General features: G+C 40.9%; 1 protein-coding gene and 1 long non-coding RNA gene across 2 annotated transcripts; one reads left to right on the top strand and one right to left on the bottom strand.

The window, feature by feature from the left end:
• Positions 1 to 98,155: 98,155 nt before the first annotated feature.
• On the bottom strand, positions 98,156 to 252,357 carry RERG (RAS like estrogen regulated growth inhibitor). The gene is made up of 5 exons (XM_075552028.1): positions 252,148 to 252,357; positions 246,300 to 246,482; positions 116,519 to 116,575; positions 101,835 to 101,908; positions 98,156 to 100,247 (listed from the first exon to the last, which is right to left on the bottom strand). Exons 2-5 carry the CDS (start codon positions 246,358 to 246,360, stop codon positions 99,840 to 99,842), a joined length of 600 nt encoding a protein of 199 aa, XP_075408143.1. The 5' UTR covers positions 246,361 to 246,482; positions 252,148 to 252,357; the 3' UTR covers positions 98,156 to 99,839.
• On the top strand, positions 178,007 to 187,099 carry LOC142451161 (uncharacterized). Its single transcript, XR_012784974.1, has 3 exons — positions 178,007 to 178,175; positions 184,517 to 184,651; positions 184,914 to 187,099. It is a non-coding gene; the product is annotated as an uncharacterized LOC142451161 (long non-coding RNA).
• Positions 252,358 to 288,358: the final 36,001 nt, after the last annotated feature.

Below are 288,358 nucleotides of genomic sequence, written 5' to 3'. Positions count from 1 at the left end.
TTTAAAATGGGTAATAAAGGAGATCAAATGATAAAGTATTACATTTTAACCTAATTACATCTTTCATAATTGGCTGTACAACTCTCTGTATGATAGAAAGACTATTTACATCCCTCAACTATGGTCAGAGGAAATTCTCCAGAGGCTTAGTCCACATGGGGACCCTGCAAATGGATTCTGGGCTTCCACTGTCATCCATAACCTTCTGCAAGTTGGGTTTTCATAATTTAACCTCTGATATTCCCTTCTTCAGATTCAGATTATATTATTTACAATCCTTGGATCACACAGGTTAGTGTGCTTCTTTCATGTGGACTCAGTTGATGCCTCACATAAATAACTGCTTGTTTTGAGAAACTATTCTTTCCAATAGCAGGTCACCATCTGGTTTCTTCATCACACTTTGCTATAGCACTCCATATTAAGCCTATAATTAAGTGCAAGCCCCAAATCCATTAATACCAGGGGCACTTGCCCCCCCCCCCAAAAAAAATGGAAAAAAGCTCAGCTTGGTGGAGCTTTCATAGTACGCATTTTCCTGATAGGTGAGCATCACACAACTCACTCTGAGTTAGTACACCCAGTGACATTGCCTGGGAAGGTTCTCTCTGGTTATAGTGAATTTTTTCTTAAAAGCAGTTTTTGATTCGGCAGCTCTGGGAGAGGGACATATCTGATCAGACCACACAGGAGCAGATGAAGGGGGAGGAGGAGAGAGTGTAGCACAGCCTGGCCCACCAGGCCATGAGGATGATGTTCCTGAGTAGACCAGCCAGTACACAGAGAGGACAACATGGCTGGCCCCTCTATGAGACATGATGCCCCTCAGAGACCAATGGTGCTACAGGGGACAGCACTGGAGACACAGTGTGCGAATTGCACCTGACCTGATCCCACCACACCGAGGCAAAGCACTGGGGGAGTGTAGCGGAACAGCAAGGGAATGGAGTGGCAAGGTCCCCAGGGAATGCTGAGAGTGGACTTTGGGGCCAGGGTGTGGTGCCCCAACAGATTGGACTGCAAAGCACTCCTAAAGGGCAACAAACGATCCTTGAACTAACTACAAGCTTTTCTTTCATGATGTGTTTTGTTTTGTTCTTTGTCAGTGGTTTGTTGTTGTTCTTTTGCTGTCTGGTTGTATACTGTTGCTTTGTTTTCCTCTGTCTTGTTTTTGTGCATGTTATTATCTCCACAGGTCTGTCTAAATAAGATAGGTTGGATGAACTATCTGGAGGCAAAACAATGGGACTGACAGTTCCGGTGGAACTTGGGATAGTGGGAGGTGGGGGGTAAGGAAGTGGTGTTAACAAACCCAGGGACAAGGGAACAACATGGGATCCAAATTGGTGGTGAGGGGGGAGTGGCAGGCCTGGTAGGGAATGATCAAGGGTAAGGTAAAGAAGAGGTATAGCTGTAACCCAGGTGGGGACAGAGCATGATAGTGGGGCAGGAGGAAAGTCAAGGGAAATAGAGGAAAGAACTAGGAGGCAAAGGCCATTTATAAAGGTCTAGACAAAGACATGTACATGCAAATATATATATGAGGATGGGGAAATAGATCTATGTGTCTATATTTATAGGTTTAGTATTAAGGTGGTGGAAGGACCTTGGGCCTCTACTCAAGCACTCCCTCAATGCATGAATACTTTCTTCTATTAAATTGGAATTCTATGATGCTCACTCTCCCGACACAACTGCTGGAGCCAAAGTGGGTGAACAAGTAAATGTGGTGAAGAAAACTGATGGTGCTCGGCTATCAAAAGAGATAGCATATGGGGTCTTAAAAGCTTGAAAGTGAACAAGCGGCCATCTAGCTCAGAAGCAACAAATCCCACCTTGAAGAAGCACACCAGCCTGTGCTATCACGGGGTGTTGAAGGGATCAGGGATAAGGCATCATCATAAAAAAAAATCTTACCATAGTGAATGAAGGGGAAAGTGCAGAGTAGAGACCCAAAGCCCATTTGTCAGCCACTGGAGATCCCTCACAGAGGAGTATAGGGGAGGAGATGAGTCAGTCAGGGTGCAATGTAGCACCGATGAAGAATACAGATTTCTCCCAGATCCTAAATGCTTCCTCCCCACCAACTACCATGATCCGAATTCTACCTTGCAAGTCTGGATAGAGCAGAGGTTGTATACTGGTGCATATAGGAGCTGGAGGCACAGGAAATCCAGGGTGGATGATACTTTCAGGACCAGGGGTGTGAGGGGTGATACTGGGAGGGTAGAGGGTAAGTGGGTTGGAATGGGGGAACCGATTACAAGGATCTACATGTGACCTCCTCCCTGGGGGATGGACAGTGGAAAAGGGGGTGAAGGGAGATGCCGGATAGGGCAAGATATGACAAAATAATAATCTATAAATTATCAAGGGCTCGTGAGGAAGGGGGGAATGGGGAGGGAGGGGGGAAAAAGAGGACCTGATGCAAAGAGCTTAAGTGGAGAGCAAATGCTTCGAACATGATGAGGGCAAAGAATGTACAGATGTGCTTTATACAATTGATGTATGTATGTGGATTGTGATAAGAGTTGTATGAGCCCCTAATAAAATGTTTTAAAAAAAAGATTAGCTAACAAATCCTACCAACAACAACAAAAAAAGCAGTTTTGCTCAATGACACGATAATTGAGGACGGGTTTTGCTCAAACCATGTTTTTTGTTTTGTTTTGTTTGCAAAGGCTTATCCAGAAAACAGTGCAAAGCCTTGAAACTTTGTTTCTGCTCAGGAAAAATGCCACAGAAACCGTTGTGATGTTGAACACAGCTTACAAGGACAGCACTATGGGAAAAGCTCAAGTGTATGAGTGGTTTTCTGTATGAGTGGTTTTCTCATTTCACAAAAGGTGAAATGATGATTGAATACAAACCTGTTTCTGGATGTCCACAATGCCTGGATGTCCTGAACAGAAGAAAATGTAGACTCTAGTGCATTTGACGTTCATTCCACTGGGTAAGACTGTTAAACAAGCTTTCTATTTAGAGATTCTGAAAGATTATTGACAGTGTGCAATAAAAAAGGCTTGATTTGTGGCAGATGGGGACTGATTTTCCAGCACCTGATCATGTAGCCATCTCAGTTCACTAGTTTTTGGCAAAAACAAAACAAAACAAAATAAAACAAAACAGCATGCCTCTCATGCCCCATGCACCTTACTCACCTGACCTTACTCTGAGTGACTTTTTTTTGTTTCCATGAATGAAGAGGGACATGAAAGGAGAGTGATTTGGTGATGCAAAAAAGGTGAAGAAAAAACAGGAATAAGATGCTGCCAGCCATCAAACAGATGAGTTTCATAAATGTTTCCAAAAATGGAATCACAGTTTTGACAAATGTATTATATAATGGAGAGTATTTTGAAAGTGAAAAGGTTATTTAAAAAATTAATACATAGCTTTTGGAATAAAATCTGATTTTTGGAGGGGTGGGTACCACCTGGTATATACCTTTTCAAGTGTTCTTTATTACTACCTTAGGAGAGAGTTTTAACATTTGTGCCAGGAAATTTTGTTTATACTTTGTTAATTAATTTCTATTACAAGCAGCGATCATATGAGGGGGCTTCAAAAAATTCATGGAAAAATTCCATTATCTTTTAGCAAAAATTTCCTACAAACTTTTTGAAGCCTCTTCCCATATAAATAATTTGTTAGTATTTGCATATGGTAAGACAGTTGGCATCTATCTAATATTAGCTGCACACCTAGCTAATTTAATGAATTCTCAGATTATTTAAATAATTTTCATTTGATTTTTGGGGTATTTCTGGATATATCAAGTATAAGTTTGATTGATTATTTTCTATATTGTCTCACATGGTAGAAAAACTCCCATGAGGATTTATAGATAAGGACACCCCATACAGGGTGACTATGACTCAAACCGACTCCATGACACTTGGGCTTTTGGACTTTATATTGTCATACAAGTTGAAATGACATCTAATTGAAAAACAAGAAGGTATTATTAATGTAAGGATATCTAAAGGTTGTCATAATCCTAGGCTTATGGAGACCCTCCAAGAACTAGTCATAAGACCTCACACCAGAGTTCCTTTCTCTGCTATTCACCCTGGTCCTCCATTCTCAGGATTGCATCTCCCTCCCATTATGGAAAGGAGTGATTACATTGAACATCCCCTTAACACCTTTCCCCAGCTCCACACCTGTAGCATTGGTACTAATAGATAATTAGTCGCTAATTTTCAGCAATTGAGGAGCCCCTGGGATACTTACCCATGACATATTTGTGTAGGAGGGACATAGGAATGCAACTGGGGAAGAATTCAGATCCAGTTAGCCTCCAAACCACTTGGCTACTCTGGTCTTCCTTCCCTGGGAACGGCATAGCAAAAAGCTGACACAAGGGCACCCTACAAGACCATTATGAAAAGAAAAAAAAAAATGTTTTTTTAAATACTTAAAATTCTAGGCTGTGTTCCTTTATGTAACTTTGAATGTAAGCTGCCAGAAACCTAAAATAACCTGGTTTATTTGAATAATAGTAACATAACAAGACAGGCAGAATTCTAATCCCCAGAGCACAGCCTCGGATTTGACATAACAAAACTGAAAAAGTCAGCAGTTGAAAGCCACCACCCAAGCCAATAATTGGCTCTACAAGTTTTGGGTTCCACTGAGAGTCTTTAAAAGACTGCAAATCATTGCCAGATAGTCCAGATCAAGCTCTTGCCCACTCTGCAGGCCCACCCCACTCCGACCCAGTGGAATACCTACATTTGATGGGCTAAGCACACCCTGCAAAGCTCCCCACCACCTCTGGCCAATGAGTCACCACAGCAACTTGCCTATACAGCAGCCTGACGCACCACCATAGTATACCACAGGTAGTACTTGAAACCACTTTTACAAGTCACACAGAGATAAGGTGTGATAAGGTCTCCTGGGAACATGGTACCCAGTTCTTCCAAAACAACATGCAGACAGCAGCATACCTCAACACCCTCAACAACAACAAAAAAAAAACCAACCCAAGAAAAACAAAACATAATAGTGGAAGAAGTCCTAAACCTAACAATAGTCATGAAGAAACAGACATTGATCTGCAACTAAAAGAAATCTTCAGAATTCTGCTTGGAGTAATACAGGATATGAGGGAAGCAATGCAGAATAAGGATGCAATAATGGAAGAGATGAAGTCCACAATAGAGGGAATCAAGTCCACAATAGATGAAGTCCACAATAGAGGGAATAGTCCACAATCACAATAGAGGGAATCAAAGTCCATGATAGAAGGGATGAAGTCCATGCACCAAAGGAAAATACAAGGATTAAGAGATGAGGTAACAGAAGCAAAACTCAAGATAACAGATGTCACCAATACATAAAAGAGGTGGAGAACAATGGCAGCAATTTTGAGAACAATCAAACAGACTTCAACAAATGGAAAAGACAGTCAAACAAGACAATCAAAGAGGCAGAAGAAAATCTGAGATTAATGACAAATGCTATGAAGCGGCACAATATTCGAATAATTGAGATACCAGAACTCAATGAAGAAGTCAACAGCTAAAGTAGCTAGGGAATTCCAGAAAGAAAACTTCCCTACTTTAATGAATGAGGATAAGACACTCAAACAGGAAGTAGAAAGGACACCAATTAGACTAAACCCCAGGAAAACTTATCGACACACATAATAGCTAAATTATCAAACTTTGAGGAAAAGAAGAAAGACTGAAGAACAGCTAGAGAAAAAAAAAGGGCATACAATGCTATGCAAGTCAGAATATGCTCAGACCTATGTGCAGATACCATGAAGAGGAGGAGAGTGGAATAGCATATTCTAAAAATTAAAGAACAATGCCAATCCAAGAATTCTCTACCAAGCCAAACAATCTATTAACACATATGGTGATGGAAGAGCCTTCCCAGACAAGGAAAAACTAAAAAAAAATACACCATAAGCACCCAACTCTGTGGAAAATCCTTGCCTACTCATTGTGGTAAGTAGACCAACATCCACCAAGCACAAGCAGGAGACCAACATATAGTGCAACTCCATCCAGAAGACAATGAGCCAATAACATTGCCTCAGTGGGAAAAGAAGGCAAGAATAAGGCTTCCACATAAACACAGCACACTGAGATAAAGGGAGATGGTAAAACACCCAACACTAAAGGCAAGATGACAGCAATCAATTCCACACATGGATTGGAAGACTCAATATAGTAAAGATGACAATCTTATCCAAGGCACTATATAAGCTTAAGGCTATTCTGATTCAAATACCAACAACCTTCTTCAAAGAATTAGAAAAACTGACCACCAATTTCATATGGAGAGGGAAGAAACCCAGAATTAGCAGAGAACTCCTCAAGACAAACAGAGTCGGAGGTCTCACCTTACCTGACTTTAACACCTACTATACAGCCACAGTGGTCAAAACAGCATGGTACTGTTTTAATAACAGATACACAGACCAATGGAAAAGAAAACCCAGAAATAAAATCATCTGCATATAGACAAATGATCTTTGACCAGGGCCAAAAAAAGCATCAAGTGGGAGGTGGATGATCTCTTTTACAAATTATCCACCTGTAGAAAAATGAAACAAGACCTTTATGTAATCCCATGCTTAAGAACAAACTCAAGGTGGACCACAGACCTAGAAGAAAAACACCAAGCTATCAGGACCATGAATTAGGGAATTGGGACAAACCTATGAACTTTGGCTCAGGGAGTACATAGGCTAACTGTAATAGGGAATGGTACACACCCACTGAAGATGAATTCGACAAGTGGGATATACTACGGATAAAACACCTGTGTGCATTGAAAGACTTCACCAAGAGAGTACCTAGAGAACCCACAGACTGGGAGAGGATATTTAGCAATAACACAACAGGCAAAAGACTTATTACTAAAATCTACAATCCCCTTCTGTCCTGAAAAGAGAAGAAAACAGTTAACCTCCTGAGAAAGTGCGCAAAAGACCTGAGCAAAGGTTTCACTAGAGAGGAGACCTGAATGGCCAATAAACATGAGAAAATGCTCCCAATTATTAGCTGTGTTAGTCTGGGTACTTTAGAGAAACAAATCCACAGAAAACTATGTATATGAGTGAGTTTTGTGTAAAGCTTAAGTGCATATAAAAAAAAATCCCAACTAGTGCTGTCCAAGTTCAGAAGTCCAACATTAACCTATATGTCCAACACCAATGCATAAAGTCCTCCTCGATCTCACAAAATACACACAATGACACCAACTGCAGGAGGAAAGTTGCCGCAGTGAACGTGTAAGCATCTCAGTGCTGGCAGGGGTCTCTGTGTGGCTGTTCCAGCATCCAGAGCAGCATTGGGGTAGGTCCATGTGGCTTCTCCTTGGGGATATCTTGCAGGAAGTGAGCCTTGCAAGTTGAAGCAGGGCACTGGCTAAGGCAGCTGCACCCTGGTGAGACCATCAGAAAGCAAGAGACCCAAGAACTAGAAAGATGAGACTGACCAGGCCATTTTATCCCTCCACCCTTCATTTAACCCCACATGTGTTTATTGGCCAGATTGGCACAATAAACTTTAACTATATCATTAGCCATCAGAGAAATTCAAATTAACACATCTATGAGATACCACCTAACACCCTTGAGGATAGCCCAAATCAGAAAGCAATAATTGTTGGAGGGGATATGGCAAGATAGGCACTCTCCTCTACTGCTGGAGGTTATGTAGATACATACAGCCACTGTGGAAAGCCATCTGGTAATATTTAAAGCAAAAGAAAATTGAGTTATCTTATGACCTAGCAATCTCTCTACTGGACATATAACCAGAAGGGGTAAAAAAAATAGACCACAACCAGTAGTCTGCCTTCCAATGTTTACTGTGGCACAATTCACAATAAAAAATAATTGGAAACAACCTACGGTAAATTTCCATCGACAGATGAGTGGATTAGAAAACTCTGGTACATACACACGATGGAGTACTACACATCACTAAAAAGCACTATTATTGCATGAAACACATCATTTCATGTGTGGGAAAAGTTGAAGGGAATTATGCTAAGTGAAGTTAGCCAATCACAAAAGGACAAGTACATCATGAGTCCACCTGAGGTAAGTATAATCAGCACAGTAGATATAGAAGAAAAGCCAGCTATGTCACACTTTACAGGCTGTGGTACAGGCAATCAAACCTTGGGGACAGACTGAACCCAAGGATGAACACATTTCAACAAAAAGAAGGGAACAGGGGTGCAGAGGAAGGAGGGGGAAAAGAGGGAGACAAAGGTACTGGGGAGCGTAGGCAGGAATCTACTCAGGGGTAGGGTATTGTTTATGTCTCCACTGAAATGGGAGTGTGAGTGCACCTCAGCCAGAGCCTAACTGACCTCACACCCTCCAAGAAACATGTGGTAGAGGACCAAACTAAACCAAGAGCTTGGGGAGAGGGGCCAGCCTTCCATGCCCTACAGAAGCAAACCAAGAAAGAAAATGAGAGAGTGAAGGACTAGACCCCATACCGGCACACCAAGCCCTGAGGATGATATCCTTCCATGGAGCTGCTAAGGCACAGAGAGGACTGTAGGACTGACAATAGCTGGACACATGGTGTCCCCTTGCTGGAGCATACTTCGACAGAGGACAATACTGAGGACACACGGTAGGGAGTGAGTCCGGTCTGACACCCCCCCCCCCCCCCAGTGGAGTGAACCAAGAAGGGAACATAACAGATCAGCAATGGGAGCAAAGAGGTTTGGAGGGGGCAGTTCCCAGAATGCCGCAGAACTGGTGGGGAGAGGATCATAAAAGTCAGGGGACAGACCTGGAATTATGTATGCTTTTCTGGTATTTTTTGCTGGATTTGTTGTTGTTGTTTCTCTTCTTATTTAATCTTTTGTTTTCTTTTTGTTTTGTCTCTGTTTTTATTGTTTTGCATACCCATGTGAGATAGGCAAGCGAAGCAAGTCCAAAAGGAATGCAATGGGACTGATGGTTCCAGAGGGACTTGGGGGAGGAGGAGATGGGGGACAGGAGCAGTGGGTGAGCAAACAATGCCATAGACCAAGGAAAAACTAGGGAATTAAAAGCAACAATGAGGAGGATATAGAGATCTCGGGGATGTTGGAGCAAAAGCTATCTAGCTGAGAGGAATTACTGTCAGAAAAAGGGTAAGCATGATGATGGGAAGGAGGAAGGTAAAATAAACAGAGGAAAGATCTGGGAAGCAAAGGTATGGATAGAGGTATAAACATAGGTATGAACATATGCAAATGTACTAATTCATAAAAAAATAGAGATATTGGCCTATGTACATATATTTATATGGCAATATATTGAGGAAATAGATTGACTTTAGGTCTCTGCTCAAACCCTCCCTCAATGAAAGAACACTTTGTTCTAACAACCTGGCATTCTGTTATGCTTGCCCTCCAGATATGATCGCTGAAGACAAAATGGGTGCATAAGCAAATGTGGTGAAGAAAGCTGATGGTGCCCAGTTACCAAAAGATATAGTGTCTGGGCTCTTAAAGGATCATGAGGTGTCAACAGAATCAGGTAACAAGCAGGAGAAGACCCCAAAACAAAACAAAACATATTGCTGAGAATGGCGGGAGTGGGAGCAAAATCCCCAAACCCACCTGTAGAGAATAAGACATCCCATCACAGAAGGGTCACATGAAAGGGAGGAGACAACCAGGGCTCAGTATAGTATTGATGAAACACACAATACTCCTCTGGTTCTTTGAGGCTTCCTCACCCCCCACCATCACAACCCCAGTCCTGCCTTTCAGTTCTGGCTAGCCTAGAGCATGTACACTGGTACAGATAAGAGCTCATGACACATGAAATCCAGATCAGATAAGCACCCCAGGAACAGAAATGGGAGTAGTGATACCAGGACGGTAGGGGGAAGGTGAGGGGCGGAGAGGAGGAAATGGGACCAATAAACCCATAACATGTACCCCCTTCCCCAGGGGATGAACAACAGAAACGTGGGTCAAGGGAGACAGCGGTCGGTGTAAGATATGAAAATGATAATAATTTATAAATTATCAATGAGTCATGAGGGTGGGAGCGCGGGAGGGAGGAAAAAGCGGAGCTGATACCCAGGGCTCAAATAGAAAGTAAATATTTAGAAAATGATGACGACATATTTAAAAATATGCTTGATAGAATTGGTGTATAGAATGTTATAAGACCTATAAGAGCCCCCCCCAAAATGATTAAAAAACAATAGAGGAAAAATCTCCTTATCTATTAGTTCCATGTTCCACCAACTTTTTGAAGCCTCTTCATACCTATGAGGATATTTATATGGATTCTGTTTTTCTTGGGTCGAATTCTGACAAATACTGGAATGAAGGCGCTAAGAAGGGTTGTGATGGAGCAGCCCGCTGGTGATCAAAGAACTAGCTGGAAGCTTTAGACGAGTGAGCAGCAGACGACTTTACCGTCAGAGAATCTGATGTGAATTTTATTGTGGAACTGTGTTAACACGCAGACTGTGGCACTTTAACTGTGACGACCTCTGGCAATTCAATTGATGTGCCCTGGGGGAGGTTCCGTAAATGCTGGAAAATTGCAGGGGAGGGGTGGCGGTGCGCTTGGCCTTTGGGTGTTACTTATGGTCTTATCGAACTTTCCCTTTAAATTTCTCCCTTCGCTCCTTATGCTTTGCAATTACTACCAGCAGGACTAGGAGAATTAAAAAAGCAATAAAGTAGAATCTTGATAGATCCGTACTTTGACTGCCATCTTGTGGATGTTTAGCTTCACGTTCTGTTGCTGATAAAAATGGGTATAGTAACAAAAGGTCCTTAGTATTGGTTTCTGTTACTGGGTTCCTGATTTACACAGTCATACGAAATGTTAAAACTGGTGAGACTTGAGACTATTTAGCCCCATGTTCTCATTTTACTGAATGAAAAGATTGAGGTCCAGAGAATTGAAATGACTTTTCAAAATGTCCTGTTTTCTTTCAAGAAGAGTCATCCAGAGACAATCCTCTTTTTCTCTTACATTTTCTTTTACATTACACATCTCTTCATCTTTTTCTTTATATTCTGGGATATTCATGCACCTCCATTTTCTGATTATTTTATTGATTTATATTTAGTTATATTTTGTTTTGGGGCACTTTTTAATCTGGAGCTTCTGGGTGATTGCAAACAATTAACATACTAGTTTCTAATCTAAAGGTTGGAAGTTTGATACCATTCAGGGGCATTTTGGAAGAAAATTTTGCCAATCTCCTTCCCAAAAAGCAATTATACTAGGCTGGAGCAGCTACAAAGGTACAGGTAAGAGTTTGGGACACACGGACTCCAGGTCAGATAAACCTCTCAGGAACAGAAATAGGAGTAGTGATGCCAGGAGTGGAGAGGAAGGTGGGGAGAGGAGAAGGGAAGAAACTGAGGTGAAAGGTAGAGAGCGGTCGGTGTAAGATATGAAAATGATAATCATTTATAATTTATCAAGTGGTCATGAGCATAGGAGGGGAGACAAGGAGAGTAAAAAGATGAGTTAATACCAAGGGCTCAAATAGAATGTAAATGTTTAGAAAAGAGTGATGGGAATATATGTACAAATATGCTTGATACAATTGGTGTGGAGATTGCTATAAGAGCCCCCAATAAGATGATCTTTTAAAATGTGGCATTTTTCTATAATAGGAACATTCTGTTGGGCCACTTTCCTTTGAAATAGGCACAGATATGCGTCTTACAGTCAGTTGGCCAATTAGCAGTCTTCCAAACTCCCTGACATCCACAAGTGCTTCCCTTGAGATATTGGTTGAAACACTTCAATTGTATTCCATCTATTCTTGGACCTTATTTTTGGTGAATGCTTTCATTGCATCTTGAGCGTATTCCATCAGAATAATTTGGTTCTGGCTCATATGCTACCTCCTGAAATGGTGGAATGTCGAACCTAACCAAGCTCACTTAGATTTCTGACCTTCTAAAGTGTGAAGTAATAAAAGTTGTTTTAAGCTGCTGCATTTCTGATTATTTGTTTTACGTCGTGAAAATGGTGAAAAACAAGCAAAAATCAGCCATTGGCAGCTTCGTGGAGCACAGTTCTACTGTAACACTCATGGGCGGCCAGGAGTCAGAAGAGACTTGACTAATTTTTTTTAATCATTTTATTAGGGGCTCATATAATTCTTATCACAATCCACACATACATCAATTGTGCCAAGCACATTTGTACATATGTTGCTATCATCCTTCTCAAAACATTTGCTTTCCACTTGAGCCCTTAGTATCAGCTCCTCATTTTTCCCTTCCCTTCCCGCCCACCCCCCACCATGAACCATTGATAATTTATAAATTATTTTGTCATATCTTACACCATCTGACATCTCCCTTCACCCACTTCTCCGGCTGTCCATCCCCCAGGGAGAAGGTTATATGTAGACTTTGTAAAATGTTCCCCCTTCGTCCCTCACCTTCCCTCCAGACTCCCGGTATCGCCACACTCACCACTGGTCCTGAGTGGTTCATCTGTCCTGACTTCCCTGTATTTACAGTTCCTATCTGTGCCAGTGTATCTCCTCCGGTCCAGCCAGACATGTAAGGTAGAATTGGGATCATGATAGTGGGAGGGGCAGAAGCATTCAAGGGCTAGAGGAAAATTGTATATTTCATCGTTGCTCCACTGTACTGACTGACTCGTCTTTTCCCCGCAGCTTTTCTGCAAGGGGATGTCCAATTTCCCACAGATGGCCCTTGGGTCCCCACTCCACACTCCCCCTCATTCACAATGCTATGCTTTTTGAGGGGGTGTCTTTGATGCCTGATACCTGATCCCTTCCATGCTTTGTGATCTCACAGGCTGGTATGCTTCTTTCATGTGGGCTTTGTTGTTTCTCAGTTAGATAGCCCCATTGTTTATCTTACAGCCTATGGGACCCAGATTCTATATCGTTTGACAACAGGGCGCCATCAGCTTTCTTCACTGCATTTGCTTATGTACCTGCTTTGTCTTCAGCAATCGTGTCAGGGTAGGCTGAGGTGCTTCTTCCATGTGGGCTTTGTTGTTTCTTAGCTAGATGGCCACCTGTTTATCTTCAAGCCTTTAAGATCACCGATGCTATATCTTTTGATAGCCGGGCACCATCAGCTTTCTTCACCAGTTTTTCTTATGCACCCACTTTGTCCTCAGCAATTGAGTCAGGAGAGGCTGGTGTGCTTCTTCCATGTGGGTTTTGTTGTTTCTCAGCTAGGTGGCTACTTGTTTATCTTCAGGCCTTTAAGACTTCAGGTGCTATATCTTTTGGTAGTTTGGCACCATCAGCTTTCTTCACCACATTTGCTTAAGCACACAATGTCTTCAGCAATCCTGCCAGGAAAGTGAGCATCTCAGACTGCCGAATTGTTAGAACAAAGTGTTCTTGTTTTGAGGGAGTACTTGAGCAGGAACCCACTGTCCGTTTTCTTAATACTAAATCTAGAAATATATGATATATTTATGGTATAGATATATTTCTCCCTAATTTTTTTTAATCTAGAAAATCCCTTTATTGTTCTCTGATCCTTCCTTTTCCTTATCATCCTGTTTATGGGTGTGGAATCTAGAGTATCTGAGACCTCTTTTTCCTCTTTCTTTGTTTGCTTATTTGCTTCCTGTTGCTAATCTGTCCTACCTGTTTAGTCCTCTTTGGTTTCCTCTCTTCAGATGGAAGAATGAAGGTTAGCGGTAGGGAGCTGGTTTAGGCCATATTGCCTTCTGATACTGGTTTCCTGATTGGTTGCTTGCCAGAGAGGAATTTTCTTTTTTTTTTTAATTTTAACAATTTATTGGGGCTCATACAATTCTTTTCACAGTTCATACATATACATACATCAATTGTATAAAGCACATCTGTACAGTCTTTGCCCTAATCATTTCTTTCTCTTTTCTTCTTTTACATTTTATTAGGGACTCATACAACTCTTACCACAATCCATACATATACATACATCAATTGTATAAAGCACATCCACACATTCTCTGCCCCAATCATTCTCAAGGCATTTGCTCTCCACTTAAGCCCCTTGCATCAGGTCCTCTTTTTTTCCCCCTCCCTCCCCATTCCCCCCTCCCTCATATGCCCTTGGTAATTTATACATCGTTGTTTTGTCATATCTTGCCCTATCCGGAGTCTCTCTTCCCCCCTTCTCTGCTGTCCCTCTCCCAGGGAAGAGGTCACATGTGGATCCTTGTAATCACTTCCCCCTTTCCAACCCACTCACCCTCCACTCTCCCAGCATCGCCCCTCACACCCTTGGTCCTGAAGGTATCATCCACCCTGGATTCCCTGTACCTCCAACCCTCATATGCACCAGTGTACAGCCTCTCTATCGTCAGAGAGGAATTTTCAATGGGACCTTCTCTTTAAATTCTGAAGGGCTTAGGGGGTGGCAGTCATAGCTTGAAATGGAGATGCTGTGGGGCTGCCTGTCAGGTAAGGTTTCCCCAAAAGTCTTAGGGCAGGGACTTTACCCAGTGGTGCTAACACCTCTCTAGCTAGAAGCTTGTCTCCCTAAAGGACCTGCTGCAGCCAGTCATGAGAGGGTGTAAGGGGGATTTAACTAGCGTACTTCTTCTCGGTGCAGACCTTAGATAAATTTACTTTGTGTAGACCCTGCACCAATGACTGCCCCACACCCAGCCCCTGCCCTCTTGGGTGCTGATTGACAGGTCATGGTGGTCATGGTGGCACAGTACCATTCAGTCTCCAGGCTGTCACGTCCCCTGTTCTGATGCTTCGATATCATCCCACATGTTTTCTGTCTTACAGGACTTTATTAAACTATCATATCTGTGCATTAAATGCCCCCACTCCCTCCAGCATCCTTTTTGTTCCTTGATCATGTGTGTGCGCTCTCACTCCTGATGGATTTCACTGGTGTTTGTGGAGGTACAGCGATACGCTTCATAGTTGGTCCATCACAGTGAGTAATGACAGAACCCCTTTCATGTTGAAATGTTCTATTTTATTTGTGCTAATGTGACTTTCTGACTCTCCATAAAAAACGCCCTTTCCCTCTTTTGTTTTATATGATGCATTTCTCCTGACATGGAAATTACTTCTAGTCTATTTTTCAGAGTAAAGGTTTACAAAGAGATTTAGAGATGGTTTCTCCTCCTTTCAATCAACAATTCAAGAATGAGCTGAAGACCTTCATGCACTTAGCATGTGATATGCCTTTTGATACCTAGAAAATAGAGCCACCGGTTACTGCCCTTTGGGGGTTTAAATGATGATAGCAGTAAGTAACAAAATCACATAAGAAAGGTCATAATCAATACAAGAAAGTCTATAATTAAAATGTAAATTGTATAAAAAGGCTGATTGCATTTTAGCAAAATGTGATCCAGAAGTACTGCAGACTGTGTAGGAGTCTTAAGCTGGACCAGCAGGTGCTTGAGGGCACACTTGGAGAGAAGGGTAGCCCAATGGAGATGATCAATACATATTCTGAGCACCAGAAGGATCATAAAGGCTGTATGGAGGCCAGCTATTAGAGTCTGAAACATGAGACAAAGCTCAATTCAATGCATGGATTAATTCTTTAGTCAATAAATGTTGAGTTTCTCCTTTGCACAAGGTATTGCATTATGTGATCAAGGAAAATAATGTATCCAAGTAACCCTATCTCTTATCTAGCTCTAGTGCCATCATTTCTATTCTGACTGATAGTGACTCTACAGGACAGAAATAAGGGCTTCTTCATGGAAGAAGGTTTCCATTTCTTTCTCTCATGGACTGTGGCTGGTGCTTCCAGCCAACAGCTTTAACCACTGTGCCGCCAAGGCTCCTTGACCCTTATAATTTTATGTGAAGAGGTATAATAACAAAGTATGAAAATATAGACAAGAAGCGCTCTCATTTTAGGTTGCTCAGTTCTGGCATTTGAAAAATGAGGGTAGGCCAGGTGAGAGAATCCCTAAGTTTCCTTTCAATGATTACAGTTTGCATAACAACATTCAGGCGTGTTTGCATCTGCTGGCTGTTCTCTTTTGCACCTAGAGGCTTTCACACTACTGTAAATGAGTGGCAAGGGCACATCAACTTACATTCACCAATATTCTTAGTTTTTCCAGGATAACGATTTAATGAGTAGCAATTTAATGACTAATCACACTGCTGTCGTTAGTTTATAATATTATAATAGAGTGTTAAGGCACTTATTACGATAGCAGTCTTATAGTGAAATCACTCTGAATTCGTCTGGCGTTAAACATCATGTTCTTGGCAGATCAAATGGCAGCAGGAAGATGTGAAAGGGAACGGGAGGACATTGCACCTCAAATGCGAAGGCGCTTCATAAGAGAGTTCAAGCTCTCTGGTGTGAAAAAGGCTCTTTCCTTTTCTTTCTTTTCTTTTCTCTAGAAAGATAGGTCAACTGTTGGTGTGTGGCTAGGAGGGAAATTATCTGAAGACTCTTGAGAAATTTGGAAAACATGGTTCAGATCCAAGGTGTCCTGAAATATGTCTGTCTCTCCACCTTCACTACATAACTGTATAACTAAGGTTCTGAATTGTTCCACACTGCCATTTTAGATCTCTTAGTCAGGGGTTTATCCAATTGCTAGGATCAGGTTTAAACTTACAGGGATTTTGTCTTTCTTGTCAACCATCTAGAGAAGACAGAAGGTGCATGCAGGTTGCTGCCAATTAAGTGGCTTAGAGATGTTTCTGATTCGCCATCTTTCCTTCGTGCCTGCACAATGGCTGCTGTAGTGCCAGTCATCCCATCACCTTGAACATGGGATGAGCAAAGAAGAGCAGAGACACAATAGCCAGGAGTCACTTTACCTTCACAGCCCACACCACCGACATCTGTTTATGGACGAGAACTGAATCACAATAACGCATAAATCACACTAGGGGCAAGAGGTCATAAAGCAAACAGTTAATTTCTAGTCTCTTTAGAAAAGAGGGTATAGACTGAAGGGGTTGAAAATAGCTTTGGGTAGCCCACCAAAAATCTGTTATATTAAATTCATACCCAAAAGAAGTAAGTTCTTAACTTTATAAATGTTCCCCACAAGCATTTCAAGATGGTTTGTTTCTTGATATACATCCATTTAACTTATTCAGGACCAGTATGAATCTTCAAAAGCACCATTGGGAATCTGGACTTTTAATATTCGATATGAAAAGGCATATGGTGACAAGAGAGGCTTTGTTTGTTTGTTTTAATCCTAAACTGATGTCTCTCAAATTGACTCCAGGTGGGGTTTTCTATGAAAATGTACTCTCTCCCCCTCTTGGGTTGAGTCCAGACATGGATCCATGTGCTGCAGGGAGAATTGTTGCCAATAATCTTATTGGAAGAAGTCACCAGAACTTTCTTCTGCTGTGGGTGGGTTAGAAACAACATTTAGGTTAATAGTTTATGGCAAGCATTGCTATCCAGGGACCCTCTCTAAATGACAATAAAGCCTTAAAAATTATTTAATGTTTTCTGAGACTGATTGATTATTTAAGCATAAAATGAAAAGATGTATAAACAGGATAGAAATTTTAGAATCCTACTTATTAATGTTTAAACACTTAAGATAGGTCAGTGTTTTCTTTTTTTTAAAAAATGTAGCACAAAAAAAAACCCTGAAGGGTCAAGGATTTTGAGAAAATGTACCTTTTTCTGAGATTAGAGAAGAGAAAAACTTCTTATAGGTTTATAAACTTATCCCAGACAGGGAACATTTTGTGTTTTTGTTTTTTTAATAAATGCATTAATCTAAGTAGTATTTAGGTGACCCAAACCCAGAAGATCCATTTACTTGTGTCTACTTCTATTTGCTCACTGAAAGGAGACTGCTGATGCACAGAGTCAGAGAGACACACTTTAAGAAGCTCGTTAGGTACATGAAAGCTAAGATAGACAACCCTTCTGGAACAGTAACAGGAATAATGGTTCCTTGAGGGTACAGGAAGAGAGGGAGGGGAATAGAAAGCCGGAATAGAAAGCTGATAGTATTGGAGACTGTATGTGAATGGATATACTGGATTGTGTAAAATATAGCAAATAACTAAAACAAAAACTATTATAGAGGGGAAAAATAGGGTTCCTGGGGGGTAGGGTGGGGGAAGGAAGGGGATAAAGTGGAGTTCATATCAAGGAGTTCAAGAAGACAGAAAATGTTTTGAAACTGATAGTGAAAGCAATTGTAAGATACTGCTTGATGTGATTGGACTATGGAGTGTTATGATATCTGTGAGCTCCCAATAAAATGATTAAAAGTTCAAAAAGAAAAACAAGAAATTGGAAAAGAAACAAAACAAACCTTACCTGCCCCACCCCTCCAAAAAGAAGAAGAAGAAGAAGTCTTTTCTTGCTGGGACAAAGAAGCTTTCAGATACCTTGTTTTTGTTTTTTTTTTAATAAACCTGGACTATCGAGAGGGAAAGAATATGTCATCTAAGATTTCTGAACTTCTTTGTGATTTCACAATTATGCCATGAGGAACTGTTGACATAGGACCTATATGACTTTGTTAATAACAGCATTTTCTTGTGCTCTGCAAAAGAAGATGAAAAAAGTTATGTAGGGAGGAAGACTCGTACCATTAGTAAAAAGAGTTGCTTGAGTCTCAGAGGGAATGACTTCACCTCACTCCCACCAATTATTATAGTTCCTACAACAATAAGTGAGTGCTGCTCAGGGGCTAGGTATGATCCTAGGCAATTTGCCCTCATGATCTCACTCATTTCTCCCACAAACACATAGAAAAGGTATTATGCTAACATTTCTCATGAGATGTGTGCAGAATTAAATGCATGACAGATAGAGAATGGTATAGCCAGGCCTTAGTCAAATCTAAATGTTAAGCGTCTTTTGCCTCCCTGCTCCCTCCTTGGATGAAGGTTAAGCATGTGACTGCTAACTGAAAGGTGGTTTGAACTTACACAATGGCCCTGAAAGATCTAGTCATCTGCTCCCATAAATACAACAACCAAGAAAACCCTACAGGGCAGCTCTCCACTCTCCTAGAGTTACTCTAAGTCAGCACACACCATTATGAATCAAAGTCAACTTCAAGGCACCCAGCAACAACCTTTAGATGCAAAACCACTGTTTGTTAATTTGAGGAAATAGCCAAAGAGAAACCCAGGGAGAACTTCAAGTCAATTTTTGAGGTCAGTCTAGAAGGAAAAAGGCACTGTACCGATGGAAACAGAAACGATAGTTCAGTTGAAAAGGAAAACACTGGCTACATTCTTTGTGCCTTCAGGAATGGAGGGGCCCTTGGGGATTCTTAAGGATTCTTGGGGACGTGAGTTTCTTCAGAAATTGCTTTGGAATGTTGCAGCTTGGGTTATCAGTCTTTTTATACTTTACTTGCTTGTTAGTTAGTTTAAAAATAATGTTGCCTCTCTTGTAATAGAATTATCCTTACTGGAGTCCTGGAGAGAAGAATGACGGACTACTGTCTTCAGAGCAGTGAAGTTGATGGGCTGCAGGCTAGCAGTTCTGGAGCTAAATAGTTAGCAAGGGCTAGGACAGAGAGCAATCATAATAGTATTAGCAAAATCATGATGGTTGTTGTTAGGTGCCTTGGTGCCGAATACAATGCATAGTAATCTCGTGCAACAGAGGAGAATAGTCCTGTACGTTTTCTAGGTTATAAACTTTCCTTGCCAGGTCTAGGATTTCTGCACCCATGGGTGAGTTTGAGCAGCCGAACTTTAAGTTGAGCATTTAACCCTTCACATGATCAGGGTTCTGTAAAAATAAAGCACATTTAAAAATTGATTTTTCATTGTATGCTAGGTCGTGTTTCAGGCACTTCAGTTGAATCAACTCATTCAGCCTTAACAACTTCTATCCATTATACAAACAAGACATTATTTTGATTTTCAACATTAATTTTCAAACAACGAAAAGGCCAGCCTGTCTTCTTGATGTAAACTAACGATGTTCGATGGTTTTATTACTACATAATGGGATCTCTTGAGAGAAAATGAATCTCCTTCGGCAAAGAATGCAGGTGTTGGCTGACATTTTAATATTTCTCAGAAGGATATTGCACATCTTTTTATGTAATAGCCTTTCTGTACAAGACAAAGTTCCAGCCATCATCCGATCTTTCTGCTGACACCTGTTACCACTCAGACATCACAGTGAACAATGACTTCTTTGTAAGCAGCCTTTCTTATCTGCTGACCCTGTAGAGAGGACCTGTGACTTCTTTTCAGTCCCTAAACTCTCTGCTGTGAAGACTGAATGATATTTCTATCTGAACTCCTTTACTGGGGAAAGGGAATTGTGGAAAAACCTCAGGAATCTCCCAAGGCCAAGTAATCTGACATCTTCACAATACAGCTGAGTTTATATATTGGGTTTACTTTTAATTTGGCATGGTTCTCAAAGACTGCTCAGAATGTTCAATTATATTTTTAATTTCACTCCTGGCTTATTAGGTGATAAACTCAGCTGTTCTTATCAGAGCACCATTAGCGTCTGTAAAGATCTGACATCATTCTAGAGGAATTAATTTATAAACCTTGTTTACTTCAAGATTTGAGTCGACACATAAATTTAGCAGCTAGGGAATTGTAGCTAGCACCACCAAAAAAGCTATTAGCTCTTCTCTCAGAGATAACATTTATAAATGGGATATAATTACAGCCTGCATGCACACTGTTTCCAGAGTGAAAAGTAACAAAGCTAAAGCAATAGACCATTTACTATTAGCTCCCCTCACAGAAGGAGGTTGACAGAGGAGGAGGGAAGAGGCATGGTCCTGGGAATAGCAAAGAAAGAAGAAGAGATCAAGAGAGAGGCTAGTCTCTTCCAGAAAATTGTGTACTCCAGGCTATTCTGCGAGCAAGGAGACTGGGGCCTGGAGAGTCCAGAAGTCCCCTTCACTTACTGGGAGAAGATTTTTTTTTAAAGTATTTTTGCAACCTGAGAGAAATACTTTCTCATGGGAATGCTTTGCTCACAGATGTTTTCTCAAAAGATCTTTATTTAATTTTCCCAAATAGCTCTTATTTATTTATTTATTTGAATGAGCTCAACTCAAACTGGCTTGATAATATAGAGCCTTTCTTCTCCATGTGTAAAATCAGGTCAGGAATATTCACTGCAGGTATTTTACTAGGTTACCGTTTTGTGGCACAGAAAGAGTAAGGCAAGCCCATGGCCCTCCAGAAGCCTGTGCCTTAGAAGGAGAGCGAAAACCTTCATGATTGCACCTAGTAATGCTAGCTATCCCCTGCCAGGCATTCTCAGTGATTTAGCTGTTTAACACATTTTATACTCATGGCAACCCCTCAGGAAGACATCATCATGATTCTCATTTAATAAATGAGAAAACTGAGATAGAGCATTGTTAAATAATGTGTCCAGTGTTGAACATCGAGATAACAGGATATGAAATACTGGACTCAAAATTATCCGATAAACCAGTCTCAAAGCCAAGGCCATAATTCAATTGCAATCTCCTGACTTCCAGACAAGGCTCCTTTGACTAAAGCATGTAGTCGTCTTGTTTTTTCCTTCATGATGAATGGGCCTGGGAGAGATTTCAACACTCCACGGAAGACTCCAAACTTGCTTATTTTGAGAATGAGAAAGCAATCAACTTTTAGTCACAATGTTGTTTTTCTAAAAGAGTTTCAAAAGTGTCCACTAAGGGTTTTAGGAAGCCTTAAGCAATGACTGCTGGTACAAATACCATCTTGAAAGTGTTTCCTGACCGGAATGAATATACACGCATACTTCTTGTTGACTTGAAAGCAGCTTTTAGAGGAAGATCTCTTTTTGAAGTTTATTTATTTTAAAAAACCCTACTCATTTACATCTTTTATTTTGGTTTAACAGACTGGAATAGAAACTCATTATGTAATATTTTTATTAGGAAACTAAATAATATTTTTGGGGAGGGTGACAATTAGTTGGGCTGCTTCCCTTCACTGGGGATGCTCAGGCAAAGTGAAAAACAGGTGATATCTCTCCAGTACCCTAGTTTTAACCTGATTTCTTCTCTTGACCCCCTGGATCATCATGTCTCCCCTCAGACACTTGAGACTTCTCCCTCACATGATTTTGGCTGGCACCGAAATGCCACTATATTCTATTTTATTCTTTCAAATGCCGTGCTTTTCAAAATAGTCACGGAGATAACTACATGGTTACATCAATTAGCGACAATAGGTTAATCCGAGGGAAAGGTTGCATGTCCAAACACATACTGGTTTAAGAGGAGTGGAAGGTTTCTGTCTGCCCAGCATTACGATTCCTACCACTGGATCATATTGCTATCCCAGCATTATGATTCCTACCACTGGATCATATTATCAGCCCAGCATTACGATTCCTACCACTGGATCATATTATCAGCCCAGCATTACGATTCCTACCACTGGATCATATTATCAGCCCATCATTATGATTCCTACCACTGGATCATACTGTTAGCCTCCTTTTATGGCTGCTTGCAACGTCCAATGACTATCTTAAGCCGAACATTGCCTTCAAAGGGCGTGATAACAAGAGCCATGTTACTGAGAAGCAGGGGAAAGGTTACCCTCTATCAGATTAGTTTAGTAACTTCCCAATTAAGTATGTCTTACAAGGAAATGATTGCTGACAGGGACAGAAGTCAGTGTAAGGGCACTGGAAAGATTTGCCTTTCCACTGCTAGACATAACAGTTCCATTCCCAGTCCTACCACGCACGAGTTTATTGATCATGTGTGAATCTCTTGGCAGCAGTTTCTGGGCTAAGGGAATCTATCATCAAATGCTATTTTCAAGATCAAAGATGTGGCAAGTTTGTAAAAGTAATGGCAAGTATGCTTCCACTACAACTGTAACAATCACTCACGGGGACACAGAGGGGATAGAAGGAGGTTGCCTCCAGAGGTGACATCACAAAGGCAACTCGACTCTTCCATACTTTTGAGGAAAGTTGATCCTGTGCCCATCCCCACAGCGGGACCGTAGTGTCCCTCTACAGGCTGAAAAACCCAAACCAAACCCAAACAATGTTTATCTTGTTCTGGTTTCCCTCATCTGATCTTTGAGTGCTGGCTTGGCCCGGGCTCCCCACCTGGTGCAGGGCAACCCTTCCCAACAGGGCGAGAGTTGCTCAGTGTGGATCTCCCTTTCCCACAACTCTGAAATAGTCGGTTGTAACTCTACAGAGTAAAAAGCAGTAAGGAGATGCCACTCTTTAGGAGCCGGAGATCTGCAGAAGGTGGACTGTTGCTAAGTGGCCAGCCAGCTTTGCCAGACAGGAATTCTGAGTGCAAACATGAATGTCAAGCACCCCCCCACCTCCGCTTTTGCAAAGTTATTATTCTCATCATCTGCTGATGGGCTGATTATTTTTTCTTGGTCATTCCCTCTCAAAGTCACTCACATTCTCTGGGGGTGGTGGTGGTGGTGGTGGTGTTTATGTGGTGTCCAAAATAGAGGGCACAGGCCATCATTGGGATTTGCTGTGACTTTCGTGTGGCTTAGTCCACAGAATCTGTGAACACATCTGGGAAATTACTGCTAAGCAGTCATTCCACAGCTTGGTCTCCACATTCAGTTCCCTGACTATCTTAGGGGTGTCCCTGGTAGGTTGCTTCCTGCTCTCCATCCCTTTCATAGGCAATCGTCCCACCAATATGCCCCCACCCAGGCTCCGACGCTGCTATGGCTTTTGCTGAAAGAGCTCTGGCAGAGTTGTCTCTTTAACAGATGCTCACTAGGGAGCAGCAGATGGAAAGGTTTAAAGCTCAGGCCGTACCCTTTCACAGGGTAGACTCAACTAACCTGGGACCAACATTCTACTGCAAAATATAAAATGTATAGATCCTTTTAAGACAAAACAACCCACTGACACTTACTAAACACAGACTCTTTAACTACATTTTTCAGCACGATAAAATGTGCAGGACTTTCACTTTGTGGAGGTTCAAATGTTCCTTGTTTTGCCCACCTTAGAGATCCCTATAAGGAGCCCTGGTGTCCTTGTGTTACTCCACAAGATTAATGGTCCACAACTACTGGCCGCTCTTCTGGGGACAGATGAAGCTTTCTACTCCCATAAAAAGTTACAGTCTCAGAAACTCACAGGGGCAATTATACCCTGTCGTATAGGGTCACTCTGAGGTGGCATTCATTCTATGACAGTGAGAGATGTCCCCCATTCTGGCATTTTGAGGAATTAGGTACTATTCAGCCAGTGTCACGCATCATCCCTTCTCTAGGAAAAATAACTGCTGTGCTCATTAAATTCCTGAAATTCTCCTTTTCCCTTTTTCTGATATTCACATAAACATATACACAGCTTTGCTCTAGGCAACTGGCTTTTAAAAATTATTATTCACAAAATGTATTGTGAAAAGGATGACCGCCAGGAGAGTTCAAGTCTATTTCTCTCAGTAGAAGGATTAGATGGCAAATATAAGAGCGCTAGTCTTCAATAAATGGAGGGAACACCCCACATAAAGACAGCTTGCGATGTGTAGTGGCAGTTAGAGCTTTATCTCATACAGCGCCAATCCTCCAGCTGAAAAAGAAGAAAAGGAAATGGTGCAAGTACATATAAGGCCCTTATTGTCACATAAAGAAGCAACAAAGAGATACGATCAAAATAGAGTGTCTCTTCAGCTAAAACTTGAACGAATGATAAACCAGGGGCTCAGAAGGTAGATAACAAAGAATGGTTTGTGGATCTAGTTCACTGAAAGGAAATACATTTCTTTGGATTTAGGGATCTGGAGTTGGAAAGTGAGTAGCTTAAGGGAAATGATCTTTGAAAATCACATTAGAATTATGCGCCCGTGGTGATTAGGTTTTATGTTAATTTGTAGCTGAATGGAAGTATAAGGGTGGAGCCAATCTATCAATCAGGTCACAACTGGATGACCCATTCTTGATGGTATAGCTTTTTACGAAGGAGATAACGACTTCTCTCTCTCTCTCTCTCTCTCTCTCTCTCTTGCTATTCCCCTTCCTCCTTGTTTGGGCTTTGTGTCTGTCTTCAGGGGTGGCCCTATGCGGGTTGCCCACATGGGGAGCTGTTCACAACCCGTCATGCTCCTCTGACTTTGATCCATGTGAGGCTGCACCCACTGGCCTGTGATCTCCCCGCTTCTTGTGTCACCTTTCTGTGCTATTGCCCTGCCCCCGAGTGAGTCTAAAGAGGGTTCTGGCTAGCATCGGCCCTGGACTTGCATTGGACTGTGTTAAGACACCTTCTGGATATGAATATGGACTCACTTCTTGATGTAAAGTTCTTTCTTATACATGTTTGAGTGTCACTGATTTTGTTTCTTAGGCAACCCAGCCTAGCACACTGATGATAGCTCCTTCAGTATAGCCTGCATATAGGGAGTACAATATTGCATATTCTACATATACAAACGCACTGGAGTGGCTAGAACAGTGAATGGGATCCAAGGACAGCTGGATTAGAAGCTACCTCTACCTGAAGACGGAGGGGAAGAGCCCAGGAGGAATGATGCTGAAGAAGGAAGAGAGTTTGGAGTGGAAAGCAAAGTGTTTTCTATCCTTGGGGTAAAAGAGAAATCTGCATGTTGGTTAGAAATTTCCCTAACACTCTTGTCAGAACAAACTCTCAAGGTGACTCTCTTCTAGAGATGTGAAGAAATGAGATGGCACACTGCTCTAAGAGATCCGGCAAAACTGTCCCGTTCTCACTGCTGAAATTACACGATTCTCAGTCTGCAATGAAACCAGAGAAAGCCAGTTGCCTTTGAGCATCTTCTACCTTTCGGAGAGTGTCAGGGTAGATCTGTGTTACACAGAGTTTTCTATGGCTTATTTTATAAACGCAGCCACCAGGTCTTGCTTCCAAGTTCCAGCTGGTAGATTAGAACCACCAGCTTTTTCGTTAGCCGCTGACCATGGTAACCGTTTGTTTCACTCAGGTACTTATCAATACGAGATAGCAAAGTTGTTGTTGTGTGTGTGTGTGTGTGTGCGCGCGCCCTTTTCCTTCCAGACTGTTGCTCATCACTTAATCATGGTAAGTTTTTGGAAAGGACACATTTATCCACAACTCAGTTTTTGAAGCAGGAAGCCCATAGGAAAATTTCAGTCTCCCCAAGATTGAGAACTCTGGCTTCATTTTTTTACTTTCCTCTCAAAGTCGTCTCTGCCATGTTACCACATGTCACCCTGAAGAGTTAATGTGGCTTTATAGCGTCAAGAATGACCAATTACCATACTCCATCAAATTCTCTCCTGGTTGAAGACTTACCACCCACTGCTGAAAGTTAGTATTGGCTTTGACCACCACGTGACAGAACAGCCTGACATCGGTCCCTCATTTACATAAGCGCTTGCTTTAAACATGTGAGACAGATGACTATTTTAAACCAGATATTTTTAAACTACACCCTATAACTTGATAATTCTTTGTTTTTTTTTGGGGGGGGGGACTGTCCTGTGCACTGTAGGAGTTTTGAAAGTGTCCTTGACCTCTGTCTACCAGATGCCAGTAGCATTCCCACGCCCCAGGAGCAACACTCAAAATGTCTCCAGACACTGCAAACTGTCCCCTGGGGAGCAAACTTACTCACGTTGAGAATGACTCCACTAAATTGTCATCTCCCATTAGTTCCTTTTGAATTAGCTCCAATAATCCAGTGGAGCTTGGAAAGAAGGAGAGGTTTCTGGAGCTCAGGGAAATCTGCAGCGGAGGAAATAGCATCAGGCAGGGGCAACGGGCCAGAGCCCCAAGAAGGGGTGGGTGAGGGAAAGAGGAGAAAGGCATCAAAAGAGACAAGACTCAAACAGGAGACTCTTGAGAACAATGTGTTCCAAACAACAGGCTCGCAGAATAACCAGAAAGAGGGGCGTCTCCTGTAGAAAGAGGCAGACAACCAAGGTGCCGGTTTCGCTGCTCACTTGTTGGCCTTACCCTTGGCTTCCTCGTCTATACAATGGATGCGATGCTGTCAGCCACAGTTAGTTGATGGGAGGTACGTGTGTGAGTGGGCTTTGTAGACACGTTCTCTCTAAAGGTGTCAGGAATTATTTTCCTACAGATGTGTCTCAGGGTCACTGCGAATTGGAATCCACTTGAAGGTAGGGGGCTTGGTTTTGGCATCTTACCCAGACATTTGAAGGCTGAGAGGATGGAACTCCAACGTGCGGAGGGCCTTGAGGTAGAGCGGGAGCTTTAGCCCAAAGCACATCATGTAACTGGGTGAATTCCGTGTAATTACTTCATGGGATCCTGACCTAATCCTAGATTCCCAGCAGTTCTGAGGATCAACCAGGCATTTGAAATATACCTCAGTAGGGGGAAAAACCAGTTATTAACTAGTTCCTTTGGACTCCTGGCGACCTATGTATGTCAGAGTAGAATTGTTGCCTATGGTGTTTTTAGTGGTTGATTTGTCAAGGTAGACATCTAGGCCTTTCATCTGAAATGTTTCCTCTAGCTACACTCAAATGTTCAACCTCGTTGTGAGCAACTGTGCTTGTTAACAGTTTCCACCACTTAACATTTCAGGCCTCAGTCCTGTCCATGCAGAGAAACTTCTCTTCATTTCAATATTTCCTTGTAGTTCTCCTCCTCAAAGAAAATGGGAGCAAAACCAGATACGGTGCTGTCTTTGCTCTGTGGTAGGAAGGAGAGAACTGACCCAGCAAGCACTTAAAAAATATTTTGTGTAACCCTGGATAAAGAATGATCAAGGATTTTTATCATATCCTGTGTGTAGAGATATTTTTAAAAAGGCATTCTCAAAGACTAATTTTTTTAAAAAATTTAAGACTGGGCTTAGCTAGTAGACAGGAGGAAAACAAACAGAAACTCCAGGGCTGGAACTATAAACCCCTTGGAACTTCCTACAGATGGTGTTGAAGATCAGGCCATTTTAAGGAAAGATTTACTACTTGTTTGTTCAGCCCTAGATAAAAATAACTAAGTATATTTTCACTCCAGTGTCTAGATTTTTGTACCTGCCCCAAAGGGAGAATTATATCAGCTGAGATTCATCCAGGTTTTACTGGCATATATGTGAGGCAAAATTAAAAAGTATTGGGACAAGCACAATGACTGGGCTACCCTATCTTTTGTTTATCGGACCCTGGCAGTGTAGTAAGTGATTCACTGGGATGCTAAAAGTAAGGTCAGCAGTTTGAACACACACACACACACACACACACACACACACACACACAGATAAGGCTTTCTTCTCCCATCAAGGTTTGCCATCTTGGAAATCCACAGGGGCATTCTACCCCATAGGGTTACCATGAGTCAGACCTGACTCCACGGCAGTGAGAGACTTTCTTTCTTCTTCTTTTTTGATAATCTTCTGTTTACATAGGGACTTAAAAAGCATCCTTTCTTTACTTGTTTTCAAATTTTCTGCTTGCCAAACTGCAAATGAAACTATACTCCAAACTTTCTGTTTCTAAAATGGTCTGATACAAGGCAGTTATGCTAACTTGGAAGCAGCGAGCTGAATTATGGTGAAAACTAATACAGCAGTGTAGGAGGTAGCCATGAGCAACAGAATGTACTAGATTGCTTTTTGTTGCTGCGATTCGACTTAATTTCACTTCCTTTCCTTTAATACTTTCTCCTTCAATCCCTCAAATATCAGGAGGTTGAACCTATTTGCAAAACATTTTGACCACAGATGTCTCATGGGGACTACTTAATGAGCAATCAAGGTTAAATGATATAATTTTTAGAGTGGTCAATTGCCAGGAAGACCAAGATGACTTAAAAAATGTCACTGGATTGTGAGGAAACTAAGTGATCTAAACTATATTAGGCATTGGCGCTTTAAAAAATCACTTTATTGGGAGCTCTTACAGATATCATAGCATTCTATAGTTCAATCACATTAAGCAGTATTGTACAATTGCTACCACTGTCAGTTTCAAAATATGATCTTTCTTCTTGAACTCCTTGATATCAGCTCCCCTCCATCCTCTCCCCGACTAACCCTGCCAGGAATTCTTATTTATTTTTGCCACATCCCATACTATCCAATATATCCACTTACATACTTACAATTCTGTTGTTCATGCCCCTAGAAGGGGGTTATACAGTCATCAGTGCTATCAGCTGTCCCCGTCACCCCCCGACTTCCAGTTCCCATAGGGAATCATTACTCTTGTTACTATTTCTGAAGGGTTATCTATCTTGGCTTTCATGCTTCAAATAATCTTAACCAGGTGCATATTTTTGGTTTGTGTGAATAAAATGATAGAATTTTAATAAATATATACCCAAGGTAGTTCAGGAAAAAAATACGTGTTGGCATCTAATGATAAAGTTCCTTTAAAAAATGGGTAGATACCCTCATACACTTCATAAGGCTTTCAGTGGCTGATCCTTCAGAAGTGAAGGACTTCAATATCTTCAGGAAAAAACAAGGCTCAGGGCTGACCCTGGAACAGGCCATCTATTCCTCAGAGGAAACTTCAGGCTGAATTTGAAGAAAATCAAAATAAGTCAAGAGTCAAAATACCACTTTGAGATGATCCACCTGAATTTAAGAACATCTCAAGAAAGTATTTAACACATCGAGATTGAGAACCAATGACAGACTTGATGAGCTGGGGGATGACATCAAGAATACGATACATGAGTAGAGGTGTGGTGGTTACATAATCTGGTGTCAATTTGGGATTTGAGAGGACTAACAGTGAAGGGGTGGAGTCTGGACCACAAATCAGGTCATAGCCAATGAGGCCTCTGTATGGGCATGACCTTCTCCTGAGGATGCTGGCATCTCCTGAATTTCCTCCTTGGATGTGGGAGACAGTATCTCTCTATGCTCACTCCCTTGGAGACTCTCCACTGACAAGGCTCACACCCCATGAGACATCCCTGTGGAGAAGACACATGGAGAGAGCTTGATGGAGCCAGACCTCTGGAGCCAGAGAAGCCACACTGAGACTCCTGCCAGTGTTGAGATGCTTACACCACCACTGGAGCCACAAGATTTCCCACCCACTGACCTGTGATCTTCCCGCACTCAGCATCATTGCATGTGTTTCATGAGTCTGAAGATGACTTTATAGATTGGTATCGGACATATGGGCTAATATTGGACTTACGGACTTGATCTGGACTGGCGTGGGATGTTTTTTCAATATTTAACTGCTCTTATATATAAAAGCTCTTTCTTATATGTATGAGTCTCCCTGGATTTGTTTCTCTAGTCTACCCGGACTAACACAAGAGGGAAAGAAAAGACCAAAGGAAATGTCAAAAGAAAATCTGGAGCTTGCTTTTAAATGGAGTAGCTAAAACACGTGGAAGAAATGATGAAATACAAGCACTAAACAGGAAATTTCAAAGAGCAACATGGAAGACAAAATAGAATATTATAGTGAAATATAAAAAAGGCCTGGCATTATACAGTCAAAAAGGTAGACTACACGCACCGTACTTCAAAGTATATGAAATTAAGGGGAAAAAAATCAAGCTTTGAGTTGCAATACCGAAGTATTTTATGGACAAAATATTGAACAATGCAGGAAGCACTAAACAAAATGGAAGGGATACACAGTCACTATACTAAAAAGAATTGGTTGTCATTCAACTATTTCACGATATGATCAAGAACTAGTGGTATTGAAAAAAGAAGTCCAACTGCACTGACGGCATTAGTGGGAAACAGGCCTTTGGAAACCGACAGACTAGCAATTGAAATGTTTTAACAAATCTCTGAAGCGCTCACTCATCTATGCTGAGAAATTTGGAAGACCAACCAACTGGAAGAGATCCATATTTATGCCCATTGCAAAGAAAGATGGCCCAACAGAATGTGGAAATTATTGAACAATATTATTAACATCATATACATGCAAAATTTTGCTAAAGATAGTTTCAAAATTTCCACAGCAGTGCATTGAAAAGGAGCCACCAGAACTTCACGTCAGATTCAGACGAGGACATGGAATGAGGGCTATCATGACTGTCATCAGATAGATCTTGGCTGAAAGCAGAAAACATCAGAAAGATGTTTGCGCATATTTTATTGATCATGCAAAGGCATTCAGCTCTGCGGATCACCATAAACTATAGAGAGCATTGAGAAGAACAGGAGTTCCAGAACACTCAATTGTGTTTACGTAGAACCGGTACTCAGGCCACAAGGCAGTTATTTGAACAAAACATAGACATGCTATGTGATTTAAAGTCAGGAAGGGCATGTGTTAAGGTTGTATCTTTTCACCATACTTATTTGATCTGTATGCTGAGCAAATAATCTTAGAAGCTAGATTTTATGAAGGAGAACCCGGGAACAGGATTGGAGGGAAAGCTTATTAACCACTTGGAATATGCAGAGGACACAACCATGCTGGCTGAAAGTGAGAAGTCGAAACCCTTGCTGATGAGAATAAAAGACCACAATCTTCAGTATGGATTGCAACTCAATGCAAAGAAGACAAATATTCTCACTAGATCATTATTGAACATCATTAAAAATGGAAAAAATTAAAGTTGTTAAGGATTTAATTGGGACCCACAATTAATGCAGCAGTCAAAATCAAATGGTATATTGCATTGGGTAAATGTGCTGTACATGATATTTGGAAAATGTTAGCAAGCAAGGATATTACTTTTGAAATTCACCTGGCCCAAGCTTCAATATTAGCAAGTGTCCCATCATATGCATGTGAAAATTGGATATTAAATAAGCATGTCCACAGGAGATTTGATACATTTGAATGATGGTTTCAGTGAAGAATATTGAAAGTACTGCGGACTGCCAGAAAAACAAATCTATCTCGGAAGAAGTGCAGCCAGAATGTTTTCTACAAGTAAAGATGGCTAGACTTCATCTCACATACGTCTGACATGTGATCAGGCGAGACTAGTGCCTGGAAAAGTCGGCATCACAGCGTGTCAATGAAATAGAGGAAGCCCCGCAACAAAATAGATCGACATCTGTACACGTGTCACCTATAAATACTGCCTTCTTTACACATTTTTAGCTACCTGGGTGACACCTTTGGCTGCTAACATCAGGTCAGCATTTTAATCCCCAAACCACTCAACAGGAAAAATATAAAAGTGTGTGCTAGTAGCTAGATCTACATCCCAATAAACTCTAGGGAGCAGTTCAGCTCTGCCTGATAATGTCACTATGTGTTGGAAGGGGTTCCATGCAGTGATGTTTGGTTTCACACCTTTTTAATATTCTTTGGGTTTTATGTTGGCCCTCTACTCAAGTGCCATCTCACTTGTATTATCGTCATGCTATATTCTTAAGCATAATTAGATTCCATAGTTTAAGACACACTAAATTGGCTTGCAATTCCATGACACTGCACAATAGTTCTCTTGATTCATATAAGATACTTAAAAATTTATACAGATTTATAAAACCATTCATAGCCCTGAGGAGACATCTTCATATATTACTCACTATTACTGTTTTTTTTAATTTTATTGATTTTTAAAGTATGCATCATGTCTGGAAATGAGATAGGTAATTATTTCACTTACCATGTATGGCTGCTTCACTAACTGTTATCTCTGGTGGTACTGAACCCAAGAATATTATGAAACAAAGGGATATATGATATTAATGAGAACAGACAGACACTATTCTCTGGGCATTAATGCCAATAATTTAGAGGGGCATCACTGATTCCCAGGATACCCACTGTGGTAGTTATGTAATCTGGTGTCAATTTGGGAATTGAGAGGATTAAGAGTGAAGGGGTAGAATCTAGTCTGTAAATCAGGTCATAGCCAAGGAGGCCTCTGTGTGGGAACTCTCTGGTGGTGAAAGTTTTCCTCTCTCTCTGCTCACTCCCTGAGAGACGCTCTACTGACAAAACACATGGCACTATGCTGATAGACTCCATGCCCTGGGAACTGGAGGAGCCAGTTCTACCACTACTGGATCCACAAGGCTTTGCACTCACTGGCCTGTGGTCATCATTGCATGTGTTTCGTGAATCTGAAGAGCACTTTACAGATTGATATAGGACATATGGGCTAATAATCAGACTTAAGGACTTGATCTGGACTGGGCTAGGATGTTTTCTCAATATTCAACTGCTCTTGTATATAAAGCTCTTTCTTATACACATATAAATGTCCATGAGTTTGTTTCTTTAGTCTACCCAGCCTAACACACCCATTCACAGCCATCTTGTCAATTCTGACTCAGAGTGACCTCCAAGGACGGGGTAGAAATGCTCCTTAGGGGTTCCAGGACTAGAAGTCTTTATAGGATCAGAAAACCTCATCTCCTTCCCACAGGGTGGCTGGTGGGTTTACTCATACCAAATGTGTCTTTTCATGTTTTTAAATAGATTGTCACATAAAGTCCAAGCACTATCTTATCCTTGGAAGCAGATGCCCTGTAAAGACACAAGAAAGTATTTATTAAGCAGCCAGACAACTTCCAAGAAGAAAGTCATAATGGCGATAACATTGCTGCAGAAAAGATACAGTGTTGGTGATGATAATGATGACAGTACACAGAAACATTTGACAACCAGCTCTGTACCAGGAACGCAGCCATTTTTACCCATGAGGTAGGTATAGCATTCTTAGCTCTGTTTTTTCAGACGAAGAAGTAAAAGGTCCCTGGAAGACTCAACCCCTTGCTACCACAGGTGGGTCAAACTAGAACTGTACTCGGCAGGGTTTCAACGTCTGATCTTTTGGAATTAGATAATCAGGTCTTTCTTCCGTGGTGCTTCTGGGTGAATCTGAATGTCCAATCTTTTATTTAGCAGTCTTAAGCATTAGCCATATTTGCACCACTCACGAACAGCTGCTGTTAGGCAAGTGTTGGACTGATAAGGAAAAAGTCCGTGGTCCAAACCCATCAGTAGCTACATGGGAGAAAGTTGAGGCTACTTGCTCCCATCAGTACTGATAGGTTTGAAAACCACTGTAGCATTGCTTTGAGTCAGAATCAACATGATGGTTGAGGTACTTTATTGTGCCAGCCTGCCCGATAAACACATGTGGGGTTAATTGTAGGACAGAGGGATAAATGGCTCAGTGAGCCTCGCCTTTCTAGTTCTCAGGTCTCTTGCTTTGTGATGGTCGGACCAGGGTGCAGCTGCCTTAGCAGTTCCCTGCTTCAACTGGCAAGGCTCACTTCCTACAAGACATCCCTTAGGAGAAGTCACGTGCTGGAGCAGCCATGTGGAGACCCTGGCAGCACTGAGATGCGTACACATTCACTGATTTGGCTTTCTCCTGCATTTGGCATCATAGTGTGTGTTTTGTGAGATTGAGGAGGACTTGATGAATTGGTGTTGGACATATGGGTTAATGTTGGACTTGTGGGCTTGGGGAGCACTGGGTTGGGATGTTTTCTTGATGTGCACTTATCCATTTAAATAAACTCTCTATTAATCATATGAGTTTCAGTGGACTTGTTTCTGCAAAGTACTCAGACTAACACAATGGTAATGAGTTTGCGTTTGAGTGTTGATGCAAATGCTTCTGAGGCATTATAATGACCATCATCTTTAAGAGAACATAGAAATATTATCTAAAGGTTTAGTAGCCTGTGGAAAATATTTATAGAGTCCTGACTTCTAATCTGGGCATGCTGAGCATTTCTCATTTATGTGCTCCTAAAGATTTTCTTAATTTCAGGAGATCAGGTCCACTTCATCAAGGGAATATGAGAGAAACCTTTGTCCTACTTATTTAAGATTCTGATTGTATGAGACCAGTAGCTTCAGGCTCATGACAATAACCACTTCTGGGGAAACGCTCCATGGACAATGATTATCGGACCCTAAGTATCCTCTGCATTGGGAAGTATTTTGCCTTTGAAATTAAAAGACAGATTAAACAGTATATATCAAGGAATTTGGGAAGGGTAACATTAATAAAATTAGGATTCTTTAGTGAGAGAATTATGCAAAATAATAAAATGCAGACAAAATTTAAAAAATGAAGGTGGCTGCTTTTTATAAAACCTTTTATTACCCTCCCCACCATAGAAACTGAGCCTATGAAGGCAAGAGGGTAGGCTTTTGAAAAGGGAATCGGGTGTCTTGATGCTCCTAACAAGATAGAACAGAACCTGTCTCACACTGCTTATAAACACCAAACCTTGAAGGGGAAGGTTAAATGGGTGACTCAGGGCCACTCCCATTTCTGCACGCGGTCAGAGGAGGGCAGCCAGATTTCAGATAGAATTTTCCTTATGAAAACAAAGGTAAAAAGATGCTCTGGCTTAGCATTTCATCATGTTTTTATTCTTTCCCAGTCGCTTTCACATTTTATCCTCACAGCACATTTGTGAAGGCAGTGAGGCAGGTACTTTAATCCCCACTTAACTGAGGGAAAAAGAGACTCAGTGAGGTTGTTTGTTTTGGATGAGTTCAGAGAGTTAATAAAGGGCAGACATTGCATGAGATCCCAAAAGCTTAGGCTGGTACTTGACTTATTGCTTATTAGGTGAAAGCAAACAACATGAAAGAATGCATCTGAGGTGCCCTATTTCCTAGGTCTAGGAAAGTCAGATATGTGAAGTAAAGAAGCATGCATATAGCACAAACTACCCCAAGCTCACCAGTCTGAACTCCTAGATCTGTGGTTTTAATGCCTTGGTTTAAGTTCCTTAGAAATTGATCCTATCTTAAAAGCTTGTTTCCTAACAAGCAGACATCTAAGTGAGATGTGAACTAAATCCACATGGAAGTAGCACACCAACATCATTGACTGAAGGATTGTAAATCATATAATCTGAACCCGAAGGAGGGATTGTATCAGAACCTAAATAGTGAGATTCTGGTTTACAGAAGGCTCTGGATGGCAGTGGAAGTTCAAGGTACATTTGTAAGATCTAAACAGGAACTAAGGCTCCTGAGATTTCCCTCTATCCATAGTGGAGGGATGAGAATGAACTGGTTACCAGAGTGCATTGGAGAGATGACTATAGGAGATCAAAATGATAAACCTGACCTAAACGATTAAAACCTTGTCAGTTGATCCCTACTCTGATACATGGTGGGTCTGATCTGGTTCATATCATTTTCCAGGTGCGTTTTTTTTCCTTTCCCATATTGGGATTGATCTCTGATGTATTTTGTCACTGGGGGAAGCCCTCTGTGTTCATTACATGATCTCTTGTCAACTTGCAAAGGGGTGGAGTCTAGCCTGTCAGACAGGTAGCAGCTTGAGCACCTCATTTGGAGGCTCAAAGGAAATAAATAGCTCACTGGAGGACACGCACTCTCTGCTTCATCTTCCTGCTGACAAGCCACAGGGAGCTACACTGATAAGAAAGAGGCAGAGCCCTGGAGCTGCAGGAGCCACGCCAGCACCGACATCCTTCCACTACCACTGGATCTGTACGACGTTTCCCCGACTGGCCCGTGATCTTCCTGCATTCAGCATTATTGCATGGTTGCGTGAGCCTAAAGACGAATTTATGGACTAATATTGAACATATGGGCTAATATTGGACTTCTGGATCTGGACTGGATTGGGACATTTCTCAATATGCAATTGCTGTTTTATATAGAGCTCTTTCTTAGGCATATATGAGTGTCCATGAATTTGCTTCTCTAGTCTACCCAGACTATCACACCCTTTTAAATTTTTGTTGTATGTTTTTCAGTATATGAAATCGAGGATGGATGAACCTGTAAAGACAGGAGGAATAATAAGGGTTCTCGGGTTTAGAGTAAGTGGGAGGGGTGGGTGGCAGGGGGAGGGTAAATGGGAGCTGATGTCAAGGAGTTCAAGAAGGAAGAGAATGTTTGGGAACGGATGTGGCAGCAATGGTACAATACTGCTTGATGTGATTGAACTACGGAATGATATGCTATCTGTATCCGCTGTCAATAAAATGTTTTTTTGCTTTAAAGGGATCCCAATGGAAAGATTCCAGGGCAAGATCGTTGAGAGAGAGATGGTGAGCCCACGAATAACTGGGTGGGGAGGAGGGAAGTGAAAAGGGAACTCGGCATATAACGGATGCACTGGCAAACAAATTTCCACTGCCATCTCATTGACTCTGACATATGACCAAGGACATAGGAGAACTCATTCTAGCCTGTAGTACAATTGCCCCAGATGGTTTCCAAGGCTGCAATTATTATAGGAGTGACTGGTGGATTCAAAGTACATTTTTCATTACTGCATCACCACTCTTTCTTTTCCAATGACTACTAGGAAACCTAACTCCACTGTCTGAGAATCTGTTAGAAAATGTACTGCTTGCTTAGTCCATCCAAGAGATGAGGGCTGTACTGGCCAAAGTGACCCTAGATTCGATCAGACCAGGTCAAAATGTAGTCTGCTCATTCACCGTCCTGTGGCTAATTACAGTACCTGGAGACCAAAGGACATCATTGCAAAATCACGATTACTTGCCAGTCCATGCACCACTGTGGCAGGCACGACTATGGTGCTGTCAGGTGCCCCTGAGTTGGTTCTGATTCACAGTGAGCCCATATGTGCAACAGAACAAAACACTGCCCCATTCTGTGCCGTCCTCACCTTCGTTCTTATGTCTGAGCCCACTGTTGCAGCCACTGTATCAATTCACCTTGTTGAGGACCTTGCTTTTCGGTCCACTGCCTCATTGTATTATCAAACATGATGCGCCTTTCCAGACACAGGTGCAAAGCACTATGGTGACGTCTTCTCATCCTTGCCTCTAAGGAGCACTCTGGCTGTACTTCTTCAAGAAAAGTTTTGTCTGTTCTTTTGACAGTCCATGTATTTTCAGTACTCTTCTCCAGCAGCACAGTTCAAATGCATCTGTTCTTTATTCCATGCCCAATTTTTACTCCCATAGGAGATACTAGAAAAAAACATGTCTTGCATCAGGCACACTTGTGTCCTCACAGTGAACTCCTTGCCTTTGCACACTGTAACGAGGTCTTGCACAGCAGATTTACCCAATGCAATGCGCCCTTTGAACTGTTGGCTACTGCTTCCATGAGCATTGATTTGGATCCAAGCAAGCCGAAATCCTTGACAACTTCAACCTTTTCTCTTTTTTACATTCGATGCTATCTATTGGTTCAGTTGTGGCTGTTTTGTTTTCTTTGCATTGAATTTTAATCCATACTGAAGGCTGCAGTCCTTAGCCTTCATTAGCAAGTGTTTCAAGTGCACCTGCCTTTCAGCAAGCAGTGTTGTCACCTATGTATCTCAAGTGCTTAATAAGCCTTCCTCCAATCTTGGTGTCACCGTTTTCTTCACATAAGCCAGCTTCTCTGATTATTTGCTCAGCATACAAGATAAAATGCAACCAGGACTCACATCTTTCCTGATTTTAAACCATATGGTATACTCTTGTTCTGCCTCATGATCTATGTACAGGTTCCTCCAGAGTACAATGTAATATTCTGAGATTCCTGTCTTTCTCAAGGAAATTCATAGTTTGTTAGGATCTACACAGTTGAATGCCCTTCATAGTCAATAAAACACAAAGAATCATCTTTCTGGTGTTCTTTGCTTTTAGTTAAGATCCACCTGACACCAGCAATGATAGCCCCCACTTTTTTTGGTCTTCTTCTGAATCCTGCCAGAACCTCAGGCAGCTTCTTGTCAATGTACTACTACAGTACATTGGATGATCTTCAGCTCAATCTTATTTGCATATGATATCAATGCTATTGTTCTATAATTTGAGCATTCTGGTGAGTCATTTTTCTTTGGAATGTGTACAAATATGGTTTTTTCCAGTAATTGGTCAAGTAGAAGTCTTATGAATAAATACTTCCAGTGCTTCATCAGCTTGTTGAAACATTTCAATGGGTATTCCGTCAATTCCTGGATAGTTGTTTTTGATGAATACTTTCAGTGCGGCTCCAACTTCTTCCTTCAGTACTATCTCATCATCTACCTCCTGAAATTGTCCACTTCTGAGGAATTAGCCTGAAAACTTCATGGGTAGCACTGAAATATATTGAGAGATGTAGGAAGCATGGAAAAAGAAGATGGAAAGAATTCCTAGAGTCACTGTACCAAACAGACCTGGTCAACATTCAGCCACTTCAAGTGGTGGGGCTATGGAAGCTGGGAAAGTTCCATGGTTGGAGTATGTATATAGTATCCCACAGTGGACCCACAGATGCTGAAGAGAGTCAAGGACATCCCTCCTGAACTGTGAGCTGACATAAGCGAACGCCTTCCTCTAGAGCTGCTGCCATGAATTTGTGTATCTAGTCTCTTCCACGATGCGAGAACAAATTGTTTATTAAAGCCACCCATTGATGCTATTTCTGTTACAATAGCACTAGATAATGAAGGTAGACTGCTGCTGTTTGTGTTAAACCATCAGCTCCTCTGAGAGGAAGATGAGGCTACCTGCTCCTGTAAGAATGAACAGATTTGGAAGCCCTATGCAAGGTTGATATGATCTGGAATTGCTTCCAGAGCAGTGGGATAGAAAGTCACACCTTTGTCCCTCAGAGCAGCTGATGGGTAAGGGCTACTAACCTTTGGGTTCACAGCCAAGCACTTTAACCATTGCACCACTAGAGATCCTTACCTGAATGATCTAGTTCACTGCCATAAAGTGGTTTGCACGAGTATACATCTTTACTGGAAGAGAAGGCTTCATTTTTTCTCTTATGGAGGAGTTTTTGAATTGCTGACCTCGAAGATAGCCACCCAATGGATACCTTACTCCATCACCAGGGTTCCTAAAAAAATCACTCACTCACTCACTCACTCACCCTGCCATCCTGAGTTGATTACAAATCAAAGAGACCCTATAGATGGGGTAGAACTGCCCCTGTGAGTGGTGGTTTTGAATTGCTTACCATCCCAATGAATAACCACTATGCCACCAGGACTCCATACCTAAAAGATTTAAATACCTCACTGTCTTTACATTAATGCTGATTCATAGTGAATCCCCGCCCACCCCCATGGGTCTCTGTAATTATTTCTGGTAGTAGAAAGTCCAGTCTTTCTCCTACAGAGCATCTGCTGGTTTCGAACTACCAACCATGCGAATTGTAATCCAATGCACAACCACTACAGTGCCAGAGCTCCATATACCTAAAAGATAGCTTTGTCAAATTCAGGCCTGCTCTCCAGGGTGGTATTGCGAAGCCAGAGCTGGGTCCTCCTACGAAGTGTCTGTCTGGCCTCCCCTTTCTTGTTCCTAAGGAGCCCTGGTGGTGCTGTGCGCGAGGTATTGGACTATTAGCTGAGAGGACATTTCACATACACGACCCACTCTGCTGGCCAAAGAGAAGCTGTTTGTTTCAGGTTCTGTAAAGATTAAACATCTCTGAAACCATACATGATGGTCACTGTGAATTGGGATCAACTTGTTGGGAATAAATTTGGTTGATTTTGTTTTCTTGGTCATATTTTACTTACTTGTTTATTTGTTTAAATGCCTGAGCTAAAAGCACCACCGGATCTCCAATAACGAAATGAAACAGAAAGCTTTGTGAACTCACCGCACCGTGCATTGTAATTGCTTAAGTTCCTTAGGCTTGCGCCCCGTCTACCTTCTTCCTTCCAACTTAATTGTCCTGTTATGTCTAATGGATCGTCTCCAGAGCTTTTGTTTGGAATTATAGAAGAGAAACAGAAAAGTGAGTCTATTCTGTCTTGTTCTGGAACTGGAATCAGATTCTCTTTTATCATCTATTGATACTTTTTTTAGGAGCCCTGGTTGTGCAGCGGTTAAGCACTCATCTACTAATGGATGGTCAGACTTTCAAACCCACTAACCAAGCAGTGGGAGACTGATGAGCAGGCTCCTTCCAGAAAAACCTGCAGCCTTGGAAATCCATTGGGACAAAACCTTCTAAGTCAAAATTCACTCTGTGGCAATGAGTTATATTTTGCTTTTTGGGTCACAGTGTTTTTTTATAGTTTCTCCATGACGATCTTGGACATTTTTTGGTTGACGACTTCCTATATATTTCCTGGGTTTTGCTGCTATTGCATTTACATTTTTGTTTCATTTTCAAATAGTGTATTTTTGTTACAGAGGAACGTGACCAGATCTGGTTCTCATCTACGTAACTGCTTACAAGTGTGCCAATCTGGAGTTATTCCTAAGGAGTTGCTCTAAAAGAAACCAAAAAGCTCAACATCCTTTCCTTTTCAGGATCTTATTCTTTTAAAAGTTAAGTGGTAGGGGTAAAATCAAAAAGCCTCGCTGAGGAAACTAGGTATTGAAAATCTGGCGGGGGGGGGGGGAGGGTGGTGGTGGTGGTGGTGGTGGTGTGTGTGTGTGTGTGTGTGTGTGATGAAGTCAATTTGCGAAGATGACCTTCTAACTAGTCTTCATTGTTGGTAGGTGCTGTTGAGTTGATTCTGACTCAGAATCATCTTACATGCCACAGAACAAAGCACTTCACAGTCTTGTGCCAGCCTCGTACGCATTGCTATGTTCTAGGCAGTTGCTGAAGCCACTAGATCAGTCCATCACATTGAGGATCTTCTTCGTCTTCGTTACCCTTCTACCTTTCTATGTGTGACATCTTTTTTGTGTGACTGGTTCCTCCTGATGACATGTCCCAAATAGATGAGATAAAGTCTATCTTTGCTAAGGAGAATTTTGGTTTTATGGCTTCCAGAATAGATTTATTCACTCCTTTGGAAATCTGTGGTATATTCAATGTTCTTCACCAGAACCACCATCCATCAAAGGCCTTGGTTCAAATGCAAATGAGGTACTTGAGGCCCACTAAGGGACTGTATAATTTATTAATAAAGCCAATAAAGATCACAGCACCTTTTGGGGGTTAAGACCATGTAAGCATATGGAACCTTAAGGGATTGGCTGGTTTTGCCAATTGACTAGGCTTAAAATGAGTCATGCCAGAGGCAGATGTAAAACTCTTTACTCCCACAAAGATACAGTAATGGACTGTCTCCTGTGGACTTGGATCCTTGCACTAAGAACTTCCTAGCCCTGAGAGCTGTAACATGCAAGACAGACAGTAAAAGACAATGACAAGAAGCAGAAGCAGCAGAACCAGGAGAGGATGCAGTGGAATTCCTAGCCCATTTAATGCAAAAACTGAGTGGTTTGGGGCAAGAGGCTTCTTGGTGGAGTGGGGTGCCTCTGGGTGCTTGGTTGAGTGAGATTCACTGAGCCACAGAGGTAAGAGTGGTAATACTTTCCCAAGGAGGCCCCAAGTAGGGTCCAATAGCAGAGAGCTGCAACCAGGACCCAGAATCAGTGGACTAGAAGAAGCTGTACTGATTAAGAACTATATTCTGAATTGTTCCTATTACTTCTAAATGGATTCTGTTACTTCTCTTAAGAAACCCATAAATATGAGTATGGTCTGCGAGTTGTGCGTGACCATTGAATTGTTGAATTATTGAACCCAGCAGAGAATTTTAGAGTGCTGTGCCAGATGGGATGAAAAACATTGGTCTGTCTGACCCCTGTCTCATAGGAAGAAGCCTGCGATGGTTGAAGTTGATAATCATTGCCGTTCCCCTGTGTGAAATTAGAGGAGGCATGGCACAGTTGAACTTCTTGATTTGCCCCTTCTTGCCTTAGCCTTGATAACCCCCAGCAAATGGCTGGGTGGGAGCATGCGAATAAAGTATAGAGAACTTTAATATAGAGACTGGTCACTTCTGCCATCCCTCTAGGTATAAAGTGAGACATCGGAAGCAGGAACAATGACTCCTGTGCCCATGAAGAAAGAAGACTGGTGGCAATAGGAGAGAGCTGTGAGCTTCCCAACTCCCACCTTTGAATAGGAGGCTAGCTTGCAGAGTGGGGTGCTCCTCAGGTATTTATCATCACTAAAAGAACTTTAGTTCTGTGTTAGAAGAAATAAGGCCAGAGTACTCCTTAGAGGCAAGGATGACAAGATTTTGTCTTACCTTATTGGATGTATTGTCAGAAGAGACCAGTCCCTGGAGAAGGACTTCATGTTTGGTACAGTGAAAGGGCAGTGTACAAGAGGAAGTTTCTTAACAGGATGGATTGACACACACACCACCAATGGGTTCAGGCATTGGAACAATTGTGGGGATGGCATACGACTGTGCTGTTTCTTCTGTTGTGCACAGAGTCACTATGGGTTAGAGCCAATTGCTGACACCTAACAACAACAACCACCAAAAGCTTTCTAATACTTGCCAGAGAAGTAAATGGCCAAAGGGCTTGCAATGCAGCTGAGAGACCAAAGACTAGAGAGCTGTGCCTGCCAGAGTGACTGAGAGGAGACATTACAGACAAAATACTTTCATCGTAACATTTTTTATCCTGACTTCTCATTTGTTAGTTTCCCCAATTAAGCTCTATAAACAGTAAATAAGAGTATTATTTTGTATTGAGTTCTGAGATGCCTTTACAGTGGATTCTTGAACTCAGAAGAGAAGTAGAATGTTGTGGAAGGGACAGTTGGTGCCCGAATAATGTAGAGAAGATTGGAGGGTGGAGTCATGGCTGACTTCTGCTTCTCAGAAATCATTCTTGGACTGGTGATTCTCCTCTGCCCCACTTGTGAAGTCAGTGGTTCCCAGACGTGGACCCTACACCATTTGTTCAGGCGGTCAGAGAGCTCTACCCCATGCCATTTTTACAGTGTACTTATTTCATCTTTACTCAACATTGAGCTTTCAGAGTTCTGCCGATTATTCAGATACGTGGAATCTACGACTCTTTTAGGATGGCCTCATCTGATGTGAGGGAAAGGGGCTCAGGAGGACACCTCTCACATATCCTTATGCTTGTGATGACTGAGAGCATTTTGAGAGGGAAAACTTATTTTCAGTCGTAGACAAAATAAACAGCTAGCAATGCACAAACACCTCAAGAAAAAATTATCTACATGCAGGTTTTAACCTTAGAAGAGTAGTGATATAGACTAGCAATGCATAGAAATGCTGACCAGATGCCACTTTGTCGCCAACGTTTGCTGATTTCTCATCTCCCACTCTGTTAGCCAACACATGATCAAAGCCCCACTGCAAGGCTAATCATCAAACTGCTTAAAAGCACAGAAATGATTGAAATTTTTAAAACACATACTCATAACATATAAGTAAAATATACATCTAGATCTGAGTTGTACTGGTAGAAGTGGGATTGTAGGAGAGGAAATTCAGCTCAAACAGCTTTTCTCTGCCTACAATTTTAAAACCACTCTCTACAATGTGTCCCTGAATAATAGGTTGGGTGATTGAGCATAGAAAAAATGTTCAAGTAAATCTAAGGGCTTTTTTGGTGAAGTATACACAGAAGGGTTTACCCCTACCACCACCAAAAATGGAAAAAAATCTCTGCTGGGTGGAGAGTTTGTAGTACGAATTTTTTCCCACTAGACAAGCACCAAGCAACTAACTCTTAGTGCACCCAGTGGCCTCACCTAGGAAGGTTCTCTCTGGTCACAGTGAATTCTCTTGTGAAAGCTGTTTCACTCAATTTTGTGATGGCTGTTTTAGGAGCACAGAGTGTGGCTGTGAAGTTTTGTTTCCTCCTTGGGAAAAATGCCACAGAAACTGTTGTGATGTTGAACACAGCTTACAAGGACAGTACTATGGGAAAAAACTCAAGCGCACGAGTGGCTTTCTCATTTCTCAAAGGTGAAACGACTGATGACAAACCTCATTGTGGACGTCCATCAACTTCCTGAAGACAAAATGTTGACAAAATTAATGCACTTGTGCTTGAAGACCAACAGCGGATCATTGAAGAGTTAGATAAGTTATCTGGACTATCTTGGAACTCGGTTCAGTGAATTTTAACGTACAATGTGGGAATGAGAAGGGTTGCTGCAAAATTCGTGCCTTGGCTTCTGACTGAGCAGGAAAATAAGTGTCCAGTGGAAACTGCCATGCTTTCCAAGAACAGCTCCTAAGTGACCCCAACTTTTCCCCAAGGTCATTACTGGTGAGGAGACATGGTGCTATTCTTACAACCCCAAAGCAAACCAATCAAGCCAGTGGAAGACGCCATCATCGCTTTGCCCAAGAAAGCTTGTCAGGTGAAATCCAAGATCAGGATGATGCTCATTTGTGTTTTTGATGTGAGGGGTAGTGCATTTGTAGCTTGTTCCACCAGGTCAGACTGTTAATCAAGTTTTCTATTTAGAAGTTGTGAAAAGATTGCATAGCAGTGTGGGACAAAAAAGGCCTGATTTTTGGGAGATGGGGGCTGGTTTTGCCACCAAAACAATGCACCTACTCATGCAGCCATCTCAGTTTGGCCAATTTTGGGCAAAAAAAACCCAGCATGCCTCTCTTTCCCCACACACATTACTCACCTGACCTGACTCTGAGCGACTTCTTTTTGTTTCCAAGAATGAAGAGGGACATGAAAGTATAGTGATTTGATGATATAGAGGAGGTGAAGAAAAAGATGAGGGAGGTGCTGCCATCCATCCAAATAGATGAGTTTGAAAATGTTTCCAAGAATGGAATCTCAGATTTGACAAATGCATTAAGTATAATGGAGAGTACTTTGAAGGTGATAAAGTTGTTTTATAAAAAATGTAAATACATAGCTTGGGTAAAAAAATGTTTTTTAGGTGGTACCCCCTTGTAGATTTTAAGACTAACTAGTTAATAAAAGTCACTACTAACTTTAATCCTCTCTAGACCCCCAAAAGGGATGCTGTGCAGGGCTAGTGAAGGAGAATCTCCACAGAGGAAGCACACTGCCATTACAATGATCAAAGGTCACCTCCAAGTCTAAGATTTGGTTGCAAATAGGAAGTTTGCTCTGTTAGCTGCAAGTGTCTCCCTTGAATAAATGTTACCAGGCATTTCCATCTAGGAGTGAGAAGCAATGGAAAACTACAGAGATAAGGTATATTATTAAAATACATATATTAAAATAGATATATTATGATAAATTAATATTTGTTTTCTATGTACTGCCTTTGAATATACAGTCATAACTAAGGAGAAGACCTAATACAACCCACTTACAGCCACAATAAGAAAGATAAAATATATAATCTCTATATAACAAACATTCCTGAAAAAACGCCAAAAAAGTTAACTAGAACAAATGAAAAACCATGAGGGAGCTTCAAGAATTCTTGGGGAAATTGCATTAAATTTCAGTGTGTTTTGCCTGTATCAAGGACATGAATTTTCCGGGAGCTCAGGTAGTGCAGTGATTATGCATTGCGCTGCTGATGGCAAGGTCAGAAGTTTGAAACTAGTAACCGCTTTGAGGGAGATGGATGAGGCTTTCTATTCCTATAAAGAAACACAGTCTTGGAAGCTCACAGAAGCAGGTCTACCCTTCCCTATAGGGTCACTGTGGACTAGTATCAATTTGATAACAGTGAGTTTGGTTTTTAAGGGAAGGAATGTGATGGATTGAATTATATTCCCCCAAATGGTGGTGTTGTGGACAAGGGATTACCCCAAATGGTGGTGCTGCGGATTAGGCTGCTAACTACGAAGGTTCAAGCCCATCATACCCTCTAACCTGTGGGTCGTGACCTCCTTGTGGGGGCCGAACAAACCTTTCACAGGGGTTACCCAATTCATAACATTATCAAAATTACAGTTATGAAGTAGCAACAAAATAATTTTATGGTTGGGGGAGGGGGGGTCACCACAACATGAGGAACTGTATTAAAGGGTTGCGGCATTTAGGAAGGTTGGGAACCTCTGCTCTAAGAAAAACTTGAAGCTGTCTGCTCCTATAAAGATTTACCGTCTCAGACAGCCTACTTTGGGTCAATATGAGCCAGTTGTTTTTTCCCCACATTAGCATATGTGTTACAAGTCTTACTTTCTTTGCCTGTGGTTATAATTTTATTTGACAATGTCGTGTCTTTGTTATGTTAATTAGACAAGATTACTGTGGGTTGTATTTTGACTCAATCTCTTGAGTTTTAAAAAGGGATGAAATAAACAAGCAGAGGGAGAGAGAGACTAAGAGAGATGTCAAGTCACATGAAGAATTCTGAAGACAAAACCAGAAAACACAAGGATCTCCCTCAAAGCCCACAAAGAGAGAGATCCCTCCCCGAGAGCGGGCACCCAGCATTTAGACTTTGAGCCTCAACTGTGAGCAGATATGTTTCTGTTATAGCCACACCATGTGGTATTTCTACTACAGCAGAACTAGGTACCTAAGACCCCGTGTAAGCTGGGAGAACCAAGGGAGCCTTTGACTCAAGAAAAATGGCAGAACCAGGGCACGTCTCTGCTGTGTTCAGCAAAGTTACAATAAAATCAGCAAGACAGGACTCTTATCTGAGGCCCTTCTCTGGCCCATTATCAAGGTTAATTATGGAAGTATTTTTCGCTTAGTCACACCAAGATATGAAAAAAATGTTATTATCAGGTGCTGTCAAGTTATACCCTATGCACAACAAAGGGACACACTGCATGGTCCCGTGCCATGCTTACAATTGTTGGTATAGTTGAACTCACTGTTGCAGTCACTGTGCCAACCCATGTCATTGGTTTTTTTCCCCTTTTTTTTCACTGACCTTCTACTTTACCAAGCATAAGTAAAGACTGCTCTCTACTGATAACATGTCCAAAGTGCATGAGATAAAGCCTCAACACCCTTACTCCCAAGAAGGACCCTGACTGTACTTTTTCTCAGATGGATTTAAGTTTTTCTGGCAGTATGTAGGTGTATTTGTCTGGGTACTTTAGAGAAACAAATCCATAGAAACTCAAGTATGAGAGAGTTTTATGTAAAGGTTAAGTGTATATCAAGAAAACATCCCAACCCAGTGCTGTCCAAGCCCACAAGTCTAATATTAACTCATATGTCCCGCACCAATCCACAAAGTCCTCCTCCATCTCACAAAACAGACACCATGATGCCGACTGCAGGAGGAAAGCCAAATCAGTGAACATGTAAGCATCTCAGTGCTGGCAGGGGTCTCCACATAGCTTCTCCAGCACCCAGGGCTACACTGGGGTAGTTCCATGTGGCTTCTCCTTGGGGATGTCTTGCAGGAAGTGAGCCTTGCAAGCTAAAGCAGGAAACTGGCTAAGGCAGCTGCACCCTGGTCTGACCATCATAAAGCAAGAGACCCGAGAACTAGAAAGGAGAGGCTCACTGAGCCATTTATCCCTCCATCCTTCAATTAACCCCATATGTGTTTATCGGCCAGGTTGGTACAATAAACTAACTACCTCCATCCACCCCTTACCAACTTGGCATGTGTACATAATTCTTTAACTTCACAATTGCAATTAAGTAACACCTACACCATAATCCTAAAATCCTGTGAATATGTTCCCCACCTAGGAAAGTTTGTAAACCATCCACTTCATGCCTTTATCTCCCAAATTTTGGGTATCCAATTTATATACTGCCTACTTACATCAACCCAGTGCTCTCAGGAGACAATCATATTTTCTGCCATGAAGAATCTTCATTCCAGTTGGAACCTTGTGAAGTCTGCATCCGTAAGCAAAGTCAAATCTGGACAGGCCATCCATAAAGTCAGCAACAATATGCACCAATTCACAGGCTCAAAAATCTCCATCTGGTCGGGTTCTGGTCAACTCAATGTGGGCTGCTCACTCAGTCTTCACAGAGTGCCCATTGGTCGCCTTGCCTTTAGACCATGGGCTCTCCCCAATACTCAGCAAGCCTAGCCTCCTTGTGCTAGGTCATGAACTTTAGACCAGTCAACCCGCTCTTATCTTCTTTTTTCCCCTGTAAAACAAGTCCACAGGTGTCAGTGGCCAAAATCAACCCGTCTCTTTATTGCTGCATTTCTCCCACTTCCACTCAACAAGTGGATCCAGGTGGTCACCTCGCAAGCATTTCAGCCTGCTCTCAGGCTCCCTTTAACATTCAGTCCTAGAAGGGAGTTTTCTTCATGGTTCCAAATTTTTTCCAGCTTTTGACAAAGACCATTGGTTCCTGAGTACTCCAAAGCACTGGGTGGGGCATATCTTTTCAAAGCTTTCTTTACAGACATGGCCTAAATCCATATAAAGACCAAATTTTAATGGCTGAAAGAAAGTAGGTTTGCAAATTTTCTATTTCCCTACTACCCATAGTTTCCCCAGAAAACAACCGAGTAAATAGTGTGGCTTTATCTGACCTCTGGCTAGACAAGAAAAACTACTATGAAAAAGAGGTCAAACATCCACTCTCCATTTATGATTTGTTTCTCCAGTATCCCACTCCCAAAGAACCATAATGCGAGCCTTACCAGCTGAAGCAGAGAACTGGGTAAGGCAGCTGCACCCTGGTCCGACTATCACAAAGAAAGAGACCCAAGAACTAGAAAGGTGAGGCTCACCGAGCCATTTATCCCCCCGCCCTTTAATTAACCCCACATGTGTTTATAGGCCAGGTTGGCACAATAAACTATCTCAGTAGGACTTCCAATATTCTTCACCAACTCCATAACTCAAAGGCATGAATTCTTCTGCAATCTTCCTTATTCATTGTCCGACTTTCACAAGCCTGTGAGACAATTATAAATACTGTGGCTTAAAGTTGTTGTTGTTGTTGTTAGGTGCCATCAAGTCAGCTCCTACCCACAGCAACCCACTGCACAACAGAACAAAATGCTGCAGCATCCTGGGCCATTCTCACAATTGTTCCTATGCCTGAGCCCAGGGATGGAGCCACTGTGTCGATCCATCTTGTCAAGGACCTTCCTCTTTTCACTGCTCTTTCACTTTAGCAAACATCATATCCTTCTCCAGGGACTGGTCTCTCCTGACAATATGTCCGAAGTATGTAAGATGAAGTCTTGCCATTCTTGCCTCTGAGGTACGCTTTGGCCTTATTTCCTCCAACACAGATGGATTGGTCCTTGTCAACAGTCCATGCTGATTTCAGTAGTCTCCAGCACCACAATTCAAATGCATCTATTCTTCTACAGTCTTCTTTATTCAATATGAACTAACACATGCATATGATGCGATGGTGAATACCATGGTTTGGGTCAGGCATATCTTAGTCTTCAAAGCAACATTCTTTTTCTTCAATACTCTACAGAGGTCTTGTGCAGCAGTTACCCAATGCAATATATCTCTTGATCTCTTGACTGCTATTTCCATGAGCATTGATTTGGATCCAAGTAAGATGGAAGTTTTCATTTAGAGTAGTCACACCTTCCTCATTAATGTGGCCTCTCTGCCTTTCACCATTTTAAGAGCTCTTGTGCAGCAGACTAGCCTTAGTGGTGCAGTGGTTACTCACTGGGCTGCTAACGGCAAGCTCAGCAATCTGAAACCAGCAGGTCCTTTGTGGGCTACTCCCGTAAAGAGTTGGAGTTTCAGGAACCCTAGGGTAAGGTTCTACCCTGTCCGATGGGGTCAATATGTGTTGGAGTCAATTCCATGGCATTGAGTTTGATTTTTGTAAGTTATTTGATGTCTTGATTGCTGTTTCCAAGAACATTAACTATGGATGAAAGTAAATGAAATCCTTCACAACTTCAGTCTTTTCTCCTTTCAGCATGGTGTTGTCTTTTGGTCCAGCTGTGAGGAGTTGAGTATTCTTTACATTGAGTTGTAATCCATACTTAGGTCTGTGGTCTTCATCAGCAAGTGCTTCAAGCCCTTCTGGCTTTCACTAAGCAAGATTGTGTGCACATCACAAGTTGTTAAAAGCCTTCCTCCAATCCTGATGCTGTATTCTTATTCATATAGTCAAGCTTTTGGTTTATTTGCTCAGCCTACAAACTGAATAAGCATGTTGAAAATATACTATCCTAAAACACCATTCCTGATTTTAAACCATGCAGGGATCACTTGTTCTGTTGAAAATATTGCGTCTTGGTCTATGGACAGGTTCTGTATGAATACAATGACGTGCTCTGGAATTTCTATTTTGGTCAATTTTATCCATAGTTTTTATGGAGCACACAATCAAATGCATTGGCATCATCAGTAAAACACAGTAATTATCTTTCTGTTATTCTTTGCTCTGAGCCAAGATCCATCTCATATCAGCAATGATAGTCCTTGTATTACACTCTATTTTGAATCCAGCTTAAATTCTGGCATCTCTGTTGATCTACTGCTACAACCATTGGGTGAATTATCTTCAGCAAACCCTACTTATGTGTGATAATAGCAATCTTATTTTATAATTTCCATACTCTGTTGAGACACTTTTCTAAAATAGGGACAGATATGGATCTCTTTCAGTCAGTTGGCCAGGTTGCTGTTTTCCAAATTTCTTGGCATAGATGAGAGAGTGCTTCTAATATGCCAGCAGTGTGTTGAAATACTTCTTTGATATTCCATCAATCCCTGAAATTCTGTTTCTCCTTATTGCTGTCAATGCAGTTTCAACTTCTTCCTTTAGTACCATTGGTTCTGGATCATATGCTACCTCCTGAAATGACTGAATGTCGAACAGTCCTTTCTGATACAGAATAAGATCACTTAAAATTAATATTTGAGGTGCCTGATTAGTATTAGGAAAGAGCCATGCTATTTTTCAAAGTCACACTCTATTTAAAATTTTTTAGTACAAGACTACAGCCTTATACCACAGTCTGTCTGTAACTGTCCACCTGTTCTGCTGGGTAAAGAAATTTTTAAAAGAATGGGAAACTTTCAAAATAATAGGCCCTTAATCACTGTCAGGAAACAATGAAAGAAGTAAAAGCACGGTTTCTGAAATGTTTCCCAGGGAATGTTTATTCAGAGAGCTTGAGATAAAGTTTGCCAACTACAGTGAATGCATATATCACCAAGAATTTCTTGGAAATCTATCTGCTGAACGCGTGGTGCTGTTGGGTAAGCATTGGACTGTCAACTGTAAGGGTGGCGGTTCAAACCACGCAGCTACTATCTGTTCCCGTAAAGATTTACAACCTCGGAAGTACACTCCCCATAGTCACATAGAATCAGAATCAGCTGCGTGGCAGTGGCATTGTCTTATGCAAATCCCAGCCACCATGCTTGTAGTCACACACACTTGCTTTCACTGTGAGGCACAAACCCTTTGCACACTTTAATCTGTGGCACTCTGCGTAAGGAGCTTCTCCTCCTTGTGCTTCCCACTTTGTGAATCGTTCTCTTTATTTCTAAGTAAAACGCTTTCTCTGATGTTATGTAGGCTCAGTGGTTAAGTTCTACAACTGTTCTGGGAGGGGTCTTGATGCAAATGGACAATTCAGTTTTGGTGTGTGAAAATGTCTCTAGGAAATGAGTTGCCTTTAGCAAGTGCTTTTGGAATCTGTTCTGGAAATACTCATAGGTATTGTAAGCAGCTTGTGATGACCACAAGTAATTTTTTGAGTCAGACCATATTTCTGCAATTAATTTCAAAGATCTACAAGCTCCTGCTTTTGGAATTTTCTGCCTCCTACCTCTTACCTCATAACGAGCCAATCAGACTCCTCTGATTTTGCCTTATATCCTGTTTGTTCAGCTCTCCCTCCTAGGGTTCTTTAGTTTTACTTTGTGGATTTGTCGTTCCCTATTTAAATATACCTCTTAAATGCTTTTTTAAATCCTCAAAATTCTATTTAAGTCTGGAGACTTTTGTTTTCAGTGAAAAACATTACCATTACATTTTTTGTTCTGAGAGTTATTAACATTTTTTAGGACCTAAAGCCCGGGTGGTATAATGGTTATGCATTGGGCTGCTACTCATAAGGTCAGCAGTTCAATATTGCCAGACACTTCTTATAGGATAAAGATAAGGCTTTCTATTCCTGTAAAGAGTCATAGTTGTAGAAGTCTACAGGTGCATTTCTACCCCGCCCTTAAAGGGTGGTCGTGAGTCAGATCGACTCAAGGAGTTTTTGTCTTTTTTATCCTATTTTATGAAAACAAAAACAGAACCAGCAACCTTTGTAGCAAATATGAGTTTGTAGGTGGGAAGTAACAAATATGGCAGAATATTGATAAATGTGGAGTCTGGGTACTGAAACATTTTTTTGTTGTACTCAGTGCTTTTGAGTTTGAAATTTTTCTTTAAAAATAAATGTGAGTAAGACCTGAACAGAGTAAGGGAAGGAAGATAGGGATCAGGAAGCAAGAGAGAAGAAGCAGGTCCCTGGCCATAGGCCAAGACATGTTCTGGTCAAGGGACCACTGAGTGTGCAGGACACTAATCACAGAGAAAGGGCAGCTCTTGAAGTCAGGGAGCGGGCAAAGGAGAAGCGGCTGTCAAGAGGTGGGACACACAGAGAAATGCTCACATCTCAGGCACAGGGAAACTGAAAAGCAAGCCAATGTTGCACTCAGCAGATCAAATATTTGGAGGCAGGAAGATAATGTTGCCAAATGAAAATGGCATTTGATCCTTCCTTTACCATGTCAGGTTAAAATAAAACCAATCAAGTAGTTATGTATTCAATTAGTAATACACATGTTCTGGTATTTATTCAAAGAGGCAGAAAACATTTACAATTGTTAGTCTCATAATAATCTTTCCTGTATTAAAATACAGTCATAAATTTACTTCTTAACCGGCTCAGATTCAAAGATAGCAATTCCTTTAGCTTTTCTTACTTTCCCTTCCATCTTTTCATTATTTTTATTCTCTACTTTGTCTTGAGATCAACATTGTAATCACAGAACACACTGAAATGTCATTCAAATATCAAAAAATTATAAAGGGAAAAAGATGAGGAAACTTAACGAGGAGGAAGAACTTGGCACTGAGTTGGTATTTAAGCGAAGACAGCGGCTCAGTTACAATGCACATCCAACCACAATGCCACCCAGTTACAGTATAACACATGATCTCGTCTCCAGAGGAGTAATGACCACGACAGGTTTGTTGCTATTGTTTAACACAAGCACAGAAATCTGAAAGAGTGTTTGTGTGTGTGCATGCGTGTGTACATGCATGTGTGTGAAGTCCTTGCAGACATAGTACAAATTGCCAATTGTATTTGCATCTGGATAATATTCCTTTAAAGAATTGGGTCTATGCTGCCATCTCTAAGCCATAACCTTTTATCTTTCCAGTTCCTCAAGTCAAGAAACTCCTTCCTCACATATTGTTCACTTATGCTCTATTTTCTGTCTCTTCTTTTAACTTTCAGTTGGAAGTACATTTCAGGCGGTGCTTTTTTCTTTTGCTTCATTAAAATAGAAAAGTGAATATTACTTTCTTCTGCTTACAAATGAGAAAGAATCTGTCCTCATTGGGTTTAGAACTAAAACATAGACTATGTTAAATGCATGTGGTTGTATTCTTAGTCATTAAACCCTCAACATTCTATTCTACAGTGTATTTCACAACCAAAGTGATGTATCTTGGCAAAAAAAAAAGAAAAGAAAATGTACTCTATACTTTTATCTGTGTAAAATATCAGACACTAAGTTTTAAACATTTTCAGCTTCCGTGGCTAGTATTTGCATCTATATTCTGCCCCCATCTCCAAGTTGCTGTGGTAGTTGTATAATCTCTGTCAACTTGAGGGTATTATGTGTAGGGGTGGAGTCTAGCTTGTCAATCAGGTCGCAGCCAATGATGCCTCTGTGTGGGTGTGGCCTTCTCCTGAGGATGCTGGGAACTCTCTCTCTTGATTCTGCCATCCGAGGAGGCAGATGGCACTCTCAGTTTCACTGTCCTGCTGATAAGCCTTATGGAACCTCGCCGATGGCAGCCAGAGCCCTGGCGATGCGGCCATGCGCCGACCTGTGATCTCTCTCCGTTTGGCATCATTCCACGAGCATATATGGACTAGCATCAGACATATGGGCTAATATTGGATTTATGGACTTAATCTGGCCTAGGTTGGGATGCTTTCTCAATATACAACTGCTCTTTGATATAAATCTCTCTCTTACACACATATGAGTGTCTCTGGATTTGTTTCTCTGGTCAACCTGGACTGGCACAGTTACATTGGCATGTAATTCACATAGCATATGATTTAATAGTCAGTCACCACCACAATCAATTTTAGAACATTTTCTTCTTCCTCGTATTCTTTGTTGTTAGGTCCCAATTTCCCCTGACCTCCCCTGCCATGTTTCTAGGTAATTAATTATTAATCCAATTACTGTACCATAGATCCATCCATCTGGAATTCCCAATATAGAAAAACATCAAAAACAAAAGCAAAGAACAAAAAAGACCCAGTAACAATGACCAAAATCTGCATGTGGTTTAAGTCCCCATCGATCTCCCTCAGCTCATTGTCTGGAGCAGGGGTCCTCAAACTTTCTAAACAGGGGGCCAGTTCACTGACCCTCAGACCCATTGGAGGGCCGGACTATAGTTAAAAAAAACAAAACTATGAAGAAATTCCTATGCACACTGCACACATCTTATTTTGAAGTAAAAGAACAAAACGGGGCAAAAACACCCGGTGGGCCAGATAAATGTCCTCTAAGGGCCACATGTGGCCCGTGGGCCGTAGTTTGAGGACCCCTGGTTTAGGGTGTGAAAGTCTTGTCCTCAGACAGAGTGCACTGGGAAGTGGATTACTGCAGATCGAGGTAGGTAAAAATTTACCACAGTTTACTTTATTTTCCCTTTTGATTCATATTAATTTGGTCTAGTTTCTAATATCTTCTGCTTTCTTTTGGATTGAGATTTTTCTGTGTATTGTTTAGTTGTCATCATTGGAATTTTGGGGTGATTTTCTTTATATGAAATCCAGGATAGATAATGCATAAAGACAGTAACTAGATTTATAGTTCTTTAGGGTTATATAGTAAGGGAGGTTGGGGTTGAAGGGGAGCCAATAATAATGGGTATGAGAATGAAGAAAATATTCTATCATTGACTGTGGTGATGATTGCTCAATTATTTTCAATAGATGTAGAGTATTAAATTGTGTGGTACATGAATGATATGCCAATAAAACTTTAAAAATTACCTCTTTATTTTCCTTCAATATTCTAGATATATTTGCTATGTCTCTAGAAAATTCACATACTCACTCACTCACTCACTGCCATCAAATCAGTGCTGACTCACAGTGACCCCTCTGTGGGTTTCTGAGATTGTAATTGTTTATGGGAGTAGAAAATCCAGTCTTTCTGAAGTGGAACTGCTGGTGGTTTTGAAGCAAGACTGCAGCCCAACGTGTAATCACTATACCACCAGGGCTAAACTATTACCACAGGGTATGATAAAGCAGGCATGCTCACAAATAGCAAGTAGATCACGTCAGCTGGAGCAAAGTTCAGTTTGGGCTCCCCTTTAGGGAAAGCATATTTAGAATTTTACTTGCCCTTCAGATGTACTCGCCTTCGCAGGGAGACATCATCTTCACGTTGCCACTCCAGGGCCGTAAAGAAAATATCCTCTTAATCCAATTTTGGTCAATGGCTAGTTAAAATTCATCCTCTGCTTGGGGTTCAATTCTGAGCTTCCATGGGTTCTGTTCTGAGACTCTCTCATCAGTTGTTTCTGATATAAGCCAAATAACTATTTTTCTTCAGTTTTTGTGATTACCTTTTATCAGTATCTTAATAAACCTGATCTTTTTTGTGGGTTGCAAACACGATACATAAACTTACAGATAATAATATCCACAAGGAATGTCCAGCACTGTTGTAGTGTATATTCCTAATAAGTACAGTGTGGAAAAGGATGTCATTGAGTGGGGTCCCTCCTAACTCTAATACTCTGTACATTGGGGACTACCTGTATTTAGTAGTACTGAGCTCCGATGCTCTTTCTTGTGGTAGGAACCTGAGGATAGTTTCATGAGTCACTATTTACCACCAGCCAACTTTTGCACATGTGTGTATGTGAATTAGTGATTCTAGAAAGCGTATTCTTTATTCTTCAGAGGACTGCTTGCCTTCTCTGGCCAGCAAGCAATGCTCTTGTTTATTTGAGTAAATCATTGTGGCCTCTTGGTTTTCAGATTCCTCGACTTCTAACGAAGAGTTGGAGATGGATGGGTGGAAGGAAGCAAAAGAGGCTTAAAAACATCCTATATTTCCAAGAATGGGCCCTGTCCTCATCTTCTTCCTGTAATAGAAGCAGGGCTTGATCAGCTCCACCATTGTACCAACCCACTGTGTACCAACCCACTGAATCTCTGGGTTCCAAAGCTAAATTGCCTCCATTCGAATGCTGGTTCTATCATTTTCTAGCACTGCTTGATTTAGATAAAATGCTTAGTGTCTCAGTGCACAGCTTCTTTTATGTCAAATGAAGTGTGTCAGTCTGGGTAGACCAGAGAAACAAATCCATGGACACACATCTGTGTATAAGAAAGAGATTTATATACAAGAGCAATTGAACATTGAGAAAATATCCCAACCTAGTCCAGTACAAGTCCATAAGTCTGATATTAGCCCCTATGTCCAATACCAATCTATAACGTCCTCTTCAGACCCACGAGACACATGCAATGAAACCAAATGCAGGACATCACAAGCCAATGGGAAGAAAGTCTTTGGGTCCAGTGGCATTGTAAGCATCTCAGCGCTGGCAGGGGTCTCTCTGTGGCTTCTTTGGCTTCAGAGGTCTTGTCAACTGCCAAGTCTCCCACGGAATGGCAGAAAGAAAGAGGTGTCTTCTGCCTCCAAGGAGGAAATACCAGATTTCCCAGAATTCTCAGGAGAAGGCCGTGCCTATACAGAAGTCTCATTGACTATCTCCAGATTAACAGCCTAGACTCCATCCCTAACCTCTTAATCCTTAAATTGACACCAGATTAGGTGACTACCACATAAAGATTTAAAAATTTTTTATGTTCTAGAGTTATATGAAGAGATTAAAATAATGTATTTTAAATGGCAAAAAGTAAATGTTTTGTAAGTATAGAGTTTATGTGGCTTATTTTCTAATTTTTGCCTTCACTAAATTTTTCTATTAAGCAGACTAAATATAATTGCCAAAACTTTCAATGAACCTTGACGGGTATTTATACACTTGTTGATTTAAAGCAAACCCACTGTAATATATTCATGTCTAGTAAACGTGGCATGCTGAGAGTTCTCTGGAAGAACTGTGTCATTCTGTTTTGCTATCATCTAAAATGTATTCTACTGATCACCAAGACTTGCTTTGCTGAGAGACTTTCAGTGTCCTAACTTCTCCACTTGTTACAGAGGAGAAGGGGAAAGGAGAAAAATGAGAGGGGATTTTCTGAGCCTCTCTCCTCCTACATAAACAGACATATGAAGATATTGGCGCTAAATCACCTCCAGGAGAACATAACAAGAAAATATGAATCAGGGCTTGCAGTGTTCCGCACTTGAACTTTTTGGACACAACTTTCACAGATTTGGCATATGGCAGCCATATGTTTAAAGGTCAGCCAAATCGTCAGATGTCTAATAGTCAAACATTAGCAGCGCAGTTTGGATTCTTGTAGAAAAGTCCTTTCCTGTTTAGAACTGGGGTCACACAGTAGAGTTTCTTCCTTGGTCCAAAGAATCCCCCTTTCCCCTGTCCCACTCTTCAAAGTGTCTCTTAGAAACTATTTTTATTTGGCGGATGGTGGGGGGAGGGAAATGATAAAGACGTGCTAAAGAAAATTAGATTACTTTCTGTCTAGGGAGAATGAGGCAGCATGAAAATAGGGCACTGAAGCACTTTAGTTGACTAATGGGGACGAGAAACAGAAAAAGGTACAACCCTCAATCTTTGCCAAGATCAGTCTTTTCTTTAAATACTGTCTGATTTTACTTATTTCTAAAATTCCCTGAAGACATATTGGTTCGGCATAGTTATCTCCATGGTGTAGGTGAATAATGGCTGCTTCTTCAAAAATAGAATTGGCAAGGGAGGTAGTGCCAAAGGTAGAACCAAAGTACTTCTTACTGTGGGAGACTAAGAAACTGGATGAAAATGTAAGCAATCAAATCCCTTACTCCCATAATCACGGGGTTTGAAAGGCTGACTCTCATGGGGAAAGCTCCCACACAAACGAGATAGAGATGACTCCCAAGACACAGACTGATAAGTGTCCCCACACCAGCCGCCCACAAATGTGCTACTCAAAAAAAGTCTCTTATTTGTGCCTGCCTGCTCACTGTGTGCTCGGAGGCTATCTATTTCAAAGAACGATCATATCCTATTGTCCGCCCCACTCAAAGTGTAGCCAACTCCCTTCTGATACTGACCACAGATTGTTCCAGTGGAGAGAGAGCTCAGGCACATCCAAGGTTGAGCCAGTCCAGGGAATCTAAGGTTAAATCACTGACTCACTCTAGGACTCACCCATCATATTTACATATGGCCCTGCTGGAGACTTGCAAGCCTCATGATTACATCAACCTGTTGGAAAATACATTTGCTCTCTCTCTTTTGATCCTGCCACTGGGAAAGGTGAGCCCCCGTGCATCGCTGTTCTAGCTCCTCTTTTCCTACTATGATATAAGCTGCTCCTCAGGACTCATTCGGCTGTGGGGCTGCTTCCCACATCTTACTATGAGTGAGGTATATGTCTTAGAGATGTCCTAACATTTAATATCCATAATGATTAGGTGAAAAAATACTCACTATAAAGTAAGAGTACCGATGAAGAACACAGCTTTCCCCCAGATCCTGGATGCTTCCTCCCTCCAACTACCTTGATCCAAATTCTACCTTGCAGGACTGGATAGGGCAGAGATTGTACACTGGTGCATATGGGAGCTGGAGGCACAGGGAATCCAAGGTGAACGATACCTTCAGGACCAGGGGTGTGAGGGGGCGATGCTGGGAGAGTGGAGGGTGAGTGGGTTGGAAAGGGGGAACTGATTACAAGGATCCACATGTGACCTCTTCCCTAGGAGATGGACGGCAGAGAAGGGGGGGGAAGGGAGACTCCGGATAGGGTAAGATATGGCAAAATAACAATCTGTGGATTATCAAGGGCTCATGAGGGAGGGGGGAGCGGGGAGGGAGGGAAAAAAAAAGAGGACCTGATGCGGAGGGCTTAAGTGGAGTGCAAATGCTTTGAGAATGATTAGGGCAAAGAATGTGCGGATGTGCTTTATACAATTGATGTATGTATATGCATGGATTGTGATAAGAGTTGTATGAGCCCCTAATAAAATGTTTTTTTTTAAAAAAGTAAGAGCTTAAGTTTAAATGATCCTTTTGCAAAAATGGAAGCTTTTGTTTCTTCTTGTTACCAATCCTCTTGTGGCCTAATCTCATATGCAATTATGAGACATTGATCCACCTATATAGCATTATTCAGGGAGTTATTTTCATTTATTCCTATTTGTGTCAATAATTTACCAATAATTCATAAAACAGTTGTTTCCATATAGCCTTTAGAAAACATCGGCATTTTAGAATAACAGTTTGCAGTATTTTCAAGCGTCTCAGCTCTATTTTAGCTAGTCTTTTGAGACTTGAGTGACTTTTTTCCTCCCAAGGGTTCAGCCGAGGATACACTGATTAGGACAATAAACCTTCTGAATCGTGGTGTTTTCATGCTGTAGCAGAGCATTTTAGTCACCTAGTTCTATGTGCTTGGTCATCATTAGCCCAGGGGAAAGCTGGTCTTTGACACATTGGCTTAACTAGTTCTAATGGATGCACTCACCTATCATTAGTATTATTTTTCATTTGGCTGAAGTGCCGATGGCCTATCAGCTCCTCAGTGCTGTTCTTCAACAGAAATGCAGCTGCGGTGTAGCTATTGTTCGCTTGGTGGCATGAATTGCTTTTGGAATGGAGAAAGGGTAGACTGTAAATCAAATGGATTAAAAATTGTACTTAATTACAGATATAAAAATATAAACAGCAAAGCAGAAGCCTTGCTGTTTGCCTGATTTCCTTTCAAACCAGTCTTTGCCATCACTCGTATCAAGTTTGGGCCAGTGAGTTACCCTTGGAACAGCTATTTCTTTAAAAGGAGGTATTAAAATATTCCTTGATTCTTAGTCTGAAGAGGTAATAAAATGAAGTGTGGGTGCATTGTAGACATCCACAAATAGTCCCCAATTCATTTATTATCACCATTATGATGATTCAACACAGTTATTGCTTTTTTAAGAAAACTTTTTTATTGTCAAATTGGTGAAGATGTTCAGAGGAGGTTGTTCATGTTACACTCAACAGCTCATGTGCATTCTGATTCAATTCATAACTTGCAATACCCTCAATGTACCGCCACTTCTCTCACTACATCCCCGAGTTTCTTGTTTCCATCCTTCCTCCTTTCCTAGCCCTCTGAACTTTATCGTTGGGTAAATGCTGCCCTTTTGATCTTGAATTGTTGATCATTTTAATGTGGAGGTGGGTTCAGCTCCCGACCCAAAGTTGCCATATTTTTGGATATCCTATCAGTGAGCCTGGTCTCTTATGATTTTAGGTCCGTTCCACCTTTGTCTCCCAGTCTATTAAGAACCTTCTAAGGGGATCCTTCTCAGAGCAGTTGGTACTGGAGCAAGGCACAACTCGTTCTACTGGTCTAGGGGTTGTGGAGGCTGATGTTTGTGTGGTTAATTAGCCCATTGGACTAATTATGTCCATATGTCTTTCTGTTTTCATCATTCTTCTTTCCTCTTGTCAGGGAGAGAACAATATTTGCATCATACATAATTATTCATGGACTTTTAAGACCCCAGTCATTTCTTCCTAAAGTCAGTTGTAGAACATTGTCTTTGTACTATGTTATGCCAACTGACCTTAGTGGCCCCCAAGACTGTGGTTCTGATCTCCAGGTCCAGAAACTCATTCCTTCAAGATCTTTGGTCATGTCTAAGAATATGCTCAACCCCATTTGTCCCTTGGATGCTCAAGCCTATCCATGGATATATTTGCAGCAAGGGTAAATACCCATATTTATCTATCTATCTATCTATCTATCTATCTATCTATCTATCTCTATCTATCTATCTATCTATCTATCTATCTATCTATCTATCTATCTATCTATCTATCATCTGTAGGTATATTCCCTCTTCCTCCCATACCTACATGCGTAGGTAAGCATGGACTCATAGTTAACTATTGAAGAATTATGGGTATAACACTGTTTTCCTCTGTTGTCTTTAACTCTTGAAAACCTCCCAGTGTCTTCCCCTGCTTCCATATTTTTTCTCATTTCCCTCTTAAGTATATTTACAATTCCTTTCAGTCAAATTAACACTTGCCTACCCTCTAGCTCACAACTTTCCTCTCTCCCTCCCTTCCTCACTCCCCCTTGGTAACCATCAAAGAATATTTCCTTGAGACCACTAACTATTATAAAAGGTCATACAATATGTGTCTTTTTGTGATTCTTGTAATTTCAATTGGCATAATGTCCTCCAAGTTTATCAATGTTGGGAGGTGTTTTTCAGATTCATTGATAATCTCCAGCTTGCTGCCAGACCTCTATGTATTTATAACTTGACAGCCTCCACAATTGTGTAAACCATTCCCTTGAAATAAATCTGTGTATTTACATATATGCATCACCAGTTTTGCTCCTTTAAAGAACCAGCCAAAGAGACCCTGTCCAAGAGCTCATCATGTGTATTTGCTATTTGAATCTTTCCTATAAGGAGCAAACAGCTAAGATAAAGGAAAGTGGACCAGTCCTTCAATAGTTCCACTCCCACTAGTTTGAAATAGATTTGTCAAATCTTATCATAGTGAATGAGGAGGGGAGTATGGAGTGGAGACCCAAAGCCATTTTTAGGCCACTGGACATCCCCTTACAGAATGATCTGGGGGAGGACACGAGCCAGTCAGGGTTCAGTGTAGCAACGATGAAAGATATAACTTTCCTCTAGTTCCTAAATGCTTCCTCCCCACCACACTATCATGACCCCAATTCTACCTTGTAAGTCTGGCTAGACCAGAGGATGTACACTGGTACAGATAGGAACTGGAAACACAGGGAATCCAGGGCAGATGAGCCCTGGTGTGAGTGGCGATACTGGGAGAGTAGGAGAAGGGAGGGTGAAAGGAAGATATGATTGCAAGTATCTACATGTGATCTCCTCCCTGGGGACAGACAACAGAAAAGTCAGTGAAGGAATACATCGGACAGGGAAATATATTACAAAATAATAATTTATAAATTATCAAGGGTTCATGAGGGAGTGGGGAGTGGGGATGGAGGGGGAAAAATGAGGAGCTGATGCTAGGGCCTTAAGTGGAGATCAAATGTTTTGAGAATGATGAGAGCAATGAATGTACAAATGTGCTTTACATAATTGATGTATGGATTGTGATAAGAGTTGTATAGACCCTAATAAAATGATTAAAAAAATAGATTTGTCTCTACCACTGCCTCTTGTCCAATTAATTACTCAATATATTTATTAGAATTAAAATTAAGAAGAAAATTACAAATATTATAGTCTCCATAAAACAAAATCCATTACATTAACTTGAGTGATAGAATGAACTGATATATTATGGGAAGTTATGGAAATTATTAAAGCATCTTTTGGGTGGTCTAGAATGTGCTTCTTGCATTTTAGGCACATAAGTGGAGAAACTTAACTCCAATTAAGGTTTAGACTAGGTGGAATTAGCTACCATGGATCTTCTATGAGTAATAAATTTCTAACTCTAAGCAATTTCTGTAGTTTTTTTTAATTTCAAATGTAACCAGGATCTTTTGCTTATGTTTTATTGTTATACAAATTTGTTCTATTATCAGCAGGTCCAAATATATTGGATGAGATCATAGTTTGAAAACTTTTTATATATTTTAGCTTAGTATGGGCCTTTTAGCTGTTTTGAAAAAATAGCCGGCGTGTACAATATTTATCAAATGATTATGAGCACTACAAGCATTCTAAGTGTCATTTTGATTAATGACAAATACAGCAAACGTTAACAAATTCTAGTGTATGCTTCAATTTTCTATGAAATCAAGGCCATCTGAATAAAATGCGAGCTTTTCCTTTCTCAAGCAAATCTGTTTTCATTATAGTCATACAGAAATCCGTTACCATGCCTACAAGATTATTTGTCTATTTATTCACTTAATAAATTATTATCTCACAATTGTCACCGTACTTCCTGTCCAACGAACATGCTTTGCCCTTTCATTTTAAATTGCTAAGTAAAATTATAAATTCATATATTCATTTCCATTTTAGATGACTGGTTTTATGTTTCTTTGGTTATCAAAATTAATTTTTTTCTGGGATGATTATACTTGATCTTATTACATGCGCTCTCAAGGGTGGAGTCAAGGGTTTTATTGGTATCGCAAAATTCATAAAAAATAATTGACTGCTCACAATGGAGACGGAAGTTCCTTTTGCAAGGAAATTATTGAATGCTGATGATTTTTGAACCTAATTCCATCCTATTGGTTAACAATAACTAGATACATTTGACTCATTGCCAACAAGACCTCTCTTTAATTAAGCTTGAGGAATGATTGAACTAGCATTTTATAAGGCTTTTCTTTCCTCTGACAATAAAAAGTATATTTAAAGAGACAAGTTAATATAAGCATACAGTATTTTTACATTATTAATCCTTACGTAATATCTCTATTTATTCTCTATAAGTACTCCTGCTGAGTACTCTTAAAAAATAAACAAACAAAACCATTTACATCTTTGGAAGCTCTGGCCTAAGAATTAAAATTACTTCACTAAAAGGAAATATATTTTCATATATAACTCTTAGAAACTTTGGAATACAGTTTATTGTAGAGAGATTGGTATTAAAAGATGTAAAGCTCATTTCCTATGATCACCACCATATAATTAAGAAGTCTCTTCAGTGCATATTGAGCTCCTCACTTATAAAATGCCTTCGTTGGTCACCTTGCACCTTGGAAGAATGAAGGAGACGAAGAGGGAATGGTAAATGCAATGCTGGACTTTACTGCTCACCACCAATGTTTGTATCTTAAGGCTAATGTAGGCATCAGAACACAATGACTCCAAGATGAAGGTTTGGAAGTGTCTAGTATTCTGATCTTGCCACTGTGACTTTTAGGAAACTCACATACATATTTGGGCCTCAGTTTTTTCACTTATAGAGAAAGTGTTGAACAAAATGATCTAGATTCTTCTTGACATTGAATCTTATTTTGATTTTCACTGGTAATGGTGGATCTTGTGGTTACAATTGCAATCATTTGAAAGTGCAGTGGTCTTCAAGAGAGTTGGCTTCAGAAATGTCTTGGATATTTGAATAAATGTCATATATATTGAGTTTCAAATCTATTATTTCCCTAAAAATATTTTTCAAGTCAGAAGAGCAACATTTACTAATCCCAATTTTTTTGTCATTTTCGCATTAGATCAGTGGTTCTCAATCTGTGGGTCATGACCCCTTTGGGGCTCAAACAATCCTTTCACAGGGGTCACCTGATTCACAAAAGTAGCAAAATTAGTTACGAAGTAGCAAAGAAAATAATTTTATAGTTGGGGGTCACTACAACATGAGAAATTATATTAAAGGGTCACGGCATTAAGAAGGTTGAGAACCACTGCAATAGATGGATATAAAAAAAGCTAAGAGCCAAATTGAGCCTGGGAAACAGGCTCAGAAGGGAAACAACCTATTCCAAGCCCTCAAATGGATGTCTAGCCTATGCTGGCGACAATCCACACAAGGGACACATTCGATTGTTTTCTTCTTACATAGAAGCGTTGGGTCATTTGAAAGTAGAAAATACCTCTCACTTCTGTTCTTATCCAGGGTCCCTGTGTTATTTGTCTATTCTGGCATGTTAACTTTTTACTTGATTAATGAGTAAATTGAGATCAAACTGGAATGTGAAGGGACTTGTGTTTAAGCCATTATGAATAAAAATGGCTGATAGGTTGTATTGCTTCATACTATTTCAAGAGAGCCGTGTTTATCTTCTCCACAATGTTTAGGAATAAAACAAGCTTGCGTCAAATAAAAATATTCATATGTGACCCCCAAAGAGGCTGGGTTGGAACATTAAAAAAGCCTATAGTGTTGTGTATTTTTCTGAAGAGTATTGTTGCTTGGTGCTATTAACTCTAGTTGACCCTTGTGAGTCAAGGCTAAGTTATAGATTACTCTCTGTGTTAGTCTGGCTGGCTAGAGAAACAAGTCCAGGGACATTAGTATATATATAAGAAAGAGCTTTATCTCCAAGAGCAATTTTATATTGAGAAAACATCCCCGCCCAGCTCTGGCATGGGTCTCCATGTGGCTCCTCCAGCTCTCTGAGTGTGGCTCCTCAACACAGCTCTCTGGCTTGTCAACAGCATGGCGAAAGCAGAGAGTATGTGTGGCCCGCCTCCAGGAGAAAAACAGGAACTTCCCAGAATCCTCACTAGAAGGTCACGCCCACCATGGGGCATCATCAGGCTATGACCTGCTTGACAGGCTAAACTGCATGCCTTCACTCTCTCTGTTCATCAAGTTGACTTGAAGTTAAGTAACTACCACACTCTAGATCTCTGTGGGAACTATGGGGAAATTGATGTCTCTGTGCCTCTCTTAGAGGAACCCATTCTAGGCGCTATGGAGAGATAATAGTGTGGGTACCATCATCCATACACTTAAATTATTCCATGACTTTTATTTACCACAACAAGAAGGCTCTTACATTATGAAGAGACATAGTTGCCAGAAATAAGTAGATAGGAAAAGTGCTTATTTGCATGATTCAAGGACAAACTTTCTGTCACAGGTTAGGGATATAAAGCAGTAAACTTCCAAACCGTTTTAACCTTCTATTGTGACATTGAACTATAAGCATATTTTGCTATAGAGTTGAGGTTTGGCTAACCAATCTAGAGATATGTATATTTATCACTTCACGAATAACTATATTTACAATGAAAAAATTCTATGTTAAACCATTTTTGCCTAATTGTATCCATTATTTACTTGCAACCCGTACAATATAATAGATGACCTGACAGTCTCGTGTTTTTACAGGGTTTTGCACGATCCATCTTCTTGAAACAGTTGCTTTCCAGACACCCACACGGAGCTAACTTTTATGAGCCTTCAAGAGCAGTGCCAGCGTTCATTTTATTTTATTTTATTTGCTGCAAAGCTCCTAGTTTCCTCCACACCCACTCTGGTGTCTGGATTAGGTGCTCTTATCTGTAATTACCTCTATCAGAGCACAATGTTACATCAATATCAGTGCAATGCTATAATTTGTCTTTCTCTATTCATTCACTGCTGAACAACTGCAGTAATTTGTCTCATTTCTTTTTGTACCATGCATAGCACTGTGGTCAACTTGACATATAATAAGAGATCTGCAAGCAAATTGAATAAAAATATCAGAGATCACACTTTTGCCAAGACGAGACATTAGAATGGTGAAATTGCTGGAAATGTCAAGCCGGTGTATTTATTTATGTATATACTTATAGCTTGGTACCATAGAAGTAGCTTCAAATGTCTTTGAACAATAACCAAAACATCTTGTTTTGAATAAATTCTCTGGGATTTGCTGGAGAAAATAATAGCATTGAAAGATGAATTTGAGTTATATTGTAACACAATTTCTAAATTTCTTTGATATGATTGATCATGTAGTTTGGAGGGGGGAAAGGTACCATTTTAGCTTTTGATAAAGGGAATTAAAGGTTAATTTCTAAAATACTGTTCCTTAGCTTACGCAGGAGTGCCTTCAGAAGGCTGGGCTCTCCTTGTCTCTAAGGAGTATTTCAGTTGTATTTCTTCCAAGACAGATTTGTTTGTTCTTTTGGCAGCCCATGGTACTTTCAATATTATTTGCCAGCATTATAAATCAAATGCATGTTCTTCAATCTTCCTTATTCACTGTCCAACTTTCAAATGTTTGTTAGGAAGGATTCTCTAAAGAAACAAAACCAGGATACTTATAACTATACATACATCTACAAATACACACTATACATATACATATATACACACACCGAGGACATAATAGCTAATTAGTCCACACAACAGTACAAAAGGCTCAGTTCAACTCATTTTCATGGAACAATTAATATACAGGAAGGCCTTCAACTCACATGGGTTGCTGGGTCCAAGGTCAAGGAAGCAAACATTAGGGTTTTTCCTCAGGCAAGGAAGGCCAAGTCTGCCCATAGGCAGCAGACAGCAGGGTCAGCAACAATCAGTAGCTTGGGAGCTTAGTGAGTCAGGCCCTGATGGGATTTCGAACTCAAGTATGAAGACAGGAGGCACCAGCCTCAAGCTCAAGTAACGTACGCACCACCAGTGTGGCTAAGCAGGTCTCAAAGGAGCCGCAAACTCTAGTGACATGATTCACGGGTTGGCCTGGCCTAAAAGTAGTGTAGCTCACAGGTTGAGGCAGAGAATTAGCTAAAGCAGCAGCACCCTGGTTCCATCACCAGCGAGTGAGAGTCCTCCTCACTTTCAGCAGGAAGAGTTGTGTCATCATAGGTCATTAGTAAGCCTTCCTTCATTCCTGATGCCACAGTCTTATTCACATAATCTAGTTTTTCTGATTATTTGCCCAGCATACAGATTGAATAAGTATGGTGAGAGGATACAATCCAGAACACCCATTTCCTGACTTTAAAATGTTCAAAATCACCTTGTGCTGTTCACATAGTTGCCTCTTGATCCATGTACAGGTTTTGCATGAGAACAATGTAGTGTTCTGGAATTCCATTCTTCTTTAGGCTATGCAAAGTTTCTTTTGGTCCACACAGTTGAATGCCTTAGCATAGTCAATAAAACGCAAGTGAGCATCTTTCTAGTAGTCTCCACTTTTAATCAAGATCCATCTAACATCAGCAATGATATCTCTTGTCCCACATCTTCTAATGAATCCCTGGCATCAACTTGGCTGATTTTCAGCAAAATTTTATTTGTATGTGATATTAATGATGTCATTATATAACTTCATCCTTCTTATTTTTAGGTAGCATACATTCTTTTAAAATAAGTTTATCAACCAAATCATTTTATCTAGCAATTTTTGTCTTAATTAGTGCTGCTGAAATAGAAATACTACACACAAGTAGACGGCTTTAATAAACATGAATTCCCACCCCCCACCCCCCGCCCCAATTTAAGAGGCTAGAAGTCTGAGTTTAGGATTCTAGCTCTCTGAGAAACACTTTCTCTTTCTGTTGGCTATGTAGGAAAGTCCTGTCACTTTTGAGTTTTGCTCTTGGGAGATCTCCATGTGGTTTGGCAACTGTCTTTCCCCAGCCCTGCTCTGCTTTGTTTAATATCTTTCATATCCCAAGAGATTGACTAAAGATGCACCCTACCATAATAATGCCTAATTAACATAACAAGATAATGGGATTATAATCCCATTGGGTTTATAACCACAGGCATAGAGGTTAGGATTCAGAACACATAATTCAGAATACATAATTCAATATGTAACAGTCATTATCTTGATGTTACTAGTTATTCAAATTACCACCTTCTTTCCCAAGAAAGTGGAGTAGAGGGAAGAAAGGCATTAATTTATGGTCTTTGGCGTTCAACCCATTATATGCTGCTGTGGTGAAAGCAAATTTTAATATATGTCTTCTATCCCTGTCTCTGTTACTCCCACCAAATATTTGGTGGCACTATATAAATAGGGCATGGGAACCAATGTTAGGATTGGTCTGTTCTCATCACGAGACTTTTGTATGCAAAGGCCCATCTCACAAGCAGGAACTGGGAAATTCCTAGGATCATCAGAGAAGGTTTGTTTTGCAAAGGCCAAGACCAGAAGCACCAGAGACTGCTGCATGGAGACCATGAGGCAGAGCGCAGGTGCAGCACTGAGACTATTCAACTGTGAGAGGCAGAGAACAAACAGGGTCCTGGCCCACAGAGACAGAAATCAAGGGATCTCATGCCTGAGGCTGAGGAACAGAGATTGGGCTACTGAGGAGAGGCACAGCTGTGGACCAAATACTCTGTTCTTAATGAATTATGATCTAGACTATGGTAGCCTGTTACATTCTCTAATAAGCTGCCATAATTGTGAGTTTTGACTGTGAATTCTGTGTGACAATGAAACGAGTTATCAAAGCAAGCATTGAAGTAGGGTGGGATGGGAGGAATGGTTGGTGTCAGGATGGAGTAAAGAAGCATGGAGGACGAAGACTTATCTTACTGCTGCCTGGTGGCAATAGACCTTGAGCTAGTCTGGACTTGGCTTCTCCTCTCTTCTGTAGCCAGAGAAAGTCAGATATGGTCTCCACATCCTGGTGTTTTGAAACTGCCAATATGGTTTCTGATCTTTTTGCTCAATGGAATTTTCTATAAAATTCCCATAGCTTTCAGTTTGTTTGAGTCAATGGATTTTACTTATTTATCATAATAACGGTGCTGTCTCAACATTCTACACCCTATATTATTTGAATTTTCCTCCTATATCTATGAGTATATTTAATTGGATCTTTCATATTTCCCTATAAATATTTTTCAAGCCTCTTGGTAGGACATATTCTTTCCATATTCCATCTCACCATTGTATTGAACACCTGTGGCTTTCGCCATCACCACTAAGGAAAATATTTCATCGAGTTAGACTTGTAGACCTGTCTCAATATAAGCTTTATAGGAACTATGGAATTATTGAAAGAGCACAGGACTGAGTATATCTGCTACTATTGTATAGAAATTGAGAATGATTTACCCAACATCTATAGGAATCTATTCTTCCTCTCAAATCTTACCCCCTCCCCCAAAGCACTTCTAGTTCATAAGCCTCTTGAAGAGAAAGATGGAATGTTATTCATGTGTGTGGGTTTCAAAATGCCCAGGGCATAGCTGATTAACATTTTAAGTACATGTGTGTCAATCATATACATCTGGAAATCCTATTAATATTTCATGTACCATTGTTCCTCTAATGCTTGCTTTTATTTTTAGTGTACACTTTTTATGATGGTAAGAGATGAGAATTTTATTTTAAAACTACAACCTAAAATATCTTAGAGAAGATGCATTTGTTTACTGGGAAAAGAAAATCCTGCTGAAGTTTAGAAACTCCTGGACATGGGAGCCAATAGGAAGAAGCCACAAATAAGCCCCAAACTTTGCTTAAACAGGAGGGTATGAGAGTGAGGTAAGATAATGAGGACTAGAGGACTCAATGCTCTGAGGAATACAATGAGGAGAAACAAAAGAATTTTGGGGTGGTGGTGGTGGAGGAGGGGTTGGGTAGGAAATTCTGTTCTATGATTGGGATCTGTTTTCCTTCAGTATAGAACTTGTTTTCATCATTCTGAAATCATCACAATTTTACTATGCTGAAGAGCAATCTAGGTGGATATTTTATGATTTGACTTAGTTTATTATTAAAATTTGGTTTCACATACAGACCATTAGATCAAGGAACAGAGGGATCATGGGCCAGGAGACAGAATAACCACAAGAACAATTTGCAGGAAGCTTGAAAGAGTTGTGAATTTTCCAATCATAGAATTTCCATAAACTAAAAAGGATTCTAAAGTGTTTTGCCTTTAAATTTTTACAAATTTATTTATTTGATTTATTATTAATTCGGGGTTAATATAATTATCATATTATTTCATAGTTCAATCATGTCAAGCAGTATCAAATAATTCTTAGATAATAGTATCCCAAGTACCACATAAAAATCTTCTTCATTATGGTTTCTTTTTCCCCCACTATTTTTAACTTCCTGAATGACCAAATCATACCTTATTCATTATTAAATTTCTTCTCTCCTGAAAACATAGACTAGGATGACCTTTTATCTGTTTGAATTAATTAAGTGAATGAATTAATGAATTTAAATCTCTTCTAACCTTTCAGTGCCAACGAAGGACCTGATTCCCGTGTACTTTCCTATAAATTGGAAGGGATAAAGAAAATCTGCTGTAAATGTGCTAACAGCCATGCGGATTCTAGATTCTAGTCGTTCTAAAATTTTGCCTGTGTCAGAATTAGCTGGCAGGCTTATGAAGACAGAGATTTGGGGAGCCTTATGTAGCGTTTCTGATCAGGTGTCAGATGGGGTGAGGAACGTTGCATTTCTAGTGAGTTCTCAAGTAATGCCGCCCTGTTGCTCATCCGAAGGCTTCACTCTGTCACCTTGGTTAAGGACACATTATCGGAACACGCATAGTTTCTTCATGAAAACATTGGAGGCATATTTTGGTTTTGCTCGCCTTCAAAGCAGACTCGCAGGTGGTGGCACAGTGGTGCGCATCCAGCTGCTCACCACAAGGTTGTGGCTAAAACCCAGCAGCTGCTCTGAGACTAAAGATGTGGCCGTCTGCTTCTTTAATGATTTGCAGCCGTGGCTGACTTATGCTGCCTTCTGGAATCACTCTGAGTTGGAAATGGCTCGAAGGCAGTGGGCTTGGTTTGGGTGTTTCACCGTTCTGTTATATAATGAAGTAGCAAGCACCCCTGTTTTGCATCTTTAGCTCTACTGCACACTCAGTGTGACCTCAGATAAAGCAAACCAGTATCTCTTTGTATTTCAACTGCATCTCACGAAGGTATTCACATCACTATGTTCTGCAAGCAGTGCCCAGTGTTTCTAGAAGCGAATTCTACCGAGAGCCGAAAGCAGGCCAGTCTTTGAGGAAGAACACTAGTTAAGCCCAGTTACCTTCTGCCTCCTAAAGTAGTACACTGACATTGAGTGTAACTGGAACTGAAAATTGACTTTGCTCAGTCTTTTAGTCTTTCTTTGCATAAAGATATTGGGATGCATCCTGCTTAGGATGGAGGTTTAATTGCTCATCATCACGTGAGGGCATGCTGAGTGGGAAAATGGGCCCCGTTGCTGCCTTTTATGAGTGTGCCTCTATGCTGTGAGTACTTTTACCCTTCAGGCAGATGTACATGAATTTGGCTTGGGAAGTCATTCAAAATGAATACTACTCTAATTTGTCTCTCCTCTAAGGTCTTGAAGCAAATGCATTTCAAATTGAAAAATAGTTTCTATCATAGAGCAACAGTAGTGCCAATGGTACTTTATAGTCACTTCCTCACCATGTTAACATCTTGGTCTTGTTATAAAATTATATCCTGACAAATGCTTTTTTCTGTTATCAAAAATGCAGTATTCAGCACCAATGTTTCTCTTGCTATTGTCTTAGGCCCTAGAGTATATAAAGAAATTATTCAAAGCTTAGTGAAGAGCTGTCAAGACAATTACATATATAGAAGTCAGATCATAGTAAGGAGCCCCAGTGACACAATGGTTAAGCACTCATATGATCATATAGAAGTCAGCGGTTCAAACCCACCAGTCACTCAGTGTGGGACAATGACCTGGTCATCTGTCCTCATAAAGATTATAGCCCAGGAAGTCTTACAGATAGTTCAACTTTGTCACATGGCGTCACTTGAGTTGGGATCAACTTGATGGTACAGAGCAATAATATAATAAACAGGATACATGAACATCCTGTAAATTGTACCACTTGTAAAATAATTTTAATACAGTTTGCTTTTCTAGAGAACTTTTAAATTTACAAAACACGTTAAGAAAAGAGAGTCCCATATACTTCTCCCTGCTGCTCACATTTTCTCTTATGATCAATTTCTGACATTTCGAGTGTAGTTGATAAGTCAATATCTGTACAGTATTATTAACCTAGGCCTCTAGTTCACATGCAGTCTGTGTGCACAGCTCTTTGGGAGCTTTGGAAATGCATAACATACACACCCACCCTTGAAATACCAGGTAGAACAGCTTTACTGGTTTTAAAATGTCCCATTACTTTACTTGCTCCTGCTTCTTTCTAACTCATAAACATTTAAGTAGTAAACCTAAGCATTTAACACCTGTTTGTTAGAATTTACTGTAATTGAAACGTTGTACAACATATCTCTGTTCAATGTTTACACGTCAAATATCAGCCACTTAGCTGCACCTCACGCCATGAGCTTGCATAACCAACATCAGAGAGATACCATCCATTACGGCACAGAGAAGGCCAAACCCACACCAAACCTACTGCCGTGGAGTTGATACCAGCTCACAGCGACCTTACAGGACAGGATAGCACTGCCCCTTGGAGTTTCTGAGACTACCTGCTGTGGAGCCTCTGGTGATTTCGAACTGCTGACCTTGCAGTTAGCAGCCCAATGTATAACCACTATCCCATCGGGCCTCCCTAACTAAAGGTACACTCATGGGGGGAAAAAGAGTCTGATTCATGAATCTGTGATCCAGACTTTTTTTTTCTGGATTGAATAAGGAGGTTTTCTGAAAAATCTGGGCCTGGGGACAAGTAGAGAATATATTGGTGTAATTGATATCCTGAGAACATTGAAATAAATTATGATTGATATACCTCACATTAAATAACAGCTTTTGGAGAAACACCAATTTTATGTGTTGAACTATTGGAATCTTTGCCCTCCTTGTTCCTGGCAAGATGAAGGACTCACAAATAACATCTTATTGCCATCCAGTTGACTCTTAGTGACACGATAGGACAGCATCTAACAGCCTGTGGGTTTCTAAGGTTGTACATTTTGATGGGTGATTGCCTCAACTTTCTCCCTTGGTGTGGCTGGTGGTCTCAAACTGCTGACATTGTGGTTTGCAGCACAATGTATAACCCGCTACGCCACCAGGGCTCTTTGTGCATAGCTCAGGCATACTCAAATCCTCAGTAGAAATACTGGCATGGAAACTGGATAAGTCTACTTTTCAACAGTTTCAAAGGCTAATATTAGCTTCTATACTATTCAAATGAACAGCCTTTAAGTGAATCTGAATTATTAGAGATGATTTGTCTGCCTCTGTTCAAGCAGCAGTTATCATTTCTCTATGATTTGAATTTATTTAAATAAAAATCATAAAAATCTGTTATGCTGGGCCTACCTCAGACTACTAAAATCCTTCTTGAAGGGTGGGACCAGGCTCTGCTATCTGGAAGCCTGCATGAGTTTGCTACTTTGGAAAGACACATAAACATGTTACTTCTTTGGGGATTCTTGGAACGAAGTTGGTAGTTCATATTTTGCTAATGACAGCCTAGAACTTTAAGGTTGCCTGTTAGAAGTCAAGAATCCTGAGCCGAAAAGCAAAATAAGGTGACATAAACATGCAGGATTTGTCAATGTTAGGCAGCTTTCTTACTGAGTTTGTGAATTTGGCTGAGTAATTTAATCATTCTAAGCCTGAGTTTTCTCACCCAAAAGGTAGGGATAATATGAGGGAGCTTCTCAAAGTTATAAAATTAAAAGGTAACAGAATTTACCCCATGGGCTGCCCTTGGAGGCAGACACAGAACCTCAGCCAGCAGGAAGGGTGATGGGCTGGCGAGAGAGAAGTGCTCACAAGCTCTCTTATAAAAAGGGCCACGACCCCAAGGAGGCATCTCCAGGCTACCACCTAATAATAATAATACCAACCATCTTGCCACACAGAGACCATCACGTTGGCAAAACTCCAACCACCGCACTGACTATGATAACACAAGAAGGCTTCAAAAAGTTCGTGGGGGAAATTCCATAATCTTTCAATTCCATGTGTTTGGGCTCAAGTTCAAAAGAGGAAGACTCTCTAGATGCAGCTGGGACACCATGAAGCTGACCTGGAGCCAATCTTAAAGACATTCACTTATTTGCACTGGGGGCTTACAGACTGGGAGAGCAAGACTGACAGTGGTAGTTGGGTGAACAGGATGGACAGGAATGATAGCTGAAGGGTGCTCACCTTGGAGCACTAGCTAGTGTCCCTACACCATTTTTCCACGAACTCTTTGAAGTCCCCCACCCTCAAATTTAAGTGGTTAACATATTAGAGGTTGCAGTACTCAAGCAGAGCTCAGCAGAATTCTCGTCCTTCCTCTGTCATGTCTGCGTAACTGTATTCATGTCCTTCTATTGCTGCTCTAACAGATTACCACCCACTTAGTGGCTTCACACAGCACAAAGTTACTATCCTTCAGCTATCAAAGTAAGAAGTCTGTCATGGTCTCATTGGGTTAAAATCAAGGTTTTGGCATGTGGGGATCTCTTTGGAGACCCCACAGGGACGAATCTGTTTCTGTACGTTTTCCGTGTTCTAGAGGACTACCTAAGAAGCCCGGGTGGTGTAGGGCATTCAACACTGTGATGCAAACTGAAACGTCGGAACTCACCATTGGAGAGAGATAAACCTCAGACACCCTAGTAGGGTCTTTGTGAGTCCGCCTCTAATCCATGGCAGTGGGTCTGCATTCTTCAGCCACCTTCAAACACAGCAACAGTGGGTTGATTTCTTATCGCTCTGATCCTATTTAATCATTGTCACATTTCTTTCCTTGACTCTAAAATCCCAGAATCAGGAAAGATTCTCTGGTTTTGAAGGGTCCTGTGGTTAACTTGTTGTTGATAGGTGTTGATGATTGGTTCTGACTCATAGTGACCCGGTGCATAACAGAAAAAAACACTGTGCCATCCTCCCAATGATCATGTTTGGGCCCATTGTTGCAGCTTCAGTGTCGATCCATGGAATCCGGGGTCCTCCTCTTTTTGCTGCTCCTCTACTTCACCAGGCATGATGCCCTTTGCCACGACTGGTCTCTCCTGATGACATATCCAAAGTACAAGACCTGAAACCTCCCATCCTTGTCTCTATGGCAGCGGTTCTCAACCTGTGGGTCATGACCCATTTGGAGGTTGAACGACCCTTTCACAGAGGTTGCCAAATTCATAACAGTAGCAAAATTAGTTCTGAAGTAGCAACAAAAATAATTTTATCGTGTGGGGGGTCACCACAAGATGAGGAACTGTATCAAAGGGTCGTGGCATCAGGAAGGTTGGGAAACACTGCTCTAAGGTTAAATTGGGCCTACACAGATCATTCAAGATAATCTCTCCATCTCATCTTCCTTGATTTAGCCCTATGTGCCAAGCTCCTTTGGCTCAACAAGGGAACATGTTTACAGGTTCTAAGAGTTAGGCTGTGGACACCTGTGGGCGCCATTATTTTGCCTACTGTGGTATCCTTGGACACATTTTCTCCAGACTCAATTACACATCAATAAAATGGGGGTATTGTTGAACATTTCTTACCTTCGGAGCTTTGTTGTAAAAATTAATAGTATATTTCCTATTGGAGAGTCATAATAATCTCTTCTATTCCCGTAGCTACATGAGAAGTAAAGACTGATTACCAAAGCCATAGATAGAAATTCTAAAGAAGGTATTAACTCCCTATTGCAGTAAAATTCTTAACCTTAAAAAATACTTTATATCTGGCCCCTCCTTATTTCATTGATTCTTTTTTATTTAATGATAAATCTTTTCTTTCATCTCAAGTCCCTGATGTTTGGAAATGTTACACAATTGCTAGCACAACTTTCAATTAATCAAAATACCACATTCTCCAACTGCTGTAGACAAAAAGAAATTAAAATTTGGACATGGTCTTGGTCTAGTATATATTAAATTTGACACTGAGTTGGTGATATTTTCTAAGACTTTGGAAGGATTTCTGAACTGGATCTAAAAGAGATGAATCATTTTAGAATTGATATGAATTTTTTCTCTTGATAAGTTACTATTCTCCCATAAGTATGTGTTGACCATTCCTGCTGAGTAACTGGAAAATAAATTGATACTTTAATCTGTTATAACCCTACAATATAAAACAGTACTTTGGAATTTAGCTTTTCAAGCCAAAATAATTGAGTTTGAAATCTTGGTCTGCTATTATTTACTAGCTGAGGGAACTTGGTTTGTATATTAAATTTTATTTTATATAAACCTTTATTTCCTCACCTGCTAGATGAAATTATAGTATATGAATTAAATTTATCATATGAATTATATTTATCACAGTGCCTAGCACAGGAAGCATCCAATATTTATGACCTATTGTTGTTATAGTTTGTCTTCAGATTTCCAAATGATATGAAAGAAATTGGAAAGGGGAATGGTTGAAATTTATAATAATTAATATAAATGATTATTTCTTATGTGAAGGTACAAAGACAGTTCTAAAAAGAGAAAACAGCAAACTAATTGCTATCACACTGATGCTGACTCAGCAATGCTATAGACAGGTTTGAATTGCTCCTGTGAATTTCCAAGACTATTTACAGATGTACAAAGCCCAGTCTTTCTCCAGCAGAGAGGCTAGTGGATTTGAACTGCTGACCTCACAGTTAGCAGGCCAACTTGTATCCACTAAGATATCTGGGCTCCTTCCACAAAGACAGGCAGAGGAAACAAATCTAGTGAGCAAATTTTCAATGTAAACCATATGCAGGTGTCTTCCCTTTTCCTTTTCTATTTACTGCCCATCAAAATAAATAAATACAAATAATCATGTCACTTCCAGGTTTGTCCTTTGGGCTTTTATGATGCAGAATCTGGTAAATGAGAATAAGAGGAGAAAGAGCGGGAAGAGAGTTTCAGAGGATTTGAGCCTTGCCAGAAGAGCTCGTAGATATGTTGGAGTAAAATAAATAGAAGGGAAAAAAAGTGGGCTTAAAGGCATTGTTATGTAATATGTATTCACCGAAAGTTGAGAAATATGTATATAGATTATTTTATTTGAAAGGTTTTATGATTTTAATTTTAAAAATAATTTTATTGGGGGCTAAGAAATATAATTTTTTAAAGTTGCCATTTTGAAGTTGGATTCTAGTTACTGAATTATTCATTTTCTAGATAGCTCTTAGATTGGACCACAGAGATTACAACCTGGGTAATCAATGGGTAGATATGTTATAATACACAGAGACAGGAAGCCGAAAGAGTAGGTATGGGAAGGAGAAGGGAGGGGGAACTTAACATAAATTGCTTATTTCAGATTTCTGACTGAGGCTGAATTCTGCAATTTAATTCAGATACCTCCATGTTTGACTACTAGAGTTCTTATTTCAAGTCACAATTTAGGCCTGGCCTAACCACAGGTCAATTTGACTTGCCTCAGGTTTAAAAAGATCTTTGACGTCCAGTTTATTTTTGGCCTTCTGGAAACAAATAACGGGCTACACTGACCACATATTTCTTTAGCTGGTGGTTTTGGCTCTATGAAGTCACAGCTAGAATTGAGGATCAAAACCAAGGCCTGATTGTGACTGAGCAGATGCAGAGGTTTTAAATAAAGTGTGGCATTTTCATCTTGGAGAGGGATCACAGATGATATACTTCAGAGTTTTGAATGTTGGCTTCATCACTGGCTTGTACTTCCAGCTCTGGCAATGTGTCCCTCCTTTCCTCCATTCTTTTTTTGGAACAACTGTTACTTTTCATCCAGAGACTGAGCTTATGTCTAAGTTACTGGTCTCTTAGCATCCGGCTATACGACCATTTATGAGTCAGGTCCTGCCTTGACTCTTGTATTCAGCCCCTAAGCCACATGCACAGGAACTCAATTATCTAGAAGATAGATTTTGTTGTAACAAAAAATCCGGAGAACGGTAACTCTGACCCTTTCAATTTAACTCAGAAAAGTTCAAATGAACAGCAGTATTTTATAACACACTCTATTCAAGGCTATGAAAACCAATAAAGGCAAGACACGGCACCAACCGTTGAATGATGAGCTACTTTGGGAGACCAAACAATAACCAAATGTAAAGGAGAAAGTGATCATTGCAAACCAATAATCTTTGCGTACAGAAAGGAAGTGATCATTCAAATGATATTTAAATAAAACCATTAAAATGATTTTTATTATGAATTAGATGGGAGGGGGTGTTACATTCATACTATCACCTCTGTATTCCAAAGTTCAAACTGCTCATCAGTCCCTTCAGTGTTCTACCCATTTACCTCTCTTAATTTCTCTTGTTCCTCTTGTGAACTTTTATATCCCCCTTTGTCAAAGTCGACACCTGTCAACCTTCTACTTCATTGTTTCATCTCCTCTCTTTTACCGCTCCTCCCTTAGCAACCTCCACAGTCTGCTCCCGTGGGTGTATAAGCCTGGGTATTTTCCATAATGGTAGTGGTCTCATCCGGTGTTTATCTTTTAACGATGGACTGACTTTATTCAGCATAATGTTCTCCAGGGCCATCCACAGCATGAGGGGCTTCATCATCATTTTTTAATGGTACATAGTATTCCATTTTGTGAAGCCACCAAAGCTGCTTTATCTACTCTTCTACTAGATTCTGTTTCCAATGCCTTGCTATAGTGAACTGTGCTTTGATGAACATGGGCACGTGTTCATCTGTTCATGTTATGGCTCTTCTCTTTGGGGTATATACCCAGCAGAAGTATTGCTGTATCATGTGAAATGTCTACACCCAGTTGCTCTAAGTTTTCCACAGTGGCTGTAAGTATTTACAGACCACCCAGCACTGTATGAGGCTTCAGATCTCTCTGCAGTTCTCCAGTCCTAGGTGATTCCCATTTTTTAAAACTTGGCTGTCATTGTTGGTGCAAGGTGGTATCTCATCATTACTTTGATTTGCATTGCACGAATGGCTTAGGATTGGAAACATTTCTTCCCGTGTTTATTGGAGTTTGGCTGTCATTTTCAGTGAACTGTCTGTTGATGCCCTTTGCATACGTTGTAATCGAGTTATTTATCATTTTCTTATTAAAGCGAATCAATTTTCTTCAGATTTTAGAAATTAGCCCCCTGTCTATTGTGCCACTGACAAAAGTTTTATCCTACTCTGTAGGTTCTCTGTTTACTTTTAAAATTGTCTTTGCTGCACAAAGCTGTCTTGTTTTCAGTAGGTCACAGTCGTCTGTTTTGCCGACTTTTGTGTGTGTTTCCTTAGCTATGTTTGATAATGTGTCTACACCCAGTAATAGGGCCCTTAAATTATTCCCTGTTTTCTCATAGATAATCTTTATAGCTCTGGGATTTCCATTTAGATCTCTGATCCATCTTGAGTTTGTTTTGTACTTGGGTTGAGGTATCGGTCCTTAAAAAAACAAAATCTTTAAGATGAAGTAGCATTTTATTTTTAATATATTCTGCATGTTTTTTCTTATCCTAAAAGGGATGCAGGTATAGATTATTTGATAAATGCTAAAATAAGCCTTCCATAATTCAAAGTAATCACATTGGTATTTTAGCTATTTTAGTCCAATGTTTTTTATACATAGTTAAAATTCATTGGTATAATTTGTATCATACTTTTAAAAATAGCATACACAAGCACTTTCCTACATAAAACAATCTTTGTGAATAGTACAGTGTCTCTATAGAATGTATTTGGCTATTGTATCTATATACAGCTTACAGTTTAATATGTATATGGCTTCTTTGTTTTGTTTTTTGTGGGTCTTGCTATATGCATCTACAGTGCATGATTCAGTGTCCCAGGGTTCCACAGCACCCGGCCTGGGTCCCCAGGATGCACCCCAAATCCCAGGTCAATGTGGCCCATTTGGTGCATGTCACCAGGGACACCACCCCTCTAGGGTCCCCCAAAGGATTTTCAGTCTTTCCCCCAACTGGAGGTGTATCCAGCTTTTCCTATCAACAGTCATACATTTGTGTTCCCTTGGATGCGTTTGCTTCCTTTGCCCTCTCCTGACTTGATTTCCCACCAGTATCCCTCATCCTTCTTACAGTGCTCTCTACCTGTCTGGGGGGACCTTGTCATAGTGTTTCATGGTAGTCACTTAATAAATAACACCCCCTTCCCTTTCCTTAGCCATTTGACCCTAGTTGTCAGGCCCTCTGGCCAGCAGACTAGCTGCCCTGCAAGCCTGAGCTTGTGCCTGTCCTGCTGCTAATTCCTATAGCTGTGGACTTAGACAGTATTTGTCCTGCTGTGATTGACTAACGTCACTCAGCATAATATCTTCCAGACCCCTCCGTGTCATGAGGTGTTTCATGGCTTCGTTGCAGGTTTCCAGGATGTGTAGTATTCTATTGTGTGTCTAGACCAGAGTTTTAAAATCCATTCTCCTACTGCTGTGGATTTAGGCTGTTTCCAACTTCTTGCTATTGAGAACTGTGCTGCACTGAACATGGGGGAGCCGATGTCTATATTCAAGATCTGTTTCTTATTTCTTTGGGGTATGTTCCTGGTAACGGTGTTGCTGGGTCAGATGGTATTTCAACTGCCTTCTGTTTTAGGAATAGCTATATCACATTCCACAGTGGTTGCATGTATTTACAAGTCCGCCAGCAGCAAAACGAGTTCCAATCTCACCACACCTTCTCCAGCACTTGTTCTCAGTTGTTGCTTGTTTTTATAAAAATTGGGCTTCGGTTATGCTTGTTAGCTGGTATGTTGTGGTGGTTTTTACTTGCATTTCCTGGATGGCTAGTGAAAGAGAGCATTTCCTCCTGTGTTTACTGGCCTTTCGGGGGTCATCCTTTGTGAGTATTTGGTTTAGGTCCTTTGCCCACCTTCTCAGAGGGCTGCTAGTTTTCCCTCTGTAGGCTGATAGTATACTGTAGAACTTAGTATTTAGTCCTTTGTCCATTGTGTCGTTGCTAACTATCTTTTCCCAATCTGTGGGCTCTCTTTTTATTCTTTTAATGAAATACTTTGATGCACACCATGTTTTATTTTTAATAGGTCCCCCTCTTCTATTTTGTCTTCTGCAACGTTTGTTTCCTTTGTTATCTCTGATAGCCCATGTATTCCCTGCACTAGATCACATAGAGTTGTCCCCATTTTCCCAGTGATGATCATCATAGCTTTGGGCTTTACATTTGGGTCTTTGATCCATCTTGAGTTTGTTTTTGTGCCTGGAGTGAGCTATGGCTCTTCTTTCACTCTTCTGTGGATGGATATCCAGTTCTTCCAGCACCATTTACTAAAGAGGGCATCTGCTTCCCATTTAATGTTTATTGGGACTTTGTAAAAAATCGGTTGTCTGTACGCAGATGGTTTTATTTCTGGGTTTAACTCCCAATAACATGGTTTTTAAAAAGAATTTAGAGTGTATTAATATATTTGGTAATAGATCATTGCATTTTTTATTAGACATTTTTTAGAAATAGACTTTTTGAAACTATAAATATGCAGATACACAAATAGTGTTCAAGACATTGGTGACACATAATTAAAGATAAGGTTATTTTTCTTGGATGTGAAAATAGCTCTGGAGAATATATAAAAGTGAAGGTGAATATAGATCTGGTTTTCCAGATAGGTCCTAAGAGAAATGTGAATATAACATCTTTAACAAGAAAAACTAAAGCAGAAACCTACAAATATTTTTACATTCTAACTGTCAATGTGAATTACATTAACAGTTACATTCACCATTAATGTGAATCCATAAGCAAGGTCCATCTACTGAGACAAGATGACTCAGAATGGGAGTGTTAGGTTTCTAGAGAAAACCCTGCCAAGAAATGGCTTACACAGTTGTAGACGTAGGTAGGTACAACCTAGTTCAAGTCTGTAGGTCAGATGTAGCTTGAAGGTTTCTCTGACTTGTGTAGCTGTGGAAGCTGAAGAACCAGAAGCAGGCAAAAGAAGAAGGGCCACAGGCTGGTGGATGCAGAGATAAATGAATCCAAAGTTGACTGAATAAATTCAAGGTTGGCAGTCCACTGAGAGCTCCTGGGATTGACAGGTAACACAACAAAAGATCGATGAACCAGACACAAGACTGAGCTCTAGCAGAAGGTGAAGGAGCAAAGAGGCTCTGCTGTGTTCCCCTCAGGGTCTCTATTTTGTCAAGTTGCAACTGGGTTGATGGGTTCCACTCCTACCTTTATCCAAGTATGTCTAGTTGACATACATTCTAACCATCACAGGGAGAAAGAGGAAATTTTCAGGTAGTCTGGGTGTGTAGAAGGTTGTGAATTATAAATCAAAAGTAATTTTAAGAGAGTTTAAGGTAAATAGCTTGGAAGAAGTTGCTAGTTGCACAATCTGCTAATATAGTCTGCTAATATTTCAAATACCAGCAGGGTCACCCTTGATTGTCTTCAGTGAAGTTCCTAGACTAAGGAAAACTAGGTACACATGTCTGGCAAGGCACTTCTAAGAAGTACAGTATATATTCCAATATAAGCCGACCCAAGTATAAGCCGAGGTACCTAATTATTACCTGGGAAACCAGAAAAACTGATTGACTCAAGTATAAGCCTAGGGTGGGAAATGCAGGTTGTGAATTAACACAGAGATCAGAGGGGAGAGACGGGCCTCAGCCACAGACACATCCTTACCAGTTAGTTCAGCTGCTGGTGCTTCTGCGAATTGGAGCTGTTCACATCATAGGATGGCTCTGATTGGTTAGATGTGAGTAAACAAACATTCAAAACCCTGCAGTGTCAGCGGGCTTTGAATGAACAGCGGAGGAATGGCAATCACCCGCAAGTTGTTACACCTCGCTGGGATACCACTTACCTGTGTATAAGTCGAACCCCAGTTTTTCAGCACATTTTTTGTGTGCTGAAAAACTCAGCTTATACATGAGTATATATGGTAATCAGTGAAAATCCATGATTTACAGAAGAATATTTTGTAACCAGGGCTGAAAGATGAGCTCCCTAAATTGGAAGGCTCTCAAAACACACGATGGCTACAGCAATGGACTTGAGCAGACCAGTGATGTCTGACCAGGTGATATTTTGTTCTACTGGGCGTGGGGTTGCCATGAGTTGGAGCCGATTTGATGGCCACTAGCAGAAACATTTATCATCTTATCATCCAAGTCAGGGTTACAAATCAGTATACAGCAGTCTATTTACAAAGAATGGCTCATTGAGAGCCCTTACTTACCAGCAGGGAACAGCAATAATGAGAGGAAAATACCAGGCTGTGTTTCGTTCTTTACCCTGAAATGAAACCACCCAACCCACCCTCCTTAGTTCTGGGTAATAGCATCAAAGAGAAACTTATTTGGTAGCATACTAGGCATGCTGTGTGGAGCTACCTTTCATTTTCTTTAATGGTTGAAGAATCAACCAAGAGACAAAACCCAGCCGCAGTATTAGGCCCTCAATATTCCTAGAACTAGAACCTCACCTTCTTATCCACATGTGACCCAGGGGAAGCCAACGGTGACTCCAACACCGAGGACTTGGTAGCAGATATGACCCAAAGTGATCACCCAACTTTCCACTGTGATTGCTTTAATAATATCCACACCAGAAAAATTATAGCTGGTGTTTTTTTACTTTAAATCAGAAAATGTCATCAATCCCTGGTTTCTCTGGCTGACCAGTCGTTGGTTTCTCTGCTTTGAGCACAGGGAATGGAGGAAGAATCTTGATATGGTTTCAATTCCGGCATCTAACCATGCTTGAAGTAATGATCCCAGACTTTGCCAATCTTGCTCAAACTAGACTGGATAGCTTGAAGCAATTATAACTGACAGTCTAATGGTTAAAAAACACCAATTCTTCCTGTGAGCCACACAAATGAGAGGAGCCAGTATTTATTTGGAAGATACATAAGTGAATCAGAAAAACAAGGGCTTCATTAAAGCTTTTATAACTCTCATAACCTTAGAGAACCCTGGCTTGGGCACAGTAATACGAAAATCTGGCATATTTGTGGGTAGCAAAATGTTATATAGAGATATTCTCCTAAAGATTTTTTCAGGAAACACATATTTGGTAATTTAACATAGGTTTCTTGTTATTTGTTTGGCTCTAGAAAGGACATCATTACACTTTGGTGTACAAAATAATCTCATACTGAGCTTCTTAGAATGAATGCATATTTCTGGACTGTGCACTCTTATACTCTTATTTTGGTTCAGTAGTTCTGAAGTGAGTTCAGGATTTCAATTGTTAAACGAATTTCCCAAATGACTTCATTGCAAATGTCATATTTTGAGAAACATTTTCATAGGAAATAGAATAGAGCTGTCAGGAAAGCCTATGGATTCTCCCATTCTCCCAAACTCAGGGTAGGGATGAAATACAGTGCTTCACTAATGACTTGCTTTTAATAAGTTTTGACCAAAATGGTCATAAGTCCCTTTCCCTATGATTTGCTTTATTATATTTTTCTTCCATTATTTACCTTTGACTCTTTACAGGGACATGATTTTCAACAAAAAGACAACATCTATCAGTGTGGCAGTCGAGAGGCTAGCTAAAATTTAAGCTAGGTGGATTTCAGATACAGCAGTATGGCCTGTGGGCTGGGGCCCAGGGACTGCAGTTGGTGAGAAGACTTCCGATCTGCTTGAATTGCTCATGATGTTGCATGGTCACGATCAGATGATTGCTCCGCATACTAAATTTTCCACCATAATTTCTGTTCCCCATTCCGTGTTTAAATTTCAATAAATTGTTTATAATCAAGGTGGCAGACAGAAAGAAAATAATTTTAATTTAATTTGTGTCAACTGGGAAGATTACCCAAGCAGCATCTCTCTCGCTTGTCATATTCTATCCCTGAAAAGCCTGGGTGAGTAGTGCTTTGCTGCCTTATTCTCACCTGCTTTTGATCACATGCCTTTTCTTTCATAGATGCTTTCATTTCATATGCTGGTCTGTTTGAGTGCTTGGTATTTATTTATAACTAGGAATTGGAGAAATAAACATAATAAGCAAACCTAGAGACCACTGTTGTCCCCCCAAAAAAAAATTAAGATGGATGTAAAATGTCCTGATATTCTATTTTGTTGTAGTTACTTCAGTTGCCACCAAGTTGGTCCTGACTCAAACAATGCTAGATACAGCCCCGAAACCCGGCTCCATCCTTATCATTGTTACATTTGAGCCCGTTGTTGCAACCATGGTGTCAATCCATCGCACTGAGGGCCGTCCTTTTCTCCGCTGCTCTTCTACTTGACTAAGCATGATGTCCTGCCTTGCTCGAACCTAGTCTCTCCTGATAACATGCCCCAAATACACGAGCCAGAGGCTCACCATTCTCACTTCTAAGGAGCATTCTGGCTGATCTTCTCCCAAGACAGATTTGTTTGTTCTTCTGGAAGCCCCCATTCTTCAGTAGCACTACATTCTTCAGTAGCACTACACTTTGAACAGATACGGTCTTCGGTGATCTTCTTTAAGCATTGGCCATTTTTCACATATTGATACATTGACATAATCAATAACATTCAAGTAAATACTTTTTTATGATATTCTCTTTTTTGAGAGGATTTTGAGCCAACACCCATCTGACATCAGCAATGATCTCCCCTTTTCCATGTCCTTTTCTGAATCTGACTTCTCCAGAGCAGGGGGAAACTTGGCAAAGTTTGCAAGGCTAATTCTATCTAAATTTGCCTCATACGCTGGTTAGTTTTTTAATTTCCTATATTTCCCAAGATTCACTAGAATGAGTTGATTTAAAAAAAATAGATAAGTGCATTTTAAAATTCCATTGGTAAGTAATAGAATTTGCCTTAAACACAAAAGCTGAGCAGATAAATTGAAGCTGGTTTACCCTTTCTCCTGGCAGAAATTGAGACGGGCACAGGAGATAGTCATTTGGCTATGGTACCTGAGTTTAATTCATTCAATAAAAAATGTGGGAATGACCACGAGTTGCTTTTTAATTTAAGAAACATGTCCTGGTTTTTATTTTGGCTCTGAAAAAAGAACAGGTGGCATCACTTTGTGCAATGGAAATAGTCTGGAAAAAATGTTTGCAACTGGAATTTTTATTTATGAAAAAATGTACTAAATTTTCTGGGGAGGGCTGCCATTTAAAGGGAATTTTAGTGCATTTTGGTCTCCCCAAGAAAGTGAATTTGGAAAATGTTGGTGGATTAGGTAATCACTATATCTTTTTGTGTGTTATGTGTTTATAGGAAATCTATAATATTTGAGAGGTATGCCTATTCTTAGAGGTTAGATGAACTTCCTTCCATGTGTGCATGCTTCTTTTCTTACAAACAAAGCAAACGAAAACCCCTATTTTCCCTATTCTACCTAAAATATTTTCCTTCCTTTTTCTAGGATATTTGAAATCCCAGCAGTTAGATCTATTTATGTAATTAATCATTCTCATATATATTTTTTTATTTTCTCCTATTCATCAAAGAGGTTAAATAGCTAGGGGCTTAACATGGGGAGGGGGTGCCAGGATACAGGGGACACATACAGGTGGAGATGAGAGGGTATCAAAAAGATGTCTGTCCTTTTTGACATGTTCAAGTGCTATGTCTTGAGACAAGTAAGCTGCTATGGATTAGCAGGGGAGACGAACTCTGATTTACAGCTTTATTTTTCCAGGGAAATTGCATTTATCATTCCAAAAACCAATATACAAGCAAATGTCAGGAGCATAAATTCTAAATTGGGTACAACTAGTTTATAGATTGGCTCTGGGGCTAAGGGCAGAGAAGCAATCAGCATCCTGTATTTGTTTCAATGCCCTAACTTGCTTTTTACAACAACTTCATTTTGTCTCAAAGTCGTGAGCTGATGGAGCAAATACTAGAGCTTCCCACAGTGTTCAGAGGATTCTATAAATTCTAAAACAACATTAAGAGGTCATCAACAAAACCTTCCCTGCAGTACTAAACAGGGTTTTGTTCTTTAAAGTATTCTTTCATGAAATAATCCTAATTATATTATTTCCTCATGAGACAAGTGCAGAACAGATGAACGATGTCAATCAGGTCACAGCCAATGAGGTCTCTGTGTGGGCCTGGGCTTCTCCCGAGGATTCTGAGAACTCCTGTATTTCCTCGTTGGAGGTGGGAGACACTCTCTCTTTCAGCTCACTCCTGGAGAGACATTCTTTTCACAAGACACATGGCATCATGCTGATAGACCCTGTGCCCTGGAAACTAAAGGAGCCACGTGGAAACCCATGCCAGCGCTGAGATGCTTCTACCACCACTGGATCCACAAGACTTTGCACCCACTGGCCTGTGATCTTCCTGGATTCAGTATCATTGCATGTGTTTCATGAGTCACAAAAGGAATTTATAGATTGGTATCGGGCATATGGGCTATTATCAGACTTATGGACCTGATCTGGACTTGGCTGCGATGTTTTCTCAATATTCAACTGCTCTTGTAGATAAAGCTCTTTCTTATACACATATGAGTCTCCCTGGATTTGTTTCTCTAGTCTACCCAGACTGACACAACATAATGTTCAGGAGATGTTATAAATCCTAAAAGAATATTAAGAGGGCATCATCAAAAACATCCCTGGATTACTAAATAGGGTTTTATTCTTTAAAATATTCATTCATAAAATAATCCTAATTATTTCATTTCCTCAAGAGACAAACAGAGCAGATGGAAGATGAAAACAGCCACAAATGTCCCCAAATTCACAAAGTCCCAAACACCAGACACAGAATAACATACCACATTCGCTAGCACATGAGACGCTCTTGAGTGGAATTCCTTTTAGTTACAGAGCCTAAAATGACACGGACGCATTGAGTACTTAAATAAAACATATTTTAAAACAAAATGTTGATACTTTCAGGCTAAAAAGACATCAATTTAAAATCTAACCTCAGAAGTTGAGCTTTCTTTGACTTCTTGCTGAGTGCTCAAATGGAAGATATTTCTTTTTATAATTAGCCTTATTCTGATATGATTTACATACAATAAATAATTCACTGATTTGTAGTCACCACATTTAAAGTATACAATTTGAGTTTTAGTCAAATATACAGTCATATAACCCCTACTACAATGATGACATAGGACGTTTTCCATCATTCCAGAAAGTTCTCTGTTACCTCTCTGTAATCAATTCCCACCTAATACAATTAGACGCAGATCTACATGTCCTACAGCATTTCTTCTCTAGAATTTTGTATAAATGGAATCATAGCATATATAATATTTAGTCTGATTTACTTTACTTTGCATAGCATTGAGATTTTTCCTGAAGTTTGTCTTTTTTTATTGTTGAGTTTGTTTATTCATTCTCCCCAGTTATGGAAAGCTGAGATGTTGCCAGTTTTTGGTGATTTTGACTAAAGCTGTTACGCACATTTTCAGACAAATTTTTATGTAAACATAGGTTTTTATTTTCTTATGGAAATACTTAGAATTGCTGGCTTGTACAGTACAGTGTATGTTTACATTAGTAACTGCTGAATGATTTTAGGAGAGGTCTGTAAATCTTGCATCCCCACTGCCATTATATGAGAGATTCAGGTTGTAAATACTTGCATCTTCATCAATATGGATGTTATCCAAAAATCCCCAAACAAAACTCGCTGCCATCAAGTCTATTCCAACTGGAAATGACACTGTGGGACCTAGCCGTAGAACTGCCCCTGTGAGTATCTGAGACTATCAATCTTTATGGGAGTGGAGAGTCTAATTTCTCCTGTGGAGCAACTGGTTGGTTTGAACCACTGAACTTGTGGCTAGCAGCCCATTTCATAACTGCTATAGTTTATTGTGCCAGCCTGGCTGATAAACACAAGTAGGATTAACTGAAGGGCAGAGGGATAAATGGCTTGCTTGTTCTGTGCCTCAGTTTAAAGGGGTACACTACCTGTGGGATGCCTAGCATGTGGACTGTGTCGCTGTAAGTTGAGGTCCCTTTAAGCCCACACGATTGGAATGTTCATCTCTGGAGCTGGGGACTGACAGTTGATGACAGTTGGGAACCTGCCCTGCAGTTTGCTGTCTGGGTATATATAGCCCAGCTCTCTCTACAGAAGGGGACTAGTAACTGGCAGCTCTCAAAAACTTGAAGGACTGCTAGTGTCTCACTGCTTTATAACTTAACTGTTAATTTCTTGTATTATCTATCTGTATATTATTTAACGGTTTATTTCTTGAATTATATATCTATCTTTATAAATATATTTATATATAATTGCTAACAATCTGGTTTGTCTCTCTAGAGAACCCTGTCCAATACAATAACCAACTTTGGCATCAGGGCTCCCCTTGTGTGTTATCAGTCATCTTAATTTTAGCTATTCCAGTGAGTGTGTTGGTGGAGAACATTAAATATGCCATGGACTACCAATAGAACAAATGAATCTGTCTTGGTAAAAGTACAGTGAGAAGACTCTTTGGAAGTGAGATAGCAAGGCCTGTCATACACATTTTGGATGAGCTCTCAGAGTGGACTAATCCCTGGAGCAGGATACCCTGCTTGGTAAGGTAGAAGGTTAGTGAAGAAAGAGGAAGACAATGAGATAAGGTGACACAGTGGCTGTAACAATGGGCTCCCACAGACAAAAGATTATGAGGGTGATACAGGAGGAGGCCCTTTGTTCTGTTGTACATAGTGTTGCTATGAATAGGAGCCAGTCAGACAGTGCCTACCTACAACAGTGGTTTTAAGGTCTATTTCTTTAATCAAGTCCTAGTAGAACAGTGTTTAAACTCCGGTGGCTGAGTTGACAGTTCAAACCCACCTGATACTCAGTGAGAGGCATGTCTGGCAGTCAGCCTCAGAAAGATGACAGACAGCTTCTCTCCTCTGTGGGGCAGTTCTACCTTACAGGGTTATCACAAGTAGAAATAATTCAATGGCCATGGGCTTGAGTTGGCTTTGGGTTAATATCTAATGTTATTGAGCATTATTTCATGAAATTATTTGTCATTTGTGTATCTTTTGTCAAATCATTTGCCCATAAAAACAAAACACAATGGTACTCTGTCTTGCTATTGCAGTTGAAGGTTCTTTATACATGTATTGTGGATACAGGCTCATTACAAGGTTTCCTAAATATTTCCTCTTAGACTGGTTTCTATTTTCTCTTTTGAAAATTATCCTTTAGTTTGTGTCCTAAGAAATTGTTGTAAAACAAAAAGTCACTTTTCTTCTAGAAGTTTTAGCAGTTACATTTAAGTAAATAATCTGTTTTATTTAAATTTTAATGGTTTTATTGTCCCTTCTTCCACATGTCATACAATTCAATGGTTCAATCATCTCAAGAAGAGTTGTACAATTATTACTGAATTAATTTTAGAACATTTCTTCTTTCTTGTACTCATTGTTAGTGTAATGACTTTTCATATTGTGGCAAAAATATTACAAAACATTCTCCAATTTTTCAACATTTTCCTTCTACATGTAAACTTCACTGCCATTGTTTGTAGTTTGTTGTGCAACAATTATTGATATCCTTCTCCAAATTACTCAGACACCACCAACACAAACTCAATGACCCTAAACAAAAGCTATTCTTCCTTCACCCATGGTAACCATTGGTCGACCTTGGTTTCCTTTTATCTATTTATTTAAATTGTTTTATTAGGGGCTCATACAACTCTTATCAAAATCCATACATACATTAACTGTACAAAGCACATCTGTACATTCATTGCCCTCATCATTTTCAAAACATTTGCTCTCCACATAAGCCCTTGGCATCAGGTCCTCATTTTTTCCCTCCCTCCTCGCTTCCCCCTCCCTCATGAGCTCTTAATAATTTATAAATTATTATTTTGTCATATCTTGCCCTGTCCGACGTCTCCCTTCACTCACTTTTCTTTTGTCCGTTCCCCAGGGAGGAGGTCACATGTAGATCCTTGTAATCGGTTCCCTCTTTCCAACCTACTCTCCCTCTACCCTCCCAGTATCGCCACTCACATCCCTGGTCTGAAGGTATCATCCACCCTGGATTCCCTGTGCCTCCAACTCCTATCTGCACCAGTGTACATCCTCTGCTCTCTCCAGACTTGCAAGGTAGAATTCAGATCATGATAGTTGGGGGGCAGGGGGGTGGAGGAAGCATTTAGGAACTGGAGGAAAGCTGTATTCTTCATTGATGCTACATTGCACCCTCACTGACTCATCTCCTCCCCTAGACCCTTTTGCAAGGGGATCTCCAGTGGCCGACAAATGGGCTTTGGGTCTCCACTCTGCACTTCCCCCTTCATTCACTATAGTAAGATTTTTTTTTTCTGATGATGCCTTATACCTGATCCCTTTGACACCTTGTGATCGCACAGGCTGGTGTGCTTCTTCCATGTGGGCTTTGTTGCTTCTGAGCTAGATGGCCGCTTGTTTACCTTCAAGCCTTTAAGACCCCAGACGCTATACCTTTTGTTAGCGGGGCACCATCGCTTTCTTCACCACATTAGCTTATGCACCCATTTGTCCTCAGCGATCATATCCTGGAGGTGTGCAGCCAATGATATGATTTTTGTTCTTTCATGCCTGATAATTGATCCCTTCGGCACCTCGTGATCACACAGGCTAGTGTGTACTTCCACGTGGGCTTTGTTACTTCTGAGATAGATGGCTGCTTGCTTACCCTCAAGCTTTTAAGGCCCCAACAGACGTTATATCTTTTGATAGCTGGGCACCATCAGCTCTCTTCACCACATTTGCTTATTCACCCAATTTGTCTTCAGCAGTTGTGTTGGGAAGGTGAGCATCACAGAATGCCAATTTAATAGAAGAGAGTATTCTTGTATTGAGGAAGTACTTGAGTGGAGGCCCAGTGTCTTTCTGCTACCTTAATACTAAATCTATAACTATAGCTGATTATTAAGACACTATCCTGATGGGGAAGCTGCTTATAAATTTTCAAAATGGTTGGGTTGTGTCAGCTAATAATTTACTGTTTTGTCTCCTTGGTCACATTTTTTCCACTTCTCCCCTAGTTAGTGTTCAACCCATTTCTCTACCTCTTCCTGTGAAATGTATGTTCTAGGATTAGCATCCATGTCTGCTTTGTTTGTCTCTTGTGTCTTTGTTGTAGAGGGTCTGGGTAGACTGTTTTCCTAGTCTGCCATCTTGTTGGAAGTCTAATTTGTCTATTTTTATGTTAAGTTATTTCTGTATTTTGAAGTTCTTTTCTTAGGAGCACACATAATTAAGTACAACATACCTAAATGTGTTATGTCCTTTCAAATTGATCCTTTACAAAATGTCTCTCTTTAGGCAAGAAACAGGCCACACCAGACATCTGTGCTCCAATATTCATCATGACCTAGTTTACAATTGCAAAGAATTGGAAACAACCTAAATTTACATCAGTGGATGAATGGATTAAAAAGCCCATACATAAATGCAGTGGAGTACTACAGATATCTAAAAAGCAGTGATGAACACATGAAGCATATTATTTCATGGGAAGAGTTGGAAGAAATTATGCTTAGCAAAGTAAGTCAAGCATAAAAGGACAAGTACAACAAGAATCCACTGAGGTCACCTTAAAAACCAAAAGGGGAAAAGTTACTAAATGTATAAATTCCCAGGGCAAGGTCCATGCACTCTAGCAGGGGTCAGACCCAAACTAGGGATACATATAGCAACCAAGTAAAAAGGAGAGGGAAGGGGAACTCAAATAAAATAAATAAATAGATAGAAAGACAGACAGATAGATGATAGATAGATAGATAACAGAGGACATGAGTAGGGGGTAAGAGGGACAGAGCACTAACCCATTCATGGGAGGGTTTTATTTATGTCTCCACAGCAAAGGGAGAGAGGGACCAGACCTCAACCTTGTGGGCTATGACTTGAAGGCAACATACTGGCATGAAGCAGTGAAATGGCAGAGAGGTCTGCAGGGCTGACCCCAATCTCAGCTACATGATCCCCTCCCCAGAAGAATGCACTACAGGGGACAGGACTGAAGATACAGCATGGGGAGAGGGGTGGGTCTGCTCATAGCACATGGGAGCAAAATAAGAGGGAAGAAGAGAGAGAGTGGACTGAATCCTGGCCCACCAAGCCCCAAAGACAATATTCCTGCTCAGAGAAGTCAAGTCACAGAGAGAACTATAGGGTTGGCACCACCACAAGACAGGGTGTCTCCTTACTGACTCAGAGACTTATGGGGGGCAACACTGGAGACACAGTGCAGGAATTGTGCTCCATCTGAACCTCCCTCCCCCCTCTGGGGTGAAAATGAAGGGGGTGCAACAGAGCAGCGATGGAAGCAAAGCAGTGAAGTCCTTGAGTTATCTCAAAAATAGACTTCTGGGACCGAGCTTGGCACCTCATCAGACTTGATCAGAGAACACTCATAAAGGTCAACAGATAGACCTAGAAATATTTATAGGCTTTAATTTTTTTCGTGTCTATCTGTATAAGATAGACAGGATAAATAATCATGAGAAGAAAACAATGGACTGACAGTTCGGGGGGGGGGTCATGGGCGAGGGGGAGGTGGGGAAAAGAAACTGGTTGGAAGCCATTAAACCCAGGGACAAGGGAACAAGTGATTTAAAATTAATGGCAAGGAGGGCATAGAATGCCTGTTGGGGGTTGATCAAGTACAATCTAGCCTAGTGAATGAAGGGGGAACTGCAGAGGGGAGACCCAAAGTCCATTTGGCGGCCACTGGAAATCCCCTTGCAGAGGGGTCTAGGGGAGATGAGTCAGTCAGGGTGCAATGTAGCACCAATGAAGACCACAGCTTTCCTCCAGTTCCTAAATGCTTCCTCCCCTCCAATTATCATGATTCGAATTCTACCTTGCAAGTCTGGATAGAGCAGAGGCTGTACACTGGTGCAGATAGGAGTTGGAGGCACAGGGAATCCAGGGCGGATGATACCTTCAGGACCAGGGGTGTGAGGGGCAATACTGGGAGGGTAGAGGGTGAGTGGGTTGTAAAGAGGGAACTGATTACAAGGATCTACAGGTGACCTCCTCCCCGGAAAATGATGAGGGCAAAGAATGTACAGATGTCCTTTGCACAATTGATGTACGTATGGATTGTGATAAGAGTTGTATGAGTCCCTAATAAAATGTTTTTTAAAAACTCTAGCCTAGAGGAATTACTGAAAGCCAAATGAAGGTCGAACATAATAATAGGACAAAAGGAAAGGAAAAGGAAATACAGGAAAGAACTAGGAGGCAAAGGACATTTATAGAGATATAATTATAGGCACACAAATGTGCAAATATATTTACACATAATGATAGGGACATAGATCTATGTACATCTATTTATATGCTACATATTAAGATAGGAGACAGACTTTGGGCATATACTCAAGTACTCCCTCGACACAAGAATACTTTGTTCTAATATCGTGGCATTCTGTGCTGCTCGCCTTCCCAGACACCATCCCCGAAGACAAATGGCTTCATATGCAAATGTGGTGAAGAAAGCTGATGGTGTCTGACTATTAAAAGATATAGTGTCTGGGGTCTTAGAGGCTTGAAGGAAAACAAGTGGCCATCTAGATGGGAAGCAACAAAGCCCACATGGAAGAAGCATGTATGATCATGAAGTGTCATCGACAGGATCAGGCATGAGAAAACCCAAAGCAATCATATCAATGTGAACAATGGGTGATGGTGGAGTGGAGACTCAAAGCCCATTTGTAGACAATTGGACATCCCCTTAAAGAAGGGTCACAAGGAAGGGACAAGCCAGTCAGGATGCAGTAGAGCACCAATGAAACATAAACATTCCTCTACCTCTTTAATACTCGCCCCACCCCCCACACACACTATCATGATCCAAGTTCTACCTTACAAATTTGGCTGGACCAGAGCATGCACATTGGTACAGATAAGAGCTCTCAACACACTGAATCCAGGACAGACAAACTCAGGAACGATACTGGAAATAGTGATACTATGAGGTAGGGGCAAGGTGGCGGGGAGAAAGGGAGAACGATTGCAAAGATCAATGTATAACACTCCAACACTGCCCACAGGTGACGAACAACAAAAACATGGGTGAAGGGAGACAGAGGACTGTAAGATGTGAAAACAATAATTTGTAATTTATTAAGGGTGCATGAGGGTGGGAGGGTGGGGTGTGTGGGGAGTGGGGGAAGCGTAATTATGCGGAGCTCATATCGAGGGCTCAAGTAGAAAGAAAATGTTCCAAAAAGGATGAAGGCAACATATGTACAAATGTGCTTGATACAATGGATTTATGGATTGTTATAAGAGCTTTAAAGCCTCTATTAAAATGATTTAAAAAAGAAATATCTCTAAAGTTTATAATCTTGGAGAAAGATGAGAATTTCTGCTCCCATGAAGATTTACACTCTCACAGACCCTATACCGGGTCATGATGAGTCAGAATGGTCTTTGTGGCAGAGGAATTGGGTCCAAGGTTGCATCATTACATGCTACACAATGTAAGAAAATCTCAACCTATAATTCCTTTCCCCCCCTATCCTTTATTTTTCATAGATTTTACTTGTACATATGTGATAAACTCATTATTTGTTCAAATATTATTTATCATCAAGAAGATTTAAAATTAGAAGAAAAAACCCACAACCTTTTAAATTCTCATAGGTGCCTGCTGTCCTCTACATTTATATTTTCCTTCTTAGTAAACAGCCTTTAAACTTTTTGGCAGTATAGATCTGCTGGTGGGAAATTCAATGAACTCTTTTATCATATTAAATCATCTTTATTTCATTTGGAATAGAATTACAAGCTGATTTTTTTCTTTAACCATTTAAAGGAATTTGGTAAATCTCTTAGCTTGCATAGTTAGGAAAGTAAAGTCTGTCATTCTCTGTTTGTCTTTACATAATGGATATTGTTACTCCCTCAGGTTGCTTTCAAATATTTCTCATTCTCACTGCTTTTTAAAACAATTTGATTTTCTTGTATCTGGTATTTTCTTTGCTTCTACTCCTTGAAGTCTATTGAGCCCCATGAAGCGATGGGTTTATAATTTTCATTCCATCTCAATAAAACTTGTTTTAGTCATTGTTTCAATCTTTTCCTCCACCCCATCATCACTCCCCTCTATTTCTGGGATGGTAATTACACCACGCATGCTGCACTGCTTGCTGAGCCGCAGTGGGGCTGTGGGTTACACCACTGACAATCTTGGAAACCCACAGCATGCCACAGGTTGCGTTCTCATCGGCAATTTAGACTAATTAGTAGGTGCACAAGAGGAGATTGAGATGCTGAGAAAATGCATCCCGACAAGGACTGCTTCATTCTTTCTAGACATTCATCTTTTTTGAAGCTGAAATCAGATTTAGAGCTGATTGAGACCCATCATTTCCTGAGAACTCTTGTGTATTGTAAAGTATTCTCACGCTCTGTCCAGTAGGAATACAAACTGTCTCCCACCTTATTGTACATTTTCCAAATTTCTGGCCTTCTGGTTTTGGTGCTTCTTTCTCTGCGTCCTGTAGTTCCGTCTCACGTACACAAATCCACGCACAACCAAAGACTGACAGGGACTCTCTTGTGGCGATCTCTGGAGATTTCTCTCTGTGCCCTTCTCACCATTTATCTACACAGCCTTATACTTTGACCTCTCCAAACTCTGGTTTTACTTTCCTAAAATCATTAAGTTTCCAGCTTCTCTGGGGCACTTCCTTCCAAGACTGTTCCCTGAAACCTGCACCGTAGCCACCTCGAAGGCGCTGGCACGATCATAAGAACGTCCCTTGTTTCATGTCTAAAAGACTTTGCTTTATGTATTTGTTTGGTTCTGTCATTAAGGCTCATCTCAGACTCAGCAAATGACTAACGTGTGCAAAGTTATGTGTTCAAAATATATGGAAGGCCTCAGTATTTGTTGATTATTACATGCATGAATAAAATAAATCTTTATTCTATCTCTATCCCCACAAAACTCTACTGGATAACAGTGTCGATTCTGGAGTTCGATACTATGAGCTAAAATCTTGTCTCTACCACAAAATAGCTGTGCAAATATTCCCTGTGGCTCAGTGTCCACATGTCCACAGTTATGTGTGCAGTACTTTCTCTCACATAGGGCTTCTGTGAGGACTTGATGAGAAAATGAAGTGCTTAAAATAGCACATAAGTACTCCAAATATATTAGCTATTATGTACAGAAGCTCATTTAATTTTTGGTTCACTGATTCATAAATTGCAATTCAATCGTATTCCCAAACTTCAACTCCTTCATGTTACCATAAGAAAATTTCCAGGAGGTGACAGATGTGAAAATGATGCTTTTTATTATAATCACATAAAATTAAATCAACTACACAAAATTTCCCAAATGCATTGGTGAATTAAAGCTTCCAACTCTTACAAATTTTATACATATACCTATGCATTTATAAATACATACATATGTAAAAGATATATATTTTCTTCTAAAATAAAGTGTCCAAATCTTAATCTATAGGGGGCATAACAGGGTGAAAGAAAACGTCATGTCAGTTATATAGTATACTTCTACAATACAAAATCTGTTTTACAAACATGTTTCCAGTATCATGAACTTTAACCAACTTTTCTGTATTCTCCTAATTGGATTAATTTACCCCAAATATTGAAGTCATGTGGTCAAGTCAATAAATCAGAGGCTTATTTTTCTGTCTGTGCCTGACACACAAGTTGGCCCTCCAGTGAAGGGATAGTTAAACTTCATTGTTATTTCTTGTTTTTTCAGCCTACCAAGATGGCAAGTAGAGAGAAAGGAATATGCATGTCTAACTCTAGACCCTCTACTGGGTTTTATATTGAGCAACTCTCTGGGGTGTGAATATCAGACATGGATATCTCCTACTTGCCCTCAATGCTGTATAAATTTACGGTCACTCTAGAAGGACCAAAGCTATTCCTCTCATAACAAATTCTTCACACAATCACCTTCACTTATTGCATGTGTAGCTTTTAAATAGCTGAAAAAGCTTCAAGCCATTTCTTGCACTAAATCTCAAAAATAACCAAACTCCCTGCCATTTCTTCAATTCTACACACTGTGACCCTTTAAGATCATAAGGTAGAACTGCCCCTTTGGGTTTCCAAACTATAAATATTTATAAGTAGAAAGCCTCATCTATCTCCCAGGGAGCAGCTGGTGGTTTCAAACTGCGGACCATGAGGTTAGCAGAGCAACAAGTAACCTGCTACGCCACCAGGACTTCTGACTTGCACTAAAGTATGGCTGAATAAAAACGGCATGCACTGGTGCCAATTACCTACGATTTTGACGTAAAGTACATTTAGGAATGGATCTTTTCTGTTACTCAGACTGTCTCTATAGTTAGGGTTTGGTGAAAGATTGCTAATGCTTTTTTATCACCATGAGATTAATGAGAAACTGTCTAGCAGTATCTGAACTGAGAGATCTTGCTGCCTGTTATAATTAAGTAATGTTTGAATCACAGAAGTAGCTCAACCTGAACTCTATTACAAAGGAAATATTTGAACACATTTGGGTTTAAGATCATTTGAAAATCCTCACTTCAAATCATAACAAGTCTTTATTTCCTGCTCTGATAACTAAGTGTCCTGTGTTTTTACTGTATTGTGTGTTATCCTAGACTTTTAAGGTAATCATTTGTAATCTCTGATGAAATGGAGTCTAAAAATGACTATCTCTGAAAGGACTGAAACTTAAGCAAGGTGAAGATGCTTAAACACAGCTGAATGTGAACCCAACCAAATTAGAAATGCATATTCAAACTGCATTATAGTCTCTCTATTCAAACAGGAAAGAGGAAAAGTGTCACTTTAAGACTTCCCAATACATGAGAGGCTGGGAAGGGGAGGATGCCCAAGCATTTCTCAGAATCAAAACAAGGAATGAAGTATTTCGTTTCATTCTGGGAAGGAAGGAATTAGGCGAGTGTTTCCAACTACTTAGCCTGCCTCTGGTGTAACTGAGCTGTATCTAACTACTGATTTTAGTGAGCATCTTGTTGATGGCCTGCTTGACGTGTGTGGTGGAGCTGCGTCTCCGCGTCTTGCCCTGGACCATCCTCCGGCGACGCACCTCCCTGCACAGCTCGTAGAACATCTCCATGATGTTTCCTTCCCCGGTGCAGGCAGAGCACTCGTAGAAAGCACATGCCAACTCTGTTGCCAGCTTCTCTCCTTCCTCTGTACTAACCTGCCGGGAGTGGTCCAAGTCTGCCTTGTTCCCAACCAAGATGAGAGTCACATTTTTGGGTTTTTTGATCTCATCTAGAATGTTCTTAAGCGGCAGCACTTCCTCAAAACTTCCTCGGTCGGTAATGTCATAGACCAGCACGAAGCCTTCCCCCCATCGCATGTGCCCTTCCCTCTGAATGGCGTCTTCCTGTGGGCAAAGAAAAATGACCGTCAAATGGTCTGGAAATAGCTGCCATCGGTAGGTTTGCTCTGAGTCAGCATCGATTTGATGGCAGTGAACTTTGCTACATTGATTCCTTCATTACTGCGCTATCAGTTGAAAGTGAATCCTCCACCCCTAATACAACGCATGAAGGGTAGTTAGATTTTATTGGTAGTCTGAGTGCATCTGTGCAGACAATTGCTCTGTAATGGAAACATCACTTACTCATATAAAGATTTTAATTTTCTGCTTCTATTTTTTCTTGACACATCATTAAATCTGATCACAAGATGCATAAAGAAACAATAGTCTTAGTTGAACATATTGCCTCAGATTTTTAATCACAGTTAATAAATGTACCAATTAGTCGCAGACAGATCATTCTTAATCTACCCTTTAGGGATCAGAATTAGTCACAGCTCAATGAAGTCCTTTTTTCTTAATTGTCGCTTTTCAGATTATAGACAATTAACCAGCAGAGGAAGAACAACAGTAAAGAATTATACAGGATGCCAAAAGTTAAAATGTGGTTTTTACCTTAACACTCTAAAAATGTTACCTACCCCCAAACACGGTACTCATTTGAAATAGTTCCCAAAGGTGTCGGGGATGGGGGAGAGGAGTGGGGAAGTAAAATCTTGCCTTTCCAGGCTCAAATGATCCTGGAGGCATATAATGTACTTCTCTAACGCCTCAGCTTTTACAAGAAGGATCTTTTTTTTGGTTAATAGTCCCTAAAGGAAGGAGGTGGGTGATGGGTAGGAAAAGTGGACCATTCGTTGCAAGAACATTCCTTGGATGAAATATGGAGGTCATCCTAGTGTCACATGTCCCTGAAAAGGAAGCAGCGATCTTGTTCCAGTGATCACGCCTAGCTTTCGGGATTAAACTGGTCCAGGAAGTGGATGCTTTGTAACCTCAAAACAAGTGTTATAGCAGTTATTTCACAAATAAGTTGTTTATTTCTATGACTCAGACTTTTAATGGGGTGTGTGTTGGTAAGATATTGAAAAATACTTCAGAAAAGATTTCTAGAATAAAGCATTCTGAAACAAGCAACATTAGCTGCACAGTCCTTGGGATGACGTGCTTCACTGTTCGGCTGACCACGGTGGTGGAAGGTAAATTTGGAACAGAATATGAGGGAGCCTTCAATGGCTTGTGGGGGAAATTCCGTTATCTTTTAATTATATTTTCCACAAAATTTGTGAAGCCCCCTTGCATATATACTGCATCTCTCAATGAATCATATTATATTTAGAGTCTGATAACTTTTCAGTAAAGCCATCTAAGCATTTCCAAAACATATTTTAAGATGGAAAACTTATCAATATTTTATTATCTCATAAAACATGGATGAGCAATTCTATTCTAGACAACATCATGTGAATATTATACTTTCAAACACCTCCTTATTCACATAATATAAAATAGATAGAAAACAAGAGGAAAGTCTTTTGGTATCACATAATTCCAAAGTTAATTGATAGGAACATGTCTTAATTTTGTTCATATTATATATGACTTATTTTTATTAGAGCTAAACACATTTTAGTCAAAGTATTTATTCACCTGTCCAGCAGTGTCGAGTATCTCCATGGAAACCACTTCATCATCAATAGTTGCTTGGTGTCGGTAGGTTGACTCTGGGGGGAGAGGGGCGGAGATAAAAAAGGATGATGTGTGATTTAATGTGATCCTTAACGTTTTTAAAAGAGGAAGTATGTGTGTTACGTAGCATAAGAGATTGTGCAATCGAGGAAAGAAAGACTACGTGTTCTGTTTTTATATTTTCAGAGTCCCTGGAATTAACAAATTCTAATTTGGAAGCTACTGGCTTTCATATTATAACATAGGAGATTTCTTTGCTTTTATCTTCCTGCATCATTTCCTATTAAGACTCCATTTTCTCCTCTGACAAGTTTAGCTCACTAGTGCACTCTTTCATGTAAAATGAGGTGATTTCCCCAAAACGCATTTTGCCCGTGTTGTTGTTAGGTACCTTTGAGATATTTCCAACTCATTACCACCTATGGACAACCCAACAAAAACCCTGCACCACCCTCACACTCCTTCCTATGGCTGAGCCCATTGTTGCAGCCAATGTCGTCACCCCTTCTTGTTGGGGGGTTTCCCACTTTGTGCTTTACCGACCGTGGTGTCTGCTCGAGAGACTGTCCCTCCTGGTGGCATGTCCAAAGTCGATGAGAGTCTCATCATCCTCCCTGCTAAAGGAGCAGTCTGACTGTTCGCCCAACACAAGGTTTCTTGGTTCTTCTAAAAGTCCACGATTTATTTAATATTCATTGCCAACACCATAATTCAAAGGCACCAACACTTCTTTGGTCTTCCTTGTTCACTGTTAGCCTTCACATGCTTATGAAACAACTGAAAATATTGTGGCTTGGGTCAAAGTAATATCTTTGCTTTTTTGCCAATTTGTTTGTTTGCTTAGCAGCAGCAGATTTTCCCAAGGCAATATGATGTCTGATTTCCCGACCACCGATTCCCATAAATTGGCTGTGGATCCATTTATTTTGATGGTGCTTATTGGTCCAGCTGGGTGGACTTTTGTTTCTTCTTTTGCATTGAGTTGTAACCTATACTGAAGGCTATATTCATTGATCTTCATCAGCAAATCTCTCAGGTCCTCCTTGACTTCAGCAAGCAGAGTTTTGTTATCTGCATATTAGAGGTTATTAATGAGTCTTCTAATCCTGATATAAGGTTCTCCCTCTTGTAGTTTATATTGTCAGATTGTTTGCCCAGCGTAAACACTGAATAAATATGATGATGAAAGGATACAACCCTATGAACACTTTTCCTGATTTTAAACCATGCAGCATCTTTATGCCTTGTATGACCAACTGCCTCTTGGTCTATGTACAGGTTCTGCATGAGCACAATGCAGTACTCTTGAATTCCCATTTTTCATACTAGCCATAGCTTGTTATGACCCACACAATCCAATGCCTTTGAATAGTTAATAAAGCACAGGTGTAACATCTTTTGCGTATTCTCTGCTTTCATCCATCTGTCATTAGCAATGATATCCCTCATCCCATGCCCTCTGTTGAATTCAGTTTGAATGCCGGGCATTGCACTGTCACTGAACTGCTAAAACTGGTTTGAATTAACTTCAGCAAAGACACAGTCTGGGTCAGCTGTATTTGGGATAAACAATATATGAATCTCTTCTCGCCAAGTGGACAGGTAGCAGTCTTCCAGTTCTTAGCATTGATAAGTGAGTGCTTCCACTTCAGCTTTTTGAATAATTTAAATTGGTATTCTATCAATTCCTGGAGCTTATTTTTTGCGAATGCCTTCAGTTTACCGTAATCTTCTTCTTTCGATACTATGGCATTTTTGATCATGCATGTGGACCAGTTCTTGACACAGCAGTGCTTCCGTTGTCATTCACTATTGGATCTCAAGGCTTGAAGCTCTTCTTCAGTCCTTTCAGCTTGAGACAAACTCTTTTCCTTTGGTTTCCAAGTTCCGGGTCTTTGTGCATTTAGCTATATAACTTTATTTTGCCATTTGAGCTTCCCTTTGAAATCTTCTGTTTGACACCTTTACTTCCGCTTTTCCTTGTTCTAAAGCAAGTTGTAGAATCTCTTCTGACATTCTTTTTGATCTAGTCTTTCTTTCCTGCTTTTTTTGTGATTATGGCAGTTACACAATCTGGAGTCAATTTGAGGATTAAGAGTGTAGGGGTGGAGTCTAGCCTGTCAATCAGGATACAGTCAATGAGGCCTCTGTGTGGGCATGGCCTTCTCCTGAGGATTCTGGGAACTCCTGTATTTCCTCCTGCAGGCCGGAGACACACACTTTCTCTCTGCTCACTCCCTGGGAGACATAGACACATGGAACTACACTTAGTACCCTGAGCTGGAGAAGCCATGTGGAGACCCCTGCCAGTGCTGAGATGCCTACAACACCACTGGATCCACAAGACTGCCCACCCACTGGCCTGTGATATTCCTGCAGTGGGCATCGTTGCATGTGTTTCGTGAGTCTGAAGAAGACTTTATAGATTGGTATCTGACATATGGACTAATACTGGACTTAGGGACTTGATTTGGACTGGGCTGGGATGTTTTCACAACATTCAACTGCTCTTGTATATAAAGCTCTTTCTTATACACATATGAGTGTCTATGGATTTGTTTCTTAGTCTACACAGACTAACACAGTGATCTTTACTTTCTTCATGTACGTTATTCTTGATGTCATCCCATAATTCATCTGGTCTTTAGTTATTAGTGTTTAATGTGCCAACTTATTCTTGAGATGTTGTCTAAGTTCAAGTGGAATATACTTAAGGTCATGCTTGGTCAGAGCCAATCATTGAGGTTGCGAAGATCAAGCTTTCCCATGGTGAGAGACAAGAAAAGGCTTCAGATAGAAGAAACTATACAATACCCAAGGGGGAAAGTTCCACATCTGGATCAGTACATTAAAATTTAAGATTAATGACAAAGAAAAATTTAAAGGAATCTGGACAAAAATCCATTTTGGAACACCAGTGTGGCCAGAATGCTCTTTCAAGGTGAGGATGGTGAGACACAAGTACTTTGGACATGGTATTAGGAGAGACCAATCGATAGAGAAAAGCAGCATGCTTGGTAGAGCGTCCACAAAATACAGAGGAAGACTTCAAAGAGCTGAGCTGACACAGTGGCTGGAATGACGGCCATTGCGAGGATGGCGTAAGGCCTAGCAGTACTTTGTTCTGTTGCAGAGGGATGCTGTCAGAATGTTCCCACTCACAGGGATCCTGACAGCGACAACAGAAGGTTTCCTGAAGTTTGTAGCAGGTACCGAGTGGGGCTACTAGCACCAAGGATAGTAATTTGAAACCATCATGGGCTCTATCAGAGAAAGATGAATGTTTTTGCTCTGGGAATAATTGACATCCTTAGAAACCCAAAGTGGGAAGTTCTATTCTGTTGTATAAGGTCACTACGAATTGGAATTGTCTTGATGACAGCGGGTGGGAACAGCAACAGAGTAAAGCACATCACTCACCAAGAGAAAAGACTAAGTTGAACACTGGATTCTTCTTCCATGGAAGTAAATTCAAGAGGCCCACAGAGTAACACAAAGCAAGTAACATCACATCGAAAGCAATCCACAATTGAAATTCTGGATGCAAGTGGGGGAAGATGAGTAAAAGCAGATCACTGAGCTCATGTCTTATTTCCGAAGGTAATAGAGTTAGGGAATAGGAAATAAGTACAATATTCAACTCTGTAAGCTACAGAAGGAAAAACAGGATAAATCCTAGATGATATCAGGGGAGGGGTGCTGGTGGTAGAAAACACAGTAGAAATATTAGAAGCTTAGCAAAACCACATAGTGCTTAAAAAAGATGAAAACTTTCTAAAAAGTAGAGGAGAGGTAAAAAATTTGGCAAGCCAAAATGGAAAAGAGGAGCTAACAAGACATTTTACTGAAATAAAAATAAAATAGTAACTGTATACTAATATATGACAAATCTCAAAATTCTGAGCGTATGCAAGAAATGGTCAGAATAGTATTAGTATTAATAACAAGAAGCACCAATACAAAACTAAACAAGGTCAATGGACATTAAAGAAATCTACTTGGTAAGTGCAGATCTTTGCTCACCCTAAAAGCAACTGCTTCCAGAGAGCTATCTGATCTTTGTTTCCAAAGATTTTATTTACCAAATACGTTTTCCATTAGCACACACACATATGCCTTTTGTTTCATGTCAATTCATTCATTGCAGTTTCCACAATGTAACTTCACTCATCCCGTTTCCTCCTTCTTTCTGAACTCTTCTCGTTTGTTCCTGTGAACTCAAATGGTTGACTACCATCAGGTGTGTACCCCTCCCTAATACTCTTCTTATCCTGAGAGACATATCTTTTATTGGCTGAAAATTGAGCCAAGGGGGTGAGTTCAATTTCAGATCTGAAGGGAGGTGGCTAAAGGCTATCATCTCTGGGGTTCTACCAATCTCTCTCTGACCACTGGCCTGACTTTTGTCTCCCTGAGTTTTATTCCAGATGTTTTACCACTCTTTTTTCCTCTGGACAGGAAGATACTAAAAATTACACCTTAATATATTTTCAGCAAAGGTTAAATACACTTATATAAATATATTTGCTTGTGGACATGTGCTTAACTTTCCCCCCCACACTTGTTATAGCCTGCGTGTCCATCCAACCATTTACTTATAGATCACTGCGACTGCAAGATTGTATATATTATTGCAGTATTTACCTCTATTGCCTTTAACTCTTGCAAACCCCCGTGTCTTCCCCAGGTTTAATCATTCTTTGCCAAGTTCTCTATCACTGTACATTACCTTCCACCTTAACCAAGCTGACACTTGTTTACCCTCTAGCTTGTGACTCCCCCTCTCATGCCTGTTAAACCAGAAAGAATGTTCACTCAGCATAATGTCTTCCAGATTCATCCATGTTATGAGGTTCTTTACAAATTCATTATTATTCTTTAACTTTCCTTTTTCCCAAACATGGGGTATAATGCTGACTCAAGAAATGGCACGAGGAGTATGTAAGTTCACTTAATTTTAATCAGAGATTCAACCACTTTAAATAAAATATCCAATTGAATCCAACAATGTAGTTAAAGCACATCATACTTAAGGGAAGGCTGAATGGGAAACTACATCCTTATTTCTAGAAATGCAGACTGCACCTCCACCCACACATGGCTTAATATCTATTTAGGAGTTTATCCAAGTGGGTGGGAAGTCCCCCCAAATGGTAAAGAATTGATGGTCGAAACTCCACAGCGCGTATCATATAAAAGGAGGACGTCTAGACCCCTTGACTGTGGAGTCAAGAAGAACAACACGAATGTGTAAAAGAGGCAATCCACTGTGCATTTTAAGTCAATGCAATGAGAGCTGTCGGCTTAGGAAAGCAACTTAAACTCAAGATCCTCATTCAGGGAAATACAAAATCACCAAAATCCCTGTAGATGGGCAAAAGGCACCTAAGAAACACAATAGAAAACAACTCCCAATAACAGCAAAATGTGTATCTAGGAACTAGTGAAAAGAAAATAGAACTTGATAAAAGCACTCAAAGAATGATTTCAATAAAGAGGATGATTAGCCAACAAAGGGATGAGTAGCATGTTTTTAAAAGATGTTCATTTTCTTTCAAATCAGAATTCAATACAATTCCAAGTAACATTCTAGTCAAACATTTAGAGGAACTCAATAAACTTACTTAAGACGACATCTTTCAAAATATAACACTATTCCATGTAGTGCTGTCTTCATAAAAGAACAGAGTATTTCACCAAGGCTTTAAACATAGATCTGTGGCTGTACAGGACAGGCATAAGATGGAGGTACTATCACAAACCAGTAGGGGTGGGGGAGATAAGTAGAATAATCAATAGAAGACATGAGGACGAAAATCCATATAAGGACGGGTCACTTTATGGATGGTGGATGCTTACTGAATATAAAAAAGAGAAATCTACATGGATTAAAGATGTAAATATGAAAAGCAAAACAAAGTCAAAATATTTAAAAAGTGTTGAAGAGAATAAAAGCTCAAAACAAAGAAAAAACCCTATTTAAAAAGTGTTGAAGAGAATAAAAGCTCAAAACAAAGAAAAAACCCATATTAAGGATCTCTATGCAGTGACATAAATTAGAAGACCGTAGAAGATATTTCTAGACCACAAATCAAAAACTAATTAAAATATAAACGAGCTTTTGAAAATTAAAAAAGATGGAGGTAACAGAAGAAAAAAAACAACAACCCAAACCAACATCATTCATGGCTCTTAAAAATATCAGTCTTTAAATACTAGCAATAGATCCTATAGCACAATAACATGTCCAAGAACAGAAACACTTTGAAATATATGTAATAGCTTACTATTTGAAATAGAATTGCTCTTAATGTTTTATATTAATTCTTTTAATCCTCTCAAATATTTCATGAAAAATATGTGACGATGATCTCCATTTTATACGAAGCAACTGAGGCACACCATTATGAACTTGCCTAGAACCACACAGGTGGTACGTGGTTATTTGGATGCATGAAGATTGGCTCTGCAGTTCAGTTTTAATCCTATGCCAAGGATCAGACACATTCGATCATGTATCTACAGGACTGAGAAGGACAACAGGTGTCAGGACAGGTGAAACGGGAGAGTCAAGTGGAATGTAAAGATCTCATACACACTGATATATAAAGGCAGGGCTCCTTGAACACAGTAGCACAATTAGCTTAATTGGTCACTAATCAATCATACATTTCGGCATACAGGTTACACCATGGAAACAAACATATACCATGCTAAACTTCAAAAGCAGACTCAACCTTGCCATTTCCTTTGACTTTGAGAAGAGTGTAAAGGAGCTGTGACTCGTCTGTATTTTCCATTTAAAAAGCATTACCTGCTGCCATCCAATCTCCTCCAACCCAAAGTGACCCCTCTAGAGTTTCTGCGATTGGAAACTTTTACAGAAGCCGATGACCTCATCTTTCTCCCATGGAGCTAGTTCCTCCCATTTATTTGTACATCAGACTTATGCTTCTGACTTGAGTTCTGCTTTACATGAGTATCTCACAGTCTTTTTCTGACCACGGTCTTACATTACTTTATATAACCTTCTATTCAAAGTATATGGATCCCCACTAGTCCATGGTTAGGCAATGAGCTGTGAATTGAAAGGTGGGTGGTTTGAACTTACCAACCATGGCAATCTGCTTCTGCCATGATTTACTGCCTTAGAAACCCTCTGGAGTAGATGTACTCTCTCCAATAGGGTTGCTGTGAGTTAGTGTTATTACAGTAGTGTAACTTGGCTCTCTGCCCAGAGCAAAGACCTCCCTGCCATCAAGTCCTACACTGCCTGTAGGGCAGGCTAGAATGGCCCCCTCCCCCACCCTGGGTTTCTCAGATTGTGACTCTTTTCTGAAGCAGAAAGCCTCATTTTTCTCTTGAGGAGTGGCTGGTGGTTCCAAACAGCTGATCTTGTGCTTAGCTGACCAACGTGTAACCCAGTACCCCATCCAGGCTCTTTAGCTATCTACTATCAGCCCTATGCAGTACTAATTTCCATGAGACACTGTACATGGCTGATATATTTTCTGAAAATTTGTGTTTGATATTTTATATATGATTTAACGAACATGTTTGGCATTAGTAGCATGCTTCTAGAATATGTAATCCAAACATGATGTGCACAGTGATTCCCAATTCTAGAACATTCCATTTCTCTAAAATCTCATGTTAAATGGGAATGAACAGCTTTGTATGATTTAATACTCTAAAAACACATTTACAGCAACCGCTTCTCTATTGGGGCGGGGGGCGGCTTTGAAACGTTCATGGCACAATGCAATGACAAAATAATGGAATTGTACCATGGACTTTGTGAAGCCCCGTCATACACTCTCAATCATCTTTTTGACCTTCAGTCTCCAGCTCGAGCAGGGGCCCAGTCAGAGCCACACATGCTAATGATCTGAGTCCTTTGTGTGTCTCTCTCCACTATTCCCTTGTGTCCTCTGGGCTCCTTCCCTTTTAAAAGACCAGCACCGGAGGCTGGAAAACAGCACGCTGGGCTTTGTTCCATCTTTTTGCACCAAAAAGTTGCCTGAGAGACAGGGACATTTTTCTCTGTTGCTTCCATGATAAATAGGATATGCATTTCAACCACAGAAGGCCACAGCAGGGGACAGGGGAGATGATAATGAAAATTGTATGAAGTTGTGTGTTTCTTGGCTGTTTGTTAACTGAGACGAAAAGGATGTAATGCAGGAAATGAGGGAATGTCTGCCCCAGACAAGGCAGCAGCGGGTGGCAGCAATGATTTTGTCTAAGCTGAATACTGGCTTCCTGCTGTTTTGAGCATTCTTCTGTTAAGTTTCTTTTCTTATTAGGAACCTATTTTCTCTATGGAAAAAGAGTGAACGTATGCCTACGGAGGCAGAGTGCTGTACATCTATGCCCTTCATTGTCCAGAGATGACGCTAAGAAGTTCTGTAAAGTCACTTTTGACTTAACCTGTACTGGTGGCACTCTGGGTTAGGCATCAGGCTGCTAGTCGAAGGGCTCAGAGACCCTGCGTCAGAAGTCCGACTTGATTCGATGACAATGGGTACTAATTTTAAAATGGAAAATACGTGTGTCCTATGTTTCAATTGGTTCATAATAAAAGGACCTGTTGAAGGGTAAAATGATGTATTAATTTCATGTGGCCTTTCTAGTCAAAGGCTTTGTAACTCACCAAATGACTGGGTTGGGACATGCAAATAGAGTATATAGAACTGTAAAATGGGATCGGTCAGTTTTGCTATACCACCTCAGAAAGCAGGGATCTAAGGATCTTACTGCCATCAAGTAGACCCAAGAACGGAACTTGTGCTTTGGACCCCCAGGTCCCTGCAGGACATCAGAGGAAAACGAGAGGCAGCAGAACCAAGAGCGCAAGAGAGAACAATGTAGGAGGCTCACTTGCTGAATGGGGTGTGTCCAGGCATGTCACTTGGGAAGCTAATTGGCGGACCCAAATTCCTGAAACCTTCAGGCCGAATCTTACTTTAAGGTAAAGGCAAGATCAACATTGCTAAAAAGGGGTGCTCTTGACTGAAGAACTGTATCCTGGGCATTTTTGATCCTGTTAACTTCCCTACTCAACTCTACAATCCTTACTGTTGCCTCTAAGTTCTGTGTGGCCATCGTAATGGATTATAGAACCCAGTACAGAAGTAAATAATATATGAGGAGAAAGAATTTGTGTCTCAATTGGTAAGGAAAGTTGTAGGGTGGAGGTATGTCTGATTTCTGCCTCATAGGAATTCGCTTTGGGCGATGTTGAGTCTGCTTATTCTTCCTCCTGGTGAAGTCAGAGTAGGTCAGACGTGGCCCCCATACCATTCTTACAAGTGTGGAGATTATTGTTTAGGGCAGTGATTCTCAACTTTTCTGATGCTGCGACCCTTTAATACAGTTCCTCATGTTGTGGTGACCCCCCCAACCACAGAATTATTTTCATTGCTACTTCATCACTGTAATTTTGCTACTGCTATGAATTGGAAGACCCCTGTGAAAGGGTCATTCGACCCCCAAAGGTTGAGAACTGCTGGTTTAGGGGAATATTTTCTTTTAAAATTATTACAAGGCCAATATTAGTTTCAAGGTGAAATCAGGCATATGAAATACACAATTGTATTTATATTTAAGCTTCACTAGAGATGAGAACAAATACTTAAAATATTTATTCTTTAATAAAACATATGTAAAAACAAATTTTTATGCATTATATGTACTAAGAGTGTTTTGTGGTCAAAGAGATGCTGCATGTAATCAGTCCTTTTCCTATTTATATGTGTGTGTGGCAAATTTCAGCATATTAAAGTAGACACTATGCCAGTCCAGCGACCACAGCAGCTAGTCACGCTGGTCTATCTAGAGAGGATATTGCATTTACTTGAGTTACACTTCTGGGCTAACCACAGACTAGCCATGTAATTGAGGATAAATTCACTTCTTTGGACCCATTTTCCTGTTTCCAAAATGAAGATCTCCACGTTCCTAGCAGGGCCAACACAAAATAGGTCTATGAGTTGGTTAAGCATTTTTGTTTGAGTACTCAGTTGAGAGAATCTGGCTTTTGTGTGTCTTTCTTTATATGAACATGTCCTAGTAGAAGAAGCTGTAATGCTCCTGTAAGCAGAAAGAACGAAATGACCAAATCCTAGCACCAGACATCTTAAACAGTGGGTTTTAACATTCCTCCCTCAGGTCTGTCTTACACATAAGCCCTTCAGACACGGTGTGCAGTGCTTCCTCAGAGACAGTAGTGGTAGGGGCTGAAATGCAGGCTCGGTGCCCTTGCCGGGACACCAGCAAATGCATACACATTTTGTCTGTACTCTGCATTAATCAGTTGTTGATTTTGACTTGCGTGTCAGAGGAGGACTCTGCCCCTTTGGGCTTTCACTCGACAGTCTTGGAAATGAGATTTCCAGGGTTTTTTTCCAAGGTATCTCTGAGTGGTCTTGAACCTCTAGCCGTTGGTTAGCACATTAACATTTGCACTACTCACGGAACCCATGATAACCATTAAACCAGTAAACTGCCGAGGCAGTTCCAATCCTATAAGGCAGCGTGAGCATGCCCCGTTCGGCTTTCTACGCCTGTAATCTTTTGAAAGCAGACTGCCACGCCTTTCTTCAGTGGAGCTGGTGTTGGAACCACCAAACTTTTCATTTAGCAACTAAACATTTATTCACTGCACCACATTAGTGCCTTCCAATCAATATTAACAGAGAGTAATAGGACTCGGTTGGTATCAGAATTGGTAAGGAAGACAGAAGCATATCTACTGGATTCATGGAGCAGTAAAAAGGGGGCACATTCCCCACATGAATGAGTTTCAAATATCAAATAGCAAGCCATGTCATGGTGGCTCAGTGTGGTTCCTTGCAAACTTCAAGGTGGGGACAAAGAAACACGATGGTATTGGGGAAGGTGCACAGCTATGACTGCCCAGAGGCGAGTGAACACAGCCACTGGATGTCAGGAAGGGGAGATGGCGAGGTGGTGGGAGTGGGGGTTGAGGCTGACTTTGATTTTCCTTACCCTCGTGACGATAGGGGAGGCCAGACATTGCCCCATTCTTACAAAAAACAAAAACCTAGACTATGAAATAAAAATGGCCTTGGCAATCACTAAGCTGTAACAGATTGTATTTTCTTTGTAGAGTTATTTCAGAGCAATAAACATTATAGTTGCATTACCATGTTCAACATTTTCCATAATTTTGCTTTGTTTTGTTCGTTCATATTAGGGTATATCCCAGAGGTGTTACATCGTTGGAGGTTACCCTCTTGAAGTTGTGTGAAGTGTTTCTGATTTGGGGTATATGAAACTCAGGATTGATGAGCCTATAGGGACAGCATTTAGAGTACGGGTTTTGGGGTTGGGGGATAAAGCAGTGTTGGTGGGTAAAAGGGAGACGATGTCAAGGAATTCAGGAAGAAAAAGAATGTTTGGAAACTATGGTAGCAACTGTACACTTACTGCCATGATTGAAGTGAATGTGTCGATATGGAATGATTTAGCATATGTGTTAACTCCCACCTCCCAGTTAATAATAATAATAATAATAATAATAATAATAATAATAATAATAATAATAAAATAATCTGAAACTGAAATAAAATATGTTGGATGATAGTCCTTGTGGAGCAGCTGCTCTGTTACACGTTTTAAAACCTACCTTGTGTTTCTCAGAAAGGGACAGAAGTTAACACTGATATTTTAAATATGACATTCTGCCTTTGAATGTAGCCAGCTAAACACTTTAGTAGTGGTTTGAGATATTTTTTAATCAAAGGAGGAAAGATACCCATGAGTGGTATAAAGGGTTCACATAATAAGTTGTTAACCAGATGGTTAGAGGTTCTAGTCTACAGGAATAAGACCTGGTGGTCTACTTTTGAAAACCAGCCATCGGCAATGGAGCACAGTCTGACATATGTGGGTTCTCATGAGTTGGCACAGACGCAGGGCACCTGGTTCGGTATTCAACAAAGGATCCTGCCTGTGTAACATAGTATGAAGTGAAAGCCCAACAAATGCTGGTCCTTCTTGGATAAAATGGATTTGGGATTTATTTCTTCTTGGCTAAAATATTAATGACTTTTGTGTGCCTATGAACACACAAACACACATCTGGTTTTCGGTATCAGAGTTACTGACACCCTCACTGAGGAGTGAGTCATGGTTAATAGTCCTGATCTCACGAAGTCTGATGCGCGCTCTCGTTGCTTAGCAGCGGTAGTCCTTTGTTGAGCATCGCAGAACAAGGTCACTTAAAGTTTCACTATTATTAGCGAAGGAAGGTAACTATCATTACTGACACGACTCATAGGCGTAGGTAGATTTCTATTCTGGAGAAACCTGAGGCTTTTTACTCCCCTAAAACTGTGCAGCCTCAGGAACCCCACAGGGCAGTGCTATACCATCCTCAGGGATTGCTAGGAAGGGCATGAACTTGATGGCAGGGAGAGAGATGACTAAATGAAAATAGTAACATCTACTTACTAGAATCTATTCAGAAAGACCTCAAAGGTTTTATGAGGACTTTAAAACTCAGCTTCATTTTTCCTTGAGACATACTGGTAAAATTAATCAGTTACCATATGTACTCGTGTATAAGTCGAATTTTTCAGCACATTTTTAATGCCGTTTTTGTGGTAAAATTAGGTGCCTTGCTGATATTGAGGTTGGCTTATATTGAGTATATATGGTATGAGAGTTCAGTATAAAATATTAATTTTATTAAGGCTCTCAGGAAACATTATCTTTTTAAAGCTTAATAAAACTTAAATTAAAAATATTTTTCATTGTTGGGGAAAAGCAGTATATTGCTAATACTTTTTAAAAAGAGGTACATTTTTAGATCCACATGTCTTGAAATTTAGAATTTTTAAATTTAAAAGCAAAAAAAATCAATAACAATAGACACAAGCTAGTTTTCTTTATTAAGATTCACTTCTTTAAAGTATTTTGTTCAAAATCTCAGTGAGGTTGGTTTTTCCATGTTTTGAAGAAGAGTATCTGAAATTTACCAGGGAAGATAAGTGAAAGAGTAGCTAAGGTCAAGCACTGGATGACGACTTCATCTACTGGGTTTCAAAGTAAACATACAACGATCACAACCTGCTGTTACGTATATGTAACCTAAGAGTGATAACAAACAATGAGATGGTTTTTGCACATCCAGAGCCGCACCCACACTCTCCCTGCCAGCAAGTCAACTCTGACTGAGAGACCATGTAGGATAGGGTAGAGTTGCCCCTGTGCATTTCTGAGACTGTAACTCTGCCGGAGCACAAAGCCTCATCTTTTTCCTGCAGAGCAGCTGGTGGTTTTGAACTGTTAACTTCCAGTTGGCAGCCCATGCATTGTAGCCTAGGACTAATGATCCAATATATGAAACAGACAGCATTGGAAGAAATGGGAAAAGATAGGGGACTACTTAATAAACAATAATAAGGAGATTGGCCAAAGGAACTCTGATGGCATAGTGGGTTATGCGCCGGGATGCTAACCCCAAGGCCCACCTGCTGCTCTGTGGAGAAAGGTGAGGCTTTCTGCTCCTGCTAAGATTGACAGTCTTGGAAACCCACAAAGGCAATTCTACTCTGTCGTACAGGACTGATATGAGATGGAATCTATGGCAGAGACGGGGCGATTGGTCAATTATTTGCCCTGTACTCTTCACTAAAATGTTCAATATTTAATCTGTGACATAAACTATGGCTCTCTGTTCCTTTCAGTTTCTATTCATAATACTTAACACTTTTTGACATATTTATATTTTTAACTAGACTACAAGGGCTATAAAATAGGTTCCCTTTTAAATTGCATATATGTAACCTAAGAGTGATAACAAGAAATGAGACAGTTTTTGCACATTTCACAATTCTAAGTCTGGCTCAGTCAGGCACTGGGCTGAGGAATGAAAACCTTCTTCTGGGCTTTCAAAGTTGCCCTTTTCAAAGGCTCAATTCAGCGTAAAGTCCTATTTTAGAACCCAAGAATTTCCAAAGACAAGAGTTAAATAGATTTCTGTTAAGAATTCTGTTTTCGACTTTGAAAAAAGTAGATGCTGAATGCTTCATATGCCAAACGTTATTCTTTTCAAATCCACATATACCAAATTTCGTGTTGTATTTTTAAACAAGTTTAAATCAGATCCATTACAGATTAAAAGGAAGAAACATTTATTTTAATGCTTTCTCATATTCAATACTCAAACGTTGCTTTACTTTTGCCCCTTTTCTCCCATTAGAAGCATGCTATATTTTTCTGATGACCAAGCATCATTTGTACCTAGTTCCTTGCCTAAAATCTGGCCTGATTTCTTCATTTATATATTAAAATTCTGCAAAGTTCCAAGGCCAAATTTTGATGCCATGAAGTCAATTTCTACTTCTAATGGCCCTATAGGGCAGGGTAGGATGGACCTTGTGGGTTTCCAAGACGGTGACAGTAGAACATCTCTTCTTTCTCCCATAGAGTGAGCACTTGGCTGGGTCAAACTGCTCACCTTGTGCTCAGCAGCCTAATGGGTGACCCACCACACCACCAGGGTTTCACTGCACTGGCCCCCAACAGTTGCAAAAGTCTTAAGGATGTTGCAATAGACAATGTCATCCTTTGTGGGGGGATCATTTTTCACCCATAAAACACAACATTTGACTTACCAAGGGTGGGGTCATATTCCCAGATGAACCGCTTGGTTAGGAATCTCACCACAAGAGCTGTGGAAGAAAAGAGCAAAGTCTGAAATTTGATAAAAGTAAGACAATTAAGGAAAAATATCATATTTGCTTTATATTTTCTTGGTTCTGATGAATTGGTATCATCCAAAATATTTATTTGTCCATATTCAAATATTTTTCAATTTCCTATTGAGAACTAAAAACTGCTCTGGTATTTTAATGGCGTGCTCTGCTTCAATCAACCTTTTAACTTTGTGACTAAAAGCATAACTCTAAACAAATATCAGAACAATGACAATTCTCAAATATAAGTATTTCAGCTACACAATGAAACCAGCGAAAGAACATCATGATGTAAGTTTGGAGTTTGAACACAGGAAGGCTCTACAAAGCTAAGCAAGACATGTGTTAACTTAAACTCCAAGGAAAAGAAAACTAGCTGCTAATTTTCATTATTAAAAAGTAGATATTCAAAACTAAGTAAACCCATTTCTCCCTAACAGTCTAACTCATTGGGTTTCTGCACGACCAAGTAGAATTTCCCCATATTGTTCTCAAGGCTGTAAGTACATCAAAGGTAACATTAAATATTGTTATATCTCTCAGTCTGAGACTGTGCTAAACACTTGCATGGTCTCCATCCTCCCTCATTTCATTCCTATGTTTGCTCAAATTTTTCATATAAAGAAGCTGACGGTCTGAGAGCTTCACTAGTTTAACTGGGCTCATGGAGGTGGTTACTGCTCTTAGGAATTGAATCCTAGTCTCTTTCAAAGATGTAATGTATTTTGTATATGAAACGCATGAAGGTCTAGACCATCTGGATAATATTTAACTGATGATGAATCAAAGGAAAGTAAGTGCTAAAACGTGTGGACTCTGTCCTCAGCAGCGGCTAGAACATTTCCTTATGTTTGCATATAGTTGAAAATAGTGGCTTCAAATCATATTTTTGAAGGAGGGGAGGGTCATAGGTCCTTAAACAGTGTCGATACAGTATGGTCAATAATTTTCTCGGTCTTCTGAAGACCCCCCAGTGGTCTCCCTAGAGTTCTGTTGACCCAACTAAAGAACACTTGACTCATAATTTATAGTATAAAAACATCTATTATTAGCATATTCTATTTTTTACCGAACGTGCCTCCATGTAGTAGCCTACTTGAAGAAATAAAACTAGTGAGTTAAAGGTCACTACTAGTCTCTTCTACCCTTTGCCTCTGGCCACTGTTTGGATCAACAGAGGTATAGATGTATGACCCGTCATAGTGTCTTTTGAGAGATGGCAGTGTGACTTACAAAAGAAAAAGACAGCAAACATGTGTGACTTTGCTACTGGTGATTGAAAGAAGTAATGTTCTTTTAATTACAGAGTGTGAGGTTGAATTTGAGCCAAAATAGTTGCAGTGACTGAAGTTGCAAGGCCACTGACCCTGGAATACTTCCCACAGTGAGTCCACTTGTGGTTTTATTCTGCAGGTTCCAGCCTGTCACTGTATACTCTCTCGAGACTGTGACCTTTTTTGCATGTATGACACAATGTAAGGACTAGAGAGATATCTTTTTAAAATTAGGAATATTTATAAAGCAAAAATAACTTCTGGAGCTATTCAATGTCACCATCTGCTATTAGAAATATATATTTTTAACAACAATTTTTCCAAACCTAGAAAAATTCATTTGACTGAAACCTTTAAGGAAGGAGCTATGAAAGTTAATTTAAAATAATTCAAGCCCCCAATTCCCCCAGAAGAATTTACTTCTTAGGGCAGCACTGAAGCTACAGCTCAAGGAGAGGGACATGACTGATAAGAACACACAAGAGCAAATGAAGCAGGAGAAAGAGAGAGTGGAGCACATCCTGATCAACCAAGCCTCAGGATGATATCCCTGCTCAGTGCCGCCACTGCAGAGAGAAGATCATATAGCCAGCCCCACTATGAAACACAACATCCCTCACTGACCCATAGCCCTAAGGAGGACAACACTGGAGACATGGTGTGGGAATTGCACCCAATCTGACCCCACCACGCCGAGGCAAAACACTAAGGGCGTGCAACAAAACAGCAAGGGGAAAAGAGCAACGAAGTCCTGAGGGAATAACAAAAATAGACTTTTGGGCCAGGGCATGGCACCCCATCAGACTCGACCAGAAAACACTCCTAAAGGTCAACAAACAGACCTTGAACTATTTACAGGCTTTTCTTTTCTTTCTTGGTTTTTTTTTTTTTTTTTGGTCATTGATTTGCTTTGTTTTCATGTTTGTTTTGTTTTGCTCTGTCTTGGTTCTTGTGCATATAATTATCTCTGCAGGTCTATCTAGATAAAATGGGCTGGATAAACAATCAGGAGGAGAAAACAGTGGACAGATGGTTCCAGGGGGCCATGGGAGATGAGGAGGTGGGAGAAAGGAAGTGAGTGTTAACAAACCCAGGGACAAGGGAAAAACAAGTGATCAAAATCAATGGTGAGGAGGGTGTAGAAGGTCTCTTAGGGCTTGATCATGGGCAATGTAACCGAGAGGAATTACTGAAACCTAAATGAAGGCTGAACATGATAGTGGGACAAGAGGAAAATAAAAGGAAATAGAGGAAAGAACTAGGAGACAAAGGGCATTTATAGAGGTCTAAATACACAGGCATGTGCATATGTAAATATATTTATATATTACGGTGGGGAAATAGATCTGTGTACATATATTTATAGGTTTAGTATTAAGGTAGCAGATGGACATTGGGCCTCTTCTCAAGCACTCCCTCAATGCAAGAACACTTTGTTCTATTAAATTAGCATTCCATGATGCTCATCTTCCTGACACAACAGCTGAAGACAAAGCAGGTGCATAAGCAAATGTGGTGAAGAAAACTTATGGTGCCTAGTTATCAAAGGATCTGGGGTCTTAAAGGCTTGAGGATAAACAAGTGGCCATCTAGCTGAGAAGCAACAAAGTCCACATGGAGGAAGCACACCAGCCTGTGTGATCATGAGATGTCGATGGGATCAGGTATCAGGGATCAAAGAACAAAAAATCATATCATTGTGAATGAGGGGGAGTGCAGAGTGGAAACCCAAAGCCCATCTGTAGGCAGCTGGATATCCCCTGACAGAAGGGTTGCGGGGAGGAGACCAGCCAGTCGGGGTGCAGTATAGCAATGATGAAACATACAACTTTCCTCTAGTTCCTAAATGCTTCCCCTCCCTCCAATATTATGATCCCAATTCTACCTTACAAATCTGGTTAGGCCAGAGGATGTACACGGGTACAGATAAGAGCTGGAAACACAGGGAATCCAGGACAGATAAACCCCTCAGGACCAACAATGAGAGTGGTGATACCAAGAGGGTAAGGAGAAGGTGGGGGTAGAAAGGGGGAACTGATCACAAAGATCTACATATAACCCCCTCCCTGGGGGATGGACAACAGAAAAGTGGGTGAAGGGAGAAGTCGGACAGTGTAAGACATGACAAAATAATAATAATAAATAAATTTTCAAGGGTTTGTGAGGGAGGGGGTGGGAATAGAGGGGAACAATGAGGAGCTGATACCAAGGGCTCATGTAGAAAGAAAATGTTTTGAGAATGATGATGGCAGCAAATGTACAAATGTGGTCGACACAATGGATGTATGTATGGATTGTGATAAGATTGTACAAGCCCCCGATAAAATGATTTTAAAAAGAAAAAAAATTCAAATCCAATTGCAAAACCATTTAAATTTCAATAATTTCTCAGTGAAATACTTCTAAAACGTATTAAACACACCACTGCCTTTCAAACGTGACTGAATTATTTAAGAAGTGTTTTGCTCTCAGTTATTGTCTTTGATTAGTACCCCATATGATTGTGTGGCCACACTTTTGGAAACTAGAATGGATGAGGTAATAGCTTCCCTCAAATACCATGTCTGTCTCCCTTTGCTGTGGTCTCTCTGCCTATCTCTAATAATCCAGCTAGTGTAATAAAAGTAACACAATAGAGGTCTAAAGACTGACAAGCCACAGATCAAGTCTGCTAGAACTGTGCCCAAAACAAGAGTGGATGAGTTCTGAGGTTAAGTTCTAGGAAGCCTCTTTTGCTAATGTAAACGTGTTTCCTGGGAGCCCTAGAAGGAGCTCGTTCGGTGCCCATTTCTGGTTAATTTCCAGGCAGCTGGCAATGAAATTACCCCTAAGTTTTAGAATGTTTTCTTTTTAACAAGCACACATAAATTGTTGTGTTAACAATGGAACCACACATTAAAGGATTAAACACAATCAAAAGTCCTCTGTAAAAAGAAAACATACGTTTCACACGTGTAAGTTGAAAGTGTCTGAAGAAGCTAAATGCCATTCAACCAAATTACCAATGTGATTGTGACAGTCTATTAATATTCAATTAAAATTGTACTATACTTTTATTTTTTCCGTTTATTGGGGATTCTTAAAGTTCTTATAACAAATCCATCCATCCATTATATCAAGCACATTTGTACATATGTTACCATCATCCTTTTCAAAACATTTTCTCTCTACTTGATCCCTTGGTATCAGCTCCTCTTTTTTTTCACTCCCTCTCCCCACTCTCCCACCCTCATGAGCCCTTGCTAAATTATAAATTACTATAACTTTCATACCGTACACTGTCCACTGTCTCCCTTCACCCATGCTTCTGTTCTTTGGCACCCTAGGGCAGGGGGGGGCAGTGTTATATTTCAATCATTGTGATCTGTTCCCCCTTTCTCACCCCACATTCCCCTTACCTTCATTGTATCGCTACTCCCATTACTGTTCCTGAGGGGTTTATCTGTCTGGATTCCATGAGCCGAGAACTCTTACCTGTACCCACTTACATGCTCTGGTCTAGTCGGATTTGTAAGGTAGAACTAGGGTTATGACCATGAGGTGGGCAGGGGAAGCATTAAAGAACTAGAGGAATGTTTTATTTTCATTGGTGCTATACTGCCAAGTTCAGTATAATTTTCTTATAGAACAGGTTTCATATACCATGGTATATATGAGTCCACTTCTCACCTCCTCCACCGATACGCAGGCTCATCTAAGTTACCATGATTTCACATTCATGAAACTATAGTTGCTTCTAAGATGGTCATGATTTCTACTCTGCCTCCTAGAATTGTCAGTATCCAAAGATCTCCATCTAAACCATTTCATCAAAGGCAAATTTATTGACTGCCTACTCTGTACCAGGGTCTGTTTTAGGTGCTTAAAACAATTCAATAAAACAATTCTAGGTGCTTAAAACAATCAACAAATCAGAAAAAGATCTCTAGCCTCAGGGCCCTCATATTCTAGTAGAAGGAATCAGAAAAAGACAGTAAGCATTGTAAACACAGTACAGAGTATGAGAAAGTTACAGTGCTGTGGGGGTGGGTAGAAACAAGGGTTAAGGGGTGGACATTGGTAGACAGGACTGTAATTTAAGGTAGTGAGGTGACCCTCGCTGAGAAGGTGATATTTTAACAGAGATGGGGAAGACAGCTGAGAGAAGAGTGGTCCAGGTCAAGGAAACACTAATGCAAAGGCCCAAAGGCAGAAGGAATGTGAACCTAGTTATCCTCAAGAACATCAAGCAGGCGGCTTTGGCTAAAACATGTGAGCAAGGGTGACAATAGTAGAGAACATACACTCTACATTTAACATCAGCATCTACTGAAATGCTTATATTTTTTATTATTATGCCTGACCACCTCTTTAGTATGTATACTCCACAAAGGCATAGAATTTGTATCATTTATCTTTGTTTCTTGTGTCTATAGCAAGGCATAACATACCATAGGCTCAAAAATATTAAAAAAACAATCAAGCATTGAAAAATAAATAAAAGATGGAAAAAGTCATAATAGAATCATGCCATTTTCTTGAAAGGTCATACGATTATATAATCCAAAATGCCTTATTACGGTTGTTATATGATAGTTACATAAATTAGAGTTTACTGAAATGGTTATTAGAAAAGTTTGTCTAATTTCCTTTTAAATCTCATTGTCTCCATTGCAACCAATCTGAACAAAACTTTTTGTATCAAACAAAACGGCGACGTTGTTGATCTTTACTTGCAGCAGACATCGAAGTGAAGGTTTGCCATTGCTGACTGGTCACAGTTAAGCTCTGTGTTCTGAAATATCTTTCCAGTAATGCAGCCAACCATGTTTCATGGCTAATCCACATAAAAGGATATTTTTCTAATTTTGTCTAATTTATAACCTCCTTGGCTTGGATATATTTTTATCATATGTGTTTCCTTTTTGACATTATAGACACTGTAGGAATTATAATGAATGAAGTACAGTTTCTAACAAAATGGGCAATTCACTAGAAAGTATTTAATGAAAAGAAATAATTCAACGGAAAACCATTCCATTTATAAGTGAGACTAAAAGACAAAGTGACATTAAAATTGCCATGCTATATTAACAGGTCTGGATTGGTGATTCAAAATAATTACCTCATTATTAGGAATCAGACACCAGAAGATATGATGTCAGCGATCTAAATTAAAACCAGTTACATTTTATTGATTGGAAACCATTTTTGAAAATAAACTTTCCAAGAAACAGGAAACCTAAGACGAGCATATGAGACTTCTTAAAAATTGTATGACTGTTCAAATCTCTTGAAGTATCTTTAGTATAAAGAACACAGTTCTTTTTGTAAGGAGTCCTTGTGGTGTACGTGATTAAGCACTTGGTTACAACCCCAACTTGGCTGCCAGGATAAAGACATGGCAGTCTGCTTCCATAAATACTGCAACCAAGAAAACCTGACAGGTCATGGAGGATTGCTATGAGTTGTGATTGACTCTACTTGATGCCACCTAACAACAAGTTCTTTTTGCTTAAAAGGCTTTCTCAATTCTTCACTGATGTACGTGGATTGACTTACTAAAGAAATATTCATCTACCTGTCTTTCCCATCTTTAATATATAGATAGCAAAATTGCTGCCTGTGGCTTTGTTTTCTCTATTTTTGTCCCATACCTTTGCAATGTCTGCTTCAATCACTTCTAATAGAATTCCTTATGCTTGCATCAAAGAAGTCAAAACGAGGCTATGGGCTCACTAGGGAACACATTATTAATTCCTCATATGCACGTTCGAATTGAGGAAAACCAAAGCAATTTCACAAGAGCTAAAATATGACTTTGCGTATATCCTATCTGAACTTCAAGACCATCTCAAGACTTGCTCTAAATTACTTTACACTAAAGAAAAAAGACCTGATGAGCTGTAATTGACTGCAAGATAATTATACAAGAAGAAGTTAAAAAAATGGGTATCAAAAGAGTCTCCGAAACTCGCTCTTGATTGTAGAGTAACTACAGCACATAGAAGAAATGATGAAGACAAAGTATTGTAATGAAACATGTGAAGACCCGGAGTTAGGAAAATAAAAAGGAAGAAGATGCACAACACATACCAAGCTAAAAGAACGAAAGAAATGATTTAGAGCTTGAGTTGCAATATTGGAAGATTCCGAGGGCAAAATAACAGGTGATGCAAGAAAAACAGCCACAGTATCAAAAGGAATTGGTTGACACTCAGACATTTGAACAGGTAGCATATGAACAAGAACCAATGATACCGAAGCAAGAAGTTCAAGCTGAACTGAAGGCATCAGCCAAAAACAAGGCTCTAGGAAGTGATGGGATACCAGTTGAAATGTTTCAACAAGCTAATGATGTACTCATTCATTTATGACAAGAAATTTGGAAGACAACTAACTGGCCAACCAACTCAATGAGATCCACATTTGTACCAATGCCAAAGAAAGGTGACCCAGCAGGATGTGAAAATTATTGAACAGTATTAATATTACGTGAAAGTAAACACTTAAATGTTTACTTGTGTTTCATTGACTAAGCAAAGGCATTCAACCATGTAGATCATAGCAAATGATGGAGAGCACTGAGAAGCATGAGGGCTCTTCGTTGGGCTCATGGGCAACGCAGACCAAGAAGCAGTGATCTGAGCGGAACAGAGAATGGCTGGTTTAAAGTCAGGATCCGTGTGCCCCTTCTATCTTCATGCTGAGTAAGTCGTCTGAGAAAGGAGACTGCATGAAGGAAATGGAGGCATCGGGTTAGGGAGAATGCTGATTTACCTGTGATCGGCAGAAGACACAACCTTGCTTGCTGGAAAAGATCAAGGACTGCTGGCTTCATTATAGATTGTATAATGTGTATATACATCACATTTCAATGTAAAGAAAGCCAACAAGTGGACCAATAAATGACACCATAACAGGAAAAGATTGAACTTACCTATGATTTTATCCTTCTTGGATCCCCACTGAATAGCCAGCAGTCAAAAACAAATGACATTTTGGGCAACTCTGCCGTACAAGACTTCTTCATAATGTTGAGGAACAAGGGTGTTACTTTGAGGACTAAGGTGAGCCTGGCCCAAAGCACAATATTTTCCATCACCTCATATGCATGTGAAAGTTGAACATTGACTAATGAAGACCCAAGAAAATTCGATGCATTTGAATTATGGTGTTGGTGAAGAATATTGAAACTAGCATGGGCTGCCAAAGGGACTAACAAGTCTGTCTTGGAAGAAGTATGGTCAGAGTGCTCCTTAGAATCAAGGAACAAGGTTTCGTTTTGCATACTTTGGGCAAGTTATCAGGAGAGACCAGTTTCAAGAAAAGGACATCATGCTCAATAAACAGAGGGTCAGTGAGAAAGAAGATACACAATGAGATGGACTGACACGGTGGCTGCAACGACGGGCTCAACCACAACAGTGATTGTGAGGCTGCCGCAGGATTGGGCAGTGATTCGTCTATTTCACAAAGCGTTGTTGGAAATCATCACTGCATGACTGACTAGATAGCCAATAAGAACAAGATTACATCTCATGTGTCCTAAAAGAAGATCAGTGTTGGTTTTCAATATTTTTGTTTCTGGAGAACATGTCCTGCTTGTTTGTTGTTTTTTAATGAAAACATGATAAATAATTCTTGAGACTTTGAATAACCTTTTAAAAAATTCTACCCTGATTTAAACTTGAGTAAAGTATTCTTACTTGGAAATAATTCTACTTCAAAATATTGAAAGTATCTATTCTGACTTAAAATTCTAGTCATTCTGTGGTATAACACTTGGCATACAACCTATTTTACATCTCTGGAAGGTGGCTGGGTATTTTTATTCATGAGTGTTCTATATTTTCAGAATGTTGTGTCTTCGTGGGAGGCTTATCTCACTTGGATACTCAATGATCCCTTTTAATCTAAAATGTGTGTCTTTTCTTTATAACAGACTTGTTATTGTGAGAATGTTCTTGTGCATTTGACTTTTTCATAGCTACATATGACTGGCAAAGTTTGTCTTCATAACAGAATAAAGATTTTCTGCAAATATGGATTTGGGAGATGATTTCTTTTTTTTAAATTAGGGGCTCATACAACTCTTATCAAAATCCATACATATACATACATCAATTGCATAAAGCACATCTGTACATTCTTTGCCCTAATCATTTTCTAAGTACTTGCTCTCCACTTAAGCCCTTTGCATCAGGTCCTCTTTTTTCCCCTCCCTCCCCGCTCCTCCCTCCCTCATGAGCCCTTGATAATTTATAAATTATTATTTTGTCATATCTTGCCCTATCTGGCGTCTCCCTTCACCCACTTTTCTGTTGTCCGTCCCCCAGGGAGGAGGTCACATGTAGATCCTTGTAATCGGTTACCCCTTTCCAACCCACTTACCCTCCACTCTATTATTGCCCCTCACACTCCTGGTCCTGAAGGTATCATCCGCCCTGGATTTCCTGTGCCTCCCGCTCTTATATGCACCAGTGTACAACCTCTGCTCTATCCAGACTTGCAAGGTAGAATTCAGATCATGGTAGTGGGGGAGGAAGAATTTAGGAACTGGAGGAAAGCTGTGTTCTTCATCGGTGCTACGTCGCACCCTGACTGACTCAGGGAGATGATTTCCTATTTGGCTCTGCATTCCAAGCTTCTGATACGACCTTTTCAGTGTGCTGTCAATTGGTCCCATGGAAGTTCCTATTGCCAATTAGGGTGTCTGGTTTCTCAAGGTGTGTCAGTTCTTCTGCAGAATTCTGCTCCATTTGACAGGTAGTGGTCAGAAGACTAAGGGATCATCTGTAGGGATGTTGTAGTACCACTGTGCTTGATATTTATATATTAAGCACTCCTGGATGACTGGTTTTTGAAATGCAAAAGTTTGAAGTAAGGACATATAGTTGGAAAATATAGTTTTGAATGCAGAAATAATACCAGAGACTGTATGATGGAATTCTGTATGACTACTGACATACTTTTTCTAACAATGGAATAAGATAACTATTAATATGGGCCTTAGCTGATGTAATGGATAACCTAGGAACTGAATATCCATTAAAAGTGACAACGAAGAAGGTCAATAACATCAATCAAGTCAAAACTAAGCTGTAAGAAAATAAAAGAAAACCCATGACGGCCACAGCATAGCCTCTAATACATCCCATGTGAATTTGGAGACTATTTCCAGAACAGGCTTGATGTACTGAACACTAGTGACTGAAATAATGAAAGAAAGAGTAGCAGGAAAATGTCATATATCAAGAAAATAAAATAGCATTAAAACAACAGGAGAGGAGGAGAGACCCCAAAATAGATGTTAGAAGAGACTTTGAATCTTGAGTACAGCTTGCTTTTGAGTGCAGAGTCATGAAAACAAGTGGAAGAAATGACGAAGCACATGTTTCGAATCAAAAGGTAGATAAGAAGGCATGGCAAGGTATTGTGATGAAATGTGCAAAGACTTAGAAATGTAAGACCCAATGGGAAGAGCACAATGTTTCTCAAGCTGAAAGAACTGAACAAATACAATACTGAATGATTCTTTTGGTAAAAAGTGTATCATATAGGAAGCATTAAAGAAATCAAATGCGGTGAAGAAAGCTGATGGTGCCTGGCTATTACACAATGTAGCATCTGGGGTCTTAAAGGCTTGTAGATAAACAATTGACCACCTAGCTGGGAAGCACAAAGTCCACATGGAAGAAGCACACCAGCCTATGTGATCATGAAGTGTTGATGGAATCAGGTATCAGGCATCAGAAGACCCAGAATAATCATATTTATGCAAATGAGAGGGGTACAGAGTAGACACCCAAAGTCCATCTGTAGACAATTGGACATCCCCTCACAGAAGGCTCATAAGGAAGAGACGAGCAAGCCAGGGTACTATATAGCACTGATGAAACTTACAACATTCCTCTAGTTCTTTAATGTTCCCTCCCCAATTCATGACCCTAATTCTACTTTACAAATCTGGTTAGACCAGAGCATGTACACTGGTAAAGATAAGAGCTCTAGACACAGAGAATCCAGGACAGACAAACCCCTCCGGAACAATAATGGGAGTAGTGATATCATTAGGATAAGGAGAAGATGGGGGAGCAAGGGGGAACCAATCACAATGATTGGGTGGGGTGTGTGTGTGTGTGTGTGTGTGTGTGTGTATGATGAACTACAGAAACATGGGCAAAGGGAGACAGCAGTTGGCATAAGATATGAAAATAATAATAATTTATAAATTAACAAGGGTTCATTAGGGAGGGAGGATGGGGGAGAGAGGGGAAAAAATAAGTTGCTGAGACCAAGGGCACAAGTAGAAAGAAAATGTTTTGAAAAGGGTGATGGCAACATATGCTCAAATGTGTTTGATACAATTGATATATGGATTGTTATAAGAACTGTAAGAGTCCCCAATAAAATGCTTATAAATAAATAAATAAATAAATAAATAAAATGCGTAAGATACCAAAAAAAAAAAAAAAGGAATAAATCTAAAGCCACTATACCAAAAAGATGTCAGCATTCTACCATTTCACGAGGTGGCAGATAATGAAGACCACTGGTAGTGGAGGAGAAGATCAAGCTGCCCCAAAGGCCATGACATGAGACAAGGTCCCTAGAATTAATAGAATACAATTTGAGGTGCTTCTATGAATCGACACAATGTGGAAAGTGCTTGTTTCTGCAGAGAAAAAAAGGAAAACTGTTAACTGGCCAACTTACTGGAAGAGATTCATCTTCATGTCCTTTCAAAGAGAGGGGACCAGACAGAATGGATACATTTGCAAATGAGGTCATTCTTACACTCTAACAAAAAATCTGAAGAAGTTCATTAAAAAGCAAATGCAGTTCAATACGTTGATGGAGCTGCTAGAAGTTGAAACCAAAAAGGATGTGGAACAGGGAGTATCATTACTGTTGTTAGCTGGAGAAGCAGAGAATGTTAGAAAAGCAGACAGAATTCTAGATGTTTACCTGTGATTTACTGACTGTGTGAAAGCATTCAACTGTGTGGATGAAAACAAAATCTAGATAACATTTTAAAGAGTGAGAATTTCATAATGTTTACGTGTACCTATGCTCGTGCAGAACCTGAGCATAGATCAGGAGGCAGGCAGGCATTGAAACAGAACAAAAGGGAGACTGCATAGTTCAGAATCGGAAAACGTGTGCAGCATGTGTGTTCTTATTCAGCGTACATATTCAATCTGCATGCTGAGAAAATGTTCTTAGAAGATGAGCAATACAGAGTAGAAGGTAGCAAGATTGGGGGATGACTCATTAACAATCGGTAGCGGATCTAATATTGGCAAATATGACTTGTAGCACTGACTAGTGAAGGCCAAAGACCACAGCCTTCATCGCGGATTCCTCCTAACATGAAGGAAATGAAAATCCCCACTCTGGGATTAATAAATGATATCAGGTAAATGGAGAAGAAATAGAAATTGTTAATCCAGGTAGAATGAAATCAAGGGATGAATTGGGAAAATCTGGAAAAGATCCCTTCAACGTTTTATAAAGTAAAAATGCTACTTTGATGAATAGTGCACCAGACCCAGGCCAGGTTCTTCTCAATAGCCTCCTATATGCATGCAAACTTTGGGTTACAGAAAAGGAAGACAGAGAAGAATTATAGCATTTGAACTGCGCTGCTGAAGAATAATGAATACACAAACAGGATTCAAAAACTTTGTGCCAAAATTCCATTACAGCTTCATTTTTTCCATGGACTGGTGAGATTTTTACTTATTTCTGGATGATATGTCCAAAATAAGCATTAATCACTAGAAAAAAATATTTGGTAGAGTGTTTTAAAAATCATGGAACCCACAGTGAGAACAGTTGCCACAATGGCCTCAGGATTGGACTCAAGCATATCCCAAATCATGAAGATGGTACCAGAGCAAATAATATCTCAGTCACATACCTAAGGATGCCTTGTGTCTCAGATATGGCATCTAACTGCAACTAACAAGATACGATGTAAAGGTGTTATTGTTCTACTGTTTATTACAGAATGTGTACAATTACATTCTACGTATTCATCTACAGTTCTATTTTTTTAAAATATGAATTGTAAATGACCAGTGATCGGAAATTAAGTTCTTTCATCTTTAGATCCAGGGCTATAGTACCTGAAGGAGGATATGTACTCAGCATATATTTTTGAAATGAATGAAGAAACAATTGTTTGGATAACTTATTTAGCTCCCATGTGAGTATTGTACTTGGGTAACGTGTTATTCTGGGTAGATTAGAGAAACAAATTCATAAACACACATATGTGTGTAAGACAGAGGTTTATATACAATAGCAATTGAATATGGAGAAAACATCCCAGTCCAGTCCAGATCAAGTCCATAAGTCTGATATTAGCCCATATGTCCAAAACCAAACTATAAGATGCTCTTCAGACTCATGAAACCCATGCAATGACACGTGGCTTCTCCGGCTCCAGAGGTCTACATCAGGTAGGCCCATGTAGCTTCTCAGGGATGTCTTGCAGGAAGTCAGCCTTGTCAGTAGAGAGTCTCCAAGTGAATCAGCAGAGAAAGAGAGAAGTGTCTCCTGTCTCCCAGGAGGAAATACAGGCGTTCCCAGAATTCTCAGGAGAATGCCTTGCCTACACAGAGACCTCACTGGTTATATCTTGATTGACAGGCCAGACTCCACCCCTTCACTCCTAATCCTCTCAAATTGACACCAGATTATGTAACTACCACAGGTAATTAGACTAGTATACTCTTTTAGTTGAAAAATGTGCCTTTTTCTTAGAACAGTATACTTGTTGGGCCAATATCTGTTTCAGAAGTTCATCTCAGAAAAGTTCACTTTGTTTCTTCCTTCTGGCCAGAAAAAAATATCTTTTCCTTAACACCAGTATTAGCCCTAATTTAACTCCAACCTTTCAACTATCAAAAGGTTTCTGAGAAGTGAAAATTAGCATATTCACAAAAATAGAGAAAATACTACCCTAGATTTGTAGACACCATTGTGCAGAATTGACTAATTTAACAGTAAACTGAGAATTAACTTTATTAGCGATTGGATTAAAATATATGTTCTCCTTGAAAATGTAATTATATTTTAGTTATGATTAATATAAAATATTAATGAGTTATCTAAAATGCTGGACATAAATTTCATACCTTCTAAAAACTTTGTTTCTCATAAAAAACTGAGCCAGAATGTAAAGAAACATAAACAAAAACAAGTTTAAAGTGTCAAAAAGCATATATGTCATAATACTAATGTATTCTTGGCCTAAGCCATGCTTGGTATTTTAAATCACTTCACATGCATGAGAAAGCTGAACCATGAACACAGAAGACTACAGAAAAATTAATGCTTTTGAATTACTACATTGACAAAAATATCGAAAGTACCTTGGACTACCCAAAGAACAAAAAAATCTGTCGTGAATGAAATACAGACATACAGCTCCTTGGAAGTGGGCATGGTGAGACTTTGTTTAACATATTTTGGACATGTTAGAAAACAGTTGATCAGTTAAAAAAAAAGAAGACCATCAATGAAGTGGATCATGACATTGTGGGTTCGAACACAGCAAGGACTGACATTGCTTCATTCTTTCGTCAGTGTAGGTAAGCTCGGATGACCCCTAACATCCGCCCAACAACATGCTTACACTACATTTTAGTGAGACTGAAGCTTTGTTTGCCAACATAGAATATTTATTAAACTTTAATGTAATTTAATTTTAAATGGTTTAAAGTTTTCCCCCATAGAAACATACATCTTAAGTAGAAGAATGCTTTGAGAAGCAAATTTTTTGTTCATTAATAGATTTCTTCTTCCATCGTCAAGAAAATATCCATCACCAGAAACCATAGCAACACCAAGAGGAAATTCATATCAAGGAGCAAGACTCAAGACTTTTAAAATAGTATAAAATTTATTTCATTACTATTTTCCTCAAATTTATTAAAGAATTATGGTAGCTACAGAGGATGACAGAAAAGAAAATAAGATACAGTTCCTATTTCTGAGGAATTGAGTTTTCACATTGATAGCACCCAGAAAAATTAAAAAAATATATACAGGTCTTTCAGAATATTATTGTCAGGTAAGGTGGTTCAAAACCACCAGCCACTGTGAGGGAGAAGGATGACGACAGCTGCTTCCATAAGGATTTGCAGTCCTGGAAGCCAGCACAGCGTGGTTATGAGTTGGAAGGGACTTGATGGCAATGGGATTGTAAACAAGATTTATTTATGATGTGCTGCCTTCTTACTGCAAGGACTGAGCGAAAGAAGGCGGTCCATATATGACAAAATAATAATAATTTGTGAATGATGAAGGGTTCATGAGGTAGGGGGGAGTGGGGAGGGAGGGGGGAAATGAGCAGCAGATATTAAGGGCTCAAGTAGAAGGCAGATGTTTTGAGAATGATGATGGCAACAAATGTACATATGTTCTTGACACATGTATGTATGTATGGAGTGTGATAAGAATTGTACGAGCCCCCAATAAAATGATTTTTTTTAAAAGAAGGTGGTAGAGGTGTAGATGGGTCTGCTTCTCTAGAATGTCATAGAGGGAATAAGGTTTGTACTTTCCAGAGGAAAGCATTTAGTGGAAAAAAAATCATAGTAATATAAACAGCATGGCAATCTTATGGCTGCTTCTGCTCCAGTCTAGAGAGAACAAACCAGAAAAACTACCTGAAATCTATGAGGTAGCTCAATCCTGTCAAGAGGTACACCAGTAGTTTCACCTTCTTCCCTCCTTCACTTGGATCTCCATCAAGCCCCCACACCCGTGTCCTCGTTTCCCTGCTCTCTGCATCCACTAGTTTAATATTCACACCTTATCTTCAGGCTTTTCCTCAATCACCACCTTCAAGTCCATGCTCTTCTCGTTAGCAACCTCCTCTTTTTTGTTGATACATCTCAGGCCTTGGCGCTTTAGATCAAGAGTGCAAACACCAGAAATGAGCCCTGGTCTACTCGGCTATGTAGACCTACGTGAAGGCCAGAAGATCTCTTTGTAGCGTTAGCTTAACAGCTGAGGCCAATAATATGTACTCTTGGGATCTCAGACCACCTAGTAAAAGGGGACTAACAGCCCTTTTTGACCCGAAACTCATCTGGAAGGGGATGGCAATGCAATGTAAACAACACAAAACAAAACAAAATCTCCAATCACTTGTATGATTTGAAATGTCAGAGTTGAATGAGAAGGGCTCATAGAAAAGACATAAGTATAAAAATCAAATAGATTTGGGGATAATCAAATTTCTCTGTAGACATGTAATTGAGTTTCACTTTGATTCAGTAAATTTATGGAGCAGTGTGCCAGGCATAGCCTCAGGGTGGCCCTATGGGGGTTCAAGACTTTAATTCTTTCTGGGAATCAAAAGCCTCATCTTTCACTGGCGGTGTGGCTGGTGTTTCGAACTCCTGATCTGGGGTTAACAGTCCAACATGTAACTCACTACACTCCCTTCGAGTTTAGTCGAAACTTACACGATGGCAGTGAGTTCGGTTTTAATTTTTGGGTGCTAGGTACTAGAGAAAGCAAGGCTGGCAGACTTCTCTAGGTAAATATTAGAAATGCTTTCACTTTAGAACAAACGTGTGAGCTGAGTGAGAACTGATTTCATATGGACAGCAGAATTGTTCCAAGCCTAGACATGGAAGAGTGCGGTTCAGGTTAGGCGGAGCCGTCACTGGGTTGAGCGATGGGGTAGGAGGAGAGAAGGGCATGAGGGTCTTCAGAAGGCACACTGTGAAGGCAATCATGTGTCATATTAGGAGCTTGGATTTTACTCGGCCTTCTATGGGAGCTCACAGAAGGCATAAGGAAATGGCTTCATTTGATCTGATTACTTATGGAAATCATTAACTGATTGGATGTAGTAGATACAGAGGTTCCATAGGAGATAAAAACCTGGAAGGCGATGTTTTTTTATGAGGCTGAAAGGAGTGGGGAAATGAGAGAAAAACAAGTTTGTATATAAACCTGTTGATATGAGACATTAATGAAAATACCTAGGTTGAGAAGTACATATAACCATGCACCCACTTATCATATTTATTGAATGCAGCCAATACAACCAACTTGCAGCTAGTGATCATTGCTCTATCCCAGGTCAATTCAATGGGTGAGGTTAAGAGGTCCCAGGTAGATAGAGGTCTGTGGTGAGTTCTCCTTTCTAAACTACTTTTAGTCTTCTTGTGTGAGAGCCTACCTTGCTTTCTATGTTCCTTCCCACTTTACTCTTTAGTTTACCTAGAAATTTTGAGGTGTTAATCAGAACAAGCCAGGGGACAAGAAAGAATCTGTCTAAAAAACTATAGTTCCTGAAGCAGGCTCACCCCTCTGATCCTCCTCACTTGTTTCCTTGCTCGAATCTCTGTGAAGGTCAAAATAAGTTGACATCAGAAACCCTTAAGCCCTATAAAAATTCAGAAACTGAATATTTTAATGGAAACTTAAAGTGAACGTAATATAAATGTGCATGCTTTATAATATCAGGAGTTATACTGAGAAGTAATCTACTTCCAGATGGGGATACAGATGGGGTCTAAGGGTTGCTTTTACATTACTGCATTTGTTTAAGCTCAAAAAAATTGACTTGTCCTAAATACTAATGAAAACATCATTTTGAGAAAGAGTTTTAGAATTATATCACTTCTTCCTACAAGCGATTTCTTCAGTATTAATGTCTTCATCTGTAAACGCTACTAGGGAAATCCTTCTGTTTCTTAAACTCCAGTGGTGCTCCTGAGTAAGCATTGGTGGTGGAAAACTGAGTCAGAGTGGACTTGATAGCACTGAGTTTACTCTGTGGTTTTTGGGTTTTTTTGTTTTGTTTTCTTCTGTTTCTTAAAATTTAACCTGGAAATTTAGACTTAGTACCATGTCAAATCCTGAAAATTTACTTATTTTAATTTGAATTGTAACTGAAGGGTTCATTTAATACTGGTAATATTGGCCGAGATAGTTAGTATATTGTGTCAACCTGGCCGATAAACACATGTGGGTTTAATTGAAGGGGGGGAGAGATAAATGGCTCCTTCAGCCTTGCTTTTCTTGTCTCTCGCTCTTTGATCATTGGACCAGTGTGCGGCTGCCTTGCTGGTTCTGTGCCTCAGTTTGCAAGCTACACCACCTGTGGGACACCTAATCCATGGACTGGTCGCTGTAATTTGAGGTTCCTTCAAGACCTGCTTTGCCACACTATTAGAATATACATCTCTTGAGCTGGGGATTGTCAGACCCTGTCATCTGGCTGACTGTTGGTGACCTGCCTTGCTGTTTGCTGCCTGTTCTCAGATAGTCTGAATTGCTCTACAGAGGACTACCGGCGGCCCTCAAGACTTGAAGGACTGCCAGTGTCTCACAACTGTCTCACAAGAGTGAGTTGCACTGAGCCATTCTTACTGCTTTATAATTTAATAAACTGTTTATTTCTTATGTTATCTATCTATTTATCTGTATAAATATATATAAAATTATTAGCATTCTGATTTTGTTTCTCTAGAGAACCCTGTCTAACACATTGGCCAAAGGATGGGAAATGTAATTGGGAAAAATAGAATCATTACTTGTAATTCCTAACATGTTTTTTAGGAAATATACAGTAATTAATAATCTATTGTGTGGGTGTCTCACAATTAGCTTATCCATTTACCTATAGAAAAACATGTTAGGTATTTCCAATTTGGGGCCATTTTGTGTAGTCATGAATGTGATTGCCAGATCCTATAGTAAGACTGTTAAATTTTTTTTTCCACAAAAGAAAGGCTTGTAGTTCGTTCAAAGATCGTTTGCTGGCCCTTAGGAGCGTTTTCCAGTCCAGTCTGTTGGGGCACCATGCCCTGGCCCCAATGTCCACTTTCAGCATTCCCTGGGGACCTTACCACTCCATTCCCTTGCTATTCTGCTGCACTCCCCCAGTGCTTTGCCTCAGTGTGGTGGGATCACATCAGCTGCAATTCCCACACTGTGTCTCCGGTGCTGTCCCTTGTATCACTGAGGGGCATCATGTCTCATAGTGGGGCCAGCCATGTTGTTCTCTCTGTGGACTGGCTGCTCTACTCAGGAACATCATCCTCATGGCCTGGTGGGCTAGGCTGTGTTCCACTGTCTCCTCCTGCCCCTTCATCTGCTCCTTTGTGCTCTGATCAGATATGTCCATCTCCCGGAGCTGAAGAGTCAATGTCGTCCTTTGAAACAAATTCTTCTCGGGGGAGGGGCAGGAATCCACTTAATTTTTGGTGCTGGGGCCAGCCTCCCAGACCTCTCCACTCCTACTCCACGCCGGGAAGGACTGTTAATTTTTATAAGAAACTACCTTTCGAGATGGCTGTGTAACTTTTCAGTGCCATAGTCAATGAGAGCCATGGCTGCTAAATAACAGCATTTAGTATCGTCGGGTTTTTAGATTTTACTTTATAGGGGTGTCCCCACTGCTGTCCAGTCAATTCTGACTCAGCAACCCGTAACAGGGTTTCTGAGATTATCGCCTTTGGGGAGCAAGACAGCCTCATTTTTCTCCCTTGGAGCATGCTACAGATTTCAAATGCTTAACTTGTGGCTCGTGGTCAAGTACCCAACCCGCAGCGCCACCAGGGCTCTGTCATAGCATACATTGGGTTATAATTGTTTTAATTTGCAACTTTTAAATTATAAATAAAGTTGAGATTCTTTTCATATGATCATATATTTTCTTTGGTAAACAGTTCAGGGCTTTTATCCAATTAGAAAAGTATCTTATTAGTTTTCTTTCTGGTGAGTTTTAAGTCCTTATCTGTATATTTGGGTACGAATTCTTGATCAGATATGTGTTTTGTACATACTTTCCCCTAGCTTTTGGCTTGTCCGTTCATTCTCTTAAAAGTGTATTTTGGAGAGCAGAAGGTTTTAATGGAATCCAACTTCTCAAGTTTCTCTTTCATGGACTGCACTTTTACTAAAGACTCACCTAGAGATCTTTGATCTTTTGCACTCAGGTCTATGACCCATGTTGAATGAAACTTATGAAAGGTAGATGGTTTCAGATTCATTTTGTATATGGAGTTTAATTATGCAAAATTGGACATTTGGATGAAAAGATTATCTTCCTCCAGTGACTTCCCTCTGCCCCTTTGTCAAAGATCATTTGACCATTGGGGTGGAGATCTATTTGGGCCTCTGTTGTTCCATTGATCTATTGATTGTCTGTTTTTCTAAAATCAGAAATTTTCCCTTTTCCACGTATAGATCTGTATTTATTTTCAAATTTATACCCAAGTATTGGATTATCTAAGAGCTATTGTAAATGGTTGTTTTAATTTCAAGTTCCTGTGGGCCACATCAACTTCGTGTTTGCGACCTTTCTATTAATTCCAGGAGCTTTGTTACATAAATCATGTCATCTGTGAATAAAGACAGCTTCTTCACTTTCAATCATACAATCATTTCCATGTCTTGTTCCACTGTGCTAGGAGTACATCCAGCCCTCATCTTTACTGATAAGCCCTTTGAAAAGTATGCATCATTTCTTTTTGTTGTCCTTCCAGAGTCATGCCCTGATGGCCGTGGCGAGAAGGCCCTGGACCCACGTGCCATGGTCCCATTCTCATTTCTGCCTGCAGCAGTGATACGCTGATCTGCTGCCAATCGTGCTTCTGTGAGTTTCCTTAGTCTTCCCACGTCTTGTTTAAGCCTCGGATTCTCTGTAAACCCTTGTGTGCCATCATGACCTCTTGAGCATCATAATGGTCTCCCTCGTCTGAATAATGTCTGTTTTTTCCTGTTTTAGACTTAATAAAGGTTCTCTTCAAATTAAATTTGAGATCGGGTCTCTTTTGTACTCTACAACAACTGATACTGAATCACATACAAATCAAGGGCAATATGCCTGTTTTAAACATTTTTCAGTTGGTTATTTTTTTAAGATTTTATTGTGAATCACACAAATTTAATGATACATTGAACTAGCAGTCAGTAGTGTGGCCAGGATAATAGAAATGTACAACTCCACAGAAATCAGACTAGAATTAAATGACAGAAAAATGTGAAAGGAAAGTGGGCGATAATGTGGTGAAACATATCTGTTTTTTTAGAAGAAAAGGTTATTTTTTTTCGTCCAATTCTCCTTTCCCTTTTAAATTAGACCTTGATTTCAACTTCCTGCACAGAACAGAAGTGCAAAGAGAAATCAATGCTGTTTATTCCGGGATTTTAGCATTCAAGAGGTCAAGAGCTTGGTATTAACAATTAGATTGTCGCCAGAATCTCCCTGATCCCTGCAACCCCATGTTCAAAGGCCTAAAATAAACATTCCTTGTGGGTTGGAAAGAGAGAGGGCAGCCAGAGAAAAACAAAGGACCTGCACCTATACCCTCTCCCTCTTAGATTGAACCAGGAGTTTGGAGTGGAAAGAAAAGAAATGGGCATAGGCTGAATTCCTAATTAGATACGAAATATTGAGATCTGTCTGGGTTTCTCCTGGAGTCCCTTATGGCTAAGAAGAAACCGTAGAGAGATAGGTCAGAGCACGGCCAGGCAGATGGATCACAGGCTCCCAGAGCTCTCCAAGTATAGTCCAGGGCACATCCAAATGCATGCTCTATGGCCCAGGCATTGGCATAGAGGTGCCACCAACAGCCAGTGTCCCAATCACGTCCTAGAGCCTGACAGGATGTCATAAGCAGAGGTGCTCAGATGTACCATTGATTGGTAGCCCCCAAAGCTGGTCATGTCTGACTACCACATGCCAGCAGATGCCTGCAGGGACAAATGATGGAAACTTTGCCACATTTAACATAAGCCCCCTGTCTCTAAGAACTCACACCAGGAAAAAGGAGAAATAGAACACCATAGTGACTAAATTGGCTTTACACTAAGAAAAAACCAAAGTACCCTAATCACATAGAACTGACCACTCTGAGTGTTCTATCAGGCACACGATAAGCTACTTTTAGAGGAACCAATGAAGTGAGCCTGCTTTCTATGCTCACGGTGGTCAGACTTGCCACGTGAGCCTGTAACAATATGAAAGGGTGGTTTCAAGCTTGGGAGAAGCTATAGTAGAGTCCTACCATCTTCATTTGTCAAATAAGACCACCTTACAAGATACGTGCATGTGAGCAAGTGTGTCTAGTTGCGGCATTGTACCAGACTCCTTGTTTTAGAATCCTACCTACATCCTATATAATTAAGTAAATTCTGGCTTGCTGTCGTCTTAGTTTACTTCTATGTCTTGAAGTAAATTTTAATGATGTTACTCTCACTTTCAAAAGTTATTCTGGCTTGGCTGATGCATCACATCACCACCCTAAGTATACTTTCCATAGACAATTTGTGGCAAACACTCTTCTTTGCAAGGAAGCTTGGCATTTTTCTGGCCTTTCACAAATGGAAAAGTAAGTGGCTTCTGTCACGTACACGCATACTCCTGTTGCTAGCTACGAGTCTAAATTGGAAATAGAGTCTAGGTCCGCCAGTTTGGAAGGTCATGCTGTCTCTGTTTATTGTGCCATCATCCAATAAGGCATGATATCACTCTTTTGATTTGCAAAGTGTACCTCTTTGTCTGAGACTTGGCCAAGGGAGCAATGTCAACAGACAGCAGCAAGAGCAGAGTGAAGGTTAGCCCTTGAATGCCAGAGCAGGGCAGTGTCCCAACTCTTACTGACCTTCAGCAATTTGGCCTTTGCATTGGATTGGCAAGCAGTACAAAACAGAGATTAGCTTTAAGCAAATCAACTTAGAAATATTATATTAACAGCCTCTTTCATTTATTTTTTTAATTTTGATGTTATTAAAAGAATATTTGGAGAAAAAAAGGCCGCATCTTGCTTAAATCTGCCCTTTCCTGGTATTATCATGCTTTCAATTTCATCCAGGCTTGTAACTTTAATTTCGTAAAACCGCTAACAAAAAAAGAAAAACCAAAAAGACTGCTTTAATTATGCCCGGAGAAAAGGTTCAGGACAGACCGCATTTTAACAAAATGAGTTTACTTTCCCTGGGAAACACTGCATGAAATGAATAACTGCTGATGACCGAAAAGGCCCATTGGCTTTCGTTTAGAGAATTCTGTGACCTTAAGTTAAGGTTGCAAATCAAAAAGGATTAAAATCTCGGTCTGAAAATGAACATCATTTCTATTGTACAATTTGTTTTTGGCAAAAAATCATTTTGCAGTATTCTCCCTCTACCACAGTGTGCTCAGAGGTCAAACACAACGGACCTCTGGGAGAGCTGCCTCCAGGCACCTCAAGCAAGAACCACCTGAATCCAGGTAAAGCAAAGTCATCTCATAACTCCAACTCTGCATATTTTTCTGACAAAAGAGTGCATAAATCAGCATCTTCTTATCCTGGTTTTTTTAATGGAAGAAACTAAAACTTTGTTTTCAATTCCTATATATGTAGAACATTTATCTGAAACTGTGCCCCCTGATCTAGAACACATCCATAAAAATGCAGTAAGCTATTTAGGCATGTCTCATATATATAGTTTCCCCAACATGATCAACTCAAGACAAACCTGAATGCACTAAGAGGAAATTGTGAGAAGTTTGTGTATGAAGATGCTGAACAAGAAAAGAGAGATCACCAAGAGTTTCTCTTAGGCAAATGCATTTTTTATTTAAATGGAGTTAGTTTTTCTTTAATTTCCCTAAGATAAAGCAAACGAGTCTCAGGAATTAGGACATTGAAGGGTCTTGATAGATAACTGTGATCTACATCCATAAAACATATAAAACATGTGAAGTATATCTTATTCCTTTAGAATAACATGGGGAAAGGTCTGGATCTAGGATCTCTACTTCTAAAGAGTTGCTAGATCCAAGAAAATACTGCGAATGTTTAAGGATATGGGTGTAATATATTCTTAGATATTGTACACTGTGAGAAGAAACTCTGAGGGAGGAGTTCTCTGGAAGACAACGCTAGACTTCGATGTAAAGCAAAATGCCCACCCACCCCCAAACGCAGCACATATAAGCAAACTGTAGGTCCGAATATACTCAAGTATAAGCTGACCCGAATATCAGCCGAGGCACCTAATTTTACCAAAAAAACTGTGCTGAGAACTCAGCTTATACACGAGCATATGTGGTAATAAAGTCAAAAGGCCAAGAAAGCTAGAGAGAATGATCCTCAGCAGGATCTTTGGACTTCTCAAAAGGACCACGGGGGGACTGGTTAGACAAAATCAAGAAGAGATGAGTAAAATGTACAAAGGATCTTAAAACCAAGCAGCGAAATTGTACTTCCGCACAGGCTACATTTTAGAGGATAAACTATATTTACTTCCAGTTATTAAAGAAGCCACGGGGCCACTATCAGTTGAGTGTTGAACTGCTAACCACACATTCAGTGGTTCAGCCCATGTGCAGAGTTAATGCTTCAAAAATGCCCAGTGCAGTGAGGCAGACACTCCTGGTGTGAGCTTCTGCCCACCGATGGCCATGGGACCACAGCACAGCCAGAGGTTATATAATTGTCAACTAGTGGTTATATAATTGTCAACTTGAGAGGACGCTGAGTGAAGGAGTGGTCTAGTCTGTCCATTGGATCATAGCCAATGAGGTTTCTGTGTGGGCATGGTCTTCTCCTGAGAATTCTGGGAAATCTGGTACTTCCTCCTTGGAGGTGGGAGAGACTCTCTGCTCACACCCTGGGAGACATGGCAGCTGACAAGACATATGGGCCCACTCTGATGCAGAGACCCCTGCCGGCACTGAGATGTTTCCAATGCCATGGATCCAAAGACTTTCTACCCACTGGCCTGTGATCTTCTACACATCACTGCATGTGTTTCATGAGTTGGAGGAGGACTTTATGGACTGGTGTCGGACATATGGGCTAATGTTGGACTTATGGACTTGATCTGGACCGGGCTGGGATGTTTTCTCAATGTTCAATTTCTCTTGAATATAAATCTTTTTCTTATACACACACGTGTGTCCATGGATTTCTTTCTCTAGTTTACCCAGCCTAACACACTCTTATATGAATCTCAGATCTGTTAGCAGCAATTGTTAATGGACTCAGCAGCATCGGTGGTCTACCTCATTGTCCTGTATAAAAGGGATCCCGAGAACAAACCCCTCCCCTGCCCTGTTTCAGTAGACACTTCCTTGTCCAGCCTGGCCAACAGTTAGAAGAAACAGTCCTGTTTCACAGATCAGCCTCTACATATAGGAAGTCTGTCCCTCTTTTAGCTGTGGACCCACATACCATCAGTCATCTGATGGGAGAAAGCAAAGTTGTCTATGGCCGTACAGATCGACAAAGCCTCAGATACAGGGATTCTATGAGTTGGAACTGCCTTAATGGCAGTGAGAGTGAGTGTCAAATAGGTAAGCACTTGGCTTGAGCTGAAAGGTTAGTGCTTTAGAATCACTCAGTGGACCCGTGGGAGAAAGCCCTGGTAATCAATCTGCTTTCTGTAAAGATCCCAGGAGGTTAGGGGACTGGTTTGATGGTTAATGAGCCTAATCAGTTAATTAACCTCATAATGTGTTTAGTCCTTGTGTTCTACCTGCTAGTTTGCTGCATAGTGCCCGGGCTGTTAAAAGCTTGCCAGCAGCCATCCCGGATTCACTGGGATAATAGAGGAAGAAGAGAATCAGGAGTAATTAAAGTATAAAATGGAATGGCAGTGGTGTCTGAACTCCCCTAATTGTATAAGGGGGTGGAATAAAAATCCCCATGAGGAAGCCCAAGACCGATTCCTATGAGACAGAGATATAATTCTCACTCCACTCCACTTTTGTTTTTGTTGTTGCTGATTCTGACCCTAATCATCCTTCCCACAGCACTCTCAACACACTACTCTGGTGGGTTGAATAATCCACTGAAATAGCCACACAAAATTCACAGACAATATTCCAAATTATAGGGTCTACTAGAAAAGTAAACAAGTTACAATTCAGGATCAGAAATGATCAGGATAAAGTTCTTTGGTCAAGACAGCCTCTTAGTTATGCCCTCTGGCATACTTCAATTAGTGTGCTCAGCCTCTGAGTTATGTGTTCCCTTGGCCTGTGTTCTGCTCAGTCAATGTTACAAACTGCTTTTATCTGTGTTTACAAATGCCCAGAGGCATGTTACTCTGCCAGTAAGCCCAGTCCAAAGGCATGGAGCTCTAGGTAGCTCTACGGGATGGCAAACCTAATTCCATTGATAAATGCTTGGGAGTCACCTTACTCTGCAAGCAAGCTTTCTTTTCCAAAGCACTCAGTTTTCATGCTGTGTGGACTTGGAAGCCCACCATTAGTCTACTCCATTTGGCTTTTCTGTTGCTACTTCTCTGACGTCACAGCTCTCTATCTCTGTGATCAAAGAGGTTCAGCATCCAAGGACATGGCATCCAGACAGCCCTCACTCCACTCCAGCTTATTCTTTCTTGAAGACAGCGAGGTGCCCCTCCCACTTCTGAGATAGCCATGCCTAACCTAGACTAGCAGAACGTACCGATCCCCCAAATGGAGATCCATATACCCCATTGCATGGTTCCACCCAAGACAGGTGTCATGTGCCTTGTTTATATTACTAATAAGCTATCCAATCGCCTTGATGGGCCACTGAAATGTCACATTTGCATTATCCTTCCCAGTCAATTGGTAAGAATTACAAAAACTATGACTAGAAGAGCCATATCAAGTAATTCACTGCTGCACTGCAAGGACAGTATGGAATCATGGTCAATTGCCTCCATGAAACACTGCCTTCCTTGCTGTGAGAACAGAAGTACTGGATGGTGCTCAATTTCCTTTACTGAACATTTTCATCAAATATTCCAAAGAGGAATCCTGATCAAAATGAGAAAAATACAGAACAGAATATAATATTTCGTAGACTCTAGAATTTCTGGAGCTGTGGAGGATGAGTAAATAACTGACACTATTGGTTGACATAATCTTTAAATTTTAAACCAAAAATATAACCTTGAATACATCTTAAAACCAAACAGTAGCTTCATTTAACTAGTTAAAAATGTCTGACACTAACATTACATTCTCTTAAGAACTCTCTGGGATTAAACTGACAACAATAACTCAAAAGATTGGATAGGAACCATAGGAGACAGTGAATGTATGTTGATTAGAAAGGAACTCAGGAAAAAAAGAAGGTAAATTGGCGCCCGGCTAGCAAAAGATTTAGCATCTGGGGTTTTAAAGGCTTGAAGATAAACAAGCGATGATCTAGCTGAGAAGCAACAAAGTCCACACGGGAGAAGCACACCAGCCTGTGCGATCATGAGGTGTTGATGGGATCAAGTGTAAGGAATCAAAGACCCAGAACAAAAAAAATCATATCAATGTGGATGAGGGGGAGTGTGGAGTGGAGACGCAAGGCCCATCGGTAGACAATTGGACATCCTCTTACAGAAGATTTCACATGAAAGAGACGAGCCAGGCAGGGTGCAGTGTAGCACTGATGAAACATACACCTTTCCTCTAGTTCTTTAATGCTCCCCACCGACCCCACTATCATGATCCCAATTCTACCTTTCAAATCTGGCTAGACCACAGTATGTACATTGGTACAGATAAGAGCTGGAAACTCAAGGAATCCAGGACCGATAAACCCCTCAAGACCAATAATGAGAGTATCAATACCAGGAGGTATCAGGAAGTTGGGGAGAGGAGGAAACTGATCACAATGATCTACATATAACTCCCTCCCGGGCGGACAAACAACAGAAAAGTGGGTGAAGAGAGACATCAGTCAGTGTAAGACATGAAAAAAATAATAGTCATTTATAAATTATTAAGGGTTCATGAGGGAGGGAGAGGAAAAATGAGGAGCTGATACCATGGGCTCAAGTAGAGAGAAAATGTTTTGAAAACGATGATGGCAACATATGTACAAATGTGCTTGACGCAATGGTTATGAATTGTGATAAGAGCTGTACAAGCGCCCAATAAAAGAATTTTTTAAAAACACCCACAGAATGTAATCCATGTTACTACATTGTACCTGCAGAAATTACTGAATCGGAGTGTTTCTGCTGCCCACTGTGTGAAACAGAACCACCAGATGGAATTGGAGAGAAGGTTGACACGCTGCGTGAAACGCAATGGAAGTCGCTAAACAATTTTTGTAGAAATCCTCCTGTGAGATCCTAATTTACTGTGTAGTCTTTCATGGACACAATAAAATGTTCTTTAAAATGAAAAGGTTATAGCCCAAGAATCCTGCGGTGCAGTCTGTTATGCCACATGCGGCGAGAGCCTATTGGCTGGCACTCGATATGGAACATGATAGTGCGCAGTGATTGATAAAGCAAGCACTGATGAATGGGCAGACAACAGAGGGGCCATGGAGGAAATTAGGGAGTGTTGCCTCCATCATAACTGCTTATTTCAAAGGCATTTTGAGGTTTGTTTTGTTTTCATAACACTCAGAGATTCAAGCCCTGATACTTATTTGTTGATTTAGCACTGAAATGTTGGTCTTCGTGTCAAAAAAATCCTTTGAACACTGATTTCCTTAACTGTCTTAGCAGCCCTTGACTGGCCTCTTCAGTATCCAATAGAGAGGAACACAGCTGTGTTTAGGTATTCTTTATAAAAACCAAGCTAATTTCTACCTGATTTTTACTACACCTCACATTTCTCATAAATAAGCTGAATCCTGACATATAATTCTTAGCATTTATTTTTAAATGCTATCCTTAAATGTAAAGCCCCCCAAAATATTTACCCATACCTAGGAGCAGAGAAAATACTGTATCAGACCCTGTTGAAAGAGAGAGGAATGACACAAAGAAGACCAAACAAAAACTCAATATACAATTGATGTATGTATATGTATGAACTGTGATAAGAATTGTATGAGCCCCTAATAAATTGTTAAAATTAAAAAAAACCTCAAGGGCCTTGTCCTGATGGGGAGAGAGATGCACATGACAAAGGGTGACGTGCATTACAGAGTGCTCCTTTATGAAACAGGATAGGAGACTGTATTCTAACAGAGGGCACGCCAATTCTGTGACATTATCCCGAACAGAGATATAGAAAGAGTACATGTACCAGACAGATCCCTGTGCCCATCTCTACTGAGCAATTTGTAACCTGCTTGCAAATAATTTTATAGACAGACAGTTCTTTATCAATCTATTCACATATGAATTATGTTTGGAGCAATCCTATCCTCCTCCTTGTGTGTCTGTGACAAAGATTGCTAACTGACCCTGGCACACTCCCCCAGAGCTGTAGACTCCTCCCGATTGAACACATTGTCCCCAGGAGTTTCTACCAATGGACTAAGGTGACAAAAGAGATGAACAGGCTATCTTATCTAGGAACTAAGCAGTGATTCTGGAGTATGCCCCCCCCCCCTGGGCTGCTGCACAGTCATGGACAGAGACGATGGAGAGGCAAGAGCTCTCACTCAGGCCACGGCAGATCCTTTGGTTATCATTTTGTGCATCAGGATAAGGTTTCTGTGGGGCAGTGAACGTATACATCTTAGCAATTTGCAAACTGCTCAGAATTTAATCATTTTCTAGGGTGAACCTCATTGCTCTGTCTATAACACCCTAATTGAGGAGACTAGGTACATGCTCTTCTGTGACTACAACCCAAATGAAGCTTGTTTTATGTGGAATGGGACTTCAAAGCAGGTCTTCCTGGTGCAGTCACGGGCCAACAAAGTGAAACCAGGCAGAACTAGAATTTGTAAATTGTGGATGGCTGGAATGGTGACTGGAGTGGGGTAAATTATGGGTTGACATCTTGCTCGTAATGTAATTTTCCTTCTAGAAAATAAGGGCAGACTCCACATTTCGTAGCAACTCTATCTCTTGACCAGCATGGTAGGAAACAGGGATGACCTGCTCACCGATGGCAGCCAATGGTGTAGCTATGAATGTGTGTCACTGTCCACAGTCCTGGCAATATCCAGTCTCCCCCTCAGGCTTTTTAAAGAGCTCAGTGCCTGAAGTTTCCCAGGCCAGGGCTTTGAGCTATAAAATTTCCCTCTCCAGTCTCACTGTCCCAAGCATCCAATTTTACACATTATGGTCCATTCACAGTTTACTTTGTCAGGCATGAATGACTCAGTTTGAACCAGTTCAAGGTCCTGGTGTTAGTGCAATGCTGAATGAATTTAGGGATACCTGTGTAAGACACCACAAGAACACAAGCCAGCGCTCTATTATCTGTTCATGGACTGCTCTGTCACAGCACAGTCTCGCTTACCGACGCATTCCTGTCGTTTCATGTGTATATTTAGTGATATTTCATCTATATTATAATTAGGTTAAAATGAGTTATTTCAATTTCTATAAGTAAAATTTAACTCAGTTTTTAAGGAGTACCCATTTTATTTTAAAATTTAAAAAATAAAAATATTATGTAGATCCAATTATGTCCTCTGCCCTAAACAGTTTCAAGATGAAAAGGTGACCTTTTATTCCAATAGGTTAAAAGTTAACCCTTTACAAAATGTAAATTTTTATAGGTGATTTGGAAAATTATGCAGCAATATCTGTCAACAATTAAACTATGCCTACCTAATAGCTCAGCATTTTTATTCCTAGGTGTTTATCCAACATTTTTACTCTGAGGTGTTTATCTATATGTGTACCAAAAATTGCAAGCATTTTCATAAAAGTAATATTGTGAATTTCATCGTATTCTCCAAAATATGTTATAATCTTAACCTTGCTGGTTAGAATCCCATTTGAGAATGGATTGTCTTTGTTATGTTTTTTTTGTGTGTGTGCCAATCTCTTCTGAGCTATAAAAGAAATTAAGCAAAGGAGCAGAGCAGACCGGTGATGCCAAGCCCTGGGAAGATGGTTGACGTCCAAAGAAGACGGCTCTTCCTCGGAGCCAAGAGAGAAAACTTTTCCTCCAGCTACCTCCTTAAACTCGGACTTCCAGCCTCTGAAGTGATGACAAGATGAGTTTGTTCAAGGCGCCATTTGTGACCTTTGTTATATCAGCGGGAGATAATTATGACATGCACGGTCCCTGAGAGCCACACCTGGGCAGTGTCACAAATGCCCAGCAGTGGGACGGATGCACGATGACCCGCCAACCAAGAGGGAATGCCACATAGCAATGGAATAAGCGAGCGACCAACACAGCGCTTGAAAGCATAGCACTGAGGGAAGGAAGTGAGCAGTAAAAATCCGTCATACTGTATAATTCCGCACATGTGAAGTTAAAAAGCAGGCAGGCCAGTCTGTGGTTTTAGAGGTTAGCTTAACCGTTAACTCTGGTGGTTATAGTGTGACCGGCTGCAGGCACCCAGGGCCTGGTGGGTGGGCATCTCTAACATAAGGGCAACATGAGTCAGCGCTCACTGGAAGGTAATTGGGAAAACTACAACTATGATGCAATGCAGATTTCTCGGGCATTCTGCTTGTGAAAATTCACACGGTAGAGACTTATGTTGTGTGCATTTCTATATTTGTACATTACAGCTCAATAAAAATTTAAAGCAATAAATAAAAGTGTTCAAATTTAGTGGTAAGAGTTCAATCTTTCTAGAAAATCAGATCAGAGCTGGTATTTAGGTTTCACTGTGCAGCTTGCTGCATGTCTTGGGCAAGTCAGTAAGTTCTCATTTTCTATATCTGCAACAGAGATAAGAATATCTGACCTGCTGAACTCTCAATGAGAATTAAGTGGCATCATGAATATATTTCAAAAAACACAATTCCTAGTATATCAACATCAGTGATAATATATCTACGGTTCTTCCCATGTACTCGGCTCTGCTTTAGGGACTTAATTTTCTCCCCTAAACCTGTTGAGTAAAGAACTTTATTTTATAGAGGAAGTATAGACTTTAAATTACTCATCTTTGATCATTCAGCTATTAGGTGGAAATGCCAGAATTACATTTCAGCCAGACTACGTAAGTAACCACTGCATTATCTTGTGTAATAAGGACCTAATAAGTGGGAGTTATTATCGGAACGAGTCCTGACAGAGAAGAGGGAGTTTGGAGAGAAGAATTGAGTGTGGGCGGAGTTGCTGTTCTCCAGGAGGCAAATGGCAACTCTGGGTTTAGACTGAAATTTTGTGCTCAGTAAATGGCTGCTATTATTATTACACAATTACCATACCTAATTTGAGACAGATAATGGAAGCACACAAATGCAATGTTATCACTGCACTTTCAAAATAGAGAAAACAGCTGTGCCAAAAGGGTAATGCCATGTTCACACTCACTCCATTAGCGCCCACTCCCTTAAGATATACTCCGGGGAGCAGTCGGCTGGCTCCCAAGTCAGGCTTGCCCTTGATGGGACAATAGGTGAACTTCCCCCCGTACCTTAAGCAATTTCCAGACTGAATACACCTTACCTTACAGTGGAAAATCAAATTTAAAAATAATATGAAGCAAACACCAAAACCAATCTCTCAGGCAATAAGAACCACATGTCCTTAAAATGGAAAACAAGGCTTGTTTCTCCTTTGTTTCTTGGACACAACTTGGACACAGTCTACAGCTTTGAACCACTTCCATAACCCTCCCAAGCCACATGCTGGCATGCAACACTAAAATTGCTGCCACGTTGGCAATTTAATGACTTCAAAGGGCAACAAATGGTAAAAACTGGTATTTCCGTCAGTTGAATTCACCTTAGATGTGTCTTACGAACCACGACCCAGTGTCATTTGTTGGCTGCTATAGAATCTGAAATCACTTACAAAGAAACCTATTAATCCGTACATGAGGGCAGATACCTTCCATGGGTGAAATGGAACTAAGAATGAAGCGGTGCCAGTTAACTGTAGAGGAACCCTGGTGCTGTAGTTAGGCGCTGGACTGATCAGTGTGAGGTTAGCAGTTCAAAACCACCAGCTGCTCTCTGGAGGGAAGACAAGTGCTCGGAAACCGGTGGGGTCAGTTCTGCCCCTTCCTATAGGGTCGCTCACCAGACAGCATTGAGTTTGGTGTTCTGATTTTGGATAATTGTTAGCGTCCACCAGAGGGCACTCCTAGTGTACACAAAATGCTCTCTGGGAAAGTTGACCATCACACTGCACACCCCAATTCCAAGCAGAGAAAGCTGTCGCAGAATTCCACTTTTACTACGCTTACTTTTCCTGTTCAAATCAGGAGTGTTTTCTTTCTTGGGAAGGGGTAGATAAACTGTACCTACTCTTGCTCTCAAATTGTTACACCCATTTGAGTGTTTAAATATTATTTTACAATCTGTCGAGTGTTTCCCATATGCTACTACTGAGCGTGTCCCCATGCTACTGAAAATTGAAGACTCTTTACTGCACAGAGGTAGGAGATGAGTAAAGGGCTTTGGAGATAGCTAGCTACATGCCTGAAAACCACTGTTTTATTGTGCACTTCTCGACACCACTGCTCCTCAGCGACGGGGCTCTTGCCACAGTCATACTGAAGGCCGTGGGGTTAGCACAGGCAGAGAGGAAAACAGAAGCCAGCACTGGCAAAAGCACAGAAGTAGCAGTTTCCTGTTAGGATCAGTGAGTGCTTTCAGTATTTCTGGGCATCCTATATACTAATTTGGAATGCTTCCACATGCACCAATTTACAGTCGAAGTGATGTTTCTGTCCCACCTACTGGAATAGGTGACTTTTCACCTTCTGGACCGGTTACTCATAGTATTTCTCCCTTATTTCAACAGCTTAAAAAACAAACGAGAAACAAAATAGAACAGCAACAAAACCACAACCACTGCCAACCAAAACCATGCTCCGAGCAGACCAGACACTGATGCGGACCACCTCGTAGAGCACCTCCCCATGTCCTGCCGGCTCCTGGGCGAGTAAGGACTTGCCACAGGACGAGAGAACACATGCCCCCTCCTGTGTGCCACTGGCAAAGTCATGCACCAGTGCCCTGGGAGTTCAGCTCAGCCATGACCACCCGCCGTTTGCCATGTCCTAGGAATAGAATAAATGTATTTTGTGAATAAATGTATTTTGTAAAGTTGACTTCCACATAGCAGTTGGAGTCCACTAGAAGTCTTTTGATTGGAACAAGATCTAACACACCTATCGATATGTATTAAAGGCTAATCACCTCACATTATTATGTGCAAATGAAACCAAGGCATTTTCTGTCATAATTTTTCTCATAAACAAACAAAAGAGAACTGCCTTTCTACATACATTGAATTTTCTACTTATTCTTTAAGTCACGGTACATGGGGAAATGCTTTTTCCTCTTTCAGTTAGTATGTGTGAACATGTATGCACTCACCAGCCATCAACAAGACCTTTGTCTAAGTCATCACTCCTAATGTTGACGGTCGTTAGTATGACAACATTTGAGAATGTTTCCACCGAGTCACACATTTACACTTAGCTGAGAGATTAAGGGGGAAAATTAACACCACAATTTTCCTTAAGTAACGGGAAAATTTTGACTTAGAACATACTTATTTTATGGGTCAGTGTTTTCCCAGTTAGTCCACAGAGCTCCAGAGCCACCCAAGGCTTCCTTAGGGTTCTTGGAACAAAGAATGGTGGGAGTTGTGAGGGGGCTTCATTTCATATTTGATAGGAATGACCTGCTACTTTGGGAGTGTGCAATGAAAGAAAGAAAGAAAATCAACTAGTGGCACAAGCTCTCTGTTTGAAATCCATGATCTTGAATTAAATGTCACACAAAACAGAGCCCCAGACATGCTCTTTGTTTACAGGACAGGCCCTTCAGCCCCGTCTTTAGGCATGTGGCTCTCCAGTATGAGCGAGAGAGCGAGTCTAGAGTCTATAACTGAAGGGTCCGATGTCAATGGGGCTGATGAGCAAGCCACAGAGCATCAGTCTCTGGGGAATGCTGTAATGCTTGAGCCACATTTCATTTATAGTTCATAGAAGAGAACCATTCATCATTTTTGTGGGGGCTTCAAAAGTTTTAGGGAAAATGCCATCTTTTACTTTCAGTTCTTGCCCAAACTTTTTGAAACCTCTTTGTATTCCTTTTGGCATCCTATTATCAAAACAAAGCATTTAAAATCAATACATTTTACAAACGATTGCTTTGTGTGGACTACAACTCAAAGGCAATCTCATGCCTGTCAAGGCAGACCGATGCTCGGCAGGGTTTTCAACAGGCGGTTTTCTGGAAGTAGATGCCTAGATCTTTCTTCCAAGGTACCTCTATTTGGTGAACTTGAGTTGGATATAAATTATATGACATATCCATTTCACTAATAACAAGAAATAATTTGCTTCAGCGGTTTTTATTATGCTTATTTTCTGGCCTGCCATCTAGCCATCAAATTTGTATAAAAATCAATAGACCATAGAAACTGTGTGCAGCTTGCCTTCAGATTCACCCACTTGGCCTGTTTCTGAACTACCACATACTGCCATTCACATAAGGCAAGTTTCTCTTAAAATGTACCAGGCTGAATGATGAGGAAGGTAAATCTGTTATAAAAATACAAACTTGGCATTATGAAGCCAAATACAAATTTTATTTTGTTTATAAGTCCTCATGAGGGGTTCAGTGACCCTAATTAAGAACAAAAACCCAAATACCCAGGATTGAATAGATCTTATTTTCCTTCCAGAATATTTAGCTAAGTAGCTCATGTAGCCTCATTCATAGGGATTTTGTGACATGTGAAGAACAATAAAATGATAGGAATCAACCATGGTCACTTTCACTGATGTCCAAAGACCAGATAGCTCATGTTCTGGATGCTCCAGAAGAAGGCAGCTCGGGATTCACTGTCAAACATGGTAGTCCATGTAGGTTAAATAAGGGCTTTTTAAAATGATGAGGTTCACAAAGGTTAAAAGTTGCATTAGGCACACTCCTTAATCGTGTCCATAAATGTTACCTCTGCATGTTTTTTAGGCATGAAGACAACTTTTTCATCTCTCATGCAAACAGAATCTTTATGATTCTTAAAGATATAGTCAACTTTGGGACGAGCCCACTCTGATATCTGATGAAGGTGTCTTAGAGGAGCTGGTTTAGGTAACTGCAGTCTGGGTGGTACAACTGCTCAACTGCTAGCCGAAAGGTTGGCAGTTTAAACCCAATAGATGTGCCCGGGAGCAGTCTCGGAGACCAGTCTCTGAAAGTTCACTGCCGTGAAATCCCTGTGGAACTGTTCTGCTCTGCACACACCGGGTCGCCATAAGTAGGAATCAACTCAACAGCAACGAATACTCAACAACTTCTGTTTCTGAAATGTTAACCTCCAAGTGCTTAGGTGCTTAGACCCTGACACCATGCTGCCTTGATTTGACCAAAACACAGGATCAAAACATCATAAAACAGACCAACCCTGTGGCTATGGATTGGACCAGGACGCATGCTGGCCAGCATGGGACAGAGTAGGTGTGCGCTCCTCTGGCTTTCTGTAACCTTCTGGAAGCCCAGCCCTGGGTGGGTTCAAATTACAACCTTTGACTTAGCCCATTTGTGCCACACAGTCAGACAGAAACCTTTTTTGCTCCACAGAGACGTGGGAAGAGGACTGTTATATATATATATATATATATATACACACACATATACACACATATATATATAATGATAAAGATTGGAAACTTGTGTAAGAAAAATACATACCATCAAATAAACCACAGGAAAAGTACAAACAATTATAAATAAAGGGCGGGGGGAAGCAGGCACAGTGTTAGAGGACACAGAGTAGTCTAACCCCATGGAGTTTTTCTTCTCTATCGCTTTCCTAGTAAGGAAGGTTCCAGGATGCATTGCAATTGTTGAACAAACAAGAACACACCTGGTACCGCCTGTGTAGGTGTGACCAGAAGTGCCTGTTGGAGAAAGAAAGGCTTAAAAAAATGAAATTAGAGAAAATGACATGTAAAAGGACAACTTTAGTTTCTAGAGAAGCAAACACATAGCCAGTTTAATGAACCCTCATGTGCAGTCCTCTTGGGCCGTGCTTCCACAGAATAATGAGGGTGGAGGGAATCACACTGTCTTGGCTCCAATCCACCCCCATGGCCTGCTAACACAGGCCCAACTCCCCAGAGCGCTGGGGTCGCCCAGGAGTTCCTGCCAAAGAGCAGCTCTCATTAAATTGAGTAAGAAGGAAAAGTGGGCTGGGCAGAAACTGGGGCCTGCAGGGGAAGGACAGGCTTGCTTCCCTCTTCTGATTCAGAAATGCTTGGTAATGCCCACCTTGGACAGTGTGCTCCACAAAAGCAAGTTGTTAAGTCAGGGTTTCCCCATGAAGGTTATGAAGGAGTTTATGCTATATATCAGGGATCTTAACTGTGTGTGTGTGTGTATGTGTGGTGTATCATTTCGACGAGGTTCCTGAACGACTTCTCAGAATATCATCTTAAAATATGTCATATAAAAATATATGTAACATTATAAAATATATATGTATGTAATATGAACTGTATAGAATATACATAATATCAAACATATACAAGGAAAAACAACTGCATTAAATAATATAATTAAAATACTTTAAAATTCTTAAATATTATTGTAAAATACATTTTAAAAAACAAATGTATGATATAATAATTACATGTTTCTTTGTTAACTCATTAAATAAGATCTACCCTTGAGTCTACTTATTAGCATAATTCCAAATTAGTTATGAGTGTAAATGACATTTTGAAGTATCAGCAATAATGATATTATAATTGAGAAAATCTATGATTTCTCTTGATGGAAAAGTCACATATTATTAATTCACTATGATTTTGTTCTCCATTCACATTAGACAGTGATGCTAGATTTCACTTTGAGGGCCGTGAAAGTAAAGATGAACTCTTTTTTCATCCCAGTTTACAGACACCCTGGAATCTGTCCATGGACTCCTTGGTGAGCCTGAACTTTACATCAAGAAGCTTGTTTCATTGCAGAAGCGATTAGATTACGGATTTTGCAATGGGGAGACTCCCTTGGATTATCTCGGTTAATCCAGTCTAAACATATGAACCTTCAAAGCAGAGACTCAATCCTGATTAGAACCAGAGGGAAAAAATGTGGCAGCTATGGAAGTGGGGTACGAGAGCTAAGAACTCAACTCACCATTACTGTCTTTAACACAGGTAAGAAATCAGCCTCTAAAAACAAACAAACAAACAAAGACACTACCACCTAGTCAATTCTGATTCACAGTGACCCTGTATATGGCTTCTGAAGCTGTAAACTTTTTCAAGAATTGATAGCCTTACCTTGCTCCTGGGGAGTAGTGGGTGATTTTGAACTGGCAACATTGTGGTTCGCATGATAGAGGTTGGCACAGACTGGGACAATCCCTGTGTGGCACAGGGTTAAGCACTGGATGATGAAATGAGATTGGCAGTTCAAATTCACCCAGTAGTGCCTTGGAATTTAGGCTTGGTGACGTGCTTTCACAAGGTCTCACAGCCCAGAAACCCCTTTATTGCAATTATACACCTGGGACTGCCATGAATGAAAATGGACACAATGGCAAATGAGCTGCCAACATAGCAACCTGCTATAGAAATTATATATATATGTACACACATATATATCATTGTATTATGGTTAACAACTTTAAATTGTGTTAATTTGGTTCCTAGTTCTCTGATGCTTTAGATGTTACTTTAAAATCTTATAGTACACCAGGTAACATTGTGATATCAATTACCATACAGCTTCCCTTTAGGCTAGAGCAATGCTTGTTAATAAAATTTCTGGGACCCAAAAACTTACAACAGTTGTTATTTTCTTTAAAGCTAGAAACTTATATGCAGTAAGTTATGTAAAACTGGGACACCATGGTTAATGGACTGGAGTCCATAGGAGAAAAATCAAGACTTGGAAAATCCAAATAGTAGTTCCTGGGAGATACCAACAGTTAACGCCATCTGTTGTTAACCAGAAGCTTGAAGATTTGAGCCCCCCCAACCCCCACCCACCCCACCTGTGGTGTCCTAGTTACTTCCCCAGACTCAGCCATGGAAAGCCCTAAGAGCACAGTTCTACTCTGGTATAGTGGGGTGGAATCAGTGTGCAGGCAACTAGTTGGTTGGTGAAGGCTTAGTAGGTCTTGAAGTTAGGTGGAATTTCATTCAAATCTCAACCCCAGCATTCACATTTGGCAAATCATTTGATGTCTCTGAAGTGTCAGTGTATCAGAGTTATTAAATTTAGGTAAAAAGAGAGTGCACCTAATACAGATGTTATAAGTGAGAAAATGCATGGCGATGTGCTAAGCTCGTGCCTGTCCCAAAGTATCCTTAGTAAAATGATCGCTGAGGATCCACTGTTGATCTGTCAGCATCTCTCAGTCCATCTCCTCTCAGCTTCTTTTCCTGTGCCTTCTCTAGATCCACCGCCCCCCCTCTTGCGGATGAACGCTGGTTTCCATTCTGAACCCTAGGTCTCTTTGGTTCAAAGAGGCAAGACAAAATATCAGAGGTCATTTAGAGAACATACATATATGGTATATACTCAGGGAATTCTGGAGTGGCTGAAAACTATTTGTAGTTGGTTGATAAGAGAGTAGTTTCAGATTCAGCTCTAAAATATTTTGCAATTTTGGGAAATATTTTACAACCCAACCACCCCCAGTTTTGCTATGCCAAAATGTCAAGAGAGACGTGCAAGAAGCTTGAGAACTAGCAAGTTATTTTTCATATGATTTTCAAATAGCTGGTATTGCCTTGAAGGGATATAATTTATGGCCATTCTTGGGAAAACAATCATCGCTATTTCATGAAAATGTGATGATAAAAACTTATCAACTGCTTCCTGTCTCTAACGTGGTAAAACTCAACTCACTGGAAGCATTCTATTTTTATTCTGTTTGGTCCCTATCTCATTCTTGAGGATAGAGAAATGCAAAAACAGTGACAAAACAAATGATAATTTCTTAACACACAAAGGCAACCACTGACTCAGAAATGAGAGCTTTGGGTGCTTGCCTTAGGAAATTGGACTATTCGTTCTCTGAGTGAAATACAAACTTAGGGTGAATTTTGATTTCTAATTATTCTTGTCACCATATTATGTGTATTTTCTAGCTTTAAAAAAACCCAACCTTATAAGACTAGTATGCAGAGCTCTTATGTACCCTTCACTCAGATCTACCAAGGGTGTACATTTTGCTTCGCTTGCTCTATCACACACTCTTCTCCTCCTCCCTCCCCTCAGGCTCTTCTTTTTCTCTCTCTCAATAATGGGAATGGGAAATTAGTGGATCTTGACCTAAGACTATGGGGGTTGCGTGGGGGTAGCACACAAGGAATGTGCTATTTTCATATAAAAAGAGCATTAGAGATTTGAAGAAATTAACATTCAGAAAATATGAGCACAGCAATGAAGCACTGATGCCAATTTTCTTTCTTCGCGAATTGGAGATGCACATCATTGTAATAACCCATATACATTCTCTGTAACAGAGCCATTGTTATGTGTGGGGTTCTACATGGAGGTCATTGATGTAGCACATTTACGTCATCTCTTTGTAAGCCCTTATCTCAGTACAGCACTGAGAGTAGTATTAGATCATGTTCAGTGCACGGATTTTTCCATACAAAGTGTGGTCCGGGCTGGGTGTCATAGCACCGCTGGCTGGTAAAGGACAGGGTGAAGAGATGTAGGGATCACTGACGGGGGAGAATGGGGGAGGGAGTCGGACAAGAGATGTAAAGATATGACTCAATCATGGCTTTCTGAAGCTCAGATTTTTAGAAAGTTTTGTAAGGGAAACTTATAATGGATTCAGAAGGGAATCACAAGTAGAAGGCATACAGAATTTGGAGTGGGTTTCTAGGTGTGTGGCCTCAGATGTGTTATTTAAGGTTTTGTCTCAATTTCATCATTTCTTAATGAATGCAACAGTAATACCGGCTATACTTGTCCTACAAGGTTATGGTGATGATCAAGTGCTAGCTCACACAATAAATTTATTTTCTATATGACAAAGAGCCACGGTAACTATGATCACACTTTGTCCACAGACATTTTAAAACCTGACACTAAGTGTCTAGGGTAGGAATACAAAGCTATTTTGAGGAGTTGTCTAATCTCCGATTTGAAAAACGGGACTACTGATTCAGTAAAATAAATCTCTGATGGAGCTTTTAGGGCTCTAAAGAAGGCAATGAGAGAGCAATGGGAACAGGAATACTGGGGGGAGGGGGAGGGGAGAAGAACCCGCGTCCCACTGTTGACATGGCTACTTACTGTAGCCATGCACACTGGGTAGAGACCTACGCCTAACTCCAGCAGGATAGCGCCACAAGAGAAACCCTCGAAGAGGAAGAGAGAATCAGTTCAAAGATGGAAAATAGACATGGGTCAGGTCTTTTAATATATCAAGTTAATCTTCTTGCTAAGAAGGATGGGAAGCATTTGGATATGTGAATATTCATTATGTAAACATAATTTTAAAATCCTGTCAATCTATCTCTCATTTCTAAAGCCAACTGCTAGAGTCCTGCTTTTATGACAGTGAATAGTTGGCTTTGCCTCCTCCATGCCATGGTCAATGCTAGGGAGTGTGAGGGCCAGGAGTGGTGGAGGGTGGCGAGGGAACAGTGAAAGGAGCATTTTTCCATGCACAGGGGCATCGCGTTTTCTTTCACGGATAAAAAAAGAAGCACGGCATGTAAAAGAGGAAACCCAGAGCACTCAATACCAAGTTCACTGCAGCCTGGTAACTTTTGTGTGTCTGGGCTCAGAGAGATCATCTGGGGGTCTCTGGGATGCAGGAGTCAGGGCTGTCGGCTACAAACCAAAAGGTTCAAACCCACCAACTTCTCTGCTGGAGACTATGTCGCAGTTTGCTTCCATGAAGATTACAACCTTGTAATCCCCCCCCCCCCCCGGGGGCAGTTCCACTGTATCCATGGAACTATGAGTCAGAATTGACTCAAGGGTAATAGGTTTTTGTCTTGTTTTTAGAGGTGTGACTAATCCAATTCACTCATATTGCGGATGGGAAAACGGACACAGAAAGAAGCACCTTAGGACAATCACAAATTGGATCATCAGAGCTAAGTACTGGTATTGTTACGAATGAAACTCAGGCCTCCGTGCAGTGTGGCACCATCCTTCAGGCTGCTTTAACGTATATTGCTGTCATGAATAATTTAAATCTCTACCATTAGGAATAGAGATGTTTTTATGTTAAGTTTATAGAAAAACTTTGCTGTGAGAGGTAGGTTTATTATGCCAACCAATAAACACATGCGGGGTTAATAAAGTTGCAGTTTAATTGAAGGGCAAAGAGATAAATGGCTCAGTGAGCCTCGACTTTCTGTCTCTTGCTCTCTGATGATCAGACCGGTGTGCGGGCTGCCTTAGCTAGTTCTCTGCCTCAGCTTGTGAGCTACACTACCTGTGGGCACCCAACCCGTGGACCGTGTCACTGTAATTTGAGGTTCCTTCCAGACCTGCTTTGCCACACTGCTGGTGTATACATCGCTTGAGCTGGGGACTGTCGGACCCTGTCATCTGGCTGACTGTTGGTGACCTGCCCTGCTGTTTGCTGCCTGTGGCCAGACTGCTTGACTTGCTCTATAGAAGACTCAGCTGTCTGCTTCCTTGACTTGCATGCAGCAGCCCTCGCGAGTTGAAGGACTGCCAGTGTATTAACAGTCTCACAGAAGTGAGCTGAACTGGCCATTTGTACTACTCTGTGGACAAATTAGCTGTTTATTTCTTATTTTGTATCTATCTATCTATACATACATATATAAAATCTTAAGTGTCCTGGTTTTGTTTCTCTAGAGAACCCTGTCTAACACATTTGCTAAGGCAATACAAGTCTTGTTTGATTTTGATTACCATGTATGTGTTCATGAGAATCTCTCATTCCATGATGACATGCTGTTTCTGTCTTTTGTGAAGGATCTCGGAATACAGATGGAGACCATGAGCACTTTCATTTTGCTGTGCACCAGCAATACCAGAGGCACTACATCAAACCTGAGTGGGCACTATTCCTGCCAGGTGGCCTGGGATTCAAAAGGGGAAAGTGCATGACTAGGAAAAGTGCATGACTCAGGCTGCAGAGCAGAAGGGATGGCAATTAACATTTATTACTTTGTGACTCATGGAGTCATTTTCCCAGTTGGCATTTCAAACAGTGTTAGTTAATATTAAGTTGAAAATACTGATGTAAGAGGGAGGGAACAATGGCATTAAGACACATTATGAATGTGAAGAAGCAGGCAGCAAAGGGGATATTTTTCCAGTAGGGGAATAAGACCTAAATGTGAAGAGGGGATTCGCTCCTATGGGATGTATCAGATCGACCTTGTCCTAAAACAGAAACCACTATAGTTCTTTCATACAGAAAGAAGTTAATTCAGGGAAACGGTGATATAAGTGAGAAAAAGCCACAAGTGGACAGGAAGACAATGACAAGCAGCTATAACCACAACTAAGGTTGAAAGAAGTGAAGGAGTGGATAATCAGATCTAGTGCCTGTTGTCTATCCTGTTAGGTAGTCGAACAGGGACCAGGGTGTCCACCCAGCATGTGCCAATTCAGACCATGAGGGCAAGGGTTGGGTGGGTGGGGGGGCGGCAAACCTAGGTGGCCAGTACACCTGGATTAGCCCAATCTAGGCTAAGTGGGCTTAAGTCAGTCAATGGGTCAACCAGTACCATCTATTAGGCCTCCCCACCTATGTCCTAACAACTGGAACATGGAGACCACCACCCCTGTTCTCTCTCTCTCTCTGTCCCTGAACCTCCCTCCTCCCTCACGTCAAGTCACCACATGTTTGGGGGGTGAGGGTGGGTGAAGTTCTGTGTTCAGTTAACTGTAAAACCTGAAACTTTTTCTATCCTTTAGAAAAACTGACTTGGATCACAAACCAGGTTTTGGCATGAGTTTCTTTCTCGTGCGAAGCCAAGAATCGAGGTATTTCCCATCCTAGGAATCTTACACGTCCTTCCCCCTCTCCCACTCTTTTGCTTAACTTCGTTCTATTGTGGTTTGGGTTAAAGATTAGATAGTAAAGGGGCTTTCTATTCAATGAGCCATGCACATTTTGTTTCACACTATATTATGCTCTTAAAATGCAACAGAAGCCTCCGCACTTCCTTCTTGTAGGTACCATTGTGTCTGGAGCCATTCAACCTTTCTCTCCTTTCTAAAGCCAACTGTGCTAGTCAATACTGAAAATATGGATGGAAGAGGAAGGGAGCATTAACACATAGACTCCTTATTAATGTAAACAATGAGGCTGGGAAGAATCATGGAGGGAGGAGCTGTTTGAGGTGATAATTCAGGAAACTATAGAAAGCAGGAAACGGGAGCCACTCTGTTCAGTAATCTGCCACTGCTTCACGCTGGCCAAAGCAGGAAGGCAAAGGACAAGGGAGTCTGGAAAATCAGTTCATGAGAAACAGAACAGAACAGGGGAAAGATATGGGTGCATGAGATTATTCATGCAATTGATTAGCCAATGGCATGGTTACTGATACCTGGAGCCCTACTAGAAAGCTTCGTTGATTTCTGAGTGAAGTCCAGATTGGAGCTAGTTTCCTCTCAGGAATATCATCATTATCCCTGGATGCCAGGATTTGGTTACCTTCCTTTCTATTGATTCTGAGGCAAGCTTTAAATTCAGTATGTAGCCAGTAGATTTCAGAGATTTCCTAAGCAACCAAAGGGTTTTGATCCACCCATACAGCTAATGACCAGCTCTTGATAAAAATCTACTCCAAGCCTACCACATTTTTCTGAGACCCTGACATCCTGTCAAATTGCTTCCACCAGGGAACAAAAGCTGGCTCAAACTTTCTATTTGGGTCAGGATATCGATCCCAAATAGACTGACCACGCAATGCCTCAACACAATCACATATGAGATGTCCTGAAGCTCAGGTCGGATGTTCCAAAGTTCTGTGTCCTCCCCACCAGATGAGACCACCCCAGGATGGTCAATGGCAGAATTTCTGTTAAGTCACCAGGCCTTTATCTGTAGACTGTCAGCCTTGGGAGCCAACAGAATCTGGGCTTAGCTCATCCCTGGTCATTTAATTAACCAAATGGAATCTTCCTTACCATTTTTTTCCATAAGTAATTGCTGTCCACAAGAGGTTTTGGTTAGCACAAAATAGTCAAAGGTATATTGGACTATGATAGACATAAAATCAGATTCCTCTCAGAAACTCTATCTTTTGTCTCTGGAGAGAATCCAAAAAGCTGTTATTGAAGCTTTTCAGTGGAATGCTCTCCTCATGAAGCCAGAGTAGCACTCTGAAAATGTAAGTGTAAGAGCAAATTGTAAATAATCCCCTTGGCACTCTCTCTTTCCAGACTTCAAAGTGCTCTTCTATGGCAGACTCGCAGCTAAATGAAGAACACACTGTACCCAGATCCAAACTGGTTCTGAGGAGACAGCCGGTTCTCAGTCATCTGCCTTTTCCTGTGTCACTTTGAAGCTGACGGTGAGGGGCAGGCTCTTCTTCTCATGCCCAGTCTTGACCACACTCGTCATAGCAGGGGGCTGGCCACCCGAAGGCTGCAAAGTACAGCCTTTTGCTTCTTCATGTAAACAGTCACCGCAAAGCGAAGGAAACTCGATGGGAACTCCAGGACCAACCACTTCTTGTGGCCAGCACTCTTTTAACTTCTGCCAAGCCGTTTTACTTTTTTCCTTCACTAAAATAAAGTTTATCAGATTCCAAAAATAACATCTGTTGCTCAGAGTAACATTTTCAAACAACATAATAAACTGTCCTGGCAGAAATTTTACATTCTGTGCTTCCCTTCGGGAATGGGCAGAATTGATGATGGGCGATCCTGGGCTCCCTCATTCTATGCATTGCTTGCCCTTGGCAAATTATTTGGTTCACAGGAGAGGCTGTAGAAGTTACCATGCACCAATTATCTGCAGCATGTAGTAACCAGAGTGACCTTCAATAGCAGTCTCACCCCGACATGCTGGGCAGATGTTGCTAGTAGAATATATATACATATATTTTAATGGGGTCATGATGCCCTAGAGTTGGTACCAGAAAGACCCTGTAAGATTCAAAAATAATATAAAATAATCACACAACTCTCTCAGAAGAGCACATGTTTATATTTCTGAAAGCTTATTTTGTTTAGGGATCACCTGAGCTCTTAATGTTCATCTCCCAGTATAACGCTGCAACCTGCTAATCTTAGAAGTTTATCCCCAAACCCCAGCGCTATTAACCTATCAGAGGTGAAAGGTGGAAAATAACAAAGGGGACTATTGGGCCCAGGTCTTCTCCGTGACTATAGTGCATTCCTATAAAGACTATGAAGTCATCACCTTGGTGCAGGTCACTAGTTATGAGACTAGAAGAGGTATAGATGGAGATAGTGTATAAGCATTATCATGATTGGAGGGAATTCAAAACACTAATTTATTAATCCACAGGATAAAGAAACAGTGAACTTTATGAGCTCTTATCATTTCGAATGTAAGCAAGAGATCATGAGACATTTCTATTGTCATTGACTTCCAGAAAACATAAGAAATTTGCTTTGCTATACACCAGGACAAGAATGTATGGCAGAGGCAATGAAGAATCTGCTAAGGGCAGAGGAGGAAAGGTGAGTAGACATTGACCCCAAAGTTCCCTCCAGCGTGGAGGACACTGAAAATGAATCCAAGTGGTATGGGCCTGTGAGAGGGGTTTTTAAAAGATAAAACATATTTATACTTCTAACTCTATGGAGGTAGTAATATGTGGTCCAAAGAGGATAAGAAAGTGTTTCAGTCTCTACTCTCCTGCTTAATTTCAAAACTCTAGCTAAATCGCTTAGCTTCCTGAGCACAGCAGTCACTTCTTTGTCTGGACGATGGAAAGGGTGCTGGTGGCGATGATACCCAGCCAGACTAGATGTACGTTGTTTGCAAATCACATCCACATAACAGATAGGAAAGTCCTTTACAAGAGAGAAATTTTGAAAGTGTTTATTATTCTCTCTACAATGTTAGAATCAATCATCTGATTATACTATATGATGGACAGTTGAACTCGATGGCTCTTAATAAGTTCTCTGAATCTAATACTGTATTCATGCACTCTCTTATCATCAAAGGTCAAAATGCCCATGAAATATAATGTCCTATAAATGAAGCTAGTTTTATTAAGGAGACAACCTATACGCAAGACTTAGATATCCACTTAGTTAACTGTGGAGGGTAAAGTTTTCTATAGAGGGTAAGTAAGACATGTGCACAAATTACTAAGGTTTAGCCTGATTTAACTTTCCCAACGGAGTCCACCAGAAGTTCAAAGAGAGCAGCATTTCTCAGCCTGGATTGAATACGAATATGGCTTTCTTCTGGGCTACCCTGACATGGTCCAGCTTCCACGGCTTCCTTGTTTGTGTAACAATGAAGTCAGAGGGGATTTTTCAAAACAAGACCACTTTCTGCATTTGAAGAAAGTCTTACACTGAAGAATAGGTGATTCACAAGCGTCTCAAGTCAACAACAGCATCTTTTAGAATTTGATATCATCAGAATCTTCTAGGATGTGGGATGACGGATTAAAACATATACAAGGCTTGGCCCCACCCACAGTTTCTGTTTAGCAGGACTAGAGTAGAACACAAGATTTTGTGTGTCTAAGATGCTGCTGATGCTCTAAGACCAACCCTTGAGCACCACTGTTCTGGAAGAGCCATCATATACATATTAGCATCGAAATTGATCCCTTAATTCTGTCTCAAAAGGTCCTGTGAACTGGTTCTGATGGAAACTGCAACAGGCATGCTGCTTTAAAAAGATGTCTTTAAAAGGATATTTAAAAAGAAATAAGCTAGTTGTATACCTTACACCTAAACACCGTATTCTTTTTTTTGTGTGTGTAGACTTCTTTTTAACAACATCCTGGACACTTAAAAGCCTATTGATATCTTGACTTATAAAGGTTAATAATTATGTTAATGGGCGATTTGCCCAAATCAAGGCAAAAGGCTTTCTGATTGGCAACTCAGATTTACAAATTGTTCCTTGAAAGCAGACTAATAATTGGAATCGAGGTCCTGAAACGTCAAGGTCAATTTCGCACCTCAGGTTGTTATTTTCCTCCATTGCTATGTCATAAGCCTGGCTCTCTATTGTTTCTTCTCTTATTGACCAGTGAAGCCCAGACCCTTCTGTTGTCACATTTGGAGCCCCAAGGACTGACTTTAATAATAACATCCCATCACAGCAGAAACTGCACAGCTTTAGACTTTTCGAAGAAGACTTCATTTCCTGAGATTCCTGTGCTGTGTGTATGTGCGAAGAGAATGATTTGAATGCAGTCCCCTGTAGCTTCAATCATCCTCCACAAACTAGAAATGCACCATCAGTACTGCTTACACTCTGCCCCTTCCTCTTCGCGGGTAACTGAGTGACACAGCACAGAAAGAGGGAGCACCAAGCTCAAGGTCCAAAGCCTCAGGTTCAATGCTTCTTGCATCTACAACCTCAAGAAAGTTCCTTGACATCTCATAGTTTCTTTAGCTGCAAACTGTGGCTGATCTTTTGTGTCTAGACTAGGGCAGAGTACGGTTCCAGTGATCGAAATAAAAATGAAATAAGATATGTGGAAGCACTTTGGAAACGGTGGAGGCTTTTAAAAGTGGCCACGTGTTCTCAGTGTGGTGCGGGGGGACAGGGCACTCTGTATGAGGATGGACCGGTTGCTGGCCACGGTCTATGAGTAGAGGCTGCGCTTTCGGTCTACAAGTGTGTGTGGTGGGCTTGCACGTCGAGACTGATGCCAGCTCCACCCAACTCACTGCTACGATCACACTAACGTCTCTTGGCTGCTGAACAGTTTCTCTTAATAGTTGTAACACTGGACAGTTCATATCATTTCCCTCAATTAACAGCAAGCAATGCTGCATAAGCTCCTTTGGTCTTCCTGGTACATAATAAGAAGCAGAACCCAAATAAGAGGCAAACTAACAAAAAAGTCTACCCCCCCCCATCTCTAAGGTGCATCTTTCAGGGGAAACTGAATTGAAAGAGAGAAAGTGAGTGTCAACCAAATGGGGTGTTTTGATGATGCACTAAAGCTTTTGTTTGGGTTTGAAGAAAAGCATTCTGTTGGTAAATTTTAGGAAGAAAGGGCTGTGAACAGAAAGGGCCCCAGAGAATGGAGTAGGATGACAGGATGGGAGGGACTTCTTCCTTGCCAATTCAATAGCCATCAACTCAACTACTGACTTACCAAGTCTGACATGGGTCCAGGGCTTTCAGCCCCATGAAAGGTCTGTCAGAGCCCACCTGCTCACTCGGAGTTGAAAGGGCTCACACTCGTATCTATTCAGAATTTCCCCCCCAGAGTTTCTAGTCAGGCATTTATGTAACACCAATTTCTGGTGAGTGCTAAACTTCTCTTCTTAATGATTAACCCCCATGCCCTATTGAGACTAGGAGGTGGGATATTAACAGAAACCAGACGCTGCATAAAGCACCGGGACAAAGGGAGTGCACATCATCCTGAAAAAAGAAGGGGAAATACACATATCAGGATCCACAGTGCAGGGATACTGGGGAAACCAGATGTTGAGTACGACTCAGCTTGCAAAGTTTTTGCACTTTTAATATTCACAAAATCCATTAGATTCAAAGAATATGAGAAAGACATACATAGAAATAGAGTGCATAATCAGATTAAATTTTCTTTAGTGAGAGTAAAACTTAAGACAGACTTGATATGGAGATGCAAATATTAATGTTCTCAAATATCTACAATATTAATCATTTTAAAGCACACTTTCTCGGATTGTGGTCATATGGGTGACTACTACGAAGTGAGTTTTACAAATACACAGAGGCCAGTAACTTCCACATCTCCCAGGTCAGTATGTCGGCTCGAGGCCAGCATCTCCGGCATCTATTGAACACAGACATTTGTGCTGAATGTTCTCCTGAAAGAACATACGATGGATCCCTAAGTTATCAGGATGGTTACAGAATTCACAGTGCTATGGCACCTTGGGCTGAAGTGATAACTCCAACTTTCACAGACAAGGCCACGACTTTCCCATCTGCTCGGCATCCTTCCTGTTTTGTCTCCCCAAAGAGAAAATGACTCTAAACCATCATTTACAAGTATTACCGGAACCAACTATACATATCCAGAATCCTTAAGCACCAGGAAAAGAGTTTGTTTCTTTTTTTTTAATCATGTTGTTGCTTTTAGGTACCTTTGAGTTGGTCCTGACCCAAAGTGACCCTGGGTACATCAGGACATAACCTTGTCTGACCCGGTGCCATTCTCACAATTGTTGTTATGACTATGTTACTGCTGCAGCCACTGTGTCACTCTACCTTGTCTAGGCCTCCCTCTTTGTCACCGCCCTTCTACTTTACCAAGCAGGAGGTCCTCTGCCAGGCACTGGTCTTTCTGGAGAAGGTGCCCCAAGTGCCTGAGAGGACGTTTTGCTGTGTTCATTTCCAACGATCGTTCTCTCTGCACGTCAGCCAAGCCAGTTTTGTTTGACGCCGTTCTTCTTCCATCTTCTCTTCATGCTTCTTGCATCATTTCATTTTAATCACAACTAGTGTAAAAAGAAGTGCTAATGATATTTTCCCTTTTATTGCATGACTGTCAGCACAAAGATCTCTAGACAATTCAAGAAAGCTTTGAGAAACCTCAGCTATTCACCAGATTATTCTGTTTGGTTTACAAATGGAGAGATCTTCATTTACATGTCTGCATCCCGTTTGCCACTGCATCAGTGAGGGTGACAATATGAAGATCACTAATAAAAAAACGTAGGAAGATCATTAATGTGATGCCAATTTTCTTGCTCTGGAATGTGCCTGCCTGGGTCATGAAACTGCAAAGGCTGCTGATCGATGCTGGTGTCTGACCTTACTGCACAGGTAAGGAGTTCATAGCAACTCTTCGTTTTTACTTTCTCCTGGGTGCGTCTGATCTCTCACTATAGCTCAGAACCCTGAGCTTATAGGACTGAAGACGCATAGAAGATATTGAATACATATTGGAAAAATATTATGGACTAATGGAAAAAAATGAGCGAACTCTGAGACAAAATAATTTGAATAATTAACAGGGTTTATGAAAGTACAGCCAGGAAGGCTGGACTTTGGATAGGACCGAGGGTGACCTTGAAGCCCAGCTGAGAAGGGCACACGTAAGGCTCTGAGAGGGGTGATGTAAAAGGGGGATTGCAGTCACGATTAGATTAGCATCTTCTGACTTCACAGAGGGAAGGAAAACCAAATTTATCAGCTCAAGACGGATTCATACAAAGCAAAGGTCAACGATGCTTTCATCCCACGGCCTTTTCTCCCTGCAGACACAACGCGCCCTTACTTTTTGGCTAGGTTTGCTAGTGCATCTCAATGGTCACACAGAACACATGAAGCCTACAAATGAGGATCAGACATGCTCAGAGCACAGCAGTTCTCTGATCAGAGCAGCTTCCTCTCTGCTGAGGCTGCAGGCAAGCCTCTATGGCCTTTGTCCCCTTGACCTGACCTCTGCCCTGTTCTGGCAACACTACAAAGCTCTGTCAGCATTGTTTTTAAATGCCCAAGGGGCACTCCACTTCTCCATAAGCCATCTCTAGCTCAGTGGGTCAACAATTTTTAAAAATCATTTTATTGGAGGCTCACAAACTCTTATCACAATTCATACATACATCAATTGTATAAAGCACATTTGTAGATTCACTACCCTCATCATTCTCAAAATATGTGCTTTCTACTTGACCCGTTGATATCAGCTCCTCATTTTCCCCTCCCTCCGTGCTTCCCTCTCGCTCATTAACTCTTGATCATTTATAAAATTATTATTTTGTCATATCTTACACTGTCCGACATCTTCCTTTACCCACTTTTCTGTTGTCTATCCCCCCTCCCCAGGAAGGAGGTTATATGTAGATCCTTGTAATAGGTTCCCCCTTTCTATCTTACCTTCCCTCCACCCTCTCAGTATCACCACTCTCACCACTGGTCCTGAAGGGATCATCTGTCCTGGATTCCCTGTGTTTTCAGTTCTTATCTGTACCAGTGTACATCCTCTCATCTAGCCGGATTTGTAAGATAGAATTAGGATCATGATAGTGGGGGTGGGGGGGGGCAGGAAGCATTTAGGAAGTAGAGGAAAGTTGTAGGTTTCATTGTTGCTACATCACACCCTGACTGGCTTGTCTCCTCCTGGCGACCCTTCCATAAAGGGATGTCCAGTTGCCTACAGATGGGCTTTGGGTCCCCCACACTCCCCATCATTCACAATGATATTATTTTTTGTTCTTTCATGCCTGATACCTCATCCCTTTGATACCCCTTGATCAAACAGGCTGCTGTGTTTCTTCCATGTGGGCTTTGTTGCTTCCAAGCTAGATGGCCACTTGTTTATCTTCAAGCCTTTAAGACTCCAGGTGTTATATCTTTTGATAGCAGGGCACCATCAGCTTTCTTCACCACATTTGCTTATGCACCCATTTTAACGTTGCCTAATTAAGTGCTTGGAGACACCCCTTTCAGCAGTGAGTCTCCTCCCTGAAGGCACTCCATTGTATCTGCCCCAGGAGCTAGGAAATCTGTCTGGGGCTCTGGCCCTGCTGCTGCCACTTTCACAGAGTCTCAGCTTTCTGCCTCCTGGATCGAGGAGTGCACAGCATTGGACGGCCCACAGGATGTTCACTATTTATGGTCCTTGATGGTTGTCAGGTCAGGTAGAGACTCCTCTGTTGATTTGGCTCATTTTATACACAGTTGGATGGCAAAATTGACTGATTCCTATGTGAGAGTTCCAAGATTTTACAATCACAATTAGCTCTGTCAATAAGCACTTACAACTGAATCATATTATCCTGTCAACACCTTTTCCCATCTTCTCTTCCCCCAGATCCATCTGGAAAAAGCAACTTTCTGGGATTTACAAAGACTATGCCTACAAGAGCTAAGTCAAGTAATTCACTGTACCACAAGTGGGAACTCAGTCAAAGCATGCCAGAAAGAGAATGGGAGTAGAACTGACGAATCCACTCATACATCTAAAAAAACCTACCAGGAACCGATTATAGGATCTACATGTAACCTGCTCCCTGGGGGATGGGCAACAAAAAAGTGGGTGAAGGGAGACATCGGACAGTGTAAGATATGACAAAATAATACTTTATAAATTATCAAGGGTTCATGAAGGAGGGAGGAACAGGAGATAGGGGTAAAAATGAGGAGCTGATATCAAGGGCTCAAGTAGAAAGCAAATGTTTTGAGAATGCTGTTGGCAATAAATATACAAATGTGCCTGACACACTGGATGGATGTATGGATTGTGATAAGAGTTGTAAGAGCAAAAAAAAAAAAAGAGTTGTAAGAGCCCCCAATAAAATTATTTTTAAAAAAACCTATCAGAAAGGCAATTACTCTTCTTTTGTTATATATTGTCATTGAAAGCTTTTAAAATGAATTTTAGGTTAGCCAGAAAAGGTCTTCAAATTTCGATAAAATTATTCCATCTCACAGTGGTCATAAAAAGAACAAATTGAAAGTGCTGTGCTTCCCATGAAAAGAACATTAGCATGTTCTAACAGGGCAATCTATGTTAAATAATAGGAGTTTTCAATAATCAATATAATAGAGAATGTAATAATAAATATAATTGCTATATACAATATTTTCATTTTTGTAAAATGAAGTTTTTAACATGAATAAGAACTAATTTCATTATTTCTTAATTTTTAAGCTGTGTCATGGCCTTTTTTCATTAGCTTGACTGAAAGGTAATCAATATACCTCAAAATACAATCCTTTAAAGCAGTGGTTCTCAATCTTCCTAATGCTGTGACCCTTTAATACAGTTCCTCATGTTGTGGTGACCCCTAAAATTATTTCATTGCTACTTCATAACTGTAATTTTGCTACTGTTATGAATCATAATGTAAATCTTGTGTTTTCCAATGGTCTTAAGCAACCCCTGTGAAAGGATCGTTCGACCCCCAAAGGGGTCATGGTCCACAGGTTGAGAACCACTGCATTAAAGTATACAGCTTCAACAAAGAGCAACAGTAACCATAAACAAATGTATGGTCACGTATATATGTGTATAGGCATATCAGTGTAATAAGTATGTACTGGTACATTTATGTGCATGGATAGAAGACTACATGCACATGTATCTACAGATGTGTGTGCATGCATGTACAAGTAGGGGTCAAGAATTTCATGGAAAACAGAATTAACAGACAAAAGAATTCTCCCATGAATTTTTTGAAGCCCACCCCTCTGATATTCATAGAAGACACATCTGCAAAACTTCTCAGGCATCACCAAACACCACGAGAGACTGGTGTTCTGGGCTTGCAGGCTTAGGACCTCAGTCTCATGGGACAACTCAGTGAAGAGGCATCATGACACTGCACAATGTTCATATTTCACCCTCGTAAGGAGGCCTCTGGGATCGTGAAAGCGTGTGCCCAGCCATACAGCATGCAGCTGTTGTCTCAGAGACCACAGAGGAAAAGCATCAGAGAAGATACTAATAACCTACAGGAGTCAAAAGCTCATCTCCCCTGATCCCGAAAACTAGCCCCCAGACACCACCGCTGACTATCTTCATCAAGGCTACATCGATGGGCACGGAGGGAATGGGAGAAAAGACACAGACCCAAACTGTTTCCTATATAGTCCCGACTTGCTGGACCAGTTGTGACTACTAGAGCGTTCCTAGAAACTACAGCCCTGGGCTATCCTTCACCCTGCAATCAAACCTACCTTCTGAGGTAACCTTTGAGTGAAATACATTCGCAAACAGAATTAAGGCTATTATGCAGCAGGATGATGCTCTGTTTAAAAGCCATCAATGCGAGACCAAAAAGGTCAATGACTACTTTAAAGCAAAGCAAAGATGAGAAAGCAAGGGAACAGGGAAAGCAGAACACTGGAAACCAGAACACAAAGAGAATTCGGACACATAGTTTAAAATATAACCCATGTCAGGGAACAATTAATATAGAAATTGCCAAGTGGGAATCTCATTTTTTGGTATACTTTCGCACAAAAAAACAAACAAAATGCTATTACAAACACCAAAAAGCATATGATTCACTGGTTTTCAATATATCCAGTTATAAATTGTCACCACAATCTCATTTTTGACATTTTCATCACTCCCTGCCAAGCCCCTCCCCCAAACCCACATGGACACTATCGCCCATCCTCTGCTCTCTTAAAACCAAGCCCATTGTCATGGAAACCTTCCTGATTCACAGAGACCACCCAGGGCAGAGTAAAAGAACCCTAGTTTGTTCCCAGACTAATTCTTTGTAGGAGTGAAAAGCTTCATTTGTCATCCACAGAGCAGCCAGTGGCTTTGATCTGCTGATCTTGCAGTTAGCAGCCTAGCTTGTAATCACTGTGCCATCAGACCTGTTTGTCACCTACTCTAGGCAACCATTAATCTTTCTGTACTGATTTGCCTACTCTGGAAATTCATATAATTGGTATCATACAATATATGTTCTTATTTGACTGGCTGTTCGTTTAACAAAATATTCTCAAGGTTCGTCCATGATGTAGTAGCTAAAAGCATGTGACTTCTTTCCACTGCCACTAATATTCTGTTGTCCATATATGTCACATTCATACATATGAATGCTCCTGCTATAAACTTCCATGTACACGTTTTGTACCAGAAGCCCCTGGGCTACAAACTTCACGTTAATCCATGACTGTAGTGACTTTGTTGTTTAAACACACAGGCGCTCGAATGCACGCACGCCCACCCTGAAGGATGGTGTCCCTGTTCTAATGATTTCTTGAACTGTATTATTATTATTATTATTAATTATTATTATAATAAAAAAACAGGATTTGTGTAGATGTGTTTTCCTTCTATTGAGGGTATACCTGAATAGACTCTATGCTCAACATTTAAGAAAATTGTCTTATTGGCATACACTTCATATATCATACAATTTAATCAATCTATCATATTAAGATTTATGCAATTATTACCACAATCAATTTCAGAAAATTTTCTTTCTGTACTCATTGTTGTTAGTCCCACATTCCCCCTCGCCCTCCCCTGTTATGACCCTAGGCATTTATAAATCCAATTATAGTCTCTATAGATCTACATATCCTAGATTTCATATAAAACACACAGACAAGAAGTAACCAAACCAAACCAAACCGAAGCAAAAACAAAAAAATTCCAACAACAATGACTAGCCAAAACATAGAAAAACACAATAGAAGGGAAAGCAGACAATAGTATAAGCTGAAACAACTTTAGAATGGGTCAAAGGGGCGCTCAAATGACAGGGTAGTATACTTTAACCTAACTACATCTGCCATATGACTTTACAATGCTCTCGGTCTGATAGCAAGGCGATTCTCATTCCATAGCCTATGGCCAGAGGGAATTGAGCAGAGGCTTAATCCATGAAGGGACCTTACAAATGGATTTTGAACTTCCACTGTCAGCCCAGCCTTCTGCAAAGCAGGTGCTTATGATTTAAGCCCTGATACCATTCCCTCCTTTGGATTTGGATTTTATTTACAGGCCGGTGTGCTTCTTCTGTATGGACTTACTCGATACCTCACTTAGATTCCTGCTTTTTTGAAGACAAGCCTTCAAAACCCCACCTGCTGTTGTTTCTGACAGCTGGACACCATCGAGTTTCTTCATCACACTTTGCTGTCGCACCCACGTCTTCAACGATCTCTCCATGAGGGCATATGTTCAACCTTTTTGGAAACTACTGAACTAATTTTCAAATGGTTGTATCTAAGTGGATTTACTATTTTACATTTATACCAGGATTATTTGTGAATCTCAATTTTTTTCATGCCCTCACCAACACTTCTTAAACACATAGAAGTTCCACATTATGTATTAAGTGATCTCAAACTTAGATTTTGACTTACATATACCCAATGTCTTATTGCATTGAGTATCTCTGTTATATGCATATTGACTATGGTATAAGGGGACTTTGAGAAACTCATGAAATAATCCCATTATCTTTTACTTCCATTTTTTCCATGATGCTTTGAACCTCTCTTTGTGTTATTTTGAGAAATGTCCATGTCTTTCCCTAATGTTTTAAGAATTGTATTATATGTCATAATACAGTTGTAAGTAAACAAAACAAAACCCACTGCCCTAGAGTAAATGCTGACTCCTGGCAATGCTATTGGACAGAGTAGTACTGCACCTGTGAGTTTCTGAGACCTTAACATTTTATGGGAGTAGAAAACCTCATCACTTCACCCAAGGAGTGGCTGGTGGTTTCGAACTGCTGAATTTGCAGTTAGCAGCCCAATGCATAATCACTATGCTACCAGGATTCCCACTGTTGTGAAAGTTCCTTATAGATACTGAATACAAGTATCTTATCAAATATAAGGTACTTGATAGTTGAATAAATGTATTTTCTTCTATTCTGTGGGGTCTTTTCGCACTCTTGACAGCATAATTTACACAAAATATTTACTTTCAATAAAATTCATGTATTGATTTTCTTCTTGTCATTTGTGCATATCTAAGAGAACACTTTCTTGAAGAAGATCACAAATGTTTATTATGTGGCTTGTTCTAAGAGTTTTATAGTTTCAGTTCTTTCATTTAGCTGTGTGATTAATTTTGAGTTATTGTTTGCATATGATACAAGGTAGAAGTTCAACTTCATGCTTTCAAATCCAGAAACCCAGCTGTCTCCGTATATTTGCCAGAAAGACATTTTTTCCTATTGAATTTTATTGGTATTCTTGTCAGAAATCAATTGATCATAATGTAAAGGATAATTTCTGGACTGTCATTCCACTACACTACCCACCTCTCCTTATGCTCCTCAGGGAGACACAAAGGCCACTGTGTCCTGACTGCTATTCTATATTTGTAGTGTGTTTTAAAGAAGCCTGGTGCTGCTCAGCAAGTGTTGGACTGCAACTGAAAGATCGGCAGTTCAAAAACACCAGCGGGCCCTCAGGAGAACCAAACCCAAACCAAACTCTTGCATCAAATTGTTTCCGGCTCACAGCAACCCCGCAAGACAGGGTAGGGCTGTTCCTGTGGGTCTCTGGGGCTGTATGTCTTTGTGGGAGCAAGAAGTGTCAGCTTTCTCCCTCTGAGAGACTGGCAGTTTTCGTCATCTGGCATTGAGCTTAGCAGTCCATTGTGTAACCCACTCTGCCACCAATGCTCCTTCCCTGGGAGGAAGACGAGGCTGTCTTCTCCCATGCAGAGGTGTAGCATCTGGGGTCGATTTAAATCAGAATCCACTTGATGGCAGTGGGCTTCTCTTTTGTTTTAAATATGGTTTTCTAAAGAGGGAGTAGTAATCCTCTATCTTTGTTTTGTTTTGTTTTTCAAGCTTGCTTTTAGCTACACTGGGCCCCTTACATTTCCATGTACATGAGAGGATCAACTTGGTAATTTCAGAAAGAATTTTTTAAAGGATTTCATTGCTAATATATACATAAATATTTTATTATTTTCTATGCTACTAGAAATGCAATTTTTTTTCTTAATTTCGTTTTTAGGATGTCCACTGCTGTATAGAGCAGTACAATAGTTTTTTGAAAATAGATCTTGTTAATTCTCCTTGTTTTTTAACATGTTAAAGAATATTTTAATGGAAGATAACAAAAGATTACTTCTACTCTTGTGTAGTGTAGAATGTTAGATATTTTCCTAATAGTTGACCTTTCAATAAAGGAATCCACCTTTTTCCATTAGCTAGTTATATATGCACATTAATACTGGGTTCAGAAATTAATGACTGGCCTTTAAATATATATATATTCTTAAAGTATCATAATACTTATATTAAATATTAATATGAGATCATTGAAGTATCAGAAATTATCAATTCACTATCAAGAAAGATGCCCAAGATAAAAGTCATTTGTTGTTTTGGGTTTTTTTTTTTGCCAGCATCTCTTAAATTTATGGTTGTTGATTTGTTTTGTTGAGCAAATATACCTTCGAATCGCAGAGATTTAGATTAGAATTCCAGATTCATTTCTTACTGATATGGAATATAGAAACTTTTGTGAGATTTTTGACGTCTACAAAATTCCCAAGAGATACACCCCAGGCATATACACAACAGTTACTCCAAGCTCATGAATGAAGATGACAATTCCATAAAGTGATCCTTGCATTTTAGATGTGAAAAGTGGTACTTTCCGGATAATGTTCCCTCTGTGAGTCTATAGAGTCATGGCAGTGCCAATATTTAGCACTTTATTGCTCGCCGAAAGGTTGTGGGTTGAACTTGTAGTAGTCATAGGGAAGAAGAGACCTAGAAATCTGTTCCAGTGACATTGGCAGCTTTGAAAAGAGTGCTGAGAAGTTCTCCTCAAAGCCCACATGGAAGAACACATCAGCCTGTGTGACCACGTGGTCCCAAAGGGATCAGTTATCAGGCATCAAAGAACAAAAAATCATATCATTGGCTGCATACCTCCATGATACGATCGCCAAGGACAAGCGGGTGCGTAAGCAAATGTGGCGAAGAAAGCTGATAGTGCCCGGCTATCAAAAGAGATAGTGTCTGGGGTCTTAAAGGCTTGAAGGTGAACAAGCGGTCATCTAGCTCAGAAGCAACAAAGCCCACATGGAAGAAGCACACCAGCCTATGCGATCACGAGGCACCAAAGGGATCAGGTATAAGGCATCATCATTAAAAAAAAAAGTCTTACCATAGTGAATGAAGGGGGAAGTGCAGAGTGGAGGCACAAAGCCCATTTGTCGGCCACTGGAGATCCCCTCACAGAGGGGTCTAGGGGAGGAGTTAGGTCAGTCAGGGTGCGATGTAGCACCGATGAAGAACACAGCTTTCCCCCAGATCCTAAGTGCTTCCTCCCCGCAACTACCATGATCCGAATTCTGCCTTGCAGGACTGGATAGGGCAGAGGTTGTACACTGGTGCATATGGGGGCTAGAAGCACAGGGAATCCAGGGTGGATGATACCTTCAGGACCAGGGGTGTGAGGGGCGATACTAGGACAGTAGAGGATGAGTGGGCTGGAAAGGGGAACCGATTACAGGATCTACATGTGACCTCCTCCTTGGGGGACAGACAGCAGAAAAGGGGGTGAAGGGAGACGCCAGAGAGGGCATGATATGACAAAATAATAATCTATAAATTATCAAGGGCTCAGGAGTGAGGGGGGAGCAGGGAGGGAGGGGGGAAAAAGAGGGCCTGATGCAAAGGGCTTAAGTGGAGAGCAAATGCTTTGAAAATGATGAGGGCAAAGAATGTACCGAAGTGCTTTATACAATTGATGTATGTATATGTATGGATTGTGATAAGAGCTGTATGAGCCCCTAATAAAATGTTTAAAAAAAAAAAAAGAAGTTCTCCTCTGTCTTGTCGGGTTGCTGTCAGTCAGAATCAGTGTGATGACACACAAGACCCTACCACTGTTAGCACTTAGCCGCTCTCTTTTCTGGCATCATCGACACGATACAAAGAAGATTAAGTTATTGATCTCAATATTTGTGACATGTTCTTAATGAATCACTAAGAGTGCGCGCCCAAAGTACAGCATCCTTTGCTCTAGTCGCTGTGTTGCTTACAGTCAGATTGTTCCTGCACATCTCAGGCACATTATGTTTTTTGGACATCAGAATTGTGTAAGTAAAAAATCAACTGGAGGAAAGGTAGGGGGTGCAAAGATGAGAATGTATATGTATGTGTATGTGGCGGGGGGTAGTGGTGGCAAACAAAATATGTAGGAAGTTAGGAATGGGGGTTGCGAGGGAGGCGACTTCTTGGCTTATCTGTGGAGCAAGTTAATCCTCCTCCTTAAGAAAACAACCATTTTATTCCACACATAATGTTTGTAATCTCGTAAGCAGTTTGGAACAAACTGATCTCAAAGGTAAACTCAGCTTGGCAGAAAATAGAAGCCCGGGCATCTTTAAATTGCTATGTCTGTAACTGGCCACATCGGGAGGGGTTTCACCAACAATCGTTGCTCAATAAGATTTCTCTTCCGGCTCAAATGCAACTTCCTGCCTCAGAGTGCTATAATTAAATTCATGGATTTTGTATCAGGCAAATTCCCCTGCATGCACTTTCTTCCATAGCTAGATTACATCTCCCCCACCCGCCCCCCCAAGAAACTGTTAGGAAACATTTGCTTGCTGCTATGTAACATCGAAAAATATCAAGGCATTAAGAGATGTGTGAGAAAATGCCTACGGGTTTTCTTATTACGAATGCTGTTTCTGGAAGCCACAGCAGTGATTCACCCTCTTTGATGAGGAAAATATCAACCAACAGAGAAAGCAGCATGAGACACAGAGGATGGAGTGTGGGCAGCGCCACTTCGAGTCACATATTATTGCAGCTTGTCCGTAGCTCACACGGAGCTTCACAGGATTGTGGCTGGGCCGGGCTTGCAGCACACGGAATGGCACATCACAGGCTTGGACCCAGATCCTTAGCACCAGCGGCCAGGCCAGCGTTGTTATGAAAAGCAGGTGGGTTGAATTTGGTTGTCTTGAGTGAAAGGAGAAGGGACATGGAATTCCCACATGTGAACTCAGTTTGGAGAACTAACGTGGTGAAAAAGGAGAGGGAAAGAGAACAGAAAAGAGGGGAAACAGTGTTGCTTATTTAGGAATTTAATGTTTTCCAAACATGTATTCATCTAGATGGAGAAAATCTAGAAAAGGAATAGCTCTCCATTTTTCAAAGTTTTGGATTTCTTAAAGGAGTCTTTGATGTTGTGCCAAAAAACATGTAATGTCAAAGAATACAATATAATGCTGTCCTCTCAAAGAGAAGACAACTAGACAAGCAATTGTGAGCTGGGAAATTTGATTTAAAGGGCTGAACTGAAAAGTGAACAAAAGTTTGAAGAGTTATAAAATCAGGGAAGAATGGTGTCAATCCTTGGGCAGTCTGAAATGAACCCACAAAGTACCGGTACATCTCGTGGAGGTTCAGGGAGTCCCTACCCTGGACCATCCAGCATCCTACAAGCCATCCTTACTCCACTCCTTGTCCTGGAGTGAGATGTGGAAAGATCTAAGACCCTGAGTGAAAAGATGGAACAACTGCAAGGGCTCTGGCGTAAGGAGGAGAGCCACTTCCACTCCTGCTAAGCTTCCTGCAAGTACCAGCTCTGAGGACTTTGGCCAAAGATGCTCAAAGGCAAAACTCGGTGCCCATGAAATCATCCGCAGCTCCCTCTCACTGGGAAGCACAGACTTTGTGAGATGAAAACCACACCGGTTCAAGTTCATCTGCTACTTGATTTGAAACCTCCAACTCCCCTTGCACCACGGACAAAGAAATGCCTGAAGCAGATCTACCACCCCCAGTTTTACAATAAAACTCGAGCTCCCAACTCCGTGGAATGGATCTCCTTGGCATTCTGATGTGATAGGGGAGGGGAAGAGGCACTCCCACTTTGTGAATGGAACATAGAATTTTCCAATATTCTTCCGCCAACCTGGGCAAGAAGACCACACACACAACCAGACTGTTTCTTCTTGTTCGGCAGCACCATTGACTTACAAAGATGTTTTATATAGGTTCTCATTCCCAATTCTTCTAACATCAATAAATGGCTAATGGTGACGGTTCTACTGCATCCAGACATTAATTTTTCCACATATTATTTTTTCCTTGGGAAACACATCCTTTAGCCAGAAAGAAATGGAACATAGACATCGATAGCTTTAAAACCATTTCAAAACTCTGCTTGGGGTTCACCCTCCACATCTGAGATTTGGGTTTCATTTAAAAACAGTGCATACCTAGCAGTTCAAAGAAAACCCTCCTGTGACAGGGAAGGCCTCCGGAGAGTCTGATGATAACCGAGTCATGTGGAATTAACGCAGGAACCCAACACCAATAAAGCGAGTCGTATTCATCCTGAAAAATCTCAATAATCCAGACAGTATGTGAAATACTAAGGGAGGGCATGTTTCTGAAATTCCTATCAATTCCAAAGCTGGCGTGGAGTTTGCTTCCTTGTTTGTTTCCACAGATACTCCATTCATCAAGATAGCTCGTGGCTGGGCTTCTGACTCAAAGGGGAGCAATGTGTGACTGGAAGTAGACAGGGTCCAGTAGTGGCGAAATGTCAGCCCTGATGGAAGGGTTGCCAGGTTTTACATCCTGGCGCGGTCACTTTCAGGCTGTGTAGCCCGGGGTGTGTGATTTCACCTCTCTGCCCTCTGGTAGCCTATAGAATCACTATCAGTTGGAATCCTCTGCCATGGGTTTGATTTAGTTTAGTTTGAAAGTGAGGAAAATTCGGAATTGTGAGAGTTAACTAATAGATACAAAAGTTTTAGAACAATTCCTGGGAAATGACAAGAACTAAATGATTGCTAGTTTTAAATTAGTATGTCTATAGCTAAACCTACTGTCCATCCCATGTAGGAAACAAGGCAATGACTAATCCTTTGAAGATATTTTTTCTATGTTTTTGCCAATAAGGAGAATGTAATGATTGGGAAAAGGGTGAGAAGTCCCTTCCCACATACACCCAGATGGAAAATGCCCCCTGGGCATGCAAATGTGTGCCTGAATGGGGCTCCCTGTGGACTGGGGTACTGCTTTACAGAGAGGGAAATGTGGGAGAGTTGGTAAGCACACTGGCAGGAGGCATCTGGAAATTAATTTTCACTCTTTTATACTTTAGGAATTAAATTATAGCTCATGAGGCAATTTTGTCTCAAAAGATGAAAACAACTAGCAAATTAAGGTTGAAAAGGGTCTCCTGACTTTTTGCTTAAAGAATTACTCATCCACACACTTGGCCAACAACAGATTCAGTGGTTTACTCTAATCATATATAGACTCAAAGATATAAACTATGTACATTTCTTTTCTTTGCATGCCTAAAGACATTAAAACTGTAATTCTGGGAAGGATGGGCCAATTGCTAACTTGTAAAACATATGCATTTTACATATACACATCGATTGCAAAATGACATCAGCATCAACTGATGCAAGCGATCCTTTACTTCCCGATGAGCTCAAATATTTCACAGACATGATCTCATTGAGAAGACACCAGGATAATAAAATGGCCCATAAGCACATGAAAAAGTGCTCAACACCATAGCCATGATGGAGATATAAATCAACTGCACAGTGAACTACTACTTCATCATACCCACGGGGATACCTAGGTAAGGGAGCCCTGGTGGGGTGGCAGTTATGCATGGGGCTGCAATCCACGTGGTTGGGATTTTGAAACCACCAGCGCCCCACAGGACAAAAACCGGGCTTTCTGTTCCCGTAAATGGTTACCGTCTCAGAAACCCACAGGGGGGGTGCGATGAGTCAGCATCGGCTTGGTGACAGTGCATTTTTTAAGATACCTAGGATGTTAAAAAGTAGAAAACAAAAAGGTTGGTGCGGATATGCAGACATTGAAACCCTTTTCCATTGTTGAAGGCAATGCAAAATGGTAGAGCTGCCGTGGAAAACTTTGGCATTTCCTCAAAAGTCAAATCTAGAGCTACCACGTGACCCAGCAATTCCATGCCTAGGAATATACATAGCTAAGAGACCTGACTGCTGAAACACAACAGATAATTGAACACCAATGTCTATTGTAACCTCACTCAGAGAGCTGAAAAGATACAACAGTCTAAATGTTTATCAACCTAGGCATGGATAGACATATTGTGGTAATACAGTGGAATATCACTTAGCCATAAAGAGAAATGAAGTCCTAATCCAGGCTACATCATGGGTCAAACTTGAAAACATGATGCTGAGTGAGGTCAACCAGTCATAAAAGGTCAATTTTCAAGCTTGTATAAAATACCTAGAAAAGGTAATGTACAGAAAGGGAAGTGGTCAGGTTTGCAAGGTAAGGAATGAGTATGGTGAGTCATTATTTGGAAATCAATGAATTTCTTCTGTTTTTGGTGATGGGAAATTTGGCAACAGAAATAGGTGATCATTTCACAATCATGAATATAATTGATGCTGCTGAAATATACACATAAAGATACTGAATTGTAAAATATTGTGGCATATTTTTTCCATCAATATGTTTACCTTTTTTTAACATTTTATTAGGGGCTCATACAACTCTTATCACAATCCATACATATACATACATCAATTGTATACAGCTCATCTGTACATTCTTTGCCTTAATCATTTTCAAAGCATTTGCTCTCCACTTAAGCCCTTCGCATCAGGTCCTCTTTTTTCCCCCTCCCTCTCTGCTCCCCCCTCCCTCATGAGCCCTTGATAATTTATAGATTGTTATTTTGTCATATCTTGCCCTATCCGGAGTCTCCCTTCACCCCCTTCTCTGCTGTCCGTCTCCCAGGGAGGAGGTCACATGTAGATCCTTGTAATCATTTCCCCCTTTCCAACCCACTCACTCTCTACTTTCCCAGTATCGCCCCTCACACCCCTGGTCCTGAAGGTATCATCCACCCTGGATTCCCTGTGCCTCTAGCCCCCATATGCACCAGTGTACAACCTCTGCTCTATCCAGTCTTGCAAGGTAGAATTCGGATCATGGTAGTTGGGGGGAGGAAGCATCCAGGATCTGGGAGAAAGCTATATTCTTCATCGGTACCACATCGCACCCTGACTGACTCATCTCCTCCCCTAGACCCCTCTGTGAGGGGATCTCCAGTGGCTGACAAATGGGCTTTGGATCTCCACTCTGCACTTCCCCCTTCGTTCACTATGGTATATATATATATTTGGATGATGCCTTATACCTGGACCCCTTGGGACCTCGTGATCGCACAGGCTGGTGTGCTTCTTCTATGTGGGCTTTGTTGCTTCTGAGCTAGATGACCGCTTATTCACCTTCAAGCCTTTAAGACCGACATATATTTTTACAATAAAAAAGATTGATAGAAAATTTCCCCCAAATTATGAAAAAGTGGAAGGGAAGATATGTGGGAAAAAAGAAAAAACTATGTTGAATCCTAGAAATGTAATAATAGTAACTTGATAAAAATATCAATTTAATATAATTTAAATATTGAGATGAATACAATTTTAAGATTTAAAATAATCAAAGATCTAGGCACATAATAATCTGTAACCAAGAAAACACCAGTATTTTTCATTTCTGACAAAATGATAAACCAAGCAAACAAGGTAATATAGAACAAAACCTAGAGTCATTAAAATGACCAGGATTACTAATCACATAAAAACTAGTGAAGCCTGAGATTATGGCTCGTAATTGACTTTCAGGCCTTGAATTGAACTCACCCCTGTGGTTCAATTTTTTGCCAAATTATAGAGAGGTCAATAAAGTGAACAATAACAGTCATGAAATAAGAATAATCAGCTCTTCAAGATCAAAGAGCAGCATTTGCCTAAGGACAAAGGTCAGAAGCCAAAAAGAATTAGGAAAGGAGGAGGAATGGATGAGTGATGTCATGAGATGATTGCAATCAATGATGTGAAACAAAATGTGTATGAGTTGGTTACTGAACGGAAAACTGATCTGCTTCACCCAATTCATTGTAAAAAGTTAAAAGAAAAAGATAAAGAAAGCACTAGAGTATTAAAATTGACCAATCAATATAGTTTAGAATTTTCTAATGTTAAAATAATTTTCTTAGGAATCAATTTGTAATAATGTATTCCTTTTACAGTGTTTACAGCTCAAGGATGGGTGTCACCTTACTAAATATTTAGTCATGAAGAACTCTCTTGAGACATCCACGTGACGTCATGAACAGTGTGTTCAATATAAACCTCTAATATAGGTTCACAAACTCTAACCTAATACTCAGCCTTAACAAAATTTTTTAATTCCCCCAAAGATATAGGCATCTGTTTCAATGCTTAGAGAATAAAAATAAATAAATGAAGGTATGAGATATGTATCCATGCTAACCCTCTATTCAAGTAAACATATTCCAACCTAAGAAGAATATTTTCCATGCTATTATATCAATGTTTATGTCTAAAACCTGTCTACTTTATAATTTGTAATTCTGACATAGGATAAAAAACTATATTTATTTGTACATCTTTTTTTCCAAACAGTTGATCTTCATATATTCTTTTAGCAAAATAGTATAATTTATTTCCCAGCTATAGAAAGCACAATTCTTATCCAGGCCATCAAATAGTAAGGAAGGCAAAGACTCATCTTAATCAACCCTAACCTACGTATTAGCCTACCATGAACCCAAGTGGGAATTATGCCCAGTCTTATAAATATGTTTCTCTTCTTCCTCCATCAGCAGTAGGACTAGAGGCCAGTAAGCAAAAACACTTAATAACTCTCCCGTCAAATTTTATAGAAAGCCAAAGAGCCTTTCTAAAAATGAAATGTATGGTATGGATTTATGGAAACCCACCAAATACAATCGACAAAGGAAACACCTGTGAAACCCAATGACATGCATGAGCCAGAAATTGACGCTGAACACAACGTAGGGGGTGGATGAAATTGACACACCCCTTAAACCTTAGGCCTGTTTCCTCAGTGGTTTCAAATGGGTGAAGGACAGAGTCAAACTTCTGGCTCTATTTTAATCTCATCTTCAGCCTTTTTCCTGTATTTTATACTGTAACTATTATATCAGTACAGTAGTGACAGGTAGTGAATAAAAATGTGCTTAATGGAAACAAAAAAGGAAAACTAGTCCTTTATATAAGGTACAAATATTTAATAAGGAAGCACTTATTTATACTCAATCGGTTATTGTTGGCGTTTCTTAACTCCTGGCCTGCTTCTTTACCAAAAAATGAAATATGACCAATTAAAATGTTACGATTTTCCTAAAGTATGCATAATAAACTAGGGTGACTGGATTTTGAATAATCTAGTCAACTTTCTTCCCTACACATGCTAGGTGATCGCTGCAGGCTTCACTTGTAAGGAATACAGGAAGAACCAGATCGTTAGAACCAGCTGTGAATCTGGGAACACGGCGTGTTTGAACTAAGAGATTTACCTGCGCCAGTGAAGCACGTCATAATGACAGCAGGTGCGCCACCAAATCAGTCAGGGATGAATTGTGGAAAGTGCATGTTACCATGTCTGAAAGGGGGCGCCCATATGATGCTCGCTGTTCCAACCCTCAGGAGTCCTTTCAAAATCTGAACTGAGGTGTGCATGAAGTCGGGTGTAAACTGCCTAATGTAACATGCCATGAGAAAGAGTCGGAGCAGCCGGGGGGCGGGGAGGCAGGGGACTGGGGAGATGTTCTATTTTATGTATAATTTTGCTTTGTTTTCCTTTATCCTAAGGTAATAAGTACTCCATTGGAAAAAGTTACAAAAAAAGCAACTCCAGGGCTTCGTCAAATGCAGCCTAAGCACCGCACACATGGCCTCTGTATCTGGCTGGGTTCTCTACAGAAGAAAATGACAGTTTATATATATGTGCATGGAGAGAAAGAGGACAGAAACAAACACACGTGTCTAGAAAGTGGCTCACACACAGTTGTAGGAGCAAGTAAGTCCAGTGTGGCTCAAATCCAAGGGCCAGATGTTAAGCTGGAGGTTTCTGTGGACTCAGGTAGCTGTGGGGTTGTTGAAGTAGGAATAAGCAGGAAATTCACAGGTTGGTGGATGCAAAGTCCAATGAATCCACAGTCAGCAGGCCTCTAAAGGCGCGTGGGATCAGCAGGTAAGGTGGCAGTCCATTGGCTCAAGTCCAAAGAACTGGAAGTTGATGCACCAGATTCAGAATCCGGCCTCAGAAGTGAGCTAACTTCCCCACCACGTTTGTTTATATAGGAAGAGGCTGATGAATCTTCCTTGCAAATCCATCAGGGCTGTGCCCCACATAAGAGGGTGTCATACCACATTAATCTTCCCACAGTTGCCTGACTGCTCACAGCAGATCTTATCAGGGAGTTGACCATTTTATATTAGATCACTTTGTGGGAAAAGGCTCAACTTCCAAACTCCTGAGAAGCTGGGCCCAGCCCAGTTGACATAAAACCTAACTATCACAGCCTCAAAGTGGAACTTCTAACATTCATTTCATTTTGGGAAAGGGCATATGTCTACCCCAAAATGTCTTGATGTTTACATTGACATAACATTTAAACTTCCTAAACCACTTAATTGGATCTTATGTTTTCCACCATTTCCAAAATACACACAAATTGACCTCATTTTGAAATGTTTCCTCAACTAGAATAGAGAGCACACTATAGGCTATTTCTTTGATGCTGATTTGTGGTAGGTACATAATTTCATATCAACATGAAGTGCAGGGGTGGAGTCTAGCCTCCTTGTGGGTGTGGCCTCCTCATAAGGAGGGTCCTGTGAACCTCCCCTTTTCTCTCTGCCTTCACCTTCCTATTGATGCCACATGGATATCTGCATGAGCCCTGGAGATGTGTCCCCTGTCATTGGATCCACGGGTCCTTGCACCCACAGCCAGTAATGTTCCTGCATTCTGCATCATTACATGTGGCTTTGTGAGTCTGAAGAGGGATGTAAGGACTGAGTTGGATAGGGCTATTTTATTGATGCATAATTACTTGATATAAAGCTCTCTCTTACACATACATGAGTGTCACTGAATTTGGTTCTCTAGTCAACCCATCTTAACACATAGGGATGTATGTAATACTTTAAATGTTATATGTAAAGTTGGATTTAATAATCCAAGTTTCAAACACATTACCCAAAAAGGGCCAGCATGGACTACAGAGGAACTTTGGTAATCTAAAGCATGAAGTTCCAATAATTTCACTATCAGCCCATATTGAGAGATATGCCTCTTTTTTGGCTGGGAGGAAAACTGTCTATGTTAAGTTATACCTATCTGTCTGATTTTATATATATGTTTATATATATGTTTATATATATATATATATATTGACTGTAGAGGACTCAATCTCTGTCCTGAAAGAAGTATTGCCAGAGTGCTCCTTAGCAGCAAGGATGGTGAGCCTTCTCCAATACAGACTGTCAAGAGAGACCAGTGCCTACAGAAGCAAATCCAGGAAGAGGAGGCCCTTAGGGAGATGGGTTGACACCCGACCACAACAATGGGCTGAAGCACAGAAACAATCGTGATGGTGGTACAGGATGGAGTGGTATTTCGTTCTGCTGTGCAGAAGGTCACTATGGATCAGAACCAACTTGAAGGTACCTATAGCAGCAACAAGGAGGACTCAATATAAGGGACATCTTGTATATGTGACTTCATATTTATTCACTGCCATCGAGTTGATGCTGACTCCTAGCAACCCTTACAAGACAAGGTAGAACTTCCCTTGTGAGTTTCCTAGACTAACTCTTTACAGAAGTAGAAAGCCCTGTCTTCCTCCAGAGAAGCAGCTGGTGGCTTTGAACTGCTGACCTTACAGTTAGCAGCACAACTCATAACCACCAGGGCACCTTCAAACTTACTAGAGAAAATAAATGACATTAAAGAAGTCTTGTCTCTGGTTAATCTGCTAAAATGTCAGAAATTGAGTTAAATGAAAAGGATTTAATCTTGGCAAATTAATCGTGGCTTTAAAGGGACACAGATTTGATCAACCATTTTCTATGAATCCTTTTTAAATGGATGCTAACATTTATCGAGCAATTTCCAGGACCTTTATTTATAATTCTGTGTTTATAACTCTCTCAGGGCTAGTTGTTGCCATTTTAGAGGACACTAAAATTTGAATTTCAGAGAAGACATTACTTAAGTCATTGCAGTTGCAGAACACATTTTTCTCAGTTTTCACTTTCACTCTGTACTATGGCACAATTACTATACTGGTTCTAACAGACAATTAGAGTAAAATTTGTTTAGGATCTTGTGTTTGACATGCCCCAGAGCCATGTCAGTGAATCACTACCTTGTGCAAGTCCCTGCAGCCCCCAAGAGCAGGAGTTGTGACTGGCGTGGATTCAGCAGAATATGGTACATGTAAAGGAATGCCACTTCCATGATTTACTCACACTCACTCATTGCTGTGGAGTAGATTTCAACTCATATCAACCCCAAAGGACAGAGCAGAACTGCTCCTGTGGGTGTCCAAGGCTGTAAGTCTTTATCTGAGCAGAAGGCCTCATCTTTCTCCTGAGAAGGGACTGGTGGTTTCAAACTGCTGACCTTGTGATTGGCACCCCAACTCATAACCCACTATCCCACCAGGCCTCCTTCAGCAAGTCTCTGAAAGAGGATGCAACCCAGCTGACAACTTGACTGCAACCTACATGGAGAAGGTGGCCAGGCCATACCTAGACCCCTCTCTGGTCCTTGACAGCTCCGAGATGATAAACAAGCGTTGTCGTAAGCCTCTGAGATACCGGAGCTTTGCTAGGCAACAGGAGACACTAATAGAATTATTTCTAATACATGGGTGTTAGTCACACGAGTTAAAAGGTACTGTGGTAAACATCTATGAGGATTCAAGAGTTAAGGGGCTTCTTCTCTACTAAAACATTTCAGAGCGATGAAAAGTCAATATGCTTAATGATATTCATTTGTGCCAATATATATAGAACATCCTTTCCACCCCCTCAAAGAAGGATGAGCTGAAAGATGAGCATTTGACAGTTTCTCTACATGCCACATGAGTATTCCAGAAGCGATCGCAGCACACTGGCACTGCGTGTTTCAACGTGAACCCATAGGCTGTTGGGCTAGAAGTCAGTATTCCTTGACTTAAAGATGAAAGGTCATGACAGAATAGAGAATGGCCCTGCCTCCTCATTTCCTCCCCCCCCATGTGTATTATTAACACTCTCTCACTACAAGGTTTGAAGGTTAGTGATCTTGACCCTCAGAGATCCTTTCCTTTGCTGTATGATGTTTCCAATTCTCTATTTGAGGTCAACCATTAAATTCAAAGCAACTGTTGCAAGGAGCGCCTTACGGCCTCCAAAGGCTGCACGGCCAGGCTCTCCGCGGCAGAGCCATGCTGGCTCTGGAGGCTGACAGGACATCGGAAGGGGCATCAGCAGCAGAAGAGGCCCGGTCGGGCCACTGACTTCCCTGGAGCCCCCTTTGGTGGCACTGCGCGAACATGGTATGTTAGTTTGACAGCGAAGACAAGCACAGATGAAAGGTAATAGTAACAAAGCCTCAGTCCCCGAAGCTATCGGCTTGTTGCTCTTGTCTGTTTTGAAGACAGGTCGGGATGACGCATTCAGTCTTTGAGGAAAACTGTATTTGCCCTCAATCCAGTCTCACGCAGTAGAGTCACTCAGTTCTAAGAAGGGGGCGCAAACGTTTGTGGGAAACTCTATTATCCACTAATGATATTTTTCCACAAACTTTTGAAGGCTCTTGTACCACCGTGATTTGAGTCCTTAACGTGATCATAACAACCGGTCGATAACACCGTGGATGGGAATTTCAGAACATTTCATCGCGCACGTCTTGACACGGTGGCTGCATCAATGGACTCAGGCACAGGACAGCTGTGGGGACGGCACCGGGCCGTGCAGTGGTTTGTGCTCTTGTGCACAGGGTGGCTGTGGATCCAAAATGACTCAACGGCGCCCTACGCCTAGCAACAACGGTGCTCGAGTAGAACCTTCACAAAGTAGACCAAGAGGCAGTCCTTCCAATAGCAACCAGGGACACTGAGTGGTGTATTGATCTAGCCTCTCATATTTGCTCAGGGTGTGGGCTGAGCAAATAATCTGAGCTACTGAGATCTAGGAAGAACAACAGGGGCCTATGATTGGAGAGAGACTCTTAACAAACAGGAACGTGCTCAACTACTAGCTGAAAGGTGTGCGGTTCAAATCCACCAAATACCTTGGGAGACAGGGGTAGTGAGCTACTTCCCAAAGGTGACAGATTTAACAGCCCTGTGGAGCAGTTCTTCTCTGCACTCAGGGGTGACCAGAATCAACTGGATGGCAAAAAGCAATACCTATGGATAGAAATCCCATTTGGGAATATATTTCTTTTTTTTTAATCAGTGTAGAGTTAGGCATGAGACCGGTCATTTTTGAGTGATTAGACACAGAAACTAACACGAAGTGTGTGGGAGAGGGACTGTGATGGTGGTGGTGTACACTTCTTTGAAGTCTACAAGGAAGACCAACAAGAAGGAAATTCTCCCTAAAGCAGACAAAGAGTGTTCTCCGGGAGCCAACACCTAAATTTGGATTTCTAGCTTCCTAAACTGTGAAAAAGAAAGTCATTGTGCTCATTAAAAGCACCCATTGTCGTATGTCTATTACAGTCGCCCTAAGAAACTAAGACAACCTTCTGCTCGCCTCTTGAGGCAGGTAGTCTGTGGCTTACCGTGCAGGGCCATTCCAATGGCTCAGTTGCACATCAGTTCTGAGAGAAGCTGAATTGATCACTATTATAATTATTGGCTTTTATGATCAATATATTTGTAAATGCGGCAGTGTTTTGAGTTGTAAATCATAAAATTGAACATTTGCGAGTGAACAGGGACAAATTAGGTATAAGCGCATTAATACTAAGCTGTACAAACACTGAAATAAAACAACAGCCAGTCATAAATAGAGCTTGTTGTAACTTTTCTGGGACCATCTCTATTATGCTAGGCATCGGATACAAAACAAAATTCTTTTCTTCCTGCCATTAATCACTGGAGTCTAATCGGGAGATAGATAGGCCTTCAAAGCGATAGCATCCTTTATACCCTTTGCAGGGTAGGTGCCCAATGCTGGAGCAAAGGAAACTGGAGAGTGCTTCAGTCGGGTTCAGTAAGTTGAATTTAAGTAGAAAATAAGATAGCGAGATAGGCACCAAGTTTATGACTGTGTAGTAACATAGCTGTCGATAAGAATCTTCAGACATTTAAGATTTCTCCTGTGGAATTAGTAAAATAACAGTCTTTCTCTACCAATCGAATCTCACAATGGTTAGGATGTGGTCTAAACATCGATAGTTCTTAAAGCTTCCAGGTAATTTAGTCTCACATGCACACACAGGCTGAGAAGCAGTGGGCAGGGGACACGCGAATGGGTGGGGAAGCTCCTCAGCCGCTGGCCATTCAAAGCAGTGGTCAGTGGCTCCGGGGCCATGATGATCTAAGAACTGCTCCCTCCCCTCGAGTTCAATCTGTTATGATCCCACTACTTCTAGTAAGTGAGGGCACACCACTCAGTGTCAGGAACCCATTCCCACCTGTACAAAAGCAATGGCCCATTTGGAGTAAGACCAGAGTTGTCCCGAGGGAAAGTCCTGAGTTTGGACTGCATGAGGAAAGATAATAAATTCAAGCTACCTCCCTGTATTGTCAGGTTAGAATCCTTGCTTCCACGGTGAAGAAAGTTGCTAGCAGGATGACATCATTTGGGGCTGTTGTTTTTGTTAAACTTTGTGAGGGGTTAAATTTTCCTAAACTTTTTGTGAGGGGAGAGAAAGACATACATTTAATTCTAATGTTTAAACCCACCAGCTACTCTGAGGGAGAAAGAGGAGATTCCCATAAAGCTTTGCAGTCCTGGAAATCCTTATGGGGCAGTTTTACTTTGTCTGATAGAGTTGCTGTGAGTCAGAATGGAAGTCAGGATAGTGGGTCGACTTGAGTCAAAGAGAATGTGCAGGAGGAGGAACAAGAAAAGGAGGGACATAGGAGAGCCAGGGAAGGGACGGAAAAGAGGTAGAGGATGAAGAAAGAGAGGAGGAGAGAGGTGGGGAAGGGAAAGATGAGGAAGAAGGAGACTAGGGAGAGAAGGGACACCAGAGAGGAGGATCAGGAGGAAAGGGAAAGTGAGGAGGAGCAGACCAGGAGGAGGAAGAGGAAGAGGAGGAGGAGGAGGAGAAGGAGGAGGAGGAGGAGGAATAGGAAGAAAAGGTGGAGGAGGAAGAGGAGGAGGAGGATTGGAAGAGCACTTCTTCAGGGCCACATATAAATGGCAAAGTACAGGCTCTGCTATTTATGAAGATAAGCTGTCAAAGTACAGGACCAAGCAGAAAATAACAAAGCATTTAATTACACAGTGACAGTTGCACAACTGGGGATTTCTCAAAGATTAATGGAGCCAATGGGAAGAGCTGACGACCCTGGGGACAGCCAGATGATCCCAGTCAATGACTAGTGCCCAGGAAAGCCCCTTATTAACTTTCTTATTAAGCCACAAATGGACGGGGATTTGGGTGCTTGCTTTGTTTTCCATTCTTTTTCACTATGAAAAAATATAACAGAAGGGATAGTTTGGTTTCAGTTAAGATTTTTTTTTTTCAGTTAAGATTTTTACAGAGATAATTAGACTGCTTTGCTCATCTCTTGCTATTATTCTATTAATTATGGATAAAACTTTTCCACTACCACAGTGGGAGATAATTTTTTAAAAGGTTAAGGGAAAAAAGGTTTTTATAGTATTGGGTTTTCAAGGGTGGTAGAATTAGTTACGAAGTAAGATTAAAGCACAATGATAATCACTATTCCCGATCCACAACAAAGCTTACAAAGTACCCGAGAGTGCATTACATAAGCAAATGCTAAATACACATAAATTTAAAATATGATTTGATGGACATATCTAAAGTCTTATCAATATTACCAGTTTCAGTGACCAGCCATCACCCTGTGAGTGCTGACATTTTACAATGTCAAGTACAAATCAGAAGTAAGATCACACATATCAACAGCTTCTTCTTGGTGATTTAGCTATTTTTATAGCAAAACTCAATGATCTGAGGTCTTTTTCCAAATTGTAGGAGAACTATATTGAAATAAGACTTCATTATAATTTTATGAAATTATATATTTTTGTCTTATGCCTGCTGAGGCCATGAAGAAATCTTGAAGATTAAAGGCTCTAGAGAATTTCTTTCCAGCAGACTAAGAAGAATAGCGGTCAGCAAGCGATATTCCAGAGCTGGAAAGGGTCATCAGAAAGCAAGTCCTTTTCTTTCAAGGACGAGGAAGAGCTATCCAGAGAGATGGAGTGTTGCCCAGGTCACCAGGTTGATGAGTAAAAGAGTCAAGACCATAATGTTCTGCCAGAGGGTTTGCTTTGTTTTGTTTCACCTGGTCAGCTTTACTGCCTCTTTCCTGGAGAGATGTTTATCTTCCATGCTCTGACAGAAGAAGTCTTTGACAAAAGATTAGAAAGCACACCGTGCCCACCGACTTGAGCTTAGGTAGCACTGTTACTTAGAAAAGTTCACAGTCTCTCCAGATACTATTAAGGGAAGTGCACAAACACACGTACAAAGGTTCCCAATGTACAAATCTTGTTCCTTGATCTTCATGCATGAAGAAATGCTCAGAGAGGAGGTGATATAAAGTATCTGGGTCTTTGGGATCGGTTCATGATCCAACAGTAATTCCTACTCTGAACTTGTTGTTTGTCGTCTCTAAACTTTATTGTCTAGAAGTGGAGATACAATATGTTTCACATACTTATTGTGAAGATAACAATGAAATAACATTTAAATTGTTTTAAAATGCATAATAGGAACACATAATGAGCTCATAATATGATTCTAATTATATTCAGCTTGTTATGGGTGCTCCGTTCTGTGAGCGTTCCCTCAGCCCCAGAGAGAGTGTACTTCCTTAAAAGGGCTTTTCCAGCCCAACATGTAGTAATTAGAGAGAAATAATCCTCTGAGAGAAACATAAATATATTACCCTTCCCAAAGAGTTCCTTAATAGCGAAGGCTAAGAGAATGCATCAGATTTCCATATATTTTAAGTAAAGAAGTTTCCATCAATCCCTAATACATTACTCACTAAAAGAAATCAAAGCATCTTGTATTGTTTTCATTTTTTTCTCCTATTGTCTCCCATTCCCTTAAGTCCAATAGAACTTTCTACAATGATGAAAATATTTATTTGTTCTAGCCTGCCTGTAATGCTCCGCTGGCGTCTTAACTGGCCTCTGTTTCTGCCCTGGTTGTCCAGCCCTGCCTCTGAAAGCACTTAGCACATTCTCTTCTTAGCATGGTGATTACAGTAGTCCTATTAAAACACAAGTCACACCACTTCATTCCTCTTTATAAAATCCTCCACTGGGTTTCATCTCATTCCAATATGACGTAAAATGTCTGTAGTGACCTATAAGAGCCCGTGTGGTTTCACCACTCCAAGAATCTGCTCCGGTCTCTCCCCTTCCCCCATGGTGTTCTTCAAACTTGCAAGCATACAGCCTTTTCACATGCGATCCCCTTTGCCTGGAATGATCTCTATGCAGCATTCACATGAATCACTGTCTACCTTTCTCCGGTCTTTTGCTTAAATGAAGTCCTCTCATGGAAATTTGCCTTGATCATCCTGTTTAAAAGTTCAACCTGTCAATACTCTTTGCTTCAATCCCTAGCTTTATTTTTTTCCATCACACTTATCACCATCTGATATACTCTACATTGTAATTATTCATTTTCTTATTACTACTTATCTTTCTCTGTATTCTGCTTCATTCCATTGTTTTGTTCAGAATTTGGCTCACTGCTATAATCCCAGAGCTTCAAAGAGTGTCTAATGTACAGTAGGTGGTAAAACAAACATTTGATAAGCACATATCTGGCCAATTTAGTACATATTTGGGTACATACTTGATCACCTGATTATATGATTAGGGAGAAGAGAACAGAATTCTCTTTAATTTCACATCAAGTAAGATCTGAGAAATGGAAAGCTTGGTGAATCACATGCTTAAAAATTCATAGAAAGGCAAAAAAAAAGATATCCTGGTCTCACTTAATTAAAAGGACATAGATCAAGGAACTTAACATTTTAAAATCTGTATGATTTCTTATGTGCTACACATCCCCAAATACTGTTTTTATAAGCCCTTATCCATTTCCCCATAGTCTTTAAAAATGTTATTTTTCTTAGTAAGAGTAGAGCAGAGATAACTTGAGGGTACATTACACAGAGTGAGACTAAAGGAAGCTCAAAGAAGCTTGGGTTAAGGTATTTGCACAAGGCCATAAAACAACTTATCTCCACAAGACCTGTGGCTAAGGACATTGGAGAGCACAAGATGGCAGCCGGGATTTGCTGTGGAATCTTGGGGCTGAAATAACGGGAAGACTTGTGTTTGCTCTCTGACACCTAAAAACAAATGTCCCAGAGGATGGTCCACATAGATATCAGATTTTTAGAATTGTCTTCAAGTGATGAGATGCTCCTAATTTTTATGTCAAACCAGGTCAAGTCTTAGAGCCAATGAGAAATGTTGACATTCAGAATATCTAGATTAAGTGACAGAAAACAACAGATATGTAGAAAACTGAAGGAGGAGTCCTTTAGGATGCTGATAATGGATAGAGCTGGAGTTGGGGAATGCAAGAGAGACGACCAGTGATATTTGGGACAAGGGTGCTCATTTTTCTGTTGCCGTATAAATTACCCAGGTGGCTTAAAACGACACATCTCTTTAATACCACAGTTTCTCTGTGTTAGGAACTCTCTCTGTTCAAGGTCTCATCAGGCTGCAATGAAGGTCAGGACTCCAACCTGCCCAGGAAGTCAACTGAGTAAATCCACTTGTAAACACCTACAGGTTGTCTGGCAGAATGAAATTCCTTGTGGTGGTGATAATGAGGTCCCCATTTTTTGCTGGCTATTGCCCAGAGCCCCCTCTCCCAACCAGCCAGCTTCTTCACAGCCAGGAATTGTCTAATCTAACTCTACTCTGAGAAGCCAGATGATGTGACTTAGTCACAGCAGTGACATACCATCACTTGGCCATCATCCTTAGAAGCAAAGTATAGGTTCTTTCACTCATTAGGGATCGTCTCAGGGAACATATCTGTCATGATGACAAAAGTGATCGATCTCCAGGCAATCAGATTTCAATCACAGACCACTAGCACGAATTTATGTGTAGACTAAGAAATGAAGTATATATGTATTCTAGATGTGAAATTGCACAATATAAACAGTAAATTCCTCATCTCTCTCATCATCCCCATCCCCATTCATTCATGCCCTGGCTTCCCTTGATTATTACATCCAGAAACCTCTCCAATCTACCCACTTTCTCTTTAAACCACTTGAGGTAGTTAGTTTATTGTGGCAACCTGGCTGATTAAACACATGTGAGATTAATTCAAGGGCGGAGAGATACATGGCTCCTTCAGCCCTCCCTTTCTTATCTCTCGCTCTTTGATCATTGGACCAGTGTATGGCTGCCTTGCTTGTTCTGGGCCTCAGTTTGCAAGCTACACTACCTGTGGGACACCTAACCTGTGGACTGTGTCATTGTAATTTGAGGTTCCTTCAAGACCTGCTTCGCCACACCAATGGAATTTACATCTCTTGAGCTGGGGACTGTAGGAGTCTGTCATCTGGCTGACTGTTGGTGACCTGCTTGCTGTTTGCTGCCTGTGTCTGGATAGCCTGAATTGCTCTACAGAGGACTACCCAGTGGTCCTCAAGACTTAAAGGACTGCCAGTGTCTCACAACTGTCTCACGGGAGTGAGTTGCACTGAGCCACTTGTACTTCTTTATAGATTAATTAACTGTTCATTTCTTATGTTATATATTTATCTGAATAAATATATATAAAATTATTAGCATTCTGAGAACCCTGTCTAACACATTAGTTCTCGGGTCTCTTGCTTTGTGATGGTCGCACCAGGGTGCAGTTGCTTTGGCAGTTCCCTGCTTCAGCTTGCAAGGCTGACTTCCTGCAAGACATCCCCAAGGAGAAGCCACATGAACCTACCCCGATGCAGCCCTGGGTGCTGGAGCAGCCCTGTGGAGACCCCTGCCAGCGCTGAGATACTTACACATTCACGAACTCAGCTTTCCTCCTGCAGTCAGTGTCATAGTGTATGTTTTGTGCGATGGAGTAAGACTTTGTAGATTGGTGTCGGACATATGGGTTAATGTTGAACTTTTGGGCTTGGGCAGCACTGGTTGGGATGTTTTCTTGATGTGCACTTACCCTTTATATAAAACTCTCTCTTATACATATGAGTTTCTGTGGATTTGTTTCTCTAATGTACCAAGACTCACACACTACTGTTCAGAACATAGCCATCTCCTCCATCACCCCTTTCCCTGTTCATCCAAATTTGACTGATTTACAGTTATTTCTAGTTATGTGATCACAGATAATGACCCCCCCCACACACACACACATGTCCTTGAGGCCTAACTCAAGGGCTGCATCCATGTTTCCCCATAGTACTGTGGACTTTCTGCTAACCTGCTTCTTCCTGCTCTATCAGCATCTGTCTGACTATTTGGGTCGTAAGCCCCCAGAATAAGATAGTGATTCAACTTAATGGCTGTTCAGTAGCTGAATGAATAAGTGCCAGGTTTTGTTGAAAGTGGCTGTCTTGCCTCTGCCCTGGATGCTGACATCCATTTTTCCTCCAGGGTTGAAAGGTATAGGAAACTAAGCATCCGTGAACTGTTATTTTGCAATGTTTTTAATTTGTAAAAGAGTTGTATAAATGTAGTTTCCTGTGCCCTTCTTAGATTTTATAACTTTAACATTATGACACAATCATAAGACAATGAACAAGATTTATAGATTTTATTTGGATTTCATCAAATTTTGCTGATTTTTTTTTTCAGTTCAAGGATACAATTCAGGCCCTTCTATTGCATTGAGCATCATGTCTCCTTCCTTAATGTCTTATCATCTGTAACAGCTCCACAGTCTTTACTTGTCTTTCTTCCCATGCTTGCCAGCCAGGAATTTTGTAAATTGCCCCTTAATTTGGGTTTGTGCAATGCTTTCCTACAACTGGATTGAGGTTCAGCATTCTTAGATGGAATGCCAGACTTGAGGTGCGTCCTCAGTCCACTATATCATCTGGATATGCCACATGCCTGCTGGTGTTAACCTTCACTGATTTGCTATTTCCCTCATTCATTCCATTTATTTTTAAAATTGTAACTGTTGCATAAGGGAGACGTGCCCTTTCTCTCTTATTTATTTACTTATTCTATCATCTGCTTATATCTGTTGCAATCCAAGGGTGTCCATTTTATTCTTGGCTTATCATCCAATATTGTTACGGATTTATTAATATTTATTTTGTTTAATTTATTGTCCCAGCTTAAATAGCATTTCCTGCCTTTCTGGCACCACAAGATGGTCTGCATTCATCTTTTATATTATTTCCCAGCTCTGAACGGATTGCTTCTCCAAAGAACGCTGGTTTCTTTTATTGGAGGCTTATACCAGCCTTCCTGAACATTGGAACTCCGTCTCATTTCTACTGTTCTAACACTGAAGTTCTCTCTTCGCTTGCCCTCAAACGAACGACAAAAGAGACAAACTGAAAAGCACAGTGTCAGAAGCATTCATGGACACAGAGCAGAGTGACAGACACAGGGCTAGGAGTTGGGAGACAGGCGAATCACCTGGCAGTTTTAATTCTGGGTCTGCCTTATTGTAGAAAAAATATTGCAAATAAAGGAACTCATAAATGGAATTAGAGGTGACAGGACTTTACTTAAGAGCGCTTTGGCTATCATTTCCCCTGAATGGGTTCTCATGCTCCTAAATTTCAGTGGCAGGGAAATGATTCAGGTTATTATTAGACCATAAAAGGGAGGGAATCAATGAAAAGAGGCTTACTTCTTTTTTCCTCTACTTTCCCACCCCTCCCCCCAGAAGAACTTGAATCTGAAATTTCAATTTGCCAGTGGAGAGGGGTGGAGGGGTGAGAAAGAAGTCCCTTTAAAAAAAAAGTCATGACCATGAGTCACATGCTCTGTGCAAGGATTTAAAGCTATTTTCCAGTTTTGAGAATGTTTAGGCGATTCTGCTAAAGCACATGCGGAAGGGAGAGAAGGAACCGGGACAGCTGGGAAAATCTATACTTGCATGATACACATATGCAGGACACAGGCTGGTCTTGATAAAGAACAAAGATCGACAGCACATTCCAAGCCTGATGCTCATGGAGCAAAGGCAAAAGCTATCACAATGTGACGGTCAGCGATGACTCCTAAGCCACTCGAAGCATATCTTGAAACATGGCTACTCCCGAACATATTTGCTGCTCCCCAATTTTCAAAATATACCCCTTCTTCCCTCAGAATCTGTTTCATAAAGAAAATTTAAAGCTACTCTTTTATTCAAATGGAGCATTGATAGAAAAAAAGTGCCCACAGTCAGTCCTAAGTAACAGTTTAAAGAATGTCCACAGAGGGGATATAAACAGGCAACCGGCACTCAAATCAAGAAAGAGTATGACCACCTTCTCATCCCCTTCTCGTCCCACCATTCAGTTCAGAGCCGGTGCTTTGGAAAATAGTCTTTCTTAGGTAGCAGACATTCAATCAAACACAAAATAGATCCTCATTTCCCCCAAGAGCTTAGTGTCCAGTGCAATCTCCATTAGGAATGCTTTGCTTTTTCACTAGCATTCCATTATCTCAGATTCACACCCTGCACATCCAGCCCTGGTGCTGTTTTCCAAGCCTGGAGCGCATCTCCTCCAAGAATGTACAACTTAATGTTTCGTTTGCAGCTGCCAAGGAAGGCGTTCTATTTGGCTTTATGGGTTAAAAGAAAATCTGTTGACAACAGCAGGATCTAGTGCTATGTCCAGCTGTCAGTCTTGGGGGGGGGGGGTGGGCAGGATGTTTGGCTGGTTATGTCTGGCCATCGAGAACTTGATGAAATCCATAGCGAATCATCTTCCTGGTGCTGGTAGCTTCTCAGGGACCCCATCTAGATGGCCACCAGCTCGGCACAACCCTTGTCCGGGTTGCCAGAGGACAGGCTGTCACGGATGGCATTCATTCTTCTTTTTACATCTAGGAGTGATTGAAGGTTTTTGTTTTGGTTTGATTTTTAATCTCTGTGTCCATCATCTTCCAGCATGTGCACTGTGGAAAGGTTTCATCCAACATCCAGAACACGAGAGTTTGTCCTCTTAATGCCAGAATTGTGAGTTGAGTACAGCCTTTGAGCAAGACCTTGGCCATGGCCAATTAGAATCTTTGTATGTTGGTGGTGGATTGCAAAGATTCTAATTATCCATGGAGAAATGACAGCAGGCTTAAAGAGACTCTAGCTGGCGGATTACTTTAGGCCAGGTCCTAAAGGGTTGAGGGAGCATCCAGGGTGGCAGAAATGGAACAGGCACAAACTCTGTATGCCAACCTCAGCTCCCTTTCTCATCTGAGGACTCAAGTGGCACAGCCAGACATGAGGGTGGGGGGTTCATTGGGAATCTGACTGTTCTGCCCACCCATTTCCTTCCTGCTAAGTAGGTGGCCTCTCCACCCCTGCTCCGTGAATGATTGCGCATCATGGGCTATAACCGCCCACGGAAAATATCCGAGTACCTTGTTAATGCACAGAAAACCTGGATGTGGTGATTTTTTTTCTATGATGGTTTAGTTAATTACCCAAACCCATGAGTGTGTGTTTGTCTTGAAATGAACTGAGGTCAAGAGGAAAATCCATTCAGGAAGGTAGAAAGGTGGGAGGAAACCGGGATCTGCTGCCATATGGCACCAAACGCAGACAAGCAGATACCTGGGAGTTGCCTCACAGATAATAACACATTACCAATGTGCTGCCCGCCCTCCTCCGCAGCAGGCTCACCACTTAGCTCTTGTCTTAGGCTCCTGTTCCCAACCATGGTTCAAGAAGAAGAGTCTCACCTAGAGAAGCACTCAGAGCCATCCGGGCTGTCTGTGGCGCACGATCCTTGAAGCTGTGTCTGTCGCCCGTGGAGGAGCACAGCTGTCCCCTTGGAATGCTCACTGTGCCCAGCCGAAGAAACACACCCTAAGGGCACGTGTGCCCCACCATTGACTCCCTGAGGAATGGGGTCCTGGCACATTTGCTCCTCCTGTTTTGGTGTTTTTGATGTGTTCTCTGCCCCCATCCCCACTCTCCAGGCCATTTAAAATCGGGAGCTAAGGGGGACTAGTTATTGCCAAGCTGAGTGTGATCCTTGGCGACTCCATATGCTTCCCTGGGTCTTCAATGGCTGATTTCAGATCACCAGGCTTTGCGTTCAAGTTTGTGAGTTCAAACTATCAACCTAGCTAGGGATCAGCCAAGCACTCGACCAAGTCAAACACCGCCAAAGTGAAGCAAAACAAAGCATACTGCCACTGAGTCTGATTCGACTCATAGAACCGGATATAGGACAGCACTGACTTGCTCCTTAGGGTTTCTGAGGCTCAATTTTTATGGGAGCAGGTAGCTTCAGCTTTCGCCCACCAGCTTTTGAACCGCCAATGTTTAATCCACCACACAAAATCCAGAAATGGCTATTCCTGTACACGTTTCTGTGTGCGAACCTTTTATAATCAATGAACACAAGACCTCTTAAGTCAAATGAGAAAGCAGGTAAGTAGAAGAGACACGTGGGGAGCGGCCACACTGCCCATGCCAGTGAAACCATGCTGCTGCCGCCCTTTTGTTTGTTTGTGGGGAAAGGAACATTTCGTTGCAGGCAGGCACAGCTTTCCTGACTGACGCGAGGGCACTGGCCTCCTGGACTGAGGTTATTCACATCGTCAGCTAATTAGAAGGCGGGCATAAACATGCCAGCAAAGGGCACCTTGTCCTCATCACTCCTTTCCCTCAGGGGCGTGGTGCTCAAGCAAAGGCAACCCAAGTTCCATTTGAGCTCCATCCCAGCCACTTGTCTGAGCTTTAACGTCCTGGTGTAAAGGTCGACAACGCTGCAAGATTTGGACCTTGAACCAGCAATACACTGAGCCAACTGAAGTCAACACTCAAGTTAAGGGGCAGCTTTTCATAACTGATGAGCAGAAACCCATGCCACCTCTCTGGGACGCTTTGAGAGACTTTTAGAAGTGGTGATTTCCAAAATGCAGCCAGGGATGCCTTTAAAGTACAGCAGCTATCCACGAAGGAGCTCTGGTATCACAGTGATTGCAGCGCTCAGTTATCCAAAAATCAACCGTTCAAGTTCAATAGCCCATTCAAGGGGCAGAAAGATGCTATCAGTTTGCTTCCTTCATGATTTACAGCCTGGAAGCCCAATGCGGCAGTCCTACTCCACATTGCTTGTAGGGTGACTGAGTCAGAATCAATTCTCTGGCAGTGGGTAGACTATACATAATCACACAGAAGAAGATAAGCTCCTCGAGCTTTCGTGGCAGAGTTCAGACCGTATGGACACCGTGCAACCTTTCTTAATTGCTGCCACTGAAACAAGAGTTCTATGTGCGGATGAGAAGAACACTGAGACAGACCAGGAGCAGAGGAGGCAGATTCTAATAAAATAGCCAACTGACACCTCCAGAACCCACATCTTATTCCCTGAGCATCTCTTAGGGGTTAGACCCTGGCTAAGCATTCGCAGTGGATTATGTCACATGATACGTACAACAGCAACCCCAGGCAGTCTTGTTTTCTCCAAATATTTACTGAGCAGCTACAGCATGTTCAGTGCTTGTCCAGGTGCTGGGGATACTGCGCTGGTCGAAATATCCAGGATTTTGGAACTCACACCCCAGTCCAGTCAGGAAGCACTGGGACCAAGTAGAATTTGTCTACTTGTGTTAGTTTGGGTAGACGAGAGGACCCAATTGATAAACACGCATATGTATGTAAGAGAGAGTTTTACCTGGTTAGGCCAGAGGATGCACAGCAGTGCAGATAGAATCTGGAAACACAGGGAATCTAGGACAGATGAACCCCTCAGGACCAACGGTGAAAGGGGCGATACCAGGAGGGAAGGGGGTGTAGAAAGGGGGAACTGATCTCGGGGATCTACATATAACCTCCTCTCTGGGGGATGGACAACAGAAAAGTGGGTAAAGGAAGATGCCGGGCGGTGTAAGATAAGATAAAATAATAATTTATAAATCATTAAGGGTTCATGAGGGAGGAGGGAGTGGGGAGGGAAAGGGAAGGAAAAAAGGAAAATGAGGAGCTGATTTCAGGAACCCAAGCTGAAGGCAAATTTTGAGAATGATGAGGGCAACGAATGTATAAGTGTGCTTTACACAATTGATGTATGTATGGATTGTGAAAGAGTTGTATGAGCCCCAATAAAATGATTTTTTTTTAATCTTTCAAAAAAAGAGAGTTTTATATAAAGGGTAATGGTACATTAAGAAAACATCCCAACCCAGTCCAGTCCAAGGTCATAAGTCCGATATTAGCCCATATGCCCAATACCAGTCTATAAAGTCCTCTTCAGACTCATGAAACACATGTAATAATGCCAAATGCAGGAGGATCACAAGCCAGTGGGTAGAAAATCTTTGGATCCAGTGGCATTGGGAACATCTCAGCGCTGGCATGGGTCTCTGCTTGGCTTTTCCAGCATTCAGGGCTGCATCAGGGTGGGTCCATGTGTCTTGTCAGCTGCTATGTCTCCCAGGGTGTGAGTAGAGAGTCTCCCACCTCCAAGGAGGAAAATACCAGAGTTCCCAGCATCCTTAGGGGAAGGCTATACCCACACAGAAGCCTCACTGGCTATGATCTGATTGATAGACTGGACTCCACCTCTACATGCTTAATCCTTAAATTGACAATTATACAACTACCACACTACTGTACTATAAATTTATTATAGTCAATGGCTATCATAAAATGTAGCCTCCTTTGGATACCAATAAGAATCTCATAAATCAGGTAGGTAAATGTGAACCAATGGGAGGTCTTTGCTTTCTGGGATTGTATTTCTGGGTTACTGAGAATGAACTATTCTAGATCAGAAGAGTTTGTTCAGGCCTTCCACTGGAAAGAGCTAGGATTCAGAATTAGTGTACTTGGATCCAGGTTCTGGAGCTGCTACTTACTAGGTACATGCTTTGGTAATTTGTTTAACTTCTCTGTGCCTCACTTTCCTCATTTTTAAAATAGAGATTTTAATAGGACGTAATTATTTGTGTCATGGTGAGCTATTAATTAAAAACTGTAAATAAATACCCCCCAAATGCCTGAAAAAATAATCAGAGAAACTGGACTATATGAGGAAAAATGTGGTATCAGGTTTGGAGGAAGGCTTATTAACAACCTGAGATATGCAAGGTGACACAACCTTGCTTGCTGAAAGTAAAGAGGGCTGGAAGCATTTGCTGATGAAGATCAAGGATTTCAGCCTTCAGTATGGATTGCAATTCATTGTAAAGAAGACTAAAATCTTCATGACTGGACCAAAAGTTAATATGATAAACCGAGAAAAGGTTGACGTTGTTAAGAGTTTCATCTTGTTTGATTCACAACCAATGCTCATGGAAGCAGCAGTCAAGAGATCAAACAACACATCACAGTAGATAAATGTGATGCACAAGACTTCCTCAAAGTGTTGAAAAGTAAGGATTTTACTTTCAGGACTAACGTGAGCCTGATCCATGCCGTGTTAATTTCAATGTCTCATATGGAGGTGAAAGTAGGTTATTGCATAAGGAATGGTAAAGAAAATTTGATGTAATTGAACTATGGCATTGGTGGAGAATTTTGAAAGTGCCACCAATTGTCAAAAGAACAAACCTCTATCTTGGAAGAAATACAGCCAGAATACACCTTAAAGGCAAAGATAGCCAGAATGTGTCTCACGTGCTTTGAACATGTTGTCAGGAGAGCCCAGCCTCTGGTAAAGGACATCACGCTTGGTAACGTGGAGGGGCAGCAAAAAGAGACGGACCTTAATGAGCTGGACTGACACCATGGCTACACCAAGGGGCTCCAGCATAAGCACAATTGTGAGGATGGATTCAGACTAGGTGCACCAGGTTGCTATGAGTCACACCTCACAACCACCAAGTGCCTGGTGTGATATAAAGTGAGTCATTGATGCTACTTGCTGCTTTAGGACTGCTAGCCAATAGAGCCCAAGAAGATAATTTAAGTCAAGTCTAAAGCATGTGCATTGTGTACTTTTTAAACTCCTAGTTCTAAAGATTGGCGCAGAGATCGTTGGCCTCTCTTGAAGTGGGCCTAAGAGACGGTCTCCATTCAGCATGTGTGTGCATGGAGGGCATTCCAGAAAAAGAAGGGCAGATTACAGGTAGCCTGAGTTACGCCAAGGGTGTCATTTAACTAGGCTTCATTTGGGTGTCGAATTCTCTTTACCCAAAGAGACATTATCCTAGGTCTCCAGCTTTGCGTCTTTTACAACAGCATTGCCACAGTGGCCTGGTCTTCAGCGGGCAAAGACACCTAAAGATTATATGCATCGTGGTCCACTAGGACCTGACCTCTGCACTTCCGATGTCTCCGTTATTTTTGGTTTTGCCACCTTGGTTTCTATTTGCTTTGCTTCCCATTTTCTTTCCCATTTCTCCTCTCTTGGTGAGGAGGATTCTGTCGGTAAGTACACCGAGCCTGATCTGCTGTTAGTGGCCTCTGGCGAACCTCCTCACTTTGCCAAGGTGAGTGCAAGACTCCACTCCACTCAGTCCGCCACTCAGAATACTCAACATGATTCCCTAAAAGCCGCGACAATTAACTGGCTGGGGTCTTTCAAGGTCACTTCTACTGATGTTGTCTCCAGAAGTCGTATTTAGACTCGATCTGTGAGATGACAAAGGGTATTCTGAACATCAAGATGAGGGGGTTACATGTGCACAGACTCAGAGAGCTTCCTCTGGGTAAAAATATTGACTCTTTCCTTTTTTAGAATAAATATTAAATCAAAACTCCAGTAGCCGCATCCAGTTTTCATCCAAAAGAATCCGAATTCCCATAAATGACAGCTTCATGGAACACTAACACCTTGCAGCTATGTATGGAGAAGGTGGACACAGGTCAGGTTTACTTTGGATTCTCTGGGGAGAATCCATGTTCCCAACTTCTCCAGCTTGCAGAGACTATCTGCATTCCTTGGACTGTGGCTCTTCCTCATCCTCGACACCAGCCACATTGCAGTTCTATAATCATTCCTCCTTCCTCACATCTCTTTCTGGCTTCCGTCTATGGTTAGGTTGAGACCACCTAGATAACCACGGTTCCCTAAGTGGTACAATAGGAACCCTGGTGGTATAGTGGCTACTTATTGGGCGGTGATTCCATGGTCAGCAGTTTGAGACCACCAGCAACTCTCCAGGAGAAAAACTGGGCTTTCTACTCCTATAACGGGTTGCAGTCTTGGAAACCAACCAGGGGTCATCACGAGTCGTCCTGGACTCAATCGCAGTGAGTGAGTGAAGTGGTCCAAATGGTTAAGCACACCGGTGCTTCAAACTCACCCAGAGATGCCCCAGGAGACCAGCCTGATACGCGTCTGAAGGGACACAGCCCTGAAAATTGAAGTCAACTTGACAGTAACTTCCAAGACTGATAATCCCAGATCATCTCCCCATCTCACAATTCCTAACGTTAATCACATCTGCAATGTCTCTTGCTCCATGTAAGACAACATGCTTATATATTCTGGGAATCGGAGGGTGGCCACCTTCTATGGACATTATTTTTCTTATCATTGTCTGCATTTTACTCCTAAGGGGCCATCTGTTCTACAAGCACAATATCCCCATATGCCATGCCCCAGAGGCTTAGTTCTACAGCACCTACAATGTCCAAAATACTATCTAACCCTTATTAAGTCAAAAGTCTAAAATATCATCATTTACATCATCTAAATCAAATGCGGGTAAAGCTCAATATAATGTATGCTCTTTTCCAGTGTAAAATATTTTTTCAGTGCAAATGTTTTAAAATATTTCGGCTTCTGTTATTTTTATTTTTCTGTGCATTCATGAAATGTTTTCATTTGGTGATGGCATTATGAGGCATTTTTTATTGAAAAAAACCACAGTATCTTATAAATAGAACATATCAGTGGTATGCATGATTTTGTAACTCTAAGCTAGATGTACAGTTGTTACAACAAATTCGGCTAAGCAGACAAAAGTATTTGCTAGAGCATAATGTATATTCTGCAAAAGGCCCAAAATATGAAAATATTTACTTATTGATAATTATGGCAATGCTACCTTATGTATTTATATATACATACACAGATACTTATATATACACACTAGATACTTTTAACATACTGCTTCACAAATATAAAAATAAACACATTTACAAAAGCTCATGTTGGTTTGAGGTTTGCTTAATTTGTACTAAAAGCTTCCTTTCTACGGAGCCTGGAAATTATGACCAGAGAAAATAATGCAGCAAATTTCCAGCTTGTCATCAAGGGTGTTTATAGGAATTACTCATCTTAAAAAAGCACAAACATCATGTAATATGGAATTATAGAGTAAAAACCAACTCTATTATTATAGAGTAATAAACAATAGTCACTTGCATTTCTATGATACATCATAATAATTTTTAAATCATTTTATTAGGGGCTCTTACAGCTCTCATAGGAATCCATACATCACTGTATCAATCACATTTGCACATATATTACCATCATTATTTTCTAGACATTTACTTTCTATTGAGCCCTTGGTATCAGCTCCTTATTTTTCCTTCCCTCCGCCCAGCCTTGTGACCCCTTGATAAATTATATATTATTAGTATTTTCATATCTTATACCAAACCATGGTCTCCCTTACCCCATGGTTTCTGTTGTTTGGCCCCCTGGAGGGGGTGGTGGTGGTTATGTGTCAATCATTGTGATTGGTTCCCCCTTCTACCCTTCCTGTCTCCACATTTCCCCTACCATCCTGGTATCACTACTCCTACTCCAGTTCCTGTATTGTTTGTTTTGTCAACTCTTGTCTCTTATCTGTACCTGTGCACATGCTCCTGTCTAGCCTGCAGTGAAAGGCAGGGCTGGGGTCATGATAGTAGGGGGTGAGGATGCTCAAAGAACCAGAGGAGTATTGTGTGTTTCATTGTTGCCTACTTCACCCTGATTGACCCATCACTTCCCTGTGACCCCTCTGTGAGGGGATGTCCCATTGTCTACAGATGGGTTTTGGGTCTCTGCTGTGACCCCCTTCAATACATCATAATCTTTAACAATATTGATTGACCTAGGAGACTAGCGATAATTAATCACAAACACTGCATATCTGATAAAAGATCTCTTAAAAGATCTTTAATTATCTGATGGGATCCCAACCTAACCAATCTTCCTTTTTTATATGTTTGTAGCCCTCTGGCATTTTCACTCTGTAAGAGTTTGATTCTTCCAGCTTTTTGATTCATAAGAACATTTTGTATTTGAGTGAAGGGAAAAAAAGGCGAGACAAAAACCTCCTATTGTGATGAATAATGATGAAAATCTCTGCAATCCAGTATTTTTAGCACATGCCAGCATTAACAAATTCTGAGGGTAGTATCTATTTATTTCCCCTAATGTTGATATACTATGATATTTATTTTCATAATGTCGACATACTACGATTTTCCCTTTATCAACATTTCTGAGTCTTGCTTTTGGTGCACTTCCAGGTCGTTATTACTGCACCCTCCTTTTTCACCGAGGGTGAGGCTATTCATGCATTTCACATGTTTCACATATAGAAGTCTTCCACATGGTCCTCTATATAGTCCTCACCCTCTTTCCTTAAGACCTCCCTCACATACTGCTGAACCGGGAAAGCCAAACAGGAGGTATTACAATAACATTTCAGAAATAGAAATTAAACCATTGGAATAGAAATATTACCAACATTTTCAGTTGAGTAATAAATGATATGTATGTATAAGGTTATCATCTCTTCCTCGAATCACGATTTCCGCTGTGCTTTTTTTCTCTAGCAATGAGTCAAGTGCAATGAATACTTTCTGTAGACACTGTTTAATCACAATGAGTGTTTCTGAATAGTATGGAAGTAAGGGTACGGGGAGAGAGGAAGAGAACATTCACTGAGGGCCTCCAGTTGAGCTCGACACGCCAGTAGACATTTTCAGAGTATGGCAGATGAAAGTTCAGATACCAGAACCAAGCTGTCTGCTTGTGCATCCTGACTCTGCTGCCCATTGCGTGATGCTGGCCAAGTTCACCCATTCTGAACTTCAGAATGGGCAAAGTTACACGATAGTGCTTGACTTCTGACAAATGGGGAGTCCCTGGGTGGCACAAGTGCTTAAGCATGCTGCTGTAAAGGCAGATTGGTGGTTCACACTCACTCAAAAGGGAGCCACAAGTACTGATGTAAACTCAACAATAAGCATTTCAAAGCCATGTGTGCTGCAAATGCTAGCAAGTATTATCATGATTATAATCACTAGGATTGCGAATTATTTTTACAGGTTATTAATTTTGGTAAACAATAGTCCTATTAAAAGATGGCTGTGATCATCTGGCTGATAAACAGGATCTCACCAAAATTAAGCACGCTAACCATGACCACAGCTAGTAAGTGGTTTCGTGACCCCAAAGCTATGTGGGTGCTATTGAAGGGGAGTGAGGACTGATGACTGACCTCTGCAAAACTTTAAAAGGACAATTTTTCTGGACTGACTGCCCAAGATTTCAAAAGGCCGCCTTTTTTTCTAGTCATTATTTAGTGTCTATTCTGTTCTTTTCTTACTTTTCTGCACCTTTATCCTTCCAATTCCAACATTAATGATATCCATACATTCCTATGATGTAGACATTTTAATTTTGAAATATAAGGAATAAGATACAAGTCATTCCATTCCCCTGGAAAACTCTGCTGCATCCGCCCTATTTAGAATCTTGCTTCCCAAGACTCACTTCTTCCCCAATGTTTCCCCTGCCTCCCATTGGACCCTACAGCATGTATGTCCTGGACTAGACTGTCAGCACTTTCTCTCATGCATGATCTAAACAGATTAATGGCATGTATCTCAAAATATGAGTTCTTGATCAAATGCTGAACTCTATCCTTTCTTGAAGGTTTTTATTTCCACGGCCCATTTTGTTTCTCCAAAGGTGCCTTGAGCCTAAATTGAGGTAGACATGAATTACTTATGATCTGCAACTTAATTAATAGCATTTTATCAATATCAGTTTCCAGATTTGAATAATGGACTATGATTATAGAAGATGTTGTTGTTTGAGGAAGCTGGGTGAAGGGTCCATGGCTATTTTTATAGGATCTAAATTTAATGCAAAAAGTTTTAAAAATCTATCATTCTGGATTTTTCACATACTATTGTATGTTAGTACAGGTAGACTAGAGAAACAAATCCATAGGAACTCATATGTGTATAAGAAAAAGTTTATATACAAGAACAATTGAATATTGAGAAAACAATCCAGCTGTGTCCATAAGTTTGATATTAGGCCAAATGTCTGATACCAATCTGTAAGGTCCTATTCAGACTCACAAAACACATGCAGTGATGCTGAATGAAGGAGGATCACAGGCCAGGTTGGAAGTCTTGTGGATCCAGTGGCGTTGTAAGCATCTCAGTGCTGGCAGAGGTCTCTACATGGCTTCTCTGGCTCCAGAGATCTGGTTGCATCAGGGTAGGTCCATGTGGCTTCTCCAGCAACCAGGACATAGCACCATGTGCCTTGTCAGTAAAATGTCTCTTGGGGAGTGAACTGAGAGAGAATGTCTCCCGCCTCCAAGGAAGAAATACAGGAGTTCCTGGAATTCTCAGGAGAAGGCCCTGCACACACAGAAGCCTCACTGGCTATGACCTTATTGACAGCCTAGATTCCACTCTTTCACTCTTAATCCTCTCGGGTCCCAAATTGACACCAGATTATGTAACTACCACATAGTGTATCATATAAAATAGAATCATACAGTATTTGTTCTTTGACTCATTTCATGCAGTATGTTTGCAAGGTTCAGCCTTGTCATAGCACCTGTCAGAATTGCATTCTTATTATGGCTGAATAACCCTCCATTGTATGCATACACCACATTTTGCTTATCCCTATACAATATCTACAAATGACCAGAGTCTGAAAGTAAACTAGTGGTTACTAAGGGGTGAGGGAGGGAGGAATGAGAAATGATTGCTTAATGGGTACTGAGTTTATCTTTGGGGTCATGAGAAGGGTCTTTCGAAATGGCTACTAGTGATGGTTTTATAACGTCTGGAATATAATTACTATCACTGAATTGCACATTTAGTAGTGGTGAGAGTCCCAATGATTTCTAATTAAAATTCATACATACTCAACTGAATATTAAATTTCTCAAGAATAACAGCAGTCTTATATAGTTTTTGGACATCTCCCATTTTCTTGGGCTAAGGATAAGGACACAAGAGGAACTTTGTAAATGAACACTGAGAAGAATAAGAAAGCATAGGCTGAATTTGGGGGCTCAAACATTTAATGCGTGTAGGTTCTGTGCTCCTGATTTCACCTCTTAAGAAACTATACTAAGTTATAGCTATACAAGATATAAAATATTTGAATGGAAATTAAAAAGTTCCAGGATTCATACTATCCTGTGCGACCGAGTCTCCCTTTAAGATATCCAGTTTAGCATGTGCTGCCAGCTGACTAGGAAATTGGCTCAGCTGTGGGGTTCAGTCATAATTTATGAGGTGTTTGATGCAAAAAGAAGTCAAATATTTTTCAGACGGTCACTATTCACAATTTAGATCCCTGCTTTACCTTGTAAGTCACTACCCCTCAGCAGGAAACAAGAGAGAACCTTTTGGGGGAAAAGGAAGTGCATCATGGAAAAGATGTCATCTTTCTCCCTAAAACAGTGGAAACAGGCGCTTTTCTCAACACTATAGTTCTTCCTATACTACCATTGCGTAAGTTTTATAAATGCCAATATCAAAGATAAAATCATCTGCCACCACCCCCAATATTGAGAAAAATACAACTATTTAACTTTGTTCTATGTGGCTTTTAACTTTGCCAAAGAGAGCAAATCACTGATTGAGTAAAGGTCTTGGGTTCAATTCCTGTATGGTGTACTTAACTTTTGCTGAAAATAATTGTGTCATGGTCTTACACTGCATGTTTAACTCCCAGAAACTTAATATTGTAGCTTAGCCTAGCTCCTCCCATGAGGAGGCCTGGTGGTTATATGTCGGCCTACTAACCTCAAAGTCAGCTGTTTGAAACCATCAGCCTTTCCACAGGAGAAAGATGAGGTTTCTGACTCGTTAAACATCTACAGTCTTGGACACCCACAGAGGCCGTCTTAGTCTGGTCCAGAGGGTTGCTAGGGTTTGGAATCCATGCAGCGAATGGATATACTGTGGATAGGAAACTGGGCATCCAAGCAAAAGGGTACGTGCTCAACTACTAGCTAAAAGATCAGATGTTCAAAACCACCAATAATCACCTTGGGAGAGAGCATGGTAATTCGCTCCCAGAAGCCAATGAAGCTGACCTACAAGCACATTGAAGGTTGCTGTGAGTCAGAATGAACAGTGCGGCAACTAATGACAATATTGAGCCTTTAAAAGTCTAGCTCTAAGGAATCACAGACAAAGCTCACATTGTTCTGTTCCACAAAGTACTTTTATGACCACTTAGCCTGTCTATTTCCACATATTAGCTTCACGAAGACAAGAGAGCTTGTCTGTTTTATTCACACTATAGGATTCCCTGGCACGGTGGTGATGATGTAGGTCAAGTATGAGACTGATAACTATAAGGTTGGCCGTTCAGATCCAGCAGGAACTCTAAAATCCCTACAAAGGGTCAGTATGACTTGTAATCGATTCCATGGTGGTGAGTTTTTAATTTATTGTGATGATATAGGGGCTTCGGGTTGTAAATGGTTAAGCACTTGGCTATGAGCCAAATGCTTTGGTGTGAACTCTTCCAGAGGAACCATGGAAGAGAGGCTCAGTGACCTCCCTCCTTCCTAAATCTTGCAGCCAAAAAAACTCTATGAAGCCGTTTTCCTCTGTATACTCGAGATCCCAAGGAGACAGAAACAACATCACTAACACAGCCACGTCTCCTTAATAACTCTGAGTGCCAGCAGTCACATATATAACATGCAGTTTACAGTATGCTTTTCAAAAAGAGCTCAAAACACATATTTCAAATGGAAATTGAATTTGTAGACTAACCTAGTAATCGGTGGTTACTAGCAATTACAGTAAGACAACAAGAGACAGAAATATAGGCTATTATCATTCGTGATGGTCAAAGCTCATGTGACCAGAGAGACGTGTTTAATCAGCTCAGCTGGGGCACCCTCATGATAGTTTGCATTTGTTTACCATGTTACAATGCATAGAGTGCTTCCACATGCCAAATGGTCTGCAAATGTAGTAGAACCAAACCGAACTCACTGCCATTGAGTCAATGCTGACTCACAGAGACCCTGTAGGGCAGGGAGGGCTGCTCCTGTGGGCTTCAAGACTGTGATTTGCAGGGCCCAATGGATAAGCTCTACGCCACCCAGGCTCCTCCAACGTGATACAGGGGTTCTCAAAATGGGATCCTCAGACTAGCAGCAGCAGCATCCCTGGGAATTTGTTAGAAATGCTCATTTGCTGGCCCCAAATTACCTCCTGAAGGGAAGTCAAAGGAAACAGAGGAAAGAGCTGGGAGGCAGAGGGCATTTATGGAGGTCTAGATAAAGACATGTACATATGCAAATATATTTATACATGAGGATGGGGAAATAGATCTATGTGCATATATTTATAGGCTTAGCACTAAGGTAGCCATATGGATATTGAGCCTCCACTCAAGTACTCCCTAAATGCAAGAATACTTTCATCTATTAAATTGGCATTCTATGATGCTCACCTTCCCGACACAACCACTGAAGACAAAGTGGGTAAACAACTAAATGTGGTGGAGAAAGCTGATGGTGCCTGGCTATCCAAAGAGATAGTGTCTGGGGTCTTAAACGCTTGAAGGTAAACAAGCAGCCATCTGGCTCAGAAGCAACAAAGCCCACATGGAAGAAGCACACCAGCCTGTGTGAGCACGAGGTGTCAAGGGATCAGGTATCAGGCATCATTAGAACAAACATATCTTACCATCGTGAATGAGCAGGGAGTGCAGAGCGGAGACCCAAAGCCCATTTGTAGGCCACTGTACATCTCTTACAGAAGGGTCTTGGGGAGGAGACGAGACAGTCTGGGTGCGATGTAGCAACGATGGAAAATACAACTTTCCTCTAGTTCCTAAATGCTTCCTCCTGCCCCAACCCCCCTGCACTGTCATGATCTGAATCCTACCTTGCAAGTCTGACTAGACCAGAGGATGTACACTGGTACAGATGGGAACTGGACACACAGGGAAGCCAGGGCGGATGATCCCCTCAGGACCAGTGGTGTAAGTGGCGATACTGGGAGGGCATAGGGAGGGTAGATTAGAAAGGGGGAACCTATTTCAAGGATCTACATGTGACCTCCTCTCTGGGGGACATACAACAGAAAAGTGGGGGAAGGGAGACGTGGGACAGAGCAAGAGATGACAAAATAATAATTTATAAATTATCAAGGGTTCACGAGGGAGGGGAAAATGAGGCGCTGATGCCAGGGGCTTGGGTGGAGAGCAAATGTTTTGAGAATGATGAAGGCAACGGATATACACATGTGCTTTACACAATTGATGTATGTATGGATTGTGATCGGAGTTGTATGAGCCCCTAATAAAATGATTTTTTAAAAGATTACCTCCTGAGTCAGAATATTTGAGGCTAAGGTCCAGAAACATATATTTGAACAATCTTCCAAGTGATTCTGAGACATGTTGAAGTTTGATATATACAAAAATAACCCAACAAATAAAACCCTTTCCCTAACTTAGCTGATTTTAGCAGCAATTCCACATCACATAAATTCAATCTTCTTAGTACCAAAGTACTAAGACTATCTTGGAATGCATCTGGAAAATTAGTTTCTGGACAGAATAAATGTTTGAAACAATAAATGTTCATCACTGTTACATGCTCTATATAGCAAAGTACCTTGAGTCTTAAGAAAAGCATATGAGACAAAATATGAGGTGTGAAAGTCAATATGAAGCACAGATTTATAATGCTCTCATTTTATGGCAAACCTCCTAAATAGAAATTGTTTCATGAATATTGAAACAATGCTATATGGTGTGAATGTTCCTATATCAAGAGATAAATGACCTGTAATCTCCTTAACCACCAGGTATCCAGAAAATGACATGATTTTGCTAGCATTTGATGAGCTAAATAATATCCAGAAGAAAATTCTAGGATTCAATGAAAACATCAAAAACCTATCACATTAAAAGGCCATCATATTTTCAGATGATAGAAAGTGGACAGAGATGACATATGTGCTAGGTTCTGTCAGGCTAGAAAAAGAAATTTAATGTAGTAAAGCAATATGTAGGGAACGTATCAAAATCTCAGCACCTGGGTTAAATTCCACACACTGCTCAGGTAGAGTTTGGAATGATTTGGCTCAACAAACAACACTGTATTAAAAATAATCAATAAAATGTCATGAGCACTAAACACTACGCGAGTCAACACTCTTCACTGCCACCTGAAGGCAGTCGTGGCCTTAGGACACCCGAGCAGAAGTATCTGTGCTCCAGTCAGTCCCTGAGACCCCGAAGGGGAAGTGTGGTGCAATCACGCCCAAGTCCCACCTTCTGTGGAGCCTATGGGTAGAATGGCGCTGTGACTAGATACCATCATCTCCGTGGTGTGAGTGAATGAACTATTCGAAGTTTAACTAGAAGAAAACATGGGTTAGGGTGCTTTGCATTTTCAAGCATGTAAGGGCTGTCAAAGAAAGGGGAATCGAGTTTGTTCTCTGTGCTTCCAGGGGTCAATTTTAAAGTCAATCAGTAAGAACTACAGAAAAGTGTTTGGTTCCAGCATAGAATAAACTAATGCGAAGAACTGCTCGGGGATGAAAATATGCAAGTAGAGATATTCACCACTTCAGTCACAATGATAAGAAGACGTAAGCAACAAGTGGAGGTTTGTACTCGATAGTCATATGATCTATCTCCCAAACCTAAACTTTGGTGTGTTTATGAGCTTCAGTATGATCTTAAATTTACTCTATTGAAAATCACTGCCTTGAAAATCTTAAATATTCTATTTGGCCCCTTTGAATGGAAAGTTGATTTTTATTTCAATATAAATGTAGCCATTTCCTTTATTGAGATTTATTTTCTAATACATAAGGGGACTTCAAAAAGTTTGTGAAAAAATAGAATTAAAAGATTACCAAATTTCCCATAAACTGTTTAAAGACCCGTCATATTTGCCCAAAGTGTGCACTCCTCCCACTCCCACTATGAATGACAAACATACAGAGCACTTACTGTGCGCCAGTTCTGTTAAGTCCTCAACCATAAAAATCCACTCAGTTCTCATAGCGTAACCTATGAGACATATACTATTAGTATGCTCTTTATAGACATGAGCAAAAAGAGGCATACAATGGTTATGTAATCTGTCAAAGGTGAAGCCTGACCGTGGTGGAGCCCTGTTTCAAAGCAGAACCATCAACATTCAGAGTCCTGCACGATGTGCAACATTTTGGTTTTATACTGAGTAAAGGTAGTGATCAGAAACTGGTCTTCTAGTCTTACCCTGCCGCTCAAACTATGCAGTAACGTTTTATTCATTAATATAACAGTGCATGTTACACCATAAGGGCGTAATAGCTGCTGGACACGTGAGCAAGGATGTTCACAATCAGGAGACTATTTAAACATTTGTCTCATAAGGTAACTACAAGGAGCTCCGGTGACACTGCTACTTATGGTTGGAGGGTTAACTGAAAGTCTGGTAGTTTAAACCCACCAGATGCTCCATGGGAGAAAGATGAGGTGTCTGGTCCCCCAAAGATGTATAGCCTTAGAAACCCTGCATCATGTCATGACAAGTTGGAATTGATTTGGTGGCAATAGATTTGGATTGGAATGCAGCTATAAAGCATGTACTTCAAACTAAACAGCCTACTTGAATTAATTTTATTGAGGATCAAGTATGTGCCTACATGAACACTAATATCCAATCAACTCAACATCAATGAGGTAAGTCAATGTATCTACAACTCTGTATGCCTCTTGTCATTGTTGACAAGAAGGGAACAGGCAGCTAAAACTGTCTTCCTCAAAAAGAGATGATTTTAATTTTAACCTTTATGCCTGTGTTTATAATCACATTTGAGATTTGCGAGTTGTCTTTGTCATGTTAAATAACAGGATTGGAATAGAGTATATCTTGATTCAATCTCTTATGAGATATAAATGGTGTTAAATAAGTTAGCATGGAGAGATGGAATAAGACAGATGCCAAGACAAAGGGGGCTCTTCAGGAGGTAAAAGAAACAGAGGTAAAAGAAACAAGGACCTTTCTTCAAATTCAACACACGGGTGAACACTTTTTCCCCTAGCCAGCTTTCTGAATTCAGATTTCAGACCCTAATTATGAAAAAATAAATTCTTTGTTAAACAAACCCATTGAAGAAATTTCTGTTATAACAATACTAGGTAAATAAAAAGAATTTGATACTGAAAGAATGGCAGTCTACTCTACCATAGATCTACAATGTGGAAGTAGACTTAGAAGTGGGAATGAGGTAAAGGCTGAAAGAGTTTTGGGTGTCTAGGAGTAAAAGCCAACATTGCCTTAGAGAGAATGTTGGTAGAATTACAAGGCAACTGTGGTAAGATCTCAGAAGGAGAAATCAGAACCAGAGTCAGTCTTTGTTTTTGAGAATACAAGGGGGCTTAAAGTTCAGTGGAAGATGGAATTAAAGATAATTAATTTTTCCACAACACTTTTGAAGTCCCCACAGACATATGGTGGCAATATAATGTTAAAAATGTGGACATTGCCTCCCTCGACGCAAGAATCACTTTGTTCTAATAACCTGGCATTCTGTGAGGCTCACCTTTCTGACAAGATGGCTGAAGACCAAGTGGGTGCATAAGCTAATGTGGTGAAGAAAGGTGATGGTGCCTGGCTATTACAAGATATAGCACCTGGGGTCTAAAGCTTGAAAGGGAAGTAGCAAAGCCCACATGGAAGAAGCACATGTGATCACAAGGTGTTGATGGGATCAGGTATCAGACATCAGAAGACCCAAAACAAACAACCATTTTGATGTGAACAAGCTGGGTCGCGATAAACACCCAAAGCCCATCTGTGGTCAGTTGCACATCCCTTCACAGAAGGTCACAAAGAAGGAATGATAGCACCGACAAAACACACAACAGTCCTCTAGTTCTTTATATATATATTATATATATATATTTACATTTTTTCTTTTAAAAATCATTTTATTAGGGACTCATACAACTCTCATCAAAATGCATCCGTCCATCCATTGTGCCAAGCACATTTGTACATTTGTTGCCATCATCATTCTTAAAATATTTTCTTTCTACTGGAGCCCTTGGTATCAGTTCCTCATTTCTCCTCTCCCTCCTTGCCCCCCTTTCATTTCTTCTCCCCACTGCCATGATCCCAATTCTATCTTACAAATCTGGCTAGACCAGAGCATGTACAGTAGTCCAGATAAGAGCTATCAACATATAGAATCCAGAATAGATACACCACTCAGGACCAATAATGAGAGTAGGGATACCATGAGGGTAGGGAGAAGGTGGGGGGGAAATGGGAAGCCTGGGGGAATTGATCACAATGATGGACATACAACACCCTCCCCTCCAAGGGGATGAACAGCAGAAACATGGGCGAAGGGACACATCAGATGGTGTATAATATGAAAATAAAACTAATTTATAAATTATCAAAGTTTCATGAGGGTGAGGGCAGGAGGGTAAAAAAGAGAAGCTGAAGTAGAAAGAAAATGTTTCAGAGATGATGATGGCAACATATGTACAAATGTGCTTGGTACAATTGATGTATGGATTGGTATAAGAGCTGCTATCAGAGTCCCTAATAAAATGATTTATTAAACTTTAAAAAATAAATATGGACATTCAATATTCTTCAGAGAAGACTTTTTAAAAGAAAGTGAAAAACATGATTGGACTATGTAGGAGGGGCCATGCTTTTTATCCTGTGACAAAATATTTTTCTGAATTATTTTTAAATGTTTGGTCAAAGGTAGAACTTGTAAGTCATGAAGTTGGATAGCTGGCTGATGAGATGAATAAGCAAGCTCATAAGGACTGTGTAGTTTCTTATTGCAGTTTATCTTAAAATACAAGAGGATAAAATCCTAAAAATGAACTGTGTGAAATGGAAACAAAACTTAAAAGATTTGAAAAATTCTGCTGTACAAACCGAAGATATATGTCCTAAAGTTATGTGGGTAGACCACCTTTTGCTAAAACGATTAAGCCTGTGACTGCTGGATCTAACCAATTACCACAAGAGAAAACCCACCAGCTTGAAGTGCAGGGACAGAGAAAGAACACACGCTGTCTGCCTCTTGGAATTTTACTGGCAGAAAACAGGCCAAAGGAACTCTGTGTTTTCTTCTAAGAAAAGCATAATCCCTGGATCCGTTTGGAATCAGCTTATGGTTGTTAGGTGCCATCGAGTCGGCTCTAACTTGCAGGGGCCGCATGGTCAACACAAGGAAACTCCGCACAGACCTGGCCATCCTCAAACCAGCCTCCATATTCCAGCCCACTGTGGCAATCCCTGTCATCGGGGGCATGCCTCCTTTTTGCTGCCCCTTTACCCAGCATGATATCCTTCCCCAGGGACTTGTCTCTCCTAATAACATGCCTAGTCTATCTAAGGCTACGTCTGGCTATCTTTGCCGTTAAGGAACATTCAGGCTGTGCGTCTTCCAAGACAGACCTGTTTGTTCTTTGGGCCGTCTGCGGTACTTTTGATATTCTTCGCCAGCACCATAGTTCAAACGCATCCATTTTTCTTCAGCCTTCCTTATAAAATGTCCAATTTCACATGCATCTTAGGCAACTGAAAATAACGGTGTTACTGGGAGGAGGCACATCATTTCAAGCCTCTCCTCTCCTCGGTGCTTGTCTCACAAGAGAAATTTCAGGCATGGAACAAAATTCAGCTCAGAGTCAGAGAAAAGGTTTGAAGAGGAAAAGTGAATTTATTGAAGGGGATCCTTCCGAAAAGAAGTTCAAAGGGCCCTTCCCTAGGCTGATCCTCTTCTCTCCAGGCAGGTACATCCCAGCACCCCGGACTTTAGGTTGTGCTCTTGTCTCGGCCCCCAAACCCAAGTCTATGCAGCCATGGTGGGGGGTGCTGTGAACATCTTATCGCCGCCCTGCCCCTTGCTGCCTTTTCACAGTGCCTTTCTCTTCCATTAACGTCTTATCTGCCCTTCGCCTTCCTTTGTGCGAGAGGTATATGCAGAAAGGTTTCCCCACCTGTCCTTGATGTTACATTTTCTGCCCGATTCTTTCCATCACAACCTCTTCTCCCTTTGCCAGGCTCTGTCTCCCTAACAAGCTGGGGTCAGGAGCACCTTAGTCCTCAAAGTAACATCCTTGCTTTTCCACACTTTAAAGAAGTCTTGGGCAGCAGATTTACGTAAGGCAATGCTTCCTTTGGTTTCTTGACTACTGTTTCCATGAGCAGTGATTATGGATCCAAGCAAGATGAAATCCTTGACAACTTCCATCTTTTCTTGGTTTACCACAATGTTACCTATTGGTCTAGTTATGGGGATTTTTGTTTGCTTACATTGAGTTGTAATCCACACTGAAGAATGTAATTCTGGATCTGAATCAGCATTGCCCGAGGTTCTCCTCACTTGCAGCAAGAAAGGTTGAGTCAACTGCATATGGTAGGTGGTTCCTTCAAATCCTGCTGCTTCATATAATGCAGTTTCTCTGATGACTTTTTCAGCATACAGACTGAACAGGTATGGAGTATAAGGATACACTCCTGATGCACATGTGTCATCCCCTTGTTGGGTTCACACAACTGCCTCTTGCTCCTGTACAGGCTCCTCACGAACACAATTTAGTGTTCTGAAATTCCCATTCTTCTCAGGGTTATCGGAGTTTGTCACGATCCTCAAGGGTGAATGCCTTTGCATAGTCAATGCAACACAAGTAAGCATCTTTCTTGTGTTCACTACCTTCAGCCAATATCCATCTGCTATCAGCAATCATATCCCTATCTCTATGTCCTCTTCTGAATCTGAACCTCTGGCAGCTTCCTGTCAATGTACTGCTGCACTGTTCTTTGATCTTGATCTAAACCTTGAGCTATTCTGTTGACTCACCTCTCTTTAAATAGGTATAAATATGGATCCCTTCCAGTCAGTCTTCCAAGTAGCTGTCGTCCAAATTTCCTGGTATGGACAAGGGGTTGCTTCATCAGTTTGTTGAAACATTTCAGTTTGATATTCCAACGATTCTGGAGCCTTGTTTTTGGCAAGTGTTTTCAGTGCAGCTTGAACATCTTTCTTGTGTGCCACTGATTCTTGCTTCTGAAATGGCTAAAAGTTGACTATTTTTTGGTCCAATGACTCTGTGTATTCTTTCCATCTTTGTTGGATGCTTTCTGCATAGATATTGCAACTCATGGCTTGGATTTTTTCTATAAGTTCTTTCAGATGAGACATGTAATTTCCATTTCCGTTTTCTTACTCTAGACCTTTGCACATTTCATTAAAATATTTGACTTTGTCTTCTTGAGCTATCCTTTCAAATTTTCTGCTCAACTCTTTTACGTCAACATTTCTTCCAGTTGCTTTGGCTATTCTATGATGAAGAGCAAGTGTCAGAGCCTCTTCTGACATTTACTTTAATCTTTTCTTCTTTCCTGTGTTTTTAATGACTATTTGCTTTCTTGATGTCAACTCGTAGCTCATCAGGCCGTCTGTCATTTGTGTTTAAAGCCTCAAATCTGTTCTTGGGATGTTCTCAAAATTTGGGTGGGATATTCTCAAGATTACATTTCAGCCATAATGGACTTGTTTTAATTTTCTTCAACTTCAACCTGAACTCAAGTATATAAATTGATGGTCTGTTCCACAGTCAGGCTCTGGCCTATTTTAGCTGCTGATATTGCCCACGGTCTTTTCCCACAAATGAAATTAATTTGATTTCTGTGTATTCCATTGGGTGAAGTCCAGGTGCATATCACCTTCTGTGTCATTGAATAAATAGATTAGCTATGAAAACGTCATTGGTGTTGCAAAGCTCTATCATGTGATACCCAGCTTCATTTCTATCACCAAAAAACATATTTTCCAAGGATTGTTCCTTCCTGTATTCAACTTTTGCATTCCAACCTCCTTCAGTGCCTCTTGATTGCATGTTTGATCAATTTCTGACTGAATAAGTAGCCAAACTCTTCAATTTCTGAAACACTAGAATTAAAGCTTGGTGCATAAATTTGAATAAGAGTTGTACTGATTGTGTTGATTGTATTTGGGTAGACATTATCCTCCCACAGACACTGTACTCAAACATAGCAAACCACATGCTTTTCTGATTCAAAATGGCTAACACAGTCCATTTCTGCTCACTGATGCCTATATTATCAGTCCTTATCAGTCCCTAGCCATTCTTTTTCATTTTTAATAACTTTTAATTTTCTTGGATTCATACTTTGTACATTCCAAGTTCCAAATGTTAATGTTTGCTGCTGTTTCTGACCATTTTGAGCCATGCCCCATCAGCTCAGCAAACGAAGGCCCTGCAGGCTTTAGTGCCTGCGATAGGCTTTGCTCTGCTTGTGTCTTTATGGTCGATTCTACTTTGAGAAGGCAGCTCTTCCTCGGTCGTATTTGGAGCGCCTTCCATCTTCTGGTGCTACCTCTGGCAATGTTTGGATGCTACCCATAAGGCTTTCAGTTGCCGATTCCTCGGAAGTGGACAGCCTCATCCTTCTTAGTAGCCTATTCTGAGTCAGGAAGCTGTGCTCAAACCTGTTCACATTGAATAACCCTGCTGGCAATTGAAATACCAGTGACATAGCTTCCAGCATCACATCAACACATAAGCCAACACAGTAAGTCAAGCTGGTGGACAAGGGGTTGTGGACATCAGCAACTGTTGAAAGGCGCAAAGAAGCATGGAATTTCAAAGCATGGGTTTCAAGGGATGGAGTCATCATCTCCTGGATCTCAAAGGATGAGACCACAGTCTCCTACAGTTGTCAATTTGGTTTCCGAGTTTGGGGGGCTTTGATAAGGTATGTCAGGGCTATGGGGCTGACCTCCAAAGCTGAGGGGACAGGACTGGCATGGGAAGCAGTATGGCTCTATTGTGTCTGAGGAAGTAGGAACCCAATCAAATGAACTAGGAGAATGAGGCTGCTCAAATTAAAGAGAGCAGAACGGGCCTGGAAAATAGAACTGAATCTCAGTACTCAGAAGATTTTATCTAGGATCGACTGGGTTTGGCCAATACCTAGAACATAGAGGGCTGGGTCATGGATGATATCTCAGACAAGCAAAGATTATTTTCATGTTTAGAGAGCTAATATAAATTTTTCTGCTGGTTTGAGACCTGCTATCCCTTCTTTTCCTATAACTTCTCCCACTAGTCATGGCAATATCTATATTGTCCTACTATTGTACTGTTTACACTCAATTAATTGAATTATGAATAAGTTCCATTCCTAAATGTCTTTAGGTCAAATCTGTACATCATAAATTGAAATTGTTAGGTACTATTCATAACTAATAACCAGTTAGTCAAATGTTTGTCTAGTGTTTAACATATTTTGCACCTTTCTACACATAAAAATATTTTGAAAACACTACCAGACAGACTAGAACATCTTTAACACAATAATACAACAATAACAGTAATGTTCTAAGATATGTGGCAAAATTACCTGTTTGTTAATACTAACAATGTACTAACATGTACTTCAATTTTTTATATACTTGGCTTTCTGGGAGTTAAGGATCCCTAGTATCACTGTGGGTTAAGCAGTTGCCTGCTAATCACAAGGTTGTCAGTTCAAATCCATCAGCCACTGTAAGGGAGAAATGTAAGGCTGACTGCGTGTGTAAATATTTACAGTCTCAGAAACCCTAAATACGGTTGCTATGAGTCCAAGCTGGCTCGATGGCCATGGGTTTGGTTTAGTTTTTATGGGAGTTGGTTAATGACTGTAACAAAGCAATGACCATTGAGCAATTCTGATTCATAGGAACCCTAGATGACAGAATAGCACTGTGCTCCTGGAATTCCAAAACTCAAAATATTTATAGGAGGAGATAGGTTTATCCTTTTTTCTCTGGAGCAGCTGGTGGCATCCAACTGCTGGCCTTGTGGTTAACCGCCCACAACTCATAACCTACTACAGTAGGACTCCTTGAACACTCTAGGCCGTATCTAAATGTCAGCAATTGCCTATGGGTTATAATCCTACCTGGGAGGGAGTTCTCTCTTATGTATGTGGAGTAGAGGATATGACTCTCATCATCACTCTGTTTCCTATGGGAATGGTCTAGAGATGGTAAAACAAACAAACAAACAAACAAAAAAAAAACCACACTGCCATAAAAGCTATGTTTTTGGCAACCTCCCTTTCCTGACTGAACTTGCACAGAAGCAAGATGTGCTTTTGGCTTTTGGACATTTTCATTTCTGGCTCTGATCTCTGCACCACTTCCTGACTTCTGCTTTGGGGAACTTGAGTTGCAACCTAGCACCTGACCTGATTTCACCAATTTCTGTAGATTTCTGGATGAGGAGGCTCCTGCAGATGGACAGCTGATCTTCAGATTGGAGGCTAGCAGCACCCTAACCAGGCGAACTTTTTGTGAGTTCTTTGAGACACTGCAGTGAATCAAAGACCCCGGGAACCTGAGGGAATATTCTAAGGAGAAGAGGGACATTTGATAGTGTGGATGATGGAGTGGCACGGCATTTTGGAACAGTTAGACATTTGGGAGAGCTCTGATCTCTACCTCCTGGAGATTAGTCAGCTACAAATTATTTTCACATTTATATTCTAGGTCTTACAGACTCATGGAGAAAGAGAGATTTTGCCCCACAATAGAACATATCTGAAATCATACCTATGTTTTATTTAAATGATCAGTAGGATGAGGTTTTGAATGGGGAGTTTGAGTTTGGGTGGGGGGGTGATGTGGTAAATGTGTTTTACTTGTGGCAAGGAAGTAAATCTTGGATTGGAGGGACAATGGTAGAATGTTATGGATTGAACTGTGTCTCTGAAACATATCAGTTAAGTCCTGAGCTCTATACCTGTGGTTACAATCCCTTTTAGGAATGGAAATCCATGTTAATGAGGCAGGATTAGTGCAATGTGTTAATGTTTTAAGATACTAGGGGTAAAAAAAAGCTGGCAGAATGGGGTAAAATGGTGGAAGCCAAGACTCATGGAGATTCCCACGGAACCAGGAAGCAAAAGCTAACAAGGCCATGACCTTCCTCCAGAGCCAACTGAGAGAGGAGCTTGATCTTGAGTCAGTACCCACACTTAGACTTCTACTCTCCTAAACTATGTGAAAATAAATTTCTGTCCGTGGAAGTCATCCATTGGTGTTATTCCTGTTGTAACAGCACTAGATAACTGAGACAAATACCCTCAGCACAAGAAAAATTCATAATGATGGACGCTGCCAGTACAAAGGAGGGACTGCATGAACACAGTAGTCAATGAGACGCTGAAAAGTGTCCTGAGGAGCCAAATAGGAGCCGTGGAGCTGCTACTCAGGATCATAAACCCTTCCGCATTGACAACAAGCCTTGCTTTCCTGGTCTTTAGCTGGCGGAGTGCTTAGAGCGATGTTCCATTCCAATTATCCAGGAAGCAAATGAGGTCCAACATCACTGCTGTATGTGTGTGTGTGTGTGTGTGTGTGGATTCCCACCTCACATCAATACTTTCACATCTGTTCCAGGCAGGGCTCCCCTGAAGCAGCACTCACCTGGATGTGGATCCCTTACACTTAGTTTATCTCTGAATCAGCCCTTTAGTCCTCTCTCACTCATTGGAAGATCATACACTAATCCAAACAAGAAAGCTTCCAAGGAACTTAGGAAGCTCTCCCCAAATTCATCAAAGAAATTTGCCATTTTCTTGCAGAAAATGTCCTCAAGCCCTCATCTAAGGTTGCTGTTTTCATTGTTGTTTTAAAAGAAACAACAATAACTTATTTCACATTTGAACTCAGATTTGAAATCAGATTTAGCTATCTGATTTTAAGAGTGTAAATTCAAATGAAGCTAATAACCTACATAATGTTGACAAAGGAATAGAAAGAGAAAGTTTTAAAAATAACCACAAATCTAACAGAGCAGTGATTTCCAGCCCAACATGTTAAGAGCTTTGAACTTGTCCTTCCCAGAAAAACACCAGAAAAAAAGCTGAACAAAGTAAAGTTCAACAAGTCTTTTTCAAGATATCAGAGAGTTGAAGTCACAGAATAAACCAACACATCCCAAACTGGAGAAAAAATGTATATGAATTCACAGCTTACTAGGATCTGTTCTGTAAACCTTCAGCTTAATCACAAAGAAAAAAACTGAAAAGAATAAAAAAATTAAAGAAATCTCTAGAGACTCTCATAGCAACAGGAAAGATGAAAAAAAAGGACCCAAGTACAAAATTTAATCTGTGATGCCTATAACTAACAGTAAATTAAGTATAACTCTCCATCAGAAAAATATAAAACCTTACAATCAAGATCTATTTCCTCGAGCTCATCTACCCAATGGATCATGTCTGTCTTTCTGCAAAGAATTACAAATCACACTGAAAGGCATATCCTGCAGAGGCAAGGAGAAGCATCACAGGAAGCTGACTCAAATATGGTAGATGCTTAGGAATCATCACACGTGGAATTTAAAATAATGGAATATACCAAAGACTTCCATCGGAAATTAGAAAACAACCAATGATTCATGGATAATATAAGCAGGTAAAGGGAAACTTCAAAAAAAAAGAAATGCTATAAAGTAAAAGCACTAAAAGAAATGATGGCTACTTACGACAAACTCCTCAGGAAACTGAAGAGAGTCAAGGAAAACTTTTGTGAGCCTGAAGGAAGATATGTTAATAGAACCTTCCAAAACGGAAGTAGGAAAGAAACACTGGAACAGAGTAGTCAAGAATCATGGGGCAATTACAAGAGGTCTAGCATGTGTCTAGCATGTGTATAAAGGGAATATCAAAAAGAGAAGAAAGAAAACAATAGAAGCCATGTTGCAAGTAATAGTGGCTGAGAATTTCCCCAGATCAGTGAGAGACACCAGACCACAAGTTCACGTGGCACATACATACAAGAGGCTCAGAGAAGACCAAGTAACATAAATATCAAAACTAGCTACAAAGTGAAACTCTTAAATCAGAGGGGAAAAAACACCTTGACTACAGAGGAACAAGTATAAGAATTGCTTCAGACTTCTCTTCATAACTATTACTTATCTCGTGTGACTCTAACAGAAAGGCCATAAATGGGTGGCTGTAACAAACAGAAATTCATTTTCTCACAGTTTAGGAGGCTAGGAGCCAGAATTCAGGACGCTGACCCTAATGGAAAATCTTTTTGTTCTTTCAGCGTCTGTCCTCGGTGGATGCATCCCTGTGTCCTGTCATCAATCTTTCCCTGAGACAAGGAAGGCCCCAGTGCAGAGATGGGAGAGCCACAGGGCACACTCCTGTCCCAGCTGTTCTTTCTCGGTTGGGGTGACCTCACGCTTCTCTTGCTAGCTTTCCTTTCTATCTCTAGTAGAATCAAGGGGGTGACACAAGCAAGGGTGCGGTTTGAATCAGGACAGGATCTGAGTTAGTGGATGACTTGAATGAAAGCTACATCCCACAGTGATCCTGCCTTGGCCTTGTTGACATTTAGACATTAGGATTTAGAACAAATCATAATAGAGGCTAATTTATAAAATGTGAAACAACGACATCCTGCTGAAAATCATGGCCTAGTGAAATTGACATGTATGGGGTGCTGGGGGGAGACAATTTAATTCATGACAGACACCATGCAAGCAAGAACACAGTGGATGAAATAATAAAAGTTCTGGGTTTTTGTTTGGTTGTTTTAAACTGGAATTCAGTCTCTCATGAAATAATCCTTCACAAGTGAAGGGGAATTTGATATTTGCATTTTCTCTATTTGATCATGATTCTTCTAGAGCATTTTTGATAGAAATATTCAGTAATGGTAGCTGGGCAACCCGCCCCACCCCCCACCTCCTCCCAGTTTTCGTCTAGTCTCCTAACAAAGGAGGCAGTTGCTTATGGAGGTAATGCCCACATAATCCACGTCCTCCTCCTTTTATTTACTCTCCTTCCTCTGTTTCTCTGGGTGGATAAAGAACAATGGTCATATCTTGAATGTCTGCTTACAAGATTGTAAGAGCCCAGAAACCACACAGAAAATTAGGACATAAAATAGAAGCACTAAATGTGATATTAGGCCTATTACCTAGAATATCCCATGAAACATGACCCTAAATCTCCCAACCAGGAAAACCAAAAAAAAAGCCTTAATAGCGGCAGAACCTTGTCAGCTAGACAGCCAAAAGCTACTCTAAATACAAGCTGCTTTCCCAAAGCAGTCGAGCTAGGTGTGTGGAGCAAAATGTTCAGGACCTCCGTTTCGACAGGACGCAATTCAAGAGGAGAAGAAACAGCTGCAAGCACCAGTTAATAACCAGAACATGGAATGTGTGATGTATGAATCTGTGAAATTGGAAGTGGTCAAAAATGAAACGCAATACATAAAGATCAATATCCTAGGCGTTGTTAGCTTGAAACAGACTGGTATTTGCCAATTTCAAATGTAGTCAGATATTTACTATGATAGTTTACAAGTTCAAGAAGAATGTAACATCACACATCAAAAAGAACATTTCAAAATCTATCTTGAAATTCAATACTGTCTGTGATAAGATAGCATCTACACACCTACAAAGAGGTCCAGCTAATACAAGCATTATGCAAATGTACACACTAACCACTAGAGCCAATGGTGAAGATACAGAAGGAATTTTCTAAATTCTTCACTCTGAAATAGATCAATGATTCAATCAAGATACAATGATCATTACTAGCATACAGAATACAAAATTTGGAAACAGAGAGGAAGAAAGAGAATGGAACATATTTGTATTTTTCCCATTTCAAAGAAAACTGATCTAACAAGATATGGAAATTATCAAACAATACCATTTATATCACAAGCAAGTAAAATTTTTAATGTAATTTAGAAAAGGGTGTAATTTAGAACATTGAGGAAAATGGCAAAAAGTCAAACTGGATTCAGAAGAGAATATGGAATGAAGAGTATTATTGCTAATGTTAGATGCCTGTCGGTTGAAAGCAAAGAACACCAGAAAGATGTTTACTTGTGTTTTATTGACGATGCAAAGGCATTCAACTGTGTGGATCATGACAAACTATGAATAACCTTGGGAAGACTGACAATATCAGAACACTTCATTGTGCTGATGTGGAAGCTGTATACAGACCAAGAAGCTGTCTGTTGTGTTGGTGCAATTGCATGCTTTAAAGTCAGGGAAAATATGTGAGTCAGAATTGTATCCTTTCACCTTACTTACTACATCTGTGTGCTGAGTAAATAGTCGGAGAAGCTGGACTACCGGACGAGGCTCATTAACAACCTGCAATATACAGATGACGTGATCTTGCATTTTGAAATCGAACAGAATGTGAAGTACTTAGTGATGAAGATCAAAGACCATACTCTTCAGTATGGATTACAATTCAATATTTTAAAAAGTCATCACAATTGAACCACTACAATAGACAGCATCACGATAAAAAGAGAAAGTGTAAAGGTTGTCAAGGATTTCATTTTACTTGGATACACAATCAATGCTCGTGGAAGCAACAGTCAAGAAATCAAAGAGAGGACATAGGGCAATGGGCAAATCTGCTGTAGTAGAGTGCTTTAAAGTGTTTAAAATCAAAGGTTTCATGCTGAGGACTAAAGAATGCCTGACACAAGCCTTGGCGTTTTGATTGCCTTCTATGCATGTAAATAAGGAAGAGCAAAGAGGAAATTAGGCATCTGAATTAGTGTGTTGGTGAAGAATACTGAAAGTGCCATGGACTGCCAGATGAGTAAACAAATCTATCTCAGAGCAAAGACAGCCAGATTGCTCCTTCAAAGTTAGCCTGGTGAGACTCTCGGGTACTCTGAATATGTTATCAGAAGTGGTGGTTCCCTGAAAAAGAGCTTGGCAAAGTAGAGGGTCAGTGAAAGAGTAAAAGACTCAACGAGATGACTGCAACAAGGTGTTCAAACACAAACACAGTTGTGAGGATCGTGCAGACCTGGCTATGGCTCATTCTGTTGTACACAGAGTTGCGATGAGTCAGAGCCGACTTGAGGTCACCTAACAATATCAAGAGAAGAGAGAAAACAGAATCACTGGCTACTTCAACTAGCAACAAGAGAACACAAGCTCTTCCCCAGCTCGCATGCAACATTTAGCATGCCAGAGCACATTCTGGACCAGAGAGCATAATTCCACAAATGTAGGAGAATAGAAATCTTTCAAAGTGTGCTGGAAAAACACAGTGGCATTAAAATACAAATTAATAACAGAAAGCTGAAATATTTAAAAATCATTTTGGGATTAAGCAATGCACGTCTAAGTGACACATGGGTCAAATTACAAATCAGGAGAAATTGTAAAAATATTTTTGCTAAATGAAAATTAAAATGCAACCCATCTAAATTTGTGGAATGCAGTGAAAGCAGTGTTTAGTGGTAAACTTTAATGCAATCCATCACCCAATCAGTTAAAGAAGAAAAACATCATATGATCTTATCAAGAGGCACAGAAAAAGCATAGACAACACCAATTCACACAGGGAATCCAGGGCAGATGATCCGTTCAGGACCAGTGCTGTGAGTGGCGATACTGGGAATGTAGAGGAAGGGTAGGTTGGAAAGCGGGAACCGATTATAAGGCTCTACATGTGACCTCCTCCCTTGAGGACAGATAACAGAAAAGTGGGTGAAGGGAGATGTCGGATAGGATAAGATATGACAAAATAATAAGTTATAAATTATCAAGGGTTCATGAGGGATCAGGGAGCTGGGAGGGAGGGGAAAAATGAGGACCTGATGTCAGGGGCTTAAGTGGAGAGCAAATGTTTTGAGAATGATGAGAACAATGAATGTACAAATGTGTTTACACAATTGATGTATGTATGGATTGTGATAAGAGTTGTATGAGCCCCTAATAAAATGATTTTTTAAAATATCCCAAAGATAACACTCATTCAAAGTTAAAAATCTCAGCAAGTCAGGGATAGAGTGAAATTTCAACTTGATTTTAAAAAGCTCTATTAAGAAATGTACTGCTTGATCCAGTAGAGAGGTCTGAGGGGTCAGCCCCAATCCCAACTACATGGACAGATGCCCCCTCCCCACAGAATAATTTACTTCAGAGGACAGCACTGAATCTACAGCTCAGGGAGAGGGACGTGTCTGATCAGAGCACACAGGAGCAAATGAAGGGGGGGAGAGAGAGAGAGTGGAGCACATACTGGCCCACCAAGCCTTGAGGATGATATCCCCATTTAGAGCAGCCGATACACAGAGAGGACCATATGGCCAGCCCCACTATGGGACACAACATCCCTCACTGTCCCATAGTACTACAGGGGACAACACTGGAGACACAGTGAGGGAATTGCACCCGATCTGACCACACCACACTGAGGCAAAACACTAATGGCATGCAACAGAGCAGTCAGGGGAGCAGAGCGAGGAAAACCCGTGGGATTATCAAAAATAGATTTGGTGGCCAGGGCGTGGCACCCCATCAGATTTGGACTCAAATGGAAAACACTCCTAAAGGTCAAGAAACAGACCTTGAACTATTTACAGGCTTTTTTTGTTGTTTTTTTGGTTATTGTTTTTATTGTTGTTGTTTATTTGTTTTCTTTTGTTACTTTGTTTTACTCTGTCTTGTTTTTGTGTATATTATTATCTCTGCATGTCTATCTAGATAAGATAAGCTGGATAAACAATCTAGAGGAGAAAACAACTGGACCAACAGTTCTGGGGGGACATGGGATAGGGGGATGTGGAGAAAAGGAAGTGGTGTTAACAAACGCAAGAACAAGGGAACAGTGATACAAAATCAGTGGCCAGGAAGGTGTAAGAGGCCTGGCAGGGCTTGACCCAGGGCAGCGTAACCAAGAGAAATTATGGAAACCCAGATAAATGTTGAGTACGATAGTGGGACAAGAGGGAAGTAAAAGGAAATAAAGGAATGAAGTAGGAGGCAAAGGGCATTTATAGGGGTTTAAATAAAGGTATGTACATATGTAAATATATTTATATATGATGATGGGTAAATAGATATATGTGCATATATTTATAGGTTTAGTATTAAGGTAGCAGATGGACACTGGGCCTCCACTCAAGTAATCCCTCAATTCAAGAATATGCTTTGTTCTATTAAACTGGCATTCCATGATTTTCACCTTCCCAACACAATCGCTGAAGACAGATAGGTGTATAAGCAAATGTGGTGAAGAAAGCTGATGGTGCCCGGCTATCAAAAGGCATAGCATCTGGGTTTTTAAAGGATTGAAGGTAAACAAGTGGCCATGCAGTTGAGAAGCAACAAAGCCCACATGGAAGAAGCACCACCAACCTGTGTGATCACAGGGTATCGAAAGGATCAGGTATCAAGCATCAAAGAACAAAAAAATCATATCATTGTGAATGAGGGAGAGTACAGAGTGGGGACCCAAAGCCCATTTGTAGGCAACTGGACATTCCCTTACAGTAGGGTTGCGGGGAGGAGACGAGCCAGTCAGTGCAGTGTAGCAACAATGAAACATACAACTTTCCTCTAGTTGTTAAATGCCTCCCCCACCTCCCACTATTATGATTCCAATTCTACCTTACAAATCTGGCTAGACCAGAGCACGTACACTGGTACAGATAGGAACTGGAAACACAGGGAATCCAGGACAGGTGAACCCCTCAGGACCTGTGGTAAGAGTGGCAATATCCAGAGGGTGAAGGGAAGGTGGGGTAGAAAGGGTGAACCGATCACAAGGATCTACATAGACCCCCCTCATTGGGGAATAGATAACAGAAAAGTAGGTGAAGGGAGATGATGAACAGCATGAGACATGACTAAATAATAATAATTTACAAATTATCAAGGGTTCATGAGAGTGGTGAGGTGGGCAGGGAGGGGAAAATGAGAAGCTGATACCAAGGGCTCAAGTAGAAAGCAAATGTTTTTGAGAATGATGAGGGCAACACATGTACAAATGTGCTTGACAAAACGTATATACGTATGGATTGTGATAAGAGTTGTAGGAGCCTCCAATAAAATGATTTTTAATGGGTCAAAAGAGAGATCAAGATCAAGTGATAAGGTGTTCGAGTTTAACCTAACTGGGTCTGCAACAATCCACTCTGCACTCCAGCACGGCCATCCGCATCTCGGGTCCAGGACCAGAGGGAATTCACTGGAGACGCAATTCATGCATATTTGCCCTCCACTTTTTGGTTTTTATTTTTTAATATGAAACAACTTTAAAATGGGTCCAGGAGAGATCAAATGATACTTTAAACTCACTCCATCTGTCATAATCCATAAGCAACGAATTTCATTGGGCAAATCTACTGCACTCGACCTCTTCAAAGTTTTAAAGAGCAACAATGTCACTTTGAGGAATCAGTGGCCCCTGACGCAAACCAAGGTGTTTTGAATTGGCTCATATACATGTGGAAGCTGCACAATAAATCAGGTAGACCACTGGAAACCCAATGCCTTTAAATTATGGTGTTGTTGAAGAGAAGTGAAAAACCATCATGAGCTGCCCGAAAAGGAAACAGTACAACCCGTATGCTCCTTAGAAACGGGGGTGATAGGACCACATCTCCTGTTGTCAGGAGACACCAGGGTGGGGAAAAGTTCACCATACTTGGTGAAGGAGAAGGTTAGCAAAAAAGGATGACTGTCAAGGAGAGAAATTAACACCGTGGCTGCAACAGTAAGCTCAACCTATAACTGAGGACCACACAGGATCACGCAGTGCTCAACCGAGTGACACCTAAACACAACAACCCGAGTGAGACTCAACTCAGGGGCGATGGGTTTAGGCGATCTGTTCCCAGTGTAGGATAAACAGTTTGCTTGCTTTTAGCTGCCTTTGTGAATACAATCTAAGAACTTTTATTCTTGTTATTATATTGCAAGGAAAACAGGAAGAAAAACAAACTGTGAAAACATCACAGAGAAATCATCTATGGTGGGACTATGTAGGCAATAAACCTCTGGAGAACTCCCCTGTCTGAAATTGAGGGACGGAGGAAAGTGGTCACAAAACAGAGTGCCTGAGAGAGAGGAGGCTAGAAGATCAAAGGCAGAAACCTGACCCAAATGTTGCAACTTTTTCAGTAGATCCCCCTATGATACAGCGTGGACCTGCTCTGGTTTCCAAAATTTTCTGTATTTTTGGTTTGGTTTGTTCATATTAGGGTATATCTCACAGGTCATTGGAGGTCACCCTCTTGAAGTTCTGTTATATGCTTTTTCATTTTTCCACATAGGAAAACCAGGATTGAAGAACCTATAGGGACAGTGAGTAGAATAAGGGTGTGGGGGTGAGGGAGGCACAGTGGGGGGGGGTGTAAAAGGGCGATGAGAGTATGTCAGTGAGACCATGTAGAAAAAGAGTGTCTGAAAACTGATTGTGGTAGCAGTTGTACAATTCTACTTGATGTATTTGAACTCTGACATGATATGATATATGCATTAAATTCCAACTAATAAAAAATTTGAAGAAAAATAAAAGAAATGCACCCCTTAATACTTAACAGACAAATATAAATACATAGATCTATTTCCCTATCTTTATATAAAAATACATTCACATATGTACATGCCTATATTTAGACCTCTATAAATTCCCTTTGCCTCCTAGTTCTTTCCTCTATTTCCTTTTACAAAGGCAGCAGACGGACATTGGGTCTCCACTCCAGTAATTACTCAATGTAAGAACACTTTGTTCTATGATGCTCACCTTCCTGACACAATCACTGAAGACAAAGCGGGTGCATAAGCAAATGTGGTGACGAAAACTGATGGTGCCCGGCTGTCAAAAGATATAGTGTCTGGGGTCTGAAAGGCTTGACGATAAATAAGTGGCCATCTAGCTGAGAAGCAACAAAACCCACATGTAAGAAACACAACAGCCTGTGTGATCACAAGGTGTTGATGGGATCAGGTATCAGTCATCAAAGAACAAAAAAGTCATATCATTGTGAATGAGGGAGAGTGCAGCATGGGAAACCAAAGCCCATCTGTAGGCAACTGGACATTTCTTTACAGTAGGGTTGTGGGGAGGAGACGAGCCAGTCAGGGTGCAGTGTAGCAACAATGAAACATACAACTTTCCCCTAGTTGTTAAATGCTTCCTCCTCCTTCCCCCACCCCACTATCATGATTCCAATTCTACCTTACAAATCTGGCTTGACCACAGCATGTACACTGGTACAGATAGGAACTGGAAACACAGGGAATCCAGGACAGATAAACCCCTGAGGTCCAGTGGTAAGAGTGGCAATTCTGGGAGGGTAGAGGGATATGGGGTAGAAAGAGGGAACCGATCACAAGGATCTACATATAATCCCTTCCCTGGTGGACAGAAAACAGAAAAGTGGGTGAAGGGAGATGTCGGACAGTGTAAGACATGACAAAATAATAATACTTTATAAATTATCAAGAGTTCTTAGGGGGCAGGGAGAGGGGAAAAATGAGAAACTGATACCAAGGGCTCAAGTAGAAAGCAAATGTTTTGAGACTGATGATGGCAACAAATGTACAAATGTGCTTGACACAATGGATGCATGTATGAATTGTGATAAGAGTTTTACAAGTCCCCAATAAAATAATTTTTTAAAAGAAATATATACCTTACCATCATGCTTAATCATGAGAATCATATTATTTGCAAACAGTTTCTACTTTAAAAAAATTACAAGGTTTTAAAATTACAACTTTGCTTTTTACAATGGATAAGTTTTTAGTTTCCAAATTTTATGACAGGTAAGGTTTCCTTTTCTAGGGAGGCATAAGACTGAGTTACATTTTCCTAAGGTCACGGCTCTGTTTAATCCTCATATCTACCTATCCTAAAACACCAACTTAATGTCTGCTCAAGGACTGTAAGAGCTATAATTTTTCATATTCTTATACCTGTCTTATTAAGTTTTTAAAAGATCAAATTAATATTTTGTTTTGTAGACAAATTTTAAAACATGGGTGGGATGAAGTGGTGCTTAAACCTCCATCTTTTCTATCAGTTGAGCAATTTTCTCATTACATCATACCCAAGCAAATAGTTCGATTTATTCGTTTACATAACAATGAAAACACTCATTCTGTAGAAGATGATTCACCAGCTTCCTAATACTTGATCCAAAGCCGCAATAAATGGAATCCTACATGAGAAGGGAACTTCCTTCCAGGTGAGTATGAAGGCTGCTGAGAATCTTCCTTGTGTGGATTGACCATTTACACCCGCTATACCTGAGGGTCCTTGCTGTGTGCGGTGCTGGTCATTTATTGATTACTGAAAATTCTTATTAAACTCATTAGGTTTTACAAGGTTCAGATAGTGAAATCCTAATGATCGTTGAATATTCTAACACGATGCTTATGTTTGAGGAGGATGTGGAAAAGGATAGGGCAATACAAAGTGAAAACATTCAGGAGAAATGTTGCAGAAGTCTTACATGTAGACTTTGCTCTGGCCCCCAAAAGCTGAGTGATCGAGGATATATGTAACATATATATTAAATAAATATATGATTGTATACATATTTTATACATATATTTGTATATACTCATACATATAGACCTATCTCAGAAATATTGTGGATTCAGTTCTAGAGCACCATGATAAAGCTAGTCATAAGAATGTTCTGCTTTCCCAGTACATATAAAAGCCATGTTTACATTATACTTTGATAGGCGTTTATGTGTACAAGAGCATTATGAAGACGTTTGGAATATGGTGAGAATTAACACTCTGTGGCCCGGAAACACGAAGTGAACACATGCTGTTGGGAAAGGGGTGTTAAGAGACCTGCGTGATGCCAGGTTGTCAAGTACAGCTTGGCGAGTGAAGTGCAAACGCGGCGTGTCTGTATATATCCTTGTGGTGGCGTGATTAAGCATTCACCTGCTCACCAAAAGATTTGATTGGCATTAACTCAGTGGCTCTGTGGGAGAAAGACCTTTCAGTCTGCTCCAGTAATATTACTGATAAGAAAACTATGAGGCAGTTCTACTCTGTCCATTGGGGTCACTGAGTCACAGTCAACTTTACTGTACCTAACAACTGTGTATATGTATGTGTATGTGCGTGATTTTTGTATACATGTTTATTCCATGTTGAAACTACCGATTTCAGGTTGCCTTGTCTCTACAAACATAGCTCTTTATTTTTAAGATGGAAGAACTTTATGTTTTCTCTGAAACCACCTTCTATTTTCAAAGGCAGTTGTAGCAGCAGAGATGTGTTTGCACTGGAATTTTGGCTTCAAGGTCAGCGCCACCTTGGAAACTTGGCTGGTTCCCAAACCCATAAACTGGAGGAGAACCAGGAATAAAAAGGGGAATTACAAGGATGACTTAAAATTTTCATCACTCCCTTCCCTCAAAGGTAATCCTTGCCAGTTGCCAAGAAAATAAGTCAGGATCAGATTGGAACTGATGGTGGTGAATATGTAATGACAGGAACACGATTTCCATGAACAAATTAGCCATTAATTAAAAAGAAAGGAAAACTGGATTTGAATAAATATTTTGACAAAAAGAAGCAAGAATAAGCCTATATCCTTTGTCTCTGAAAAGTGGTTCTGTTTTTTTTCCAATATTGGTTTCTCCCTAATTTCCTTTTTTTAAAGAGAAAAGTCTTAACTAAGGTTTGCTTATCATCATCCAGAAAAATATGCCCAACCACTACCAAAGCATACTTCTTTTTTCATTTTATTTTATTTTCCGAAGTTCTCACAAACAGCAACCGGGGAAGGTAAGCAATGACTCATAACCTACTAGAGGTCTGGCTTGTACACATCCATAAATATGAGCTTACCATTTGAAAACACAGGTGGAGATGTAAAATGAAAATAAACTGATCTAAGCTATTTGCCTCATTTTTCTTTCTATCTTTTCATGTAAAGGGAGATTTAAGTACTTTAAAGACGCAGGTTACCATATGTTATGGCAGCAGAAAGGCCCGTTTTCCACTCTTTGAACCCTCCAAGCCAATCTTAATGTCACCGTTCTTCCCATGATCGAATCCTTTAAAAACCAGTGATTCCTCTAACCCCACAAGGGAGCAGGCCTCTTTCAAGTCCAAAACCATGGAAGAAAGGTTTCTGCGCATGCGTGCGTGTGTGAGTGCATGCGCGTGCGCGCGCGCACACACACCTTCACTTGTAGGTGCTCGACAAGGTCTGCACATACCTAACACATTGTCTCTCTTCTTATCTAGACAAAGGTTTAATTTTAGAAAATTAACCATTAGTATTATAGACTCTTGGGAAAATACTGTACAAAACCTTAGAAAATGGATTCGGGCCTTAAACCCAAAATACCAAACTCACTGCCTTCCAGTCAATGCCAACCCATCGCCACCCACCCTCTAGGGCAGAGTAGAATTGGCCCTGTGGGTTGAAAGAAGTTAAAAACTGAGACGCGGGGCTATCAAGAATGCTCACATAGCCAATGCTGTGACTCTGGTCCAGAAGCCTGGGTGCTGTTAGATCAACAGCATAATTTCGATAATGAGTATATCTTTCTGAAGAGTCAATTTCAGACATTGAGGAAAAATATGTTCTGGCTTCATATCAAATGAGGTCTACATTTTATTGACTCAAATTTATTGGTTAATAAAGCCTGTGAAATAAGTATATGATTGTAATGAGATATTTACATATGTCAAATCCTCAGTATCCCTGTCTAATAATAAAAGTACTTTGAAAAGTTCAAAAACACTGCACTACACCATTGGACCTGAACAAAGGGAAGGAGCTGATACATAATACTGAAGTAGAGGAAAAGTGCTGCAACGCAAAAGCTTACTTCTACAGCAAACTAACCTACCATGGTACCTGTGATGCTGCTGTGTTTACTTAATATATGAGATCGCATAAACACAATCTAGCTACAGAGTACAGATGTGCATCAAAGGAGTTTCATGTGCTTATTGGAAAAAACATCACATTTAAAATTAGAATTGCCCCTGTTGCTCACATGAAAATAAGATTAAAAGTAGCTTTAAAATGATAAATGTATATATATATGAATATGTATGTGTGTATGTATGGCTATATATGGGGGTATCTAAAAAACTGGAAAAAGCACCGCTGGGAAAAAAGCTTCGCTGGCTGGAGCTATTAAAGTGCACATTTCCCCTGCTGGGCCAGCACTGAGTAACTCGCTCTGAGCTGGTGCACACGGCAGCCTCACTGTCAAAGGTTCTCTCTGGTCACAGTGAATTTTTTCATGAAAGCCGTTTCACTCAAACCTCATATTCTGTTATGGCCGATTGAAGAAAACAGTGTGTGGCTGTGAAATATTGTTTCCTGCTCAGGAAAAATGCCACGGAACTGTTGTGATGTTGAACACGGCTTACAAGGACAGCACTATGGGAACTCTCAAGTGTACGAGTGGTTTTCTCATTTCAAAAAAGGTGAAATGTCAATTGGTGACAAACCTCATTCTGGATGTCCATCAACTTCCCAAATGGATGAAAATGTCGATAAAATTCAGCGAGTTTTAATGGAAGATTTGGGAAGGAGAAGGGTCACTGGGAAATTTGTCATGCTTTGAAAGAACAGCTCCAAAGTGACTTAGACTTTTTCCCAAGGTCATTACTGGTGATGAAACATGGTGCCATTCTTATGATCCCGAAAGGGAACATCAATCAAGCCAGTGGATGACACTACTGTCACCTCACCCCAAAAAAGCTCAGCAAGTGAAATCAAAGATCAAGATGATGCTCATTTGTTTTTGTTTTGTTGTGATGTGAGACGGATAGTGTATTTGAAGTTCATTCCACCAGGTTAGACTGTGAATCGTGCTTTCTATTTAAAGATTCTGAAAGGATTGCACAACAGCATGCAACAAAAATGGTGTGTTATGGGGCAGATGGGGGAGTGGTGTTGCCACCACAACAATGCCCCTGCTCATGTAACCAGCTCAGTGCACCAGTTTTGGGCAAAAAACAGCATGCCTCTCCTACCCTATGTACCTGACTCACCTGGCCTTGCTCTGTGCAACTTTTTTTGTTTCCAAGAATGCCAAGAGTCATGAAAGGACACTAATTTGATGATGCAGAAGAGGTGAGAAAAAAAAACAAACAAACAACCAAAACCGAGGGAGATGCTTTCAGCCATCCAACCAGATGAGTTTGAAAAATGTTTCCAAGAGTAGAATAGCGGATTTAATAAATGTATTAAGTGTAATGGAGAGTACTTTGAAGGTGATGAGAGGGACATGAGCATGTGGGAGGTAGGGGAGGGGAGGGACTGTTGGCCAACCTAGGGACAAGGGAACAAGGAGTGGTTCAAAACCAGTGGAGAGAGGGGATAGGAGGGCTGGTAGGGAGTGACCAAGGGCAAGGTAACTGAAAAGAATTACTGAAACCAGAATGAAGGCTGAACACGGTAGTGAGACAAGAGGAAAGCATAAGGAAATAGAGGAAAGCAGTAGGAGGTAAAGGGCATACATAGAAGCCTAAATGCAAACATGTACATATGTAAATATATTTATGATTATGGGGAAAATAGACCTATGGGCATATATTTATAGGCTCAGTAGTAGGGTAGCAGGTGGACATTGGGCCTCCTTGCGCACACTCCCTCAATACAATAGCACCTTGCTCAGCTAAACAGTCATTCCATGATACCCACCTTCCCGACTTGTCACTGAAGACAGGCGTGTGCATAAGCAAAAGTGGTGAAGAAAGCTGCTGGTGCCCAGCTATCAAAAAGATATAGTGTCTGGGGTCTTAAAGGCTTGAAGGCAAGCAAGCGGCCATCTAGCTCAGAAGCAACAATGCCCACAGAGAAGAAGCACACAAGCCAAAGTGAATACGAGGTGTTGATGGGATCAGGTAGCAGACACCATCATTGTGTTATCACTTTCCCTACATAAACGCTGAAGACGAATGTGTGCATAAGTAAGTGTGGTGAAGAAGGCTGATGGTGCCCAGCTATTGAGAGATATAGTATCTGGGAACTCAAGGGCTTGAAAGTAAACAAGCGGCCATCTAGCCCAGAGCAACAAAGCCTACATGGAAGCAGCACATCAACATGTGTGATAATGAAGGGCTGATGGGATCAGGTTTCAACCAATAAAGGCAGGGGAAAAAATCATATCACCATGAATGAGGGGATGCGTGATGGGGACCCAATGCCCATCTGTAGACAGCTGGACATGCCTTGCAGATGGGTAGTAGGGAGGAGATGGGTCACTCAGGGTTCAGTGTAGCAACAATGAAACTCAAAACCTTCCTCTAGTTCTTGAAGGCTTCCTTCCCTCAATTATGATCCCAATTCTACCTTGCGGACCTGGTTAGACCAGAGGATGCACAGCGGTGCAGTAGGGATCTGGAAACACAGGGAATCTAGGACGGAATGAATCCCTCAGGACCAGCGGTGAGAGTGGCGACACCAGGAGGGAAGGGGGTATAAAGAGGGGGAACTGATCTCGGGGATCTATGTGTAGCCTCCTCTCTGGGGTATGGGAAGCAGGAAAGTGGGTGAGGGGAGACGCCGGGCAGTGTAAGATAGGATAGAGTAGTAATTTATAAGTTATTAAGGGTTCGTGAGGGAGGGGGGAGAAGGGAGGGCAGGGAAGGGAAAAAAGGAAATTGAGCTGATTCCAGGAACCCAAGTGGAAGGCAATTTTTGAGAATGATGAGGGCAACAAATGTATAAGGGTGCTTTACTCAATTGATGTTTATATGGATTGTGATAAGAGTTGTATGAGTCCCAATAAAATGATTTATTAAATTTTTTTTAATATATAGCTTTGAAAACAGAATCCATTTTTTTGAGGAGTACTCCCACATAGCTTGAGAAGGAAGGGAAGAAATGCTGGTAAGAAAAGAATAAGAAAGAAGAAGAAAATATAAATCATTTTTCTTTGTGCCAAGGGGAAAAACAGAACAAAACACTTGTTTATTTGGGTCTGGCACCCAATTTATAGTTTAGCAATCTGAGTGAACTTAAGCCTTCATGGATGAGTTAATCAATTTGCTTGCAAATTAGAGGATAGAATTACTCAATTAACTTTGAGACTAGTCCATTCCAGACAATATATTTAGCTATGACACACGGCATCTCAATTCTAAAAGGAAAAATGTCAACTCTGAAGCTAAAGTTAACATTTCAGGAGACACTTTTCCATTAGCCCTTCCCACACTTGCTACAAATTTGAAGAATATGAATCCAGGAAGCATTTATTTATCCTAAATAAATACGGTGTACATTCTAGACTTATTGGCAGATCTCATTGCTTTAATTACTTGGCGCCTGTCAAAATAGAGGCTGATGCACACAGGAAGGAAGCCCAGTCCCTCCACACAACATTTACCCAGTGCAGGTAAATGTTTACCCTGCAGGGTGGAAGTAGAGGACAAGGGCTGGGAAAAGGCAGGAGCCCGGTCTCTGCAGCTCACACATGGTCAGAAGGGCACCTCTAAGCTAGTCAGCTCCCTTGTTGACAGAACTGTGAGGTGAAACTAGACAGAAGGAAGAGCTCATCAAAAAACACCAGACCATGGAAATGTAAATGCTTCTCACTCTCCCCCTTCTACACACACACACACACACACACACACACACACACACACGTACACACACGCACGCGCACACACACAATGGCATATTCTTTGCACACAATTTTCTCAGTGCTCCTTAGTAATTAATTGGTACAATATTCAATTTTGGCTGTGCTGACATTCCTAGTGTCAATCTGACAACGCAAACAGGTCGGTTAATGTTAAATTCTGTTTTTACCATATGAAATCTCTCTATTACTTTGGGTTATGAAGCCCCCCCACACAGAAATCACTTTTTCAAATATAAAGGTACGAACTTATGGAAAACACATACATATTTCTGGCTTTCCCCCTAAGATTGATTATAAGTCATAAGAGTATTATTATAATCACAAGTGATCAATTGGCATTAAAACAGACTGAATGAAAGAGTGAGTGAGAGAGAAGAGAGACATCTAAAGGTTTTGCCTTGTAAGCTTTTAAGCTTTTATTGAGAACAAAAATGTTCAATTGAATGTAAACATATCTTTGATTGCGTGCTATCACTAGATAATTTACACATTAGCATAAGCATGCTTCAAAATAGTATGATAATGTAAATTAATATTTAGACACTATGTACCACATTCTGTTGTTCTAAGCAACTTTCATGTGAGAACTCATTATGTTTGAGACAAACACTGTTCTATCCGGTTGAATGGTTGGGGAAACTGAGAAGGTGAATAACTTGTCAAGGTTAGCAAGTGAAGGGTAAGCCTGGAGTTAAGACAGTTTAGCCCCAGAGCTCTTGCTCTGGCCCCTAGCCTTACTATTCTCTAGTTAGCAAATGGATAATACAATCGGATTGACCCCAAACACCAAGATGTGACCGTCTGCCTTTGTAAAGACCACAGCTTCAGAGCTCCGGGCAGCAGTTTTACTCTATTCGTCCAGGTTCACTCTGATGGGAATTGGCTCAACAGAAATGACATGGGCTGGGATGGCCCCAACATTCCAATTTGGTATTGAGGGTAGAAAACAGGAGAGGGCTTCTCTGTTTTTCATCAGGTCTCTTGGAGGCCTAGGAAAAATCCACACAGGTCCAGGCCACATCAGAGACATTCAGCTTCCTCCCTTCCAAGGTCTCCAGCTGACCCTGTTATGGGTGCTTCTCTAGCTGGGTGCTTGCAGAGAAATTAGAAGTTAGAATTTAGTCCTTCAAAATACCGTTCAGATGAGAACTCCCTTTGGGCTCCTGGGAAATTCAACGTCATTCTTGGGACTGACATTGGAGAGGGTGGGGGGGTGGGGGTGGAGGGATTTGCATAAGTGAGCTACAGTTCAGTTCCAGAGAGTAAAATTTCTTGCAGAGGTAAATAAAAAGCTATCCATAAGGCTGATATAGTCTGGATGATAGAAAAATGAATAAATAAGCGGCACAGAGACAGGGTGTGCTCATATTAATAAAACAGCTACAGAAGCATGAATTCAATATTGCGACCGTCTGCTTTCAGTGTTGACAGATAGGAAGTAGCTGATGTTATTTTCACTGAACCATGGGAAAAGATCTCAAATTTGTCTCCCATGCATCAGCCAAACCAGTACTTTATAACCATGATGTGTGGTCACACGGTTTCAGGAAAACAGTCTAATGCTGAACTAGACCAACACTGTGTACAGAGGGCAGATAAAAAAAACCAATTGTTTAAAAGCATGTAGTCAATCACTGTAAGTCTAACCTAAATAAAAATAAACACAAATAGTGAAATGTAATAAGGAAGCTTCAAGAACTTTGTGGAAATATTCCTCTCGTGCTTAATTACATTTTTCCATGAACTTTTTCGAAATCCTCTGGTATAAGGTAGATAGAGCAATCTGTCCATTCAAGAACTATATACGGTTTTCGAGCTGCAAAGGGTGTTTTAATGAGTTCAACCTCTGTGTTTTCTATGCAATAGAGTTTAGGTCAGGAGAATTTGCTTTTGTGTGCTGATGCCAGCCCCAGCGCTAGGTGTGGGGATCGCTCAGGGAGAGCGTGCTGAGCTAGAACATGTGTTTTTGAGAGATGAGTTGGGGAAGTGCAGGCCAGGCATGGTGGTAAGGGATGTTGGAAAGGTATTGAGAGAATATCAAGACGTGTGCTGTCACAAGACCGAGGTAGGCAAGAATTAGTAAGTGGTTACCTGGACCCAATGGTAAAGAGAAGCCTAAGAAGATAAGAACTGGAAAATCTTCATCAGCGTGATATTTGTTGACTGGTGGCAACTTTAGCAAACGCTGCTTCGGTAGCACTATGGCAAAGGCAGGGCAGCATGTTTTAAGCAATGGATAGAAGGTAAGAATGCTGACTGCCACGGACAGAAACCACTGACAATAAGTTCAAGGCAAACAAAAATGGGATCCGGATGTGTAGACAAAGAAACGCTGCAGGGGAAGCAGTAAAGAATGAGATGAATCCCTACACGATGGAAACCCTTTTAGAGCAGGTGAAAGAAAGGATGGCTAAGCTCAGCCACATGGATCAGCCTCGGATCAGAGGAAGGGCACGCGTCGCTCTGAGGTTTTGCAGATGGGAGAGAAATATTTATTTTTATGGCTAAGTAGTTCTCCCAGGATAATTTTTATTTTCACTTCTTTTATCCACATAGAGCTTTCTATGGTGAATGATCTAAGGCTATAAAATCCTCTTCCCTTATGGGATATGCTACATTTTGAATGAAGGAATAAAAAGCAGCCAGCGCCAGGCCTCGACCTTTCACTCCTGCAGGCCTTGGACCAGCTAGTGCTGGCAGCACGGCCCTTCCCACACACTCCCTTCCCTTCACCCTCCACAAAGCGAGCCCTTTCCTCACTCTCCAGGTCCTCCCACCAGTTTCAGAAAGTGGGTTCTCACGCCATCAGGAAACAGTGAGGATATTAACGGGGAGGAGTCTAACTATCTGCAGTCATGTGAAGGCTGGCAGTTGCTCAGCTTTGCCAACTATCTATTTTCTTTGCTTGGTTTCTGCCAGAGGCAAGAGCAAGCAGCAAGTTGAAGAAAATGATGCTAGCAGAAAAGAGCCTTCTTAAAAGAATTCAAAGAGGAAAGTGTGTGTGTGTGTGTGTGTGTGTGTGTGTGTAAGACAGAGAGAGAGAGAGAGAGAAGAAGAAGAAGAAGAAGAAGAAGAAGAAGAAGAAGAAGAAGAAGAAGAAGAAGAAGAAGAAGAAGAAGAAGAAGAAGAAAAAGAAGAAGAAGAAGAAGAAGCAGAAGAGGAGGAGGAGGAGGAGGAGGAGGAGGAGGGAAGGGGAGGGGAGGGGAGAGGAGAGGAGAGGAGAGACTGAGCTAAGAATGACTACTCCAGAAAGCCTGGTTAGAAAAAAAGGTAGATCACAGAATTAAAAGGTACTATGTCTATTTGTCTAGGATCGTTCCATTTATTCACAACTAGGGCTTCCCTTAGGCAAACCCTCCTGTTAGATACCAGCGAGAGCTTTCCTGAGGACTAAAAGCGCTGTGTGCAAACCAAAGGCTGCTCGTTCCTGCAGTGAGAGGTGGAGGCAATGTCCTCTGAAGGCCTCTTGACTTTTCAGCAACATCTGCACTCGCAGTCGCAGTCCTTACTCATTAAGACCTAAGATATATTTTTCTAATTGGATCAGACATAGTTTCAATTGGATCATTTCACCTTTAATCTGAAATGTCTACAAGCCTTTTACCCAGGGGAATAAAAAAGCCAGAATTGGGTCACTTAAATTCATGCTAGAGGCACTGGCAGTGGCGATCTTGCTTGAAGTCACGGACTCCTACGTTTTCACCAGTCCTTCACACATTCAGAAGTGTCAGATAATAATGCTCTCTGCCCGTGGAAAGATGTATTCATTACCCAAGCCTTTAGCAGGCACTCAACATATATGTTTGTTTGTTTTAATTTTCATACTCTGATTTCTTTGGAGGTTTAATATCTTTCCTCAAAAGAGCAAGTCCTGTGACGTAAGCACTGAATTGTGTGAACAAGAAAAAGGAGGACAGAAGAGTTGGTTATTTGAAATAAAATTTCTCTACAAAAAGAAAGGGATTTGGGGAGCTGATACCAAGGACTCAAGTAGAAAATGTTTTGGAAATGATGGTGGTAACTTATGTACAAATATGCTGCATACAACTGATGTATGGAAAGTTATAAGAGCTGTAAAAGCCCCCAATACAATGATTTTTTAAAGGGGGGGGGATTTCATCCACAAGAGTATTACATGAGGATCAGAGAAGTCCCCACCACTCCAGCACAGCCAGTGCCACAAGGCAGTAGAAGGAAACACACAAAAATGGTCGCAATTAGAATAGCAACAACGTCTTACCTGACTTGCCCACTCCTGCTCTCCCAAATATTGCCAGTTTGACCTCAGCACATTTAGCCATGATGCGCGTTGACAGACAATTCACTGTTGTTCAAACTGGAAACTGAGGAAATCTTTGTGGTTCTGGCCTTTGGTTTCACCATAGCATTGCAGATCTTTGCAATTTTAGAAGAGTCCACAGCCCTAAACAAAAGATATTGGGGAATTCGTCAATGACTGAAGAAAGGCCTCAGTATTAATTATCCACTCTCTGCCAGCCCTGATACTGTAGTAGTGACTCATTGGACTGGAATCCACATGGCCGGAAGTTCGAAACCACCAACAGCTACACGGGAGGAAAGCTGGACTTTCTATTAGCAGAAACCGTCTCAATCTCAGAAATCCACAGGGAGTCGCTATGAATCAGCATTGACTTGATAGCAGCGAGTTTAGTTCTTTTTAATCTGCTGGCCGCCATTCACTTTATCAATATTTTCTTATTTGGTCTTTACCACTATCCCCTTTAAGTTAGTTTACTGTAATCTAAACAACTCAACCAATAAAACTCAGAGCCAGTCTTTAAATTTAAGTCTGCTTGGTTCCAGAACGTGTGTTTTTCACTAGGCAAAATATCATTTTTTGGAAAACACTTCCTTAAAGAATTTGTTTCTGAAGGATTGTTTCTTGGAAATAATTGATAACAAATGTTTGAAGTATGTGAATACATCCATTTACCATTTGGCTGTAAACATTCAACATATAAACACTCATGAAGAGGAAATGGCCTATCCAATATACAGTCGCATTAGCCAAACCCAGAGTAACAAAATGTCATTGTACATTTCAAGGTTAAATTTTTCCCCACTTTATACTAGAGCATATGATCAGCCCCTTCCCCCACCAAGCTTCCCCCACCAGAAAACAAAATAACAACAACAAAACAGATGCACAAGTTCCAGAAATTGAAAGACAAGAGTCAGAGTATAGTTTTATATCTTGTGAGACAGACATAATGTCCTGTATATACAAAAAGTTCCCAAAAGATAAATGTCACACTCCTTTTAAAAAAAAATCATTTTAGTAAGGGCTCATACAATTCTTATCACAATCCATACATACATCAATTGTGTACAGCACATTTGTACATTCATTGCCCTCATCATTCTCAAAATCAAAATATTTGCTCTCCACCTAAGCCCCTTACATCAGCTCCTCATTTTCCCCCTCCCCTCCCCACTTACCCCTCCTTCATGAACCCTTGATAATTTATAAATTATTATTTTGTCATATCTTGCCGTCTGACGTCTCCCTTCACCCACTTTTCTGTTGTCCGTCCCCCAGGGAGGAAGTCACATGTACATCCTTGTAATCAGTTCCCCCTTTCCAACCCACCCTCCCTCTACACTCCCAGTATTGCCACTCTCAGCACTGGTCCTGAAGGTATCATCCACCCTGGATTCCCTGTGTGTCCAGTTCCTATCTGTACCAGTTTGCTAGGGAGACTTGCAAGGGAGAATTCGGAAAATGAAAGTGTGTGTGTGTGTGTGTGTGTGTGTGTGTGTGTCAGGGTGGGTGTAGGAAGCATTTAGGAACTAGAGGAAAGTTGTATTTTTCATCGTTGCTACATCACACCCTGACTAGTTCGTCTCCTCTCCGAGACCCCTCTGCAAGGAGATCTCCAGTGGTCTACAAATAAATGGGTTTTGGGTCTTCATTCCGCACTCCCCCCTCATTCACTATGGTAAAATTTTTTGTTCTGATGATGCCTAATACCTGATCCCTTTGACACCTCGTGATCACACAAGCTGGTGTGCTTCCTCCATGTGGGCTTTGATGGTCGCTTGTTTACCTTCAAGCCTTTAAGACCCCAGACGCTATATCTTTGGATAGCCGGACACCATCAGCTTTCTTTGCCTCATTTGCTTATACACCCATTTGTCTTCAGTGATCGTATCAATGAGGTGAGCACACAGTGATATGATTTTTCTTTCTTTGATGCCTGATAACTGATCCCTTCAGCACCTCGTTATCACACAGGCTGGTGTGCTTCTTCCATGTGGGCTTTGTTGCTTCTGAGCTAGATGGCCACTTGTTTACCATCACACTCCTTTTTTACAGCATCTTACCAACACTTGGGGCATGACATTGTCACAAAATCATCAGGACCAAATGAGCACTGGTAAGCACATGGTTAAATGCTTGATGCGGGGCCAGGAGGTTGATGTTAGACCCCCCAGGCCCTCTGTGGGAGAAAAATGTACCAATCTGCTTTCATAAGGATCACAGCCTTGGAAAACCTAAGGGCAGTTCAAGTGTCCTATAGAGTCACTGTGAGTTATGGCTTGCTTCAATTTGGGTAATGAGGACTTGTTACCATCCAGCCAATTCTGACTCATGGCGACTTCACATTTATGTCAGAAGTGTGCTCCTTGGGGTTTTCAGATGGTTGATATTTTTGGAAGCTTCACAAGACCTTTCTTCTGAGGGAGGTGCCTCTATATCACTTGACCCTCCAATTTAACAGTTAGCAACCGAGTGCTTCACTCTTGGCACCACCCAGGGCTCTTTATAGAAATGTAAGCACCTTTTATATAGGTGGGTATGATGCGAGTAACACCTAGGGTCTTTGTATTCTGGAAACGTCAAGTCGGAAAGAATCTTGAGGTGAATTAAAGCATCCTCCAGGCACCACGGGGTTTTTTTGTTTTGTTTTGTTTTTTTTACAATTGTATGGTTGTCCTGTGTCTTACTGCCCATTTGCCTACATGAGGTTGGTTACCTCTGGAGGCTGTTATATTTCTGGCCAGTCACTTCTGATTAGAACTCTCATCCTTCAATCGAAGGAGCCTGGGAGGCATAGTGGGTTATGAGTAGGATTACTAACTGCAAGGTCAGCAGTTTGAAACTAGCAGCTGTTTTGCAGGAGGAAGATGAGGCTTTCTATTCCCATGAAGAGCTATAGTCTCACAAACCTATCAGGGCAGTGGGCAGTTCTACCTTGTCCTATGGTTTCTTATGGCTCGGAATTGATCCATGACAATGAGTTTGGTTTTCTTCATTTGAGCTCTAATCTGTTTCCCCTGACTTCTACTTATCTGTCCTGTTTTATTTTATGAAATCATGCAGAAAGAGGACACCCCCTTCCCCCTCCTCCTCCACCTCTTACTCCTCCCCCCCTTCCCCTTCCTAGTCTTTCACTGAAGACTCAGCAGGTACTAGGACCTTTTGTATCATCATCTCAGGCCTTCATGGGGTGTCTTCATAGGGTGTCTTCATGGGGGTGTCCATGGGGTGTCTTCATGGGGTGTCCCTTCTGATTTGGGGTTGTCTGACCCTTGTATTCCCTTCTCACTGTACCTGGTCTGCTCTGGCATGTGCCACTTCATTCTCTCCTAAAAAGTGGCACCAAGAAGCACACAGAACTCAAAAGGTGACCTGACAAGTTGACATAGTACATGTCCACCGAGATGGGCTCCTCATCATTTATCTGGATACTGTAGGGTCTTTGGGTGACAACAGCACCCTACAGATGAGTGGCTCGGCCCCAGGCAGGGGCTCCGGCACAGAGAGGCTTCCATAAAGGTCACAACCAAGGAAAACATCTGGAGTTTGAAACCAACCGAAAAGAAACAAGTTCAGTCTGTTTGTTTTTCGTTATCGGGATATCGTCGATAAAGCATATGCAAGCACTCATAGTGAGGCTCAGATCTTTTACATAAATTGCAGGACCCTCCATTCCAAGTTTCTGTGCAACTGATGTTTTAAACCTAAACGCAGGGCTTGGCTTTGATCGTTGTTAAAGTTAATCGCACCAGGTGTTTTTTTTTTTCCAGTCTGTAAAGATAGCTTTTAAACACACATCTGTAGTGTGCTTAGTGTTTCTTGTAGCTATTCTATGCACATTTCAAAACATGTTTCTCAAAACAATCAGAGAAGAAAAAATGAAAATGTTGCAGGAAAAGTATGTCTGTGGAGCTGTTGGCATGTCATTGTTTCCTTCGTTATACATGTAAGCTGCCAGGCTGTCCCTATGTGCTGCTTTCCAACATGCTTCTTCTGAAGGATGAAAAGAGCAACATGGACATTAGCTTTTGTTTACTTCATCCCCAATAATGAAACATCTTCTCGGTTCATTAATCACACAAAACCCAGAAGCTTTAACATCTGCAATTTGTCCAGTTCCATAATTTTGGCTACACATAAAAGGATTTCCTTTTTTGTCATTTTATACACATTCATTAAGAAAAGGCCCCTCGTTTAAGAATCAATGTTTCATCACAGAAGTAGCACTGTAGCACAAAACATCAAATTCTATTAATAATATAATTTCTAATGGCAAGTATTTCTTCGAAACACAGCATTCAAGGGCTTTCTGCTTGTATAAATAAATAATTATTTGCTATATTGTGAAAAAAGGCACATATATGTGTATGTACCTATATATCCGTGTATATATAATCTAAGTTAACATGTTTGATTTTGGTTCTATGAAAGTTACCATCAAAGTATTTAAAAAAACATTTAAGACGAATGTTTCAGTAACTTCCTAAGAGCCTCAGTGACAGTGGAATTTCACATAAGAAAGAGAAGTTGCGTGTGTTTGTTTTTCATTTACAGCCTCATAAAGTTGCAGCTGGTTACTGTCACCCTTATGTTCAGAAAAATTACTTAAAGTCACTCAAAGACACAAAGTCAACATGCATCTTACTTCTCATATGAAAATGTGAAACATTCCATCTGCAGAAGATAGAAAACAAAGAGAAATGTATCCATTGTTGCAGGTGACCAGTTGTGAAGTTTCTGGTGTTTAGAATAGCGCAGTCTAAGACCTTCCATAACATGGATCTAAGAAAAGCCATTAGTTCTAACGTTGTGCAGAAAGACTCTGCCTGGGTCTGGAAGTTGCCATTCACTTTTTATGTGGATTACGCCTTATTAGGACAAAAAAACCCTCTGAATTCCTTTCACTCCTAAAGCTAAAGGCACATCTACATATGAAGGAGATTTTAAAAAAAGATGCAATGGATTTGTTTTTTTCACCCTAAACATAAAATTAACTAAAGGGAAGCTTACAGAAAAGTAAGGAATGAAGCCATCTTCCAAATCCTGGCATCATTAATTCATTCGACAGCTAGTGAGTCATCTTACAATTTATAATGCACTGTTTAGCATATTAAATGAGAGGGGCTACTTTCCAGGGGGTTATAATCCATTAGACCTGCAACATTTAGATTACTAATAACCTTTCCATTATTGTTATTTAAAGAGTGTTTCATGCATAAGAAATCATTCCCAAGACCATATACTTTATCAAGGTCCATGCTCTGTGCGCTCTCTGGGGATTGGGGGAAGCATGCATCTTCATTAGGTATTAGATTTTCTAACTTCTCTCTCATCAAAATCAGAGGCCACTGTTTAGAGAACCTAGTCAGGTCATGGGAAGGAGACTCTTTGGGGACTGCACCTTCTGTAGCGCTGACACCAAGTTTTCCTGGTCGCATTGCTAGGAATTCCTCCCTCATCTCAGGACAGGGCAGCTTCTCCAGGCTACCGATGAAGTGAACCTAGGAGCCCTCTGGCCAGCTTGTTCCGAACGCAACAGGTAGCCTGAGATGAAAAGCAAACAAGGCTTTGTGGACGGCTGGACACCGGCTCCCCATCTCTTGGGAGTCAGTGAAGCCCAAGTGACAAAAACCTGCATTCTCAGCGCAGGGAGGGCCCGTCCAGCCCAGGGCGCTGGCCTCTCGCCATGGAGAACCCCCCAGAGCGCACCCAGTGATCAGCAGTCCAGCCCCAGAGGCCCAGCGGCTCCGACGCCTGGCAGGCACCCGTCCGCAAAGCGCCACCTGAGCACGTGCGCGCCGCTCACCTGTTCGCCGTTGCCGGTGGCCCGGGAGAGCCGCGGGCCGCGGCAAGTTGGGGGCCGAGCCGGGGAGTCCGTGCGCCGCTGGCAGCCCGCTCGGCACGGCGCGTTCCCGAGTCGCGGAGCTGCGGGGGGAAAGCACGGCCGCCGCAGCGCGAGCAGCCGCAGCCGCAGCCGGAGCAGCCGCGAGTCCCGGGCGCGCCTCCCGCGCTCCGACTAGCGGCCGAGGGACTGCGGCACGAGCCGAGCGGCGCCGCGGGGCGGAGGGGCGGAGGGGCGGCGCGCGGGCGCCCCCTGCCAGCTCCGCGGGGTGAGCGCGCAGTCCTCTCCCCCACCCCACCCCTAGCTCCCCCCCCACCCCATCCCAGCCCCCAGGCTGCACAGCCATCAAGCTCCCCTTTTCTCTTCTTCCGCGCTCCCTCGGGGCCTCAAAGTTCTCGCCCATGGACCGCTCTCCTTGGGTCAATCCTTGCTGGCCACTGCACTGCTGGGTCGTGTTTTCTGTCCCTTGATCTTCAAAGTAGCCCCAAGGGGGTACGTTGACTTCCCACCATGCCTCCCTCAAGGACATGGTATGCTGAAATGATGAACAGGTCCCTGGCCAGTCAAGGTTCAAAGGGAACCCGGGGCCAGATTGGCAGCTGAGAGATGCTGGGAGACACTGAAAGGTTTGGCCTCCATCGCAATCCATAGTGGCTTATTGGAGAAAGTGCTGAAAACTTCATGATTCTCCCGCAAGGCTGCTACCATGGCCCGACACTGGACTGGGCGTCATCCTCCATCACCAGGCAAACCTATCAGAGACGGTTCATCGTCATGCTGCGCTAGACCGAATTTCACCACCTCGCATCTCATTGTTTTACACCCTGCTTCTTGGGTGGAGGATGAGGATGAGACTTTTGCAGATGAGGAAGGGGAGTTTGAAAAGGTTAAATGGTTTCCCCAAGACTCGGAAACTAATAAATAGGGCCTGCCTGCAGAGGTGATTCCCCACCCCCAGCGCCAGGTCCTCTTGCTAAAACACCTGGTGACCCACAGAACCCCACGCCGTGGCAATACCAAACAAAGGGGAGGGGTGAGTGAGCAATCCTGGGAATGGAAGAAAGCTGTGCTGATCTCAGAACCACTGCAGCTGCAGGTGGCGCCGCGGCCTCGTGAGTGCTCCTGGCTGGGGTAGGAGTAGAAATTGCCCAGCAGTGCAGGGGTTGCCCTGCTCATTGTCTGAGAGGCTGCATGCCTTGTGTCCTCTATCACATTCCTGGTCACTAATGCCCCTCTTTTCTGCTCTTTCACAAGGGGCACCAGTGAGATCACGCGTGACCATTGTGAGGACGGCTCTGGGTTGGGCAGAGTTGCCTGCTGCGGTAATGAGTCCCAAACGACTAAGGCTCCACTAGCAATGACCACTGACTGCTCTATCACTGTGTTCGGGTTATATTCCACTTTTTTTTTCACATGTTGAAAACGAACTTGTCTAGAGGTAAAGACACCACATTCACTTCCATTTTACTTTGTCTCCCCTTTTGAGCTGCTCAGATCAATAGATCTGAGGGGTAAGGAATCCAGAAGGTTTATAGAAGGTTGTTAGCCTTCCCTCTCATTTATTTGCTCATTTAGTTAGTTATTTTGATTTTAATTATTTATTTATTATGGTTTTTAAAAGAACATATTCTATGTAGCTGCATAGCCCATCTCAACAAAAGGAATCAGTAATAATTCCATAAATCCATTGAGTAATCCTTCCATTCCATTAAGCACCCCTTAAACGTGGTCCTTCCCCCGACCCCCTTGCAATCCTCCCTTCCCTTCCTCGATAATTTCTTATACCTCCCCTCTCCCTGGCCCCACCTCCAATGTCTGGCCCCTCGCAGGCTTCAAAGCCTTGCCATTTCTGTAAAATCCACTATTCTTTTTGTTTTCTTTCCTTATGATTATGATGTCATTAAGCATTTATTTTTATATGATTAGTCAACCTTGCTAAGCATCATGTTCTCTTAGTTTTGTCCCTGTCATTATTTTTAATTGGTACATAATATTCCTTGTATGAATATACCCGAGTTTGTTTATCCATTCCTGTGTAATTGGAGTTTTGGGTTGGTTCCATGTTTTTGCTGCAACAAACATAGGTATGCATATGGATTTTGTTACAATAAACAAAGTTACGGATATGTCTGTCCATATTGCGCTCTGGGTTTCCGTAGGGCATATGCCCAGTGGAGAGACTGTTGGACCGTCAGGTAATTGTATTTGCGTTTGTTTAAGGAAGCCCTGTACTGATTTCCACAGGGGTTGCATAATTCTACTCAGTTTTTTTATTGCTCAATATTCTCCAGTAAACTTTGAATTTCCTAAAGGCAGGGATTTTTTTTTCTCATATTCAGGTTGAGTGATGCAGTTATCGGATGGGAGGCATTTCAAATCCTCCTTGCTGTACTACAGAAGAAAGGTCTATAAAGACGACAGCCAAGAAAACCCTACACAGTCCAGTTCTGCTCTAACACATGGCAGCACCAGCAGCAGCACTACCGAGTGCTTTCAAAAGTTCCACAAAGAGCACTTCGGGCCTTGGTCTCTGATCAAGTCCTCCCTCAACACGAGAACACTTTGTCCTAACAACCTGGAATTTTCTCATGCTCACCTTCCTGACACGATCGCTGAAGACAGGATGGGTACATAAGCAAATGTGGTGAAGAAAGCTGATGGGGCCCAGCTATCAAAAGATAAAGCGTCTGGGGTCTTAAAGGCTTGAAGATAAACAACTGGTCATCAAGCTGAGAAGCAACCAAGCCCACTTGGAAGAAGCACACCAGCATGTGTGATCACGAGGTGTGGACTGGATCAGGTAACAGGCACCAGAAGACCCCAAACAACAACAAAAACATATTGTTGAGAATGAAGGGTGTGTGTGTGTGTGTGAGAGAGAGAGAGAGAGAGAGAGAGAGAGAGAGAGAGAGAGAGAGAGCATGTAGATTACAGGACATCCTCTCACAAAAGAGAAAAGAGTCAGAAGGAGGGGATAAATCAACCAGGACGCAGTATAGCACCAAGGAAACACACATTATTCCTCTGGTTCCTTGAGGCTTCCTTACCCCCCCCCCCCCACTATCATAAACCCAGTCCTGCCTTTCAGTTCTGGCTAAACCAGAGCATCGGTACAGATAAGAGCTCATGACACATGGACTATAGATCAGATAGACCCCTCAGGAACAGAAATGGGAGTAGTGATACCAGGTGGATAGTGGAAATGTGGGAGTATGAGAGAAGAAGGGGGAACCAATTGAAATGATCTATGCATGACCTCTCCCCCACCAAGGGAACTAATAACAAAAACATGGGTGAAGGGAGACCACAGTTGGTGTAAGATACGAAAATAAAAAGAATTTATAATTTATCAAGGGGTCACAAGGATGGGCGGGGAGAGGGAGGAAAAAACCAGGAGGTGATACCAAGGGCTCAAATAGAAAGTAAATGTTTAGAAAATGGTGGTGGCAACATATGTACAAATATGTTTGACACAGTTGATGTGTGGAATGTTAAAGAGCTGTAAGAGCCCTTTATTAGTCCGGGTTGACTAGGGAAACAAATCCAGACACACTCAACTCTGTTTAAGAAAGAGCTTTGTATAAAAGAACAATTGTATATTGAGAAAACATCCCAGCCCAGTCAAGATTACGTCCATTAAGTCGATATTAGCCCATATGTTCAATACCAGTCGGTAAATTCCTCTTTAGACTCACACAGCACATACAATGATGCCGAATGCAGGAAGATCACAGGCCAGTGGGTGGAAAGTCTTGTGGGTGCAGTGGCGGTGGAAGCATCTCAGGGCTGATGTGGGGCTCCACGTGACTACGGCAGCGCCAGGGCTCTGGTTCCATCCGCGTAGCTCCATGTGGGTTGTCAACAGGAACGTCAAGGAGAAAGTGTGTCCCGCCTCCAGAGAGGAAGACAGGAGTTCCCAGAATCCTCAGAAGAAGGTCATGTCCACACAGAGGATTTATTGGCTATCTGATTGGCAGGCTAGACTCCACCCCTTCGCTGAAGTTAACAATAGATGATAGTAACTGCCACAAGCCCCCAATTTACAAAAAAGGAAAAAAAATAGTACTTCAATAAGAACAAAGAATGAGCTGTGTGAGTAAAAAGAAATGTTTATATCCTGTGTCTAGACTCGCCTGTCCAGTAAGAAGATGAACATATGGGCCTGAAACTTAGATTAGAGGACAGGTGTAGAGAGAGAGTTTCAGAGTCTTGGCATGTAGGAAATATTTGAAATATGGAAAGTAAATTAGATGGAAGTATATATGATTCCAGTAACCCTGGTGGCACAGTGGTTACAGGTTTGGCTGTTAACCACAAGGTCAGTAGTTCAAAATCACCAGCACTCTGAGGGAGAAAGCTAGGTCTTTTTACTCCCATAAAGAGTTGCAGTCTCAGAAATTTACAGGGGTAGTTCTACCCTGTCCTATAAGGTTGTTATGAGCCAGCATTGATTTGATGGCAGTGAGTGAGTGAATGAGAGATATAATTCCGATTATGGTTTGCCTTGTGCTACTAACAAGTTCAGAACTCACAGATTACCATTTTTCCCAACCTGTCCTATTTTCAGGACAGAATAAGATGAACATAATTAGAATAACCCAACATGTGTATGTGTATGTGTATGTGTGCGAACATGTGTGTGTGTATGTGTGCGAGTGGGTGTGCTCCTGGACAAGCAATAATAGACAAACAGATAAATTGAAGTTTATCAAAATTAATGTTTTATATATCAAAAAACTTTATCATCAAAGTGGATAGAAACTTAAGAGAACAGGAGAAAATATTTAAGAACCATATATCTAAGAAGAATTGATTGTCTAGATTATAATTTTAAAAATACAATTCAATAACAAAAACAAAAAAACAATCGATTACATTGTTTGAGATGTACCAAAGACATTAATAGAAGAAAAATGAATAATTTAATAATGACCTTTGAAATCTCTAGAAAAGTACTAAACATATAAGAAAAAATACTAAATGAGAAGAAAACTGAAATAAATGTATTTCATGAATTACAAAAGAAGGTAAAATATAGAATTTAAGAAACAAAGATATGGGACAAATTGAAATTTGAAAATACCCAAATGGTAGACCTCATTTGATTTATAATTCCAATTATAATTATATTGGAATGTTAATTACATTAAGCATGAATATACACTATAATTTTGAAAAAACAAAATTGGTGAGATTGGATTAAAATGATGCAAGTATACGCTCTTTCAAGGCATCATACTTTAAATGTAAAGACGCCTATAGACTGAGTTTATTTCTATACATAACTGTCATCGGGTCAATTCTGACTAATAGCAACCCCATAGCACAGAGTGGAACAGCTTCCTAGGATGTCTGAGGCTATAACTCCTTATGGAAGGAGATGTTGTTGTTACTGTGTGCCTTCCGGTTGGCTCAGGTGCGTCGTGACCCTCTGTACAATAGGGGGAAACATTGCCAGCTCCTGCACCATCCTTGCAATTGTTATATTTGAGCCCATCGTTGTAGCCCAAGCCAATCGATCTCACCAAGGGTCTCCCTCTTTTTCACTGCCCTTCTACGTTACCAAACATGATGCTCTTTTCCAGAGACTAGTCTGTCTTTGCTACACGTACAAAGTATATGAGACACAGTTTCACCATCCTGGCTTCTAAGAAGAATTGTTGTACTTCGCCAAGCTTGATTTGCTTGTTCTTGCAGTCTAGTGTGTTAGACAGGGTTCTCTAGAGAGACAAAAGCAGAGTGCTAATAATTTTATAAATATATATTTATAAAGATAGATAGATAACACAAGAAATGAACTGTTAAATTATATACAAATAGATAGATGTATAATAAAAGAAATGAACAGTTAAATTATAAAGCAGTACAAATGGCTCAGTGCAACTCACTCCCGAGAGAGAGTTGTGAGACATTGGCAGTCTTTCAAGTCTTGAGGGCTGCCAGGTAGTCCTCGGGAGAGAGAGCTAGGCTATCTCAGCACAGGCAACAAACAGCAAGGCAGGTCACCAAATGTCAACCAGGTCACCCACTGTCAGTCCCCAGCTCCGGAGATGTACATTCCAATGGTGTGGTCTTGAAGGGACCTTAAATTACAGCGACACAGTCCACAGACTAGGCATCCACAGGTAGTGTAGCCTGTAAATTCAGGGACAGAAAAAGCAAGCAGCCGCACCCTGGTCCAATGATCAAAGAGCGAGAGACAAGAAGGGTGAGGCTTACGGAGACATTTATCTCTCCGCCCTTCAATTAATCCTACTTGTGTTTCTCCACCAGGCTGGCACAATAAAATAACTATCTCATCCAGGTACTTTCAATATGTTTTGCCAGGACCATAATTCAAATGCATAGAGTCTTCTTTGGTGTTTTTATTCGTTGTCCAACTTTTACATACATATGAAACAAATGAAAACACACGACTTGGGTCAGGCACACCTTAGTCCCCCAAGTGGCATCCTTTCTCTCATCATTTTAAATGGGTCTTGTGCAGCAGATTTGTCAAATGCAACATGCCATTTCAGATCTTGATTGCTGCCTCCATAAGAATTGATAATGATCCAAGGTGAAATCCTTGACAGCGTCAATCTTTTCTAAATTTATCATGATGTTGCTATTGGTCCAGTTGGGAGGATTCGGTTTTCCTTACTTTGAGTGGCAATCTGTGCCAAAGGCTGCAGTGCTTAATCTTTATCAGCTAGTGCTTCAAGTCTGCTTCACTTTTAGCAAGCAAGGTTGTGTCATCTGCATATTGCAAGTTGCTAAGCCTTTGTCCAATCCTGATAACCCATTCTTTATCATACTGTCCAGACTCTCAGAATTTTTGCTCAATTGTCAGATTTAATAACTCTGGTGAAAGGACAAAGCCCTAATGCGCACCTTTCATGAATTTAAAACACACAGTGGACCCTCTTTCTGTTCAAATAACTGCTCTTGACAAATACCGGATGAGCCCACTGCTATAAGGAAAAACAGCAAGCAAATAAATCTTAGTGACCAAGTCCTCGACAAAGGGGTAGAGGGCTTGCCTACTGCACAAGAACTATCTATCACACACACCCTTATATACACATCTTCAAATCACCGCGAAAGAGGAGATCTCACATCAGCTGGGGTCGCTCCATCAAGAAGGGGGCATAGGGAGAAGACAACATAAAGATAAGGTTGAGCCAAATCAACCAATACTCCACAGGAATAAGGAGGGTACCTTATGGGGAAGTCAAGTCAAGGTCAGGAGAGGGGGGCATCTACATTTTAGAGGAGGCATTTATATTTCTATTGGTGACTAATTGGGGACGAGCAACCTCACCTCAGGAAGGCATGCTCAACAATAATTGTAGAGAACCCAAGGGCAGAAGGAGCCCAGTACTGTGTTCCTTGTTAGAATCTTTTGAATTAGTTGCTACCCAACTTTCAGTGAAGCATGCCATATGCTCTGAACTACAATGACCTCAGACTCTGACCCTTTGGGGAATGGACTCTTAAGCTACACCAGAAGGACTTGATGTGGAAACCCCACTGGGTGAACTGGGCTCTACATCAAAGTTTCCTATACCCCTTGGATTAAGACTGAAATTTCCTGGTGTGAGAAGAAACAAATGAGGGCCACCCCAAGAGGGTGATTGGCTGCCATTGCACCTTTGTTAGGATCCCTGGCTCAGCAGGTGTCCGATGAAAGATGGTCCAGAATCACCATGTATTCACTAGTTTAATGCCCTCCTGGCTTTTCTATGATATTTATTCATCTGATAGACAAGGATCTACCCTTGTAAATTAATGCTGCTTGAATTTCCCCCAACCCGCACTCTCATGGTCAATGTAAACAGAACCCAGTCATTTAAGAAATCAATCTGCACACATCACGACTTGTGGATGATGGTTCAGAACTGGGCTGTACTTGCATAACCTCCTTTTCTTGACAGTATGTTAAATTTTATCCCATTGAATAAACCAATGATGCTATCAATGAGATTGTCTTATGTACCACGGTATGATTAATAAGGTTCTTTGTCATAAAATGATAATGAGACCTCCAATGTGAACCAGAGTTGTACATAATCAATGGACCAGTGAATGGATTCTGGGATCCCACTTAATTCTAGCCCCAATCCAAAAACATTTAGATTTTCTGACTTGGCTAGACTCCATATTTCCCTTTATGATGGGATTACTGAAGATAAGAGTGACAGAGCAAAGTGTGGTGGAGGAAGCTTAATATTAAAAAAAATGGTGTATGGTGTCTTAAAAGCTTGTATTCAAACAAATTTCCATCTAAGTGATGCATCAACTAAGCCCACATGGAAGAAGCACAGTAGCCTGTGTGATCCAAAGATGGCAAATTACAAAATCCAAATATGAATGAGAGAAAGATATCAGAGCTTAAATTGTGAACACCTAATTGCAGAAGGCTATGGATGACAGTGGAAACCCAGAACCCATTTGCAGAGTCCGACCTCAGATGAATCCTCTGGTAGATCCCCTGTGACCACAGTCAAAGGAGGCAAACAGCCTGCCTGTCAAATAGAGATGATTGTAATTTTGATTATGGAGGATGGAACTACAGTATGATAGGATATACCTGGGAATTTGATCTCCCTCTTGGCCCATTCCGGATTTGTTCTAGGTTTAAATATTTCTTGCTGTTTCTCAACAAATATTTCCATCTTTGGCTGATTTTAATATTGCCAACAGTCTCTTGTTCTTCCTTAAATATATATACTGATTCACGCTTTTTCCGGTGTGTGTCTTAGTGTGTGAAGCACAGAAGGGACAGTGTATAGAGATAATAACTGATGTAATAGCTTATCAGGGCTGCAGTAATGGGGGAGAGGTGGCGGGGGAAAGGTTGAGGGGAATTAGAGAGCAAAGAGTGAATATGGGAAAGTTCTCTAAACCTGATTGTGGTGCTGTGCATACAACTCTTAAAATACAACTGGACCATGAAAGTGCATGTGAATCATATCTCAATAAAACTAATGGGGGTGGGGGTAGGGAATGACTGGCTCTTGGTCCATGTAGAGGTCCCACATGAGAACAATGAGGTATTCTTGGATTCTCATTTTCTCAATGCTATACATAGTTTGTTATGATCTGTATAGTTGAAGACTTGCATAGTCAATAAAACATAAGTAAACCATCTGTGGTAGTTACATAATCTGGTGTCCATTTGGGACTCAAGAGGATTAAGAATGAAGGGGTGGAGTCTAACCTGTCAATCATTGTATGGCCAAATGAGGCCTGTGTTAGTCTGGTAGACTAGAGAAACAAATCCATTCACACACACACACACACACACACACACACATGAGAGGTTTATATACAAGAGCAATTTAACGTTGAGAAAACATCCCAGCCCAGTCCAGATCAAGTCCATAAGTTCGATATTAGACCATATGTCTGATACCAATCTATAATGTCCTCTTCAGACTTATGAAACACATGCAATGGAGCCAAATGCAGGACGATCACAAGCCAGAAAGTCTTTGGGTCCAGTGGTGTTGTAAGCATCTCAGTGCTGGCAGGGGTCTCTCTGTGGCTTCTTCAGCTTCTGAGGTCTGGTTGCATCCATGTGGCTTGTCTTCTTCAATGTCTCCCAGGGAGTAGCAGAGAGAGAGGGGTGTCTTCCACCTCCAAAAAGAACGTACCAGATTTCCCAGAATTCTCAGAAGGCCATGCCCACACAGAAATATCATTAACTATTTCTAGAATGACAGCCTAGACTCCACACCTATGCTCCTAATACTTAAATTGACACCAGGTTAAGTGAGAATTCTGGGGACTCTGGTATTCCTCCTTGGAGGCAGGAGACTCTTGGTTCCCTTGGAGACTGTCTATTGAGAAGACTCACTACCTGCAAGATATTTCTGAGGAGAAGCCACATGAAGCTACAGTCAGAGTTTTGGAGCTGAAGGAACCACATGGAGACCCCTGGTAGTGCTGAGATGCTTACAATACCACTGGATCCACAAGACTTCCCACCGATTGGCCTGTGATTCTTCTGCATTTGGTGTCATTGCATGTGCTCTGTGAGTTTGAAGAGGACTTTATAGATTGGTATTGGACATATGAGACATAAGTACGATATTATGGACTTGATCTGGACTGGGCTGGGATGTTTTATCAATGTTAAATTGCTCTTGTGTATAAACCTCTGTCTAATACACAAATGAGTGTCTATGAATTTGTTTCTCTAGTCTACCTACACTAACACACCATCTTTCTGGAATTCTCTGCTTTCAGCCAGGCGTCATTTGACAATCTCCCATGTCCTCTTCTGAATCTGGCTTGAGTTTCTGGCATCTTCTTGTCCATAAAATACTGCACCTGTTGTTGAGTAATCTTCAGCAAAATTTTACAATAGTAATGGTGTTGTTTGATAATGTCTGAGCTAGCTTCATCTTTCCCCTGTGGAGTGGCTGGTAGGGTCAAACTGCAGACCCTGCAGTTAGCAAACCAATGAGTAACCCATGAAGTCACCAGGGTTCCTTTTACAGATATCTACACCCGAAGCTACATACACATAGACATATATAAACCACAAAACCAAACTCATTGCCATCAAGCCAACACTGACTCATAGCCGCTCCCTGTGAATTTCTGAGACTGTGACTGTTAACAGGAATAGAAAGTCCAGTCTTTCTCCCACAGGGCTGCTGGTGGTTTCAAACTGCCGGCTATGCAGATCACAGCCCCACACATAACCATGACACCACCAGTGCTCACACACAGCACACACACACATGCACACATTATATATTATATAAATACATATAGTATATTATATGTATTATGCAAACTTTAATCAAGGAAAAGGGCAATTCTGCAAATGAGCCTCATTCCATTTCATTACTTCTATGAAAGTCATTGCCCAGACGCAGGTTCTGAATCACGACGCTCACTATTTTTATCGTGCAGCTGAATTATTCTCTCGGTAACCTTGCTTTGTCTTGGCCAACGCTAATTTATTTGCTCTTGCCTACTCTCAATTCCTCGTGTGTTTTCTTGAGCATGCGAACAGGAATTCTGAAAATGAGTAAGACTGGGTAAGTTAGAACAGGTCAGTGTTCTGTCTGCTGTGTGCAGTGTTCTCAACCTGACTCTCCCACCTCCCTGTGGACAGGGTTGTTATATTGACAGCACTTTGTTAGGAAAGGGGGAAAAGGCAAATGTCCATATGTGGCTGAAAAGCAAGCCTCTAATTGAGCAGCTTTCTGAATCATAGTCCCTGAATTAAATTCCATTCCCAGGGGTCCATCTCTGTTAATATAATTTTTTCAGATCACTGAGAATTAGATTACCTGACTAGAATTGGAATTTGTCTTATTACTTTTTACATTACTCATATTTAGTGGAGATAGAACACTTTTAAAATTACTTGTGTGTGAGAGTGGCATGTGAGAGACCAGAAAGACAGAAACCACTGTAGTATTTAGTAACTGCTGTCGCTCTATAAACATACCAGCTGGAATCTTGAAGAAATTAGTCCATTAAAATGATAGTAAAGGATTATATAGAAGTTAATACTGCTTAGATGGCATAAGAGTTTCTTCATCCAATAAATTGGCAAGAAACTAAAAACACAAAGTTCTGACACTTTGTGGACCCTTAAATACTATGGTAAAAAATATAAATAAAATGCATCCAACCACTGGGTCAATGGTCAAAGCTCTCTCTAATATATATATAATTGTGTGTATTTAAAGTGTATATGAGTGTTCACTTTCTAATTTTTTCTTAATGGTTCATGAAAACAATTATAAACTAGGTTTTAAGAGGGGTGAAAGATGATATGAATGAGATCATTTTCCCAGATGTTTTGTCTCTTATGCAGAGTTAAAAGAAATAACCAAACTTCAATGAATTGGAAATTTAATGGGTTCAGTTGTGGCCATTATAGCAGTAGATTGGAATGAAAAAATAACAGGATAAGAATTATAATGATGAATGGAGTTCTAGGATTATTTCACCAGTTTAATATTCTGAAGTTTAAAACTGTTCATTAACTGATTCACAGTATTCCCACAGTGAATTCACCGTGTTTAGCACAGTGCCTAGCAGATGACGGTCAATCCATTTTTATTAGTTAATTAAAAGAGAATAAAGAACTCTCTATGCAATATGTGACCAGTTAACATGGTATAAATACATAGTCATTTCGGGTTTAATATTTCATCTGCACTCCTTTTTGGGGGCTTAGGCTCTTCAATATTTGAACTAAAGCACATAAAATAAGACATGAATAAGAATGGAAACTCAAAGCAACATCATAATCTAGAATCAACACTCAATGTAATAACAGAGGCTTAAATAAATATTCACTCAACAAAAAGATAATGTTAACATCTGGTCCTTGTATGAAACTGAGTAATCTGGGATATTGGAGGAGAGTTGAAAAGGCTTAATAGCCATCTTCGCATCTCTCTCAGAGTTGCAGAATACAGGACTCGCCTCAACATGTCTTTTGTGGGGCACACGATTCAATACATGGTATAAGCTGTCATGCCAGAAGCTACGAGAAACAAGGAAGACTTCTCCTCCAGAGCCTTGGCAGGGAGTGGAGGGGTAGCACGGCCCTGCCAACAGCTTGATTTCAGACATCTGGTCTACAGAATTGTGAGAGACTACATTTCTGTTGTGTTAAAGCACCCAGTTTGTTACAACAGCCCTAGGAAACAAATATACTACGTTTGAAAGACTTTTCCATGCCACCGCGTATGACTCCATCTCATTGAACTGTGGCACAGTATTAAGGAGATATGTACAAATACAATTTATGTATCCATCTAAAGAACACATTTTACATAGCAGTACCAACCATCTTTTTCTTCAAATACACTGCATCCATATATACTGGTATGAAGAATCTTCCATATAAAGACTTTTGCAGTACATGAAACATGATACCATTTAGGTACAAAGAATAAGCATCCACCAGCTTGCATAATGTCAATGTGGACACGGACACATCAACTGGGTGAAGGAAACAAAGTGAATGGATGAAAGCAGGGCTTGCTAGGAAGTGTCTGGGATTGAACTTGGTGAACAAAAGATATGTTAGGCTGGACAGTTGTTCAGTTTGTTTTGTTTAGTCTTACACATAACCTATATTTCTTATAATACTTAGAAAGTAAAGAGTAAACTCCCCTTTAAGAAAACAGAAATTATAAAGATGATAGGTGGGTTTTGGAGATAGGTAGAAAGGCGTGTGAAGGAAGCTTGGTCCATACGAGGCTAAAGCACTTAGCAAAAACATGAATGATTGAATTCCACAGAGCTCTATCTCTTACATGAACACTGCAGGTATTCCTCACATCCTGTTCTCAAGATTGGGAACAGTATTTTAGCCAGCTTGCTCATGAAGGGTGATGATGGGAAGGCAGGAAAGGAAATGAAAGATGCTGTCATTCGTGTCAAATGTTGAGCTAAGAAACGGGAGCCAAGCTACTGTCAATCATTTGATTGCCATGTGTTATTGAACCAATTCCAATTCACAGTGACCCTAGGTGACTCTATGCATTGGTAGTCATTGTGGTTTGCAGCTGTAAGATTTATCAGCCTATTGTCAGATCTTTCTAAAGCCACGAGGTGGGTTCACAAGAGCCAACCTTTTTGTTACCTGTCAAGCACTTGACTGCTATGCCACCAGGTCTCTTTTCAATCACGTTGTTATTAGGTGTCATCGAGTCATTTCTGACCCACAGAGGCCCCGTGTACGAACTACTAGTGCTGAGGCAGCCTCAACACCCTTGTTATGTTTGAGCCCATTGTTGTGGTGACTGTGTTGAGTGATCTCCTTCAGGACTCTTCTCTGTGTTGCTCACCCTCTACTTTACCAAGCATCATGTCCTTCCCCAGGGACTGGCCATTCCCGAGAAGATGTCAAAAGTACCTGAGAGGAAGTCTTGCTATCCGCACTTCTCAGGAGCATTTAGGCTGCATATCTTCCAAGACACATCTGCTCCTTCTTGTAGCATGGTATGTTCAGTATTCTTTAACAACACCATAATTGAAAGGCATCATTTATTTTTTGGATTTCCTTAGTCATTGCCCAGCTTTCCCATGTATATGATATGAATTAAAAATCATATGGCTTGGGTCAAGTTCTTCTTAGTTCTCAAAGTGACATCTTAGCTTTATAGTACTTTATAGAGCCCGTTGATCCTTTGATTTCCATGCTACTGCTTCCATGGGTATTGATTGTAAAGCCAAGTAATATAAAATGATTGATAACATCCATCTCAGTTCTGTTGATGGTAATGCTCCTTATTGGTCCACTTGTGAGAACTTTTGTTTTCTTTTTATTTATGTGTAATCCATACTGAAGACTGTAATTTTGATCTTCAAATCCTCTTCTATTTCAGCAAGCAAGGTTGTGCCATCTGCATACTGAAGCTTGTTAGGGAGCCTTCCTCTATGCTGATGCATCCGTCTGTATTTCAAATACATAGCAAGAGGTGCTAGTCTTATAAACCACAAGCCTTATAAACACTACTCCCTTCTTCTTTGCAAATGAACGTCTTCTAGTCTATACAAAGGTTCCCCAAGAGCACAATTAAGCATCCTGGAATCCCCATTCACCTCAATTTTATTCACAGTTTATTATAATCAAAATACCTTTCCGGCATTATCTGCTTTCAGTCAAGATCCATTTGACGTCAGCAACGATATCTCTTGTTTCATGTCCTCTTCTGAATCTGGCTTTACTTTCCAGCAGCTCCCTGTCAAGAAACCACTGCAGCATTTTGGAATTTTCTTCAGTAAAATTTTAATTGTGTATGATATTTATGTTGCTCAATAATTTCTGCATTCTGTTGGATCAACTTTCGCTGGACACGAATAATTTTCAGTTGCTTAGTCAAGTGACTGCCTTGCACACTTCTTGGCATAGAGGAGTGAGTGCTTCCAGGATTGCATTCACTATTGAAACATTCTGATTAATATTCCATCAATTCATGGAGCCTTCTTTTTCACCAATGCAATTTAAACTTCTTTCAGTTTCCCAAGTTCCTCATCACATGTGATCTCCTGAAATAGTTGAACATAGGCCAGTTCTGTTTGATACAGTGACTCTGTTTCTTTCGTCATCTTTTGGTGTGTCCTGTATCCTTTAATATTTTGTTCATAGGATCCTTTAATATTGTAACAAGAGGCCTGTTTTTTTCTATTTTTAGCTTTACTAAGACCCAGTATGTTTTTCCCTGCTTGTTTTCTAGCTCCAGATATTTGCATGTTTCATTAAATGTTTTATTTCATTGAACCACCCTCTGAAAACTTTTGTCAGCTTTCTATGTCATCATTCACGAGCAAATTTCTGGTATCCATCTCCGTCTTTCTGTCTTTTCAATGACTTTTGCTTTCTTTATGTATGGTGTCTTTAATGTCATCTGGTCTCCAGTTATTAAGGTTCAATGTGTCACATCTTTTCTTGAGAGGTCTCTAAATTCAGGCAGGAAATAGTCAAGTGGTATTTTGGTTCATGCCGACTTGTTTGAATTTTCTTCAGCTTTAACTTAAACTTGAATATGAGCAATTGATGGTCTGTTCCACAGTCAGCCTTTGGCCTGGCCTTGACTGATGAGCTTGAGCTTCTGTCGTCAGTTGATTCCTGTGTATTCCATTCTGCGAGTTCCAAGTACATAGTTACCCAGACGGTCTGCTTTCTTTTTGATTGAGGATTTTCTCTGCTCTACTTTATTAGAGTTATTAGCTTAAAAATGTTTTTCGGTATAGGATATATAGAATAGGAAAATCTACAGAGACAGTAACTGGATTCATAGTTTCTTGGAGGTATGGAAGGGATGTTGGGAAGAAATGGGGAGCTAATAACGCAGAGTATAATAACGAAGAGATTTTTCTAAAATTAATTGTGACAATGACTGTACAGCTCTTCTTAATATGACTGAGCTATTGCATTGTAAGATTTGTGAATTATATGCCAATAAAACTGTTTTTTAAAATAGTGTTTGCAATGAATAGATCATTGGTTTTGCAAAATTGTGTCATACCACCAAGAGGATGTTTTTCAAATACCAATCCTTCTTCATTTCCTATTTTCACACCCCAATCACCAGCAATTATCAATGCACATTGATTACAGGTTTGCTCAATTTCAGACTGCAGATGATGGTAAAACGTCTTCATTTTCCTCTTTGGCACATTACAACAAGGATAACCACACAAAGGGCCCACTTTCATGAAGGCTTGATGCCAGAGCAGCCACCTTACGTGACCTGATCATGGGTACTCCTCACGGCAGTTCACGTGTACGTCTGTTTCGTATCTTCCCGTAGCTAGATGGAATCACCGGGAAACACTGTTACTAGAACTTTTGACAAGCAAGCACCAACATTTACAGGTTTTTAATTTGAGCAGCAAATTTCAGAAGTCTGCACACTCACAGTAAAACAAATAAAAATATATTTCTAGGTATGTTAGTCTGGGTATTTTAGAGAAACAAATCCACAGAAATGCATATGTATAAGAGAGAGCTTTATATAAAGGTTAAGTGCACATAAAGAAAACATCCCAACCCAGTGCTGCCCAAGCCCACAAGTCCAATATTAACCCATATGTCTGACACCAATCTACAAAGTCCTCCTCCATCTCACAAAACACACCCAATGACACCTATTGCAGGAGGAAAGCCGAATCAGTGAATGTGTAAACTACCAGGGGTCCCCACACGGCTGCTCCAGCACCCAGGGCTGCATCAGGGTAGGTCCATGCAGTTTCTCCTCAGGGATGTCTTACAGGAAGTGAGCCTTGCCTGCTACAGCAGGGAACTGACTAAGGCAGCTGCTCCCTGGTCCAACCATCACAAAGCAGGAGACCCGAAAATTACAAAAGAGAGGCTCACTGAGCCATTTATCTCTCTGTCCTTCAGCTAGCCCCACATGTGTTTATTGGCCAATAAACTTTAACTAACTTACTAGGTATTTACCAAAAGCTTTGAGAGAAGGCATTTTCCTTTACATTTTTGAAGCTTAAAGATTTGTCTTTAGGAAAAGGAAATAGAGGAAAGAACTAGGAGGCAAAGGGCATTTCTAGAGGTCTAAGTAAAGTCATGTCCATATGTAAATATATTTATATATAACAATAGGGAAATATATCTATGTACATATAGTTATCTATTAAGTATCAAGGTAGCAGATGGACCTTGGGTCTCTACTCAAGTACTTCTTCAATGCAAGAACACCTTGTTCTAATAACCTGGAATTCTCTGACGCTCACCTTGCTGAAACGATTGCTGAAGACATTATAGTACATATCATTTGTGGTGAAGATAGCTGATGGTGCTTGGATATCAAAAGATATAATATCTGGGGTCTTCAAGACTTGAAGGAAAAAAAGCATCCATCTAGGTGGGAAGCAACAAAGTCCACATGGAAGAAGTATACCAGACTGTGTGATCATGAGGTGTCAATGCGATCAGGTATCAGGCATCTAAGACCAAGAAGGAAAAATCATATCAAAGTGAATGAGGAGTAGTGCAGAGTGGAGACCCAAAGCCCATTTGTAGACAATTGGACATCCCCTTACAGGGAAGAGATGAACCAGTCAGGGTGTAGTATAGCACTGATGAAACATACAACGTTCCTCTAGTTCGTTAATGCTTCCTCCGCACCCCCTCACCCCCCACTGTCATGATTCCAATTCTAACTTACAAAATCTGGCTAGACCAAAGCATGGTCATGGGTACAATAAGAGCTGGAAACACAGGGAATCCAGGACAATCCAGATAAACCCTTTAGGACCAATAATGAGCGTAGTGATACCAGGATGGTAAGGGGAAGGTGGGGGGAGAAACGGGGAACTGATCATAATGAGCTACATGTAGCCCCCTCCCCTGAGGGTCAGACAGCAGAAAGGTGGATGAAGGGAGACATCGCTCAGTGTAAGACATGAAAAACTAATAATAATTTATAAATTATTATGGGTTTGTGGGGGAGGGAGGAAAAAATGAGGAACTGATACCAAGGGCTCAAATGGAAAGAAAATATTTTGAAAATGATGATGACAACAAATGTCCAAATGTTTTTGGAAAAATGGATGGATGGATGGATGGATTGTGATAAGAACTGCATGAGCTCACAATAAAATTATTTTTTAAAAGATCTCTTTAAAGTTAATTCTAATAGAAGAAGTAAGAATTCCTCATCTCCTTATACAAACAAGATATTGCTCTAACAGCAATTGAAGTAAGAATCACCTGACATGGGGAAAGAGCCTTAATAGACTTTGGATTATCTAAGAAAATGCATTTGGAACTGTTAGTTCTCCTAGCTAAACTGCCACTAAGATTTTAATTCTTTAATTAAGTTGAATTGGTAAGCAGAATATTACTGATAAATATGATCATTTTATGACATGATCCCTGAATTCACAGCAGAATGCAGTCATTGTCAGATTATATACTTTATTCTTAATCATAAAATATTAAGTAAAAGAACATCCCCAAACATTCTATACTAGCTATCAGTTGAGTGCCTGTCAATTCTGACTCGTGGCAACCGCCCATCAGGAGAGCAGAACTACGCTCTCTAGGATTCTCAGTAACTAGTTGTCCAGAAGTAGATCACATTTCTTTCTTCCACAGGGTCTGTGGGCAGGCTCAGTGGTCATGATTTGTGCTACCTGAAGACTCTCCTAAGTCTCTGCAAGTCAAACGAACAGCTAGCTTGTATAAATGATCTTTCATGGGTATCTTCTGTTTGTGTTGCTGTACACGCCATAGTCTAAGGCACGCACACTTCAAGAGGGTGAATTAGATATTTAAAAGTTCTCGAGTGTGCCATCGACTTGTAGAAGAGAAGCTGGACTGCCAGAGGATATGCTCTTGATTGCCACACATTCCAAAGAGAGAACGTATTTCCAAGTTCACATCAGTTCAAGGCATTCTGAAAGGAAGAGGGGAGGGGAGACCTCTTCCCTTATTTCCAACAGAGACAACAAAAACCTGCTCTTTCCGGTTTATCTTTGTTCCTAAGACAAAATGATTGAACACACATGACCTCGTGTGTTAGGCCAGTTGACCAGAGAAACAAACCCAGTGACACTCATCTCTGTGGAAGAAAGAGCTTTATCTCAGGAAAGTTTCCTAGCCCAGTCCTTTTGAAGTCCCTAAGTCTGACACTCATCCATAAGCGCCTCTTCAGACTCATGTAGCCACATGCTAGTGACACAGAATGATGATCCAGGAGGCAGGAGGACCACAGGCTAGTGGGTATAGAGTCATACGAATCCACAGTCTGTGGATACATGAACAGGTGCTGCAACTTTTGGTGTCAGTGACAGAGACCCAGGAGGCAGGAAGGCAAAGCGGCAGGGAGAAAGTTGATAATCTATGGATTATAAAGGCCACACCCCAAAGTCATCATCAAGCGGTCACCTGGTTGGATTCCACCCCTGCCCTTTCAGACACCTTCAAGTTGACATACTGTCCTATAACTACCATATCTAGTTAAAGAAAAACTTCAAATGCCGACATTATTTTTGAGTTCATAGTGCTTTACAGCCTGCCTGTGGTCTTTATTTTTCAGAAGTGATAAACTTAGGTAATTCACATTACTCAAATGGACAAGACATTGGTAAATACATCATCATGGTCAGATATACATCAGGCTGTTCATAGAATTTAATGGGATACATCAATTTCTATTGGCCATAAAGTTTGTGTTCACTGTTCAAACCATCATCTTCTTTGAAGAGCTGGAAAGCTAAAATACTGTGCAAGGATTCTGCTAGATACAGTAAAATTGGAACAATGGAATATTTCATGCAGAGTAGACAAGGGCAAATTTATAGGTCGTGCTTTTTCCTTTTCAAGTAGACTTTTGTATTCTTTACTTATTAAAGTGAAAAATATATATGCATAACATATGTTAGGATGGATTTATCTACACATCGAAAATCTATCAAATTAGCTGTTAACCTGATTCTATTAGGCCCCAAATGGAGTCAGTTGTGCTAAACTGAAAGGGAGAGGAAGAAAGGGCCTTCTTAAAAGAACTGTAACAGGGCCCTGTGGCAGAAAGGGCAAGACAGATGGCAGGTTCAAGAGGAGCTCGTCCTCAGGGCCCTGGAGGAGCCCAGCACAGCTGGGAGGAGCTGAGACAGCTGGGAGGGCCGTCTTGCAGGGGAAGAAGGGAGATTTTGCCTATGTGCTAAGTGATCCGGATCCTGCGTTGTAGTCTGTGGATGCTGATTCTGTTACTTCCGTAAAAAAGCACGCTGGTCTCGGAGTTCTATGCGGCCATTGCCACGTATTACCGAACCCAGCAGAGAAGTAGAGAGAGCAGTGGGAAGGATGGCTCATGTCAGAATTGTTTTAAAAGGTTGGAAAATGAAAATATATCTGACCTCCAATTCACAGGAATCCACTTTGACCTGATCCTGGTCATTATCCATGCTGAAGGTAGACAGGTTTCCTGTGACTCCCTCCATTTTACAAGTTTTTCTTGTAAAATCAACTACAGGTGAAATTCTGGTTTCTTCTCACATCAATTGTTTAACTAGTTTAACTAGTAAAGATTTCACTAGTTTAATTCTCAGCATGTGAATTATTTTGCTGACTCCCAAGCCATGCTTTTTGCCACTATATATGAGGAGACTTGTTCCAATTATTTCCTTACTGAAGGCTGGGGTGCTGAGATAGTCAGTATATTGTGTCAACCTGGCCGATAAACAAGTGTGGGATTAATTGAAGGGCAGAGAGATAAATGGCTCAGTGAGCCTCGCCTTTCTTGTCTCTCTCTCTTTGATCATCGGACCAGCCTGCAGATGCCTTGCTTGTTCTGTGCCTCAATTTGCAAGCTACACTACCTGTGGAACACCTAACCTGTGGACTGTGTCACTGTAATTTGAGGTGCCTTTAAGACTTGCTTCACCACATCATTGGAATTTACATCTCTTGAGCTGGGGACTGTGGGACCCTGTCATCTGGCTGACTGTTGGTGACCTGCCTTGCTGTTTGCTGCCTGTGCCCGGATAGCCTGAATTGCTCTACAGAGGACTACCCAGCGGCCCTCAAGACTTGAAGGACTGCCAGTGTCTCACAACTGTCTCACGGGAGTGAGTTGCACTGAGCCATTTGTACTGCTTTATAACTTAATTAACTGCTTATTTATTATGTTCTATATCTATCTGTATAAATATATAAAAAATTATTAGCATTCTGGTTTTGTTTCTCTAGAGAACCCTGTCTAACAGAGATACCAACCTTAGAGTTATTCTCTTCTGTCACATCTTTCACTAACCGCACACACAAAATAATCATTAAATGTACAGATGCCATGAGAGCTGTATTTCTTTAGATAAGCACAATATTTAGAGTGCCCATCCCTGGTGGTGTAGTAGTTACATACTGATCTGCTAACCACAAGGTCAGCAGTTTGAAACCACCAGCCGCTCTCCAGAAGAAAGATGAGGCTCCCAATTCCTATAAAGAGTTACAGCCTCATGAACCCACGGGGCAGTTCTGTGTTTCCCTAAGGGGTCGCCATGAGTCGGCATGAGTTTTTGAGTCTTTTCTTCAAAATGTTACAGTCAAGATGCGAGTGTTTCAGAGCCCTGCCTCACTTTCTGCCATTAAACTTCACAAAACTATTCGCCCATCTCCAACATTTAAACATCACTTCTGAAAACTTAATCCTCCTCATTCTTCATTACCTTGTAGAGTTGTATAGGATAAGACTCTTACTCTGGTGTGTGTGTGTGTGTGTGTGTGTGTGTGTGTGTGTCTTCCCACACCCCCCCACCAAGTTCTTGCTTTTATAAAGAGGCAGGGGTTTGATTGTATCCTGCATTTTTAGGGATAGAGATTTATCAGGATTGTAAGAAAAGTCAGACTTGGGTGTTCCCTTCTGGTCTAAATGTATACTTTCTAGTATGGTAACCTTCACTCATGGCTACTTATTAAATATCCTTAGGCTTACCATATATGGATAAAAGCCATCATTCTCTGCTTTATAGGATTTTGCTTTTTATATTTTGAGACAACATACTTATGCTACTTTTTGTGAAAGGAATGGTTTATTTTGGGATTTAATAGCAAGGATTTGTTGACAGCAGGAACAGAATATGGAACTATTTAATTTTAATTTTTTTATATCTCTGCATTAGATAAACTCAATAAACTTTTAGCTGTTGTGCGTTTCTACACTTTGATATAAAACAGCAGGTTTTAAATCTGGAACAGAGATAACCATCAGCATAAATAATTGCCAGGTTCTTTTAACCATCAGATACTTTCTTGCTCCAAGGGCACGGAAAACCTTAGGACGATGGACTGATAAACAGTAAATTAGAACCACTTGAATTAGCATATACAGTTTCACTGGGAGGCAGATTTGCATCACTCTTACTTCAAAGGTAAAGAAAGGTTATGTGATTTTCCTCTCATAGGCCGAGCGGCAGGGGCAGCAAGCCAGAGAAGAGCTTGCATAAGGTTGTCATCAAGATATGCCATTTCTATTACAATGCAATAGCCTTCCAGGTGATTTAAGGTCCTCAAACTACAGCCGTTAAACTGCCAGCTTCATATTATTGCCCCTGTGAACTAAAATAATAATCTCTAATGTTTGGACAGCACTTTGTGACATTCTGGTTTCTTTCACTCTACCGTTTGTCTCACTTTAGAGATTGAAAAAGAGCACAACTCAAAGAATATCTTGTCAAAATTTACTAAGCTAATAATTCTCAGATTTAACCTGCCTGTTCTAGGCCCATGCCTGGAAACCGAAGCCTAAGTTTCTATTTCTTTTAAATGTCTGATCTTGGTAGGAACTGAAATTTAAAGGCAATGGATTTGCCTTTGCCGCCTCAGCTATAGTGTGTTAGTCTGGGTACTTTGGAGAAATGAATCCACAGAAACTCATGTATAAAAGAGAGTTTTATATAAAGGTTAAGTGTACATCAAGAAAACATACCAACTCAATGCTGCAGAAGCCCACAAGTCCAACCTTACGCATTAACCCATGTCCAATTCCAATCCACAAAGTCCTCCTCCATCTCCCAAAACAAATGCAATGACAACTACTGCAGGAGGAGAGCCAAGTCAGTGAACATGTCAGCATCTCAGTGCTGGCAGGGGTCTCCACACGGCTGCTCCAGCACCCAGGACTGCATCGGGGCAGGTCCATGTGGCTTCTCCTCAGGGATGTCTTGTAGGAAGTGAGCCTTGCCAGCTGAAGCAGGGAACTGGCTAAGGCAGCTGCACCCTGGAGAGACCTGAGAACTAGAAAGGCGGGGTTCACAGAACCGTTTATCCCTCCGCCCTTCAATTAACCCCACATGTTTATATGCCAGGTTTGTACAATAAACTAGTTACCCCATATAGTATATGGCCTGGCTACAAAAATTTCCCAAAATACCGCTGAAAAGGTGACTTAGAATTGCTAAATAAATCAATGAGACCAAACAATAACTAAAGCTTTGTCAAAAATTTATTTTAATGCTACTTGCTTATATTGTATTACATATGGCATACGGGTCATTTTTACAAATCTATTTTGACCAAGTCTATCTTTTATTGCTCAGATATCTATTGATTCTTTATCGAACAAATACTCTTGCACACCTAATGACGTGTGCTAAATGTCGTGCTAGCCGGGCTGTGTGCTGAGGCCGTTTCAGATCTAGTACCGAGCATGCACAGTGTGTCAGGGACGACAGGTAAACACACATGATGGGTGCTATGAAAGCGCTTCGTGGAGCTTTCTGCACACCTGCCCACTTGCCCTGGGATTGCTCTCAGATATAGGCTATGTTTTTGCCACCTGTCTTTTCTGCTTTTCAATGTACTGGTAGACTCAGTAGGACAAGAGCTGAGAGGTAACTTTTCATTGAAAGGATCAAGAATCACCCACTACACACAAACTGATGCGGCCTATGATAGGTCTTTGGCCTCTGTCTGGTCAGGCAATGTTTCAAAGCTCTTCTGGCACTGTAGTGGATGGCTAAAGGGCACTCCACTTCGCCATCAGTCACAGCCTGCAGGTGCTCAGCTGTAGCTCCATGAGTCAGCAAACCTCGCTCCTTCCGTTCACTGCCCACAGGCACGCAGTCTCCTCGTTCTGGAGCCCCAGACGCTCGCTGCTCTGTCTGTGCTCTTCGTGCTACCGGCCTCTCCTGCCACTGCTTCTCCGCCATTTCTCTGGGGTCACAGCTCTCTGTCTCACAGATTGAGGATATTCTGTGTGCAGGAAGCTCAGCGTCCAAGGGATGTGCTCTGCTCCTGGCTCTTCTTTCTCTATGGGACTGATATCCCCAACCGCCGGGCCACCAGCTCCTGTTATATATCTGGTAGGATGGCACAACCGACTAATTCCTGTGGTAAAGTTCCATATACCCAATTTGCATCATCCAGTGTTTGGGGGGGAATTACAAAAACTATGGCTAGAAGAGCCATGTCAGGGAAATCACCGTACTACATGGCTGTACCTACGCAATCACTTTTGGAGGGGAAAAAATCAAATGGAAAGTATTATTAAGTTGTTTGATATGAGAAATACAGAGTAAACATTCTATTTTATATTCCCAATTAAAATCTGCAGTGCTCCCGTATACTTGGTGTGGTGCATTTAGAGGCACGGGGCCTAATATTGACTACTGACTAAAGTTGGTGTCAGCTATAAGATATCTATACTTTATGTATCTATAAGATGTCCATGCAGTCACATAAAAGTTACAATGTTTATGATAACAGATGTCATTTATTAGCAGTCACCAAAAACCCACTTACAGCACGTGGATGGTAACTTAAAGCAGCCCTGTGGCAGAATGGGACGGTACCAGCTTGCATGCTGAAGACTACGTCTGTCTGGGAGTAGACAGCTTCCTCTTTCTCCCAGGAAATCACAGATCGGCTGGATCTGCTGGCATCTCAGCCAACAGCTCACTGCGTATCACACTGTGCCAGAAATTCTTTTCTTATACGATATGTTTGCAAAATAATCATAATGTTTTATGGAACTTTGGGTGAAAGGTAAGACAATAGGTTCTCATTAGACAATTCTGAAACAAAATCTTCAGTGATACGAGTTACCATTTTACAATGCCTCAATATTTTCTTTGTCTCGTCTGTTTATTTCATTTCCAGTATTTAAGCTTCCCTGTTGCTGTATCGTCTCTTCTTTCCTTTGGAATGTTTTTTAAAAAGTTTTTTAGCCTCAAAAAGATGATGTTTAAGAAGAGCATGGATCTTATGGGTAATATCCTTTTGTATAGCACTCTGCTATTTCACTCAAAGGTGATATCAGAGGACAGGTTCATTTAGAGGTTTGAAGAGTGTCTCAAAGAGAAAGTCTCAGGGAATGCTGAGAGAAAGAAAAAGAGACAGAGAGAGAGAACTTCAAACTTTGTATTCCAGTTTCTGTGGGAAATATTTCTGATTGAGCTCCCTGGTGGAACAGTGGCCAAGAACCAAGCTGCCAACTGTAAGTCCAGGCCTGGCAGCCCACTTCCACAATAACACCAAGCCCTAGAAGCTCCAGCCTGCCCTACAGGTTCTCATTGAGTCACCATCAACCTAGCCGTAGTGGGCCTAGAAACTTCACCTGACCCCACGCCCCCTCCCCAGTGTGGATTCAGCCATTCTGGATGCTTGATCTCTGGAATTCAATATGCATGCGTGGGGAATCGGGCTAAGGGGGAGGGGTATTAGCTGTTTGCAGAGAATACTGTAAGCCACAGGATTTGAATGTCCTGTGGAAAGGTGGGGGTTTTTGATGTCTTTGCCTCTTGGGAGCCCTTGTGCAGGCTCTCCCACATTGGTCCGCTGGAGTAAGGGAGCCAGCTGTTTGCCCTTGGGTTGCTTATTCATCCAAAGTACTTCCTTCACCTGCTGTCCATGCAGTTCCTCCTGTTCCTGGTGACCATTCATCTGGGGCATCAGAGTTGATGACACTCTTGTAGCAACAACAGGCTCCCTATTCCCTGTCCAGTTGTGCAGCTCGTGAACTTCTATGACCAATCTATGGCATTGTCTTTTCAAAAATGGGTGACCACGTTCTCAGATTAGCTCCCTTTCTGTTTGGTAGCTCCTTGTTTGGTAGGCTGGCTGACACCATCCCTAAATGGTTAAGATGAGCAAAGACATCACATGTTGACAGGGAGGCTCATCTAGCTTCTATGCTGTTCCCAACCCGCCTCTCCCATGCTCCTGGGCTCGCCCACACTCTCGAATACCTCAACTTCCGTCTGGAGTCTGGAGTCTCCGTCAGCTCTTGTTTTTATCCTGTTCAGGAGGAGAGTTGCTGCAGGATTAAATGGAAGCATCCACTCATGGCCATTTGTTCCGTCCTTCCTTCTAGTCTCCTTTATAGAGTACTCCTGACCCACTTCTATAATGTAGTGTAATCTTCTAGAATGCGGCACATCAGGGAGTATTTTAATTGCCAAGGGCTTGAATGGGCACATCTTACTACTTTTCATGTTTGTTGGCAACACTTAGACCAGGGATGCTCACAGTTTTTCAGCATGCGAGCTACTAATTAAATGATCAAGTCAAAATGATCAACCAGCTACAAAATTGCAAAACATCTATTTATCTATTTGTTCCATTTCTTCATAAATGCATTGAGAATTCTTTATATGTACAATGTATGTTTATGTGCATATTTCACAACACAACACAATTAACTATGTACATTTTTGTCATTACCTGAGTTGACTCTGATGACTTGCACTGAATGGAATGAGCCAGGGATGCAGAGTGTGCACAGGAGCTGCTGAGAGCCAGCCTCAAGCACACTTCCAAATGATCATCAGTCATGGTGGAACGGTAGTTGGACTTCATGATCTTTATGTGGGAAAAGGCTGACTCACATCAATAAGCAGAGCCGAATAATGCAGTCAAGGAGGTAGCACATTTTCTCATGTTATGGTACTTTCCCTCTGCGAGTAAGTTCCAGAACTCTTCATGCGCTCTGGACTTGAGCTGAATGTCGGCTTGTGGTGTCAAAATCTCCCATTCCATATGAAAGTGATACATTTTTGTCTTCTTACTTGGTCCAGCTCCCCCACTCATTGTAATACCCTTTCTTAGGTTTAAGAGGAAAAAAAACAAGGTCTAAAAATTGGTGATAACTTACCTTGTCAGTTTTGCTGCACTTAGCGCAGTTGTTTACGCATGCGTTTGACACCTACGATTGCATCTGATTGGCTGTGCTGTACATCAATTAAGCGAAAGGATTGATGATAGGCTTACGTCTATTTTTTAATGCCAAGCGATCTACCCACACTATATTTGTCATCGACTAGTAGCTCGCGATTGACATATTGATCTCCCCTGACTTAGACACACTGTCACCTTTCACTAGATACAAAGGAGATGTGAAATGTAGTCTCTGACTGACAACGTTGACCCAGAAACCACTTCATATTGTAAAGGCAGAGCAAGCAGATCACTGCTAGGTAACCAGACACGTCTATAATATTGGGCAGGTCGACGTATCTGCACCATAAAGATGAGAAAACTGAGGCCTAGAGAAATGGAATGAGTTCCTCATTGTCACCTCGAGACATGGACGAACCCGCTCCGGGGCTGATAGTTTGATAGATCGTCACTCTACAATTTAATTTAAAGCTAACACGTCTATGTCAGTGAAATGTTGTGTTGGACAGAGTTCTCTAGAGAGACAAACCAGATTACTAGAAATTATATATAAATATATTTATAAAGATAGATATATAATAGAAGAAATGAACCATTAAATTATATACAGACAGATAATGCAAGAAATTAACAGTTCAATTATAAAGCAGTGAGACACTAGCAGTCCTTTAAGGCTTGAGAGCCGCCAGTTGCCAGTCCCCTTCTGTAGAGAGAGCTGGGCTATATATACCCAGGCAGCAAACAGCAAGGCAGGTCCCCAACTGTCATCAACTGTCGGTCCCCAGCTCCAGAGATGAGCATTCCAATCGTGTGGGCTTAAAGGGACCTCAACTTACAGCGACACAGTCCACAGGCTAGGCATCCCACAGGTAGTGTACCCCTTTAAACTGAGACACAGAACAACCAAGGCGAGGCTCACCAAGCCATTTATTCCTCTGCCCTTCAGTTAATCCTACTTGTGTTTATCGGCCAGGCTGGCACAATAAACTCTCGCAAATATGTTTGATAGAAAAGAGTTAAATGGATAGCCGCAATCATCTGGATTAAAAGGCAACCAATGCTATTAAAAAGATAATGTCTTTTTTAATAAAAAGGATAGCATCTTACTGTACTAGTAGAGAATAATCTCAAAGCTTTTATACTGTTGACTGGAAAGTAGAGAGCGAAAACCAGTATAGGCACTGTTGGCATATAATTATACAGATGCAGGCACATGCAGAATAGCTGCTCAAGCTCCTCTCCCCACCCCACATCCCCACCCCCCAGCCCCTAGGGAAGAGACCTGAGGATCTGGGGACCGATAAATGAGAGAGATTTGCTTTTCGTTCTATGCCCATTCTATAACTTTGGACTTAATGTTTTGTATGTGATTATCTCCGCTCACTTGTTTAAGGGAGAAAACCTACAAAAAGTTATCAGAAGGTACCGTGACCCTTCCAGAGATAGGCTGCTAATCCTCCAGGATGGAGCAAACTGGCGCGTGCTGACTTCCCATCCACACTGTGTTGGCTGCCGTCCAGCCGACAATGACACTATTCCTGACTCGTTTGCCTTGAAATCTTAAGGACTCCTTGCAACTTTAGGAGATTATTAACCTTGGTCTCACTGCCAGTAAAGTATTCGAACTGGTTCTGCTTCCCATTTCCTGGTAACTGAACCTGCCAAGTTGACTAAGCACCAACCAGATCCCTCAGATTGCTCTCTTGTGTCTGGGTCTACTCTCCTGAGTCTGGAACATCTAGTCGATCTGTCTGCATGGCGACCTTCGAGGCAGCACTCCTGGGGGGATTTCTGCAGACATAAACTTGACATGTGACTGGACAAATGAATGATTTGTGAACAAAGGGTAATGCTTTCATGTGTGAATTCCTAAAATCAAGAATTTTAAAGGAAGCAGGGACCACTATTTTCAGTTCATATTTATTAAAGCAGATCATTCCTGATTTGTATGCCAGCCACCTATTTGGATCAAGTATCACCATGGCCAGAGCCGATTCCCACAAACACCAAAGCAGGTGCAAACATTTTAAAAACAGCTAGCCTGGAGTGGAAATAATTACCACTTTATGAACAAGAGAGTCTATCTCTGAGCCAGAGAGCCCTTTTCCTACTCAGCAAAGTCCAGATTACCACAGTTTGTAACAGGGGTGCTGATGCTCAGAGAGCTGACATGTCTAGATTCAACGTTTAAAATTGTTCCCTAGAGTTTCGAGAATGCTGGAAATTATCCTGCAGCCCAAGATGACTTCACAGACCATAATTATCATTCCAATCATGCATAAAATATTATTCACCGCCCCCTTTGTCTCTGTTGAGCATGTTGTTGTTACAGAGGCTACAAAAAACAGGTTTCAAAAAAATTAATTTTTAATCCTAATAGCTAAATATGCCTCTAAAATTTATGTACATAACACTTGGTTCCATGAGACATGAAACTAATTTGAACAGCTATAAAGTTAAAACAAATGCCACAATTTAAATATTTTTAGAAATAGGCTGTGCGAGCATTTCTTAGTGAGATCAGGAAGCCTTGTTTGGAACGCAGAGGGAAACCTCTTAATGCTGCTCTCTTCACAGCCTCATGTTCTCGTATTCTCTGGGGGACATGTTCCATCCGTTTCTAAACTCCTTTACATATTTACTGATGCCAAATGAACATTTTAGGATTATCTATTTTAAACTTATTTGTATTGTAAATCTGTCTGTATATACAATATACTTATTTTACTTCTGCATAGAAATTAATGTTTCAGCTCAACTATTGACTTGCTCAGCCATATTAAAAATCAGTAGTTCTAGTCTGGATTTAGCTAAAATATTATGACCCAGCATATCCACATACGGGTTACTTTCCTCATAGCTCTCCCTGTTTTCATTTTCTCTTTCTTCCCTTAATTCCTCTACTTGCTAATACAACTTGAAAGTGAAATGTGCTGCCTGACGATTTCCATTTGTAGGACTGAGTCCCTGATCCAATGAACGAAAAGCCATTTCCTGGTATGCGGAAGGTAGGTCATTCCAATGGAATGTTAGTTTGTCCAAGACTTTAATCCTATTGTAAAGTCACAGCGCACCCCAACATTCACAAATGGATTTCAGTCTGTCAAGGAACAATAGCCACAAAACAAAAGTCTCTGCTGATGGAGAAGGATCTGTCATAATAATGGTTTGCCAAGCTCTGACAGTAACCGTGTCATTCCCCCTTCATCTCTATGGTCATCTTGTCCCTTTGAATGTTCTTTCTTGACCTGCCCTCTGAAGATTGAAGTTATTTGGAGCTCTTTAATGGGCCCCCCTTGCTTTCCTCTCCCTCTTCCTAAGTCATGACAGGCTATACTGTAAAGCAATCCCTGTGCAGATGAAACCGAGATGCGTATTTACCTGCCACAACGATAACTTCAGAGAAACCGTGCATTGCAGAGCAGAACTGCTTCAGTGGGTTTCCCCGACTGTAGTCTTAGAAAGGGCCGTGGTGGCACATGATGAAGCACTCAACTTCTAGCTGATAGACTGTCGGTTTGAATCAGCAGCCCCAAGGGAGAAAGATGTGGCAGTCCCCTTCTAGAAAGATTCCTAAAACACAAACAAAACTCAAACTCACTGCCCTAGAGGCCATTCTGACCCGCGATCCTACAGGGCAGAGTAGAATTGCCTCCGTGGGTCTCCAGTAGAGCCACTGGCACTTTCAAACTGCTGACCTTATGGTAGCAGCCTAATGCGGAACCATGCCTCACCAAGGGTCCTCTGGGGATTACCACCTAGGGGGGAATTCTAGGGGAAGTTCTGCTCTGTTCTGTAGGGTCACCATGAGTTGGCTCAGCATCAATGAGGTTGACTGAGAATCTGTATGCAAGCAGATTGCCTGGCCTTTCCTTTGGGGCACTTAACTCATAGCCCCCGGGGTCCTATGCTACCTGATACTAAGCTGAAAAACCAGGAGATCTCCTATTCAGAAACAAGGGAATCATGATTCTACAGATGAGCTGGAGAAAGCGTAAAGCTGCTTTCTGCTTGCAACCTACCGTCATGCCTGTGGACCTCTGCATCTAAGAGGAGAGTTTAGGGTGGAAGAGCAATCTTCGCCATGGCTGCTTTTCCAAGGGTAACTGATGTCCATGACCTTGAGGGGTGGAAACACCTCTTCTACCATATTCCACATTTGAAAAGCCTGTAGTACCATCCGTCTTCCAAAGCCTCCAATGTTTCTCCAGGCAGATGGGAGACCCATGCTCTTAGCATCCCAGAACCTAAGAGCCCATGGGTGAGTGGTAGGCACTTACCACGAATTTATCCCTAATTCTTTATCCCCTTACTTAGTAGAACAAGGACAAAGACTAGGGAACAGTCATGTACATCCACTTCTGCCAATCAAACAACTCCAGCGAGGACGGGTGTCAGCGCTTTTTGCCAGGAGACAAACATAAAGTTGTGCACTTGCTCAAATCATAGTAAACAATGAGTTGGAACTTCATTCCCAGCTAACATGCAAAACTGAAGAAAATTGAATGTTAACAATTATAATGAATTCAATAATTCATAATTGAGCTGTGTAGAATTTATGTATAGAGTCACGCCCTTAGTTTTGAAAAAATATTTATAACTTTCACATTAAAATATGCTAAGCATCCACTCAATATACTGTAGCACACATTTACTATCATACTTGCATGAACGGTAGTTGAATAGACTGTCAGCATGGCACATTTCTAAAAATTAATGGAACTATTTATGTAATGCAAAATGTTTCAATTTATCAACTTAATTTTTTATTATCTGTTGTACGGTGCACAATGCTTGATACTACTCTACATGTGCTAAAATAAGCAGTATTAGACAAGCCACAAGAACAAGTACAAAATCAATTCTGACTCATTGTCACTCCATAGGACAAAGTAGAACTGCCCCACAGAATTCCCAAGATTAAAATCATCCCGGAAGTGGCCTGCCACATCTTTCTCTCATAGAGTGGCTGGTAGGTTGAAACCACGGACATTTTGGTTAGCAACCAGGAACTTAACCAAGCAGAAGAGATAAAATTCAAAGTATGCGTTATGCAAAATGTGTTTCTGTGCTATTACAATGAGTGTGCTTCTAGATTCATCTTCAAAGAAAGCAACAAGTGTTCATCAGAATACCACATTTATATTTTACCAGAATATTTCTGTATATCCAGGTAAAGAAATCAAATAATTCCTTGAAAAAATACTTAAATACTTAGATAGTAAAAATATGTTGTGGTTAGGTCCTGTGGTTTCAGACTCAGCGAGCTTATGTACAATAGAATGAAGCACTGCTCAGCCCTGTGCCACCTTCACAATAGCATCAGCCCTTGCTGCAGCCACGGTGCTCAGACATTTCACTGAGGTCCTCTTTACCAAGCGTGATGGCCTTTCCCAGGCACTGATCTAGTCTGATAACATTCAAATTTGTCAGATGAAATGCCACCATCCTGGAATCGTAGGTGCATTCTGGCTGTACTTCTTCTGAGACCGATTTCAATGTTCTTTCAGCCTTCCATGGTACCTGCAATGTTCCTTGCCCACATTGTAATTCAAATGCATTCATTCCTCAGTATTTTAAATTCATTGCACAGTTTCATAAGCATGTGAGCTGATTGGAAAACACCATAACTTGGGTCAGGTATACCACAGCCCTTGAAGTACCATCTTGCTTTTCAACGCTTTAAAGTGGTCTTGCCCAACAAATGTACCCAATTCAATGTGTCATTTGATCTCTTGACTGCTGCTTCCATGAGAATTGACTATGAATCCCTGCAAGAAGCAATCCTTAACAACTTCAACATTTTCTCCATTTATCTTGATGTTACTGAATGGTCGAATGGTGAGGATTGTGTTTTTCTTTACACCATGTTATAATCCAGACTGAAGGTCTAAATCCTTCACTTCCGTCAGCAAGTGCTTCCTGTCTTCCGCACTTTCAGAAAGCAAGGCTGTGTCATCTGTACACCACAGATTGTTAAATTAATAATCCTTCCTCCTGTTCTGATGCTGCATGCTTCCTCATGTAGTCCAGCTTCTCTGATTAGTTGCTTAGTATACAAATTGAATAAGTATAGCGATCATATACAGCACTGACGCAAATCTTTCTTGATTTTAAACCAGGCGGTATTCCCTTTTTCTGTTCAAACAACTGCTTCTTGGTCCATGCGCAGGTTCCACATGCACACAATTAAATGTTCTGGACACCTCGTCATAGTTTGTCATGGTCTACACATTTGAGTGTCCTTGAATAGTCAATAAAGCCCAAGAGAATATCACTCTGGTATTCTCTGCTTTCAGCCAAGCTCCAGCTAACAGCAATGATATATCTCTTGTCCCACATCTTCCTGTGAATGTGGCCTATTGCTGGCAGCTCCCTGTCAATATGCTGCTGAAACAGTTGTTAAATGATATTCAGAAAATGTTTTACTTACATGTGATATCAATAACATTGTTCTATTATTTGTGCATTCTGTTGGATCACCTTTCTTTGGAATGGGTACAAATATGGATCTCTGGCACCCAGTGGGTCAGGAAGCTGCCTTCCAAATTTCTTGTCATGGACAAGGGAGTCCTCGAAATATTTCAGTTGGTGTTCATCAATTCCTGCAGTCTTGTGTTTGGCTAATGTTTTCAGTGTAGCTTGAACTTTTTCCTTCAGCACTGTTGCTGCTTACCCATATGCTACTTCCTGAACTGGTGGCATGTCGACTAGTTCTTTTCTGTACTGTGACGGGGCATTCCTTCCATCTTTCTTTTGGTGCTTCCAGCATCTTTCAATATTTTGCCCACAGAATTGTTCAGTATTTAAAAATTCAAAGCTAGAATTTTTCTTTACTTCTTTCAGTGTAAGATATGCTAAGTGTTTTTCTAATCCCAGGTCTTTGCACATTTCATTGCATTTTACTTCACTTTCTCAAGCTACCCTTTGGGAATTTCCATTGAGCTCTTTTACTTCGTCATTTCTTTTACTTCCTTTATCTGGTCAACTATTAAGAACACGTTTCAGAGTCTCTTCTGACATCGACTTTGACCTTTTCTTCCTTTCCTGTCTTTTTAGTAATGTTTTCTGTCTTCATGTATGCTATTCTTGATGTCGCCCCACAGCTCATCGGGTCTTCCATCATTAGTGCTCAACGAATCAAATCTGTACTTGAGAGGGTCTTGGAATTCAGGTGGGACATATTCAGGGATATATTTTCACCATGAAGGACTTGTTTTCATGTTGTTAAACTTCAACCTGAACTTTTGATGGTCTGAGCAATCAGTGGTATATTCCAGAGTTGGCCCTTAGCCTGATTTTGCTGCTAATCCTGAGTTTCTCCATTGTCTCTTCCCACAAATGTAATCAATTTGATCTTTGTATATACCATATAGAGAAGTTCACATGAATAGCCACTATTTGTGTGGTTGAAAACCTGTATTTGTGATGAAGTAGTTAATCTTGCAAAATTCTATCATTCCATCTCCAGCTTTGTTTCCATTACCAAGGTCATGTTGTTCCTTCCTTTTTGTTTCCAACTTTTGCATTCCAATGGCCAGTAACTATCAATGTATCTTGAGAGCATGTTTCATCAATTTCAGATGGAAGGGGGTTGGTAAAATTCTTCAATTTCTTCATTGTTTTTAGAGAGAAACAAGAAAATGATTAAAGTAAATTAACAGTACTGAGTGTCAGAGATAAATTTTCTGTAACTACAAATCACAATACCATTGACATATGAATCCTGCATGAAAAGTAGGGCAATGTGTATGGAGATTCTTTTAAACAATGTGCATACAACTGATCAGGGATGCAAGAAAGCATCCAAGAGAGTAATGCAGGCTTATCATTTATTCTTTTAAACAATGTGCATACAACTGATCAGGAATGCAAGAAGGCATCCAAGAGAGTAATGCAGGCTTATCATTATGAATGAAATGCAAACTTTTCCAGACTTCAACCCAGTGCACAACGTGAATGCAACATACTGGCATGAAGCAGGAAACCAATAGAGACGTCTGCGGGGCTGTTCCCAACCCCCAAATATGTGGACACCACCCTGCCCCCATCCCAGAAAAATGCACTTCAGAGGACAGCACTGAAGCTACAGCTTAGGGCAGCCCATGGTCAACAAACAGACCTGGAACTATTTACAGGTTTTTCTTTCTTTCTTTCTCTCTCTCTCTCTTCTCTCTCTTTCTTTCTTTCATTATTGGTTTTGTTGCTGCTGTTGTTGTTTTCTTTTGCTCTGTCTTGTTTTTTGCTTATTATTGTCTCTGCATGTCTATTTATATAAGATAGGCAGGATAAACGATTCAGAGGAGAAAACAACAGGACTGAAGTTTCCTGGATGACACAAGGAAGGGGGAGGCAGAGGAAAGGAAGAGGGGTGTCAACCAACCCAGGGACAAGTGAACAACAAGTGATCTAAATTCAATGGTGAGGAGGTTATAGGATGCCTGGTGGGGCCTGATCAAGGGCAATGTAGCTGAGAGGAATTAATGAAACATGAATGAAGGCTGAAAAGGATAGTGGGACACGAGGAAAGTAAAGGAAATAGAGGAAAGAAATAGGAAGGCAAAGGACATTTATAGAAACCTAAATACAGGCATGTATATGTGTTAACATATTTATATATAATGATAGGGAAATAGATCTATGTACATATATTTATATATTAAATATTAGGGTAGCAGATGGACATTGGGCCTCTACTTGTGGTAGCTACATAATCTTGTGTCAATTTGAGAGGATTGTGAGTGAAGGGGTGGAGTCTGGCCTGTCAATCAAGATATACTGAATGAGGCTTCTCTGTGGGCATGGCCTTTTCCTGAGAATTCTGGGAATTCCTGTATTTCCTCCTTGGAGGCAGGAGACACTCTCTCCCCCTGCTCACTCCCTGTGAGATATTTGTGAGACAAAGCCCTAGAGACCTACCCTGATACAGCCCTGGGAATTGGAGGTGCCACATGGAGACCCCTGCCAGTGCTGAGATGCTTCTACCACCACTGACTTTGCACCCACTGGCCTGTGATCTTCCTGCATGTGTTGTCATTGCATGTGTTTGGTGAGTCAGAAGAGGGCTTT

The sequence above is a fragment of the Tenrec ecaudatus genome, chromosome 6, assembly GCF_050624435.1.
Source record: "Tenrec ecaudatus isolate mTenEca1 chromosome 6, mTenEca1.hap1, whole genome shotgun sequence".
Classification (NCBI taxonomy): Eukaryota; Metazoa; Chordata; class Mammalia; order Afrosoricida; family Tenrecidae; genus Tenrec; species Tenrec ecaudatus.
The sequence above is the reverse complement of the archived record's forward strand: the minus strand, read 5'-3'. Positions and strand labels throughout refer to the sequence as shown.

Excerpts from the sequence above, each read along its gene's own strand:
- RERG (XM_075552028.1), bottom strand. The coding sequence starts at position 246,360 with ATGGCTAAATGTGCTGAGGTCAAACTGGCAATATTTGGGAGAGCAGGA. Across the intron at positions 101,909-116,518 it reads GGAATATGACCCCACCCTTG|AGTCAACCTACCGACACCAA; the intron begins GTAAGTCAAATG and ends CTCTCCCCCCAG. Across the intron at positions 100,248-101,834 it reads TACTCGACACTGCTGGACAG|GAAGACGCCATTCAGAGGGA; the intron begins GTGAATAAATAC and ends CTTTGCCCACAG.